Source organism: Rattus rattus, chromosome 9 (genome assembly GCF_011064425.1).
Source record: "Rattus rattus isolate New Zealand chromosome 9, Rrattus_CSIRO_v1, whole genome shotgun sequence".
NCBI classification, from domain to species: Eukaryota; Metazoa; Chordata; class Mammalia; order Rodentia; family Muridae; genus Rattus; species Rattus rattus.
This window is the reverse complement of record NC_046162.1, coordinates 61215016-61485560: the sequence shown is the minus strand read 5'-3', so window position 1 is coordinate 61485560 and position 270545 is coordinate 61215016. Positions and strand designations below refer to the sequence as shown.

At 49.1% G+C, this 270545-nt stretch overlaps 11 protein-coding genes across 17 annotated transcripts; 8 read left to right on the top strand and 3 right to left on the bottom strand.

Annotated features, from left to right (window-relative positions):
- The first annotated feature begins 5598 nt into the window (after positions 1 to 5598).
- Positions 5599 to 26916, top strand: Lsm12 (LSM12 homolog). Its single transcript, XM_032912509.1, has 5 exons — positions 5599 to 5800; positions 7947 to 8080; positions 23771 to 23880; positions 25368 to 25494; positions 26671 to 26916. The coding sequence occupies exons 1-5, from the start codon at positions 5677 to 5679 to the stop codon at positions 26761 to 26763; spliced, it is 588 nt and encodes a 195-aa protein (XP_032768400.1). The 5' UTR covers positions 5599 to 5676; the 3' UTR covers positions 26764 to 26916.
- Positions 26917 to 37572: 10656 nt separating this feature from the next.
- Positions 37573 to 40622, top strand: Tmem101 (transmembrane protein 101). Its single transcript, XM_032913752.1, has 4 exons — positions 37573 to 37753; positions 38064 to 38244; positions 39297 to 39443; positions 40211 to 40622. The coding sequence occupies exons 1-4, from the start codon at positions 37617 to 37619 to the stop codon at positions 40517 to 40519; spliced, it is 774 nt and encodes a 257-aa protein (XP_032769643.1). The 5' UTR covers positions 37573 to 37616; the 3' UTR covers positions 40520 to 40622.
- A 3591-nt stretch (positions 40623 to 44213) lies between these two features.
- Nags (N-acetylglutamate synthase) lies at positions 44214 to 48330 on the bottom strand. The gene is made up of 7 exons (XM_032914026.1): positions 47797 to 48330; positions 47013 to 47287; positions 46705 to 46918; positions 46256 to 46436; positions 45792 to 45963; positions 45506 to 45688; positions 44214 to 44759 (listed from the first exon to the last, which is right to left on the bottom strand). The coding sequence occupies exons 1-7, from the start codon at positions 48199 to 48201 to the stop codon at positions 44606 to 44608; spliced, it is 1584 nt and encodes a 527-aa protein (XP_032769917.1). The 5' UTR covers positions 48202 to 48330; the 3' UTR covers positions 44214 to 44605.
- A 36221-nt stretch (positions 48331 to 84551) lies between these two features.
- On the top strand, positions 84552 to 85712 carry Pyy (peptide YY). 2 transcript variants are annotated; one of them, XM_032913278.1, is made up of 4 exons: positions 84552 to 84653; positions 85048 to 85235; positions 85346 to 85429; positions 85530 to 85712. In XM_032913278.1, the coding sequence occupies exons 2-4, from the start codon at positions 85048 to 85050 to the stop codon at positions 85552 to 85554; spliced, it is 297 nt and encodes a 98-aa protein (XP_032769169.1). In that variant the 5' UTR covers positions 84552 to 84653; the 3' UTR covers positions 85555 to 85712. The 2 variants fall into 2 exon arrangements, with proteins under 2 accessions (XP_032769169.1, XP_032769170.1); XM_032913279.1 differs by having other exon boundaries at positions 85346 to 85423; positions 85530 to 85669.
- A 5134-nt stretch (positions 85713 to 90846) lies between these two features.
- On the top strand, positions 90847 to 92130 carry Ppy (pancreatic polypeptide). Its single transcript, XM_032913817.1, has 4 exons — positions 90847 to 90896; positions 91432 to 91622; positions 91800 to 91911; positions 92002 to 92130. The coding sequence occupies exons 2-3, from the start codon at positions 91432 to 91434 to the stop codon at positions 91903 to 91905; spliced, it is 297 nt and encodes a 98-aa protein (XP_032769708.1). The 5' UTR covers positions 90847 to 90896; the 3' UTR covers positions 91906 to 91911; positions 92002 to 92130.
- A 13995-nt stretch (positions 92131 to 106125) lies between these two features.
- On the top strand, positions 106126 to 133203 carry Mpp2 (membrane palmitoylated protein 2). 2 transcript variants are annotated; one of them, XM_032912696.1, is made up of 12 exons: positions 106126 to 106186; positions 110674 to 110792; positions 126958 to 127117; positions 127229 to 127377; positions 128414 to 128641; positions 129361 to 129492; positions 129582 to 129687; positions 129769 to 129837; positions 129989 to 130150; positions 130657 to 130859; positions 131208 to 131336; positions 132334 to 133203. In XM_032912696.1, exons 1-12 carry the CDS (start codon positions 106156 to 106158, stop codon positions 132508 to 132510), a joined length of 1665 nt encoding a protein of 554 aa, XP_032768587.1. In that variant the 5' UTR covers positions 106126 to 106155; the 3' UTR covers positions 132511 to 133203. The 2 variants fall into 2 exon arrangements, with proteins under 2 accessions (XP_032768587.1, XP_032768586.1); XM_032912695.1 differs by lacking the exon at positions 106126 to 106186 and adding an exon at positions 108548 to 109132.
- A 5088-nt stretch (positions 133204 to 138291) lies between these two features.
- Cd300lg (CD300 molecule like family member g) lies at positions 138292 to 150991 on the bottom strand. Of its 4 annotated transcripts, none has more exons than XM_032912691.1 (8): positions 150949 to 150991; positions 149420 to 149752; positions 146769 to 146900; positions 145823 to 146156; positions 144104 to 144219; positions 142029 to 142081; positions 138903 to 139010; positions 138292 to 138405 (listed from the first exon to the last, which is right to left on the bottom strand). In XM_032912691.1, the coding sequence occupies exons 1-8, from the start codon at positions 150989 to 150991 to the stop codon at positions 138292 to 138294; spliced, it is 1233 nt and encodes a 410-aa protein (XP_032768582.1). The 4 variants fall into 4 exon arrangements, with proteins under 4 accessions (XP_032768582.1, XP_032768584.1, XP_032768583.1 ...); XM_032912693.1 differs by having other exon boundaries at positions 145823 to 145904; XM_032912692.1 differs by lacking the exon at positions 146769 to 146900.
- A 16741-nt stretch (positions 150992 to 167732) lies between these two features.
- Mpp3 (membrane palmitoylated protein 3) lies at positions 167733 to 196370 on the top strand. Its single transcript, XM_032913032.1, has 19 exons — positions 167733 to 167828; positions 168827 to 168950; positions 169181 to 169299; positions 169517 to 169594; positions 170895 to 170975; positions 171225 to 171362; positions 173550 to 173631; positions 175737 to 175822; positions 177438 to 177512; positions 180704 to 180900; positions 184335 to 184399; positions 185883 to 185903; positions 186421 to 186462; positions 187465 to 187629; positions 187712 to 187792; positions 190465 to 190558; positions 190805 to 190913; positions 193730 to 193852; positions 195292 to 196370. Exons 2-19 carry the CDS (start codon positions 168926 to 168928, stop codon positions 195466 to 195468), a joined length of 1758 nt encoding a protein of 585 aa, XP_032768923.1. The 5' UTR covers positions 167733 to 167828; positions 168827 to 168925; the 3' UTR covers positions 195469 to 196370.
- Positions 196371 to 203155: 6785 nt separating this feature from the next.
- Positions 203156 to 208312, bottom strand: Cfap97d1 (CFAP97 domain containing 1). Of its 2 annotated transcripts, XM_032914514.1 has the most exons (6): positions 208137 to 208312; positions 207366 to 207436; positions 206981 to 207099; positions 204490 to 204613; positions 203923 to 203979; positions 203156 to 203297 (listed from the first exon to the last, which is right to left on the bottom strand). In XM_032914514.1, the coding sequence occupies exons 1-5, from the start codon at positions 208258 to 208260 to the stop codon at positions 203923 to 203925; spliced, it is 495 nt and encodes a 164-aa protein (XP_032770405.1). In that variant the 5' UTR covers positions 208261 to 208312; the 3' UTR covers positions 203156 to 203297. The 2 variants fall into 2 exon arrangements, with proteins under 2 accessions (XP_032770405.1, XP_032770406.1); XM_032914515.1 differs by lacking the exon at positions 204490 to 204613 and having other exon boundaries at positions 203261 to 203297; positions 208137 to 208260.
- Positions 208313 to 210252: 1940 nt separating this feature from the next.
- On the top strand, positions 210253 to 222033 carry Dusp3 (dual specificity phosphatase 3). Its single transcript, XM_032912580.1, has 4 exons — positions 210253 to 210448; positions 213289 to 213515; positions 218406 to 218599; positions 219662 to 222033. Exons 1-4 carry the CDS (start codon positions 210303 to 210305, stop codon positions 219674 to 219676), a joined length of 582 nt encoding a protein of 193 aa, XP_032768471.1. The 5' UTR covers positions 210253 to 210302; the 3' UTR covers positions 219677 to 222033.
- Positions 222034 to 226382: 4349 nt separating this feature from the next.
- Positions 226383 to 230313, top strand: Sost (sclerostin). The gene is made up of 2 exons (XM_032914271.1): positions 226383 to 226837; positions 229445 to 230313. Exons 1-2 carry the CDS (start codon positions 226618 to 226620, stop codon positions 229864 to 229866), a joined length of 642 nt encoding a protein of 213 aa, XP_032770162.1. The 5' UTR covers positions 226383 to 226617; the 3' UTR covers positions 229867 to 230313.
- Positions 230314 to 270545: the final 40232 nt, after the last annotated feature.

Genomic DNA, 270545 nt, shown 5'->3' with positions numbered 1-270545 from the left:
TTTATACGAATATTTTTTGTTTGTTTTTTTGAGACATATCCCTGGCTGTCCTGTAACTCACTATGTATGTAGACCAGGCTGACCTTAAGTTCACAGAGATCCACCTGCCCTGCTCTCTCTGCTGGGATTAAGCTTGAGTTTATTTTTGAGGTAGATCTGGCCCAGGCTAGCCTTGAACTCCCAATTCCTTAGGAGTGCAGAGAAGTATGGGCAACCACTACCCACTTATATGTCATTGTTGTTTAGTTTTACTTGTTTTTTGAGACAGGGTTTTTTTGTAAGGCAGAGCTCTGGCTGTCCTGGACTTAACTTCCTAGATCAGGCTGGCCTGGAGCTCAAAAGATCTGCCAGCCTCTCCCTCCTCTGTGCTGGAATTAAAGGTATGTAACACCACACCCTGCCACAATGCCTACTTCTTTTTTTTATTTTTTTTTATTAACTTGAGTACTTCTTATTTACATTTCGAATGTTATTCCCTTTCCCGGTTTCCGGGCAAACATCCCCCAATCCCTCCCCTTCCCCTTCTTTATGGGTGTTCCCCTCCCAACCCTCCCCCCATTGCCGCCCTCCCCCCAACAATTACGTTCACTGGGGGTTCAGTCTTAGCAGGACCAAGGGCTTCCCCTTCCCCTGGTGATCTTACTAGGATATTCATTGCTACCTATGAGGTCAGAGTCCAGGGTCAGTCCATGTATAGTCTTTGGGTAGTGGCTTAGTCCCTGGAAGCTCTAGTTGCTTGGCATTGTTGTTCATAAGGGGTCTCAAGCCCCTTCAAGCTCTTCCAGTTCTTTCTCTGATTCCTTCAACGGGGGTCCTATTCTCAGTTCAGTGGTTTGCTGCTGGCATTCACCTCTGTATTTGCTGTATTCTGGCTGTGTCTCTCATCCGGCTCCTGTCGGCCTGCACTTCTTTGCTTCATCCATCTTGTCTAATTGGGTGGCTGTATATGTATGGGCCACATGTGGAGCAGGCTCTGAATGGGTGTTCCTTCTGTCTCTGTTTTAATCTTTGCCTCTCTATTCCCTGCCAAGGGTATTCTTGTTCCCCCTTTTAAAGAAGGAGTGAAGCATTCACATTTTGATCATCCGTCTTGAGTTTCATGTGTTCTATGCATCTAGGGTAATTCAAGCATTTGGGCTAATAGCCACTTATCAATGAGTGCATACCAAGTGTGTTTTTCTGTGATTGGGTTACCTCACTCAGGATGATATTTTCCAGTTCCAACCATTTGTCTATGAATTTCATAAAGGCATTGTTTTTGATAGCTGAGTAATATTCCATTGTGTAGATGTACCACATTTTCTGTATCCATTCCTCTGTTGAAGGGCATCTGGGTTCTTTCCAGCTTCTGGCTATTATAAATAAGGCTGCTGTGAACATAGTGGAGCACGTGTCTTTTTTATATGTTGGGGCATCTGGTGGGTATATATATGCCCAAGAGAGGTATAGCTGGGTCCTCAGGCAGTTCAATGTCCAATTTTCTGAGGAACCTCCAGACTGATTTCCAGAATGGTTTTACCAGTCTACAATCCCACCAACAATGGAGGAGTGTTCCTCTTTCTCCACATCCTCGCCAGCATCTGCTGTCACCTGAGTTTTTGATCTTAGCCATTCTCACCATGCTTATCACCCTGTACAAAGCTTAAGTCCAAGTGGATCAAGGACCTCCACATCAAACCAGATACACTCAAACTAATAGAAGAAAAATTAGGGCAGCATCTCGAACACATGGGCACTGGAAAAAAATTCCTGAACAAAACACCAATGGCTTATGCTCTAAGATCAAGAATCGACAAATGGGATCTCATAAAACTGCAAAGCTTCTGTAAGGCAAAGGACACGGCAACCAACACCTTGGGAAAAGATCTTTACCAATCCTACAACTGATAGAGGCCTTATATCCAAAATATACAAAGAACTCAAGAAGTTAGACTGCAAGGAGACAAATAACCCTATTTAAAAATGGGGTTCAGGGTTGGGGATTTAGCTCAGTGGTAGAGCGCTTGCCTAGCAACCGCAAGGCCCTGGGTTCGGTCCCCAGCTCTGAAAAAAAGAAAAAAAAAAAGAAAAAGAAAAAAAAAAAAATGGGGTTCAGAACTAAACAAAGAATTCACAGCTGAGGAATGCCGAATGGCTGAGAAACACCTAAAGAAATGTTCAACATCTTTAGTCACAAGGAAATGCAAATCAAAACAATGCCTACTTCTTAAGAACTCAGGTCTGGGGGTTGGGGATTTAGCTCAGTGGTGAGTGCTTGCCTAGCGAGCACAAGGCCCTGGGTTCGGTCCCCAGCTCCGAAAAAGAGAAGAAAAAAAAAAAAGAACTCAGGTCTGCTCTGGCTCCAGTCTCTACCTTCACAACTTCACCAGTCTTTAATCAGCATCCTGATTTACAATTGTTTGAGTCCATCTTTTGACCTCCATAGTCACAGAGCACACGTGTGACCCGCATACATCTATGCAAGCAAGATAACTTGTAAAAATTAAATAAAACTCATAAACGTTTTTAAAAAGTTTAAATGTGGGGTTGGGGATTTAGCTCAGTGGTAGAGCGCTTGCCTAGCAAGCACAAGGCCCTGGGTTCGGTCCCCAGCTCCAAAAAAAAGAAAAAAAAAAAGTTTAAAAAAAAAGTTTAAATGTGTATAGTTCTGAATAATGTCATGAAATCCGAACTGAGGATCATCCCTTTGTCTAAAATCTGTGCTGCATTTGCTATTTAATCCATTAGTTGTTTACACTTTTATTTACTTATTATTTATTTAATTTTTTTTTTTTTTAAGTTTCTCCGAGTTCCAGTCCTGGTTGGGAACTCACTTTGTTGACCGGACTAGCCTGGAACTCACGGATATCCCCCTGCCTCTGCCTCCAAGTGGTGGGATTAAAAATGTGCGACAATGCTGCCAACTTGATTAAACATTTTTTTTTTTAAAGATTTATTTATTATATATAAGTACACTGTAGCTGTCTTCAGATACACCAGAAGAGGGAATCGGATCTCTTTACAGATGGTTGTGAGCCACCATGTGGTTTCTGGGAATTGAACTCATGACCTCTGGAAGAGCAGTCGGGTGCTCTTAACCGCTGAGCCATCTCTCCAGCCCCCAAACATTTTTTTTTTTTTTAAGATTTATTTATTATTTATGTGAGCACACTGTAGCTGTCTTCTGCTGCACCAGAAGAGGGCATTGGATCCCATTACAGATGGTGAGCCACCATATGATTGCTGGGAATTGAACTCAGGCTCACTGGAAATGCAGTCAGTGCTCTTAACTGCTGAGCCTTCTCTCCAGCCCCCAAGTAGACACATTCTTTGATGAGATCAACTCCTTTAGTACTGTAGTACTTATGTTCAAGTATTTCTTATTTTATGTAATGACCCAACGAGCGATGTGGTAAATCAGAGATGTCATCGAGGAGCTTCCTTTGAGTGAAAGGTTCTGAAAGACACTTTGAAATGAAGACCATTCTCACGAAACTTTTATTATGATATATCATTAAGAGCATTCTATGTTAGCTAGGTTGTGGTGGCACAGGACTTTGGTACCAGTGCTCGGGAAGCCAAGGCAGGTGGATCTCTGTGAGTTTAAAGCCAGCATGGTCTACAGAGTGAGTTCCAGGACAGCTGAGACCACGCAGAGAAACTCTGTCTCCAAAAAACAAAACAAAGCAAAACAAAATCATTCTATTTTAATTAGAAGGTATTAAGGCCTGGGCTGGAGAGATGGCTTAGTGGTTAAGAGCACCCGACTGCTCTTCCAGAGGTCCTGAGTTCAATTCCCAGCAACCACATGGTGGCTCACAACCATCTGTAATGGGATCTGATGCCATCTTCAGGAAAGCAGAGGTATATGCAAAAGAGAACTCAAACATAAAAAAAAATAAAAAAAAAAAAAAAAAAAAAAAGAAGAAGGTGTTAAGTTCTTACTGGACCTATCATCATAAACTCTGCCTATGTATAGAAGAAAACATTCTATGTAGAGATTCCTATTTTCAGAGTTTCAGACATGCACTTGAGGAAAAGGGGAAACAAATTACAATTACATATAAAAAGTGGAGTCAGGGGGCTGGAGAGATGGCTTAGTGGTTAAGAGCACCCGACTGCTCTTCCAGAGGTCCTGAGTTCAATTCCCAGCAACCACATGGTGGCTCACAACCATCTGTAATGAGATCTGATGCCCTCTTCTGATGTGTTTGAAGACAGCTACAGTGTACTTATATATAATATATAAATAAATCTTTAAAAAAAAAAGTGGAGTCAGGGATGGGAATGTATAGGTTAGTAGTGGTCCAAGTTCCCAGGTTCAATCCAGCACTTCCTCCTTCTCCCCTGGAGGAGTGCAATTACATATAAATGATTTGTTATGGGGTCCAGAAGGACACAGCATTCCTCGAGAAAGACAAAAGCGTGGAGAAGAATGTTTATTCCTATTATAATGGTTGTACCAACGCTTCCAACACAAGGAAGCTTTTGCCTGCTGGAGCACAAGGAAACACTTTTGAACTTTGTTCAGGCTCACTCAGTGTCAGAGCTGGCCCTTTGCCTCTCTCTAAACTAGAGAAAGGTCAATCTGTTTCTCTGATTTTTATATTGTGGGAGGTGGCAGGTGAAGGGTGGCAGCTGGTGCTGGGTTTAAAAGTGCATCTGCACAGTTCCCCCCATGAGGTTAGTAAATATTGTAATATCAAATGGATATTATTGGGAGGGGGACTTAGTCATCATTAGTATTCCCTGCTCTTGACATCCCTTCTCTCATATGTATGTATGTATGTATGTATGTTTCTACTGGTGCTGAGACTTGAACCCAGGCCTTGAGGATATGAACTCTATAACTGAGCTACATCCCAGAGCTGTTCTTACTTTTACTTGGCTTTCTGATCACAGGGTTACTATTATTTAGATACTCTAGGTCATGCATGTAGGCATTATCTCATTTATGCCTCCTTACTGCCTTAGGAGGCAAATGTTATTATCTGATATAGGTCAGTAAATAGCACCTTTGTTAGACTCAAAACCGTGGCTTTGCCAGTTGTGAGATCCTGACAATTTTAAGAGTTTTCTTTAGCTGTAAAATGAGGATATTGATTCCTTCCTTGAGGGGCTGCCAGATGTTGAATAAGTGGTATTTACATCCCACTGAAGAAACATAAGTTTGATAATTTGCTTAAGGTTATATTATTTGGTAAACAGCCTCAGGTTCTTGTTTGCCTAACTTTACAGCTAAAGCTTTTTGTACGACTACTTTATAATTGGTTATAATCATTTTGAGTGAGTCCTGTTAAGTCCTGTGAGCTTCTGGTTGTTCGTATGCAAATGAGGATAATATTTTATAGAGTTCATTCATTAAACGGTTTTGCGTAAGGTGTGGGCTTAAGCGAGACTCCAGGTGCTTTCTCTTTCTCCATTTCGTCCATTTATTCTTTACATGCATTTATTTCCTTAGCTTCCAAAAGAGCCTTGCAAGTACTTAGCCAAGCAGACCAGTGGCCGCACATTTTTACTGTACTCTAGATTCCCCTTTATTTCCTCTTCACCTAGGCTCCCGCCCCACCCAGCGCCAGACCACGCCCCTGCGCGTGACGTCAGTACGCCTCGTGCGTCGCGTCGCGGCGCTTGCTGGGGGCCCGGCTTTCGCCCGCTGCTGCCGCCGCCGCCGCCGGCCGCGGCTGCTCTCCCAAGATGGCGGCTCCTCCGGGCGAGTACTTCAGCGTTGGGAGCCAGGTGTCGTGCCGGACGTGCCAGGAGCAGCGGCTGCAGGGCGAGGTGGTAGCCTTCGACTACCAGTCCAAAATGCTGGCTCTAAGTATCCTTCTCTGCGTGGACCCCGAGGCCGGGCCGGCGTGTAGGTGCGGTGGTGGGGGGGCGGGGGACGGCGGCGGCAGCTAGGGCCCTCTCCCGGCCTAGGGGCGACCGGCTACCGCGGTGCCCCGGGCGCATGCGCACGGCTCTGAGCTCCCCTCCCCCTCCCGCGGGCCTTTCGGTCCACTTTGGGGACCCTTGTCTCCCACCCCTTGTGGGAGCTAGGCCCCGACTGAGGGTTGGTGGGTGGAGCAGGGCTTGACACGCGCCTGGCTTTTCCGGAGGGGACGATGTGTTAAGGGGACTCCGTGATTAAGGGAGGGGGATAGTGGTGAGGAGAGGGCTGGAGATGGGAGCCCGGATGGAGTGGGGAGCGGTAACATGCTATGGGGAGGGGTGTGTAGGGTCAGGAACTGCTAGTAGGGCAAGGGTATGGACTGCTGATGAGATTTGATTCAAGAAAGGGCGGTGGTGGGATGGTGGTCTAATGGGCCTTGCCAGTTTGGGGATGGGAAGTGCAGGACAGAGTTTGTATTTGAACTGGTGGCTAATTTTGCTGGAGTCATGTATGCTTGGTGTCACTGTGCTGACTTTAAGGTTCTCAGTCATTTGAAAATCGCTGCTTAGGGGGTGTTGGAAGCCTGGTCTAGAGAGGACTTGCCACGTTTTTCAGGGGCTTATATATGATGGTGTGTGGGCTTCTGTTCAGTTCAACACATTCCGTAATAACGTCCTTCTCTTTGAAAGTACCAGTGTTAAACTGCATGGAAGAGGTGGCCCTGTTCCCTTTGGGTGGGAATGATTGCTGAATTACTCCACCAACTCACTTGGAAAATAAAACACTTCCTGGTTGGAATAAATGAACCTCTGACTCCCCCTTTATTTGAGCTACAGGTGGGTTTACTCGAATTATTTTTAGAAGGTAGCCTCTGTCGGAGTTTCTTACGGAGTCTGCTGCCTTTTAATTCGATTGTGAGTTGTTGGTTTCCAGCTCAGAAAGATCTCTTGGTGAATGCCATACAATAAGAACAATTTCTTTTTGTATGTGTTATTTTAAAAACAAGAGATCATACTTGGCCTAAAGGCTCTTCCTTTGGTGACTTAGTTGGAAGTGTCTTTTTTTTTTTTCTTTTTTTGAAAGATTTTATTTATTCATCTTATATATGACGAGTACATTGTCACTGTCTTCAGACACACCAGAAGAGGGCATCGGATCTCGTTACAGATGGTTGTGAGCCACCATGTGGTTGCTGGGATTTGAACTCATGACTTCTGGAAGAGCAGTCAGTGCTCTTAACCGCTGAGTCAACTCTCCAGCCCTGGAAGAGTCTAAAAAGGAAGACTCACTCTTTTTATTTGACGTACAGCAGGGTCTTAGTAAATGGTTGGAAAATGAATGAATGGGTGGATGAATGAATAAGGTCTCATCTTAGGTAGTTTCTTTCCCAGTGGTGTACTTTTTGCCTCTGAAAAATGGGAAATTTCAAGTGTGAAAAAGAAATTGGAAAGAAAGAAAGGAAAAGCATGAAATCTGAATAAGTGAGAAGCACTGTCTAGATTTAGGGAGATTCTAGTGCGACCCTAAACTTCAAAACACTGGTGCCTCTTTATAGTTCCTAAGTTTAAGACAAGCAGTGCATCTGACATCAAGACTGCATTTCTTCCCCTAAAACCCATTTAGAAAGTGACAGGAACCCTTTTGAAGGTTTCAATTTCTGGCTGTATATGGCTTTAAAAAATTTGAGATCCTTTGCTTTGGGCAGGAGCAAGTTGATGGGGGTTTATTGAGAGCTAAGATTCCTATGAGGCTCGCTCAGGGATGCCTTTCCTATACACTGGTATAGCACTGGTATAGTTTTCTTCTTTGTGTGTATGTTGGTGTGTGTGTGTGTGTGTGTGTGTGGGTGTGTGTGTGTGTGTGTGTGTGTGTAGTTTGTGGAGACAGAGTTTCTCTGTGTAGCCCTGGTTGTCCTTTAACTCCCTCAGTGGTTCAGCTGGCCTCAAACTCACAGACATCTGATTGCCTGTGCCTCCCCCGAGTGCTGGGATTAAAGGTGCAGGACACCACCGGCCTCCTGCCTGGATCGTTGTGTATACTACTTGTGCAGTGTGCCTTTGTCCTATTTTCCTTAACATTATTTTCTCACCAGAATGTCCCTCTTCCAGTGGAAAGCCCAACCATGCAGACATCTTGCTTATAAACTTACAGTATGTTTCAGAAGTGGAAATAATTAACGATCGAACAGAAACCCCTCCTCCCCTAGCTTCACTCAATGTTAGTAAGGTAAGAACTCAAGGACATTCTCGATGTCTGAAATGTTGGGAAGGAGGGATGCTCTCCAGCTTTTGAGGATGTATGCATTGTTCTGTGCTTTTTTTTTTAACCCACTTACGATCCTGGTGTTCTGTTTCATTTCTTGGGGTGGGGACTACTCTCTCTTCTTCCCTTTTGAGACAGATTCTTGTGTATTTTATGCAACCTTGAACTTCAGATTTTCCTGACTCTGCCATCCAAGTGCTGGGATTACAGGCATGTATGCAGTTTCTGTGATGATAGGATCGAACACAGGTCCTTATCCTGCGTGCCAGGGAAGCACTTTGCCAACTTATTCCCAGCCTTCGGTTTTCATGAGACAGGGTCTCAGGTAGCCTAGGCTGGCCTTGAACTTTGTTATGCAAACTTTATAATAATTACTTTGAACTCAGATCTCTCTGACTACACCTGAGGGCTGTTATAACTGATTTAGTATCTTTTCTCAAGTATATTTATGTAGCTTTCCTTCCCTTTGTTTCTGAATATCTTTGTTGCACCTTAAATACTTTTGAACCAGTCGTGGTGGTATACACCTTTAATCCCAGCACTTGGGAGGCTGAGAAATACAGATCTTTTTGAGTTCAAGGACGGCCTGGGCTCTTATACAGAGAAACTGTCTCAAAAAGAACAAACAAACAAAAAAAAAAAAAAAAAAAAAAGGAAAGAAAGAAAAATAGTGGTACAAGCCTGCAACATCAGCACTTGACAGACAGAGGAAGTTCAGAAATTTAATCCTCAGCTGCAGAGTGAGGTTGAGGCCAGCCTGGAATACATGAGACCTGACATGGTACATATCTGTAGTCCCAGCATGCAGGATGCAATGGTAAGAGGACTGCTTGAAAATTCAAGGCTAGTCTGGTTAACATAGCAGACTCTAGATTGGAACAATATACAAATAATAGTAATAACTTATTTGTTTTTTCTTTTGGGTTATTATTTATTTATTTATTTATTTTAGTCATTATTTTAAGACAGGGTCTCACTATTGCTGGTTGGCTCAAAGCTTGCTAATGCTTTGGTCCTCAACTCATGGAGATTGACCTGCCTCTGCCTCTCAACTGTTTGGGTTAAAAGCGAGTGCCATCATGCCCAGCCTGTGTATACCATGTTGTATGTGTTCAAGTGCCCCAAGAGGGCATCATCAGATCCTTTGGAGCTGCTTTGGAAGAGATCAAATGTTCTTAACCACTGAACCATCTCTCCAGCCTCTACCCAGCCTAATCCTTTTTTTTTTTTTTAAAGATTTATTTATTCCATATACATATACTACAGCTGTCTTCAGACACACCAGAAGAGGACATCAGATCTCATTACAGATGGTTGTGAACCACCATGTGGTTGCTGGGATTTGAACTCAGGACTTCAGAAAGAGCAGTCAGTGCTCTTAACCACTGAGCCATCTCTCTAGCCCACCCAGCCTAATCTTAATTCTCAAATAGAGTTTAGAGCTTGCTCTTGTCCTTTATAAAGAGCACTTGTGTGTGAATACATTTGTAGGCTAGAGGTTGACATAGAATGTCTTCTTTTTTTACTTTTTATTTTAATTTTGAAACAGCTTATTGAACCTGGTGCTCATTGATTCAGCTAGACTGGCTAGCCAGAAAACTCAACAGTTCCGTTTGTCTCTTCCCCAGAGCAGAAAAAATCTAGACACAAGCCACCATCCAGCCTTTTTTTTTTTTTTTTTTTTTTTTTCGGAGCTGGGGACCAACCCAGGGCCTTATGCCCCTGGGCAAGTGCTCTACCACTGAGCTAAATCCCCAGCCCACTGAGCTAAATCCCCAGCCCCGCACCCAGCCTTTTTTAACATGGGTCCTAGGAGTTGAAATCTTGACCTCCTGTTTGTGTGGCAAGCACTTCAACTGATTCACCTCCCAGGCGTCTTTCCCCTTCACCCCCTTTTTAAACCTAGACTCAGTATTAATTTTTGGTGGTGGTGGGGTTAGTAAGGGGTGTTGCCTGTTGACCTAGAGTTGTGTGATGTTGATATTTATATATAATGGGTGAAAATTCAGAGTGTTTCATAGGTTAGGAGATTCATGACATAAAACCTTTGAAAGCCATAGCCCAGATGTGGTGGCTCATACCTTTAGTCCCAGCATTCAGGAGGCAGTCAGGTAGATCTCTTTTTGAGTTCAAGGTCAGTTTGGTTTATACAGTAAGATTCAGGGCAGCCAAGGCTGCATGGAGAAATTTTGTATCAAATATTTGGGATATTTTAATCATTTTAATCTTGCATGTCCAAGTTGATTTATGGGAACTCCAAGTCACATCTTTGACTCTTCAGTTCAATAGTCAAACAAAATGTTGATCAGTAGTGATATCCCCTCATCCAGCCTTGCCTGAGTTTGTCCTGTATGTCTTGTCGAACTTAATGCATAGCATACTTGTTAGGTTCACATATTTTGTTTTATACAATACTGCTGGTTTTTTATTTTAGTACTGGGGCCTTGTGTATGTTAGGCAAGCACTCTAGCATTAAAAGCACTTTTAGGTTCACTTTTGAGTATATTGCAGAGTAGGTGTTTAATGGGCAACTTGTTGGATGTGTGTTAGGCCTTGAGTTTAGTAGCAGCTGTCTGGGATTAGCTTGGCATGAAGTTTTTCCCTGTAGAGGAGTCTTATAATAATGTATGTTCTCTTGCCTCTCTAGGGAGTGTGGTGTTTGCTATAGTTGAGCAAAGCAAGGAAACACTTAGGGAGCTGCAGCAGCAGATAGAGGCCAGGGAATGGAGTTACAAGAGATCTGGAGCTCCTTTGTCAGATTCCAGGGAAGTGCCACATGGTTTTCCTTTCCTTTCCTTTCCCTTCCTTCCTTCCTTCTTTCCTTCCTTCCTTTTTTTTTTTTTTTTTTTAAGTTACAGCTAAGGATAGATGGAAGGGTCTTAGGTTTCATTTCAAGGGTACTTATAGTCTGTCTGTCCCAGATTTTGAAGCTTATAGATGTTTAAAGCCCTGGCTTAATCAGGTGTCTCCTACTAAGATATTGGAGCTCTTTGGGTGGCCTCTGTTACAGTTCATGAAATTTTAAGAGATTCGAATGAAGTGATTTATTCCCAGGGTGTAGAACTGTAGGTCGTTATCCTCTGTACGAAAAGTCTCTCCCCTGGACCTTACTCAGTAGCAATGATTATCAGAAAGAGGATGATTTTCTCAAAGGATACTGAGAAACCCAGAGAGATTCATGTCCTGTGTCCAAGCACCACTTTGTAGAATGGTTGGATGGTGTGTGTGTGTGCTGCTATGTGGGTGCCAAGAAGCAAGTGTTGCAGCATGTAAACACACGTGCCATTGCAGTAGAATTCTTTTGAATTCTCAAATCAGAGCAGCTCTTGCTTAGGTTAGTTTGTGGATTACCTTTGTTTTGTTTTTTTTTAAGATTTATTTATTATATATAAGTACACTGTAGCTGTCCTCAGACACACCAGAAGAGGGCATCAGATCTCATTACAGATGGTTGTAAGCCATGTGGTTGCCCGGAATTGAACTCAGGAAGAGCAGTCAGTGCTCTTAACCACTGAGCCATCTCTCCAACTCCCTACCTTTGCTTTTAGTGTTGGCTTGTTTTTATTTTATTTTGATTTTTTGAAGCAAGTTTTCATGGATCCCAAGCTGGCCTCAAACTAACTCAGGATGACCTTGAACTTCTGAGCCTTAACTGCCAAAGTGCTGAGATTGTAGGCATGCTGGTTAGTCTTAATTATTTACTAACATTGTTATAAGCTGGTTGATTACCCACTTTTATTTAAAAAAAAAAGCAGTGAGAAGCACTAATTTGAGGAACAGCAGAACTCTATGTTTATTGTTCCTGTGCAGCTCATTTGCTTATTCTGAAAAAGATTTTCTGAGAAGTCAGGAACCAAAAGTTAGGTTAAGGGGTTTGGTTGTCTCAGGATTAATTTCATTTTTTGTTTGTAGAGGTGTTTATGGATAAGCTGTCTACTTTCCTTTCAAACGGACCTTTCAGGATACTTTACCATTCCTTTTTGGAGACTGAGTCAGATGGACTGCCTGCTGAGCTCTTACTGGAAATAATCAGAGTGGCTATTACACATGGCTTGAGTGACATGAAAAGCTCTTAGACTGAGCATGGAGCTCCATGGTAGAGTGTTTACCAACCATGCACAGGGCACTACATTTGTTTATTTTTAAAACAGGGTCTCACTATATTGTCTGGCTTTTCTGGAGCTTGCTAAGTAGATCAAGCTGGCCTTGAGTTTGTAGAAATCCTCCTATCTCTGCCACCAAGTGCTGAGTGTCTACCACCCACCATACCTGCCAGTGCACTAGTTTTGATCCCCACTATTGCCCTTTCCCCAAATTTGTCCTTTTTCTCTCTTGGTTTTTTGGGACAAGGGTTTCTCTCTTATAGCCCTGGATGTCCTAAGCTCACTTTGGATATCAGTCTAGCCTTGAATTCAAATCCTCTTGCCTCTTCCTCCCGTTGCTGGGATTAAAGACGTGTGTGCCACCACTACCCAGCTTGTCTCGTTATTAAGAACACAGGCTTAGGGGTTGGGGGTTTAGCTCAGTGGTAGAGCACTTGCCTAGCAAGCGCAAGGCCCTGGGTTCGGTCCCCAGCTCCGAAAAAAAGAAAAAAAAAAAAGAAAAAAGAAGAACGCAGGCTTAGAGTTTCCCAGTGTTAAAGGGTTGTTTAAGCATGTGGGAGGGAGGTAATATTCTCTGAAATGCCTGGAAGAAAGTTGGTGTACAGTATAGGGTGACAGAGATTTGTAGTCTGGGGACCAAGTGCTATTTTGCATTTAACAACTTCAGTAGGAGATACATATATGCTGGTTCATCTTCCTGACGTAGTAAGTGCTCTCTGCCTAAGTAAGCCTGTTTATACAAACCAGATAGCAGGAAATGGAAGAGGTGAACTTTTAAAGGAAACAATAATAGCTCACCCAGAGAATGCATAAACTAGTGACTTCTGGAAATGAGCCAGTTTGCTTTAGATTAGCAGGTCCCTAGACAAAGAAGTCTTATGTCTAACCCTAGCAGTAGTGTGGAAGAGGAAGCTTTGAGGTGACAGTGGAACTGTAGAAAGGAGAAGCTCGAATGTCTTTGGGGACCAGAGGATTGGATGGAGTTTGAATTTAGGGCCCAGAGAGTGCCAAGCAAGTGCTGAGTAGCTGAGTGAGTCCTCCTTGAATAATTTTATCTTCTCTATGGTGATGCACCCTGTTACAGTGTTCACGTTTCCTGATAGAACCTTTCAAGGAAAAGAACAAGAACATGTACAAGCCAATCATTATTTGCACTGTAGTTCCCCCCCTGCTCTGATCTACTTTCCAGTGCTAGGATTTCAGTGTGTCCCGACATGCCTGATTTAGGAATCCTGGAGAACAAATCTAGAGCTTTGAGCATGCTTACACTCCTAGTCTCCTCACCCACCACCCTTGGTACGGTTTCCTGCTAGCCTAAGACCATCCGGCTCAGCTTCTTGAGTGAAGAACTCACAGGTATGCATCACAGTGCCAGGTTTTGGTCTCCCAAATCAGTTATTCCTTGGATTGATTTTTGGGACCAAGGAAAGGGAATGGTGTAGCAAAGGGAAGACAGCAGTGATTTTATTGTCCTTCAGCTAGACAGGGTGTTTGCTGGTCCAAGGTTAAAGAGTATCAAGTTTGTACTGGCTACCACAAGTAGTGTATAAATGATGGAAACATTTTTCTTTGGTAACTAGAACTAACAGGAATTTCTAGGACAATGTTATCACTTGGCATAACTCATCAAACATCTGTCAACACACATTTTGTCAGGTGTCCAACCTTTTGACATTGGGATATGACATCAACTCCATATGTGTTGGGCCCAATTCATAGCTGTCCTGGAAGACATATAGCCCATGGGCTGCAGACTGAACATGTCTGGAAAATGAGTGCATACAGTGCCTTAGATGTGATACAAATCTCTTATCATCTTGGTGTGTTAGAGGGAAAATGGAAATCCATGGGTAATAGAAAAGTTAAGGATTTACCTCTCTTCCCAAGCTCTTGACTGGTTTGTCACCTTTTTCAGATCTATTGGGATCTATTTTCCATGACTAGTAATCAGGGGCTAAATAGAACCCAAGCCATGCAGCCTGGCCTTGTCCTCGGCAGTGATGGTGAAGGAACACACATGGACTTGAGAGGGGTCAGAGCCGGTGACAAAGCTGAGAATGCAGAAGTCCAGTTATTGGTTGGTTTTCTTTTTTGGTTTGGTTTGGGGTTTTTTGAGACAGTTTTTCTTCCTAGCCCTGTAGACTTGCTTTGCACACCAGTCTGGTATCAAACTCAGATCCACCTGCCTCCGCTCAGCCCAGATTTCTTTTTAAAAAAGGAAACTGTTTTTACTCTTTATGTGTGGTATCACAGTGAGGGGCATACTGTCTTAATTGTCATTTGAAGTTTACTAGCTACACAGCTAAGAATTAACATAACCTTATAATTTTCTGGTGATTGATGGTTAAACTTCCAAGTTTGAGTACATTACTGGGTAGTTGATAGTTACTAGATTATGGTCTATTTGTGAGCCTAACCCATTAGCAAGCGGTTCCCTTTATTGTATCTTTTTTTTAAATATAAGATTTATTTTGATTTTACATTCATTGGTGTTTTGTCTGCATGTGTGTCTGTGTGAGGTGTCAGAAGCTCTGGAACCGGAGTCACAGCAGTGAGTTGTCATCTAGGTGCTAGGAATTGGACTGGGCTCCTGGAAGCGCAGCCAGTGCTCTTAATCACTAGTCACCCCCACCCCCACTACATCTTGACAGTGATGTATTAAAGGATGGTGTTGGTACCAAGTAGGGTCAGAAGTATCCCTGATCACCCTCCAGTTATGAGCATATATTTTTATTCCTCCGTATTAGGGATCAAATCCATGGCCTTACATATACTATGCAAGCACCCACCCTCATCTCGTTGGTGTGTGTATTTGGTACATGGGGGAAGGTATATAAATGAAGGATGAAAAAAAGAGCCACTGGTTTCTGAGCAATAAATTGTTTTCCCTGCTTTGATTGCTGGGTATTAAACTAGGGTCTTCATATATGCCTAGAACATGCTTTCCCCTGACCAAGGAAAAGTTTTCTGTTGGCTGTAACTTTTCTGGCTCCTAGAGGCCATAATCTTCTCTTAAGAGTATTTAGTCTGCCAATAGGATGGGTACCTGGTTCTGGGCAGACACTGTCATGGATGTGTCTTGAGATGCAGTTGGGGAAGTGGAGAGGAAGAGCTCCTCTGTGCTGAATGCAAGGGTTATGTTCAGTGAATAGTGTCAGATAGGTTGTGATTGGCTGTTATTTAAGAAGGACTGGTTTGGACTGGTTCTTTGAGGATCAGTTTCCCTATCATTGAGACTTGAGGGTCAACCTGACAGATCTCTGGTAGAAGAGCCATCACAGCTTGGTGGTTAAGAGCAGTGACTGATCTTCCAGAGGTTCTGAGTTCAATTCCCACCAACCACATGGTGGCTCACAGCCATCTGCAATGCAAGCTGAGCAATCTGATGCCCTCCTTTGGGCACTGTCCCTTGTAGGTACAGATCTGTGGTTATAACAGCATAGGAAAGGAGGCAACAATTGGATTCCTATAGAGGGTTAGGCAGTCACTCTTTTAGGCTTTGTGAAGCATCCTGTAGTAGACAAAACTAGTCAGTGTTGCCTTCAGAGATTAGATATAGCCAAAAAGCTATGAAGAGAGTGACAGTGTATTCATACACACACACACACACACACACACACACACACACACACACACACACACACACACACACATCTTAAAAAAAAAAAGACATCTCTCCAGGCACAAAGCTTGTGACTCGGCTCCGCCCACAGTACAAATCAGACAGCTGACTCCAGGGCCCTCAGGCCACTAATTACCAAGGTACTGTCTCAGTGTTGTTTGTGTGATGGAGAACCACTGCCTGTAGGAAAAGACAAATTGTGAGCCAGTATAATTGACAGAGTTGGGCCATAACATTTTGTATCACCTCTTTGACCCAGAGGTGAGAGTTGAACGTATGTCCATACGTGGTGGGTCCAGTGGAGGTGTGACTTTCAGTGTTAAGAGGAAGGTCAGGGTTGGGGATTTAGCTCAGTGGTAGAGTGCTTGCCTAGCAAGCGCAAGGCCCTGGGTTCGGTCCCCAGCTCCGGAAAAAAAAAGGAAAAAAAAAAAAAGAGGAAGGTCAGTTGGCTTAGTTCTCCGGCTAAGAACAACTAACACTGGAAGCTCTAGGCTGGCTTAGGGAAATGCTGGCCATTGTCCTGGAGATAAACAGTGAAGGATCCTGTGGTAGAATGTGGAACACGAGTCTCTTATAAAGCCCAAGCCATCCTCCAACTTGTTGTCTTGCTTCCTCAGTCACCTAGTGCTGGGATCAGATGTGTGCACCATTCTCTGGAAGGACTTGTGACCATGTCATTTAGCTGCTGGGAATTGTTAGCTCAATGATTGGTTCTGTCCACCTTCTCTCATCTTCTCCTTCCTTTCTAGTTACTGGGAAATGTCAGGATGAATAAGACACTTATCTTTCCCCAAGGAATCTCAAATTTGTTGGGAGTATTAAGGGATGGTAGCATTTTCGAGAGGTATTCTTGGAATTGAATCCAGACCTTTGTGCATGCTAAGCGCACTGTCCCTTGTAGGTACAGATCTGTGGTTATAACAGCATAGGAAAGGAGGCAACAATTGGATTCCTATAGAGGGTCAGGCACTCACTCTTTTAGGCTTTGTGAATCATCCTGTAATAGACAAAACTAGTCAGTGTTGCCTTCATAGACTAGATATAGCCAAAAAGCTATGATTGTGCTCCAGTAAGATTTATCTTACGCAGGTCGTTGCCTGGATTTGGCTCCTGTTGTGGTCCATCGACCCTTGGCATACCAAGCCTGAGTGAAGGCTTCCTATATGTGACCTTGGAGAATAAATGGCATTGCTCAGCTTATCTTTTCTGTCACTGAGCTAAATTAGAAGCATTAGGGGTGAAACGGTTAAAAGCCTTGGGAAAAAGCATAAAACACTTTTGTGATGCTGGAGGAGATGTGGGGCTTCACACAGGCGAATGCTATACTGCTGAGCTGTCTGCAGCCCAGCACCGTTCCCTTTGACAGGAGCCAGTGTATTCTTACAGTGTGCGTCATATCCTTGTTTACTTTCATTTTGTGCACATTTCTGTGGGTACAACAAGCTATGTCAGTGTGAAGATCGGATGACAACTTCGATGAACAGGTTCTGCTCTCATTTCCACCATGGAGTCCTGGAAACCAGGACATCAGGTTTGGTGGTGATTGCCTTTACTTGCTGAAGTATGTTGCCAGTTTCCTGATTTGCTGGTGGTGTATGTTATTGAGATGTTCCACTGTGTAGCTGAGGCTGGCCTTGAACTGAAGATTCTTCGACATCCTTCTTGGGGTCACTGAGATTACATGTTTAAGTCACCTCACTGGGCTGCTTTTGTGGTTACATTATTTACTGTGTATTCCACAGTGCTGGCTTGCATGCGTGTGGACAACTTAGGGAGTCAGTTTTCTCCTTCTACCACGTGGGACCCAGAGACAGAACTCTTTATTTATTTATTTATATAGAGAGAGGCAGGTTTGCCACTAAATGCCTTTAGGAGCTGAGACACCTCCCTAGCCTAGTTTGTTTTTTAACTCAGATATTTTTGGTCATCTTCTGTTTACTGTACAGTATTTTGGGATTTTTAGAGGATATGTTAGTGAACAATAATAGGAACAAAATTTTATTGACGTCCTGCATTGATGTACATCTGTGATTCCAGCTACTCTGGAGGTTAAGGCAGGAAGACTTAAAGTTCAAGGTCAGCATAGGCAGTTGTGTGCCACACCTGCACACACCTCGTTGGAGCCAACACTGGCCTTGAACTCTTGATCCTGCTGTCTCTCCTGAGTACTGGGATTATATAGGCTTGAATCAACATGCTTAGCCATTCTTTAGCAGTTCTTTTAGCAAATACAAGATGGGTTTGTAATAGTGTGATGACTGCATGGTGGTTAGTGTTTTGAGATGACTTTGCTGCATAGCCCAGGCTGGCTTAGGTTGCTTCCACCTTCTAAGGGCCAAGATAGCTGTGCAATACCGAATCTGGTTTGGACATAGGAACTTAGCCACTAATAGTGACCCTTTTTTACTATCTATTTTTTTTTTTATAAAATTGTATATCTCAAACATATAATGAAATTTATATGAAAAGGGGGAAGAAGCAATGAGCTCATTGGCTATAGGAAGGATTGGATTATATTGTTTTTTTGTTTTAAACAACCCGTAAGCTGCCTTCTCTGTGCCCATAATGTTAAAACAATATCTGATATCTTCGAGTGAGGCTGTAGCTCACCTGGGGCTAGCTCAACTTCCTCACAGAGCTTTAATTGGCTCTATTGTGAGATAGCTCTGTTTGAGCATCTGTTGTCTGAGAGAAATTGTTGAGGTTAATTTCAGCTTGCATTTCCACTTGGGTTTCTCTCTGACAGACAGGGTAAGTTTGACAACAAAAAAACATTGGTTTCAGAACCTTAAGACTGGGAAATCATTGTCAGTAGTAGCTGAAGTAGTTTCTGTGCTGCCAATGGTGTTGACAGAACCTGTAGCTTTGTTGACACGTGTTTGTGTTTTAAACCAATTAAAGATAAGGTTTTGCCTGTAGTCTATATTGACTGGGCTCTGGTTCCATGATGTAATAGCAGTATATGGACTTTTTACACTAGCAAGTTGGATTTGTAGTGTTTTTAATTACAGTGAAGCATTAATGTATCTTAGTGTTAAGTGCAGGAGGCTTCCTTGGATTTACCTTTTTAGTCTTAGTGCCTCAAGAAATGGTGGCTGTGTGTGTGTGGTGGGGGATGTACCTATTTTTGTCAGCTGAAAGAAATGACTTTCTAGTGAAGAATTTGTGCTCTTTGAAGTGCTGTAGGAGATTATATACATTTTGCTTATTTAAAAGAAAACAGGTTGGGGTTGGGGATTTGGCTCAGTGGTAGAGCGCTCCTAGCAAGCGCAAGGCCCTGAGTTCGGTCCCCAGCTCCGAAAAAAAGAAAAAGAAAAAAAAAGAAAACAGGTTATTGAGTATGCTGCAAAGGGAACAGGCTGAGCAGAGGTAAGTATTAGCAGTTTTCCTCCGTGTTTTCAACACGGTCCTGTTACGTGGACTTGGCTGACTTTGAAGTCATGCCAATCCTGGATTGCAAAATAGAGGGGCTGGGTAGGCAGCTGTCTCTTACAACATACTCCGCCGATGCCGACCCCCCCCCCCCTTAAGTTGACTGTTATGTTTATAAGGACTTTTATTGGCATCCTCTTGGTCTCTGTTGTACTGATTAAATTTGTTCTTTGACATCTTCATTTATGCATACAGTACTATTACTGTTCTATTACCCTCACTCCAACCTCTTCTAGCTCCTTCCCATCCCTGTTAACATACACGTGCTTGAACACGAGTGTGTGCCTTTGTTCCCCACATTCCTGTGGTTTTAACCAAGGGTTTTAACCTCCGATTTTAACCAAGACATCTCTCTGGTATGGCCATGGTTTGGAACTATTGATGGGGCTGTTGTGTTCATCAACTGATGGAAAACTGAAGGCAATTTTACTGTCCTTTTCTAGAATCCATTAATTAGACCAGGCCATTGCACCCAAGTTCCCTGTCTCGGTATTTTATTACTACTGTGAGCATGATGCTTGTATATGAGATTATTAGGCGCAAAGATCGGAGCACAGCTCCCTCGGGTTCCAGGGATCAGCTTCTAGAGCAAGCACTGTTACTTTCTCAGCCATCTTGCTGGAGCCCAGATAGCTTATGTATTCAAATTTATAGCCATTTTCAACAGTAATTTAGACTTAATTTTTTTTTAAATGCATTTTAAGAATTTATTTTCAGGGTGTGTGAATGCTCTTTGTGGAGGTGAAAGGATTTGGTTTTCTGTTCCCACCGTGTTAGTCCTACAGATTGTAACTCTAGCCACCCTTAGACTTGACTCTCTTGTTTGGTTTGTTTTTGAGACTGGATTTTACTCTGTAGCCAAGCTGGCCTGGAATGCCGAGCACTCCATCTTTAGCCTCCCAAGTGCTGGGATTGCAAGCCTGGTTAGATTTTACTTTTTCTTTGTTTTCCTTTTTCTGTTTTAAAATTAGGCTAGATTTTACTTTTCTTGTTAAAAATAAATTTAAGTATGTTTACGTATTTGTATCAATGTATTGGGGCATCCACGTACCACAGTACTTATTTGGTAGTCAGAGGACAACGTAAGGGAGTCTCTCCCTTCCACACAGATCATCAGGCTTGGTGACAAGTACTTTTACCCATCCAGCCGTCTGTCTCACTAGCCCTAGAGCTAACTCTTGTTGGCGAAACTGGAAAATAGAGTCTAGTGGTCAAGAATACTTGCTGTGGGGCTAGGAGCTTGAGTCTGCATTTTTGGCTCTACTGTGCCCCTTTGAGCATTATATTCTAGGACACAGCTTCCCATGGAGTACTGTATTTTTTTTAGTTTCCAGCTGTCCCGAGATTTTAAGGAGGTATCTATCCCTTCCTTTCCATCTCCCCCTCCCCCGCTTCAGCCTGGGCTCAGGTAATGACACTTAAGCCTTCCTTCCAAGAAGCTGGGTCGCGGGTCTACAGGTGCAGGTGCTGTACCTGGCTCAGAGCAGTGCTTTACTGGAACTTTCAGGTTGAGCTTTCAGCTAGGAAGCTCAGGCATGGAGTATTGATATTTAGAAGATACCTTTTGAGAGCTTGTTTATCGCTAGCTAAGAATGAGGATTTCCCAGCAGCTGAAGTAACACAAGTCTGTAATCCCAACACTTGGAAGCAGAAGCAAGCCGAAGTATTGCAAGTTCTAGGCCATCCTGAACTACATGTACTGAAACCCTGCATCAAAAGGGCATCCAGGGGTGCTGGAGAAAAGATGGCTCAGCTGTTAAAAACATTGGCTGTTCTTCCAGAGGACCCAGGTTCAATTCCTAGCACCTACATGGCAGCTCACACCTGTCTCTAACTTCAGTCTCAAATGATCTGACCTCTTCTGGCCTCTGAGTACTAGGCATGATTCTTGGGCACAACATACACATGCGTGCAAGACACCCAGACACATAAAGTCGGTTACATTAAAGGAGGAGAGGAGAGTCCTATGATCATGCCTCCCATCTGAAAGATCCAGAAGTGAGGGCTTTTTAGCTACTCTGGTCTGCCCCTTCTCCCTACCAGGCTTGCAGGCAGCACCAGCCATTTCAGATGGCAGCTGCATTATTGCCTAACCTGTGCAAGGGCAGCTGCTTACAAGACCCAAATACAGAGGGGGAAGAGAAGCTGCACAGTGAGTCAGTAGGTCACAGCAGCAGGTTTCTCCCTGGACTCTGCTTCTCTTGTCAGCTGTCTCAGTGTGCTAAATGCTTGCAATAAGAATCCCTCTGGAGTCCCCACAGCACCTGTGCTTTCTTGGATGCATGAGAAAAGACAGCTCAGCTAGCAGACAATATGAAGTACATATTGCTTGGATTTTCTTGTGAGCCTTCCTTTTCCCCTTCATATCACAGAGTATGCAAAGGGCTCTGTGAATGTCCTGGTATTCATTAAATCACATGACTAGGAGCTATTTAATATATATTTTAATCTATATAGTGTGTGTGTGTGTGTGTGTGGGTACACACATGCATGCATGTGAAAGTCAGGACAGGAGAGTTTGTGGGAGTTGGTTCTCCTTCCACCCTATGAGTTCCGATTATTGAACTCAGGTCAGTGGAGTTGCAGCAAGTACTTGTACGCACTGAACCTATAAGGTGGCCTCAGAAGAAAACTCTGGTTTGTAGAAGTTACTTTGTTTTCAGTGGGAATAATACACGGTGGGGGTGTGTGGGCAGATTCAGGTTGGCACGTCTAACACTTCAGTTAAGTAAACTGCTGGCTGAAGGCGACAGGACCTGCAGTAAGTGGAGGGCTCTGCAGCATAATTGCAGGTATTGCATTATAAGTAGTTGACTCCATTGTTCAGGAGGTGAAGCATAACTCAGGGAACGAGCTGTGGCCCTTAGGGGCTCTGGGAGGTGCCACTGCCCTCTGGTTTAGCCTCCTTTCCTTGGAGACTTCATTTTCTGAGACATTGTTTGGAAAGCGAGACTCAAGGAAACCCCTCATGGTTGGTTACCAGGGTTTTTTTGGTTCCTGAAAAGGCGTTGATTGTTGCTTAAAATACACACCAGCAGTTCTCTTTCCATAGAAACTCTGTTTCCAAGCTCCAGGCTTTCTCACTTCAGTTGGAATTGACTTGCTCAAAGTACATTGATGGCTCTGTGAAGTTGTAGTCTGCTGGGCGGAACAGCAGCCAAGCCTGAAAGATAATCATGGCACTGCTGTCACATTTGTATCTGTTCACATCTGGAGGCCAGGTGATCTCTGGCTTTAAATCACAGGAGAGGTTTGTCATGTTTCTGCTTTTACCTGGAGAGTCTAAAAATGACACCATGTGCGAGCTAGCCCCTCTGACCACACAAGTATTTACTACTAACTGTGTGTATTTGGTGTGCTGCAGCTTTATGAGGTTATATGTGTGAACTGTGTTGATGGAACTGAAAAATCTTTACATCATTTTCTTGCTTTTCAGATGTATTATTTGCCTGTTTGCTTTTGTTGTTGTTGGTTGTGGTTTGTTTTTTGGTTTGGTTTGTTGTGATTTTTTGAAATGGTTTCTCTAGTCCTGGCTATCTTAGAACTTGCTCTGTAGATCAGGCTGGTCTCAAACTTACAGAGCTACACCTGCCTCTGCCTCCTGAGTGCTAGGAGTAAAGGCGTGCACCACCATACCCTCAAGCTGTGCCTGTTTTTCCTAAACTGCCTTGCATAACACATTTGTTTTGTCTCATACTGAAAGTTTTTCTAGCAAGCAATAGTGTAAGATAGGACAATACAGATTGACAGGGAACCCACCCTAGCCAGAAGGAGTCTTACAGACTATCAGATTTTACTAGAATTTCCTTTGATCAATTCGTGATTGACCCACCACGGGGTAGGAAAGCAGCAGGCACAGGGTAGAATGCTAACCATTGCCTTTTCTGTAAGCAGAGTAGGGCAGGACTGCACTCAGCTCAGGAGAAGACAGTAGATTAGGGTTCCTTAGTCTTGGGCTGTTAGATGAGCATGCTGGACAGGCTGAGCATTGATTGCCAAGAGCTGTATCTCAACTCTTGGTGTGTTATAAAGTGCACAGTGGTTTCTAAACCTGAGCTTAGCGCAGTAGTGGGTGACCTGTACTCTCTCTTCTTTAAGTGGAAGTGTGTGGTTATGTTTCTCTCTGACCATCACTTCCCAGAGCCATCATCCCTGACCCTGTCATACTGCCCATCTCCATGTTCGTTTTCTTGTTCCTTCTTACTGAAGTTGTCTTGTGTTTTCGTGATCTCTTTGGGATGAATCTCTAAAGTAGCACAGTACATGCTTGGCACATAGGAAGCCCTCGGGAAGAATAGAAAAGAGGGGTGAGGGATGCTTGCCAGGAATTGCAAGCAGTAACTAGATGCTGTGTTTGGGGGTTGTTTCATTGGATCGCTAATCATGCTGACTCTAGACCAATCCTTGCTGACCTGCTTCCTTAGATTGAGGTTCTGAGTTGGAAAGAACGAAGGGGAACACTTTTCTGAATCTTTTTTTTCCCTCTCCCTCACCCAGCTTGCCAGCAAAGCACGGACGGAGAAGGAGGAGAAGCTGAGCCAGGCCTATGCAATCAGCGCTGGCGTCTCCCTGGAGGGCCAGCAGCTCTTCCAGACCATTCACAAGACGTGAGTTGGGGGAGCATAGGGGTTCCTATTCCTAGAGCTGATTTTGTCTGTCTGTCGGATGAAAGACTTCTGGGTGGTTGTCTTGCTGAGAGTGTACGAGGGCAGCTGGGGCAGCTGTTGGCTCAGAGAGGTGGCACTTGGAACTCCCTTTGCACAGAATACTGTGATCCTAAATCAGTCATTGCAGTCTTTGTTTGTGAAAGCTTGTTTGGAATCACATTGTCCTGTGCGGGTCTCTGGTAATAGTAATCCCTGATTCAGAGCTCAGGATTAGCTTCCTATTGTTGTTATTACTGCCATCCTTACCTCTAAGATAGCTTGTGGTTTTATTAAGGGAAGTTATATCACTTTCCCTAGTTTGCTCTGGGACAAACACAGGGAGTTAGGAAGAACAGAAGGCAACCTTCTTACCTCCTTCTGAAACACATGTTGTCACAGCAGAAGTCATTTGACTCTCTACTAGCTTCCCTAAGTGCTGAAAAGCTGGAACATTTGACACCCTCCTCAACCCCTCCTCCCCCATGGGCTGCCTTCTGTTACCCTGTTTAACCACCCAGGGTCTGATGCACAGATGGCAGCTGGCTGTAGAGCTGTCTGGGGCCGGGTGTGTCTGAGCATTTCCAGGTATGTGAAGGAATTCTCTTAGTAGCATCAGCTGCCCTGGGATTCCCCATGTGTGAACTCAGATGGATCTTCCTGGTCTGGCAGGTGTCTGTGTATCTGGTAATTGAGTGGGGCTAGTGGGGCACAGCTTGCACGTTGAGGGTAGAGGCTGGATGGAGCAAAGTACAGATGACTATTTCTAGAAGTGCTATTTTTACCCTAGGTCAAGGGTGGGCAGATTATGCCAGCAAGACAGATCTGCCCCCTGTGTATGTGTCATCTGTTGGCAGATTTCTGTAGCTACTTATGATCTGACACTGTCTAGAAAGCAGTTGGCAGCCTCTGCTCTAGACCACTAAGTCAGTTCTAGTGATTTAGGTCTGGTTGTTCATTTGTAACTTGGTTTGAGCTTCTGAGACTGCCACCAACTGTTTTATGATTTTCCAGGCCCCTGATGCTTCAGACTAACAGTTCTGGGCTCTCCCTAGGATAATGTGCATTAGTGACTGCTCTCCTGTCCAGAGATGCCCAGAGAATGTTTGTTGTCTCCTCTCTCCGGCTCAGTAGTGAGCTGAGAGCTTGGGAGGGGTGTGTGTGTGTGTGTGTGTGTGCGCGCGCGCACGTGTGTCCACTAGTCTAGTGGTAGTCTTCTCCTTCTCTTTCCTTTCCTTTTCTAGACAGGGTTTCTCTGTGTAGCCCTTGCTGTCCTGGAACTTGGTCTGTAGACCAGGCTCACTTGAAATTCAGATCCAACTGCCTCTGCCTCCCAGGGGCTGGGATTAAAGACATGGGCCACAATGCCTGGCCCTGAAGTTAGTTCTTCCTAACAGGAGGAATGGGCTGTCCACAGGATATCACACTCATCTATATTCTTCTCCTTCCAGCATTAAAGACTGTAAATGGCAAGAAAAAAACATTGTAGTCATGGAAGAAGTTGTTATCACACCCCCATATCAAGTGGAAAATTGTAAAGGCAAAGAGGGGAGCGCACTGAGCCATGTACGCAAAATAGTAAGTAAAGGAGCCACCTGCGGAGCAGGGGTGGGTTCTTGGCTTGGTCCCTCCTGTCAGGCAGGACCCTGTGCTCCTGCAGGCTCCATGTCTCCTAGCAGTGCGGCCTGATGCCCCTGCTCATCGGGCTCTCTAGCCGTGTCCTGGATGATGTGGGATAGAAACCTTGGTGCTATGGGGTAGGGTGAGCAGTCAGCCCCGTGTCTTACACCACATGACTGCAGAATTGCAGCACATGTAATGGTCGATGCCCTTAACTGTGGGTTAAGAACTGTAGGTTTGGCTTTGGAGTGTAACAGTTGTAGTAAAACACCTTTTAATCTGGTTGAGAGGCCACTGTTACATCTCTTTGGGTTTGGGCTTTTTTTTTTTTTTTTTTCATAGGTGTGTTTTGCATATGTTTAATATGTTTATGCAAAATACATACCATCCATCCATGCATATGAGACTGTATACCATGTATATGTCTGGTGCCTATGGAGGTCAGAAGAGGGCATTGGGATTTTATGAAACCGGAGCTATAGCTGGCTGTGAGCTACCATGTGGGTGCTGGGAATCGAATCCAGGTCCTCTCTAAGAACAAGCGCTCCTAAGAGCCGAGCCACCTCTCAGGCCTACACTGTTGTGGACTTAGGAAGTATAATAGAACTAATTTTCCTACCTACTAGCTTTTTCTTTATTTATGTCAGATAGGAAGAAGGGGCTTGAAGAGATGGCTCAGCAGTTAAGAGCACTTGCTGCTCTCCCAGACGACCTGAATTCTGTTCTCCACATTTATGTAAGGCAGCTCACAACTCTGGGTTCTATATTCCAGTGGGCCCAAGGCCTGTGACACCTGCACTCTCTTACTTGTGCACATATACAACTACATATATAATTTAAAATAAAATAAAATAAAGCAATACATTGTTAAAGGCGGGAGGGATTTTGGTGGTAATAATTATCCCATTTTGTTATGTATTAGTTTATAGCTGTACTGTTAAGCCAGTCTTAGCTTAGCTTCCACACATGTGGCTGAAACAAGAGGTTTCTCTTGCCTGTCTTGCAGTTGGGGTGGGGTGCAGGGAGCATTGGATAACAGCAAGCCAAACTGCCAGGCCTGGGAAGCTTGGCTTAGATCATACAGGAGACCTCGCCCTGTCTCCATTTCTGACTTGGCTGCTTGGTCTCTTGCAGGTTGAAAAACATTTTAGAGACGTGGAAAGCCAAAAGATACTGCAGCGTTCACAAGCCCAACAACCACAGAAGGAGGCTGCCCTGTCATCCTGAGTCCACAAACATGGAGGACTCTTCCAGCATCCAGCCACAGAGATGGTGGTGGTGGCTTCAGCGGAGGCAGGCCGGGGGAGGGAAGGGATCCTGTATTTCTTGCTGACTCTTATTAGGGTCAGTGTTTCAAAAACAAAACAAAAAAAAAAAAAACCTAGACTTGAACAAACACCCAACAAAAAAGAGCAAGAGAATAATTTAAACGTTGAATCATTACTTGACTAGCAGACCGGCCCACCATGTCCTTTCACAGCCCTCTGGAGCAGTCATCTTGTTAGTTTTATTTTTGCAAATTCCTTTTCACTTTGCCCTTCACCTAGGTCTCTCCTTCCCTAGTCTGTTTCTGCCATTCTGATTTTCTAAGTGGATATACTTGCCTTCTGAGTGATTGAAAGAAACTTTTACATCTTTTCTTCCAAAATAAAAGTAACAAGTGACTGTGACTCTGAAGCTGAGGCCAGAGCAGAAGACAGAGGTCTCACTTTGAATTTTCTTTTTTTTTTCTTTAACTTTTTTTTTCTTTTTTTTTGCACAGGGCATGGCTTGAATTAGTTTTATTTTTCTTAACTTTAAATATATATATGGAAATATATATTAAAATGTTCTCTAAGTATTTTCTGCTTCTTGCAGGTCTCTTTTTACTAGATCATGGCCACTCTTCCCACCTCATCCCTCTGAAAACAAAAATGTGTTGTCCTTTCTACCACCCAGAGCCCGACGATTAACTTGACTTAGTTCACAGCGAGGATCTCCTGCAGCCCTGCAGAGCCAGTGTGCAGACGGGATTTGGCCTTGAGGGTCCTGATGGCTTTCTGGTCTTTAACTGTATGTACCTGTCTCACATTCGGTCCCAACCTCAGGACTCCCTCTGCCTTTGTCTCCATGGTACTAGACGAACTCTGAGCACTCTCCACCCGGGAGTCAGCCGCCCCTCCCCCGTGCCTCTGCAGGAAGAACTCGCTTGCATGGCACACCTCAGCTCCTCCTCCTTCGGGCTGATTTTCTCTTCTAAGAAACCTGGACTCCATCTACCCCAGTCTTTCTTAAGTCTATGTCCAGAGCCTCTAGCCCAGGAACAAGCTTGAATAACCTCTAGTTTCTCTTCTGCCATCCTCCTGCTCTTCTGCCCCTCCTACCCCTGAAATCTTACAAGCTACTGACAGTTTGTATGTGCTCAGCCAATGGGCAGAAAACCTGGAAAGAATTTCTGGACTTTAGCCCACCAGTTTGCCTGGTTTGACTAACCTGCTGAGAGCCGAAACTGGTACTTGTCGCCCCTGCACCTCCAGGGTAGTCTCAGGGGGCAAAGTGCCACCACCTGAATATCAGGCACTGAGTGGGACATGGGTGATGCTCATGTGACCGGCTAGAGCTTTGGGAGTAGGGTGGGGCTATATTTTTTTTTATTTTTATTTTTTTTTGGCCATGATCTCTTTTCCCTTCCTTTTTTTTTTTAATTAAAATAAATGGATCAAAATTAAATAATTCAAGCCCTGCCTTCAAAATGGAAAAAAACTTTTTTTTTTTAGTATTGTTTAGCAAAAACAATAAAACCCAAATTTTTTTAACCATCACTCATGTCTCAGGTTTGTGCGTACTTTATCACCCCAAATGAGGGGTCAGAAATGTAGAGCATGGTGTGTCTACTGAGCTCGGCCTTTGTCACTAGATTGCCTGCTTTTCTTTTTACCCACTCTTCTTACCCTGGAGAAGTCATCCGGAGGCTCCACGTAAGGTGTGTTATAAAGAGCAGCTAGGGCCAGAGCGACTGGTCCACAGCCTGCTGACCTCAGTTTGAATCCTGGAATGCATGCGCATAAGGGAGGAAACCCAATTCCACAAAGTTGTCTTTTGGCCTCCACATACAGAGTGCGGTATGCATGGTCATGAACACACACAAGCTTTAAAGGGGGAGGGATCCAGGGCTTCTGGTGGGGGGCGTCATTGTAAGGATTTATAGAGCAGCTGAAAAGAGAGCCTGTGTATCACCTGCTGTTGACTAGCTTCAAAGAGCAACCTTTGATTTAAGTCACACAGAAATGTAGACCTTAGGGAAACGACATGTCAGATCCAGAGAGCCCAAGAAATAGAGTTAGAGCATGAAAGCAGTTGGATAGTGTTGTGTGGACCTGTGATTTCAGCGCTCCTGTGGCTGAGAAAGAAGGATTGAGAGTTGAAGGCCACTCAAGTTGTATGTGTAAGAGTTGCAGGCTACCCTGAACTCTATAGGGATCCTGTCTCAAAATAGAAAACTGATTGAAAAAAGGAGTAGAGGGTTGGGGATTTAGCTCAGTGGTAGAGCGCTTGCCTAGGAAGCGCAAGGCCCTGGGTTCAGTCCCCAGCTCCGAAAAAAAGAAAAGGGGAAAAAGAAAAAAGGAGTAGAGTGGCTTGACCATTGGGTACCCGGATCTTGGTCTTCTTTTCTTTGGCCTGTAGGTCTGTACCTGAAAGAAATGCTGACTGGGTTGGTGCTCCTTATTCTCTAAAAGGCGGAGAGAATGTCAAGCCTTCCCAGAGGTGGCAGTGGTATGGTTAGGGAGGCACAGGAGAGTCTTAGAAGCATGAAGTTAGAATCAAGTCTGTATTCCTTTATTCCGTTCTTTGAAGAGACATCACCTACCCAAGACTTTTCCTGGCTCTGAATATGGAAAACACCCATCTAGAATTGGCATAAATGCCTAGATGTTCTTGATATAAATATCCGTGAAAAGGGCTTAGGCCTAGGATGTTTAAATTGAGAGATGAAAGTGGATTCGATGCTTGCTATGTACTCAGCTTCCATTTAGAATCAGGTATGGTTATGTATCACTGGTCTAGCATTTGATAGGCTGAGGCACGATCATGAGTTCAAGGCCAGCCTGGGTATATGATGAGACCCTACTGTAAAAAAGGGTGGTGGTGGTGGAAAAACAAAGCCCAACTATTTTTATTAAAAATGTGTGGGGGCGGGGAGGCGTTCATGTTAAGTACTGTAACCAGCCTGCATGGATGCTAGGAATCAGTATGCTTTTAATCCCTGAGCCAATGCTCCAAATTTATGTGAATGTGTGAGTTCATGAACACCACCCATATGTGCATGTCTAAGCAGGCCAGAAAAGGGTATGAGATTCCAAGGAATCGGAGCTAATATGATTTCAAGCTACTGTGAACTCTACTAGGTTCTAGAGACCAGACCAGCTCCTCTGAGAAAAGTGAGCACTCTTGCTAAGTCACCCTTCCAGCCCTGTGGAAAGGGCATGTTAGGTGAGGCTAATAAATGATCTGTTGGCCAATATGTTCAGGCAGGGTATGGGGCTCAGATCCTCCCTCCCTCTCGTGAATTTTTCCTTTTTCTTTGAAGTCCTTGTGAAAAGAATTTGATTATTATCTGAAAAATAAAGTGGGTGCCATCCCCTCCCCCAAGAATTCCATCCAGGCCTTTGATTTGTCCACAGTGTCTCAGCTGCCTGCACCTTGGCTAGTTTCATGGACCCATACTGTACTAAGAAGTTCCAAACTGACTCGCTTCGTTTGATAAGCAAGCTTGGGTAGGGTGCAGAGTAGTTGCCCTGTAGGTTGAAAGGGCTTTGAAGTATTCAAGTATATGGTGCAGAGGGCTGTGTCTGTGAGGAAGTGTGTACAGGCAGCTTTACTATGTCTCCTTAGCTTTGGGGCATTAATTTCCTCCCCACATGGACCCTGACATCAGCATTTGATTATCCCCCACTGCACACTGCCCTTTTTTTAATTTTATAGCTGTCTTCAGATACACCAGAAGAGGGAATCAGATTCCATTACAGATGGTTGTGAGCCACCATGTGGTTGCTGGGATTTGAATTCAGGGCATCTGAAAGAGCAGTCAGTGCTCTTAACCGCTGAGCCATCTTTCCAGCCCCTGTTTGTTTTGGGACACAATTTCTCTGTATAGCCCTGGCTTGCCTTGAACTTGTTCTGTAGGCTGGCTTTGAACCCAGTGATTCTCCTGCTTCCCTCTCTTGAGTACTGGGATTAAAGGTATGTGCCACCACGACCTTACTTAAGACAGTGTATGTCTGCCTAATGAGACCTGAAGGTGGTAACAGGTCTCTTGGAGCTGGAGGGGAGTTAGAGGTGTTTGTAAGCCACCCTATGTGGGTACTGAGAACTGATTTGGCTCCTCTGAAAGAGGAGCAAGTGCTCTTAACCGCTCAGCCATCTTTCCAGTCCCCTCGGACACTTAAATTTTTTTCCATTTTGTGTGTTGGGGTTAGGGGGCATGTAGAGATATGAAGATTGCTTGCAGGATTTGGTTCTCTCCACAATTTAGGTCATGGGGCTAGAACTCAGGTCATCAGACTTGGTCACTTTTCTTGGTTACCTTTATATTCTGAGCCATATTGCTGGCTACTCCTTAACACTCTGAGTTATGGATGTGTATCTGCCACTCTACAGCTGTGGAGGTTGGGGAACAGGTGTGTTCCAGGGGTGACGTTCAGATTGTCAGGCTCGGTAGCAGCAGTCTACCTGCTGATCCCTCTGACCAGCCCTCCCTAACACTGCTGAAGCTAAGAAGGTATGTTTCAGAGTCTATTCTTGGGGCTGGCAAAGTTTGTGTTCCCTACTGTACTGGCATTCTAGTTGCATACACTGGTCCATTGTCTTCCTTGATGCACAGTTTCCTTGGTAAGGAAGAAACGACATGGTGGATGCTGCGAAGGTGCACTCCAGCACAAGGGAGGCAGAGGCAGGAGGATACCTGAGTCTGAGGCCAGCCAGGGCCTGTTTTTAAGAAAAAAAGTTATATGGATACCAGGTTCCATTTTAACTACCAAGGGTGGCACTGCGGTGCTGGACTTGGGTTGGACGGGATGAATGAATGTTAGGTCTAGAGGGTGGTTACATCCACGTAATGGGCTTCCCTTTCCATCTGCATCAGGGTTCCCCTTAAAGAACCTTGAAATTGCCAGGCACCGGTGGTACATACCTTTAATGCCAGCGGAGGCAGAGGCAGTTGGAACCCGGTAAGTCTGAGGCCAGCCTGGTCGACCATGAGTTCCAGAACAGCCAGGGCTACACAGAGGAACCTTGTCTTGAAACACAAAAACAAGCTTGAAATTGCAGTGCGCTGCCTGAACTTTAGGGATTTTATATAGTGATCAGTAAAGCACCTTCCAGGTGAAGTGGGGATCCATACTGCTGCATTGCGTTTTAACCAATCTCACAAAAGACTCAGGTGGTAGCTTATACAGGAACTTAGAAGGCGAGTGTTTTTTACCAGCCACCTCAGTGTACTAAAACCTACTGTGTTCTTGACCTTAAAGACTCAGTCACTTTCTAGAGTCTTACATAACCTTCCTGCCTGTTGACATTTTTGAAGATACAGCCAACTTCACTGTCAAAAGAAACTTGCCAGTGGCCCTCCTTCCCTAGCCACAGAGCCCATCACTGACTCGGTTGCTCTGCACTTTTTGACACCTTACAGCTGTTTGAGAAGTCTGCAGCTTGTTCATGAGCTGTGCCTATGAGGCAGCTGCAAACTGGGTGGTGGTGGTGGCATGCCCTTTTAATCCAAGGCAGAGGCAGGATCTTGAGGCCAGCCTGGTCTACAGAGTGAGTTCCAAGGCAGCCAAGGGCTACACAAAGAAAACCTGTCTTATGGGGCAAAAAAAGTGACCCATATATTTTAAACAGGACCTCTTTAGGCCTTGCAGGCTCACAGGTCTCCTGCCTCCGCCTCCCTAGTTGTGGAATTGTAGGAGTCTACCAGCACATACTTGTTTAAGATAACCTTTCATGCCAGTGCTCTGGTCAGCCTGGAACTCACTAGCCAGTGTTCTCCACCTTCTTAACTCCGTGGCCCTTTAATTCAGTTCCTCGTGCTGTGATGACCCCCACAAAATTCCTTCATTGCTACCTCATAACTGTAATTTTGCTAGTTATCAATTGTAAGCAACTGTTTTCTGATAATCTTAGGTGACCCCTGTGAAAGGGTCATTTAATTCCCCCTCAATGGGATATATAAAGGGGCAGACACAGGACTTCTACTAGCCAGTTCCCCACCTGCATTTGGCCTTTGGAAGGCTGAGGTGCTTGCACCTGTCTGGCCTGGGCAACTTGACATGCACTGGAGCTTCAGGGTATGTGAGCAGTGTGGAGGCATTGCTCTGCCTGGCTAAGACAGCTACTGTGCTGGGCATCACACTGGCCTCTGTGACATTGGTTATGGTCCTGGCCAAATACACGTTTTTCCAGGGCCTTGGTGGAGCCAGAAAAGAGCTGAGGAGCCTCTGGTGAGGTGAGGGAGGTTGTAGAAGTTCAAGAGAGATGTGGGAGAAAAAAAACCCTTTAGATGTCTGTGGGGCTCCACTGTGTCAGGGTGGGGCTAGAAGGAGGTGGACTGATGCTGTGCTGATTTCCCAAGACATGCACTCTCCGTTTATCTTCTTCCCCTGACCTAGTACTATGCTAGCACCTGCCCTAAGCTGGAGAATAGTCAATCTATAGAAAAAGAGGGCAGAGTGGAGGGTTTCAGAAAACCTCCCGGGTTTCCAGAATTTTCCCCTCACACACACTGATGGCTGAGGGAAACTGTTGAAATTGATCGCTAAGGTTATGACAGAAGGGTGGGCCACTGCCAGGTAGGCTTGTGGAGTCTCTTAGGGACATAAATAATCCCAGCATTTGGGAGGTAGAGGCAGGTGGATCTTTTTGAGGCCAACCTGCTCTACAGAGTAAATTCTAGGCAAGCCAAGGTTACGCAGTGAAACTTTGTCTCAAAATAAGTAAATAAAATCCACACACGTGAATGGTGCACGTCTTTAATTTTAGGAGGCAAAGGCAGGTGAATCTCTTGAGTTCCAGGCCAGTCTGTTTACAAAGGGAGTTCCAGGACAGCCAGGACTACACAGAGAAACCCTGTCTCCAAAAACATAAAGAGAAATAAAGTTCTGTTCTAACCCCTCAGAGCTAGGCATCAGCACTGGGTGAATCAGTGGTAGCTGAAGAGACAGGAAAGTATTAACTTGGGAAGCGACTCTAGTTTGAGGACTTATGGCAAGGGCAATGAGTCCTGTGGCTGCCACTGATAAAGGTAGACAAGATAACTTTTAACCTGAACCCCTTCTCATTCCCCTTGTCTGTTACCCATGCCCAATTTGTATCCACACAATCCCATCCCCTAGTTCTTTGATGTAACTAGTCTTAGTTTTTAAAAAAGGAGAAGTGTGAGATGGGCATGGTGACTTTAATTCTAGCACCCAGGAGGCAGTGTGTCTTAGGGTTCCTATTCCTGCACAAACATCATGACCAAGAAGCAAGTTGGGGAGGAAAGGGTTTATTCAGCTTACACTTCCATGTTGTTCATCACCAAAAGAAGTCAGGACTGGAACTGAAGCAGGTCAGGAAGCAGGAGCTGACGCAGCGGCCTTGGAGGGCTGTTACTTACTGGCTTGCTTCCCTGGCTTGCTCAGCTGGCTCTCTTATAGAACCTAAGACTACTAGCCTAGGGATGGCACCACCCACAATGAGCTGGGTCCTCCCCCCTTGATCCTTAGTTGAGAAAATGCCTTACAGCTGGGTCTCATGAAGGCATTTCCACAACTGAGGCTTATTTTTCTGTTGTAACTCCAACTTGTGTCAAGTTGACACACAAAACTAGACAGTACACAGAGGCAGGCAGATCTGTCTGTAACTTTAATTTTTTTAAAGATTTATTCATTTATTATATGTAAGTACACTGTAGCTGTCTTCAGACACACCAGAAGAGGGCATCAGATCTCTTTACAGATGGTTGCGAGCCACCATGTGGTTGCTGGGAATTGAACTCAGGGCCTCTGGAAGAGCAGTCAGTGCTCTTAACCATTGAGCCATCTCTCCAGCCCCCATTATTTTTAATAATGGTTCTTAAATGTTTTAACCTCCCTTTTAACCCACCACCGAACAGAGGTAGTGGGGAGAAAAAAAGATATGAGGGAAGTGGGCCTGTTTAAAAAGTTTCTTTGGAGCAACTCCTGTCTGTGTTGTCTGAAAATTGACAGTTCACAGGTCCACAGCAGCTTTTTGAGCCATTCACAAACACTTGATGGATACACCAGCAGTCCGGTTCGGTACAGTTGGGAGAGCAAACAGAAATCAACAGCGGTGGCACTACCTAGCAGAGACAGCCAGGTCTCAGCATCGGCATAAGTCATCAGGAGGGACGCCAAGAGAAGTTCTCAGCTGTGCCTTTCTCAGGGAAATGAAGATCATCGAAGACTGGAGACCCAAAAGCATTGCACAGCTAGCTCTGCAATCAAGCAAAGCTCAGCCTCCAGCCATCTGTGGAGTCTTTTTATACTCCCTCCAAACATCTTGTGTCCTCATGTCTTGCCTCAGCATGCGTGTCTGTCTCAGCTGACATCACTCTGCCAATCAGCCTGAGTTTGAGAAAGCAACAAAAAAGCTGCAGCATACCACCAGATGTTTTTATGGTCTCTTTTTCTCTATGGAGTCCTGAAAAACACAACTCAACTACACAATGTAAGGCGGACCAATACATGCATATTGTTAGCAAAGAGCCCTTCATCAGTCATCTATTCACGTGCTTGCTTTAGCAGAACACCCTTTCACCCGTGTCTGCGTCAGTGGAAAGTTCCTTCCCGAGGCTGCCTTAGTCTTTCACCTGTATTCACTTCAGCTGAATGTTCCTTCCCATGTTTGCCCCAGCAAAACACCACCCAACTGACTTTCCAAAGAACCGTTAAGTTTCCACTTCACAGATCTCTAAGCTGGAGGCTGGCCTGGTCTACATAGCAAGTTCTAGGCCAGCCCAGGCCACATAGTAAAATCTTGTTTTAAAAAACAAAAGGAAGAGCTGCAGTGGCAGGGAGATCTATGGAGATCTCTGAGCTGCAGGCCAGCTGGTCTACAGAGGGAGTTCCAGGACAGTTTAGTTAGGGCTACACAGAGAAACCTTGACTCGAAAACCTGAACGAACAAAAAGGAAGAAAAGAAAAGTTTATATTGTGCATCCTTCATTCACCAGCTAATTGGAAGATTTTTGTCGTCATGGTCAGAAATGCTTGTTGATATGAGTCCCTTCCAGGGAATTGAAACCAGGCTAAAATAAATGGCCAATTGGCATCGGAATGCTTACAGGATCATATTAAATATTAGAGGGTGAGATAATCTATTAAAGGTTATGTGGTGTATGTGCCCCAAAACAGAGATGGGGACATCTTCGTGGTGGCAGCTACACACTGCCCACACCTCTTGTTTCTTTGATATTTGCTGAGCCCTGACTGTGACTGACAAGACATAGTGACAACGCCATACGTTCATTTATCTGTCTGTGCGGCACCTAAGTCCTGAATGTATATCTGGCCCTGAGGCTATAAATAAACAGAAACTACATACTTACTGTCTTTGCACTCATGGAATTCACAATGTGTGTGTGTGTGTGCACACATGTGTGTGTATTGATAACAAATACATAGTTGCCTTTGTGGTGAGCTGATTAAAAGGAAAGGCAGCTGTTAGTCATGTTGAGGCATGTTCATAGTCTACCCTTAAGGTGGATGGAGGCAGGAGGATCACGAGTTGGAGGGTATTCTGAGCAACATAGGAAATTATATGAACACTCACGGCAGCTTCTCCTCCCAAAAGATGTTTGGAGAATAAGGAAGGTGGAGGTGGCTGAAGTTAAGCTGATTGCTGTTTGGGATAGAGTGGGAAGACTGCAACCAGGAAAAAGTCTGATTATGATGTCTTAAATGTGTAGATCTTTCTTTTCTCCCAGGAGACAAAAGGCATCAAGACCAAACAGATGACTTAGAGCCAAGAGGACTCCTTACTTTAAAAGTTCAGCTAGGGCTGGAGAGATGGCTTAGTGGTTAAGAGCACTGACTGCTCTTCCAGAGGTTCTGAGTTCAAATCCCAGCAACCACATGGTGGCTCACAGCCATCTGTAATGAGATCTGATGCCCTCTTCTGGTGTGTCTGAAGACAGCTACAGTGTACTTATATATAAGAAATAAATCTTTTTAAAAAAAAAAAGTTCAGCTAAAGACAGGGAATCCTCTCTGGGTCCTGTGTGCATGTATTACACCCTTTCATTGGGCCCTTCTTATCTGCCGATACCACCTTTGTTAAAATCAAAACTCCCAGCAATGATGAGGTGGAATGTCATTATCCCCATTTCACACTTGAGTCTCCATTTAGATGACAGGATTGGTTTTCAGGTTGGAGTCCAGGCCTGGTCACATCCAGAATTGGTTGCTTCCATACATCAAGCTGTATTCCAGGATTTCTGATATTTCAACCTTACGCTCTTTGCTCCTATTCCATTTTGAATGTACAAAGAACACTCACTGGTTTCTGTTTCAGAAGTCCTGAGTTCAATCCCCAGCAACTTGAGTGACTCACAACCATCTATGACAGGGTTTGATGCCCTTTTTTGTCATGCAGGCGTACATGTAAATAGAGCATTCGTATACATAAATAAACAAATCTTTTATGTTTTGTTTGTAATGCATGAGCGTGCATGCCAGAAGAGGGCATCAGATCACTTTATGGACGGTTATAAACCACCCTGTGGTTGCTGGGAATTGAACTCAGGAGCTCTGGAAGAACAGCAGTGCCCTTAAACGCTGAGCCATCTCACCAGCCCCTAAACAAATCTTTTTTAAAGGCAAAGAAAGTGCAAAGAGAAGCTCGGAGTTCTCTCCATAGGGAGAGTTTAGAAAGGCTGACTCCTCCTTCTAGAACACATTTTTTTTTTTCTCGCCCGGAACTAGAGAGCGAGAGGCTTTGTTTCCCGACGAAAAGAAAAACAGTAAGGGACCGGAAGTTTCCTGTATCATCCTCCGCGCTGGTCTCCCAGACCCGGCTGAGGCCGTACCGGACTGCCCTTTCCCAAGATGGCTTCGAAGATTGGTTCGAGACGCTGGATGCTGCAGCTAATCATGCAGCTGGGTTCCGTGCTGCTCACGCGCTGCCCCTTTTGGGGCTGCTTCAGCCAACTCATGTTGTACGCCGAAAGGGCCGAGGCGCGCCGGTGAGCGCGCCCACGAAGCCGTCGAATGCGGTGGGGGGCGGTACGGCCTGTCCTGGGAACTGGGGTGCGGTGATGTTGGGAGAAGTTGGGGGCCAGAAGTCGGAGCACTTAGATCGGGAGGAATTGGTGCTCAGACAGATTGGAAGATGCTCTGGTTCGGCTGTACGACCAGAACTGATGTGGCGGCCCCAGCAGTGAGGAGGGTCTCTGGTTTCTGGGGAGCAGTGAAGATTGCGGGAATTTACAGAGGTCCCCAGACCCTTACTCTTCATTCATTCTGTCCTCCTTGTTCTCTACACTCGATTCACAGGAAGCCGGACATCCCAGTGCCTTATCTATATTTTGACATGGGGGCAGCTGTGTTGTGTGCTAGCTTCATGTCCTTCGGAGTGAAGCGGCGTTGGTTTGCGTTGGGCGCCGCACTCCAGCTAGCCATTAGCACCTATGCCGCTTACATCGGGGGCTATGTCCACTACGGGGACTGGCTAAAGGTGAGCACGTGAACTCTAGAAGAGATTTAGCTTTGGGGAAGGAGCTGGTGCATGTGGTGGGCACGTGTGGTACTCTCAAACGTGAAGCCAGGGGGAAACTGGAGTACTATTTGAGGCGGTTTTGCGATTATTACAGAACACAGACGTGTCAGACCCACAGAGACCACACAGACCCTTGTAGAGTGTGAAAATGGAGGTCCAGAGATGGAAAATGGACTTTACCGAAATCGTGCCACAATGTATCGAAGGGACCCATAACCCAGAGTTGTCTGATTCCCCAAATCCTTTAAACCATTAATTTATTAGTCTCAGACAGGTAAAGCAAAAGAGATCTTGAGGATATCTGGTCTACTCATCAGGTTTTATGAAATGTAGTGAATACTAGTATAGAATTTGTGCCTGCAAATGCAGAAGTTATTCGTTTTGTTTTGTTTCTAGACAGAGTTTCTCTGTATAACCCTGGCTGTTCTGGAACCTCTCTGTAGACCACAATGGCTCAAAGTCACACACAGAGATTAGTCTGCCTCTGCCTCCCAAGTGCTAGTATTAAAGGCATGTGTGTAGAGATCGGTCTGCCTCTGCCTTCCAAGTGCTGGTATTAAAGGCATGTGTGTAGAGATCGGTCTGCCTCTGCCTTCCAAGTGCTGGTATTAAAGGCATGTGTGTAGAGATCGGTCTGCCTCTGCCTTCCAAGTGCTGGTATTAAAGGCATGTGCTGTTGCGCTGGGCTGGCTGTTCTTGTTTTAGTTGGTATAGAGTCAATACTACACAGAGGGAGGAACTCTGGGATTAGGTTTCAAACTAGGAGTGGAGGAGGTGGCAACCTGTGGCATCTTGAGTCCTGCCACTTTCTGTAGGGCTGTGGACAGTTTCCTTATCCCCTCTCAGCCCTCAGTTTCTGCCTTGTAAAGAAAGTTCTCTCTCTCTCCAGACTACACTTGGAATAGTAAGAGGGTTCAGTGGGACATGTAGAAGTGGGTGGTTCTATGTTCTTGACAACCAAGAGACATGATTGCAGTTCTTGACTAGGATTCCTTTTTCCCTGGTCTTAGGTCCGTATGTATTCCCGCACAGTTGCCATCATTGGTGGCTTTCTGGTGCTGGCCAGCGGGGCTGGGGAGCTGTACCGCAGAAAGCCCCGAAGCCGTTCTCTGCAGTCCACTGGCCAGGTGTTCCTGGGCATCTACCTCATTTGTGTGGTACGTTGGGGTTCTCTTGATTGGAGGCACTGTTTCGGAGTGACATGAGCTTAAGCCTGGCAGAATCCTGGCCGTTGGGCAGAGCAAGGCTTTGTGAGTAATTTCTGACGGCTCCTAGAGATTGCCACGGACAGCTTCTGGTTCCTTCTGAAGGGCTCTCCAAGTACCTGATACCTGGCTAAGGCTCCCTCATGTCAACATTATTGCTACCGCTTAGATAAGACGTCGAACTGATCAATCAGTCCCAATCCTGAGAATCCAGCAAAGATGATGTGATTTTTTCCCCCCTCTAGAGGACTGAGAGAGGGGACAGGGGAGAGGCGTGGTGCAGGTCAGCTCTATTGTAGCCCTGCCACCTAGAGCTGATGGGAGCTATGGAGGACAGTCAGGTAGTTCTCCCTGGTGCCTTGGAAGGCCAATGCAGATGAGGACAGAGATAGGCTTCATGCTCTTGACCTCATCTTAGGAACCAGGAATTACACCCTATGTGCAGAGTTCTCTGTGGGCTTTCGTAGCGTGTATATTCGAAAGTCTGAGTCTCCATCTGACTATGGAGACACATTTCGTTCTTCCAAAGCTTCCAGAGGAGTAGAGATCAGCCTTACCTCTCGGGGTCCTATAATCTGAGTGGGAAACAGGCCCTACGTTCAGAGATTTCCCCATCCTGAGAAAGGACTTCGAAGCTGGGCTACAGGGGCTGGCTTGTGGGAGCCACCTCAGGGAGGCACTCATCCGTTGCACAGTCTTAAAGGATGCTGTGTTTCTAGGCCTACTCGCTACAGCACAGCAAGGAGGACCGGCTGGCGTACCTGAACCATCTTCCAGGAGGGGAGCTGATGGTCCAGCTGTTCTTCGTGCTTTATGGGGTCCTGGCCCTGGCCTTCTTGTCAGGTTACTATGTGACCCTGGCCGCCCAGATCCTGGCTGTGTTGTTACCTCCTGTCATGCTTCTCATTGATGGCAATGTCTCCTATTGGCACAACACACGGCGTGTCGAGTTCTGGAACCAGATGAAGCTCCTTGGCGAGAGTGTGGGGATCTTCGGGGCTGCCGTCATCTTGGCTACCGATGGCTGAGTTCCACAGAGAGAGCCTGATTCGGGCACAGGGGGCCACCATTGAAGGCCATGTCACCTTCCTCCTTGCTGGCCCAGTTGCTGATTATTTATGCTTCTTGGTTTGTTTGTTTACTCTCTTGTTTTTTTTTATTTTAATAGTTACATTTTCCCTCCCTAAGTTTGTGGCTCAGACCTTGGGAAGGTGGGAGCCCGCATCCTAAAGCCGCATAGGGTTGTTGTTTTTTTCTTACCTGTTTTAGGGGAGAACTGAGGCCAGCTGCCCCTCCCCCACATGGCCAGGGAAGGAGGGATCCCTGAGAAAGGCAGAGCTGGGGCGCAGGTACGAGTCAGGGACAGAGGAAGATTTGGAAGTAGGCGGATGTGAAAATTCCTTTTGGAACCTGACAGATGCAGCTAAAGTAAACAGTGCTTTTCAGACTAGTGTGTGTGTCTTCACACGTGTGTGTCTTCACACGTATGGAAGGAGCCCTGCAAGGAGGGGCAGAGCGGCTGGTGCTACAGACGTCACGTGGGCTCTTTGGGGGTCTGCTGGGGCAGAAACCATCCCAGCTCTCTGACTCTCGCTCTAGAGTTCAGAGCAGGCCCTGGTGTGCTCTGGGATATGCAAGGTGGAGCTGGCCTGTCAGGCAGCCTGCTGCTGCATCTAATCCCAGCTTCTTGGTTGGCTGGGCGGGTGGAGCACGCTCCCATACACCAGACCACACTGTCCTCCAAAAATAAATATTTTATACAGACATTTTGTCTTTGCTTCTGTTTTCCCCATTGGCACTTTGCCATTGGCTGGGGTTGATTTGGGGATTCTTGAAAGATCATCTTGGATTAAACCGCACTCTGGTCCTCCTATGATTCCTCCACCACCCCAATTCTAAGAGTTCCCACAGTTCTTCAACTCTCTTTAAAACAAGACAAAGCCACACACTTCCTGGGTGTGGTGTCTCATGTCAGTAATCCCAGCACTTGGGAAGCAGAGGGAGGCACATCTCTGAGTTTGAGGCCAGCCTGGTCTACAGAGTGAGTTCCAGGATAGCCAGGGCTACACAGAGAAACCCTGTCTTAACTTCTCTCCCAAATAGTAAGTAGTAATAATAATAATAATAAAAAATAGCAAATTGTAAAACATCAGCTAGAGTTGGCTTAGTAGAGCACAGGCCTAGCACACCCCGGGCCCTAGGCTCCATTGATAGCATTGAAGAAAGATCCATCACATCCTGAATCCTTACTGTAAATTAGGGTTTTTTTGTTTGTTTGTTTTGGGTTTTGAGACAGGGTTTCTCTGTGTGGCTGTCATGGAATTCTGTAGACCAGGCTAGCCTGGAACTCACAGAGATCCCTCTGCCTGTTTCCAAGTGCTGAGATTAATGGTAAATGCTACCACACCCAGCATTCATTTTGTTTTCGAGGCAGCATCTCACTCTGTAATCTAGCCTGCTCTCAGGCTCCTGTATCCCCGCCCCAACTTCCTGTATGCCAAGGTTACAGATGTGTCTCTATGTGTCCAACTTAGTGTATGTTTTTGGTTTCTCCCTCTGTCCCTTTTATAGCTCATTTTCCCCTCTCTGCCTGCTTGGGGCTAGGTCTTTTGAAGAAGTCTTTGGCTAGGGCAGCTATAAGCAGAGAACTAGTGTCGTATTACACATGAGGAAGTGGGAGATTTGGAGAAAGGTAAGCAACCTCTCCTCAAACCACAGAGCAAACCCAGCTGGAGCGACCTGGCTAGTCAGGTCTGTTGAACGTCCAAACCCAGATGTGTACCCTTGATACACGCAATCCCTAGGGAAGCCAGACTGCTCTTGGGCCTGTCACAGTCCCTGGTGTGCCATGGTGATCTTATAAAGGCACCCGGTATAGTATAGCAGAAAGCCTTGAAGGAGGACTGGATATGTACCTTGGTTGGTAGCCCTGAGTTCACTTCCCTTCCAGCGGGAATAGATCTGACATGGAGGCACATGCTGTAATCTCAGCACTTCGGGAAGCGAAGGCAGGAAGACAAATGCAAGGTCATCAGCGACATAGTGAATTTCAAGCCAGCCTGGGCCTCACTACATCAAAAATGAGTGTGTGTGTATATGTGTGTGTGTGCACAGGATGAGCTGGAGAGATGAGTGGTTAAGAGCACTTGTTCAAACATGAGGACTAGAGTTCAAATTCCAGCACTCCCATCAGGTGGCTCATAAATGCCTGTGATTCCAGAGATCTCCAAGAGGTCTAACACTCCTTTAGCTTTCCTAGGTGCCTTCAGATGCACTCATACACACAAATAATGCGTTTTAAAAAGTGTGTGGGCATTTTGCACCATGTTCATGCCTGATACCCACTGGGGCTAGGGAAGGGCATCAGATTCCATGGAACTGGAGTTACGGGTAATTGTGAGCCACTATGTGAATGCTGGGACTAAGATCTGGATCCTACGGAGAAGCAGTTAGTACGTTTAACCACTGGGCCATTTGTCCAGCTCCCATAATAAAACCAAGGAAAATGCTTAGGGCTCAGTGACTAAGAGCACTGGCTGTCCCTGCAAGAATCATAGTTTGGTTCCCAGCACCCATGCCACGTGACTCACAATCAACTGTAACTCTAGCTCTAGGTGGTCTAATGTTTTTTTGTGGGTACCCATGCACATGTGTGCACGCGTGCGGGCACAAACACACACACACACACACGTAAAAAACCATTTGAAAAAAATACTCAAAAAGCATTGCATGGGGCTGGAGAGATGGCTCAGCGGTTAAGAGCACCCGACTGTTCTTCCAGAGGTCATGAGTTCAATTCCCAGCAACCACATGGTGGTTCACAACCATCTGTAAAGAGATCTGATGCCCTCTTCTGGTGTATCTGAAGACAGCTACAGTGTACCTATATATAATAAATAAATAAATCTTTAAAAAAAAAAAAAAAAAAAAAGCATTGCATGAAAAATCTGGCTTCCTGCCCGGCTGAGGTCTATCAGTCTCATTAAGATGACATATAATCCTACAGTGGGAGAATGGCAAAGTCTGGGCTAATAAGCCAAGGCCGCCCTGTTAATATGCCATTGATGTTATCTGGGATTTTCATCCTAATGGGCGGTGTGCATGTGTGTGTGTGTGTGTGTGTGTGTGTGTGTGTGTGTGTGTGTGTGTGCCAAATGTTCCCATGCTTCCTACAGTGACAGGCGACCGTATGGTTTATGGAGGATGATTCCTGACCTAGGAGTAGAAGCAACCTTTTGGGGTTGCTGATCCCCAAGTGAGGAGACAATAGGAGTGTTTACTCTCAGGGTCTTCCAGCTCCATCCGGGAATACTCTGGTCCCTGGTCCTTGAGCACTTGTTCCTAGAGGATTACTATCTTTAAAAAGAAACCTTGGGGGCTGGAGAGATGGCTTAGCAGTTCACTGACTGCTCTTCCAGAGGTCCTGAGTTCAATTTCCAGCACTCACATGGTGGCTCACAACCATGTGTAATGGGATCTGGTGCCCTCTTCTGGTGTGTCTGAAGAGAGCAAAGTGTGTTTGTATACATAAAATAAATAAATCTAAAAGAAAAAAATTTTAAAACATCAACTGGGGGTAAAGCTCAGTAGTAGAGCACTTGCCTAGAATGTTCCAGGCCCTAGGTGCTATCTCCAGTATTGAAAAATGATCTTCCTATACCCTGAAGTCCTTCCTGTAATTAAACTTTTCTTAGTTTGTCTTTTGAGACAAGTGTGACTGAATCAGATAAGCATTTTTTGGTTTAATCAAGGCCTCCTGAAGAATTTCGAGACCCAAATGAGCCAGATCAGGCAGGCTTAGACTCTATGTGAGACAACAGAGCCTAAAGACAGCCCAGAAGCCATTGACACTGGCCTCCCCTTAAGGTTACCTTGAGTAGAGCCCTGGAAGGCTCTCCTAGTCCCATTCCCCAGGCTGAACATTGAAGGCCATCTGGTTTGACTTTGGAGCAGAGACTTTAGCTGGCTTCACTCTTTCTGTGGTCGCTCTACTCCGGTGCCCCTCAGCAGACATGGTGCAGCTTCCTCCCCTCGCTGCCTGGGGTCACCCCCAGCAGGCATGGCTTTTGGTCCATCCTGACTGTCCCAGGATTTATAGGGCCTGTGATGGTGGGTCAGCTGCCTGGGTCAGAGGCTGGCTTGCAGAAGGAGTCTGGCAGCCCTTTGGCATGATTGACCAGTTCATAGGAGTCCCGGATGTCGGCTAGGCCAAACCAGAAGAAGATCCACTGCTTGTTGGAGAAGCTACCGTCACTGTGCTTGAAGTACCTGGGTGTGGAGGCAAAGGGGTCAGATTTGGAACAAGGCTGGTGCTCTCTGCTCACTCCGGGTTTTCAGGATAATAGCCTACTCACAGGACCAAAGGTCTGTCATTTTATCCTAGGCATAGCAGCTGGAGTGGCTCGTGAAGCCTATATTGTCATTTCCCCAAAACAGCAGTCCAGGTTCAGTTAGGGAATTTGCCAGGATCTCACAGCGAGGAAGGTTGAGATCAGGGACATCCCTGCTTACCCCCACCCCATAACTTCCCTCTGCCTGGAGCAGAGGGGCTGCTCCTTTGTCCCTTTCCAGTGAGTGGGGGCTACTGAATGAAAGGGCTGGGTGTTCCCTAGAGACACAGTCCTAGAGCTAGGAGCTTGCCACCCAAGCCTGAGAAGAAAGAGCTGGGTCGAGGCTTATGAGAATCCTAATTGGATGCCACTTGCTTCAGAGAAAACAAAAATGTGGGATCGAGGAATGTCACTAGGTGACCTTGACTCTAGAGGGGTGTTTGTTTGTTTGTTTGTTTGTTTGTTTGTTTGTTTTGACAGGGGTTGTAGCCCTGGTGGTCCACGATTAGCTTTGTAGACCAGGCAGGCCTTGAACTCACAGAGATCCACCTGCCTCCGCCTCTCAAGCACTGGGTTAAAGGTGTGTGTCACCACAGCCCCAGAGAGACTTTTCTCTGATAGTAAAAAGAGGGAATGCCCAGCTATGCTGTTGGTGAAGCCCCGGGCACGGCTGGCTGGGCTTACCAAGGATTGATGGGATTGGTGACCCGTGAGCGCCAGAACAACGTTTGCAGGTCCCTCCGAAGGCATTCCCACAGCATCTGTCCGGAACCTTGGCCCTGGCGGCTGGAGCTCACTACAAATTTGTCCAGATACGGGGTGCCCCCTAGTACAGGCTCCACTGTCAGAATGGCTGCCGCGTTGTACCTGGCGCAGCGGGAGAGAGGCAGGTTAAAACCTCTCCTTGGCCTAAAGCTGCCTGCCCTCCACCCTTTAGGGCTCAGGACCCTCTGGGGCCCCGGAGGCTCACCCCTCAGAGACATAGATCGAGTGTAACCGTGGGCGCAGTGACTCCAGATAGTCTTCTCGGAGGTTCTTGCCGAAGCTAGCGTTGACTAGGTTCACTAGGCGGCCCTGGTCCAGGCTGTCCAGGCTGCGCACACGCAGCATCCGCTCAGCATTTTTAAACAGGGTGCCACAGCCTGGGGAGATTGGAGAGAGCGCTTAGGTTGGGCCAGAGTCAGGTCCACCGCTAGGTGTGCTTTCTGCCATCTCCCTAGTTCTCAAGTTCCTTACTCGAGTCCCCGCTGTCTGAGTTCTCTTGCCTGCCTCAGGTATCGACAGCATCGGGAAGCCATTGGTGGGGCCTCTCTCTATAGCTTTCAGCCGAGGTGGGGGAGTGGGGTGGGCGGGGCACTCCTGCTGGCCCTCAGCCAAGTCTTGCCGTCGCTCACCCTTGGGACTCAGCCCAGCCCACCTTCTTACAGATCTCACCTTTGTTACTGAAGAGTTCGGTGAGCAGCGTGCTAGCGGCTGTGATGACTGCGGAGGAGTAGTGCGGCAGGCGGCTGAGCACGTCCACGATGAGCCGAATCTGCTGCCGCTCTTTGGTGCTCAGCCACTCAGCGTTGGTAACAAGGTCAAGGTCGGCGGGCAGGTTCACATTGCTCAGGATCTAAGTCCCAGGAAGAAGATGAGCCTCCAGCAGATACACACCCATACGGAACTGGGCCCAGTCCTATGGACCTCTCTGTGACCACTTAACTTCTATCTCCTCTGCTGGGCGCCGAGGAACAACCCCCCTCTATGATCTTCTGTTAGCCCTTCCTACTCTATTGGCTTGAGAGTAACTGTAGCCTGCTGTGGAGTCATGCAGGGGGACACAGGGCAGGGGGGACTCGGTCTTGCCTAGTGTCATAAGGCGACACAGGAGAGGGGCACACCTTCTGACTGGTATCCCGCAGGCCGCCTGAATTATTGAGGAAGATGATTTTGGTGGGCTGCAGAGCCTTGGCCAGAGACGCAGTCACCTCCAGAGAGTCTAGAAGCACCGAACGGCGCGCAGCCGTTTCCCCAATGGGACACAGGATTGGAATGCTGTTGGACTCCAGGCACCACTGCAACAGGTCTGTCTCCACCGCGACGATGCCACCGTAGCTGTGGGCCAGATGTGGTGCTCGAGTGGGCTCAGGGCAGGGCCAGCAGAGTGGTCTGCTCTGAGGATGCCAGGGCGGGCTGGGCTGACACTAACCTGGCATGGGGAGCTGGTTCCGCGGCACTCAGCACTGATCCGCCGCCAAAAAAGGGCACAGCAGTAGCCGCGTTGTGCCGCAGTTCATTCACCAGCACCTTGCAGCTCTGAGCAAGCTGTGCCTTAGCTTCCCAGAAGGAGAGACAGCCGGAAGGGGCTGTCGGGGCCGGCAGCCCCAGGACCACCAGCGGCTTCATGTCCATGCGTTGCAGAAAGGCTAGGGCGAAAGCCAGGCGGGATACCGCCTGCGGGCACCCGAACACCTCCTCATCTACCTGTACAAGAGTGGACGTTCTGGGTCACGACACTGGCTCTAAGCCGCATGTTCCTACTCGGGCCTTAGGACTCTCAGTGACCACCTTTTACTCAGGGGCCATTGGGCCCCACTTTTGGCCAACTGCTCCGCCCTTTGCCCGTTGGGTCTTAGCCACCCCCTTATCTAGCACTAATGTTCCTCCCTCGGCTCCTCCCAGCGGCCTTGGACTCTGGGACACCTTGGGGGGAGGGGTAGTGCGACAGATCAGCCGACTGAACCCCTAACTGCGTCCACGGTGAGAGGCCTTTCTCAGACATCACTTCTGCAGGACTGAGCTTCCCAGCTTTCTCGTTAGCGCCAGGCGCGCTTTTCGTAGCCTCAAGGCTTCCTCCATCCACCCCCAGCACTAACGCAGCACCCCTGCGCTTCAGGTTCGCAGGCACCCTACGAACGTGCAGAGACCTACGACGTGTTATTGAGCAGCTACCGTCTCCTTGCAGTGACACGACGACACCCGGACAGACTTACCTCCACGACGGCGAAGGGCTTGTCCACCGAATGATAGCAGGTCTGGAATTGTGTGAGCCAATGCCGTGCCTCCCCCGGGCTGGCACCACACTGATTCAGGAAGGCCTGGATGTCCCGCTGCACCAGTGATTTGCCGGCAGGAGGCGCAGGGGATTCGAGGGGCGTTGGAAGAGGTGTCCACGGCGGCTCCTCGACGGCAGGAGTCTGGACACGACCCTTAGTGCCCTCGTTGTCCTCTACGTGAGCCCTGGCAGTGCTGAGCCGCCGTCCCGGGCTGGCGCTCCTCGCCCCGCGCCGTCTCGCGCTGCCACTCAGTCTCCGTGAGCCCCCAGGTCCACCCGGGCTGCGCAGCCTTCTGGCCGCCGCAGCAGATCGCAGGGCTGTGGCCACCCACGCCGTCGCCATGACGACAACTAAACCCACTGGTCCTCCCCACCCACAGGTGACGGTCGGTCTGGAGCGCACAACACTAGGGGTTCTTAACTTGCCGTTGAGCTGGGCTGGATCAGACTCGGGGCGGGGCGGGATAGGAGGCCCGGAGTGGCTTCTGGGTGCGTTTGGGGTGTGGCAAGTCACAGACCAGAGGGTGGCGCCTCTAGACTTCTCTGTCCCTTGTGTGTGGGGGTACTGGAGGTCACGAAGGTCAGATTTAGAGTGGTGGAGCTCTTTAATCTGCTACCAAAATGCTGGTTCTAGAAAGGCCTCAGACATCCCAGATGTTTGTGCGAATTTGCCAGGGTCATGCAAGTGACTTGAGTTGGAAAGAGTCCGGGAAGGTTGAACACGGGGTGTGGTCCTCACTGCAGCATATGGATGCAAACGAAGTCCTGTTGTCAAGCAGGACTTGGTGTGACGTATTTGTACTCTCAGCTGCTGGGAGGTTGGGGCAGGAGGATTGCCGGGAGTTCCAGGAGAACATAGGCTACATAGCGGTGGGGCTGGAGAGGGGCTTGCCTCAAAAGATAAAACCTGGTCCTCCTGAGGCAGAGGCAGTATTCACGAGTTCAGGGCCAGTCTGGTCTACATTGAGAGTTCCAGGACAGCTAGGGGTCTACATGTTATAGAGACACGATCCTGCTTAAAAAACCCACAAACACAGCAACAACAGACCTAAAATAAATAAAAACACAAAACAAAAAAAAATGAACCAGGCGGATAGCCACACACGTTCGTTTTTTTTTTTTTTTTTTTTTTTTTTTTTTTTTTCGAGCTGGGACCAACCCAGGACCTTGCACTTGCTAGGCAAGCGCTCTACCACTGAGCTAAATCCCCAACCCCTTAACCCCACATTCTTGAAGAGGATTCGGGAGGATCAAGGTCATCCTTGCCTTTATAAGCAATTCAAGGCCAGCCTAGGCTAAGGAAACCCTGCTTTTGTTTATTTATTCATTTATTTTTCTTTTAAGGAACAGGGTTTCTCTGTGCAACCCTGGCTGTCCTGGAACTCACTCTGTAGACCAGGCTGGCCACTGACTCAGAGACCTGCCTGCCTTTGCCTCCAAGTGCTGGGATTGAAGGCCTATGCCACCACCTCCTGGCCTAAACCCTGTTTTTTGTTTTTTGTTTTTTGTTTTTTTGTTTTTTTCCGGAGCTGGGGACCGAACCCAGGGCCTTGCGCTTGCTAGGCAAGTGCTCTACCACTGAGCCAAATCCCCAACCCCCTAAACCCTGTTTTTCAAAAAAGAAAATCTTGTCCGTATTCAGGTTTACCAGGGTTTGTCAACCGCAGCCGCTGAAGCCACCCTGAGGAACACTGTCATAGCCTCAAATACTCCTCTGTCCTTATTAATGCTCTAGGCTGTTTAAAGCTACAATCTATCCCTACGAGGCTTGTGACTTGAAAGCTTCTGTTACTCGCCAGAGACAGAAAAAAAAAAAAATGAGTAAGAATAAGACAGGAGCTGGAGAGATGGCTCAGTGGTTAAGAGCACTGACTGCTCTTCCACAGGTCCTGAGTTCAATTCCCAGCAACCACATGGTGGCTCACAGCCATCTGTAATGAGATTGGATGACCTCTAATGGTATGTCTGAAGACAACTACAGTGTACTTATATATAATAAATGAATAAATCTTTAAAAAAAAGAATAAGACAAGAACAAAACAAACCTATTGCATTCCCGGAGGAGCATGGTCTGCTGGCTTGAAAACTTGGAAAGTTAGTTTGTGACCGGTGCTAACAGTCCTTTAGCACCAGGTGACATCTTCCTAGGCAGAATGTCCTGCACGCATTGTGAAACCCCTTTCCATCATCCTCAGGATGACCCCAGGGGAGGTGTTATATCACCCCATTTACAGACCAGGGGACCTTGGGACCCAGAACTAGTTAAGAGCCAAGGATCCTTGGTTCATCAGCAGGGACACGCAGGCCAGCAGTGTGCCTGTGAAAGTTCCCCCGTATGCTTCCAGTTAATCCTGTCACGCCCTGGGCACACTCCATCCAGTCTAGTCCCCTGTTGAGGAGAAAACGGGACTCTCTCGTTGTAAAGGGAAGGTGACTTAGTCAAGGTCACACAGCTCAGACACTGGCCATCATATCATCCCTAATGTTTTCATTGTCTTGACGTTCAAGTGCCTGTTTTGAAAAGGTATTTCACTCTTGTATACCAGGCTGGCTGGCTTGGAACTTGCCTCGGCATCTTGAGTTCTGGGAGTACAGGCATGTGTCACCACACTCCCCCACCCCACCCCAGGCCAGGCTTCCCAAGGTTCCACCTAAAAGAGGCCCAATGGCCAACTGAGTATTCTGGACTATTTCCAGCATGCTGGACTTGGGGGTGCATTTTGTGGTATATGAGAGATTCTGGGTTCTACCCATGAAAGAAAAAAAAAAATTCCGGAGGCTGTTGGGTAAGTGTGCTGACCCTTTCCTGGAAACTGTCCCTTCAACACACCCACACATACTGGCCCAGGAGTCTCGAGTGGGAGGAGAGCTTGACCTTTGGGTCTTCCTCGTTGGTGTCTCTCCAACTTAGAAAACTAGACAGGCGGTGCTGTAAGGCTGGGAAGTGGCTGTGTGTGGCATGGGCACGTATGTATACACACACACACACACACACACACACACACACACACACACAGAGGCATTCATGATGTGGACCCTCCAGAGCCATTTTTCTCTTCTCTCTGTACCACCAGACCACTGTGCCCCTGCCAGCCTGGCTCCTGCCACCACATATACTTCTTGAAGTCCCCAAAGGAGGCGGGCCTATCCCTTGAGCTGTAACTCTCATCCTAAAACTCCTCCCTGACTTGAGGGTCCCCAACCTTCAATGAGCTTCCCTTCCCTATTGACTTTCTGCATCTGAGTGTTTATTCGCCCTCTCTCCCCTCCAGGTCTCTCCTTTCCAAACATCTCTTCCTCCTCCTGATCTCAGTCCCTTCATCTTTGTTCCAGACCGGAGCTCCCTGGAGACAAGGCTGCTGCCTCCCTCTTCCGACTAGGGGATTCCACCGATTCAATTCAGGAAGTGTCGTCAGCATTAACCCCAGTGCCCCTGACAGATACTGGCTGGGCTCCCACCTGGAGGGCTGTGGCCCCGGGCAGCCAATGGGACCCAGGTATACCCTAGTGAATGATTAACACCAAGCGAGAGGGTGAATATGGGGCCACTGTGTCCCCACGGCTTCTTACTTAGGGCCAGCCTCTACATGAATGTAATGAATGGGAACAGCGACCTGACTTTCCGACCGTGCAAAGGCCTCCCGCAGCGGACTCCTCAGTCTGCTCATTCCCTGTCTTCTTTTATTTTGGTTGTTTGTGAGACACAGTCTCAAGAGTCATTCCCCCTCTCTCCACTCTAACCTGGGATCTTGCTGTCTCCACCCCTCCCCCACTGCTGGGATTTTAGGCATGCACCTCCATCTGGCTTTTTAGGGGTTCCAAACTCAGATCCCCTTAATTCTGCAACAAACATCTTTCACTGAGCCATCTCTAAAGCACTTCTGTATTTTTTTTTTAAATCTCTCTAACTGCAGCCAACTTGTTCACGTTTTCCATAGATTGCTTTTTCAAGTCTGTTTAGGGAGTTTTTTTTTTTTTTTAATTTATTTTATGTATATGACTATACTGTAGCTCCCTTCAGACACACCAGAAGAGGGCATCAGACCCTATTACAAATGGCTGTGAGCCACCATGTGGTTGCTGGGAATTGAACTCAGGACCTCTGGAAGAGCAGCCCGTGCTCTTAACCGCTGAGCCAACACCAGCACCCTCTGTGTCTTTCCATACACATTCTGAATATTCGTGAATAGAATAAAAACAAGCCTCAAGTTTGCTTCAGAATAACTCTTCCGAGGGGAGTATGCAAGAAGAGAAAGACAAGTCTCTTTGGCTTAAGAGCTGACACTTGTGATGGGCAGAAGGGATTTGAGACACCATAACTTTTTACTTTTGCTTGGGCATTTACTTTTCTTTAATTAATTAATTAGTGTGTGTGTGTGTGTGTGTGTGTGTGTATTTTGCTTGCATGTATGTCTGTGCACCACATGTATGTCTGGTGCCCCTGGCACATTTTCAAAATAGAAAAACAAAACAAAACAAAACAAGACAAATACTTTAATACTTTCCTATATGTTATGGAGACACCCAAAACATGAAGGTTCATTTTTTTTTCTAAGTGTAGTTTTCCTTCAAGCCATATATATATATGGATTTTTTTTGAGACAAGGACTTGATGTGTATCCCAGGTTGTCTTGAGGTTTTTGATACTCTTGCTGAAGCTTCACAAGTGTTGGGTTTAACGGTAAAAGATTCATGAAATTCTAAACAAAAATACCTGATACAGGTCTAGTGAAAAAGAAAATGGGTTTATGGACTTAAGAGTTTCAGTTCCAGGGGACTGGAGAGACGGGGCAGCCTCTAAAAGCGCTTACTGTACAGGGCTTCTACATGTACAAGGCACACACATAAACGTCCTCAATGCCACGCATGAAAATGACGTCTCCATTTTAGCTCCAAGTGTTCTACCACTGTATTCCAGCAGGGGGTGCTAAAGGCTTTGTCTTTTCCCTACCACGCTGGGATTTTTGTGGAAAGATCATTAGAAGTGTCACTGACCTTCAGTTTTGAGGCTTTTTGATGACTAGAAGGGGGTGGGAAGAAGAAGGGGAGAAAAAGGAGGATGGGGTGGGGCGAGAAGAGGAAGGAGGGAATGGGGGAGAGAATCTAGGGATCAGGGGAACGTAGGAAAAATCTGTTGTCTGGAAAATAGTAGGGGACTTCCCCAGGCACCATTTAACCATTTGCCAGGTGTTTACTTTTTTCTTTCTTTCCGTCTTTTTTTTTTTTTTTTTTTTTTTTTGTGCTTCTTTTATTTGAGGAGTCTCATGTTACCCAGGCCAGCCTCAAACTCACAGTGTAGCCCTGGGTGGCTTTGAAATACAAGTCTTCCTTTACATTCCTCTATGTGGAATGTGTTTGTGCATGCACGCCGGTGATCGCCATAGCACATGCATGCAGGTCGGAGCACAGTTTGCCTGGAGTCAGCTCGCTCTCCTACCATGCTGATCCATCCTGAGGGGGCCAACCCAGGTCTTTAGCTTGGTGGCAAATGCCTTTACTCACTGAGCCATCTTACTGGTCCTTGAACTTCTGACCTCCTGCCTTCACCTCCCAAGGGCTAAGAGTATAAGTGTGTGTCGGGCGGTGGTGGTGCAAGCATTTAATTCCAGTAGTTGTGAGGCAGAGGCAAGCAGCTCTCTCTGAGTTCAAGGCCAGCCTGGTCTATAGAGTGAGTTCCAGGACAGCCAGCAGGGCCACACAGAGAAACCCTGTCTTGAACCCCACCCCCACCCCACCCCCTCCAAAAAAAAATTGTAAATGTATTACACCTGGCTTAGTTATGTGGTATTATGTGTATATGTACAACTGGCATGTATGTATATGTATATGAATTGACCATAGTATTTCAGATATGCTGAGTAAGCACAATATCGATTCAGTCCCCCATGTGTTAATGGTTTTCACACTGACTCCTTAAAAAAAAAAAAAAAAAAGATTTATTTATTTATTCTATGTAAGTAGTCTGTAGCTGTTTTCAGACCCACCAGAAGAGGGCATCAGATCCCATTACAGATGGTTGTGAGCCACCATGTGGTTGCTGGGGTTTGAGCTCAGGATCTCTGGAAGAGCAGTCAGTGCTCTTAACCATTGAGCCATCTCTCCAGCCCCCACACTGACTCCTTGAAGCAGGCATTATCATTAAAGCTCCTGTGAGGGCTGGATTCAGACACATGCAGGGGAGGTGTTTTCTAGAAGGTGGTTGGAAATGGGGACTGGAGAGAGAGAGAGAGAGAGAGAGAGAGAGAGAGAGAGAGAGAGAGAGAGAGAGAGAAGAGAAGAGAAGAGAAGAGAAGAGAAGAGAAGAGAAGAGAAGAGAAGAGAAGAGAAGAGAAGAGAAGAGAAGAGGAGAGGAGAGGAGAGGTCCTATCTGGAGAGGTCTCTGGGATTTGACAGTTGAAGCTCGCTTCACAGTGACACATCAACATGAAGCTCACTTCATGTGACAGAGGGGACACAGTTAATGTGTCCCTAGAGTGGGTATCAGTTGCCAAGAGAGACTGTAGAAACATGAGCCCACAGCGGACCAAGAGTTGGAAGTATGTCAGAAGTGGGAGGTCCCGAAGGGATCACTCAGGATCCACGGTCGGGACATCTCAAGAAGGGAGGAGGAGGTTGAGCTCCAGGCGTGTGTGTGTGTGTGTGTGTGTGTGTGTGTGTGTGTGTGTGTGTGTGTGTGTGAATACCTCAGTGACTGAGAAGAGGCCTTGACTTCATCAACTAGTGACTTCCACGGGGAGGTGGGGAAGCCAGGATAGGGAAGGGCCTCAAACACCTTTGCCTTGGAACTCCTAAAGAAGCTGTAAGCTATGGCCGAAGTAAGAAGTGTGGGGTGTGTTTGGCTATGTGTGTATTACATATATGAGTTTGGGCACGCTAGTGCTGTTGCATTTGTGTGACGTCAGAGGATTGCCTTAGATGTTGGTCCTCACTTTCTACCTTATTTTTGAGAGACAATGAATGTCTCTTGTTCACCACAGTAAGCTTGTGTGGGAAAATTCACGTATGTCTTTTGCGTTAGAATGTTACAAATGGTCAACTAGTGGGTGTTTCAAAAGTTTCTGTGGAAAATGAACGGGCGAAGCGAGGGCCTGCGGAGTGCCAGGATTTATGAATATGTCCTTAAAAATGAATAGTCAGTGTCTACTACGTGAGAACGCGCTAAAATGTCTTAGTATGTAATTACAAGTGATGGCCACCAGAGGGAGACGCCGACTCGTGGCTCGGTCCGAGGACTTACTCGATTAGGAGCGCAGCGCCAATCCGTGGAGGGAAAGATCTGTACCAGGGACCAGGCCCGGGCAAGGGGGCCTAACTGGACCCCGGACCCTGTTGTGTTGAAGCTTTCCGCCCCTCCTGGACTACATGAGACTCTGTTTCCTTACAAGGTCATTCTCCAGGGTCGTGAACAACTGAATCAGGGGAGGCTAAGAGTGCCTGGCTGACAGCAGCAGTTGGCTCTGAGATTCCAGCTCTTTCTACACTAATGCTTCTGTGCACCAGGCCGTTAGCCTTTCTTCTCGCTGTAGTTTCTCCTGTGACTTTTGAGCTTGTCAAAGTCTCTTCCCAAAACAGCTGGAGTTTTTTTCTTCTCGTTTTTCCATGGTTTGACTTCTTTTTCCATTTAACCGTTAAAGTAGATTTCATTACATTTATTAATTTCCTGTGTGCGTATACACATGCGTATGTGTGCATGCCACGGAACTTGTGCGGCCAAAGGACTCTTGTTTGTGGGCTCTGTCCTTCCTCCATGTGGATCCTGGGAATCAAACTCAGGTCCTCAGGCTTATTATCCAGTGTGTTTACCAGCTGAGCCATCATCTTGCCCCACGTCTGACTCTCTAATCTATCTGGGCTCTATGCTGGGGTTTAACCTACCTGAGTTGGTGGGGCTGGCAGTTTTGGCCAGTGTCTGCTCATCACCATCCAGGCCTCATCTCTCCCAACTCCTGACTCTTGGGGTGTAGAGTTCCCACTCCTTACCCACAGTCTTTCCTGTGACTGTTTTAGGTGATGGGCAGGTCATTGCGTGGATGATCCAATAAGATCGCATCAGCCTTGAAGTACGAAGGATTCAAAGTCAACTTCTTGGAGCCAGTGTCATGGCTCAGTGGGTAAAGACACCATCCCCAAGCCCGACAACCTGAGATTGCTCTCCTGGTCCTATTTAGTGGAAGGTGAACGGACTCCTACAAGTTGTGAGCACGCTCTCTCTCTCTCTCTCTCTCTCTCTCTCTCTCTCTCTCTCTCTCTCTCTCTCTCACACACACACACAAACACACACACACACACACCACACACTCACACACTCACACATGCACTACTATAAGAACTTCAATAGCATGGGATAGAGGAGGGTGATCCGGTCTCCCTTTTCCTTGCCCCACAATTCAAGATGTTACTCTGTCTCAGATCCACTTTCTCCATTTAAACTACAGGTATCTGTGTGTAAGGTTTGGAGTGTGATGGGGGGTGTGGTGGGGGTTGGGGTGCGGTAGTGGGATGCGGTGTGAAAGGGAGAGTGGAGTTAGAGGGGGGCAGATATGGGCGGGGGGGGATGGGGATGGAGAGATGGCTCAGAAGTTAAAAGGGCTTGCTGCTCACTGCTCTTGCAGAGGACCTGGGTTTGGTTCCCAGAACCCACATGGTGGTGTCTCACAATCATCTGAAACTCCAGTTCCAGGGGATCCGATGCCTCTTCTGATCTCATCAGAGACCAGGCAGGCACGTGGCACGAGGACATACATGCAGGCAAAGCACCCATCCACAGAGAAATAAAATTGAAACTCCAGGTGGTGGGTGCTACTCAGGACTAAATCCAGGCTTCAGGAGGCTGAGGCAGGGGAATCAGAAGTTGAGGGCTAGCTGGGCAACTTAGCGAGATGCAGTCACAAAGTAAATTCATGAATAAAAAACCAAAAACATAAAAAAATTAAATTGAGTTGTTGGCTTGTGTGGGCCCTGGGGATACACACTGTCTTGTGACAGGCCCAGGAGCAGGGATGGGCACAGGGTCACCTATGTTGATGGGAACTGCTGAGCGCAGGGAGCGGGGAGAGGGAGTGGGGAGAGGGGAGGGGGGAGGGTAGTCTGTGTTGATCTCTCATAAACCTGAGTCTGGTCAGTGTTAGGCTGGAACTCCTGCTCACCCCCAACTCCTCACAAGCTGGGGGTTGCTGCCCTCCTCCCAACCCCTCCCACACAGAAGAAACTCCCCCACCTCTCAGAGAAAACTCCGGGCTAACACGTCATCACTCCTCATCTCCCCATTTCCGGCAACCCACCCAAGGGTGCCCACCCAGGGGCTCAGTTTTTGACAATGTACGGACACAATCCGAGCTCTCGGCTGACCCAGGCTCTATAAAACCCCTTTGCTTTTACATGGGTGGCTTCACTTACCTCCACCTGTGAGATCAGTAAACCCACCGGAGAACTGCCTCCTAATATCTCTGCCTTTATCTACGTTTAATCCGGTTTAATCTGGCTTCTGAGTCACCTAGGGAGAGAAAAACGGTTCCAGTTAGCACGAGGCAGGAGCAGCTGTCCTTGTGAGTGACCTGCTCAACCCCCCAGGGCGGATAGAGACTTGGACGCCTTCCTCAGTCTGGGCCAAGCCCTCTCTGGTTTGGCCTCAGCCTGCATCCCTCCCTCCACCCCCATCCCCAGTGTCCCCAAGGGTGTTCATTGTGACAGAAACCTGCAGATACTTTGGGAACAGGGACAGGCATGGGAGCTGGACCCAAATAAACCAGTCTGGGTAGGGGAGGGGAGAGGAGGGGAGCGAAGGGCTGGAGAGAGCTGGAGACAGGCTCAGGATGAAGCCTGAGTCTCAGGGGATCAGGCATTCATTACAGCTGGAGTAATTAAAGGAGGAATGGGGTGGGGTAGCTCCTCTCGGGGGACCCCTGGGGTACGATTGAGAGATAAAGGTGGAAGGCCATGAGCACTTTACCATCCAGGAATATTGTCAGTTGGAGATCTGGCTCTGGGCCAGATCACCCATTTCTGTGCTGACCACCAGAGGCACTGACAAAGGCTGCGGATTGTGTTGACATCCGCTTCATCTTGGTGGCCTGGCTTTGCAGGGCTGGGTTACACTACTCTGGGCTAGTATTGCCTTCTCTATGTTGCGGGATCTTAGGCTGGGCGCTTCACCTCTTTGAGCTCCATTCTGCATGGGCCTGGGAGGATTGGTGCTGGGACTAAATGCAGGACACATTGAAATGAGCTGAGTTTGCAGGGAACACACGAAGAGCTGTCAATCAAAAACCAGTTGGGGTGACGTAAATTCAATACTTATGGATGGATGTGTGCTGTTTTTTTTTTTTTGTTGTTGTTGTTTTGTTTTGTTTTTGGTTTTTTTGGTCAACTTCACAGAAAACCAGACATATTTTTTTAAAGATTTGTTTATTTATTATATATAAGTACACTGTAGCTCTCTTCAGACACACCAGAAGAGGGCATCAGATCTCATTACAGACGGTTGTGAGCCACCATGTGGTTGCTGGGATTTGTACTCAGGGCCTCTGGAAGAGCAGTCCGTGCTCTTAACCACTGAGCCATCTCTCCAGCCCTAGACATATTTTTTAAGAGGGAAATCTTAGGGGCTGGAGAGATGGCTCAGTGGTTAAGAGCACTGGCTATTCTTCCAAAGGACCCAGGTTCGATTCCTAGCACCCACTTGGCAGCTCACAACTGTCTGTAATCCCAGTTCCAGGGGGTCCAATACCCTCACTCTCACACAGACAGGTGTGCAGGCAAAACACCAAGGTATTACAAAATGAAAATAAATAAATCATAAAAAGATGGAATCTTAATCGAGAAAATTCCTCTATAAGATTGGCCTACAGGTAGATCAATGGGGCGCTTTCTTGGTTAATGATTGATGCGGGACCTGGGAAGGTGGTCCTGGATGGTATAAGAATTCAAACTGAGGAAGCTATGAGGAGCAGCGCCCCTCCATGGTCTCTGCATCAGCTCCTGCCTCCAGGTTCCTGCCCTGTTTGTGTTCCTGCCCTGACTTCCTTCAGTGACGGACTGGGATGCTAAATGCAAGCAAAATAAACTCTTGCCTCCCCAACTTGGTCATGGTGCACTCTCCCAGCAAGAGAAACACTAAGACACTATGGCGAAAAAAAGTTCGCAGCCACTGGGCTTGAGTCCGTGGCGAGCAGAGGGATGCTGAAGGACATACAGGCTGCCCTCACCACGGACCACAACTGGATCTCAGCGCAGACATCATTAAAGTCTCAGGTGAAAGATTTTTTTTAAAGGCGAGACCTCATGTAGGCCAGGTTGGCCAACCAAGGCTGACTCTGATCTACCAATCCTCCTGGCCAAACCTCCTGAATGTAGCTGTACAGCCTCCACTCCGCTTAAAGTGTTTGAAACTTTAATATAAAAATGTTAAAGGTCAGGCAAGGTGGCACACAACTTTAATCTCAGCACTCGGGAGGCAGAGGCAGAGGCAGGCAGATCTCTGAGTTCAAGGCCAGCCTGGTCTATAGAGCAAGTTCCAGGACAGCCAGGGCTTCACAGAGAGACCCTGTCTGTCTTAGTTAGGGTTTTACTTCTGTGGACAGACACCATGACCAATGCAAGTCTTATAAAGGACACCATTTAATTGGGGCTGGCTTACAGGTTCAGAGGTTCAGTCCATTATCATCAAGGCAGGAGCATGGCAGCATCCAGGCAGGCATGGTGCAGGAGGAGCTGAGAGTTCTACATCTTCACCCGAAGGAAGCCAGGAACTGACTGAGCATCCTCAGGCAGCTAGGAGGAGGGTCCCCAAGCTCACCCCACAGTGACACACTTCCTCCAACAAGGCCACACCTTCTAATAATGTCACATTGGAGCATACATACACTTTCACCATGGAAATATGCTATGTTCTACCACCATATCTACCACCAAAACTGCAAAGTTCACGAGAGTTAAAAGGAAAAAAACAATTATGTTCGTATCCTTGTCTTGTGGTCACATAAAATGTATGTAATATATATGTACATGTATACGAGTGTACATGTGGGTCCAGTGTGACTTACGCAAGGGGAGCAAGAATCTAGGGGCAGGTTGGGGATTTAGCTCAGTGGTAGAGCGCTTGCCTAGGAAGCGCAAGGCCCTGGGTTCGGTCCCCAGCTCCGGAAAACAAAAACAAAAACAAAAAACAAAAACAAAAACAAACAAACAAAAAAGAATCTAGGGGCAAACAACGACTGGACGCAGGGAACGCTCAGCTCCCAGACGCTGGGATTAGGGTGCGAGCCAGCACATCTTGTTGGCCTACTTTCATGCAGTTTTATTCTGGTTTGGTTTTTGTTGTTGTTTTTTTTTTCTGTTAATCTTATGCTTTGAGCGCCCCTGCAAGGCAGCTCCTTTCTTCCAACATTTCAGATGCTGAGCCCTCAAGGACCAGAGAGAAAGACCGAGCAGTTTACTAAGACCAGTGTGCAGCAGGCAGGATTCAGGGTCAGACTGGTGTGAAACTGTGGGGCACATGTACAATACACACACACACCACACACATACCACATAGCAGACACACACACACCACAATACACTCCATACATATACATAGACACACACACACACACACACACATACAACATAGCAGACACACACACATACACATACAACATAGCATACCTACACACACACATACACATACCACATAGCAGACACACACACACCACAATACACTCCATACATACACATAGACACACACACATACCACACACACACACATACCACACACACACACATATATATACACATACCACACAGCACACACACACACCACAATCCACTCCATACACACACAGACACACACACACAGACCACACACAGCACACACACACCACAATACACTCCATACATACACACACACACACACATATACCACACACATACCACACAGCATACACACACACACACATACAACATAGCATACCCACACACACATACACATACCACATAGCAGACACACACACACCACAATACACTCCATACATACACATAGACACACACACACACACCACACACACACATACCACACACACACATATATATACACATACCACACAGCACACACACACACCACAATCCACTCCATACACACACAGACACACACACACAGACCACACAGCACACACACACCACAATACACTCCATACATACACACACACACACACACACACATATACCACACACATACCACACAGCATACACACACACACACATACAACATAGCATACCTACACACACACACACCACATAGCATACATACACACACACATACACATACACACACATATACCACACACATACCACACAGCATACACACACACCACAATCCACTCCATACACACATACACATACCACACACATATCACATTTCACACACACATACACACACCACATAGCAGACATACACACACACCACAAAGCATACACACACACATATACACACATACACACCACACACATACCACATAGCAGACACACACACACACACACACTCCCATACACACACACACACACACACACACACATACCACATAGCATACATACACACACACACATACACACACACACATACCACACAGCATACACACACACACACACACACACACACACACACATGTAGGTCAGGGCTCCCCAGGTAACTCAGGTCTGGGGGAACCTGTGGGGGGGGGAAGAGCACCAATTCCTCTCAGGCACCTCCATGCCCTCACCTGAGCATATACCTAAATGCTCATCCTCCCAGGGGAGGGGCCTGATACTCACCCCCCTCTGTGGATCCAGGGTGCTGCTACCCTGTTATGCAATCCCCCCTCATCCCTAGACTTGGGCCTGGCTCTGCTCCTTCTTGGGGCTTGGGTCCTTCCCCATTCCTCCTTCCCGGAAGGAGGCTGGACATCCCCAGGGGCACAGGAGGAGTGTGCTGAGATTCAGAGCAGCCGGCAGGACACTGGGCTGTAGAAAGGGTCCCAGTGTGTACAGCCCACGCTGGTTCTAGAACTTGCTGTGTGGTCCAAGCAGACCCTGAACCCGGATCCTCTTGCCTCCAACTCCCAGGTCTAGGATTACAAGTAGAGCCACCGTGCCCCATGATATAGCATTATATTTTAATGTAGTCGAATTCATGTTTTATTTGTTTATTGTTTTTGTATTTAGAAAGGACTCCCCTTTCTCATTCCAGAAGTCATGATGCTCTTTTTTTTCTACGTGCTCAGAAAGGAAACAAAGTCCTGGCCGGTTCTTCCCCCTTCTGCAACCAGACGGGATTTAATTAAGAGCAAATTGAGATTTAATGAGCCTGCAGGCCCTGGTCTAGACTTAGAAAAAATCGATTTCTGTAACCTGGGTGTGTGAGGAGAGGTAATGTGTCTGATACCCAGACAGGGTGTACAGAAGGGCACAGAGAGGCAGCCTAGGGCTCACTCTCCGTATCTGTGAAGGCAGGAGATGTTAACTTGGTGGTATCCGAGGATGAGGCAGGTGCAGGATCTGTAAAAAAGAGTGAGGTCCGCATGGCCGCTGATCAGTTATATCAACTGAGCGCTTTCACCTTACCATGTCTGCGCTGCCCTCTGAGGCAGGGCCCAAGCCATCACGTCAGGAAGGGAAAATCAGATGACAGGTCCGTCTCAGACACCTCTTCGTCCTGCTCGGACCCAGTTGGTGTGGGCTGTTAGTAGTGGCAGTCAGCGGCTGGCTGAGGGAGTTTAGGAATTTCTGAGAAGCCCCAGGTATCAACCCAAGGGGCAGGAGATAGACAAGTGCATCTTGGGAACTAGAGGAGAGGTCCTGATTCTGGTGTTGGAAGGGGTCATGTTCCACCCTATACTCACTTCTCCATACCCCCCTCCCCTCTTGGGACCCCTGTCAGCAACCTTGTCACTTCTCTGATTCAGGGGTGATGGAAGGCAGGAGGGGAGCCGGGAGTTGCCGCCCCTCCGGTCCTTATCAGTGATGGGCAGATATGCCCTGGTCTAATGGAGGCCTCACAGGAGGATCCGGCGGATCCTGGGTGTTTGCAGAGATAAGCGAGGGCAAGCGCCTGGGCTGGGTACACAGAGGCCACTTAGTTGGGCAAACAGCCCAGCTGTCCGCGGATGCTCAGCCAGGGCCGGCACCTATGACCGACCCACTTGGGTCCTGCCTGTGGCTTTGAAAAGCGAGACCCCAGGAGACCAGGAAGGGGGAGCATGGGGGTGTGTGACAGGTGACAGGTGACAGTAGCAGCCACAGCTGGACCCCGGAGGTGGCTGAGGTGGCTGGGGCTGAGCTGGGGGGTTATGTCAAGGGCACTAGTATGCCAGCTTGTGTGTGTGTGTGTGTGTGTGTGTGTGTGTGTGTGTGTGTGTGTGTGTGTGTGTGTGTGTGGTCTTTGGCTAATGTGAAACTTGGGCTGGAGAAAGTGGGTTTATATGGAGGACTGACTGTCCTGCTAAGTTTGACCTGGAGACTTCCGGTACAATGAATGCTTACTCCTCGTACCAGTTGAGTCTAGCTAGTCTGTACCTGGGCACAGCTCTCGGACAGGCCTCCAACCTCCTTTCCTAGGGCCAATCACCCACAGACTAGAGTCCTCTGAAGTGAGAGGCTCAGTCAGTGTCACATCATACCTGGGACACAGACCAGGCTCCAGAGCTGGGGGCTACCGATGCACTCAGAAGATGCAGGGCCCTGGGAGGGAACACAGACCCTCACAGCTTCCTTCATCCTCTTCTCTTCTACTCCAGTAACCCCACCATGCCTGCCACTGGAGGCTACAGACTTGGGGCCACCCTCCTCATCCTCTCTTTAGATGTCACTTACCAAAACACGTGAGGTAAGGACGAAGCTAGAAGAGAAGCCTGCAGAAGGTAGCGTGATGGAGGAGGCATCAGTGCCACACATAGCTTTGCTAATCTTTCCTTTATTTGCCCTTGTCCCATCTCGTGTCCTGTGTAGTCACCGTATAGTCACACGCCCAGATAGCCTTCGCTACCCTTTCCCTGAGGGTTTGGCGGGCGATCTATAAGTGCTTAGCTTGCCCGAACCTTAGCACATTTCATCTCAAGCACACGCCTTGACACACATGTGTTCATGGTTTCATCCCAGTCAACCTGTACTTCAGTCCCCTGAGGTGGATTCTTTTCCACCACCCAACATTCTCAGAGGGTGGGCTTCCACTCCAAACGGGGCACTTGTGACCTGCCATTCACACTTACGGGTGATGCAGACGGCTGAGGGTGTTGGTCCAAGTGTTCGGGTGTGCGGAGTTAGAGAGAGCTCCCCTGTGGAAAAATGTTCATAAAGTGGCAGTTTCATTAAGTTTAAAATTATGTTTGTGTGTGTGAGTGCGTGCACCCACGTGTGTATATGTGTGTGTGTATGTGAGTGTGTGTGCCCGTGTGTGCCCGTGTGTGCCCGTGTGTGTGTGTGTGTGTGTGTGTGTGTGTGTGTGTAGATTGTTTCTTTCCTTCCATCATGTAGTTTTGGGTATTGAACTCAGGTCATCAAGATTTTTGGCAAGTACCTGCACCTGCAAGCTATCTTGCTAGTTCAGCAGCCCCCTCCCCCTTTTCTTTTCTTTTCTTTTCCTTTTTTTTTTTTTTTTTTTTTTTTAAAAGAAAAAACAAAGTCTCAGGCTGGAGAGATGGCTCAGTGGTTAAGAGCACTGACTGTTCTTCCTGAGGTCCTGAGTTCAATTCCCAGCAACCACATGGGATCGGATGCCCTCTTCTGGTGTGTCTGAAGACAGCTACAGTGTACTCATATGAATAAAATAAATCTTTAAAAAAAAACAAAGTCTCACTATGTAGCCCTTGCCTTACACGGAACCCACTATGCAACCACGTTGCCCTTTAACCCTTTAACTTACAAATCTGCTTGCCTCTGCTTCCCGAGATCTGGGGTTCAAAGTGTGTCTGTCCCCGTGTCCCCGCCCCACCCCCAGTTGTGTCAACCATCATCCGGTGAGTGGAAACTTGTGCAGCTACTTTGGAAAACTCGTCATCTTATGCCACAGGGTGACATAAGCCATTTTATAACTCAGCACACTCATCCCCAGCTGTATACACTAACAAAAATGTGTGCACATCGTCACCGAAAGACACTTCCAAGTATCTATAACCCCGGGGGGCAGGAGGATCTGGCTGGCAGCCCAGGCTAGCAGGATTGGTGAGTTCCAGGTTCAGTAAGAGACCCAATCTCAAAACATAAGGTCAGGTGGGCCTGGAGAGATGTCACACGCACACGTGCCATATCTGCACTTACAGAACATTGGCCATACGACTCCACTGATACACTAGAGAACGGTACCCCAGGCAGGGAGAAGTAAGGAGGGGTGCAGAAGAGGCTTGCAGGGGGAACTGTGTCCTGGGCTGGGTGCTGGTTCTGTGGCCATGTTCAGTTTGCGAAAAGCCACCAAGCCAAACATTTACAGTCCCTGCACCTTAATGGGTGTACACTAGTCTTCCATAAAAAACTGAACATGGTTTTTAAACATTTATGGAGCTGGCATTTAGATGGACTTATGCCACATTAACCTCTTGGCTCCACTACACTCTCCTTCGTCTGTCTTCTGCTCCCTCCTCTACTCCTGGGTCTTATCCAGTTCCCCTATTCCCCTCTCCCCCAGGGTGGCCCCCTTCGGAAAGCTCAGGCTGTGTGAAGTGTGATTTAACACATAAAAAACACACTTTTAAAGTTTTATTTTTATTACTTTTTAATCATGGCAGGGGGTAGGTATGAACATATGAGTGCAGATGACCCCAGAGGCCAGAGGCATCAAATCTCCTATCGCTGGAGTTCTGGGGGTTGTGAGCTGCCCAGCATGCCTGCTGGGAATCGAACTTGGGTCCTCTGCAAGAGCATCAGCTGGAACTTCCCGGGAGCCAAGGCTGATCTTGAAAACTCCATTATCCATGTTTATCAGCTTCATGTGTGTTGGGATTACAGGTGAGGCACCGTGTGCTTTGAGTTCAAGATCATCCTCAACTACTAAAGATATTCGAGGGCTGGAGAGATGGCTCAGCGGTTAAGAGCACTGACTGCTCTCCCTGAGGTCCTGAGTTCAAATCCCAGCAACCACATGGTGGCTCACAACCATCTGTAATGCAATCCGATGCCTTCTTCTGGTGTGTCTGAAGACAGCAACAGTGTACTTACATGCATAAAATAAATTTAAAAAAAAGATATTCAAGGCCAGCTTGGGATACATAAGATCCTGCCTCAAAATAAAATAAAATAAAATAGGGCTGGAGAGATGGCTCAGTGGTTAAGAGCATTGACTGCTCTTCCAGAGGTCCTGAGTTCAAATCCCAGCAACCACATGGTGGTTCACAACCATCTGTAATGGGATCCAATGCCCTCTTCTGGTGTGTCTGAAGACAGCTACAGTGTACTCACATAAAATAAATAAATCTTAATAAAAAATAATAAAAATCGGGTTGGGGATTTAGCTCAGTGGTAGAGCGCTTGCCTAGGAAGCGCAAGGCCCTGGGTTCGATCCCCAGCTCTGAAAAAAAAAGAACCAAAAAAAAAATAATAAAATAATAAAAATAAAAACAACAAAAAAGATAAAATAAAATAAAATAAAATGGGGAGAGGCTAGATGGCTCAGTGGTTAAGAGCTCTTGCCGTTGCCGTTCTTCGAGAGGACCTGAGTTTGGTTCCCAATATCCAAGTCAGGAGATTCCCAGTCATCAATGACTCCAATCCCAGGAGGATCTGGTGACCTCTTCTTGACTCCCTGGGCACTTGCACATACACACACACGCACACACATGCACATGCACACGCACACACAATCTTACAAAACGAGCCCAGTGAGGTGATACATACCTTTAGTCCCAGCACTCTGATCTCTTGTGAGTTCAAGGCCAGCCTGGTCTCTACAGTGAGTTTCAAGACAGCCAGGATTACATAGGAAGACTGTCTCAAAAATCTACCAGCCAAACAAACAAAAACTCCCAAAAGGTGAATGGCTTCTGAGGGATGATACCCAAGGTTGACTGCTGGTCTCCACATGCATACACACGCAACGGTACATGCATCCTCCCTCACCCCCAAACACCCCAAAAGTTAGTGTTCTCAAACTTGGGCATGCATCAAAATCACTTTTATGGTTCATTAAACATAAGCTGGTGGTTGGGCTTGTGGGGTACACCTGACCCCCAGCACTTGAGAGACTGAGGCAACATCATATTAAAACAGTGCGTGTGTGGTGTGTGTATGCATTATATGTATGCATGTATGCATATGTGCATTGTGTGTGATGTGTGTGTGTACATGTGTCTCTGTGCTTCAGAAGGTCCTGAATGGGCTCATAAGCTGTGTTTCTAACCTGCTGCCAGGAGCGGCTACTGCTGACCTGGGCACCACACTGAAGAACTACTGTTATACCACACTCTAGGTTTTACTCTCTCCAGGAAGAAGCCCAGAGGAGAGAGGCTCAGGGCTAGTGTGGGAGGGACTCATCAGGACCCTAATGCTTTTTACTCTGGATCCCAAAGGCATGGCTGGCCATCACCTACTGGTCCAACATGGTGGTTTGAGCTTCCGTCATCCGAAGAGATGGGAAGATACAACAGACAGCGTACCTTCAAGGCTCCTCTAAAAACACCTCATAGAAATATGATTAATCCTGGGCTGGGGACGTAGCTCAGGTGGGACAGTGCTTGCCTGGCATACACCAGGCCCAGGTTTCGAACTCCAGCATTGGATAAATGGGGGTGACGGTGTATGCCTGGAATACCAGAATTTGGGAGGTCAAGGAAAGAGAATTAGAAGTTCGAGGTTGGGGTTGGGGATTTGGCTCAGTGGTAGAGCGCTTGCCTAGGAAGCGCAAGGTCCTGGGTTCAATCCCCAGCCCCGGAAAAAAAAAAAAAAGTTCGAGGTCATCCTTGATGAGTGAGCCTCAGTTGAGGCTAGCTTGGATTAATAAATAAATAAGATTCCTCTGTGATTCACTGGTCACAGCTCAGTGACACGCAAGCAGTCACAAGGAAGGCTGAGGTGTGGGCTACTTCTTTCAGAATGGCCAGGTGTCGGCTGTGTCAAGGTTTATCTGACCAATCCATTGGGAAGACATTGGGGACAATCAGGAGGAGGCAGGAAGCACACCCACCCACACTATCTACTCAGGGTCAAGGAGTCAGCTCTCTTAGCATCCCAGGCACGGCAAGTCACCATCATGTGACCTGAGATAAAGCAGGGCCCTTGTCTCTTCTGTTTGTAATGCCCCTTCCCGTGAACTTGATCCCCTGTGAATTGATCCCCAGGAAACACACAATGGAAGAGAGGAACTGATTTCTGTAAGCTGTCCTCTGACTTCCATGTGCATGCCATGTCATATGCGTCACACTCACACACACACACAAATGGACATAAGTGTGACTTATAAATGGCCTTCCCCTCTGGGGCACAGAGCTCTAGGGTTTCCTAAGGGACTGTCCACAGAGATGTTGTGCCTGGCTGCTTCTGCGGTTTGGATGACCTCGGGCTGTGGGCTCAGGTGCACCAGTTTTCAGAGCCGCACTGCGGAGACCGAACAGAGTGAGGGAGGTGCACAGGATAGACCCGGAGGATGAGTGGCCGCCAAGGTCAGAGGTCACAAAGCGTCAGAACCGGTCGCATGATGATGTCTCTCAGCTGGGGCAGTTCCCCTGCATCCTGCCACAGACCAGTGGATCCGGGGAGCCCCAGGCTGATGGTTTCCATGGAGCTGTCCCAGCCTTGTTCTTCCTGGGAGGCGGCAGGAGGGCGGGAGTGGGTCATTTTCTTGTTTTCTCCTCTCATGGCTGTCGGTTACCACCCTCCTCTCTGATGGATGGCACCAAGTGAGTCACACTAATGGCTTTCCACAGAGCCCTCGGAACTAATGAAGCCGCTAACGAGCGAACTAGTAAATGAGTCAGGCTCCTTCATCACACCTGTCCGGTCCCAGCTTCCATCCAAGGCCACAGAGCAAGCTGTACCACATGACAGATGGGGAATGCTGCTGACCCCTGGGTGGGGACGGGCGCTGGGCCTATCACCCAGGTTGGGTGCGGAAGTCTGGGGAGAAAGGAGATTGCTCCTGAGATGAAGGGCAAAGCGGTATATGGGGAGAGTCTGTGAGACCGTGGGAAGAGAGGGGAGACAGGGGACGGGGGTGCAGAGAAAAAAGGGGCACAAAGATGGGTCCCCTCCAAAGGCAGGTGCTGGGAAACAAAGCTAGGAAACCTCACTTTTCTTTCTTTTCATTTCTTTCTGATAGAGTCTTTCAACATGTAATCCAGGCTGGCCCTCAACTTGCAATCCTGCCTCAGCCTCCCCAGTGCTGGTATAACAGGCACGGGTCACCATACTTTGCTTTCTTGTTGGTGCTGAGGATCAAACCCCGAGCCTTGTGCATGCTAAACCGTCACTCTTCCACGGCGCTGGGTAAGCTTCCAGCCTCGTTCCCAAGGAGAGCACGGCTTGATAGGGAAGAGCGATTAGATACCAACTCTTTTAATAGTAAAATGAAATCCAAGACATCAGTTCTCTCTCTCCCCCCCCCTTTCTTTCTCACTCTCTCTCTAAATGATGAAGCTCAGAGAAGCCAGACTACTTGTCCAGAGTCACACAATGACAGTTGCATGTGAGTTCGCACCCAGAACAGTGAGACCCTGGAGTCCATACCCTTTGCACGGCCCTCGAGCTTGAGGAATTGTGAAAACAAAGGGCTAGAGATGGTTAAAAACTCATCACTCTGGCTTGATCTGATTTCTGGGCTGATGGGATTATGTGGCCAGAGGTCAGGGTGCTGGAAACTCCCGTGTCTGGACTTCAGCAAGGCAGTCAGCAAAATATCTCCTGACACCCCGTGGACACAGGGAGCTGTGTGGGTGACATGGCTCAGGGGCTACAAAGATGTCTGAACATGACTCAGCCCATCCCCTCCCCCCCTTAAGGTTTATTTATTTTATCTTATGTGTATGGATGTTTTGCCTATGTGTATGAATACGCACCATGTATGTATCTGGTGTCCTGAGCCATCTCTGCAGCCTGAGCAGTAATCAGATATTTTCTGTCTGTCTGTCTGTCTATCAATCATCTATCTGTCTGTCTATTTATCTATCTATCATCTATCTATTATCTGTTTGTCTGTCTGTCTACCTATCATCTATCTATCATCTGTCTGTCTTTCATTTATCTATCTATCATCTATCTGTCTGTCTATCAATCATCTCTCTATCTACCTATCAATCATTTATCTGTCTGTCTATTTATCTATCTATCAATCATCTATCTATCTATCTATCTATCTATCATCTGTCTGTCTATCATTTATCTATCTATCATCTATCTGTCTGTCTATCAATCATCTCTCTATCTACCTATCAATCATCTATCTGTCTGTCTATTTATCTATCAATCATCTATCTATCTATCATCTATCATCTGTCTGTCTATCATTTATCTATCTATCATCTATCTGTCTGTCTATCAATCATCTCTCTATCTATCATCTATCTGTCTGTCTATCATCTATCATCTATCTGTCTATCTATTTATGTATCTATCATCTGTCTATCTATCTATCTATCTGTCTGTCTATCTATCATCTATCTATCTATCATCTATCTGTCTGTCTGTCTATCTATCTATCATTTATCTATCTATCATCTATCTGTCTGTCTATCATCTATCATCTATCTGTCTGTCTATCTATTTATGTATCTATCATCTGTCTGTCTATCTATCTATTATCTATCTATCTATCTATCTATCTATCTATCTATCTATCTATCTATCCAGCCAGCCACCAGGAAGAGAAAGTGATTCGCCTTCATCCCAGCAACTGTCAAATTGTCTATTAAACTCCCCACAAAATAAAACTGAAACCTGAGCCAACAGGTAGGCCACCATGGCAGGCCTCTCTCTTCTGGGTTGAGCAACATAGGCCTCGCTTCTATCCTCAGTGCCGTTAAAGACAGCAAAGGAAACTTACTGTTCCCATTCATACCTCCTGCCTATGTCTGCACTGTAAACAGTAGAGTGCAAAGCTAAGGGCACTTAGGATGGGCTGGGACAGGCAGGCATTGCGCATGATTAAACACTCACTCATAACTAGTTAGGCACTCTGGCCCTCTGTCACACAGAGAAAAATGGAGGCTGAAGATGCCGCTCCAGGCTCAGGCCACAGAGACTTGGTGAGGGATAGAGGCAGGGTTTGAAGTAGTAGTTATTATTATATCATCATTATTATTTGTGTGTGCGTGTGTGTGCGTGCGTGTGTGTGTGTGTGTGTGTGTGTGTGTGTGTGTGTACGATGTGTGTAGAGATGAGCACATGCTATACCGTCTATTGGAGGTTAGAGGAGAATTTTGTGACACTGGTTTCCTCCTTCCACCTTATTGGTTCCAGGGCTCAAGCTCAGGGCCTCAGGCTCTCAAGCACTGAGCCATCTTGCTCCCCCTGGAGCTTGATCTAGCCCTGAAGCCTGACTCCAAGCTGGGGTAGACCCTGAACATTCGATACGTTTTTCCTGCCCCCTCAGTTCTGCCCAACTTCCCTGCATTTCCACTTGACCCCATAAGTCATTCCAGACTTTTTGTGCAGTCTGTCCCACCCAGCCTTGTCCTGCAGTCTGTCCCTCCCACCCAGTGTCCTGCAGTCTGTCCCTCCCACCCAGCTTTGTCCTACAGTCTGCCTGTCTCTCCCACCCACCCTGCACTGGGGATGGTGAGTAAGGGCTGCCCACCCTGAGCTGACCTTGCTACCTCTCAGCTTACACAGAAGCATCACCTATGTTGTGACCCTGTGGAGAACTCAGACCCCAGAGAAGGCCAAAATCTTTAAGCAGTGCCCAGGATGCCTGTTAAGTGGTTCTTTTACCACTAGAGGACTTTAGCTAGGAAACTAAAATTTATCCCTGACCCAAAAAGGCACTTTTTGAAAGATTACTGGCTTTCAGGTACCATTCTGAACACTTTTGACATAACTTTATTCATGTATAGTTTTTGGGTTTTTCGGTTTTGATTTTTTTTGAAGACAGGGTTTCTCTGTGTAGCCCTGGCTGTCCTGGAACTCATTCTGAAGACCAGGCTGGCCTCGAACTCAGACATCTGCCTGCCTCTGCCTCCTGAGTGCTGGGCTTAAAGGAGTGTGCCACTACAACCCACCTATTTATTTACATTTAAAAAAAGGTTTATTTATTATGTACACAGTGTTCTGCCTACGTATATGCCTGAATATCAGAAGAGGGCATCAGGTCCCATTACAGATGGTTGTGAGCCACCGTGTGGTTGCTGGGAATTGAACTCAGGACCTCTGGAAGAGCAGTCAGTGCTTTCTACCTCTGAGCCATTTCTCCAGCCCCTACATTTTAAATTTTATATTCATAGTGGTTTTGCAACCATGAACATTTGTGCAACATGAGAGTGCAGTGCCTGTGGAGGCCAGAAGAGGGCTCCAGACACCCTAGAACTGGAGTTACAGATGGTTGTGAACTACCGTGTGGGTGCTGGGAATCGAATCAGGATCCTTTGGAAGAGCAGCCAGTGCTCTTTTTTTTTTTTTTTTTTTCCTTTTTCTTTTTTTCGGAGCCGGGGACCGAACCCAGGGTTTTGCGCTTGCTAAGCAAGCGCTCTACCACTGAGCTAAATCCCCAACCTCGCAGCCAGTGCTCTTAACAGATGAGCCACCTTTCCAGCCCCAGGCAGGGATTCTTATACGGACTGAACTATCTTCCTGTCACAGAACAACAGCATCATCTTCCTGCTATTTTTGGTATGCACAAATCTGTTCTCTATCACTGAAGTATCTTTTGGCACATGTCACATAAGGGGAAGTATATACAGGATGTGCCCTTCCGAGGCAGGCTTCATTCGTGCAGCCTAATTATCTTTAGAGAGTTACCCAATTGGTTCTGAATGTCAATTCATTTCTTACTGTGACCAAAAGTGGATAGCCCCGTTCATGGCATACTTTATTCAGTCCTTGTTGGAAGACTTCAGCAGTTAAAGCGGCTGCAAACAGCTATGCTTGGGTTTTGTGCGGACATACATGTATGTTCACTTCCCAAAGGCAAATAACCCTGGATTTTTGGGTCATACATACTCACATTTGTTTTTATAAGAGTATGTTTCATTTTAGAAGGTGCAGAAGTATTTTTCTTGAACAGCCATCCTCTTTGCAGCTCCTCCGCCTCCCCCCGCCCCGCCCCGGCCCCGCCCCACTCTGGCCCCGGCCCCGCCCTGGCCCTGCCCCGCCCTGTCCCGCCCATGTCATCTTTGGCAAGAGTTTACAGTAGCTCTGTAAGTCCTCATCATGTCGGATCAGGGGTCCTTATGAAGCCCTTGATAGCCTGGACCTCACTATGTAGACCAGGCTGGTCTTGACTTTCAGCAATCCTTCTGCCTCTGCCTCCGAGGGCAGGCTTCGTTCATGAAGCCTAATTATCTTTAGAGAGTAACCCAATTGGTTCTGAATGTCAATAGTTCATTTCTTTCTTTTTTTTTTTAAAGATTTATTTATTTATTTTGTATATGAGTACACTGTAGCTGTCTTCAGACACACCAGAAGGGGACATCAGATCCCATTACAGATGTTTGTGAGCCACCATGTGGTTGCTGGGATTTGAACTCAGGACCTCTGGAAGAGCAGTCGGTGCTCTTAACCACTGAGCCACCTCTCCAGCCCAATAGTTCATTTCTTACTGTGACCAAAAGTGGATAGCCCTGCTCATGTCATACTTTATTCAGTCCTTGTTTGAAGACTTCAGCAGTTAGATCGGCTGAAGTTATGCTTGGGTTTTTGTGTGGACATACATGTACGTTCACTTCCCAAAGGCAAGTGCAAGGGATCCAGGCATGTGCTACTAAGCCTAATCTCTCACACTTTAAAAAAATTTTAAACTTTATTTTTGTGCATAGGAGTGTTTTGATGGCACGCACATGTGTATGCATGAATGTGCACTGTGCACGTGACTAGTGCCTCCAAGAGGTCAAAGGAGGGAGTTGGATCCCTTGGAACTGAAGTTCCAAATGGTGGTAAGCTACCCTGTGGTTGCTGGGAATCACAAGTGTTCTTGATCACGAGCATCTCTCCAGCCCTTCATCTTAATGGCATATCTTTATTTCATTTATGTGTGTGTTTGTTTGAATGTATGCCACGTACACATGGTGTCTGAGGAGGCCAGAAGAGGGTGTCGGATCTCCTGGAGCTGGAGTCACAGTGGTTGTGAGAAGCCATGGGAGTGCTGAGAACTGAACTGGGTCCTGTGCAGGAGCAGCAGATGCTGTTAACGGGTGAGCCGTCTCTCCAGTCTCCACCTCCCTTTTCCTATTGCTTTTAAAAAGATGGCGTCTTGGGCTGGAGCGATGGCTCAGTGGTTAAGAGCACTGACTGCTCTTCCAGAGGTCCTGAGTTCAATTCCCAGCAACCACATGGTGGCTTACAACCATCTGTAATGGGATCTGATGCCCTCTTCTGGTGTCTGAAGACAGCTACAGTGTACTCATATATAATAAATAAACCTTTAAAAAATAAAAGATGGCATCTCTTGGAGCTGGCGTTTGGCTAAGCAGTCAAACATTGGTCTAGCATTCCTCAGGTCCTGAACTCCGTCCTCAGGCCTGCTCTGTGAAAACAAACAAATAAATGGCATCTGCCCTCTGGCATAGTGGCACATGCCTTCAATCCCAGCGCTAGGCAAGGACAGATGGATCTCAGTGAGTCTGAGACCAGCCTGCTCTACACGATGAGATTCCAGCCAGCCAAGGCCACACAGGGAGACCCTGTTATAAATCAATCAATCAATCAATCAATCAATCAATCACATGCTGTGGTTTTACCTGACGTTAGGTCAGACTCAGGGGTGGGCAGCCCAGGCGAGTGAAATTGGACCAAGCTCTTTTTTTTTTTTTTTTTTGGTTCTTTTTTTTTTTTGGGCTGGGGACCGAACCAGGGCCTTAAACTTCCTAGGTAAGCGCTCTACCACTGAGCTAAATCCCCAGCCCCTCATTTTTGACTGCATTCTCCACGTTCTAGCTCCGTGGCTGTGAAGCTGTTATTATCATCTCAAAGGCAGAAAGAGATGATTAGTTTCTGTGAAGCATGAGTACTATGGCCCAGGAATGCATGTGGATTTAGGTTGCCCCAAATAACGTGTTCTGATGTGGACGTGTGGTTTTAGGACATTTTTTTTGTGGTTGGTGAACAAAGGAAAGTCATAAATCAAGGCAGTTTTCAAATACACTTGTAGAACCCAATCCACCCATCAGCCCTGTACAACCCCTGCTGAGGTGTGGCTTTTTCCTGGGAACTCCAGCTCACGTAATCAGTCAATCGGCCTCTTAGACTCTTCACCACAGGCGTGGCTTCTATTTTTCTTAGAACGTCACTCACAGTCGCCTCTGTTGGCTGAACAGTTTGTGCCTGTGGAAGCCAAGGACGCTTTGTGCTCCGTGGTCTAGTTTTTAAAAACTGTTTGTTTGTGTGTGTGCACATGCATGTGTGCGTGTGTTGCATGTGTGTATGTATGTGTGCATGTGTCATACTGTGCATGTGAAGGTCAGAGGACAACTTTTGGGAATTGGTTTTCTCCTTCCATCTTGGGAGTCTGGAAGATCAAACTTAGGCTATCAGGCTTGGCTGCAGTCACCTCTACCTGCTGAACCATCTCGTCAGTCCTCTATATTCTTCTTTTTTTTTTTTTTAAATTTATTATGTAGTACACTGTAGCTTCATTCAGACACACCAGAAGAGGCATCGGATCCCATCACAGATGGTTGTGAGCCACCATGTGGGTGCTGGGATTTGAACTCAGGACCTCTGGAAGAGCAGTCAGTGCTCTTAACCACTGAGCCATCTCTCCAATTCCCTTTAAAACAACAGCATGAATCCTTTTCTAAGTCACATCTCCCTTATTTTCAGCTAATTCATGTGTTTTAGAGTTCCTAGTCTCACATTTCCACCCACAGTACCCTCCCTTTTAAACCTGGCACATTATTATTATTATTATTATTATTATTATTATTATTATTATTTTGTAATGGGAACACCAGAAACACTGTTGGCATTGGCAACTGGTTGGCTTTATATAATTTAAAGAAAAATCATTAGCTCAAAATGTTTGGGTGTCCCTAATAGGAATCAGTTGAAGCTGAGCATGGCGGTGCATGCCTTTAATCTCATCGATCTTGAGGTAGAGGCTGGTGCTCTCTGGGAATTGCAGGCCAGCCTGATCTTCACAGTGAAACCCTGTCAGAAAGAGAGAGAGAGAGAAGAGAGAGAGAAAAGAGAGAGAGAGAAGAAAGACAAAAAAAAAGGGAAGGAAGGAAGGAAGGAAGAAAGGAGACAGAAAGGAAGGAGGGAAGAGAGAGACAGAAAGAAGGGAGAGAAGGAAGGAAAAAAGAAAAAAAGGAGGGAAGGAAGGAAGGAAGGAAGGAAGGAAGGAAGGAAGTTCAGCAGATGTTCCTGGGTAGGCGGAAGTCTGAGTGTGGCACAGTGTTGATGGTAGGTTATAACATCTGGAATATGAGTTCATCAGGTTACTCTTGTAAGTAGGACTTCGTGTGCTTGACAGCTATGGCTAGGTCCCATACTGTAAGGCAGGCGGCCATCAGGACAGATTGTGCTGTGACAGGAGAGAGAAGCAGCTGGAGCAGATCGACTGCTATGTCCAGGAGTTTGTTGTATTTCATCATTTCTTTTTTTCGGAGCTGGGGACCGAACCCAGGGCCTTGTGCTTGCTAGGCAAGCGCTCTACCACTGAGCTAAATCCCCAACCCCTCATCATTTCTAATGTCAATAACAACCCAGTAAGTCAATTCATTGAAACAAGCGAATATTCTTCCTTTTACTAGTAGGGAGACGTTCTATTGTTTTTTGGCTAAATCTAGAGGTGCCCCCCAAATGGAGTTTCTTTTGGAAGATTTATTTATTCATGTTATTAGGTTTAAAAAATGTGTATGGGTGTTTTGCCTGCATGCACACATGTATGTATGTGTGTGTATGTGTGTATGTATGTATGTATGTATGTATGTATGTATGTATGTATGTATGCATGCACACTACATACTTGCCACTGACCACAGAGGTCAGGAAAGGGCATGGGATCCCCTGGAATTGGAGTATGGATGGTTATAAGACACCATGAGGGTGCTGGGACTCGAACCCAGGTCTTCTGCAAAAGCAGCAAGTGCTCTTAATCACTGACCCATCTCTCCAGTCCCACTTTTGGAAGAGATAAAACAGGTCCCTCCCAAACTAAACGCTGGAGTAAATATATTTGTTTTTAATTTGATGAATGAATGAATATTGGCTTTGATTTTTCAAAACCTACTTTAACAAGGGTTCTTAAATGCTTCAACCTCCCTTCTAGCCCACCACTCACCAAAGGTAGTGGAAAGGAAAGGTTAATAGGAAATGGGGGTTGTGGATCTGCTTAGAAATAGTTTTTTTTCAGGGCTATTCAGCATCCAGTTCACTCAGGAATCACCTCTCATAAATTACTAATAGCAGTTCAATCCAGAAGAAACCGCAAGGCTCTGCCAATCTGTTTGAGGCCACAGAAGCAGCAAGAAGCTGCTGAAACATCATGAGAAATTCTTTGGTGAATTATTCTCTACGAAGTAACAGCAAGCAAGGACCAGTGATGCTCTGGGCAAGGCGAACCAATGCCAGAGCCCCTCCCACTGTCTGTGGGGGTCATATTTACATTCTCTCTAAATATAATTCATCCTCTCACATATTGCCTGCTTCAGCAAAACACCACCTCACCTGTGTCTGCTTCAGTGAAACATCCTTTCACCCTTGTGCCCCACCAAAACATATGACATAACGAGTTTCCAGAAATTTCCATTTCACGAGTCTCTTGCCCGCCGCGAATTCACCGTGGAAGGACTGTGACCCGTTCTGAATTCTAAGCTGTGATTCTTAAACATCTTCTAGCAGAGATAACTAAAACAGTTCACATCCATTTTCATAAAATGTGCGTTAGATTTTTTTATAAGGAACTAACTGTCGTTTTCCAGAATGAGTAACTTCCCAGGTTGAAGAACTATCAGAGGTACTTTTGCTCAGGAAGCTGACTGCTCCCACTGATGTCGACAACTGGTTTTATTTTTGTAGTATCATCCGTCCATTTAGCCTCCAGTTCTGAAGATCTAAGGTCGTAGGCACAACAGCAAGCCCTGTGCGACTTTGACACATTTCATAAAAACATTTCAATGTTTGTCCAGGAAGATGAATCCCACTGCTAATTTAGTAATTTTCTTAGTAAACAGTTATTAAGCAGGAATAATTCTTTCTAATTGAATCTTTCTTACAGCTAAGGAAGTGGCTTTACAACGCAGGAAAGGCTCATCCCATTGTGGAAAACATACAAACTTAGCTTTAAGTCGTATTTCCGTCGGGGAGATGGTTCCATTTGAAAGCCTGACACCCTGAGTTCAATCCCTGGGACATTCGCTAAGATCCAGAGGCACACATCTGTAATTCTAGTAGTCCTACAGCAAGATGGGCGGTTCAGACAGTTCGGAGAACTGGCCCGAAGCTCACACCCATGTGCTGTAGCAGCATCAAGAAGGGTTCTGCCTCAAACCAAGGTGGACGGAGCTCCATATGTGTGCTGTGGCAAGTGTCCCACTCTAAATCTTAAAAACAAAACAAAGCAAAAAAAATTAAAAAGAAAAAGATATTACCTCTTTCACAGGAAAACACCCAATGCAAGGGGTGTGGGGGGGGGACCCATACAGTGTGCTCTGGTGGACACAGCGTGAGAAGCAGGATAGGGAGGACAGCGGTGACCTCACAGGAACTTCAGGAGCTTCTAGAACTGAGGCTACCAGGCTTGTGGATGTCAAACTGAAGACAAGGGCTGGGCGATGGTGGCGCACGCCTTTAATCACAGCACTTAGGAGGCAGAGGTGGGCATAGCTCTGTGGGTTCAAGGCCAGCCTGGTCTACAGAGTGAGTTCCAGGACAGCCAAGGCTACACAGAGAAACCCTGTCTTGAAAAAACCACCACCACCACCACCACCACCACCACCACCACCACCACCACCACCACCACCACCACCACCACCACCAAACAACAACAAAAAAACTAAAAACCGTAAAGGCAAACCTAATACAAGGAATGAATCTGGTCTGCCTGGTTAAGGACACAAAGATCAAACCCCTGGAGGAGATCCATCTGTTCTCCCTGTCCATCAAGGAGTCTGAGGTCATTGTCTCTTCTAGCAGCATCCCTTAGGGATGAGGTCCTGTTACCATGGCAGTGCAGAGGCAGATTCAGGCTCATCAGCGGATCAGGTTTGAGGTTTTGTTACTGTCCGGGACTGCGATGATCACGTCGGTCTGGATGTTAGGTGTTCCAAGAAGGGCAGCCACTGCCATCCGAGGTGCCCCATCTGTGCCAAGCGTTTCACAGTCTTAGCTCAGAGAGGCTGCCAGAGCAACACCATGGATAAACCCCACACTGACCATGCAGGGGACAGGCTGCTGTGGCTCTGTTCTGGTGGGATTCATCATCTCTGGCCCCAGAGACACAGGCATTGTCTCGGCTCCCGTGCCCAAGAAACTGCTGTTGCTGCTGCTGATGTTGGGTGGCTGCTGGCCTTGATGACTGCTACACATCACCCAGGGACTGCACTGTCACCCTGAGTCAGGCCACCTTGGATGCCATCTCTAAGTTACATACACACCTGACCTGGGATCTCTGGGAAGAGAGCATGTTGACTGAGTCTCTCTTCCAGAAATCCACCAACCGTCTTGTGAAACCCACAGAGAGTCTCTGTGCAGAGGTCCCAGGTTCCAGCAGTGTTTGCCATATAGGGTTTTTATAGAAGAAACAGAAATTGAATGAAATCCTGCTTTTCCTTTTAAGACAATTTAAAGACATTGGTGGTACCTTCCAGCACCCGGGAGGCAGAGACAAGGGGATTTGTATGGTTCCAAGACCAACCTGATCTACATTGTGAGGTCTCAGCCATCCAGGACTACATAATAAAACACAGTCTAGGGGCTGGAGAGATGGCTCAGTGGTTAAGAGCACTGGCTGCTCTTCCAGAGGTCCTGAGTTCAAATCCCAGCAACCACATGGTGGCTCACAATCATCTGTAATGGGATCCGATGCCCTCTTCTGATGTGTCTGAAGACAGCTACAGTGTACTCATATGAATAACATAAATACATCTTAAAAAAAAAAAAAAAACCCGGGGTTGGGGATTTAGCTCAGTGGTAAAGCGCTTGCCTAGGAAGGGAAAGGCCCGGGGTTCAGTCCCCAGCTCCGAAAAAAAAAACCAAAAAAAAAAAAAAAACCCAGTCTAAAAGCAGAGCAAACAAACAAGCAAACAAAACACAGGCCAAATGTGTTGTCTGTGCTAGAAAGGTTTCTGTTTTCTATTTTCTTTTTAAACGTTTATTTATTGTTGATGTATGCATGTGCATGTGCCCGTGGGTGTGTGTAGATGCGTGCCCCAGTACTTGTGCGGTCAGAGGACAGCTTTGTGGAGCTGACTCTTTCCACCTTTATGTAGGTTCCAGGGATGGCACTCAGGCCTACACAGCCAGGACCTTTACCAGATGAGCTGTCAAACACGCGCCCTCCTGTCTGCTTTATCTTAGCAACAAATATAAATGGATTATATTTTTAGATTTGTTAAAATCCTATCCTAAAAGGTCCTTAGAAACCACCTCGTTAAAAACCGCCCATCCCTCTCTGGTATCTCTGTTTTCGTTCAGTATCTCTGTCTTTTACTTTGGGGGAGATTCCTGCCCAACTCTGCATAGACACGTTAAGCGCTCGAGGACTGTCTATCGGGTTATCTCATCCCCTTAAATGGAAGATACGGAGATAACCAGAGCTTCCAAACCTGCCATTACCTGGCTTCCAGGAACATCAGAGCCTTGCTGGATCATCCCCAGATGAGGGCAATCATCCGCCAAGGTGAGGCTTGATCATGAGTCACCATCTCCTGAGAACTGCCTGTCCTCTCAGGCAATAGGGATGACTTAGGACCATCTTGAAGAATTGGAATTGCTATGGTCAACCTGATCACACCTTGATTAAGTCTGCTTGGGTTGAATTCTGGTCACCAGGGTTGGTGACAAGTGCCTTTACCTGCTGAGATATTTTACCAGCTTTCCTTTTCTGCCCCCCCTTCCCCTACCTCTGGCCTTTCATTCTTTCTAGACAGGGTGGTCCTGGTTAGTTTTATGTCAACATCACGCAAGCTAGAGTCATTTGAAAGGAGGGAAGTTCCATTGAGAAAACTCCTTCATACGATACATCTGTAGGCCATTTTCTTAACTAGTGATTGATGGAGGAGTGCCCAGTCCATTGTGGGTGGTGCTATCCCTGGGCTGGCAGTCCTGGGTTCTATAATAAAGCGGGAGGAGTAAGCCATGGGAAGCAAGCCAGTAAGCAGCACCCCTCCATGGCCTCTGCATCAGCCACCTGCTTCATTTCCTGTCCTGTCGTCCTTTGAAGTTAAATAGTGATGTAGAAGTATAAGCCAAATAAAGTCTTTCCTCCCCAACTTGCTTTGGTCATGGTGTCTCATCATGCAAGAGTGACCATAATTAAGATAGTCTCGTGTATCCTGGGATAGCCTCAAGCTCTTAATATGGCCAAAGATGCATGTTGAACTTCTCATCTTATGTCTACCTCTGGAGTTCTGGGGTTCTAGATGTGTGGTGGGGATCCCTGCCAATGCTGGGGGATCAATCTCAGAGCTCTGTGCATGCTAAGTAAGAACTAGACCTGAGATACATCCCCACTCCCTGTTGTTGTTTTGTTCTGAAACAAGGTGACATTATGTAGCCCAGGCTGGCCTGGAACTTGAGATCTTGTCTCTACCTCCCTAGTGCTGGGATTACACGTTGTGCACCCACGTCTGTAAGGAATGACTCTTTCCTGCTTGTGACTTTGCTTGGAGAGGAGTCATTGGGCAATGTCCTGTGTATCAGAGGTTCCTGCTATGGATACTGGGTTCGGGTGACCACTGATACGTTGCAGAAAGCTAAGTCACTTAGGATGAGTGGAATTGAACATAGGAGACAACGCAAATGGTTTTCTGAGGTCTCTAACCTCCCTGATCTGGGTTGGTCTTATGCCCTCTTAGGATGAAGAGCAATGGAACCCCAGCAATTCTGTCTCTGTATCCTTGGAGGACAAGATGGAGGCTGGTCCTGGCCTCAAGTAACAATTGTTTTGGAGGTTCCCTCTCAGAGGTGTCAGCGCCCAGTTTGCAGACTTGTCTGGAGGAGGCTGAGTCACGGGTCGATGATGATGGGGGCCACTCAGTGGGACCAGCCAAGCCTATTGATCGAGGGCTGAGACATCCTCCCCACTAATCAACGGTTAATTAAGTCTTTGATGTGGGGGTGGTGATTAATGAATAGAAAGCTTGTCCCGTAATTGGGGCATGGGATCGGAGGGAAAGTCAAGACGCACAGACGGGAGTTTGTGAGTGTGTGTGTGGGGGGGAGGCTGGCTTCTGGTCCACACTGAGTTGAACCCTTGGGTTCAGCTTGCTTTCATACACTGAATCTAGGCCTTCACTTATATCCTCTAGGGTCTTCACCCTTTCTCCTCCTCTTCTTTCCTTGAATCTTGTATTCCCTAAGGTAGGAGGGGGCAGGGCGTTGAAGCATGGCAGATCCTCTATGTTCCTCTCACAAACTCCTTTGCCTCTGTCTGGGGTTGGTGCAACTGCAACCCCCACCACCACAGTTGACCCTTGGGGGACCAATACATAAATGTCCATTCCCATCTCCTTGTCCCTTGTAGCCTGTAGTGTCCTTGTCTATCTAGGCTCAGGCGTCTGTGATCAGAACTGTCCTCGCCAGCACGCAGGTTGTCCTCTCCCGAGCGAGCATCTGCCTTATCGTCCCATGGCCTTTGGCTTTCCCTAAAAGACTAGAATTCTTGGACTTCTGTCATCTCCTCTCCAAACAGAACACTGGCTGGCTTCTCTGTATCTGTTCTGGGATCTTTTAAGACTGGGAGACCTCAGGGATGTGGCTCTCCTGAGATGAGGGTCCTTGGAGGGCAAGGCTGTGCCTTGATCCCCGGATACAGGCTCCCTAAGGAGAACTGTGTCTCTCTTTCCCCCAAGGCTGGGGTCCTCTAGTCCTGATCTCTTCCACTTCCATGCTCAGCAGGATGCCCTGGTACTTCTTCTGTTACAGGGGGACCCCGTGGAACCTGGCTGACTGATAAGGATCCATTTCCGGAGAGTACAGGTGATTGAACCCATAAAAAAGGCCATTGAAGAAGCCCTGGAAGCTCCACCTCAGGTGAGTTCTAAATATAGCATCCACGGCCATCTGTCCTGGAAAGTGGAAGGACTGGCCCAGACCTAGGAGCCTGGGCAAGATAGTTCTTCCTGCTTTCATGGGCTAGAAGTGGCTCTGGCAGGGCCGGGAGAGGGACATAAAAGGGGTTTTTACAGAGTATTTCCCTATGGCTCTCTCTTCTTGATCAAGCAGGTGGGTCTGATGGGGCTCTTTCCCCATGGGGCTCATGGTCTGGGGTCCTTCCCCCTCTCAGCCAATCAGAGTAGGCTATGGCTCCAGACAGTGTCCATTCCTGCTCCCTTGTGTAACTCCTGAGCGTTGGGGTGCCACGCTTGTCCACTGTCAGCACTGAGAAGGCCATTCCCCAGGTTTGTCTGCCCTCATCCTGTTCGAGCCATGGATGACCCCTCAGAACTTCAGTTTTCTCTCTAGTAAGGTGGGATAGTTGGAATATTGTGCAGGAATCAATGTATTATGCAGCATAAAATAAATGTTTAATAATAATAATAATAATAATAATAATAATAATAATAATAATAATAATAGAAGAGGGTTGCCTCTCTTCTGCAGACCTTCCCTCATGGACCCCAAAGTCCAGAGACGTCTGTGGCGGGCTTAAACAGTGCTGTGCACTGGGTCACCTTGGTATCACTTAGCTGCAAAAGACACCTATGTCCTGAAGGTGTCTTGGTCGGAGAAGGGGTTCTGACTTGGGGGGACACTCTGTCAGGGCTGCATAGCTGGCTGGTCCTGGGTCTGTCTGTTCTAGGCTTAAATACACAAGCAGCTGATGAAACAGTGTCTGTGACTGGAACTAGCCTCTTACCTCCCCCATCTCTCTTTCAATGGAGAAAGGACACAAGGAGATGTCAGTCCAATGAGGCCTCATCCTCACAACATCATAACCAGGTTGGGAGGCGAGGACACATGCTCCTATCCCTGCCTTCAGCAGAAAAAAGACTTCCCCTACAGGTCCAGTCAGTCCTGGGACCTTCACCAAACAGAAGCACACAGGGTTGTTTCCTGAAAGGAGCTAACACAGGTCGCACAGGCTGAGGGAACTGCGTTCCCCCTTCTCCATCCCCTTCTATGAATGGCCTGAGGAAGATGGGATGTCATTCCTGGTTTTGCCCCGTTTAGTCTAGATCCAAACTCTAGATTCAGTTCCTTGTGGCAGCTGTAGTGTGAGCACCGGATTCAGGCAAGGCATCCTTCCAGAAGGACCCCGAGTCCGAAGATGGGAATGCCCCTTTGGCTCCTGCTGAGGTGGAGAGACAGCACGTTCAGGCTGGATGTAAAGTCAGCGCTTGCCAGGGGTGGAGGGAAGGAGGGAAGGAGGGAGGGAGGAGACAAGCCCTCCCCCGCTGGCTCCCCTCCTCTGGACTCCCCCCTCCCTTTCCAAGTGGGATATAAGCCCCGCGGGGAAGCTCTGAGCAGAGGCCGCAGGGATCCGTAGCTGTCCAGCCCTCGAGCTTCTCCTGCCTTTCATCTCCTCCTGCTCATCTCGCTTCAGGAGCTGTAGCTGCTGTGAGTGAATGACTCGGGGTCAGGAATGGTTTGGTATTGTGATGTTTTGTGGGGAAACCGAGGTCAGGTCGCTGGAAACTGAGACTGAGTGGTTGCGAGCTGGGTGGGCAGGGTCTATCTGAGGTGAGATGGAGAAGCCGTGGGGAATTCGGGTGTCATCGGAGCTTTCTTCCCCTTATCTACCTCTTTGGGTATCAGCGGGAGTGGGGAGACTTATGGCTGTCTGACAGACGGGGAAACTGAGGACAGAGATGGTGCAAGGCGGGAGAAGACTAGATGAGTCCTGTGGTTGGAACAAACAGATCACTGAGATGTGGACACGACGACAACCGCAGCCTCCCGCTGTGGAGGATCGAGGCTCAGGATGGCCCACCCACCAATGCTCTCCTCCTAGATGGTGGCGGTACGCAGGCCTTGGCCCGTTATGGTCGCAGTGCTGCTAGTCCTGCTCGCCTGCCTGGGAGCGCTGGTGGACGCTTACCCCGCTAAACCAGAGGCTCCGGGCGAGGATGCCTCCCCGGAGGAGCTGAGCCGCTACTATGCCTCCCTGCGCCACTACCTCAACCTGGTCACCCGGCAGCGGTGAGCGTGGGAGAGGGCAGGCGGGTGGACCCCAGCCTCGCGGGTTGCTCCCTCCCCCACCCAGCGCCACCTGGAGGCCTGACCACGCCCCTTTGTGGTCCCGCCCCCAGGTATGGGAAAAGAGAAGTCCCCGCAGCTCTGTTTTCCAAACTGCTCTTCACAGACGACAGCGAGAATCTCCCCTTCAGGTCTCGGTAGATATCACCCCTCCACATGCATGCCCTGGAGTGTGGCCTGGCTCCATCACTTACAACCATGCCCTCACATTCAATTCACTTCCTTTCCCTCCTGCAGGCCAGAAGATGTGGACCAGTGGTGAAGACCCCCAAGGCCTCCCGTGAGATGTGCTAACTACACCGACTTCACTTGCATGTTTGATTTAAGAAGAGGGGACTTCGTGTCTCGGACACCCAGGCTGGAGGGTTGTGTGTGTGTTCATGACCCCGTCCCCAAATAAAAAGCAAATTTCGCACAAAATACCCGTGTGTTTATATATCTGTCCCTTTCACTTTTGTGGAGATGGCGTCAGTGGTGTGTAAGGGGACTGACTGGAGCCCCAGGAAAGATAGGTGGTTAAGAAACAAACAAACAAACAAACAAACAAACAAATCAAGGAGAGGGTGTGGTATGGGGAGTTCAGCAAAGACAGCTCATCTCAGTCGTTGGGGGTTAGGGGGAGGTCCCAAAGGACATGGGAAGGCACTCTGGGGGAAGGGAGCCTAAGAGAGTGGGTGCAGTGGATTCTGAACGGGGTGGGGAGGGTGGGCAGAAAGGATCATCGGGATGGAGAGGCGTTTACGGTCCATGAGAGTTTCTGGGAGAAGGTTGGGCACCACTCCCTGGGAAGTCGCCCTAAGCAGCCACGGAGAGCAGGAGAATAGTATCTAGGATGAGACCCCTAGGAAGAGACCTTGGAGAGGCAATATGGGTGCACTGGGTGAAGAGGCGGATAAGTCACTTCCCTTGGTCCTTGAGCAGGAGGAACAGCGGGAGTGTGGAGGTCTCCATTCTCTCAGCAACAGTGGGACGTCCCTGTATTGCTGAATGGCTCCCCAGCTATGACTAACTGTGCCTTTCTGGTAGGAAGGCCTGGGGGACATCCTCCAACTCCTCTCTCTCTCCCCATTAAACCCTGAGGTCTAAAATGTTGTGGGTCTTTAAACTGTAGTCTAACCCGAGTCCCTGGATCTCTCTTACTGCAGGAGGCCCATTAATTGGAATTTTCTGCCCTCTCTGGCCACCCAGCACTCTCTGGCTACTTCCCTGTTCACTGTGAAACCTACCCATTACTCTGTGTCTTGTTTTCCTAGGTTTTGGAGGGGGTGGTGCTGGAAGAGGGGCATATGTTCTCCATCCTTTGTTGAGCAGGACCTGCCCAGTGGGGAGGCTGGGGAATGAGGGAGGAGGTACCATGTCGAAGTCAAGTCTACAGATCCACAGAAATGGTGTCATCCAGGAAGGCTGGGTGGTATCACTGTGTGGATGGGAGAGACAAGGAGGACTCCTTACAGTCTGCTAGCCCTGGAAGGAGAGTGGCCTCTGGTATAACACTTTCTGTATAGGGGATCATGAGACCCCATGTCTACCTTCTGGGGCTGCCCTTCAACTTCACAGGGAGAGGATGAAGAAGCAACCCCAAAGCCCAACATATGTCATACATTGCATGGATTCTGGGTCCCCCAGTGCTTGCTTGCGTAAGTTTCTCTTTCGTTATGGTCACTGTCTAGAAGTTATTCCTGGCTCCCCTTTGGTGGAGTTAGTCTCTCTGTTACCTTTCCCTCCAGCATCCCAGTTACCCGAGACCCCCCTTTCTAGTCCTGTGTTCTTCTACTGCTCCAAGCTTGCAGTGACCGCTTATACGGTTGAGTAGTAAGGACTGTGTGTCTGGATGCTGGTGTCTGTGTCCCCTGTCTCCTTCAGTCTGTGGGGCCAGACTGAAGCTAATGCAGGAGAGACCTGGAGAAACATACACAGCCACAGACAGTTTGTGTAAAGTGTCCTATCTAGTTAACTTAGTGAGGTGACCTCACTGCTGGTTTACTCTGGGGCATTTTGAGCAGGTGTGTTATCTGGGGCTGATCAACTTAATCAATACAGAAGTCAGGAAGGAACTTAGATATGATAATAACAATGACAAGATATGACAGTAACAATGATTACCTTTGCAAAACGTTCTTAAAAACTGTATTGGTTTTTATTGTGTAAGATGTGAAGGTCACAGCTTGTGGAGTCGAGAGGACAACTTTGGGGCAGTCATTTCCCTCTTCAACCTTTACCCGGGTCCCGAGGGACCCAACTCAAGTCGTCAAGCTGCAGTGTCAGGCAGTGAGTCTCAAATATCAGTTTTGTTTTGAGACAGAACTCTAGCTCTGACTGCCCCGGAACTCACTGGTAGACCAGGCTGGCCTCGAACCAGCAGAGATCCACCTGCCTCTGCCTTCCTCTGCTGGAATTAAAGATGTCACCCACCATCCCTGGCTCAAACAGCTCTTCTTTAAGTGTTCGATCATTAGTTATGTGCCTCACACACATGGTAGTACTATGACACTGATTTGGTTGTGTGTATGTGTGTGTGTGCACGTGTGTGAACACACACGTGTGTAACATGCTACTCAAAGTCAACTTTTAGAAGTTGGTTCTTTCCTTCTGGTGTGGGTTTTTGGGGATTGAACTCAGGTCCTGCTGAGCTTCTTGCCAACCCAAGGGGATACCTGTGAGGGATCTTTTGAGGAAGGATTTGAAATATAGTCCTAGGTGAAGGACGGCTATACCATAACCTGCTTCTTCCCTGTTTTAGTGACTTCGTCTTTTAAATAGATAGATAGGTAGATAGATAGATAGATAGATAGATAGATAGATAGATAGATAGATAGATAGATAAATGGCTGCCTGAGCTGCCTCCTTTGCCTTGAGCTCTTTGAAGAACCCCCTCTTCCTCATCTCCTTCTGATGTCCCTAAGACATATGTGCAAGTTGGGCCCAATTGAGGCAGGAGGACCACAATTTTCAAGGCTATCTTGGGTTGCATAGTGACGTGCACCTCAAAAACTTCAAAGCAGAGGGCCTAAGAGATAGCTCAGGTGGTTAAAGTACTTCCCACCAGTGTGAAGACCCCGGGCCAATCCACGGCACTCATGCAGGAAGGTAGTCATGGTGGCACCTGAGTGTCATCCCAGCATAGGAGCAGTGGAGATGGCTGGATTCCTGGAGCTCACTGGCTGGTCCGTTCAGCCTCGGTGTGAGTCCCAGGTCCCAGCTGAGAGACCCTGGCTCAGAAAACAAGGTGGATGGTGTTTGAGGAACACCACCTGAGCTGTGTAAACATGCATGCACCCACATATACACAAACCCTCACATACGCACACCTATATGTATACACACTTACACACATGCATGTACCTATATCCACACCCCACGCCCCTCACATACCCACCACCCCCAACACCACACACACTACTAAACAAAATCAAACAAAACCGTGTGCTGCAAATGACTCCTTCTTGGCCTGTGCTCTGAGAGCAGCAGAGGCTGAGGTAAGAGGGCCAGGAAAACGGTATAGGATATTGATGGAGGACAGGAGGACAGGTCAAACGCCTGTCCTGTAGGTTGTATGTGGGGCCTCTGTACTTCGTTCCTTCACCTACTTTATTCACCCTCATGTTTCTGGGCTGTCCTCCTAACCTCATTATCACACTGGCCGGTAGCCACCTTCCTTGTCCAAAGAGCACGTGGCTAGAAAGGGGCCACTAGCATCTTGGTCAGTCTGTCTGCAGGTGAGCACGTGTGCCTTCCTCAAAGCTCCACGCAAGCACGGCAGGAACCCACCAAGGCCAGAGGAGCTATCTCTGTGCTCCAGAGGTGACCGTAATAGTTAGAGGACACAGGCACTACTTCCTCCTGGATTGTCACTACTTCCCCTGCAAGGACCCTGGAATCTGTTATCTCAATAATCTATTTGGTTGACATTTAAGGAACGGTTGTGATTTCTTTGGGACTTGTGTGACAAACTGTAAATAGTTTCCACACCAGACTCGGTTTCCGGATACAGTCTGTTTGGTGAGGCTCCTTCACCTGCAGCAGAGGCCAGAACAGACCCTACGAGACTCAGAGCCCCTGGAAACTCGATCTTTAAATCCGGCGTTGAGGGCCAGGCGCCCTCTGGTGGCAGCCGTGGCCCTCCGGGCCAGAGCGGAGGCTCGAATCGGAACTAGCCACTGGTTTTGCATAGCCGGGGACGGGGCGGGGGTGGGGTGGGGGTGGGGAGTTGTGTGTGTGTTGTGGGGGGCTGTGGGGGGGTTTTGCGGGGGAGGGACCCAAGCCCTGAGAAGAGGGCAGGCTCGCTAAGAAATGAACTCTACTTACTTTGAGCGGTTGATGCTCTTCTTGCTACCATCAATGAGAGCCGAGAGAACAGGCTTACTTGATTCTCCCTGTCTGGGGAGTGCGTGCAATGATCCCACTTTACACCCCAGAAGCTCTAATTGGATTATGCTCCCGGGACAGACGAGCAGTGGTGCGAACTGCAATTGAGGCTAGGCCTATCTGACCTCTAACCTCACAGATGCCTGCTGTCACCTTCTCTCCTCTCAAAACCTCCCGCGTTCCCAGGACCCACAGTGATGCTTCTTGTTCCGGTCCTGAGAGCAGAACCTCAGGAGAGAGAAGACCTTGCTCCCTTCACAGGCGTCAAAATAAACAGAGCCAGTGACTGCTCTTGGCTTGAGAAAAGCAAGAAAAGTGTCTGGGAAAAGGGCACTGAACACGAAAAGGGCTGTGGTTTCTCCTGGTGCGCACTGGCACCAGAAGAATCTCTCAGGGGAGAAACTGAAGGCTGACTGAGCGCCTTGGAGAAGCTTCCCTCCTCCGTGAGCCTCCCCCTCTTTTTTTTTCTGTCAAATAGGATGTCAGCGTGGAGATTTTTGGGGGCAACTCGAAGCTTATAAGTGATGCTGGTTTTTAGTACTCCCCTGGGACTTAGCACTGTGGTGGGAAAGGAAGCAGCTTCCAGAAATTGTCCCTTTCCCTGTGAACCCTGTGTCCTCTGAACTCTGGCCCACAGGAACTCAGTTGGCATTCTATGCACGGGACAAATGGATTTCTCCACTCCCTTCCAAGTGGCTTGGGGGTCTGAGACACCTTCTCTGTCCCTTCCTTGATCTAGCTGTACACTGGATTGAAGGCCTGACTTCCATCCTTCATGCTAGGGGTAAAACCCGACCCTTCAGCTTCAAGTCACACCCTGAGGAAATCCCATTGGCGACTGGGGTTGTCTCTCGGGAGGGTGTATTGAGACCAGCGACTAGAATCTTTGGGTCACCATGTCAGGACCCTGTCAATTATGAATCAAGGCTGTTCTGGTGTCCAAAGCTTGGGATGGACCCCACAGGACACCTTTGTCATGATCTATTTGTTTACTCTGTGCTCCTCTGGCACTTAGAACACTGGCCTGGTGCCTTCCTGTTTCTGGCCGCCGTGCCCGCCGTGTTTCAGATACCAGGGAGAGAGCAAAAGGGGGGTTGAAGGCTGGCAGTGAGGAAGGCTGACAGGAGGCGGGGACACTGGGGGTGCTGAGGACTATAAAGGGGCACAGCCAGGAGCAGGGAGATCAGCCCAGCAGAAGGTAGGTGTCTGGGTCCAATACCCACTCGCTCAGGACACAGGGTAAGTGAGCTCTTGTCCTGCCTCTGGGGACTCCGTGGGTTGAGGCTGGTGATGGAGGATCGGAATTGGTGCTCTGTAGGACTGGAGCCCTCAAGGGGCCTAAGGTCCTTCTTGGGCCTCTCTCTGCATCTGGGCAAACCAGGAAGCAGGACCCACAATGTCATAGACTTCTGTCCCTTTGTTTTACAAGTTAATTCTGTGTCCCCTACCCTGTGGTTCCCACCAGCACTAGCCAATCCCACATCCTCAGAGCCCTCAACGTCCCAAGTCCTGTGTATCCAGTCCCCATATCCAGTTCCTCTGCTATGTTTTTCTATGTTGACAAGGCACGGGTCCTCTGGCTTGATCCCTGATGGGTGTGTATATGGAGATGTCCTTGTTTTCTCGGGAATGCTGGTGGCTCCTGTGTCTGCCCTTGTCTCCAGGCTTGGCTTGAAGAAAATGTGTGGTGGGTGGTGTCTGGGCAGGTAGGTCATGGACTCAGGAGGGTCTGCTGACGGGCCGTGTTCTGCTTCCACGATTCCTTGCTCCTTAGATGGCCGTCGCATACTACTGCCTCTCCCTGTTTCTCCTATCCACTTGGGTGGCTCTGCTGCTACAGCCCCTGCAGGGTGCCTGGGGAGTCCCACTGGAGCCAATGTACCCGGGGGACTATGCTACGCCTGAACAGATGGCTCAATACGAAACCCAGCTCCGCAGATACATCAACACACTGACCAGGCCTAGGTAGGGTGGGGTGTGTGTGTGTGTGTGTGTATGTGTGTGTGTGTGTGTGTGTGAGAGAGAGAGAGAGAGAGAGAGAGAGAGAGAGAGAGAGAGAGAGAGAGAGAGAGGAAAGTGTATACAAACCAGCTGAGCTGACACCTGAGAACGATTCTGATCCCAGCCATCTTGCTTCCCCAGGTATGGGAAGAGAGATGAGGACACAGCTGGGCTCCCTGGAAGGCAGCTCCCGCCATGCACCAGCCCTCTGGTGGGTTTGATGCCCTGCTCTGCTGCCCGGAGCTGAAGGCAGGTCTGGAAAGGGGATCCAAAGGAGGGGAAGGGAAACGAGGTCTCAGGGAACAAGGACTGTCCTTCCTCACAGTCTCTTCTTTCCTTACAGGGATCTCAGCCCAGTGGATTTGTAGCCTCCCTCCTGTCTCTCTTCTGCCTGTGGCTGTAGGACGGTACAGGCCCAGCTCTTGCAACAACCTGCTCCCTTGCAAACTAAATAAAGCAAAGAAAAAATTATAGCCTCTCTCTCTCTCTCTCTCTCTCTCTCTCTCTCTCTCTCTCTCTCTCTCTCTCTCTGTGTGTGTGTGTGTGTGTGAGCATGCGTGCACGAGTGCACCCACTGAGGCCGGAGCAGGTAAAGCTGATAGTCAGGGAGGCGGGGGTTGAGGGGGGGAGAACAGTTTACCATAATCCTGAGTGTACGTAGGGGTTCAGCTCATCCCTTTCATGAAGGGGCAAGTTGTGTTCTAGAGAGAAGGGAGATTCCCCTACACAAAGGTCTGTGATGCCAGTTTTAAGCTTAATCTTCCCATCCTAGCACCCCTTAAACCAGCCAGCTCCTCAACCTGAGGCCAGCCCTGTTCCCAAATGTACCCTCAAGATTGCTTCCTATAACCTGGGCAGGGGGAGAGGAGTCATTTGTACTAAAGTGGCTTTTAGAATGGGGCAGGGGCAAGAACTCAGAGGATTAGTGCTGGCGGGAGGTCGGCTAATGGCCTGCTGTGTAGGATGGTCTCAGAACTGCTCTCTAGAACTCTGGAGAGAATGGGCTGTTCTGAGAGGTAGTGAACTGCCGGACGGACTAAGAATGAAATTTAGCTACTGCTGTAGGGGAATGTGCCCCCTCGCCCCAGGGAGGAGATAGCCAAGCCAAGCATTCTGACCACCTCCATGTGTCAATCTTTGGTTCTTGGGTCAGGGAGGGAAGACCCAGGTACTACCTTAGGAATCCCTGTAGACTATCTCCTCAGAGCAGGCATCCAGAGTAGATGGAAATGCCGTGTGTGTGTGTGTGTGTGTGTGTGTGTGTGTGTGTGTGTGTGTGTGTGTGTGTGTGTGTGTGACTCCCCTTCCTGGGAGCTTTTGTGGATAGAGATGGCCATGGGGAAGATAAGGCATTAGACATTCCCTGAATGGCTTCTCCCATCTCTGCCACAGACAGGGTCTGAAGGGCCAGGGTTGGTAGGGTTGGTGCTGGGCTCAGCATTTAGCCTTGGTGACAGTGACTTGTCATAGGTTGAATGTGAATGACCAGATGGCAGAATTTGCCCTAAAAGGCCAAAGCCTTGTACAAGATGCAACTATCCTGCAAAAGCATGGCTCAAGTTGGTTCTTAAGTCCAAGGGGTGTGCAGATAGTTAGGGGACGTAAGGAGGTTCCAGCAGCAGAACGGTTTGAATTCCAGTACTGGAGCCTGGTGTCCCAAAGCCTTCCCCGGTAGCTTAGGTGATGGTTTCTATTTGTATCGTATAGGTATGAGCGTTCTGCCTACCCAATGTGCACCACGTGTCCGCCTCGTGTCCGCCTCGTGCCTTCAGAGGCCAGAAGAGGGTTTCAGGTCTCCTGGAACTAGAGTTACGGGTGGTTGTAAGACACTGTGTAGGTGCTTGGAATTTCTGGGTTCTCTGGAAGAGCAGCCAGGGTTCTTGATCCCAGAGCCATCTCGTCAGCTTGAGATGGGTTCTAATGGGGAAAACTAAACACCCACAGAGGCAGGAACTAGAAACCCGGTCCACACGCACCTGGGTCTAATGGCTGGATGATAGGAAGGCGTGTGTGCTGTGTCCTTGATGGCCAGACCAGGAACAGACTCTACCAGGTCTCCCCACTTCCCTGGATCTGTTAACCCGAGGTCAGAGGGATGAAGTCCCTCCATGCTCTACTCCCCTGTGTTTGATTTTCTGCCACTTTCACAGGTTAGACTGATGTTCCAACCTGTCCTGCTCTCTGGTGAATCTTGGCATGGAGCAGGTCAGGCTGAAACCCCTGTTTAAAGTTTTTAGGACCAATTCTTTCATCTTCTCTCTCTCTCTGAGTCACCCTGGAAGCCGTCGATGTGGGGTGAGGTGGTGGAAGGTGGGTGAGTAGGCTGCAGAGAAAAACCTAGGCTAAGATCTATTTGTCCTACAAGAGGAATGACAGGTTCCCCTCTTCACTGGAGGACAGGCCCTTCCTGCCAGTGCCCACAGAAGTCACGGAAGCAAAAGAAATTCTTGTTAACATTTTATTTATCCATTCCTTTATTGTTATTGTGTGTTTGTGTGTGAACACACAAGCCAAGGTACATGTGTCCCGTCTTCCGTCTTATGAGATCAGGGATGGAACTCTGGCCGACAGGCTTCTTGGCAAGTGCCCTTACCCACGGAGCTGCCTTGTCAATCCTGCTATTGCTGCTTATTGTTCATGCTGCATGGGTAGAGAGGAACAGAAAAAACTGCTCATCGTCTAGAGGGGTCTGTGGGTAGCCAGATCCAGGCTAGGCCTGAGAGTCAAGGAACACCCCTGGCCCTGGTGTACCCCTTTCAAGTCCCCAGGTCTTTCCTCTTCTTCCCACCTGCCGGAGGATGTGGATGGAGGCCTCTGCTGGCTGCACTGGCCTTGCCTACCTGGAGCTAGGGGAGGAGACTAATGACAGGCGTCCATGGAGTTCCTGCGTTGGAGATTTGCTGGTATTCTTCTGTATCGGGTTCGTGACATTCAAGGGAGGACGTACTGTGGTGTTCGATGGGGTAGATTTGGTGGCGTTTGAGGGTTTCTTGTGGTTTTTGGCTTTCTTGAAACTAGGGGACATATCATTGCAGAGATCGTGGGGCCGAGAAATAAGTAGGGGTGCCAGATACTTCTCCCCCTCATTCCTCCATCAGCCCCACCTGTTGCCGAAGAGCTTCTCTAGGTACTTGTTGATCTGGCCAAAGCCTGAAAACCAACTAGCCACTCTGGGCTCAGGAATCGGCTGCAGGTGGACCTCGTCCTCCAGGGCGCCATTGGGGGGCACCAGGAGCACCGCTAGGCAACCTAGAGCCAGTGCGCACGCGCAGGGCAGAGTCTCGGCCTGGTGGGGGCGGGACAGACGGCATGGTCAGGTGACCCCGAGAAGGGAGGTGGGGGTGGGGGTGGGACCTAGCTGTGCTCGCACTGAGATTTGTGGAGCCACACACTTATCTACTGGGAAAGCCTGGAGTGTGGCAGACCTAAGACCAGGAGATGTAGCTGCCTCCAGCGCCTCAAGGAACATTCTGGTTCCCAGGGAGATTAGGGCATGCCTATACGAGCACTGCGATATCCCCAAAGCACGGAGATAAAAATGGACAGGAACCACCCGCTGAGCAACTGATGCATGATTTAGAGTCTCCTGTCAGGTTCCTCACAGATTTTTTTTTTTTCCCTGCAAATTCCTTGTGCACCCCTCTCCAGTCTTCCCCACACTCTTTATTCGGTTCTCAAATACTCTAGACACGCTGCTGTCTACCTGGAAGCCTGGTTCTCCAGATGTCGGCAGGGCCAGCTTAGCTTCAAGCTTCAGCTCAACACTCTAAATGGGTCTAACCTTGACACCCAGGCTTAAAGCTGCCACCCATCCTTCTCTTATTCTGCCACGCCCCGCCACGCCCACTTCTTGTCGTATTCTATACTAAATGTTTGTAGTTATTGTCTGAGTCTCTTCCCAACCCTACCTCTTGCCACCACATCACAGGTGGGCTCTTTGCCGATTTTCTGTTTGGCGTGGTATTGCCTACCACTCGGATCCATCCATAACTGGCTCTTAGAAACACTTAGAATGAATAACATAGTTGCACACTGGAGAGCCAGTCCGGCGATTCCTCCATTCCCATTTAAGCACAGAACACCCCACTCCATATCATAGACTATGATACCCCAGATAGGACACTTCCCTTGAACCCATGAGCCCCTGAAGTCTCTCTTAGCCTCTTCCCCCTCATCTGCACCACCTCAAGCAGGGGCAGGAAGCTCTCCATGGCAGCTCTCCTGGCTTTAGAATGGCTTCATTTTTTTCATGCCCTCAGTGGGCATGTGGAGAGGCCCTTGGTGTCAGCCTCCATCCCCAAGTTCCTGAAGAGCACAGGCGACAGGGGTTCATCCCACACTTAGCCACTAGACATTACCATTGTACTGGGCAGGCGCAGAGCAGCAAAGCAAAAGGTCTCTGGCCAGGACATCAGAGGCCATTTATATTTCTAGGGATCCATGACCCTGTCCCTCTAAGGCCCCAGCCCAGCGCGGCTTTCTCCTGTTCCTGTGTCATGGCCCAGGAATTGGGAACAGAGAGAATGTGTGGGTGGAAGCCCATGGCCAACGAACTGTCTTGACCAGGGCACAGTGTTTTCCAGCAGCCCAGAGAAGTGGGAGGCCGAGGTGTGAGGCTCCTGGGGTCAGGTAATTTTTTGTTCCAAGATCACACACAGATCCTGGGGAAGAGTTGTCTCTGGGATTGTGGGGGTGCCTTTCCCCGGGGGCTATTCCCTGGGGTCAGCAGAGGCCAGTGCAGGAGAGATACCACACTCATCCTGCTGAGCTAAGGATTGCACTTGCAGGGTTAGTGTGGAGGCCTAGTATGTCTGCTCTGGTATCTAGGACTAGGGGAGCTGTGGGATTGCCTGTCCCAGCCATGTAGAGCCTCTGGCAGTGACCCGATAAACCCTGTGGAAAGAGGAATCTTTGCCTCTTAAGTGGTGCACGTAGGACTGGAGAGATGGCTCAGTGGTTAAGAGCATTGACTGCTCTTCTAGAGGTCCTGAGTTCAATTCCCAGCCACCACATGGTGGCTCACAACCATCTGGACTGAGATCTGATGCCCTCTTCTGGTGTGTCTGAGGAGAGCAACAGTGCATTCACATAAAATAAGTAAATCTTTAAGTGGTACACTCACACACTGGGGATCAGGCTGTGAACCTCGGTGTGAGCCTGCCATCTTCCTCTATCTGTTCCGCTCTGCTGCTTGTCCAGACCTTGTGAAACATGGCATGCTTCCCCGGGACCACCAGACTCCCAGGAAGGAACCGTAGGAATTCGATCTTGGCTGTGTGACCTTGGTCAAGGGACTTTACGTCCCAGTGAGCCCCTCACCCCACCCCATAATCTCAGATGTAAAAGGGAGCCCCTTCGCCTTCCAGCCTGACAGTGATGCCAAGGTTGGTCTGATCATGTAGCTCAGCACTGTGGCTGGGCCTTCTCAACTCTTTATGGGGAAGGATGCTAGTTTAGAGAAACTATGAGATCTACCCAAGGGTATAGGGGTACAAAGCAGAAATCAGGGCAGCCTCTTATCGGAAGCAATCCAGTCACGTGTCTGTTTGTCCCTCCATCACCTTCCGGTCCCCCACTCAGCAGCTGCCCTTGTTCAGCAGGCTCGTGGCTTGCGTGGCTTTTAACCCTGGCTCTTTCTTATGCTTCCTCCCTCCTGGCTGTTTCTCAGGAGCTTTTCGAATTTAGCTCTGGGAGGTGAGATTCAGGCTTTGGTGCCGGGACAGACCTGGGGATGAAGCTTGGCCTGGCCTCTTGCAGCCCATGGACAAGTTCCTTTGCTTTTCTCAGTGTGATATGCTTAGCTATGGGACAGTGCCGGAGCTGGGCGAAGAGAAGCGCAGAGGACGCCCTGGAGGGGTTTTGGCTCTAACCTGAGGTGTCTCCTTTATAAATTGCCCCAGAGACAATCAAGAAATGTTTCTTCTTTGCCTAAGGTGGTTTGCACTGGCTAGACTGTCTGCACAGTGAGCCCGAGGGATCCTTCGGTTTCCACCCCCGGCCCCAGAGCTGGGATTACAAGCATGTGCCACCATATCTGTTTTTTAATATTCGTGTTTGGGATGAAACTTAGGTCCTCTTGTGTGCACAAAAAAGTGTGCATTAAAAAGTTTTGACTTTGATTTTTAAAGTGTGTGTGTGTGTGTGTGTGTGTGTGTGTGTGGTGTGTGTGGTGTGTGTAGCTATGTGCACATGAATATAGTTGCTTGAAGGGACCAGAAAACAGCATTAAATCTCCTAGAGCTGGAGTTAAAGGCAATTGTGGGGGGTTGGGGATTTAGCTCAGTGGTAGAGCACTTGCCTAGCAAGCACAAGGCCCTGGGTTCGGGCCCCAGCTCCAGAAAAAAAGAAAAGAAAAATAAATAAATAAATAAAGGCAATTGTGAATCATTGAACTTGACTGCTGGGAACTGAACTTGGGTCGTCTGTCAGAACATCAGAGTGTTCTTAACTACTGAGCAATCTCTTCAGTCCTTCTCCCCTTTCCCCCAGTTTACCTACATACTCCTGGCTATCCTGCAACTCATTACGTAGACTAGGCTGGCTTTGAAGTCCCAAAGGTCTGCCTGCCTCTGCCTTCTTAGTTCTGGGATCACAGTGTGCACCACCGTGCCTGAATTTTTTTTCCCCTTTTACTTAATTATTAGTTTGCTTTGCTTTGAGACAAGATCTCCCTAGATAGCCCAGGAGCCTGGGCTGGCCTTGAGTTTGCTTCAATCCTTCTGTGTCTGAGTGTTGGGATGACGGGAATATGCTGCTTGGTCCAGCTGCTACATAATTCTCAACCCGAGTCAAGACTGAACCCAGGGCTTTACGCACACTGAGCTGCATCCTTAACCCAAGCACAGGTTTCTGTTTCCTATGGTTTTCACTTTCGGGCAGACCCATTCTCTGAAGGCCCTAATGCCTCCCAGTACTGTCACCCTGAAGCCTTTAATCCACATCCTTTGGGAGGCACTCATCTAAACCCCCATTCCCGGGAACTTTGTAAAATAATCAGGTGAACCGGTCCTCAGAGATTCTGCGCCTGTGTTTGCTGAGCACTGGCTTTGATGGAAGGCTCCACTCTGAGCACCAGAGTCACAGCTCAGTGACACTGCCACTGTCCTCAAAGAACTCCACGGTCTACTGGGAATAGGTATTTAAAGAATAAAGTAATTAATGTTTCAAGAAATATTTGCTAAGAGGCTACCTCTTGTCTTTGAAAAAATGTCTTTTAATTTGACCTTTTTTTTTTTTTTTTTTGGTTCTTTTTTTTCCGGAGCTGGGGACCGAACTCAGGGCCTTGCACTTCCTAGGCAAGCGCTCTACCACTGAGCTAAATCCCCAACCCCTTGACTTTTTTTTTTTAATAAAAAAAAAATGAGTGGACTAGAAGTTCTGGCTCCCCAGCCTCTCCTGTTACATGAGTCATGGGTCAATTTTCCTGTGATAAGGATGTTGGTGGTTTTGAAAACCTGAAGGTGCTAGCCTTTGGACGACCCTTCCAGCTACTGCCAAGCATTGCTAACTAGCCAGGTGTGGTGTTGCACATCTGCAATCCCAGCGCTCGAGGGGCTGAGGCAGGAGGATTATGAGTTCAATCTGAGCCTGAGTTAGTGAGACAGTATCTCTGAGGGAAGGATAGAACCGCTACACTGTTTCCAACCCTGTGTCTGATGCCAATTAATAAAGGATTCGGATCAACTAGTAAAAGGGCCTCCATGGAGCCTAGGAGAATACAGGAGTAGATTAAGCTGTGACAAGGCCCCTAAACTTTAGCAAGAAAGAGTACAAATTGTTTCCAGTTTGCTTCTTTAAGCCGGGGCACTGAAGGGAGAAGGGAAGTGGGTGGTGCAGATAGAGTCAAGCAAGATTCCTCTCAAAGGGGTGTGGGTGGTAAGACAAGGACATGGTCTTCAGACCACACACTTCAGAAGTCCTTAGGTGGACCCCGAGGGCTCAGTCAGGGCACATCTGCTGGCCCGAGAAAGAGATGAACCACCCATTTGTGCCCCTGGCACCTAGCTAGAGCCTTCCAAACTTCTAGAAGGGACCTGTATTTAAGGTCCATTTTCCGTGTGCCTGTGCACAAATGGGGAAACGGAGGCTCAGCTAGGTCACACAATGAATGGGCTCAGCACTCACGCGCACGTTTTAGCCTAAGATTTCAACAGAACCGTTGTTACAACGTCCAACCCTGATAAGGAAGAGTGTGGAACCAGGAGACAGAATAGTGGGTGCTGGTCCAGGGGTGGGGTGAAAGGAAGGGCAAGGGGGGTACTTCACAAGCAAGTCTGGGTCTTCCTCTGGGTGAGCATTCTGAGTACAGGGAAGGGTGGTATGTGGTACCCTTGGATGGTGGGTCAGCCTTTAGGCTCTGTCTTGTGGTTGAAAAGAAAGCAAGAGGCCAGATAGCTTGGTACGGGTCCGAACACGAGACAAAGCTACCTGTTGGGATGTTTGCTGTATTGAGGCTCAGACTGGGGATGGGGACATAATATTTCTCATGCAGGGGTGCATGCAGGCCTGTGCAGGGCAGTTCTTTGCACTATGGAGAAACACATTGGAATCTTTATAGTTTCAAAATAACGCCACAAGTTCTATGTTTCTGTGAATTGCTTCTAAACACACAGAAGTCAGTCCAGTGGTTCAGCTACAGTGGTTCATAAGAAAACCACCTCTTTCCCCTTTCTAATGATTTATTTTTATTTTTTATTTTTATTTTTTTTTAATTTTTTTTTTTTTTTTTTTTTGAGCTGGGGACCCAACCCAGGGCCTTGCGCTTCCTAGGCAAGCGCTCTACCACTGAGCTAAATCCCAACCAATGATTTATTTTTAAAGAGTTTTAAAGTTTTATGTATATGGATGTTCTGTCTGCATGTAAATCTGCATACCACACTTATGCCCACCAGAAGAGGACAGCAGATCCCATAGAACTACAGTTACAGACAGGTGCTGGGAATTGAACTCAGGACCTCTGGATGGGCAGCCAGTACTCTTAACCGCTGAGCCATCTCTCCAGCCCTCTTGTTTCCTTTTTTTTTTACACTGATGTTTCCAAATTTCTTTTTCCAGAGTGGTATAGTACATAGAAAAGGTTTCCAGAACATGCCTGGGGCAGTTGCAGGTGTGTGTGTGTGTGTGTGTGTGTGTGTGTGTGTGTGTGTGTGTGTGTGTGGTGAGTGTGAGTGAATAGACGGGGTCCTGCTGGCCATCACTGGGAAGTGTAGCACCACTCCAAGGGTGGTCTAGAAATTTACACCTGCTTAGGGTTTTGTTTTGTTTTTGTTTTTTCTCTTTTTTTTGTCTTGAGTCTCAAAGCTGTGGTCTGAACACCCCCACCATAGGAAAAAAAAAAAGTATTTGAAGGAAACCCCTGCCTGCACCCTGGTGGCCTCTGAGAAAGACGGATGTAATACAGACCCAGCATCAGGAGAAAGCGTTCTTCCCAGGGGCAGTGCAGCCACTAGAACTCCAGGGAGAGGCTCAGTAGACTCCAGAACGGGTTGTGCTCAGCTTTGAGCAAAGTGCCTCTGGGGCACAGTTTGTTGGGACATTTAACCACATCACTAGAACAGCATTTCTTCAGTCCCGTGACACATCTCTCCCCAACCTCCACCCCAGGATGTTAGGTACCTTGACTACTCTGGTATCATGGAAACTGGTACCTCCCTGTGAACACACGGGAGCATAGTAGTCTTTGTCGATAAACGTTTCCATCCACTAATCCCACAGGATTACTGTAGGAATCTATCAGTCAAATGTAAGGCGCGTGTGCCTATGTGGGGGGGGGGTCAGACCGTAACAATAGTGAGTCAGACTACACTGGGTGGATTAGAACTCGAACCCCACCGTGTCCTTGGGATCCTGGATGGGTTAAGTTTGCTGTGAATTGCTATGGGGAGTAATATTTGCTTGTTTGAGAAGTAATTAATAGTTTTGGGAGGAATAGGATTTCTCTCCCTCTCCCAACTAAATGCAAAAAGATTCCCTAAGCAGAGGTGACTGGGTAAGATCGGAGAGGGTCTTGACAGTGGGAAGGAGGACTCCTGTCCTCAGTTTAATTAGGAAGATCTAGTTTGGAAACCTTTTTTCCTCAGACGGAAGCATGTAGTTCCAATCACTACCATGTGGGGGCGCTACAAAACTTTCTCTTCTCTCAGGAATAAGTGAGGTCTGCTACTTACCGGCCTTTAGCGTTTGGACCCATTGCTGGCTTTTCCCTAGCCTATTCCCAACTACTACCCTTTACTAACAGGGCCGGCTGGTACCACATCTAGAGATGAGTCTTCAAGTTAATTCATTTTCGATGTTTCCAAGCAAGTTTCCAGGATGCAATACATTCCTGATCTTAGGAGCCCAGTTATCAAGAAAGATAAATGCCCCTTTCCCCACGGAACGCGTATTCCATAGGGCAGCAGTGGAGGGGTTAGGGGAGCACCCAAGTCAGGGAAGGCCCCGGCTTGCACAGACTGAATGAAGGCTGTTTTCCACACCGCAGCCACCAATCGTCTGAGGCTGTGCAGTATCTTTTACTAGCAGGTCTGGGAGGAGCCAGAGGCTGAGGAAGGCGGGCTAGCAGGCTTAACCCTTTCCTTTCTTCGTTTTTGCTGCCGGACATAGAATCCAGGGTCTCCTACACATTTTACCCACCAACGGAGCCAGAAGCCACCGCCACTACTTACTTGTTGACATGGGATTTAGGAGGGAGAGAGTGTTTCTTCTGCCCTTATGCCATGGACAGAGGCAAGGATCAACTTCCTGCGTCCAGACTAAAATTAGGATCTCGGTCCCTTTCATGAAAAAACAGTCTCTCTCTCTTAAAATTTCTGTTTTTCTTGGAAGCAGGTATGTGCGGTCTGAATGCATAACGCTACCCCGAGGCTGAGCCCCTACGGGAGTTAGTGTCCTAAAGTTCCATTGCTTTTCCAAACGGTGTTAGGAAAGGACAGGCGAAGCTTGCATGAGGCTGGAATGCAGGACGGAGCAGACCCATTAAGGGGGTGGTCCCATCAGGCTCAGCCCCCCCTTTCTTTTATTAAACATCATCGCCCTTTTAAAGAATTCCTAGGCACCATGTAACCCACGTTGGTCCTTCTCAGAATTCGGGGGGGTGGGTCGTGGGCTTGCGGTGCCTGTTAACCACCACCTCCCCGCCCACCTGCCTGCTGCTGGGAGATTACTTTACAGTGGACCGTAGGTTGCCGCGTCCCTTCCTTGTCCCAGCCCTCTCCTTTCTGTCTCCGCCCCTTCGCTCCTAGGAGGCCTTGCCGCTTTAAGAGCTCGGCTAGCGATTGACAAGCAATAACCGCGGAGCGCCCGGCTGCGCGCAATCGCCCCAAGCTAGGGGCTCCCCAAAACGCAGGTAGGTATCCTCAGGCCCGTGGGCCAGCACCCACCTCAGAACCCTTGCCTCCTTTTCGACCTAGCACCGCACTTGGGGATTCTGTTCTCCAGGTCCAAACTCCGGGGCCCCTTCCCCAAGTCACCCCCCTCCCTCTCCAGCTGCAGCACTCGGCTCTCTGTGTGATGCCGGTGGGGGGAACCGAACCTCTCATCCCAGGGATGCTGGTTCCCATGCTAGGGATGAGGGCTCCAGAGGGACACCGGACACAGAGATGCTGAGCTGAGCGGAGCACAGGTATTTGCGCGGCCTCTCCAGGGTCTGTGTTGGGTTTGGGCGCCGGGTGGGGGGGCGACTTTGGATCCCGGCATTACGTAAGAGCCGTGCTGCTGGCGTTTCCGGCCCCGGGGGAGCTAGACTGAGATTGTGCTGGGTCCCTTGGCACCCTGCACCCCAAGAGGCCAACATTTCAGTGTTTCCTGAGAGAGGGTCCTGGAGAGATGCGTTCTGCTAACCTAGAGTACCAGAGGTTGCAGGGTCTCGGAGCCAGGGTTTAGGGCTTAGGGCTTCCAGAGGGAGTCGGTACCAGAAGAGAGGAGCCAGGGTCAGAAAGTTAGGTCAACTAAAGGGATAGTGGGGAATGAAGACCTAGGGGTGTGTGTGGGGGGGAAATCATTCAGTGACCTCATCCCCCTAGTCTCGGCGGGCGCGCAAGCAAAGAGCCTTCTTTGACGGCTCGCAACACGCCCCCTCCTTCCTAGGTCCTAGCGCCCAGCGGGTTAGGGCTGACTTGGAGGGGCGGGGGCAGTCTGATTGTGAGTGCGGGCACGTCCGCCGGCTCCCTAGACCCCATCCTCTGGCTCTCAGTTCTGTACAGTCCTCCTCATAACCCTGTCCGGCTCCAAAGTGCCTTTGTTAGGCGTTCCTCTTTCACACCTCTCAGAGTCTGCACCGATGGAGGGAGGCGGGTGGGAGGTTGGAGGAAACCTCTCCCTTTGAAGCTGGCGGGCTTCACCTACACACCCGGGGTATGGGGGTTGGATAGCTTGGTGGCGGATGTGCCTGTGGAGGTGGGAGTGGGAGAGCTTTAGGTTAAGGCTTTTGGACGCCGCGGTGCCGGTTCCGTGATGACTGGGCCTGGGGACCTTGGCACAGAACCAGGCTAGCTTGCCTGGCACTGCCGTTCTCCTGTGGGCACAGGCGGCCCCTCCCTCTCAGAGGCTTGGGTGGGGGTGGGGCAGAGCGAGCCGTGGGAACCAACTCCTCAGGGAGCAAACCCAGGCTCACTGGGCAGGACTCCTGGGCCTAGGGTTTCTTACAGGATCCTTCCCGGCTCTTCCCCGTTTTCCCTGCTCCAGAAAAAGAGGAACCCACAGCAAGCACCTCTAGTAGGGAGCGTGGCCCAGGGCCTGAGAAGCTGCCCCCGCTCTCTAGGAATAAGAACAGGGGAGTTGGCAGAGGGGACACCGGCTGGCACAGTGGAACCTGGCCATTTCTCCTAACCGGTAGTGCTAGCATGAAAAGAGTCCCTCTTTGCAAGTTCGATTCTTCTGCAAAAGATCCAGGAGGAAAGGGAACCGTTCCCCTCACCTTTGTCATTTGGTTTCCAGAGCTGTCATTATATTAGGTCTGGGGGGAGAGAGAGAGAGAGAGAGAGAGAGAGAGAGAGAGAGAGAGAGAGAGAGAGAGAGAGAGAGAGCGAGCGAAAAGAGAGAGAGAGAGAGAGAGAGAACGAACAGAGACACAGACAGAAACAGAAAGAGACAGAGGCAGAGACAGAGAGGCAGAGACACACAGAGAGACAGAGAAGAGAGAAGTGAGAATTTATTATTAAAACCAGTAGTTGATCCTCTTGGAGAGGGGAGAGGCTGGAAGGATGGATGGAGTGGTCCTGTGGCTCTCTTTCTGGGGAAGGGGAGCAGGGGAGGGATGCAAAAGGCATTTAGTCTTAAAGTGGGCACTGCCAGCTGCTTCCCCTACTCCCCCACCCTTGCTGAAAGCCACTGCTTCCTGTTGTCACGGCAACTAGGGAATTAGGGTTTTATCACATGCCCAGGAAGGCAAGGGGAGAAAGAGTGGTGGGTCACCCTGTTCTCCTTTCCAGGGATGGTGAAGGAGTAAATCTCAGCTTGGGAGACCCTGGGATGGGGATTTAGGCTGCAAACTCCATGCCTGCTTCTGGCTACTGCCTTCCACATCTCCCTGTCCCAACTCTGGGCAAGGGGGGAGGAGAGAGAGAGAGAGAGAGAGAGAGAGAGAGAGAGAGAGAGAGAGAGAGAGAGAGAGAGAGAGAGAGAGAGCATGGCAGTAGGAAAGGAAATGTCATTTCTGTCAGCTAGACACCAGTGTTCACCCCATGGTTCTAGGCCTGGGGCCTGGAGGCACAGAACGGACCTCATTCCCATTCTCGTGGAACTCATGGTCCTGGAAAACTTTCCAATGTTTGCTCATATTCAGGACTCATACTTGATTCTCCCTCCACTTTAAGAGAGAACCAGAAAGAATATTATGTTTTGTTTGTTTGTTTTTGAGATGACTTCTCTATATGTTTCCCAGGCTGATAGGGGATCAGGGGACCCTTTCTGCCTTGGCCTGAGTGGCTGGCACTACAACACAGGTAGGCATTATCATGCCCAATGAGAAAAACTTATTTTGGGGGCTGTGGTGGTGCACAACTTTAATCCCAGCCCTTGGGAGGCAGAGGCAAGCGGATAGAGATCCACGAGTTTGATGTCAGCCTGGTCTACAGGGTGAGCTCCAGGACAGCCAAGGCTACACAGAGAAACTGTCTTGAGAAACAAAACAAACAAACAAAAACGGAAGAAAAAAGAAAAAAAAATTGAGTCACAAAACCTAGGTTTTCACTGTAGCTCTACTTGCCAGCTTTGGGGCCTTAGAGAAATTAATTAATCTCTCTGATCCTCCCTGGCTCTCCCACCTCTGAGAAGGGGCATGCTACTTGCCCTTCTTGCTGTCCAGAGCATTTGGAGGTCACTCTTGAAATCCAAGTTTCCGTTTCTCGGCAGTACTACCTTCCTACCTTGTGGCTGTTCTTGAAGAGGATAGATACCCCTCCGAGTCTCTCACGTCCTTGGCTTTGCCCTGGGCCTTCTCAGCCTTCTCTTTCCTCCTCTAGGAGACTGACTTCAGAAACCCTCACTGGCTCCGTTCACCATGCCGGTTGCTGCCACGAACTCTGAGTCTGGTAAGAAGAGGTTAAAGCTGTCAGTCTACCTCAGTGGTTCTAAGGGGGCTGGGCAAAGGTGGGGGGGTGGTGGATACAGCAGTAATAGTTCATCCCTCCCTAGTCATACCACACATGGTCATTCTCGGTCATTCAGTCATTCAGGCCGCCTCCTCACTGGGCTAGGATAGAGCTGGGGAAGATGTGAGCTTGCTCCAGTAGAGCCCCATATTGTAGCACGACTCACCTGCCCATGCTCCAGAGACGGTGCACGCTGGAGCCGGACAGGGACACCACAGCAGCCACCACCACTGTTGTGTTTTTATGGCATTGACCCTGTAAGCCAGGAGTCAGCCATCTCTGACTTGTTTCCTGTGAGGAGAGGGAGGTGACAGGATGGGATGGATGGTTTTGACTTTGCTCCTAGGTCTCCCAGACTCTGGTGACAGCAGTGGGCCCTCTTCATAGACACACACCTTCATCCATGCTCCAAAGTCTGCACCCCATCCCAGTGGTTCCTGGGTCCTCGAGTGTTTCCCAAGACCCACCAGGTTAAGGTTCCACGTCCAGAGGCTCTCAAAGGGTTCTGGCTACAGCTATGAGAGTCCCTGAGAGATCTGAATTCTTCACAATGGATCCTGCTGCTCCCTCTGCAAGACACTCCAGGCTCTCCCTTTGGATGCATTCTTGTCCCTACCCACTGAGAAAGTGAAAATTGCTGTGTGTCAGCCAGAAGCTAAGCTGTGACCCCTTTGACCCCCAGAAAGGGCTCCTTTTCCATGGCTCGAAATGTCCCCCCTGTTTCCTGGAGGGATCATGATTTTTCTCTTGCCATGTGGCCTCTCGCCCCTGCTCCACCGATCAGGTACCCCACTCTAAGCTGCTTAGGAGTTAATGAGACCCATCCTTGATCCTGTGATTAAAAGGCCTCTCATTTGGGGCTGCTCAGTAAACCTATTAATAGTGCCCGGCAGGGCTGCACAGGGAGACACTTCCCAGATGCAGGCCTTTTGGTGGGGGCTGATAGGGTAGGGAACCCATGCCTGCTTTTTCAAACACCTCCTGGGGCTCCATTTCCCTAGACACAGTGCCGTAGGTTGCTCTTTGCTTCTGTGTCTAAAGAGAGAAATACCATGTGCTCCCTTCCGTGAGCCAGCCTTCTGCCAACTTCTTAGCTTCAGAATCTAAGAGTGCATCTTGCTTGTGGTGCTTTGAATGAAAACGGCCCCATAGGCTCATAAGGAGTGCCACTATTAGGAGGTGTGGCCTTGTTGGAGTAGGTGTGGCCTTGCTGGAGTAGGTGTGGCCTTGCTGGAGGAAGTGTGTCACTGGGGGGTGGGCTTTGAGGTTTCAAATGCTCAAGTCAGGCCCAGTGGCTCTCTCTTCCTGCTACTTGCTTGCCGTTATCTGGTAGATGCTATACTTTCCATGGGTTTGACAGAGAGACAGCTGTGCCCCTCATCTGAGGTTGGGCACCCTTTCACTGTCCCCTCTTTTTTTCCCTGGGACACTTCTGCAAAGGTGAAACTGGCCAGGTCCTCCTGTATCCCTTCCCCCATAGATCAAAATGGTCCTTATTATTATGGGAGGACTCACCCTTGCTTAAGTTAAGGAGAGTTTGGGAAGTCATGTGTGTGATGTCACACACAGGCAAGGAGTTTGGACATCTCGTGCTCACTTCCAGCCCTTTGTTTCTTCTCCCTTCAGACTGCTCACTCACTCGTTTCTTTCCATGAATCAAAGTGAGAATGCAGACCTGCTTTCTGATGGAGCTGTCCCTTTAAATATCTCTGCCATCCCTGGGTTACTGTCCTAATGTGTAATCCCGCCTGCTGCCATGACAACCAGGGGTGCAAGGAGACATGGTGCCACTCCTCTGGGAATGGCTGACTGGAGGTGGCAGCAATAGCAGCAGCAGTGCCCGAGTATTGGCGTCATGGGTACACATGGGATACACATGGGGGTACAGGGCCTGGGTAGCATCCTCTTGCCCACTTTTATTCTTGCTGCATAAATGGACTCTTACCTGCCCCTGTCCTCACTTTCCAAGGCACCTGGCTTGCTCCAGGGCATCACTTCTCACCTGGTGGATAATGTTGGCAAAAGGGAGAAGCTATTGCTGAGATGGGTTCGAGAGCTATGGCCTTTACTGCTCCGTGGATATACCACCATTCAGTCTTTCCTCCCGTCCCTGATCCCACTGTGCTCCAGTGGGTGGCATCTGAAGTTAAGATATTTGCCTCTTATCAAAATGTTATTACTACAACTACCAGGGAGAGGGTAGTTCTTGAGGGGTTTCTTTGGTAGAAGGGGTTATTGTAAATAAACTAGCCTGGAGTTGGGGAAAGGGCGGAGGAGAGAGAGAGAGAGAGAGAGAGAGAGAGAGAGAGAGAGAGAGAGAGAGAGAGAGAGAGAGAGAGAGAGAGAGAGAGAGAGAGAGGAGACTCAGCATCAGGTGTAAAGGAGGGACATCTCTAAAAGAGAGATACAGGAGCAAGATGGGAGCCAAGCTCTGACCGCTACCTGGGATTTCTGCACGGGCCGAGAGGGAGATCCCAATCCACAGGGATTTACTCAAAACCCTTACTTCCCTCAAACACGACCTCATCACCACCTCCCTACCTGCACCGGCACTAAGTGACAAGGATCAGGCCAGTTTAGTAGGACTATCTCCTGCCACCGCCCTCCTCCCACCCATTACCGCCCCCTCCTCACCAGCAGGCGGGCTTTGGCCAATCAACAAGGCGGTCCGGGAGGCGGAGCCTTGCTATTGGCTGATCCTGCAGCGCTCCAGGAGTCCCGCCTTCTTTAGCTCAGCCCGCGTCTGGCTGGGAAGGCGCCGACCTCGCGGGAGAGACTGTTCTAAGACTGCCAAAGGGGTCGCCATGGCCTGCAGCCCAGGCAGTGAGGCTTCCTTGGAGGGGATTTCCCTGGGCTCCTCTGAAGAAGCAGAGCTCCGCAGGGAAGGTAGGAAGAGGTGGGGTGGAGAGGCAGGGGAGGGGTACTCAGCCTTTAACGGACCCTCCCATAGTGGGCTCTGGAGCACCTGGGCAGCAGCGTCCGTAGGGGAGATCTGGATGCCCAGCCTGCCAGGGGAGCTGATCTAGCAGAGGTCACCACTCCCCACTGGCACAGTCCCCAAAACCCAACAGCTGTTTGTCTAGGAGAGTCAGTGAGCGGGGACCTGGGACTGTGGGCATTTGGCAGAACGGAAAGGGCTCCTGACTTGGGACATTGAGAGCCCAAGAAGGACCTTGTAAGTCTCAAGACCTTGCAACGCCCAGGCTGGGAGGAGGGGTCTGGAGACAGGCTGTTAAAAGGTGGGGAGGAGGAGTAGAAACGAAATGGGGGGCTCAGGAGCCCTAAGCCATCTTCTCCAAGCTCCAGTTTTAGGGCCCCTTTCTGCCCACCCTCACTGTTTGGAGGAGGGGAGCTCCGAGCCTATTTCCCCACTCCCCCCTCCTCCAGGATTAGGAGGCTGTTATGCAGATGTAGGCGTGGGTGGTAGAGTAATGATACCCCCTGCCCATCTTTGCTCCCAGCTGGGCACACTCCTTTTCTCCTCTCTTCCACCCCCTGGAGCTCCCTCCCACCTTAACCCGGGAGCGAAGGCAGCCTCCACCCGGATCGCAGGGGACAGTGTCAGGTGTACTGATGTCCTTGGCTGTGTCTCATCTCAGGCTGAGGGTGCTCATCCTCGGGGTGATGTGACTTTTGACCTCTGCCCTTGGTACCCTAAGCCATCCCAGAACCCAGGGTGCTGGTTGCTCCACCCCTGCTAGTGTTCCAAGCTTCCGTTCTTTTGACTTTTTATGGTTTGTTTTGTTTTGAAGACAGGGTTTCTCTGGGCAACCCTGGCTGTCCTGGAACTCGCTCTGTAGACCAGGCTGGCCTCAAACACAGAGATCCACCTGCCTCTGCCTCCTGAGTGCTGGGAGCCAGTTTGGACTTCTTATTCTGCATGAGTTTCTAAAGAAGGATGTCTGTCAGAGCAGGAGGGAAAGACTGAGGGTGGAGGTCAGCGAGTTCTGCACTGTCACTCTAAGTTAGTGGCATATAGCTTGGGCTGGTCTAGCATTGGTCCTGGCCTTCTGCATTGGTGTCTGCTTGGACGCAGGGACATGCTCTGCCTTGCCCCTTAACCCGCCAGCTACAGGTGGCCTCAGCCTTTGGTGTCCACCCATTGAGAGGTTGAGTGGGGAGTCTGCTCCTCTGGAACTGGGCAGACTCTGGAATGGGATCCTTACCCCTGCTCCTTGGTCTGATTCCTGCTGCTGGTAGCCCCCTACCTGTCCAGGCTGACATTGCTAGGGTGGAGAAAAAAAAAAACAGATGAAGAAAACATCCACCTGTCCCTAGGATCAATGCCTGAGGCAGGCAAGGGCCTGGGTGTTTATGAGGGGGGGGGTAGAAAGAGCTTGCTGTTGGGTGACTTCCATGGGGGTAGGGGTGGCAGGGTCTGGGCTGGATTTTGGTTTTCTTAGCATCTCACCGCCCCTCCCCCCCAGCTATGCAGCAAGTCTTGGACAACCTGGGATCCCTGCCCAATGCCACCGGGGCTGCGGAACTGGACCTGATCTTCCTTCGAGGGATAATGGAAAGTCCGATAGTCAGATCCCTGGCCAAGGTATGGTGCATCGGGGAGGTGGGCGGTGTACCTGGGAATCTCAGGGGACCGTAGGAATGGGGCATGTGGCAGAAGCCACCTGGAAAGGTGTGGGAGGGTATCATGCCTGGGTGATGAACCTGCGGGAGCAGGTAGAGGAGCATCTGCTGCACCTGGCTGGTGAGAGGTGGCAGTGGCAGGCGGAACACCTGACTGAGGGAAGAGCTCGCCCGCCCGTGTGCTGGCATCTCCAGATTGGTCCTGCCCACTTCTCTGCCTTTGGGTGTTTGTGCTTGTCAGGTGGGAGGCAGGCTCAGTAGAAAGAGAAAATTATAAGGATTTCGTGGTGTCGTTTTGGGAGCAGATGCACGCATGCTTGGAGTGTGTAAGGACAGGTGTGTGCCCAAGCCTGGGGTGTGGGGCCCTGCAGAGGAGGCCTCCTGGAGGAAGAGCTGGTGTGCGTGTGGTGGATGCAGAGAGGGGCAGGTATCCTGGGCCACAGGAAGAGCTCGGGCAGAAACATCCAAGTGAGAGGTGGTTGGAGGCGTGAGGCTGGAGCGTCAGGTGCTAGACAAGGACACTGAGCTGTGAAGATGGTAGCAGGCTATAGAGGGCACTGGGGACGGAGCCTGCGGGCTCGGGCGTTTACCTCAACTACCAAGCAAGCTCTGTACATTTCAGGCAGGAAGGGACAGTGACATGGGTGTTTATAGGAGCCCCCTCTCTGGCAGCCACAGGGAGGATCACATAAACGGTTTCAGAGCCCAGCGAGAGACCACATGGTAGGTAGAGGCACCAGACACTGAGATGGGACAGCTCTCCGCTCTCCTAGAGAGGTAGAACTTGTGTTTGGGATGGGATGGGACACCCTGGGGCACCCAAGGTTTCACCCTAAGCAGGGGAGGCTGGTGTTGGCTTTAGCAGAGAGAGTAAGCACCACAGTAGTGAGATCATCTGCTGTGGGGAAGGCGGTGCTCAGAGGCTGGGCTGGAGGGTGCTGGGAAGTCAGGCTGATTACTGGGAAATCTGAGCAAAGGCAGGCATTTCTCCCCTGGGATTCAAGGGTCAGGGCTTGAGCAGGGGAACTTTGAAGGGGAGAGAATCTAGAGAACCAGGACAGTCCATGGCAGGCACTGGTTTCTCAGGGTGGGGCAGCTCAATCCCTAGGCAAAGAGGAGGAAGAAGGTGGTTTTGATCCAGGCCCCAGATGCGAGTGGATCCATGCAGGAAGCCTGAGACTGACTTGCATGGCATGACTTCTGGGGACCGGGTCGGGAGGAGGAGGAGGAGGTAAAGAGGCAGGGGAAAAATCCAGGTGAAGGTTGGGGGGTCCCTTTGAGGTTTTGAGGTAACTGGGGAGTAGGGGTGGTGTTGAGATGGGAGAGATGGCCGAGGTCAGGGAGGGGAAGGTAGGAAGGAAAATGTTTCCTAGGAGGGCAGTTCTGGGGATGGTGCGACCAGACTGGGTGTGGCTGCTATAGATGGGTCTGTTCTTCAGGGGTGTCCTGGAGGAGAAGGCTGTGGTATGAGTGGGCATGGCTATGCACACCTGAGTATCCGAGGCAATGACAGGGAATGAGACTAAGGCAAGATTTAGTCATGTGGGAACAAGAGTAAGGCAGCTGGTCAACAGGGCCTTCAGGAGTGAATGGTGGGGTGGGGTATAGGGCAGAGAGATAGCATAGAGGGTGGTGGGGGTTCCTTATTTTTTCCGTGTGTGTGTGTGTGTGTGTGTGTGTGTGCGTGTGTACATGTGTGTGTATACAATGTGTGTACACCTGTGTGTGCATGTGTGTACATTCGTGTGTGTACATGTGGGTGTATACAATGTATATACACTTATGTGTGTGTACACGTGTATGTATACAATGTGTGTACACGTGTGTACGTGTGTGTGTACACCTGTGTGTGCATGTGTGTGTATACAATGTGTGTACACTCGTGTGTATACATGTGGGTGTATACAATGTGTATACACTTATGCGTGTGTGTGTGTGTGTGTATGCGCGCATGCGTGCATATATTTATGTGTGTCACCCAGAGATTGAAATTGGGTATCTTCCTCAACTGCAAACCCAGGGACCCTTCCCTCTCCACTTCCCCAGCTCTGAGATTCCAGAGGTGAATCTCACTGGCTGACTTTTTACCTGTGTGCTGGAGATCCAGGCTCAGGACCTCATGCTTCTACAGCAAGCACTTTACCCAGGGAGCCGTCTGTCTAGCCCCAGGTGGTAGGTTTTCTCTAGAGTCTGTGGGGACTCTGTCATGGTATGGAGGTAGCCGTGGTGTGGGAAGTGGAGGTTAGGTCCTAGGCACACACCCAGCCTACACTGTTGTCCAGCAAGAGGGAGGCTGAGACAGGAGGATTATGAGTTTGATAGCCTGGGCTACATAGTAACACCCTGTCTCAAAGAACAAAATAAGAGCCAAATATCAGAAAGTCTGATAAAGGGCTGGAGAGATGGCTCAGTGGTTAAGAGCACAGATTGCTCTTCCAGAGGTCCTGAGTTCAAATCCCAGCAACCACATGGTGACTCACACCCATCTGTAATGAGAGCTGGTGACCTCTTCTGGCCTGAGGGCATACATGCAGGCAGAAAGATGTATACATAATAAATAAATAAAAAAAAAATCTGAGAAATTCTGGGGAATGGAAGGAACATCGACGAGAACACCATTCATTCATTCATTCATTTATTATTTAAAGTCAGAATTCAGGTATACTCTGAGGCCTGAGGCAGGAGGATCTTTTGAGCCCAGTGCAGGGCCAGCCTAGGCAACACAGTGAGACTCTGTCTCTTGACAGAGAAGATGAGGGAGGAATTATTTGTATTTCAAATGTTGAGCACATAAGTTCCATTCAGGCAGGAAGGTTTGTCTGCCTGTGTAGTGTCTCCCAAGCCTAAAACAGTGCTTGGCTCATAAGTGGTATTTACTGAGTGGATACATAGAAAAGATTGAAGAAAATAATGTAACCACTTCTTGAACACCCGTTTCCATGGTGATATATATAATATATATACATATATATTATATGTATTTTGTTTGTATGTGTATTTGTCCGTGGGAATTTATGCTATGTGTGCTTGGGTGTCCACAGAGGCCAGAAGAGGGCATTAGTTCTCCTGGAGCTGGAGTTACGGGGGGTTGGGAACCATCTGATGTAGGTGCTGGGAACTGGACTCAGGTCCCTCTGCAGAAGCAAGAAGTGCTTGTAACTGCTAAGCCCCTCTCCGGCCCATACTCTTTCCTGTGAAGAAATAAAGATGCTAATGTTACAGTTCATCTCTTCCTCTCCCTTCTCCCTACTGCGAGTAAACACGTGTGACATTATTTCTCAGGATTCTTGCTTTCCTTGTCTGTATATGGGTTTGTGTAGCCCATATATAGCTGCTAATGATATTCCATTTTTATACATGCCTTTAAATTTCCCATAAATGGAATGGTATTATAATCTGCTTCTGTTCTTGAGATTTCTAGTTCATGCAGGGAGGAAAGTTGTTGATCCAAGAACGGATAAAGATAGCGGATTCCCCTGAACTATCGGGCACTAATTCTGACAGGTGTGGAGTACCGAGTTTGGTAGCTCCCCTTCTGGGAGATGAGGGTGGTAGTGCGGGCTTTCCCCTGTAAATGACAGCACTGTTGTAAACACCCTGATATCCATGTGTGTATGCACAAGGGTGACACGTTCTCTGGGTAGACTTGGCAGGGGAAGTGCTGAACCCATGAAGTTCTGAACCTCAACATCTGTAACCTTCTGAAGCTGAGTTCAGAGTTGTGCGTGACATCTTCTATGGGTCACAGGGTCAGGTACTCAGCTCCCTTCAAAGTGTGACTTCAATGAGTAACACTCCTTCCCCAGTGGCCTTGCCCAAGGGGACAGATCTCCAGAGTGGGATTGCTGGCTCTGTCATACATTTTCTTTTTTTTTTTTTTTCTTTTTTTTTTCGGAGCTGGGGACTGAACCCAGGGCCTTGTGCTTGCTAGGCAAGTGCTCTACCACTGAGCTAAATCCCCAACCCCATACATTTTCATTCATTCATTCACTCACTCATTCACTCACTCACTCATTCACTCACTCACTCATTCACTCACTCATTCACTCACTCACTCATTCACTCATTCATTCACTCATTCACTCACTCACTCATTCACTCATTCATTCACTCATTCACTCACTCATTCACTCACTCATTCATTCATTCACTCACTCATTCATTCATTCACTCACTCATTCCTTCATTCACTCTCTCATCCTCTCATTCATTCACTCACTCACTCATTCTTCCTCTATTTAATAGCTATCTACTGGACACCCAGCATACACCAGTGCCTAAGGGTTTTTATTGCTGGGAAGAGACACCGTGACCAGAGCAACTCTAATAAAGAAAATCTATAATTGGGACTGACATACAGTTCAGAGGTTTAGTTCATTTTCTTCATGGTGAGGAAACATGGCCCTGTGAATGCAGACATGGTGTTGGAGAAGGAACTGGGAGTTCTACATCTTGGTCTACAGGCAGCAGGGAGAGCTTCAGAGACCTCAAGGACCTCTCTCTAGTTACACACTTCCTCCAACAAAGCCACACCAACTCCAACAAGGCCACACCTCCTAATAGTGTGCCACTCCCTGTGGGCCTACGGAGGGGGGGGCATTTTCATTCAAACCACCACAACCAGGCACACAGCACCAAGATAACAGCAAATGAACTGGAGATAATTTGTTCTCCTGATAGCATCCAAGCCCGTCTTCCTCTTCCTGGGTCCCACAGTGCCTCAGTCCCAGAAGGTCACATGCAGCCTAGTGACAAGTTACCAATGTACTGGATCAGACTGTAAAGTCCTCTCTCTAGAAATGTTTGGAGCATAAGCTGGTCAGACTGTCCTTCCAGAAAATTCTGGGTATGACACTCGGTGCGTAGAACTCTACAGAAGATACTAAGGACATTTGTTCAACTCTGAGATCCACTTCACATGAAAGGTTAGGTTAGTTTGCTGAGGGCATCCAGTGACTTCTCTCGTCTGGTTCTGAGACAGAAGTGGAATCTTCAAGAAGAACTTTCAGAGTGGTAAACACCTCCCACCTCTGTGTGGGTGACCTTCGATGTGGAACTTTATCGTCAAAAGTCATTACAGCCTCCTCACTTTCCAGCATGGGCTTGACTGGGATACTGGGATCTACTTCTTAGCAGTTTTAATGACTATGTAGCCATAGGTGATTTGTGAATCAACAGACAAACACCGTAATGAAATATTTAGCTGTCCAATCTTGGTTCTCCTGAAGAGGTAGCCAAGAGCTCCCAGTTTAACCCAGTGGGACCAGGTTTGTAGTAGTTAGTAACCTGCCTCCTTCCTTTGCCTTGGACTTGACTCTTGTCTCTGAAGATATGGGAGACGTTTGGGATGGGTAGAGCTGGGGCCAGGGATAGGGGTATCTGAGAGAGCGAACCCAGAGAAGCGAAGTTCTGAGGGCAAGCAGCTCATGAATCCAAAGGCTGGCTGTAGAGAGCAGGTGGCAATCCCGGCAGGTGGCTGACGTCTGGGGGTGGGGGTTGGGGGGCGACATGGATCCAGCAACAGGTGCTTCAGTAGCAGCCAAGGCCAAGGTGAGAAATCCAAGACAAATGGCATTTAGAGATCAGAAGAGTTGCTAGCAGCAGGCTCACCGGCCTGCAGGGAGGCATGGGAAGACAGTGTTTGAACCAGTGCATGTGCTGGAGAACCAAGAACAGCGGTTGAAGTCAGAATACACCCCCTTTCCTCCCCACCGCTAGCCTTTGGGTTTCCACAACATGATATCTTAGTGGAGAAAGAACATATTCTGAGTCATGGTTTCAGAGTAGTCCATCCTCGCAGGGAGGGCATCACTGAGTTCCTGGTGGTCAGAGCAGGGGATGGAGGCTCCTTAAGTCACTGTATGCCAGGAGCCAGAGAGCAGCTGCAGTTATGGGCTGGGCTGTAACTTACTTTGTTTCTTTCTTTGTTTCTTTGTTTGTTTGTTTAGTTTCTTTCCTTCCTTTCTCTCTCTCTCTCTCTCTCTCTCTCTCTCTCTCTCTCTCTCTCTCTCTCTCTCTTTCTTTCTTTTCCATGGCTGTCCTGGAACCTGCTCTGTAGACCAGGTTGGCCTCGAACTCACAAGAGATCTGTGCCACCACTGCCTAGCTTGGGCTGTAACTTTCAATGGATCGGCCCTAGTGTCTTTACTTCTGTCAGGTCTTCCTCCTAAAAGCTCCGTAACCCTCTTAGGTAGTGCAAGCACACGAGCCAGTGTGGGGCACTTCAGGTTCAGACCCTAATGGTGTGGTATGTCTGTTGGTCTCTGAAGGCGTTGATTGTCTCTTCTGAGCAGTTAGGAGAGCATCGCCTGCTTGGTAAGAGAATCGAGCGCGTGTGGGCAGTGCTTATGGCCGTGGAAGTGTTGCTATGGTGTGGCCTTCGCTGTCAGCCTGAAGTTCCTCAGAGGGCTTTGTCCCGTGGTTAGGCTGCAGTGGAAGAGCTGGCAGAGCAAGCCCAGCCTCTCAGACAATGAGGGCACAGGGAAGCCAGTAAGATTGGTGACAAGGGTGTGTGGTGGGGCAGAAGGTGTGGCAGTGGAGTACCCCGAGAATCACTTAGCTTTTGCCACATCCCAAACCACCCACTGTGCTGTGGTTTAGTTCTTGTGGTTTTGTGGGCAGGTTGGGTGGCTTTTCTGGCCTGGGCTTGTTCATCTGGTGTGAGCTGGGTGGTCTAAGATGGCCTCACGCACATGTCTGCTGTCTCAGCTTAGAAGACTGCAGTGCCCAAGATGATTGGATCTCTCCATGGTTTCTTAGCCTCTAGGACGGTGGCCCCATCTTCTTCCCATGGCCATTTCTCCAGCAAGGGAAGACAAGTTCCCGGATCGTGGCTATTGCCAAGCCTCTCCTTGTTTGCATGGCATTTGCTAGAGCCCCAGTAGCCGAGTCACGCTTGCCGAAGCCCGATTGAAGTTCTGGAACATGGCTTCCTGGCGTTTGCTTCAGTTCTTGAATTTAATTATGAGCCCCAGAGTTCAAAGGAGAGTTCTGTCCTTTGCCAAGATCAGAACACTTGGAGCAGGAGGGTGGGGGTAGAGCTGTGCAGGGAGATGACTGTGGCAGGTCTGGTTTGCAGCCTGCTGTGCCGCTGGTTCAGGAGTTGGCAGGCCCAGCCTTCGAGTGTTTTACCAACTATCAGCCGGCCATGCCCCTGGTGCGGGCTTCTGGACCCTGCTTTGCTGAGGATGCATCCAGTGCGTGTGCGTGTGCGTGTGCGTGTGCGTGTGCGTGTGCGTGTGCGTGTGTGTGTGTGTGTGTGTGATGACTGACAGAGCCTAGGCTGACTTTGAACTCACTGCAGAGCAGAGAGTGACTTTGAATTCCTCCTTTGACCTTCCCGGTGCTAGGATTATAGGCATGCACCCCGGGCCTTGTTATGTGAGGCGCTGGGATCCCCACAGCTCCCTGCATGCTAGGCAGGCACTCTACCACCTGAGCTGCATGCCCGTCCATGTTGAGCATGATTTGAGATCCAAACGATACGTGCTTACCACGGACACTCAAATCACTCTCCTGGGTCCCAGCTCCGGTGTATCTAATGCTGCTCTGTGTACACCAAACACTTCTACAGAAAGTAAGAAGGAATCTTTTGGGGGAAAGAGATGGCTCAGCAGTTCAGAGCACTTAAGTCTGGCAGGGGACCCTGGTCTGGTTCCTAGAACCCACACGACAGTTTACAATCACTTGTAAGGCAGTTTCAGAGAACACAACCTTTTATCTGGCTGCCTTAGGCGCCAGGCACATGCCCGGCACACATACATACGTAAAGGCAAAATGCTAATACATAAAAATAAAAAGAAAATAAGTCATAGGGCTGGAGAGGTGGCTCAGCGGTTAAGAGCACGGACTGCTCTTCCAGAGGTCCTGAGTTCAATTCCCAGCAACCACATGGTGGCTCACAACCATCTGTAATGGGATGCTCTCTTCTGAAGTGTCTGAAGACCAACTTCAGTGTACTCACGTATATAAATAAAATAAGTACATCTTAAAATAAATAAGTCATAGTAAAACATACTGAGTAAAAAGTAGCAGGTAAGAATAAATTTTCACTCAGTAAGTAAATTTTCATACTAGGTGAAAGATAAACAAACAAACAGCCCCCAAGCTGGGCCCCTGGGCTTTTACACATACAGTATGATTCTCTTTTTTTTTTTTTTTTTTTTGGTTCTTTTTTTTTTTCCGGAGCTGGGGACCAACCCAGGGCCTTATGCGCTTCCTAGGTAAGCGCTCTACCACTGAGCTAAATCCCAGCCCCTGATTCTTTTTTTCTAAAGGTCAAGACGGCTACACATTATATTTACTTTAGGACGGTGTAGGATCCGCACAGATGGAATAGAACTGAAACCAGGAAGCCAGGGAATCATGGCTGTGGGATATGGTGGGCAGGGCCCGTGGTTACATAGAGGACATTGTCGATTAACACCTAACCGCTGTGCGTAAGCTAATTACGAAGACTTCATGAACTCAGCACTGCGAAGCCAACCCCGAGTTCCTACGGCCTCCAGACGTTTGTTGGTTGAATGGGACAGAGGCGGACAGGGTTCGGCACTGGGGGGCCAGCTGCTTTTCGGCCCTCTGAAGTGTTTGCTTTGTATTTGGTGGTTCTGTGGTCAGACTTCTCTCTGGGTCGCAGACGTTGATCTTAGGACTGCCTATGGGTAAGATTCCAGGCAGAAGCGATAGGGATAGTCAGAGTTGTCTAAAGGAATAAAACTGGTAGATATTATATATACATATGCATGTGATATGTGATATATGGCATATATCATATATGTGAATACACACACACACACACACACACACACACACACACACACACACACCATTCATTCTACCACGACCACATTCCTGGCACCTAAATGCATTTACTCCTTACAGCTCAGCATTTGGGCTTCCATATTCCCAGCATTGGTCTTGGGCAGAGAGGTGACCCGGAGCTAGGGAAGCCGCCTCTCTCAGGCTCCATGGACTGTGCTAAGCCCAGCGATTGGGCTCCGGGGGTGTTCAGCCTTTATAGGTTTGTTTCTGTCTCGCCATGCAGCTCCTATGTCCCTCCAATGGTCCCACCCCTTTAACAGGAACATTGCCAAGCCAAGAGGGAGATGGGCCTTTCAGGTGGTCATGTCCAGTGCCATTCTCTGCCCCTGGTTGGGGAAGAGAAACGGAAAGGAGCTTTGTGGCCATGTTGTTGGTCGCCAGTCACCAGGCCTTGTATCTGTGTCCTTCATTCCTCTTTGAATCTCTTCTATGAGATGTTATTAAAGTCTCATTTCAGAGAACTGACTCCAGCAAATTGTCCTCTGGCCTCTGCGTGCACTCTGGCACGCTCCCCGAATAAGTGAAATGTAATAAAAATCAGCAAATGTAATAAAAAAATAAGATACTCCCGTATGAAGCTGCGTTTGGTGGCTGGCTCAGGGGTGCCTGTGATCACAGCACTTAGGAAACTGGGGTGGGAGGGGCTCACGAGGTGAAGAGTCTGAGGCCAGCACAGCAATATATTGAGAGCCTCACCCCTAAAATAAACAAGCAGAACTGCCTCACCCTGTGGGCTTAAAACACATTGTGGAATTTTTAAAGAATGTGTTGAGAGCCATTGCCCATCAGTCGTCTACCACAGTTTACTTCAGCATGGGGTAACTCACGACCTGGCTTCATCCACACCTCACCTGCCTGCCTCTCTCCGGAAGCCAATTTCTTACGTTGCCAGCTTTAACTCTGGGCGTTTCAGCATGCACATCAAAGACAAGGATTCCTTTTTTCTTTATTTACTTTTCCAAGACACGGTTTCTCTGGGTAGACCTGGCTGTCCTGAGACTTGCTGTGTAGACCAGGCTGGCCTTGAATTCACAGAGATCCGCCTGCCTCTGTCTCCCAAGTGCCGGGGTTAAAGGCACGTTCGTGCCTCATGCCCAGTTGAAGATATTACTATTATCACACCTTAAAATGGAACAGTAATTCACTCAGGTGTCCTGTGTGTGTTGTGCTGTTTGTGTAGGTGGTGTATGTACTCTGTGTGTGACTTTGGACACCGGTGTGAAGCCCGGAGATCGATGTCTGATATCCTTTGTCCACTTCTACATTTTTTGAAAGATGCATTAATTTTTACTGTATGCACACATGCGAGTGCCTGCATATATGTCCGTGCACCATGTTCCTGGTGCCCAAGGAGCTAGAAGAAGAGAGCACCGGGACCTTACGAAACTGGATTTAGAAGCAGTCATGAGCCGCCATGTGGGTACTGGGGAACCAAACTGGGGTCTTTGGCAAGAGCAGCCGGTGCTCTTATTTGCGGAGTCATCTCTCCAGCCCTTGGTTTTTCAGAGAGTCTCTCACAGATGCCAAAACTCATCAGTTTGGTGAGTTTGGCCAGGTTGGCTAGCCGGTGAGCACCAGGAGTCTATGCATTCCCCTGTTACCTCCTCATCCCCATCCCCCACCCTCAGCCCACCCGCCCGCCCCAGGCATGGCGGTGTCACCGGCACAGTCCACCTTTTAACAGTTAGTCTTGGGCATCTGAGTTCGGGTCCCCATGCTTGTGCAGTAAGAACTTTGCTGGCAGCCATGTCCCCAGCCTCCTGTTGTGTGGTTTTAATGAATACCATTAAGGAATCCTGACGGTCGTTTTTTTGAAAGATATCGAAGTAGACCCACAATTCACACCGTACATCAGAATAAACTTCACGAAGATCAGAGAATCTAAGTGTGAAACTGCGCATCCTGGGGGGGAATCTGTGTGTGGGAGCCACCCCTCCCACCCTGGAAATTCAGATGCATGAGAGATTAATAAATTCGGCTGTATTAAACATATCTTTTGCAAGGCAATGCTACCATAGACAGAACTCAAAGATAAATGACAAGCTAGAGGGAAATGATTTGCAAAAGATGTCACAAATAAAGGGCTAATCTTCTCAATATAGAGAGAACATTTAAAAATGGGAAAGGGGAAAAAAAAATCAAATAGAGAAATTTGGCAAAAGACATGAACAGACAGTTCACACCAGAAGATACACAGATGGTCTTTAAACACAACGAGGAGATGCTTGGCTGCGCCCGTAATAAGCAAAATGCAAATTAAGCTGCACCGACCGACCGATCGTTTCCTATGGGAGTGACTGGCAGGGGCTCAGAACTTGATCAGTACGGGGTGGAGCGTTGGGATGCTGGTGGGAGAGGAAGTTGGCCACAGCTCCAGGGTAGCCAAGACATCTGTTTGACCCAGACAGACTTCCAGTCGTGTATGTAGGACTCTCCATGGAGAGTTATCGTAATGGAAACTGAATATCGACTACCACAGAAATGGCACACGGAGACCAGTGAGATGGCTTAGGGGGTAAAGTGCTGACCATGCGAGCTTGCTGACCTGAGTTTGATCCCTGAAACCCAGGGAAATGTGGAAGGAGAGATCTGACTCCGTGAAGTTGTCCTCTGATGTGGCAGACTGGCAGCAACACACAGACACACACAGACACAGACACAGACACAGACACACACACACACAGACACACACACACACACACACACACACACACACGGCAATAAAATACAGTTTTTTTTTTCTTGGTTTTTCAGAGCTGGGGACCGAACCCAGGGCCTTGCACTTCCTAGGCAAGCGCTCTACCACTGAGCTAAATCCCCAACCCCAATAAAATACAGTTTAAGAACAAACAATACACACAAGGAGCAGCAAGCACTGAGAGCCGGCCTTGGTCTCTGAATTCCACTCTTTAGACAAAGGACCCTATTCCCTGGAGAGGCGGCTGGTCCCTGACCTGGGTTAGGGAAATTTTTAAGTGAGCATATATCGTGGTGGAAGAGGGTGCTCTGGGATGGACGGACTCCTGTCCACAAGACACGGGTATGGATGGACGTATTGCCCTTGGAGGAAATGACCCAGGGAAGATAAAGCTGGACTTAGCTTCACAGCACACACCCGTGATCCAGCACTTGGGAGGCCGAGGCAGGAATATCGGAATCTGAGGACAGTCTGGGATACATGGCAAGACTCTTTCTCAAACACAGCTGGCCAAAGCCCAAACCCCAGACAGAAAGAGATATTGATAGGAGATATTGATGGAGATACATAAAACCCACTGAGTAAAATGTCAAAGGAGGGGGTGGGGATGGGGGATGGGAGGAGAGACGACTCATGATTCTCCTTCCCCGGGGTCTGCAGGGATCTAGGTAGATGATTGCCGAGGGGGTTTTCTTCAGTGATAGGCACTGGGGAAGTGCCCCATGCTTCTGTAAATGAGGCTGCTCCCCCATGAGCCTCTCTGCCATCCTGTGGGTGGAAACCCCTCTGTGGCCTGCACAGCAGATATTTATATTACGATTCATAACAGTAGCAAATTACTGTTAGGAAGTAGCAACAACAATGATTTTATGGCCGGGGGGGGGGGTGGGGCTCACACCTCGAGAAACTGTAAGTGGGTTGCAGCCTTAGGAAGGCTGAGAACCACTGCTCCAAGCAAGTCCTGCCTGGCTCACTAAACAAACAAATAATACAGGGGAGTGGCGGGGAACCAGTGGGGAAGAGGAGGGGATCCCTGGGAATGGGAAGGAGATGAGATGGGATGGTACTGAGGGAATATGATCAAAATTCGTAGTACAGGGCTGGGGAGCTGGTCAGAGGCTGCTCTTCTAGAGGACCTGGGTTTGATTCCCAGCACACATGTGGCAGCTCACAATTGGAACTGCAGAGCCGGGAGAAGGTCTAAGGCCACCTTCTTACCTGAGGCGCTGCTGTCGTTAGGCACACAGACATACATGCTGGCAAAACATTCATATGCATAAAATAGGAAAATGTGTAAGATCTAATGGAGTCCATTCCCCCCCCCTCCCTCCCTCTCTCTCTCTCTCTCTCTCTCTCTCTCTCTCTCTCTCTCTCTCTCTCTCTCTCACACACACACACACACACACACACACACACACACACACACACACCACAATAAAACAGTTTTTAAAGTATCCCATTTTTCTGCTAAGGTACAGATAGTGGTTTAGGATTTTCAGGCTGTATACTCTTTCACAACTTTTTAACTCTGCCACATAACATGAAGACTGCCTTACGACAACATGAGGCAAGTGAGAAGGGCTGTACTTAAATAAGACTGTCGATGGTTGAATCGAAAAATGTTCCTAACAATACTCAGAAAAGGAGACAGGGTTGGAGGGAGGAGGGAAAAGCTCTCTCTCTCTCTCTCTCTCTCTCTCTCTCTCTCTCTCTCTCTCTCTCTCTCTGCGCACATGTGTGCACTCGTGCATGTGCACGCATGGGTAACATGTGTGTGGGTGCACATGTATAGTTAGATGCACATACGCATATGTAGGAGCCCCAAGGTTGTGGTTAGGAGTCCCCTCCATTGCTCGTTGAGGCTGGGAGGATCTCTCGAGCAAACCTGGACCTCCTTCACCTGTGTGGCCTCTCTGGCCAGTTTGTTCTGAGGGGCTCTTGTCTCTTACGGCTGGGATGACAGACCATCTGCTGCCAGCCCGGCATGCACACCGGTTCTGAGGATCCGAACTCCAGTCCTTATGTCCGAGTGAGGAGTGCTTTCGTCTGAGCTAGCTCCCAGCCCCAGGAAAGCTCTCTCCCAGGAGAACGCCAGTCAAAGTGTGGGAGGTTGGCAGGTACTCAGTGCTGAGCAGCTTTGAAGAGGATAACGGATTCAGGAAGGGTCACGAGTGGATGTCAGATCCTGTGGAGAAGGAGCACTGGGGACCAGGACAGTCACACAAGCACGGGAGAGACACAGCTCCCCGTGTAAAATCCCTACCAGATGCTTCACCATGTCTAACTATATTTTTTTAAAAAAAGATCAGAGGAATCCAGCAGTGGCCCACTGAGAACCACTGCCCAGGCTCTTTTTTTTTTTTTTTCGGAGCTGGGGACCGAACCCAGGGCCTTGTGCTTGCTAGGCAAGCGCTCTACCACTGAGCTAAATCCCCAACCCCGCCCAGGCTCTTTAAAAGTCTGAAAACCATTGAGATCTTCTAGATTAAAGAGGAATAAACTCACTTAATGACCAAAAGCAGCACATGGTCCTTGGTAGGCTCTTGGGTCAGAAAAATAAAATTATAAAGGGCACTGAACACGGAGCATGATTATTAGGTAATATTACCATAAATAATTATATTATACTTTTTCTGTGTGCTCACGGCCCAATGGTTCACGGAGCCAAGGCAGCTCCTGTACTCTGGGTGGAAGGGACTCCTGCCTGCGACTGTCCTTCACATGAAGATCAGGGAAGACTTTGTGTCAGGTAGCTATCAGAATGACGCTGCTGCATTACGCAGTGTAACCTTCCCTATCAGCTGGAAATGGGATACTTTCTTTGAGGTTTTTTTTTTTATTGGATAGTTTACAAATTTGCATTTCAAATGTTATCCCCTTTCCTGGTCCCCCATCCCTCCTCCCCCTGCTTCTATGAGGGTGCTCCCCCTCCCACCTACCCACTCCCACCTCAACACCCTGACATTCCCCTACACTGGGGAAATGAGCCTTCATAGAACCAAGGGCTTCTCCTCCTATTGATGCCTGACAATGCCATCCTCTGCTACATATGTGGCTGGAGCCATGGGTCCCTCCATGTGTTCTCTTTGGTTGGTGGTTTAGACCCTGGGAGCTCTGAGGGTCTGGTTGGTTGATATTGTTGTTCTTCCTATGGGGTTGCAAACCCCTTCAGCTCCTTCAGTCCTTTCTCTAACTCCTCCATTGGGGTCCCCACGCTCAGTTCGATGGTTGGCTGCAAGCATCGTCACCTGTATCAGCAAGGCTCTGGCAGAGCCCCTCAGGAGACATTCATACCAGGCTCCTGTCGGCAAGCAGTTCTTGGCATCAGCAATACTGACTGGGTTTGGTGGCTGCATGGGAATGGGATCTTTGCCCCCTTTCAGATCCCCTTGCTCTGGAGTGTAGCAACATGGAGATGCAAGGCTTTCTTCCGGCTTCACGCACAGGTTTTCTTTAAAGAGATACATTTTTAAAAAATTATTATGAACCGTGCAAGATATGTGTGTGTGGTGTGTGTGTGTGCATATTATAGCATGCATATGGGGGTGAGAGGATAATTTTGTGGTGTCAGTTCTCGACTCTCTTTCCACCTTTATGTGGGTTCCAGGGAACAAACTCAGGTCTCCAGGCCTTCATGACAAGGACCTTTACCCAACTCCACAAATCTCCATGTGTATGCACACACACACACACACACACACACACACACACACACACACACACATTGTCTCTTCCGAATAAGAACCACTGAGCCTGGAGACCCAGGTTCAAGTCTTTGACCTTAGAAAAGTTACTTTCCCTCCATGACTTTCTGACCTTGGGCTACAAGGTGGTTAAGGTCCCATCCCACCATGATGATCTCAGGAGATGGGGACAGTCTGATGATCTTTGGTGACCCTGTAAGTCAAGAAGATGGAAATAGAAGTCCATCTTTGGATTGTCCTGTCCATAAATGGAATCTTAATAATCACTTGCTGGAGAAAGGAAAACAAAGCTCACAGGAATATGATTGTGTGTGTCTGTGTGTGTCTGTGTGTGTCTGTGTGTAAGTATGTGTGGTGTGTGTGTGTATGTGTGTGTGTCAGTGTGTGTCTGTAAGTATGTATGGTGTGTGTGTCTGTGTGTCTGTGTGTGTGTGTAAGTATGTGTGGTGTGTGTTTGTATGTGTGTGTGTAAGTATGTGTGGTGTGTGTTTGTGTGTGTGTGTGTGTGTGTGTGTGTGTGTGTGTGTGTGTGTTTGTGTGTGTGTGTGTGTGTCTGTGTGTGTGTGTGTGTGTGTGTGTGTGTGTGTCTCTGTGTGTGTGTGTGTGTGTGTGTGTGTGGGTGTGTCTGTCTGTGTGTGTGTCTGTGTGTGTGTTTGTGTGTCTGTGTGTCTGTGTGTAAGTATGTGTGGTGTGTGTATGTGTCTGTGTGTAAGTATGTGTGGTATGTGTGTGTGTGTGTGTGTGTGTGTGTGTGTGTGTGTGTGTGTGTGGTTTGTCTTGTGTAATTGAAGCAGGACCCAGAGTGATGTTGTGAGTGGGGGTTAGGAGCTTGAGGCCAGAGGAGAAGTGCTGTGTGGCATCCTGGGACTCCTGAATGGCCTTACCTGCACTGCTTCCACACCCAGGCCCACGAGCGGCTGGAGGAGACCAAGCTGGAGGCCGTTCGGGATAACAACCTGGAGCTGGTGCAGGAGATCCTTCGGGACCTGGCAGAGCTGGCAGAGCAGAGTAGCACGGCTGCGGAGCTGGCCCGCATCCTCCAAGAGCCTCACTTCCAGGTTCCAGGCCGCTGGCCGCTGGGGGCGGGGCGGGGTGGGCAGCTTCCTACTGGGACCTGGTTGGGAAGCCAGCACTGGGCATTTCCACATTGTCCTTTCCCTTCCTGCCCCTCTTTAGTCCTCCTGGAGACACATGACTCCGTGGCCTCAAAGACCTATGAGACACCGCCCCCCAGTCCAGGTCTGGATCCCACGTTTAGCAACCAGCCGGTACCTCCTGATGCTGTGCGCATGGTGGGCATTCGAAAGACCGCAGGAGAACATCTGGTGAGGGCCAGGGGCTTGTGGGAGAGCGGGCACTGAAGTCACCCATGGGGAAGGAGAAAGGGCGGGTGGGAGTTAAAGAGTAGGCCCAGGCTGGCTCTAGGGAGTATCTGCAGGACTTAGGAGCATGCACTCCACACACACACACACACACACACACACACACACACACACATACAGTACACACACACTGTATATATATATATATATGTACATATACTATACACATACTATACACACATACCATACACACACACATACTACATACTACATATGGACACACACATACCCCCCACAGACACACACACCATACACACATACATACACACACTATAAATGCACACACACCATACATACATATTCATACACTATACATATGGACACACACACTACACATACACACACACACACTACACACACACACACACACACATATATATGGACACACACTATACACATACTATACACACATACCATACACACACATACACCATACATACACATACACACACTACATATGGACACACACACTATGTACATACCCCCCACAGACACACACATACCATACACACATACATACACACACTATAAATACACACACACCATACATACATATTCATACACTATACATATGGACACACACACTATACACATAACACACAAACATACACACCATAATACACACACACATACACCATACATACACATACACACACTATACATATGGACACACACACACTATAACATTCTCTCTCTCTATCTCCCCGCCCCCCTCAGGATCATCTCCAGGCTGTGTCTATAAGAAATGAGACAAGAGGGGTTGGGGATTTAGCTTAGTGGTAGAGCGCTTGCCTAGCAAACGCAAGGCCCTGGGTTCGGTCCCCAGCTCCGAAAAAAAAAAAAAAAAAAAAAAAAAGAAAAAGAAATGAGACAAGAGTAGAAGACCTTTTGAGTGGAGATGAGGGTGGGGACAGGAATGGGAGGGCCACCGAGGCTCAGAACAGAGATAGCCTTACCGTCCACACCTTTGCTCCTTCAGGGTGTGACATTCCGAGTGGAGGGTGGCGAGCTGGTGATTGCCCGAATTCTGCACGGGGGCATGGTGGCGCAGCAAGGCCTGCTGCACGTTGGTGACATCATCAAGGAAGTGAATGGGCAGCCAGTGGGCAGCGATCCCCGGGCACTGCAGGAACTCCTACGCAGCGCCAGTGGCAGCGTCATCCTCAAGATCCTGCCCAGTTACCAGGAACCCCACCTGCCCCGACAGGTGAGCCTCTGCCTGAACCCCACCCAGGGCTGAGCCTCTTAACGGAAGCCCCCAGGTCTCTCGCTGTTAACCCAGGAGAAAAGAGACAGCAGGACCTCCAGGCGGGCGACGCTGGCTATAGCCACACAGCCTCTGAGTGTGGCACATGAGCACACATTAACTTGTCTCACATGTAGGCATTCACGCACATGTGCAGGAGATAGGTGAGTTTCTGTAACTAGGAGGTTCTACCCGAGTGTGCAAGAGATGGTCTTGAGTGTCCCGAGTGTGCAAAGAGATACAGCTCCCTGTAGTCTCTGCACCTTGTGTGTGTGTAAGAGCTCACCCCACAGGCCTGTGTAAGGTGGGGTTCTCCACCTGCCCTGGTAGCTGCTTCCTCATTGGCAGATTGGGGTGCTGTTCCCCTCCTCCTTGGCTTTTGAACTCTGAGAGCTCTGTCCTCCTGGGGGGGGGGTAGAAGGAAGAATTCAGGATTAGGTGACCCCTACGTGGGGCCCGGCTTCCTCTTTTGAGGCCTGACCCAGTCTTGGTTAGTTTCCCAATCACTCAATCTGAATCTCTTCGTTCCAGTTGCTAAGAAGAGTATCAGCAAAGCAGGGTAGGCAGGCCTGGAGGTATCACTACCCCTCCCTTCCCACTCCCACCCCCGACGGGGAGTGCCCTGGAGGGGGTAGATACACTCTCTGTTCATTATGGTGACTCCAAATCCCTGGGCTCAGGTGTTTGTTAAATGCCACTTCGATTATGACCCTGCCCGGGACAGTCTCATCCCCTGCAAGGAAGCAGGCCTGCGATTCAACGCCGGGGACTTGCTCCAGATTGTAAACCAAGATGATGCCAATTGGTGGCAGGTGAGCCTGGGCACTCCTGTAATGTCACCGAGTACGACTCGGGGAAGGGCCCTCTCACTCAGGCAGGTCTTTGGCATGTGCCATTTCAGGCATGCCATGTTGAAGGGGGCAGCGCAGGACTCATCCCCAGCCAGTTGTTGGAGGAGAAGCGGAAAGCATTTGTCAAACGGGACCTGGAACTGACCCCGACCTCAGGTAGGAGTCCCCTCCTTCACCTCAGGCCCCTGTTTAAGACCTGGCCTGGCCCAGCTTGCTTACTTGTTTCCTTGTGGCCAGGGACCCTGTGCGGCAGCCTTTCAGGAAAGAAAAAGAAGCGAATGATGTATTTGACCACCAAGAATGCAGGTGGGTATTAATTCTTGTCCCAGTTGTCTAATAGGTGACCAGTGAGCTTACTCCGCCTCAGATACTGCCAGCCTCGTTCCTAGGCTTGCCCAGCTCCTTCCTGCTTTTACCCTTGATGTGTTCTGAGGGTCCCTCCCCTCTCTGTCCCTAGAGTTTGACCGCCATGAGCTGCTTATCTATGAGGAGGTGGCCCGCATGCCCCCATTCCGTAGGAAAACCCTGGTGCTGATTGGCGCGCAGGGTGTGGGCCGGCGAAGCCTGAAAAACAAGCTCATTCTGTGGGATCCAGACCGCTACGGCACCACAGTGCCCTGTGAGTGGGGACCGTGGAGCGGGAGATGCGAGGGTGGATGCGTCCGGGGTGGGGCGGAGGAAACGGTCGAGGAGGGGTGCGGAGCAACGCTGAGAGAGCATACGGGAAACACCAGGTCAGGTGGGTCCTCTGGGTGTGTAGTATGCGCCCTCTGTGGGTGGATGAGGGGAACTGCAGACTCAGCATCGGTGAAGGGGCTGGCTTTTTTTTTTTTTTTTTTTTAAATCAGGATTTCCTTCTCTCAGGTTTTTACTTCCAAAAAGTTGTTGTTGTTTGTTGTCGTTGCTTTTTAAGTGAGTGTCTACCTCGGGTCTGGCAAAACAGGGTCGAGCTGTATGTGGCCTTATGGCAGATAGGACTTCCAAGTGATGGTCCAGCAGGGGGTGGGGTGAATCCTGAAGGCTATGCCTTTAGGGCCGAGGTCACACAGTCCCCATGGGACACACATGTGCATGTTTTAGGTGGGGTGGCTTGACTCACCAATTAGCTCTGCCTTCCCTCTCCAGACACATCCCGGAGGCCCAAGGACTCAGAACGGGAGGGGCAGGGCTACAGCTTTGTGTCTCGTGGGGAGATGGAGGCTGACATCCGCGCCGGGCGCTACTTGGAGCATGGCGAGTATGAGGGCAACCTGTACGGCACGCGGATCGACTCCATCCGGGGCGTTGTTGCCTCGGGCAAGGTGTGCGTGCTGGATGTCAACCCGCAGGTACTTCTAGCCCTTCCCTGTCTGTCTCTGTGTATGTGTGTGTGTGTGTGTGTCTGTCTGTCTGTCTGTCTGTCTGTCTGTCTGTCTGTCCGAGTCCTCTTCCCGCACTTCCCCAGCGCACCTAGATCTCCCCCAGTAGGTCACACAGCAACCCTCTGCCAGCCACTTGCTATTCTCAGGGCATAGGTCCTAGGGCTCCAGGCAGCCCAAGCATCCACTCTCAGGTGCCCACTCTGTCACCCACACATCCTTACTGACCAGGCCCCTTACTGTAGCTCTGAGGTGGCATCACGACCTACCAGGTACCAAGACAATCCCATGCACGAAGCCCCCACCCTCTTCCTGCAGGCGGTGAAGGTCCTGAGGACAGCTGAGTTTGTCCCTTACGTGGTGTTCATTGAGGCTCCTGACTTTGAGACTCTGCGGGCCATGAACCGAGCTGCCCTGGAGAGCGGAGTGTCCACTAAGCAGCTGACGGTGAGGGGACTCGGAGCTGCTGGGAAGGGGTTTGCTGGTGGCCTGGGGTGGTGGAGCTCAAGAGAGTGGTAGGACTTCGGGCAATGTTTTGTACGTGTGAAAAGGAAAAGCTGAGAGAACACAGTGCCCAAAATCTCAGATGGAGCCAGGGACATTGAGCTGACTTTAGGCCTAATGTGGGGCACACTCTACAGAGAGAGCGCTGGCCACAGGACGTCCTAGAAGGCCAGTGGAAGATCTGGGGGACAGAGATGGCCAAGGGAAGTTTCTGGAGGAAACTTGGACCTTGATACAACATTCTCCCAGGAATAGGGCTTGCCCAACTCTGAGCCCAGGCTCCCCTCCTCCATGCCTGTTACGACAGCTCCTAGGTTAGGCTTGGGTCTTCTGATGACCTGATCCTGGCCTTGGGCACCAGGGCCCTGGTGACAAATGCAGCTAGAGCCTCTGGGACACAGCTTCCCTCGGCTTCATTAAGCCATTTTTCTAGTTCCTTCTCAGAGAGCTTCCTTACATCTGGGGTGGGAGTTAACTTGTTCCTTCATGGGACTGTCTTGGTACGTAGTAAGTCCTGATGGCCCCTCATGGCTACAATAAGGGGCTTGGTCAGACTGAAGGGATTGATGGCTGGAGGCAGTCAGATCCCTATCGAACCATCGACTCACTGTGACCTCTTGGTGTCCAAGCTTTGTGTTATTAGCGGGAGATAATTGACCCTCCCTTGTGGAGCTGTGGTGAAGAGCCTGTGGGTGGCCAAATGGTTAGCGCCCTACGTGATGTTTACAACACCGTATTTCCCTCCTCCCCTCTATGCTACCCCCATCCTCCCTCCTTTCCTCCCTCCCTCCCTCCCTCCCTCCCTCCTGGATGCAGGAGCATAGCTATGGGGGCACAGGGAATCCGTGTCACTGTGTCTGAACTTTGAGGTGAGGTAGGCAGGTTGTAGATCCCTCTAATGATGGGACTGAGTTGGAGACGCTGACCTTGTGCGGGACAGGAGGCGGATCTGAGGCGGACAGTGGAGGAGAGCAGCCGCATCCAGAGGGGCTATGGGCATTATTTCGACCTCAGCCTGGTCAACAGCAACCTGGAGAGGACCTTCCGCGAGCTCCAGACTGCCATGGAGAAGCTTCGCACGGAGCCCCAGTGGGTGCCTGTGAGCTGGGTGTACTGAGTCTTGGTCTGGACCTTGTCACCGCCTGGTCGGGAATCCAACTTTCACTCGGCCTGTGATACTCCCCCACCCTGCTAATGGTCTTCATCCTCCCATCTCCGGTTTTCCCTGGACCACAGTTCCCAGCAGGGGCTGGCTTCAGATAGAGAGGTGTGCACTGCCAGGGAGGTAGGTGTTCATGGGGTACCTCTGTACCCAGGTGCTGCCCACTCCCCACGTCTACCGGCCACCAGACATCCCTTTCTGAGGATCATGCTGTGTCCGGGAGCATCACAGATCACTCCTGTAAATCTCAGTCCAGGGAAGAGCAGAGCCGCTTGGGGCCTTGTGGTCAGTAGGTCTGTGACCCTGCTAGCTTTTTCTCCTCTCTGGACTGGCCACCGCCATCCTGTTCGCTGGCCCCCTCCCACCCCTTACTATAGTCTAAGGAACAGCCTTGGGCTGTCCTCATACGGCCAGCTACTCAGACCACTGGTCGTAGGCAGACCCAGGTAATGGTGCCAGTCTGGGCCATTTTAGAGGCTGGGGACACCCCGTCACGAGCCGTTGCTGCAGCTGGTGACGCAGGCCTCAGCTCCCTGAGGAGTAAACATAGTCTGGTCCCTCCCTTACTCCAAGCTTCTCACTGCCAAAGTCTCTCCACAGACTTTCTCAATGTGTCCCTCTTTTGTAAGCCCTGCTCCTCAGACTTGCAGCTGGTGGGTGGCAGTAGGCTTAGCCCAGGTTGGGAATAAGGCCTAGAAAGCTGAACCCTTTATTGTTGGGACCAAAAGTCTTCCAGCCCACAGCCCACAGCAGGGTACATTCATGTCAGGCTTTTCTGGATGGATCTGGGTGACCCGCTGGCATTAGGGCTTAGGATGGGAGACGGTGAGTGAGGGCTTGGAAACAGATTAGCTTTAGTGGCACTTGCTACACAATTCCGGGGGTGGGTGGGGGAGCCATTAGCACTCCAGACTGGGCGGCCTGTGGCTCTGCCTGCTGTGGTGCTGGTCTGTGTTTCTGGCCTTGATGTGTGTGTGTGTGTATGTGTCGCACACGTGTATGCACACGTTTGCTTTAGTTTGGGGGGGGCAGAGGATTGCCTTCTCTTGGAGGTAGCTCTCTGAGGTCCCCTTATGGGTTCCCCTCAACTCCGACATTTCTTACAATCCCCCATTCCAGACTCTAGAGCCCGGATCTCCCTTGACTCTCCCATTTCCCCTTACCCTAAGTACCAGCCTTTAGTCCTCGGGGAGGGTGATTTTGTAAAATAGGATAATCCTAAAAACCCCACCCATGACATCTGGAGACATTTCATTCCTCATTCTCGAGGGGCCCCATGTCCTCACAGGAGACCCCCCCCCGGCATTTCTGCCCTGTGCCTCCCAGTTCTCCTAAGCGTCAGTCTTTGCTGCACTGTCAGCTCAAGCTTGTCCCTGAATCACTGTGTGCCCATTTCCTAGAGAAGGGGAGGGAGGGAGAATAGACAGAATATTTATTACAAATGCTAGACATATATTTATTATATCAGATATCTCATTTGCACTGGCATCGGATGTGCAGGCGGGACTAGAGGTGGGCCCGCCCACTGCTCATTTGCATAGCTCTGCTATCGCCTATCTGTACTTTTCCTTTGGTCAATCAATGTCCTTTCCTTTAGTTCAGTATCTTGCTGTGACCCCTGACCCTTACTTAGCTGCAGGGGACTGCCCTCCTCGACAGCTCCTTCCTCCCCTGGAGGATGAGCTCAGGGTCAGAGAAGCGTCTGTGACAGCCCCTGACCACCCCCTTGATTAACCCACAAAGCCCCCCAACCAAAAGACCATGGCCTTTGATCGAGATCTGGCGGGCACCGTGCTGGAGAGTTGGTACCAGTTCCTCCCTCTGAAGATCCAGTGTGGTATCCAGTCCCATTTCCTCCTCTCTAGTAATGTGCCAGGGCCCCTCCTCTCTCAGCAGCCTCCTACCTCTCTCTCTCTCTCACTGAGCCTGGCTCTACAACCCATCCAAGCACTGGCCAGGAGGGAACAGAGGTTGTGGGCCTCCTCAGCTCACCTGGCACAGGGCTGGGTTAGAACATGTTCGTGCCCAACATGCTAGCTCTGTGACTCTGTCCTCCCTCCCTCCCACCATGGCCTCTTGTATTTGGGGACCTCAGGAGAAGGAGGACCCTGCCCCCTCCATGGTCCACACTCAGTCCCTCTGCTCCCCTCCATCACCACCAGCCCATCTCCTTTCTTAAGTCTTCTTTCTTTTCCTTTGATTAAACGTGACAGCAAGTGTTTCTGGCTCTGTTTGTCTTTGGTCGGGGTTGAGGAGATGGTTTTGGGAGGAGGCTAGGATTAGAGAATACAGCATAAATAATTCCAGAATGGAAGATGGACTGACATGCGTCTGTGTGTCTCCTATGGCGACTCTCTCCTCCTGTCTGCAGATGAGGCTCCTTCTAAGTGCTTATGCCTAGGAGCTGGTGAGCATCAGGGGGACAGTGGACTCAGGGACTTCATGGTCAATCCACATGACTCCGCCTGGGACTTGTGTGGCCTTCAGCAGGCACCCCTACCTCTCAAGACCTTGGCTTTATACTCTGTACAAGTGCCTATCACAGTCTCTCAGTGATAAACTCATGGGATCGAGGTGCTTACCCCAGGGCAGGAGAAGACAGCGAAACGTTCATCTTTTCATCCCTAGAACAACAACAACCACGGCACTAGAGTGTATGTGGTCCAGGGGACCCACATTCCTCCCCACCTGGAGTTCTTCAGGAGGGAAGGGTGACCCTGCACCCCACTGTTAGCACTGCAGATTCTCTAAGACTCCCTGTACAGCAGAACCTAACCCCCAGCCCCAGGATGGAATGGAAAGCTGGGAAATGTAGTTTTCCCCTGTGCTCTGGATGAGTGAGCTGCAAGCAGCAGATTTCTGTGCCACTGAGCATGGACTCGTGCGGGGACAGCGGGGTGTTTTAGAAACTCCCCACGTGACGCAAATGTGTGACCAGGTTTGCTGGCCGAGGTTAATCTCCCCCCCCCCCCATACTTTTGGGATGGATGGAACTTCTTTTGAGCTTCCAGTCAGCATCAAGATATTTTCCTTAAGTAAAAGACAGATAATCTGAAATAAACTAATATTCCCAACCCCACCCCCTCTCCCTGTTTTTGAGACAGGATCTTTACACGGCCCTGGCTGGCCTCGAACTCACAGAGATCCATAGGATTAAAGGTCTGTGCCTTTCTCGTTATTAGTTCTTATTTGCTTGTTTTAAATTAGCTTTTTAAAATATAATTTTAAAATCTGACATGTAGCAGTTGTGCCATTTTACAATTGAGGAGAGGGATTCTTTTCTACCTGTTACTCTTTTATTTTTTTTTACTTTAAAAAAATATTATGTATATGAGTACACTGTCACTGTCTCCAGACACACCAGAAGAGGGCTGCTCTTGCTGAAGACCCCACTGTGATTCCCTAGCACCCACATGGTGGCTCATGACTGCTTTTTTAAAAATTTTTTTATTAGTTTTTATTTATATAAGTACACTGTAGCCATCTTCAGACACACCAGAGGGTATCGGATGCCATTACAGATGGTTGTGAGCCACCATGTGGTTGCTGGGAATTGAACTCAGGTCCTCTGGAAGAGCAGTCAGTGCTCTTAACCACTGAGCCCTCTCTCCAGCCCTCATCAGTTCCTCTTGAACACCAGCATGCTGTACTTTACGTTGTGTTTTGAGGCAGTGTTTCGTCATGCAGCATAGACCAGCCTAGAACTTGGAATCCTTCTACCACAGCCTCCTAAATATTGGGATTTCAGGTGTGTGCTACTCTGTCAGGTTCGAAAGTCAGCTTTGGGTGAGCTTTCTTGGGTGTACCCTGCTGTTGGACTGCCTGAGGGCACTGTTTATCCAACTCTTTAATGCGTTAATGTATGCATGGTCTGTGTTCCTATATAGTCCCCCCCCCGTGTGTGTGTGTGTGTGTGTGTGTGTGTGTGTGTGTGTGTGTGTGTGTGTGAGATCTTGCCCATGTGCACCTCCACAGGCCAGAGGTCTACATCAGTGTCTTCCTCTACTTTTGAGATGGTCTTTTACTGAATCTAGAGGTTGACACTTTGGCTAACGTGCTCCTGGGATGCACCATCTTCTCTCCATTCTAGTACTGGGCAACAGACTTGCAAGGGTGCTTTTCTATGGGACCTGAATTCAGGGTCTCTTGCTTACTCACCAAACACATAACCTACCAGGTCACCCCTCCAGGACAGGGTAGAAGAGGAGGGAGGGGAGGCCAGAGGAGAAGCAAAGGGACGGGGAAAGGTTATGAAAAGAAGAAACATTCTCCTCCTCGGGGCCATGTTTCCATGCATGTAAGTTCTTCTAGAGATTTCCAATAGCAGTTAAAGCCCCTGCATTAAGATTCAGCCTGCAGATTTAGAACAGCCAGTGGCAGAGAACTGGTTTGGTATACCGAGGCACAGCCATATGCTGAAATACTACACAGCTGAGAAAGTTTATTGTACGAGGTTTGTAGAACATGGAGGGATGCTTACGATGCATGGGGAGAGCAGTGAGCCGTGGGCAGTGAGATGACCCCCCCTGTAAACCAAGCATCTGCAAATGCAAGAAGGCGAGGGGAGGGGATCCTGCAAGCTCAGTCAGAGCTGACAACAGGACTTGGTGAGGTTATTATGATCCTAAAAACATCGCCCCTCTCTTCTTTTGTATTCTCCCTATATTTCTCTGTTTTATATTCTGAACACCTCCCTTCCCGACCTCTTATTTTTCAAAACAAAATAGAAAAAGGAAAAAAAATAGTTGAGCCAGTCTGTCTTTCCCTCACTTAGCAGGCCTGGATTTAGTATTCTCTAGTAAGTAGAGTCTAGTGTCTTCCTGTCCCCTCCCTCCTTCCCTCCCACTCTGTTTTCCTCCTCTTCCCCCTTCCTCTCCCCCTCCCCTCCCTCTCTCCTTCCCCTTCCTCTCTCCCAACCTCCAGACCCCATGGAGGAGTAACCAGTATGGGCAGGGATGATAAGGAGTCTTCCTCCAGTGTCCTCCCAAAGCGAGGGATACAGAGCCTTGAGGAAGGAGAATAGAAAACCATCCAATCCCTGGCTGCCTTGGGCTGGCTGTCACCATAGTGTGCCAGACCAGGGACACATCAGGAAGCTCCTACTGGGACTGTCATGATCAGAGGTCTAGGGAGCATATAGAAGACCCACAGTGAGAGAAGGAAGGAAGACTTCCAGCTTGAAGGGGCTGAGGACCCATCAGGCCCAAGTGTAGGAATCCCAGGGTCACCTGTCAGAACTATGGAGTCCGGGGCCCTGCCCTAGAGATGGTTTGGGTGAGTTCTATTTTAATTATTTTCTAAAGGGTCAGGATGCGGGAGATTCATAGACACATAGATGTTTCTCCCCCACAGCATCTGATGCAGGAGAATTGGAGGGAGGTGAAGGTGGGATCTGTTGAGGATGGGAGGCACGACTGTTGCTGGGCTCTCATACTCAGGGAATTTCCTGGATCGCACACAAACTCAGCCCCCTGTGGAGCCTTGCCCCTTGCCAGGCCCTGCTGAAGAGCCACGCCCATGAACTCTTGCCAGGGATTAGAACATACTGGGAGGTCCCAGCCTCTGGCTGGAGTTAAGTACCATTCTGGGCTCCAGGGTCCACAGATTTCTCCGTCTGGGGCATGCCAGGGAACCGGAAGGAAGGTGGGCAGAGCTGTGGATGGTGAGTAGAGCCCGAGAATTCATGCGACTTCAGCCGTTCAGTTTCACAATGCCTGACCATGGGGCATTCTGCAGTTACACAGAGATGAACTCGGAGAAGGCCAGTTCCTCCGCAGACATACGCAGGGGAGGGGCTACCCCCACGTCCTCCTCGGCGTCCAGGGAAGGGGCTGCCTCTTCCTCTGCAGACTGGAGAGATGACAGTGAGGTTGAAAAGCGGAACCTGATAGTAAGGAGGTCTCGCGCTAGCTTTTCTAGTGTCACCCGCAGGGGGCGCTGCAGAGCCTCCCCAGCCCCATCTCCTCTGCGCGTGTGGTATGCTTTTTTCAGCCAGGTAGTCTGGCTTCTCATCCCCTCACCCCACCCCCAGCCCCCAGTTCCTCTCTTGGTCCACAGACTCCCAAACATTGGGTTTAGAAGCATGCGCCACAATGCCTGACTCAGCTGAGAGCTGTTTAAACTGACACCTAGTAAGCTATTAAAGGGTTTTCTGAACACGGAAAAGAGAAATGTGAAATTCGGAGGGTGGTGAAATGACCTAGGAATGTGCCTTTGATAGGCTAGGCGGACTGAGGTGGGGAGTTAGCTGCTGGGGAAGAGGATGCTGAGGAAAGAGCCCTCCCTCCCTTGCCCTCACTATCACGGAGGTGTCAGGTGGATGGCTCCCAGAGCCCGGCTGCTCACACCTGGCTGAGGTTGTGCTTCTCAGCAGAAGGGTTGGGGTTTCTGAGACATTCGGGAGGCACTGCAAGGTCTATCATGGAGTCTTCAGAGGTCCAGCCGTTTCCTGGCAACTGTAAGAAAGATTTGATCAGAACTCGGAACAGGCCATTCTAGATGGTCTAGAGTCCGTCAGGCCTGGAATAGCCAGAGAGAAAGACCCAGTACTGTGGTCACACAACATCCTGTGTGGGTGTCCCCCTGGCAAGCTGCGAACGCTCAGGAGCTCAGTTTCCTCGGCCATAAAATGAGAATACATGTTTTTTCCCCCCTCAGGGTCGTAATATCCAGATAACATTATTTTTAAAGGCAAGGCCTCAATATATATAACCCTGACTGGTTTGGAACTGGCTGGCCTTGAACTCATAGAGATCGATGTTTCTCTTGGATCCTGGGATTAAAGGCATGTGTCACCATACCTGGCTTTGTTTGTTTTCTGAGACTGGGTCTCACGAATCCTAGTGTGGCTTTGAACCCATGTAGCTGAGGATGACTTTGAACTTAGTTCCGATCCTCGTGTCTCTACTTTGTCCAGTGTTGGTGTTACAGATTGTGCACCACCGCACCCAGTTTATGCTGGCTTGCCTCACGCAAGCGCCCTTGGCAAGGACGCTACCAAGCGAGCTACATTCAGTCCCCAGTCTCCAGGCAGCGTCTCCCCACCCAGTGAACATGAGCTTCTAGAATGGTTTGTTTTAATGGTGGTACTTCTTTGCTTGTAACCAGAGAGAACGGCAGGCTGTCTGGTCTTTTTCATGGGCCTCAAAGACTCCCCAAATACAAACAGTACAGGGGACATTTGGTCTGTGGCTATCTCATGCTTAGGGAGGAAGGCTGGTTCTTCTTCTGGAGTCGGGTGGGGGGGGATCAGCTTTGGGCCGCACATATGGCTGGATTGCTCCAACTTTATGCTTCAATGTGGGCTATGCAGCCAGCCTCACAGACCGTGGAGAGTTTGGTCTAGTTCTGCTTTTCTCAGGCTGGGTTACTTGTGGGCATAGAATTCCGCCTCTCGGTCTCTGTGGCTGTGTCTATAGAATGGAGGAAGTAATACAGCCTACCCCAATAGAAAAGACAAGGAATCAAGTACACACTGCCCTTCCCTACCTCTGTCTATGTCATGAGTGCCCCAGGCTTGCCTTGAACAGCAAGGCGTCTAGTTCCTGGTGTCCCCTTCCTTCTTTGTTGCGAATGTGTGCAAAGAAGATTCCCAACCCCTCCTATTCTTCTCCCCGGCCTCTGCCAAAGACTGCAGAAAGCCAAATGGGAAATAAATCAAACAAAGCACGCATCCTCAGCTGGCCCCGTTCTGGTGCCCGTGGCCTCTGACCTTCATTTGAGGAACCCATTTCTGTCCTTCCGCTGAAAGGGGCCGCTGCTCTGTGACCCTCTGCTCGCTGCCCTGGTCTCTTTCTTGTCCTTACCTACCTCTGCAGAGGGGGCTCAGGTGCCCCAGGTTGGAAGCAGCCCTGCCCAGAGTGGTAGCAGTGGGGAGACAGTCCTGGCTGTGGCTGGCTTCCTGAGCCCCAGCCCCTTTCCCAACGTACAGGCAGAGAGAGCTAGGCTCCAAAGGTGGCCTATGGTGGCTGTCCTACATCCCGCCCCCCATGACTTTTCCCTCACTCCCCTTAGCCACCGTTGGCCTTGTCCCACTTCCTGAGACACAAACAACTGCTTCCTAAATCAAGGTAGAGCCTGTTCCCACCCATCCCTCCCCTTGGTGGGTTCGGCTGGAGCCTTTTGTCCTTACTGGCGCCAGGGAAGAAGATGATAACCCCCACTTTCCTGACTCCATGTTTACAGAAGAGCAGGAGTGGGAATGCCTGCCCCATCGGTGGCTGAGTGGATCTGAGTAGGGCATCAGGTGAGGCAAGGTGGGATTTTTCTTTCATTAATACAATCTTGCCTGTTGGGGAGGAGGGGGAGACTGGCCTGGGAAATTCCTTCCTTCCTTTGGAGGTCAGCCAAGGATACACTTGGGGGCTTGGTTCCCCAGGAAGCCGGGCCCGGGGATCTCTGTACTGTTCCCCATCTCCCCAGGCTCCTTGGGGGTGCCACTGATAGCTGGGTCCTTGATCAGCCAAGCCAACATATTCTCAGGACCGCTGGAGGACCAGAAACAATGTTCTGAGCGATAAGGATGGAGAAATCTGGAGCTAGAGATGGCACAATGGTCAAGGGCGCTGGCTGCTCTTGCAGGAGCCCTAGGTTTGGTTCCCAGTAAACCTAGCTTACAACTGTCTGTGACTCCAGTTCCGGGGGACCCACACCCTTGTCTGGATGGCCAAATGGGATCATGCACAAATGTTGTGCAGAGACACACATGCAGGCAAACCGCTCGTATGTGGGCTGGAGAGATGGCTCATCGGTTAAGAGCCCTGGCTGCTCTTCCAGAGGTCTTGAGTTCAGTTCCCAGCGACCACACGGTGGCTCACGACCATCTGGATGCCCTCTTCTGGTGTGTCCGAAGAGAGTGACAGCGAACTCACGTCCATAAAATAAATAATAAAATAAATCTGTTTTAAAAGAAAGCGCTCATACACATAAAAATCTTTAAAAATCTGAGTGCCGCCCTGTGAGTTGGGGATCAGCCCTACATACTCTCTGGGTGTTCTTTTGTAAATGTACAGTGGAGTCGTGTTTGAGGGACTCTTGCACTCTGGTGTGTTGTGGGGTTCCTAGCCCCAGACCTAAACAGTTGGATTGGAAATAGAACCTGGGAGATCGAATCTCCAACATTGCTGCCTGGTGAAATGGGCTCAGAGTTGACGTCACTGCCAGACCCAGGATCCACAGGTCCTTTCTTGCTTCAGTACTGATGTCCCCTGATTCTAAACAGGCTGGGGAGGTTACCGCCTGGTAGAAAGGTGCCCACATAGTTATCTGTGACCCTGCCTGATGTCAGGTGGGAATCAGGGCTGATGATGGATACTGTATGGAGCTCACTCCCTAAAAGTATGCTCCTGGGACTCCCACAGATCCCTTCAGGACTGGGAGTGAGCTCTGCCTCTGGTGGGCACAGAGATGGGCCCTGAAATCTGACCTCAGTCCCAGATGGGTTGATCTCAGACTTTGGCTCTCTGGGTCCTTACCGAGGTTTCAAGGTAGACCTTCTCGTTCTTCTGAGTCTCTGTGGCCAGCCAAGCTGAAAGAGACCCAGAAAGAGAGCCTTGAGGCCAGGAGGAACTTAAGCCCTTCACAGAATGCACAGGTTTGCGTCACTGGTGTGAGAGGGCTTCCCAGAGAGAGTTGGCAGGCCCTCGAAGCAGGAAGGAGCCCTGCAGGAAGGAGCTGGCTTTTGTGATCTATTCAAGGAAACTGTGTTCACCTCTTGAACACGCACAGGGGACATCGACAGCTTGGATCTTAACTGTCCTGTTAGATGCTTGGTCCCCAACTTGGCAATGTTTAGAAGTGGTAAAACTTTTTTTTTTTTTCCAGAGCTGAGGACCGAACCCAGGGCGTTGAGCTTGCTAGGCAAGCGCTCTACCACTGAGCTAAATCCCCAACCCCGGTAAATCTTTTAAGAGGTGGCATCTAGGAGAGATATTCGGGCTATTGGGGAGAGTCTTTGAGGGGGTTGTGGGACGCTGTCTTCTTTTACTTCCTAGCCATGAGGGGGCCAGCTTTGGTCTCATCACGATGTACCTTTTCAGAAGACCAAAGAAACAGCCAACCCACATGGATCTGCTTGGCCTGTGCCACCCAGCACAGGAGCCACACTTGTCACCCAGCACTGGAATGTGGTCACTTGAAGTTATACCTAAGCTTCCAAAGGCTCAACATGGGAAAAAGAATGCAGGGTGTGGTGTGGTCCTCAGGTTCCATCGAGGTTTTGAGATGGGGTGTGGCTGTATTGCTGAGGCTGCTTGCTCTCTGACACGATTGATCCTCAGTCTGGGTAGCTGAGACCACAGGCTTACAACTGCAATGTCCAGCTTTCTTTCTTTCTTTCTTTTTTTTTTAAAGATTTATTTATGGGGTTGGGGATTTAGCTCAGTGGTAGAGCGCTTGCCTAGGAAGCGCAAGGCCCTGGGTTCGGTCCCCAGCTCCGAAAAAAAAAAGAACCCCCCCCAAAAAAATAAAGATTTATTTATTTATTTTGTATATGAGTACACTGTAGCTGTCTTCAGATACACCAGAAGAGGGCATCGGATCTCATTACAGATGGTTGTGAGCCACCATGTGGTTGTTGGGATTTGAACTCAGGACCTCTGGAAGAGCAGTCGGTGCTCTTAACCACTGAGCCATCTCTCCAGCCCCAATGTCCAGCTTTCATTACTGTTGTTTTTCTCCTCCTCCTCCTCCTCCTCCTCCTCCTCCATCATCATTGTCACAACCACCACCACCATCACCACCACCACCACCACATATACAGCATTCTGCCTACGTGTATGCCTGCATGCCAGAAGAGGACATCAGATCCCATTACAGATGGTTTTGAGCCACCATGTGGTTGCTGGGAGTTGAACTTAGGACCTCTGGAAGAGCGGTCAGTGCTCTTAACCTCGGAGCCCTCTCTCCAGCCCTCTTTAATGTCTGAATACTAGTTCCATGTTGAAATGACATGACAGGTATATTGAATTAAGTAAACTACTTTGTTAAAAATTAACTCTGCTAGCTCTTTTGTTCTGTTTGCTTCTTTCTTTCTTTTTTCTTTATATATTTATTTAGAGTCTCAGATATCCCAGGCTAGTATTAAATTCACTGTGTATCCAAGATTGGCCTTAAGCTCCTGACCCTCCCACCTCCACCTCCCAAGTGCTAGGAGGGCATATGGTTCCTTCACCGCTCTTTCTAACTTCCTGTTAGAAAACTCCTGCTCCCCCATTTTAATTGTCCTTCCCAGGGCCGACTGTCTCACAGCTAGGTTGGCCTGTTGTTTACTTGTTTGTTTGGTTTGGTTTTTCAAGACAGGGTTTCTCTGCGTAGTCCGGGCTATCCTGAACTCACTCTGTAGACCAGGCTGGCCTCAAACTCAGAGATCCGCCTACATCCGCCTCCCCAGTGCTGAGATTAAAGGCATGCACTACTATGCCCAATGAACAGCAAGGTTGTCAGACAGACCCACTGAGGCCTGCTTGTCTTACCAAGGTTGATAACGTAGCACAGGTGTCCATGAGCCCTACCCCCTTTCCCCAACTCCACCCCCATCTCAATCACTTACATTTCTTTCTCTGCCTCCGGAGCATGTGGCTGCCAACGGCAATTAGTCCTGCGGCCAGCAGCAGGGACAAGAGTACCAGGACTGGGGCCATCATGCGGACCATGGGGATGGACACACTGGAGGAGAGACGGAAGGATCCTGTTGGCTGTTTGCTACTCGATCAGCTACCTACACGTCCTTGAATCCCATGCATACGATGAGAAAGCCAGCCTGAAATCTAATTCAATCAGGCGAAGACTGCCAGGGTATTCAGACCCCCAAATCCAGGCCTCCTGGGTTCAAATCCTGGTCTCGACACTTAAGGGACTTGACAAAGGCAGGTGAGGTTACTGTTGATTATAAACCTTGCATTTGGGAAGTGAAGGCAGGCAGATCGGGAATTAAAGACCATCCTTGGCTACATAGGGATCTGGAGGATAGCCTGAGCTACAAAAGAGACCTACCTCAAGCTAAATACTCTTACCACTAAAAATAAATTAGTCCAGTACCTAGATACATTTGCTGCTAAATTATACAATTTACTAAACAGAAATGGTCCCATGTTATACTGGGAAAACTGGGGTGTTGGAACTGAGCCTAGGATCTCATACGTGTCGGGCAGGCACTCTGCTATTGAGCCTTATTTTTATAGCCCTCTATTTTGAATAAAAAATTTATTAGTACTAGCATTGAGTGTGTGATTGGGGGAAGGAGAGTGTGCCAGGATGCACATACTGAGGTTAAGAGAACAACTTTGGGGAGTCCATTCTCTCCCTCTACCCTTTTGTGGGTTCCGGGGATTGAACTCAGATCCACCAAGCTTGGACGGCAAGCACTTTTACTGGCTGAGCCATGTTACCAGCCCTACCTACTTTTTACTTTTAGACAAGACCTCACAAAGTTACCCAGCCTGGCCTTGAACTTGGGATCTTCCTATCCCAGTCTTCCAAGTAGTTGGAGTTACAGACCTGCAGGTCTACATCTGGCAAGATGTAGGGGGATTCACTGGCCCATGGGCGGGTGTCACCAGCACCAGTTTGTCAGCAGCACAGTACTCTGATTCGGGGTCCAATCAGGTCCCTAGTCTCCCAAGGAGATCAGAAGGGACCGGGGGGGGGGCGGCTGGAGAGATGGCTCAGTGGTTAGAGCACCGACTGCTATTCCTGAGGTCCTGAGTTCAATTCCCAGCAACCACATGGTGGCTCACAACCATCTGTAATGGGATCTGATGCCCTCTTCTGGTGTGTCTGAAGACAGCTACAGTGTACTTAGAAGGGACCAGGGGCCAGTGTCTCAGAGCCCATCAGTGGGTGCTGTGCCTGGGGAAAAAGGACTCTCAGCTCTACGGGACACTTTTAGCACGGCCTGAACCTGCTAGCAGTGACCTGCAGGTCAGGAACTGGGAGTTAGATAGAGCCCCAGACCCTTTGCTGCAGGCTGGGATCCAGCTGTGTGAAGAAATCATGTAGCACAGGGTTCAGGGCAGAGTACACAGGGAAGCCCTGGAGATGAGGAAAGACGAGTTCTGGGACCAGGGTGGACCCTTCACCTCAGATGGCCTAGGGCTGCTGGCTCCTAAGGTGGGGTGGTGCTGTTTAAGAGTCCCCAGGATGCAAATGAGGCCTGAAATCTGCCCTCTGGGCCACAGGCTATGGCCAGGACAAGAGGAAGTGTCTGTCTAGAGGGAAGAGAATAGAGAGTCTTAGAGCTGAAGGGCGACCTTGGGTCCCCGGACCTCACCTGGACTTGGAGACGCTGCTGGTTACAGCCCTGGAGTCCTTTGGTGTGGTGAGGGGCGGCCAGATGACTGGGCGGGAGCTCCCTGCATGAGGAGAGGTCGCTGTGTGAGGAGACCTCCCTGCATATGGAGAGATTCCTGGTGGAACCTGGGAGGTTCCTGCAGATCTGGCTGGGGTTGCTGTGTGAGGAGAGCTCCCAACATGTGGAGAGATTCCTGAGGGAACCTGGGAGGTTCCTGTAGACCAGGCTGGGGCCGCCTCGGTGAATACAGGGGCTTTGACCCTTGTCTTCCCCTGTTTGGCGGTGACGACTGTCGGGTGGAGACCAGGAGAAGCTACAAGTCCAAAAGCAATGCTTCAGCGCTTTCCCTGACCCTTGACCCCCTCCCAGACTGACCTTTGGACATGAACCTTCCCAATCTCTCAGGATATCCTCAACTAAAACACTCCCCAGGAGGCAAGCAGAGGCCTAGGTGAGACACTTTTGATCAAGAAGACCCGGGTCAGGCACTTGATGCATAATCTATTTTTCTTTGAGAGGACCCTACCCCCAAGATCCTGTTCTATACCACTCCATAGACACCTTCCTGGTCCTCTCTTTAGTCCAGGCCAAGGTCACCTCCTCTCTGACCAAAGAGCAAGTTCTCCATGCTGCCCAGCACCCGCCTTCTGACTCGTACTCTCCGGCAAGACCTGACCTCTTCCAGCTGCCACAGACTGGTCAGGGAAAGGTGGCAAAGACAGGGCCTGAGGTCAGGGCCGAGGTCTGAGGTCAGGGCGAAGGTCTGGCTCACCCCAGATCCTACAGGAAGAGCTTTGGGCTCAGGGGTAGCCAATTCCCATTTGACCCCGAACCACTGTGGCTTCTGAGGTTGTTGGGAACATCTGGGTGGCCCTCGCTGTGTCTTTTCTGGAATAGGGAAGGGGCAGGAAAGGCATCGACTCACTCAGTTCTGGGAGCTGAGTCAGCCAGGCTTTTGCCTTGGGCTGCAGTCTCCTTGTAGGTGTAAGAGGCTGGAAGGAGGGGGTGGGGGAAGAAGGACAGCAGGTGCCAGTAGGGACAGGACTGTCCCTTTTTCCTAGAGGAAAGGGAGAGGCTGCTCTCAGGGGAAGCAGACATGGCCACAGCAGGTAGCTCCCCTTCCTCCCAGCAGAGGCCCCAGCCTTGTGTCTTCCCAGCTAATCAGAAGCCATAATTGGCAGGTCCCGGTGGTCCCCAGGTCCTCCCCACCTGCTGTCCACACCCGTCTCCCATTGGAACACTGTGTGTCCCTTGCCCCAGCCTGCTCCCTTCATGCCACCTTGGATCCTGTCGCCTCTTGCGTGGGGGCAGTCAGTGTCCCCCGGCAGCCGTGAGCTGAAATGCCATCTATTTACTTAGCGTGCCTCTCAAGGCCTTTGAGACTCAGACTTCAAGTCATCTTGTCAAAGTTACCGGTTTCCCCGTGTGGGACTCACTGAGCCACTCGGAGATGCCGTGTGTTCAGGGTCACCCTTGCTACCGCTGTGCCTTTGCCATGTTGTCTCCTGAAACCAGTCTCTTACACTCTGCCTAAAGCCTCTCGCTGACCCCTCCATTTTCCATCATCAACTCAAAAGCGAAGCCCCAGTAATATGGAAGAATTCACCTTTTCCTTTGGGTACCCCAACATCCTGTGCTTGCCTCCGGGGGGGAGGCAAGCTCCCACTTTGACTAGACTATGACTTTGCAGGGTCTCCTACGGAGCTGGGATTTCTCAAGGGCCAGCGCCCCGTGTCTTTCTGACCACACCCAGCCTAGACATTCCGGGCTTGCTCTCTAGTTCTGTTTTACGGCTGTGCCTGACACTAGTGGTTTTGTTTTCCCTAAGAAGCTGAAAAAAAAAATCTCCTGTAAATAAAGGGAAGCTTTTACTTAGTGTTTCCAAGTCGGGTTCTCCATTGCCTTGGGCCTCAGGAGATAAGGGATAAAGGAAGTGATTGTATGAGTGCCCAGCCTCACTTGGCTGTGGAAGCAGCTGCTTCACTCTGGACTGTTGGCTTTTCAGGAAACCTGGGAGCTGGTTGTTAAATGACTGGAAGGTAGGAATAATGCTGGCGTGTTGCTACCAAAGTAGAAACCCATAAACATTACGGACCCCACTATCGTTAGCTAGTTAAGAATCCATCATGCGTTCCTTCTCGTGCTTGCTTTAGCAGGGCATCCTCTCACCTGTGTCTGCTTCAGTGAAACGTTCCTTCATGAGTCTGCTTTAGGACAACACTCCTTCGCGTGTTTGCTCCAGCAGACCAGTGTCCCCAGTGGCCCACACAGCTCTCATCATTGTTAGCATAAACTCATTAGAAGCCAACCAGCTCCAACTGAGAAGGATGAGACTGTGTGGGTCACTCACAGAGAAGTGACTGTGACTGAACTGAGGGCAAGGACGGATACAAGGGTCTCAAAGCCAGAGAGCGCTAAGCTGGGTGTGGTGGCATAGGGCAGTCTCAGCACTCAGGAGGCAGAGACAGGTAGATCTCTGTAGACCTAGGCCAGCCAGGGCTGCTGCACAGTGAGACAAAAGGTAAAATATAGAAAAATAAAATAAAATAAAACAATGCTAATTGAACCACCTATCTAAGAAGTAAAATAAATTAAAAACTCAAAGACAGCGCTAATCAAAATTAGACCATTTTGCACTGGTGGGGGGTGGGGATTGATTGGAGAACCTTTCAAAGAACAGAAACCACTCACCAGTATTGCTTTATTGCTACGGCATTAGGGCTGGAACCCTGGGTCTCACACACGCGCCAGGCTAATGCGCTACCCTTGAGCCACACCCTGTATCCTTGAGGCATTGATATTACTATTATTGTCCATTCCTTTACTTCTATTTCCACACATTGTCATAGAGACCCACTGGTGACAGACAACAGGCTCTGAGGACAGACCTGGGCTCTGAGGACAGACCTGGGCTTAGGATGGCTCCTGGCTCCTGGGCCTATCCTTTGAAGAGAGACAAAGGTAGCAGTGATCTGGGTTTGAATCATCCCTGCTCTTCTTCCTGCTTCAACCTTAGGCCAGAAGCTGAGCATCTTGGAGTCTCTGTGCCCCATTTGTGAAGTGGTCGTATGGAGAGCTACCTAACTCTCACGGACTTGAGACTGGGCAGAGACCATCCGCATGGTGGGGCCAGTGCATGGTTAGGGGATGCTGCAGGCCAGGCCCAGGACACAGCCATAGCTGGCCTGGCCTCAGGAGGCTATGGGAATATTTGTGACATGGGGGAATGAGCAGGACTTTCCTTGCTCCCCACGATGGTCATCTTGTCCCAGCCCATGGTAGTCGCCCCCACATGTCTAAGCCAAGCATGACAATTACAGCTCCATTTCGCTCTATGAGATCCTAATGGCAGACTTGCCCGAGCAGAGGCTTCATCTCAAAGTTGTCCCCAGTGCTCAGCAGGTGTCCCTGCTGACTCCCCAAGTTCAGGATAAGCCTGGTGAGATTGGCACTGACGTTGGTACCAAGACTGTCCCCCTTCTGTAATGGGGATACTGGTTCAGATGCTCTCACCCACCCCCCATCTCCTCTTTATCCCCTGACACCCAGGCAGGGGGAAAGAGAGTCGTTCATTACCTGGAAAGACAATGAGTTTGACCTCAAAAGACTCATCACGGCCCAGTCTGTCAATCCCGCACCAGTACTTCCCGGAATCCTTCAGGGTAAGGTCTCTCATGGTCACTGTCACCCAGAGGTCTTGGGGGCTGTCTCGGATGGACATCTTGCCTCGAGTCACCTCCTGGTCCTGATTCGTGTAGACAGTGTCACCGCAGCGGGACACCAGGATGCCACCCTGCCGGCACCAATACTTCCTGTGCGTCTTCATCTCCTTCTTATAGGTACACCGCAGGGACACAGTGTCACCCTCAAATCCACTGATCTCCTTTGGGCCCGTCAGGGCTTCATAACCTGGAAATGAATGGAGACAAGATTTCCACGGCACCAAGTACCAGACCAAGAACAGAAGAAGTTCTTATTTCATGGGGAGGAAGGGAGGCTTTCCTGTTAGAACATCTTGGGCAGCCCCATAAAACCCTGAGGTTCTCCCTTCCTCTGAGAAACCCTAGAGCAGACGCGTTGTTTGAGAGACACAAGCCAGGCTGGCCAGATGGCTCAAGGGGTCGAGGTCCTTGCTGCTAAGTCTGACAACCTGAGTTCAGTCCTCAGGAAGGAGAGAATAGACTCCCAAAGTTATGTACTACCCCCTCCTCACGAGCACTACAGAATTCATATACTAATGCATGTTCATATGTGCACACGCACATGATAAATCCATGTAACAAAAAAAACCCCTAAAAACCACATGAGTTAATTTTATATGTTATTAAGGAAAACCAAGCAAATGGGGTCAACTGAGCAACCGATGTCAGTGATAAGATGTGCTCTGATGAGCCCGGCCTGGTGGGGCAGATCCCAGCTACCTGGACTCAGAGCAAGTTCAAGGCAGTCTGTCTGAGGTATAGAGTGGAGAGAGGGCTGGGGATGTAAGCTTAGCGGCAAAGCATTCATTTAGCATGCTCCAGGGCCCAGGTTCCACCCCTCCTCCAAGCACTGCCAGACAGGAAGAAAAGATCAAAATTATAAAAATAAAGAAAGCTTCACTGTGGGTGACAGCCTGGTTACTGTCCAGCCCTTTGCCCTCTTGCAATAAATGCACATTTTATAAATATTTAGGTGTGTATGTGTATGTATATTTATTTATGTGTATGTGTGTATACATATATATTATATACATACATATATCAAACACACTCTCTGACATACACACACACACAAATAAAATTAAAAAGTAAAGCAAGAAAAAAAATTAAAGCAAAGAAAGAAAAAGCAGACTTAGCAGGAATCCAATCAAGTTAGCTCCATTTACACCTGCAGAGCCAGGGACCCCACGGGAGAAAGACCCTGGGTCTGAGTGCAAAGATAGCAAGTGCTGGGCTCAGGGATGCTGGGCTGAAGACGGTCGTCTGAAGTGAAATAGAGAAATATCCCACCACTACCCCCATCTCCTCACGGTGTGGAGGCAAAGAGTAACTACAGACCACAAGATTGAGCTCAAGCCTGCATCTCTATGCCCCTCCATCCCAGCCACTTCCGTCCCCCCTCACCTGGGAGCACCAGGCAGCCCCACAGCAGGACCAGAGGCCGCATGGTGGATGCTGGACAGTGCGGGAGCAGACGCCTGCAGTTGGGAGCTCTTCTGAGTTTTAGCTTCTGCCAGGATGGAACCAGGAAGGGAGGGGTGGGGGCGGGCCACGGTGTTCAGCTCCGCCTTGGAGGTCCTTCTGCTTTTCTCTTTACTCTGTTCCCCCTGCTGCTCAGTGCCAGTTACCACAGCCTGCAGACCCGCACAAACTCCAGCCCCTAGTCAGGGGTCTCAGACTCTGATGGGAAAACTTGCATCATGGCCTTTGGGAACCTCAGATATATTGTTTTTCCTCCTATTATGAATTCCCAGAGATGTGCATAACCTGACACTGTTCTTATAAGAATCAAAAGCCCTGGAGCTATCAGTTATTACTGATATCCCCAAATACTTCTCTGGGAAGTTATTAGTTTTTGGACCTACCACTGGATCTGAGCATTAAAGTACTAAATATGGGAGCATATTTGTTGAGTAGTAAATCACTTATAATATGTTTAAAGGTATTTTTCTATTTTTAGAATTTTGATTTAACATTATTACTTTTATTTTATTTATTTTTTATGTGCATGGAGGCTTTGCCTGCATGTCTGCGCACGATGTGTGTGCAGTTCTCACAGGGGCCAGAAGAGGGCGCTGGATCTCCTGAGGCTGAAGTTACAGATGGGAATGGTGAGCCACCATGTGAGTGCTGGGAATTGACCCACGGTCCTGGAAGAACAACCTGTGCTCTTAACCGCTGAGCCATCTCTCCAGCACTCTATTTTTAGTTTATTAAAAATTTAAAATTATATTTTCAGAGGACTACTTTGTAGAGTCCACTGTCAACCTTTTTGTGGATTCCAGGAATCCAACTGAGGTCATCGGGCTTGTATAGCAAGAACTTTTTACCCTCTGAGCCATCTTGTCGGTCCTTGTTTATTTTAAATACGTGAACTTGTTTCATGTGTATGAGCCATTATTTTGAGAAAGAGATCTGTAAGCTTCTCCACACTGCTGAAGAGGACTGGGGTCAAAAATGTAAAGATCAAGGATCAGCAATCCCGTTGTCTGGGATGCAGTACCACTATTGGCCACCGGGCGGCGGCGCAGGCTGAGCTGAGCTGAGCTCAGCGGGAGCCTTGAGTCCGTTGCTTGAACCGTGGGCTTTGTCTTGCTGGGCACTTGGAAAAGTTAATCCGTGGCTTGTTTCCCCTTTGCAGACTTGCTTAGAACAAGAACAAGCACGCACGCTAGAGGGAGCTCTGAGCCATTTTCCAAAATAGCTGTCTTTCAGGCTTGCAAAGTCAGTATCAGGTCTAAGCAAATGTTTATATTATACAGATATGTAAGACCGAAAGGAAGGCAAGGATTGAAGTGTTACTGGTAATTCACTTTCTGCCTTAGAAAATCACTCTTAATATTTTGGTATGTTTTCTTCCGACCCCTGGTGGTGGGGTAGGAGTTGTTAAAGCATCGTCGTTGTGGGAGGGAAATTTGTTCTTGTGGCTCTGGTAATAGAGGGCGTAAGTATGACATTTACTTGTTTTCACGTATAAATGTGTGTGAGCACATTCGTGTCATGGCATGCTATGGAAGGCAGAGGACAACTTGCAGGATTCAGTTCTCTCTCCCCACCACGTGGGCTCCTGGCACATACCGCAGGTCCTATTGTTTGGTTGCAGGTGCCTTTATGCACAGAGCCATTTCTGCAGCGCAAGGGCACACGTCTTGATTACACAGTGATTGGCAGCCATTGTTGCTGCTTACTGGCCTGGAGCATCTCATCGGGAAACCCTACTGACCTCAGCCCAGAACATGAGTGCCTTTCCTGTGTACAGATTACCCAAGAAAAGTAGGGTTTTTTTTTTTTTTCAGTTTGAAACACACACAATCTTCCTCCTCCCTCCTCTCTCTCTCTCTCTCTCTCTCTCTCTCCTCCTTCCTCCTCCCTCCCTCCCCTCCCTCCCCTCTCCCTCTTCCCCCACAGTATTATCCATTCTAGCTTTGCATAGTCCACTTCCGCAAGTCTTTATCTCTAAATGTTTCTTGTTCTTAGTGTCTAACTTATTCATCATAGGCAGGGCATGTGCTCGACACTTCATTATATTTTTAGGGCTGTAGGGCCTGGCTCCTGACATTTTGAAATATGTGCTTTTTAGTAATAAATTGTTTTCTTTTTATTTCTTCCCCCCAGCATATCTGGGGTATCATAATTTCTAATAAATTAAGCACAAGAGCAGGCACGTTATTCACGACCGTCGTGTCAGGGAGCACAGATGTTACCGAATGCTTCCCTTACAAATGGAGAACTGGGTTTGAAGCTTGTCCTCCATACTCTCTTCCTGCATATTTGAACATCTTTACCTCTACTCTCCAAGCCCCACACCTAGCCCAGGAGCTGAGCTGGAGGACCCTGTGAAAAACAGATCTTCTCGAGGTTAGAGATAAGGCTCATGGATTAAGAGCATTGAGCAAGTAATCCCAGCAGCCGCATGGTGCCTCGCAGCCATCTGTTGACTCCAGTGTCAGGGGATCTGATGCCCTCTTCTGGGTTTCACGAGTGCCAGGCACATGCATAGTGCACACACACGCATGATGGGACAACACTCATATACATAAAATATTATTTGATTTTCTACATTATGTGCACGAGTGCGTTTGTCTGTGTGAGCCTCAGAGGTCAGAGGGCATCGGATTCCCTGGTTACTGGAGTTACAGGCTGTTGTGGTACTGGCCTGATGCGGGCACTGGGGATAAACTTGGTTCCTTTGCAAGAACAGAAAGTGTTCGTAATCTTTGAGCTATCCGTCTCTCCAGCACAGACAGCCACCCCCTTGTTTGTTTATTTAATGTGTGTGTGAGTGAGTGTGCATGTGTACGCGTGAGTGTGTGTGTGTGTGTGGGCGCAGAGGACGTGTCTGTGCCGTAGTTAGCAAGTGTGAACTAAAGTGAAAACTACTGGTTTCTTTGGAAAATCAGTTATTGTAACTAATTTTTTTTCAAACACCTATTTTTTTAAGGATGCTTCTTAAACATTTTAATCTCCCTTGTAGCCCATCACCCACCAGAGGGAGTGGAAAAGAAAGGATACTGGGAAGTGGACCTGTTTAGAAAGGTTCTTTGGAGCAACTCCTGTCTGTGTCGTCTGGAAATCAGCAATTCATTTCACAGGTCAGCAGCGGCAGCTCGATCCACTCGCAAACACTTCACAGCTACACCAGCAGTCCAGTTCCGTAAAATCGGGATAGCAAACAGGAATCAGCAGCGGTGGCACGACCTAGCAGAGACAGCCAGGCCTCAGCAGGGGGGACCAGGAGGGACACCAGGAGAAGTTCTTGGCTGTGCCTCTCTCAGGAAAGCAAAGATCAGTGAAGACTCGAGACCCACAAGCATTGCACAGCTATACCAGCAAGCCAAGCTCAGCCTCCGTCACTGTCCATTGAGTCCGATTCACAGCCTCCAAACATCATGTGTCCTCCATGGGTCTCAGCACGTTCATTTGTCCCAGCTGACATCATTGAGGAAGTGGCAAGAAACTGCAGCACACCACCAGAAGGTTTTTGGTGCATTTCTCTCGATGGACTCCCCACAAATTTATCTCAACTAAGCAATCTAAGGCGGGCCAATACATGGGTTGTTAGCCAGGGATCTTTTATCACGTGCCCTTTCACGTGCTTGCTTTAGCAGAACGTCCATTCACCTGTGTCTGCTTCAGCTAAATGTTCCTTCATGAGTCTGCCCCAGCAAACCACCACCCAACTGACTTTCCAAAGAACCTTTAAGTTTCCACTTCAAATTATATAAAAGGACGCACACCCTTAATCCCAGCACTTGGGAGGTAGAAGCAGGTGGTTCTCTGTGAGTTCGAGGTCAACCTGGTCTACAGAGTGAGTTCCAGGATAGCCAGGGTTATACAGAGAAGCCCAATAACCAAAAACCAACCAAACAAAAAGACATTTATGTATGAGTGCTCTGTCTGCATGTCTGTATGCCTGCCCACCAGAAGAGGGCATCGGATCCCATTACAGATGGTTGTGGGCCACCACGTAGTAGCTGGGACTTGAACTCAGGCTCTCTGGAGGAGCAGCCAGTGCTCTTACCACTGAGCCACCTCACCAGTCCTCACCTTTTATTCTTCAATTGCTTGTGTATGGGTGTTTTGCCTGAACGGCTGTTCATCATGTTGGCGTAGGGCCTGAGCAATCCTGAAGGAGTTGGGTTCCCCTGGCACTGAAGTTACAGATGGCAGTGAGTGCTGTAAATCACACCCAGATCCTTGGGAGGGGAAACCTGTTCTTCTAAGTGCGGCTTCATTCCTCTCTAAGCCCTGGGGAATCTCCCAGGGCACACACTGGGTGCTGCGGTAGAGCAAACAGAGCAAGTACTGCTGTGGCCAGGCTCCCAGGAAAACGAACATGGAGGCTCAGTGACATATGCCTAGTCTGTCCCCGTCCCTGACCCCTGTTTATCAGTCAAATCAGCTAAGGCTTGGGGAGAGGCCAAAAATACTGAGCCAGCAGGTTCTCTCCTATGGAAGGGCACGTCAGGAATGGGATGGTGCTTTTGCAGCGAAGATTATGGTCTATGAGATGGGAAGCCATTGACTCTGGAGGAGTCTGTCCCAGACAGCTACCAGGCCTGCAGCAGACACCCTGTAGGCAAGAGAGACTCCTGCCGTGTGTGTTCAGCGCTTGGGAGCGCAGCTGAGCCCACACAGGTGTGATGTGTCTCTCACTCCATAGCTTCCCCACCCCTGGCAGGTGCGAACTGTGTTTTTACTGGCACTACAAACAAATCCGAGAGTCTTTTAAAGTTTCCGTGTTGACTCTTCCAACAGGTTTCAGGCTGAGGAACAGAAATGCCTGGGTAGCAAATCTACCAAGCGGGGAGGGTGGCCATGGCAGAGCAGAAAGCCCACCGTGCTCAGCGGCCGGCCGGCTGAGAGAGAAGTTCTCAGCTCACACTGGTGGATTCTGCATCTGCAATTCAAACCAACTCAGATGGAGAATATTTGAGGGGGGAAAGTTCAGGAAGCTCGGTGCTGGCAAGATGGCTCTGAGGGTGAAGGCACTGGCCATGCAAGCCTGAGGATTCGAGTCTGATCTTCGGAAGCCACATAGAGATGGGGGAGAGGACTGACCCCACGGAGCTGCCGTCTGACACACAAACTGTGTATGGCAGGACCATTGGAGGTATAATTCAGTGACAGAGAATTTACCTGACATGTGCAACACCTAAGTTTGATCATCAGCACACACACACACACACACACACACACACACACACACACACACACACAGAGAGAGAGAGAGAGAGACAGACACATGCACCAATAATTAAAAATTTTAAAGAGAATTTTTTGTTTTTTTAATTTTGTATGTAAGAGTGTTTAACCTGGACTGGAGAGATGGCTCAGTGCTTAAGAGCACTGACTGCTCTTCCAGAGGTCCTGAGTTCAAATCCCAGCAACCACATGGTGGCTCACAACCATCTGTAATGGGATCTGATGTTCTCTTCTGGTGTGTCTGAAGACAGCTACAGTAATAAATAAATAAACCTTTAAAGAAGAGTGTTTACCTGTGTACCACATACATGCCTGATGTCCAAGGAGGCCAGAAAGGGGTGTTGGGTCCCCTGGAACTGGAGTTATAGAAGGTTATGAGCTACTATGTGGGTGCTTGGAACTGAACCTGGGTCCTTTGCTGAGCCAGCTCTCTAGCACCAATTTAAAGTCTAGAAATCTTTAGAAAAGCAAACTTTGAATTTGCTACATGCTAAATAGTGCATTGTATGCTTGTGGACAGAGTGACATGGGCAGACTGCACTGTGGGCCCCAGCATTTCATAGACCAGACCCCTAGGCAGCTCTCAGGCACTCGGGAGTCAGGCATTGTCCACTACACCTGTGTGTGTGTGTGTGTGTGTGTGTGTGTGTGTGTGTGTGTGCGCGCGCGCGCGTGTGTGTTGCCAGGAATCAAACTTAGGTCCTGATGATGTGAGGTAAGTGCATCTATCACTGAACTATACCTCTGACCCTCATTTTATCTCTGCTTGGACTCTGCCTCGTAAGCCATCCAGACTGACCTTGAACCCACTCTGTACCCAAAAGGCCTGGAAATCACAAGCCTTCTGCCTCAGCCTGCCAAATAGCTTTGATAAGAACCTATGCCCTGACTCCTCTAATGAACTTTCAATATCCTCTAAGTGATACAGAAGGACAGCCTTTGAGCCTTTGATACAGTGTTTTCTTTGTTGTTGTTGTTGTTTAAAAGATTTATTTATTATATATAAGTACACTGTAGCTGTCTTCAGACACACCAGAAGGGGGCATCAGATCTCATTACAGATGGTTGTGAGCCACCATATAGTTGCTGGGATTTGAACTCAGGACCTCTGGAAGAGCAGTCAGTGCTCTTAACCACTGAGCCATCTCCCCAGCCCCCAGTGTTTCTTGGTATTAGGTATTTGAAGCCATCCATGGAGGTGTACAAGTTAAGGCAAATACAATGCCATTTCATAGAAGGGACTTGAGCATTCATGGTTTTTAATCTGGGGGCAGTGTACTAGAATCAATGCCCCGTGGATACTGAGAGATGGCTGTATATTTAAAAACCTCCTTAGGACACTAACCCAGCCAGATGCCATGTGGTTCCTTGGACTGGATCCCAGGGACACAGAAAAATTATTAGTGAAGAGACTTGCAAAATAATATAAAATCTATAGTCTCGTTAGTAGTCACATACCAAGGTCAATTGCTTGGCTTTGGCAACACACCCTGATTCATGTAAGACGCTAACAGTAGACGAAACAGCCAAGGCTATGTAGGAACTTTCTGTGTTGTTTTTGAAACCTCTCTGTAAACCCTAAATTATTCTAAAATATAAAACTTGCAAAAACAAAGACCACAAAGGAAAAGATTGACAGATTGTGTTATTATTTTAAAATTTCAAGCATCTGAGAATGGGGGACAGCAGGGTGGGGGGGTTGCCAGGTGGCCATGGTGGCTGCAGGAGAATGAGCCTAGCCTGGGAGGAGCGTTTGCTCTTAAGTGCTCCCCAGTACAGAAGACACCACTACAGTGGTGACATGTTTGCTGAGCCTGTGCCAGGCCCAAGCTTCAGCCTGCAGTGCTAAAGAAGAGATAGACTTGAGACGTTGCAGGGAAGGCCAAGAGCTAGGAATCGAAAGTACCCAAAGGCAGGGACTCAGAGTGTTACAAATATCCCAGGCTACTGTGGACTTCCATTCAACCCCTGTCATGCAGGTTTCCTGGGACACTTAAAGTGTTCTCAATTCAATAACAATAATGATAATAATAATAATATAATTAATAAATTAAATAAAATTTATAATAATAAAAGTATTATTATTACTTTATATGTGAGGTGTATGTCTATGTATCTATGTATGTGGGTTTTCATATGCCCAGGGTGTGTGTGTGTGTGTGTGTGTGTGATATGAAGACATTTTGGGGCCAGTTCTTTCCTTTCACCATGGGCTCTGGGGATCGGACTCCAGTAATCAGGGTTGCGAGGCAAACACTTTTAACCTTCCGAGTCACCTCACAGGCCCTAAAACTTTAAGCTTTGGCCTGGACTTATAAGTGTTCCAAGCCTGGATCCTTCCCATCTTCCCCGCAGAGCACTGCAGGACACCAGCGAGAAATCCTTCCTGGAGGAAATTAGCATTGATCTAAGCCTCAAATTATGTTTGACAAATGAATTTTTTTTTTCAAAGACGACCTAGTGTATGATCTAAGATTACCGAATGCAGCGGACACCAGATGGCGCGGCAAAGGACACGCAGAGACGGTGGGCAATAGCAACAGACTCTCGGGGACTGCAGATATCGAAAACAGCAGGGAGAGTCTTAGCACAGGGGCTCCTTGCTGAGTGCGCAGGGGCAGAATTCCAGCTTGGAAGTTTTGGCAGGGACTGGAGAGTAAAAAATTGACAGCAGATTTGAAAAACAACGGAAGAGAATATCGCCGAGTTCAACGGATCGTCTTGGAAGAGACGAGAAGGGCGGAAAATCCTAATTAGCGGAAAGACCTCTCAGAAGAAGCCAGGTGGTCTGTAAATAGAATGAAGTTCTTTAATGAGGTCAAAGGGGGGCAGGAGAAGTGGGGGAGGGACAAGCTTGGGTTCTGTGCACTTCACTAGAGACCTGGGATGACAGAAGATAAATGTCATGACCCGGAAGTTCTGTGGCGTCCGTTCTTTATGCATTTCTGCGTGTTTATTTTCTAAAGATTTATTCATTTTTTAAAGTTTATGTGTGCCTGCATGAGTGTGTGTGCATCATATGTGTGCAGATACCCAGGGAGGCCAGAAGATGTTGGGTCCCCTGGAGTTGGAATTATAGGTGGTTCTGAGATCCCTGATTGGGTTCTGGGTACCAAACCTGGGCCCTCTGGAAGTGTCTTAATTAGGGTGTCTATTGCTGGGATAAACACCATGGCCAAAAGCGACTTGGAAGGGAAAAGGTTTATTTCAGCTTACATGTTAATCATGAAGGGAAGTCAGGGCAGAAACTCAAGGCAGGAACGTCCATGTCCATGGATGCAGGAACTAAAACAGAGATGATGGAGGGATACTTTTTTTAATTTTTTAAATCTTTTTAAAGACTTATTTATCTCATGTATGTTGGGACATGGTTACTGTCTCTAGACACACCAGAAGAGGGCATCAGATCTCATTACAGATGGTTGTGAGCCACCATGCGGTTGCTGGGAATTGAACTCAGGACCTCTTGGAAAAGCAGTCAGTGCTCTTAACCACTGAGCCATCTCTCCAGCCCCGAGGAATTCGTCTTATTGGCTTGTTCTTCATGTTTTGTTTGTTTGCTTGCTCGCTTGTTTTTCAAGTCAGGGTTTCTCTGTGTAGCCCTAACTGTCCTGGAACTTACTCTGTAGCCCAGGCTGGCTTCAAACTCAGAGATTGGCCTGCCACCTGAGTACTGGGACTCAAGGCACAAGCCACCTCAGCATGACTCAGCTCAGCCTACTTCCTTATAGCACCCGGGACCACCTTCCCACGGGTGGCACTTCCCACAGGGACTGGACCCTCTTATATCCATCATCAACCGAGAAAAATGTCCACAGGTTTGTCCATAGGTCAGTCTGGTAGGGGCATTTTTCTCAGTTGAGGTTTCCTTTTCCCAAATGACTCTAGCTTGTGTCAAGTTGACAAAAAACACTAGCCAGTGTAAGTCGTCTTTTTTTCTTTTTTTTTTTTTTTTTTTTTGGTTTTTCCAGAGCAGGACCGAACCCAGGGCCTTGTGCTTCCTAGGCAAGCGCTCTACCACTGAGCTAAATCCCCAACCATTGAGTCTTAACCAATGGTCTTAACCATTGAGTCACCTCCTCGGCATGTGTGAGTGTTGGGATGGAAATCTCAGCTTGGGTCTGGACAAACCACACCAGGCCAACACGGTCTCGCATGGAGGAGGTTTATTGGAATGGTGGGGACAAGGGAGGTGGTTAAGAGAGGGAGGAGGGGGTTGGGGATTTAGCTCAGTGGTAGAGCGCTTGCCTAGCAAGTGCAAGGCCCTGTTGGTCCCCAGCTCTCCGGGGGGAAAGGAAAAAAAGAGAGGGAGAAAAAAAGGGAGAGAGAGAGAGGGAGGGAGAGAGAGAGGAGAGGGAGAGAGAGAGAGAGAGAGAGAGAGAGAGAGAGAGAGAGAGAAGAGTAGAAGCCTGCCAGGAGCACATGGAGAGAAGAAGGGGGGAGGGGAATGGGGAGAGAAGGGACAAAGGGGGAAAAGGGTAAGAGCAAGAGAGAGAGGGGGCGGGCAGTCCCTTTTACAGTGTCAGGCACACCTGGCTGTTGCCAGGTAACTGTGGGGGTGGAGCTTAGACAGAATGCTAACAGTGAGTATGGGCTTAAGGGAAGTACAGTTTAGACACCAGTGATGCTAAGTAGTGGGGAGAAAGAGAGAGAGAGGGGGAGAGAGAGAGAGACAGAGACAGAGAGAGAGAGAGACAGAGACAGAGACAGAGACAGAGAGAGAGAGCACATCCTTGTCTCTCATAATGCATGAAAATTAATTCTAGGTATGTGTAATGTTTAGAACATAGTATAGAGCGACTTCATGGTCTTTGGGCTGGGGAAGGGTTCATGCCCATGCATGAGCATTCACAAGTATGACACACATATGGAGGTCAAAGGACAACCTCTAGAGCCAGTCCTTGCCTTCCATTTTATTTGAACAGGTTGGCTTTCTTGTTCCCAACTGTATAAATTAAAGGATATTTGATCACATTGTGAACCTCGAGACTGTGTTATTTACTAGATAAAAAAAAAAAAAAAAGCAAACCTGTTTCTAGCTAGGGTGTGCCTCCGCCCTTAGCACACAACTTTAATCCCAAGCAATGAAGGTAAAGTTAGTTTTTAGAAGGAAGCACCCATGCTTGAAAGTGGTGTCTAATTGAGTGGCAGGCAAAGTAACGAATCAGAGAAAGATTTGACAGAATAGAATATGCCCAACCCTTAGGAGAAGAGACAAGAAAGAGAAGCTAGTTGGGGGCTGTGACAGTGGAGAGAGAGAAACAGAGAAAGGCAGGCAGACATTGCCAGGAGAGTTTTAAAGAGACAGGTTGAAGAGGGAGAATAAGCTATACACTAGTGAAGACAGAATGAGCTAGAGAATGAGAAGGAGCCGGAACATTGTAACAGATTGCTGGAGTTAGTCTGAGGCCAAGCAGAGCAAGAGTGAAAGAGTCATCTTAGAGAGGAGTCTAAGAACAGCTGAGTTGAACCCGCCAACAGAGCTCGGAAAAACAAGAATGGGTGACCTTATTCAAGTCTCAGAAACCATTCTAGGTCTAGATCAGATTATACAGAGGCTGGAAGCTTCCCGGACTAGGCCTAGGCTAGCAGACAGAGGCAGAAAGTCTCGGAGATGACAATTACATTAGACAAGTTAAAGTCACTTTAACAGTACGTGCAAGGCGGGCTGCCTCTCAAGTTTTCTGGGATTCTCCTGTCTCCAACTCCCCCCTAGCTACAGGAGCATGGGGATTTCGGACATGCCCCACTGTGCCTGGCTTTCCTTGGGTTCTAGAGATCCAAACTCTAGTTTTCACTTTTGTGTGTGAACTGTTTTATCTACTGGGCCCTCTCCCAGCCCCCCTATTTCCTTATAGTTTTGAGGGTCTCATGTAGCCCAGGCTGGCCTTGAACTCATGTGCAGCTGAGAACTATATTGGACTTCTTGTCCATCTGTCTTTGCCGCTCAGGTGCTGCCCCAATGCCTGGTGTATGTGGTGCGGTGAATCAAAAAAAAAAAAAAGTAGGGCTTTGTGTTTGCCGGGCAAGCACTCTATCAACTCCCAATCCTGGGAAAGAATATTTGAGACTTAAAAAATAAAGAACACAAAGGAAAATACTGATGGCCTTGAGTACATTAAAATTAAAAAAACGGTCCGTGAAAAGATGACCCAGAAGTCTCAGAGTGGGAGATGTTAAAAACACGGGTCTCTGAACAGAACAGGTCCCAGGACAGAACGGATACATTGTAAACAAAATCCTGTGCATACTGGTGAATGAGGCATACTCTAAGTCTTGTTTCTTCAGGTTTAGAGCTGACCAGTCTGACCATGTTTAAAGCATGGTAATATGCATGCTGTATGATTAAGCCGTAAAGCAGGAACACGGAAGTTGTGAGCCAGAGGTCTGCAGGGGATTCTGGGAGCTGCTGCTGTTTGCTTCATCAAGGCGTGGGTTGCACAGGTGTTCTGATTTTTAGTGCTCTAAGAACTTGGCTTGAGTACTTTCCTATGTGCACATTTGAGCTCTCTCTCCTTCTTCTCTCTCTGCCCCCCCCCAACCTCTCTCTCTGAGAGAGGGTTTCTCTGTGTAGTCCTGGCTGAACCCACTCTGTAGACCAGGCTGGCCTCGAATTTAGAGATCCACCTGCCTCTGTCTGCCGAGTGCTGGGATTAAAGGTGTGCACTTCCACTGCCCAGCCATATTTGAGTCTAAATACTAAACTTTTTATTTTATTTTTTTTACTGTGATGCAGGGGCCTGGCATATGCTAGGCAAATGCTCTACCACTGAGCTACACAGCCACCCACTTCTCACTGAGATGTAAATGGGATCGAGGACTTCTCTGACTCACCTCGCCTGGAGATGCCCTTCTGGGATGGAGCCCATTTCCTCTCTTGGAACTGTTCCTGTTCCCTTTGGAACCTGGGCTGAACGCCATGCGCGGCCAGGAGCACCTGTAGCCGGAGGCAGAGTCTCTGTCACCTCTTCCGGGATGGCTGGCATCCATCATTTCTGGATTAGGCTTCCTACCCTCTCTCTTGCACAAATAGACCTCTTACTCCTTCACTCCTCCAGCATGGGAGCTCCTCCTGCGCTGCTTCTGCACCAAGCATCTTGGCTCTGGCTGGGCGAATCGCACCTTAGCCTCCCAGGCCTCCGGTGGCCTCTACCTTTGCACCACCTGCCGGTGGAGGGACTCAGCTCTCTGCCTCGCACCCTCACTCTGAACTCTCAGCCACTCAAACCTCCCTCTTCCTCTCTTTGGTATTCCCTCTAACCTGCTTGCTTAAAAAAACCAAAAACCAGGGTTGGGGATTTAGCTCAGTGGTAGAGCGCTTGCCTAGCAAGCTCAAGGCCCTGGGTTCGGTCCCCAGCTCCAAAAAAAAGAACCAAAAAAAAAAAAAAACCCAAAAACCACAAAAAAACCCAACACTCCTGTACTATAGGACATACACATACATATGAAACTTTATTTTATCTTTTTAAAAGATTTTTTTAATTGTGTGTGTGTGTGTGTGTGTGTGCACTTATGTGTGTGTATCCCCTTGGAAGCCAGAAGAGGGTGTAAAACCCCCTGGAGATAGAGTCACATGTGTTTTGAGCCGCTCAGTGTGGGTGCTGGGGTCTGAACTTTGGGCCTCATGAATGAACTGCCCTCTGCCACCCGCTCCTGATAGAGATGGGCTAGGCGATCCTTGGATTCCTGATCCTCTAGACTCAGTGCCTCAGTGCTGGAATTGCAGGCATATGCCATGGAACCTGGTCCGGGGAAATTCTCTGGGCATCTTTGTGGAGGCTTCCCTTGATTGAGTTTGTTACGGGAGCTCTGCCCACTGCGAGTGGCTGCTTCCCTGCCTGGGATCCGGGACTGTATAAACCGAGAAAAGGAGTGCAGCAGAGGCAGGCATTCGCCATCCACTGCCTCATTACTTCAGACACTACGTGACAGTCGCTTCAAGTCCCTGTTGCCGTGATTCCCCTCTATAGTGCCCTGTGGCCTTGAACGTGAGCCCGAGTAAACCCTACATCGCTTTCGTCAGAGTATTTTTATCACAGAAACAGTAAAACAACCTTGGACACCATTGTGCATCTATCCATCTCAGTGTGCCCATTCCCTCACTGACAGGCATTAGTGCCCTCAGAGGACACGCAGGGAGAGCCGCACCCTAGGCTTCCAGGTTCCTTCCGTGCCTTTCTGTCCTTCTGGCCTTTCCATGCGTGAGGGAAGTATACACAGTCAGAATCCGGTCTGTGCTCTGATCTAGGACTTTCCAGCTTTTTAGCAATAAATGTTTATTATTTATAAAGTACCCAGCCTGTGGTATTTTTGCTGTGGCAGCAGGAACTGACAGGTTTTAATTTGCATTTCCATGATGACGAATGATGTTGGGTGAGCATTTACTCATGTGGCAGCATGCTATTTGTGTATCCTCTTTAGTGGAATGTAGGCTTCTATCTTTGTCCATTTTTTTTGGGGGGGGGCTGCTTGTCTTTTTATTATTGAATGGCGGGGATTCTTTATTTTGAGCAAAAGTCTTCCATCAGATAATATTTCTTCCCAGCTGTGGCTTTTTGGTCGTGTGTGTGTGTGTGTGTGTGTGTGTGTGTATCTGTGTGTCTGTGTGTATGCATGTGTTTGTGTATGCATGTGTGTGTATGCATGTGAGTGTGTGTGTGTCTGTGCGTGTGCATGTAACTGTGTGCACATATGAGTGTGTATCTGTGTATGCATGAGTGTGTGTATGCATGTATGTGTGTATGTGTGTGTCTGTGCGTGTGCATGTAACTGTGTGCACATATGAGTGTGTATCTGTGTATGCATGAGTGTGTGTATGCATGTATGTGTGTATGTGTGTGTGAGCAGGTATGTGTGTGTATTTGTGTGTGTGCATGTGAGTGTGTGTGTATCTGTGTGTATGCATGTATGTGTGTGTGTGTGTGTGTGTGTATGTGTGTGTACAAGTGTGGGTGCCAGAAGTCATTCTCCGTGCTGTTCTTTGGGGACTGTCCATCTTGTTTCTTTGCTACGACCTGGGGCTCGACAATCAGGATAGGCTGTCTTGCCAGTGAGATAAAGGACCTGCCCATCTCTGTGTCCCCAACTCTGGGGCTACAAACACAGACCACCATGCCTAACGTTTACATGTGGCTGCTGGGGCTCAAACACAGGTCTTTATGCCGTCACAACAAGCAAACAAGCATTTTACTGACTGAGCTCTCTCTCCAGCACCCAGAGTGTCGATCTCGCAGGTATGAACCACTATGGCCACTTCAGCCACTCAATTGTTTAGTAATTGTGTTTTTTTTTAAAATAAAGATTTATTTTTAATTATGTGTGTGTGTGCGCGCGCGCACGCGTGTGCATGTGAGTGCAGGTATCTGCTGAGGCCAGAGGCCTCATGTTCCCCTGGAGTTGGAGTTTTAGGCTGTTCAGTGGTCTGACATGGTGCTGGGAACAGAACTCTGGTCCTCTGCAAGAGGAGTGTGTGCTCATAACCACTGAGCCATTCCTCCAGCCCCACAGTTTGGATTTTTATGCAGTCTATTTATGTAGTTGCTTTTACATCTTTTCTAATAAATCTATGCCTACACCAGTATTTAAATATATTGTTTCCTTCTAAGAGTTGTATTTAATTAGATTTATGGTTTCTCTTAAAAATTCAATTTTGTATATTGTGTGAAGTAGGGACTGAGTTCTCTCTCACTACACACACACATGCACGTACTCACATGCATACACACAGATACACACACATACATGCACACGCACGCATGCACGCACACACACACGCGCTCGCACACCATATACAAAAACCATTGTTTGAACACCCTTTATTAGTGCTCTCATCATCTGGCTTTTCAAACATTTCAAAGCTTGAGCACCGCCAGCAAAAGCACCTCTGTGGTCAGGTATGGTGGCACACGCCTGTAATGCCAGCATTCGGAAGGCAGAGGCAGGTGGATCTCTGTGAGTTTCCGGCCAGCCTGGTCTACAAAGTAAGATCCTGTCTCAAGACCAAAAATAAAAATAAAAACAAGCAAAACAAAACAAAACAAAACAAAACAAAAAAAACCCACCCCATGTACTGTCTGTCTGGTGTTGTGTGTCAACTTGACACAAACTAGAGTCATTGAGAGAAAGGCGTCTCAGCTGAGGAAATGCCCCCATGATACCCAGCTGTAAGGGTCTCAGTTAGTGATGAGTAGGAGAGGGCCCGGTCCACTGTGGGTGTCCATCCCTGGCCTGGTAGTCTGGATTCTACAAGAAAGCAGACTGAGCAAGCCACGGGAAGCAAGGCAGTAAGCAGCGTCCCCCCATGGCTTGTGCATCAGCTCCTGCCTCCAGGCTGCGTTCCTGCTTGAGTTCCTGTCCTGACTTCCTCCAGTGATGGAAGTGGAAGCCAAATAGACCCCGTCCTCCCCAACTCGCCTTTTGGTCACGGTGTTTCAGTGCAGCAGTAGAAAACCTAACCAAGACCATCTGTTTCTTAGTTTTTCTCTACCCTCAATGCCGCCTGCTGTCTGTCTACCCCTACCGCATCACTGGGGGCCTGTCAGCAACGTGGACTGATATTACTTGCCCCACAAGACCCGATCTGAGGAATATTGGAGTAGCTGGTGCTTGAGGGATGAGGGGAAATTTCTTGGTGACATTTGCCGCCCTCTTACAGCCTGCCTGTCCATTGCAAGCTGCAAGGGCTGCCTACTGATTACCTCTCTGGGACATGTGTGTCTCAACGGGCTTAGTCTGCACTGTGATGTCCTTCGATGCTGTATTTGAAGGGAGGGGGACACACCCACCAGATCACTGCTCATCCCCTAAGATCGCAGCCGCTGCTCACTCACACCTTTCTACTGCTTCCTGCATTCACATCACTTTCCTCAACTGAAGCGAGGAAATAATGCTGGCTCTCTATCTGGGGCTAATAATCGGTAATCCTAGGAGTATATGGGGGTAGAGGGAGCACAATAGAAGCCAGCTATTTCGGAGCTCGTCCACCCCCCCAACCCCTGTGAAGCCGGGGACACCAGAGGTTTTTTTTTTTTCCCCCTTATTCAGCCCTACCCCCTCCCACCCAGGCAGAATGCAGCTGCCTTCTTCCCAGTCGTACTTCTCCTCCCTCGCGCCTCCAGGTCCCCAGGGCAGCGTGCACCGATAAATCTTTCGCAGCACTTAGCATTGTTGCCACGGGTTGGCCCGGCGGCTGCCCGATGCACACCCCCCTCCCGCCCCCGCCCCCTGCTCGGCTTGCTAATGACCCAGTGCAGCCTCTCTTCCTCGATTGGCTTTGAAGCTCCAGCCCCTGGCACAGTGCCTGGCACTTGCGGGGCTCTCAATCAATGTTTGCAAAATCGGATTCTCGGCGGAGCAGGTGTCCACAGGGGAGCCGGTGCGCTGGGCGGAGGATGAGAGGGGCCTGCGGGGGCCGCGCGCTCCGCCCCTCCGGGCCCGCGCCGCTCCCCCCGCCCGTGCGCGCTGCCCCGACCCCGCGCGCCGCGGCAGGGAGGGGCCGGCGGAGGCGGAGTCAGCGGCGGTGGAGGCTGGTGGCTCCCGCGCGGCTCCGGGTCACGGATCCCAGATCCTGGCGCGACGAGGTAAGAAGCGACGCGTGGTGCACAAGGGACCTGGTGCGCGGCGGGAGGGGGCGGAGACTCGCCCCTTGGGTGTGCCACAGCCTCACGGCCCACCCTCCCCAGCGGGGGCTCGGTTCCCGGCCCGCGGTCCCCTTCACTGCTCGGCGCCCGCGCATCCCGTGCGCCTGGCTCCTTTCCGGGGCTCTGCATCCCACGACACCGCCCGCTCAGCTCCCCCCACCTCGGGGGTTTGTCCTCCAGCTTCTCTCGGAAAGCGGCTGCAGCCGGGAGGGTTGGAGAGTTGGGGGCGCAGCTGGAAGCCGCCGAGGGGGTGAGCCCGGCGTGGGGGCGGGGGCCGGGTACCATTCTTCTGCCTTCGGTGTGACTGGTGCTCCACGCAGTGGGCCGGCTCCATGTCTGCCGAATGAATGAATCATGAGTCCTTGTCCCTCTCTGAAGGAGGACTTTTTGAGGTCCACGTGCTACAGAGCACCTGGGGAGGGGAGCTCTTGAGATTGGGTACCTGCTTCCGGCAGAACAAACTCCGCTCTCACTTCTTCATCTTCAGACCGGAGGCTCTCTTTGGATTGGGGGCTGGAGGTGGGGTCGGGGTGGGGGGGTGGGAGGGCGGGAGCTCTTGTAGGCCTTAACCAGGTACTTGTTGAAGGGATATTGAGGCTTGAGTCAAGCACTCTTGGAAGGTAGCAGTAGAAAGGGCAGAGCTGTGGTCGAGAGCATCTTGCTCAAGGCACGGGGACTATGGGCACTGCCAAGGTCAGTCAGGAACAAGTGATCTGAGTACCTATTCTGGTTCAAAAGTTACTTAGGGACCCCCAGCCTCTGTTTCTTCATCAGTAAAATGGGTGCGTTGGTGTTCCTCCTTTAAGGTTTTATGATTAGTCAGAAGAGAGAAGCATCTTTGGCGTGTTAGAGGCACCCAACAAATCTTGCTCCCTGCCCAACCTCCTCCCCAAAAAGTGACTGTCTCCCCCCACCTCTTATTTCTTCTGTCCTCACAGAGGTCATAAGCAGATCCGGGTGATGTGTGTTCATTGCTGAAGATTCCTCTCCCACCCACACAAACTGTAGGGACAGCTGGGGACCTGCCGGGCACAGGCATGCCGGTACTGTCCGAAGACTCGGGTGAGTGTCCTCAACCTGGGCTGCACCTGCCGGGCCTCCCAGGATTGGGGGAAACCAAACCATAAGCGGGACCAATGCTGGGGTGTTACCTCTGGATGCTCTGCTGCTGGTCCACCCTGCAGAGCTGAGCCTGCGGGGAGAATGGCAGGGTGGGAATGCTGTCTGTGAGACGTCTCAAGGACAGGAGGTCCCAGTGTTACTGGACCTTGTTCCTCTGGCCTCTTCCTCAGGTTTGCATGAGACCCTGGCACTCCTCACCTCTCAGCTCAGGCCTGACTCCAACCACAGGGAGGAGATGGGCTTCCTGCGGGATGTCTTCAGCGAGAAGAGCCTTGGTTACTTAATGAAGGTGAACGAGGCTGGCTCAGCCTCCCCATGCCCAAGGGGGGCTCTTCCTGTGCATCCCAGCCACTTCCCCACCCATGACGGTTTTTACCTCATTAGGCAGGGCTTTCCGAATATGCCGCTATGGAGGGGACCCAGCCTATGGCCCTAGGTGTCACCACAACCCCGGGGGCCGTCGTGTGTGATATTCAAGGTAAAGCCAAAATGAAGTGTCTTTGCAGATTCACGAGAAACTCCGCTATTATGAGAGGCAGAGTCCGACCCCGGTCCTACACAGCGCCATGGCCCTTGCTGAGGATGTAAGTCCCAGATTTCAATGTTTTGACTTAAAGTAGAGCACCACACCAAGCCCAGAAAAGGCTCTAACTCACTTTGTCACCCACTGTCCTTTTCCTCCTTTAGTGTGTGTGTGTGTGTGTGTGTGTGCACGTGTGTGTGTCTGTGTGTCTGTGTGTGTGTGCCTGTGTGTGTGTGCCTGTGTGTGTGTCTGTGTGTGTCTGTGTGTGTGTGTGTCTGCCTGTCTGTGTGTGTGTTGCTGGGAATCAAACCTGAAGCCTTGTACACTCTAGGCAGGTGTTGTACAGCTGAGCTGTAGTTCAGCCCTCTCTCATTCTAGTCTTTCCTGAACTTTCTGGCATCAAGGAGGGCTAAGAAGCCTTAGCCAGGGCCAGGAGACGTAGTGATTCCTGCTGACCGTGTGTTCTGGAGCAAACCTGTTCCCTCAGCTGTAACATGAGAGCGCTCCACCTGTTCCAAGAAATGGTGACATTAGTAGGTCAGATAGCGCCTTGTATCTGGGCTTTGAGAGGCTGGCATGAAGTCCAGAATTCAAGGGACTCATGGCGTGTCCATGCTGACTGGCTCCGGTTTCTTGACTCCTCACAGACCTAGTCCCTGTGGGTTTTGGTTTAGCTGTCCCAGTTACTGGCTTAGACCGACTCCTATGTAGATCAGCTAATATCCGACTAGTTAGCTGGACTCTCACCCAGAGAACCCCGGGGCAGAAGACGGCCCTGTGGGGGTGGTAAAATCTGTAGCAGACCCTGTACCTTGCTCCTTCCTCTACACTGTGATCATCTGGAGAGGGTTACATCACCCAGGCTCTGACTGCCAATTTTGCCTCTAGCTGTGTGACCTTAAAGAAGTCCACCCAACCTCTCAGCCCCAATTTCTTCATCCGTGGAATCGCCTAGAGTCAGAGGCACAGACTGTACAGCCAGACAAGGCTGGGTTTAAATGCTTGCTGTGCCACTGTGAGCTTTGTGATCCTGGGTAAGATTTGTACTCTCGCCGGGCCTCATCCTTAAATAGCAAAGTTAAAGTGCTCGTGGCATGCGGTTTGTTGAGGAGACCCAGATAAAGCCACGGTGTAGAGTAGGTATACACTCTGCACATACATGAGTGCGTTCTGGTCCCTGGTTTGATTTCCTCAGAGCCTCCACTGGTCTTGGAGTGGCAAGTGTCACATGTTTCTGGGTGCTGCAGCCATTCCCTCGAGGATCCTTGTGTCTGAGGCCCAGGGAAGAGGGTTTTTCTCCCAGGGATTTCAGAAGGGCTCCCGAAAGGGGCACCCCAGCCTCCCGTCTCCTTCTCTTACAGGTGATGGAGGAACTGCAGGCTGCCTCGGTGCACAGCGATGAACGGGAGCTGCTACAGCTGCTGTCCACCCCCCACCTCAGGGTAGTCACGCCACAGTCCCTGCACACCCACGCAGCTGTGTCTCCTGGGACAGGGGGTGGAGAGAGTGCTGGAGATGGAGTCCTGAGGTGGAGAGGCAGAAGCTTCTGTGTGAAGAATCTGCAAGATGCCCCGGGGAGGGGGCCGTTTCTTAGGCAGGAGACAGGAGCCCCTCTCTCTACCCCTGCCCAGCCAAGGACCTCTGACCTTGTGAGGGCATAGAGCCAGCCCTTTTCTCTGGCTTCCCGACAGGCTGTGCTCATGGTACACGACACAGTTGCCCAGAAGAACTTCGATCCCGTTCTGCCCCCTCTGCCCGATAATATCGACGAGGATTTTGAAGAGGAATCAGTAAAGATTGTTCGCCTGGTCAAGAATAAGGAGCCCCTGGTATGTGCCCTTCTCCCCTCCCCCACCCCACATTCCTCTACATCTCACCCCAACCCAGGAAACCAGGAGGGCACCCTACCCAGGTTCACAGTGAATGACAGCCACTTTGCCAGAACACACTCTTCCGGACTGGAAACAGTGCCTCTCAGTTATGGCCAAGCCATTTCGTGCAGCAAACAACCTGGGTGGCTGTTTAGGGTGACCACGATCAAAGTTGATAGACTGAGTCCAAGGGCCAGATGTAGCTTACAGCTTAATTTTGCTGTTATTGTTGTTGTTTAAAAATATCTATTGATTTCATATGACTACACTGCAGCTGTCTTCATGCACACCAGAGGAAGAACTGGATCCCATTTCAGATGGTTGTGAGCCACCATGTGGTTGCTGGGAATTGAACTCAGGACCTCTGGAAGAGCAGTCAGTGCTCTTAACCACTGAGCCACCTCTCCAGCCCCTTTTGTTGTCTTGAAAAGCAAGGTCAAGTTTATTCCTTTGTCATGAAAAGTCAAGCAATTACAGCAGAGACCCGACCCTCACCTCGAAGCCTTCGATCCTTTATAGACGGAGTTTGCTGCTCTAGATCTGAACACTGAAGCAGTGCAGGCCCAGCCCCTGTCCTAGAGGCTAACAGATAAGCACTGGGTTTCCATTGCTCCCAGCGGTGATGGGCTGGGCGGAGAGGGAGTTTGTTCATGAGATGGAGAGAAGTAGAGGATGTCCAGAAACTTTAGTTCTTGCCTCAGAGCCATGTCCCCCACAGATGAAGGCGTCTCTGTTGCCTCTGCTTCCTCACCTGTGCCATGGAATTGGCACACGGCCTAGGATCCCTCCTGTGCACTCACAGTGTTAGGGGGCAGCAGGGGTCCAGAGAGGAATATGTGATATACAGTTATGTCGGGACTTTGGAAGCCAGGGGGCAAGTGGCTTCGGGAGGTGCAGTGGGCAGCCTCTGTAGTCAGCAGAATGTGTCTTCTGTGCTGACGACAACATGAACTCTGTAGTGACGAACGTGAAATGTTTGCATGAATCGTCAGTAGCAAGTGGCAAACTTTGACTGGGCACTTACCATTTGTGTGCCACATGCAGGTCCCTTATAGGACCCCTGTTAACGCCCTTTCAAGTTAAATGCTCGTCCCCTGTCCTAGAGGAGGCAGGCTCAGAGAGCACAAGGGGGCTCTCTCGGTGAGGCCACATGAGTGGCTGAGTTGGGTATCAGTCTTGGAATGTCTGCCCTTGGCTCCCCTCCCCTCCTCATTGCTGTGCTGACATGGGCCTGGTCATACCTGGTACAGGAAATTGGGAGCTCGTTAGTGCTCTTTTTAATCCGTGAAACCATCTCTTTGTGTATCATGGGCCAAATCCTGGTCCTGATGCTCTGGTGGGGGCATAATTGCTTCCTGTTGGCGGCAGCAGAAGGCCCAGGAACTCTGGGATTGGCTCGAGGCAGGTTGAGAATTCGCTAGCACGGACTGTCCTCAGTATTAAATGTCTTTGCAAGAGACAAGGGCTGTGATGAGGCAGGAAACACTGGGTTTAGCATCATCAAAAGCTCCCCCCACCCCCGTTTCCATGAGGATTGTCTTTGAAGATGCTTGGCTCCTCTGATACCCAGCTCTTCGTGTATTACTTATTTATATAAAAATGTTAATTGCATTTAGTGTGTGTGTGTGTGTGTGTGTGTGTGTGTGTGTGTGTGTGTTGCCATACAGCACAAGTATGGCAATTAGAGGACAACTTGTGGGAATCGATTTCTCTTTCAGCAGTGTGGGTCCTGGGATTCGAACTCACACTTGGTGGGAGATGCCTTTATCAGCTGAGCCATCTCACTAGCTGTGTTTAATTATTATTCTTTTCTGAGATGGAGTCTCAGATAGCTCAGGCTAGCTTCGAACTCATTATAGAGCTGAAGATGACCTTGAACTCTTCTCTACCTCCTGAATGACCACACCCCATGCAGGAGGCCTGGTCCCTTGTGAAGAATGGGTCGTTGCTGCACTGTCCTTCGTAGACTGTAAAGTGTGGAGCTCTGCCCCTTCCCTGCAATCCCCCATCTTTTTATGCTGTCCTCAGCCTTGGGAAGATCTCCACAGATTCATCTTCCGGGGTCTCAGAGGGAGGAATGAAGAAAACTGTAAGCTGGGCAGAGGCTGCCTTGCTAGAGCCTGTCTGTTCCTGTCTGTCATTCAGGGTGCCACTATCCGAAGGGATGAGCATTCGGGGGCTGTCGTGGTGGCCAGGATCATGCGAGGGGGTGCGGCAGATCGGAGCGGTGAGTGAAGCCTGTGGAATGATGGGATCCCGGCCTGGCTGAGCCCGGAGCTCTCTATTCCCACCTCTAGGGTAACCTTTGTGGGATTTGCTTCCCTTTGGGGATTTGGGGATGGGATTCTCCAGGTCCCAAGGTCAATAGGAATTTAACTGAAGCCTGATAGGCTTGGAGTTCTCACTGGGTGATCAGGAAAGAGCTCAGAGGTTTGGCAGAAGATTATAACCCGTAAGCTTGGGATGGTCTTAGTTGGAGATTCCTAGCTGGGACTGGGATGATCCTTGTCACCTCCAGTAACCTCATCTCCTTGTGAAACTGCCGTGGACGGGAGTATATTCGTGACCCGGATTAGTCTGGGTGGAAAACAAGTTGGTAGTCATCAGTGCATGGGAAATCTGGTAGGCGGGTGTCTTAGTTAGGGTTTTACTGCTGTGAACAGACACCATGACCAAGGCAACTGTTATAAAAACAACATTTAGTTGGGGCTGGCTCACAGGTTCAGAGATTCAGTCCAGTATCATCAAGGTAGAAGCAGGGCAGCATCCAGGCAGGCATGGTGCAGGAGGAGCTGAGAGTTCTACATCTTCATCCAAAGGCTGCTAGTGGAAGACTGGCTTCCAGGCAGAGGGTCTTAAGCCCATGCCCCCTGTGACACACCTATTCCAACAAGGCCACACCTTATAATCATGCCACTCCCTGGGCCAAGCATACAAGCCATCATGGCGGGCTTCTTAGTGGAGGGGGATGTTCCCCTCCAGGTCTGGGGAACTAGACTTTCCCAAACACCAATGAGCACAGCGGTAACATCTGATAGACTGGTTCAGAAATCTGCGCTGTTAATGGTGCTGATGCTGGCCCAGTGCCCGCTCAGAGCAACAAAGAGAGGCCAAATTATGTCAGGACCCTTGTCATTAGAGTAGTGGCTAAGTAGTACTGTGTGTGGTGGCACTTGTGCCTGGGAGCTGCTTGGGAAAAGGGATGTTTCAAGGATGAGTCCTTGCATACAAGAGATGAAAACCAGCCCGGACACCATAGCAAAAGCCTGTTGAAGTAAATAAAGCCAGCTTGAGTGCCCAGCTAAGCCGGTAGGAGGCTTGTCCAGAGTGCACGGAGCCCTGGGTTCCATCTGCGGCGCTGCATAAAACCAGGCGTGGTGGAGCCCACCTGTGATCCCAGCACTCGGTAGGTGGAGGTAGGAGGATCAGGAGTTCGAGGTCATCCTCTGCTACAGAGCGAGTGTGAGGTCAGCTAGGCCACCTGAGTCAGTAGATAGATAGACAGACAGATGGATGGATAGATGAACAGATGGATGGACGGACAGATGGATGGATGGATGGATAGAAAGATTGAGACAGACAGAAACAGATGATAGGTAGATATATAGGGAGATACATAGATAACTGGGTAGATACATATATACATACATACGTAGATGGTAGGTAGGAGGATATATAGATAGAAACATAGATGGGTAGATACGTATGTATGGTACACACACACACACACACACACACACACACACACACACACATGCAGACATACTGATGCCTTTAAGTTTCTTTACTAAGACTCAAGAGGGGTATTCTTGGAGTGTGTCTCCAGTCCAGGAAAGTAAAGAGATAGGGACTGGGAAGAGAGCTCAGTTGGTAAAGTGCTCGCCGCCCAAGCATGAAGCCCTGAGTTTGATCCCCAGAACCCATGTAAAAACCCAAGTGTGCTCACATGGGCTTGTAATCCCAGAGCTAGGCAGGTGTTGATCAGTGATCCCAGACCCCAGTGAAAGCCCCCATCTCAAAGAACAGTGGTGCCTGAGGTATGCATGTACATGTGCATACAAGTACACACACCTCTGTATACCTCTTTGTCTGTGTACCTGCATACATATGAACACACGCACATGCACAGCAAGCAGAGATGTGGCAGGAGAAATGCAGCTTTCTATGCTGAGGCCCTGCGTGTGTTTGCTGCTCATTACTCCTTGTGGTGTGGCCGTTTAGCAGGACTGGTATAGATGCCTGGCTCTCAGATGTACCTTGTACATGGGGACCTCCCCGACAGTGCCAGGACCGTTCTAGTGCTGAGCCGACCTCCATCTCTGTGTCTCCTAGGTCTGGTCCACGTTGGTGATGAGCTCCGGGAGGTGAATGGGATCACCGTCCTGCACAAACGTCCAGACGAGATCAGCCAAATTCTGGTCTGTATAGCATACCTGCAGGGAGGGAGGTCTTCAGAGACGCAGAGCAGGGGGCCTCCCAGAGCCAGGGCAGACCTGCCTCTGCTCCCCAGTTTGTGTGAGGATGGGGCAAGCAAAATGGTTTCCAGTTCACCTGCGTCTCTCTCTCTGCTCTTCTCTTCAGCATGTGTTTCCTCTTCCTTCACCTACGCTCCCTGGGAACCCTTCTGAGTCTTGGGTTTATCCTGGTCCAGCTGACTTTCAGTCTCCTTCTAGGCAATTTAGGGAGAAAAAGGGCTTTTCAACTTCTGCCTGGTTGTCATTAGCATTGAAGAAGGGTAAAGTACTTTATAACAGAGAGAAGATTGAGGGATGAAAACAAACCCCTCATATTTAGTGAGAGTGAACTTCTGTGTCATTGGGAGGGTAATCCCGTTCTTCCTCCCGGGCTCTGATACTGAGGGAAGGGAACCTCCTAGAAAGGTAGGAGTGGCCTGAGACGAGAGCCCTCTGGTGGAGTGGGACCAACAAGGAAGTACTAATCAGGCAGGACCTAGGACCTAGGATAAGTAGACTGAAGTTGGTTATGAAAATAGCCACAGAGGGGCAGGAGAGATGGCTCAGCGGTTAAGAGCCTTGGCTCCTCTCCCAGAGGACCCAGGTTCAATTCCCAGCACCCACATGACAGATGACAACTGTCTATAGCTTCAGTCCCAGGTGATCTGAGGCCCTCTTCTGGCCTGTATAGGCACCAGGCATACAAATGGTATATAGATATGCAGGCAGAACTCTCATATACATAAAAGTTAATTAATTAAAATAAATAGAAATTTAATAAAAATAAGTAGGGGGGTGGAGAGATGGTTCAGCCTTAGTAAAGAGCACTGACTGCTCTTCCAGAGGACTTGAGTTCAATTCCCAGCAACCACATGGTGGCTCTCAACCATTTGTAACGGGGTCCAGGTGTGTCTCTCTTCAGGTGTGTCTGATGACAGCTGCCATATACTGGTATACATAAATAAATACATCTTTTTAAAAAAAATTTGTATATATTCCCAAAGAACATCAAGAAAGGGAGGTCTTAGGACCCCTGAGGCCTGGAGCTGTGGGGAGCTGGAATTCAATGTGTGCCTGTCCTGAGTTCTGCCTAAAACCATCACCCTCTCTGTCCCATTGAAAAGCAGTGTATTTTTTTTTCCTTACTTGCTCTAGCTCTGGCACTCAATCTTAATTATCATAGGTCAATATTGATGTGTATATGAATATGCATACCTCTCTCTGTATGATTTACTTTAGTTTTATTAATTATTAATTTAATTTTTTGCCTCTATGTATGTCTGTGTGAAGGTGTAGGGTCCCTGGAACTGTAGTTACAGCTCCTATGTGGTTTCTGGGAATTGAACTCAGGTCCTTTAAAAGGGCAGTCGGCACTCTTAACCGAGGAGCCATGTCTCCAGCTCAGCTGCAATGCTCAGTTTCCTTCTAGCAAATTCCACCAGGGTGGAGGAGTGGAAGCTGCCATTCTGCCTTTCATTCTGAACACCCAGCCATTATCAGGCCTGGGAGAAAGGAAGTAAGCCTGAGACTCACAGAACTGGGCTGGCAAGCCATGGGCCTCTGTTCTCTCTCCCTTCAGGCCCAATCCCAGGGATCCATCACCCTCAAGATCATCCCTGCCACCCAGGAGGAAGACCGCTTCAAAGAGAGCAAGGTATGGGGAGGCGTGGGGAGCCTTCTCTGCTGGGCCAGGCTGGGTGTTCTGAACCATGCCCCGCTTTGGGCAAAGCCACGGGAACAGCTTGTGTATCTAACCGTGGTCACCTGTCTCCAGCCAAGGACTTTAATAGTCCTAGTGACTCACTGTACCCTGCTGTCTGGAAACAGGATTTTACATGACATGCTAACAGAAAACAAGCTTACTGTAATTGAAGTAGAAAATCTGGGCCATGGAGACGAGAAGGTGACCGAGGACCTGAATCCGGGACTAGTGTAGTAGCTGCCGTTGGCTTGGCTGTTTGCTGTGCCTACCTTTGGTGGTGACCTCTCTGGGCTGGGTTCTCTGCCATAGGGTTCTGACTGTGGAAAGGGAGTGTCAGCTATTCCGGGGACTGTCGGACAAGTGTCTCGAGAACCGTGTGGCCCAAGAGCCTGGAAGAGGCTGTAGGGCCAGAACTATCTACCTCAAAGGCATTTTGGATTGGGTGCTGGCGGGGGTGGGGAGGGTGGGGGGGTTGGAGGGAGGGAAGGTTGGAGCATCAAAGAGGTCGGGCCAAGACACCTGTTAGGCAGGGGCTCGGAGGTCTGTGGTGGAAAGCGCATTTGGGGGATCTTGAGACAGTGTAGTAGGGTTGAGGGTCAGACGGGAGGGCTGTTGCTGGGGATGCGGGTTCAGTGTGAAGTACTCAGCTAGTTTGGGTCTCCCTGGCTGGCAGAAGGGTTTGAAGACAGATGATCTACTTGGTGGGAAGTGACTCTAAGCTGCATCAGTAGGGAGGGGAGGGGTGGGGAGGGGAAGGGCAGGCCATCCTACAGAGAGCAAATGCTACCCAGAAGTCACCACCCACTGAGGGTGCCCGGTGCTTAATCCTGAATGGGTTTTTGGGATCAGAACAGGCGGTGTTGTTCTTCCCAGCCAAGGGCTGGGGAGATTTGTGCAACAACTCCTACCAGGCCTGGGAGCTTTGTTCTTTTGTAGTTCCTGGCTGCTAGATTAGAGCCCAGCAGCCACGGGAAGTAGGTCCTTAGGCAACGAACGGGCTGCAGGTGGTAGCCATTGAAGTCGGCCAGCCAGCACTAAAGTGGCACAGCCCTGGGGATAGGAGGACACCCCAAAGCCCCAGAGACAGCCCCGTCATGGTGAGGAGGCCTGTTTATTGGCTGTGCCAACACAGCGTGCACGTGGAGGTCAGATGAGAAATTACAAGGGTCAGTTTGCTCCTTTTCCAATGTGGGGTTTGGAGATTGAACTCAGATCATCCGCTGTGGCAGCAGGTGCCCCCTGCTGAGCCGTCTCTCCTGCCTGGGTGAGAGCTTAGCTTCCGGTGTTCCTGTGTGTTCCTCAGGGAAAGGATTGATCCAACCACAAACGCTTTCAGAGAGCTCTCTGTGTAACCCCTGGAGGACAGGGGAGTGGGTGGCAGCCAGGGGCAGGGAGGCACAGAGCGCTGTTGTGGAAGCCCAGGGAGATTATTAAGAATAACAGAGGAGGGGCTGGACAGATGGTTCAGCGCTGACTGCTCCTCCAGAGGACCCCGGTTCAATTCCCAGCACCTACATGGCGGCTCACACCCTCACGCAGACCTACATGCAGGCAAAGACACCAACGGGCAGGAAATAAAATGTAAATAACTTTCAAAGAGTCAGAGGCTAGCGAGGATGATCTCCATTTGATTTTATCCTTTTGGACTTCAGTTCTTGGGCATAAGGTGGAAAGGGAAACAGAATGAGGTTGGCACTCTCCATCGGGCTGGAAGGGAGTGGGCCAACCCCAGCCACCCTGTACTGAATGCTTGAAAGAAGGCCCAGGACAGCCTCTGGCCCAGCGCAGATCTGAGCGCTTTGTTGGTGAAGGACTCGCTGGCCTCTTGTTTTGTAACCAGTGAAGGGACAAGCTGTTCATGACTGCTTCTTCCTAGCACTCTTGGACTAAATCCCAGGGCATAAGTGATATTGACCTGTAGCATCCTGTAGGCTTCATACAGGGAGAGAGCGTGGTACCCAGTCCCTTAGCCCAGTCCTCTTAAATCTTTTTCCTCTTGACCCACTGCTCCATCTGGGCAGCCACCCACTGCTCTAGTGTTGGTATCTGGGTGAGGGTACTTGTCCCTACCACAGAGGCCCAGGAAGTTCTTACTGCGGTCTAGCTTAATCTTTTGTTCTGGGCACATGAGGGACTCTCTCACATGTGAAGGTGACCTTTGATCTCTCCTTTTTTATTTGCCACCGAAATAACGGGCCTAGATAGTCTAGAACTAACCGTGAAATCAGTTGATAGCATTGGGAGACGAGAGAATCAGGAAGTGGGAAGCAGCTCCCTGTCCAGTTCCTTAAAGAGACATGGCCAAGAACATGGTGGATAATCGAGGTGGAGCTGTCAAAACTGTGGATGTCAGTTACCGACACGGGATGGGAGGACGAGGTTGGCCGCAGTGGTTTTGTTGACATCTGAGCTCCTTCCTCTGAGGTCCTCTGGGGTCTTTACTCGCATAGATGGGGCCCTGAGTTCACCATGCAGTAAAAGTAATAGCAGGTTACAAGTTGTGCCTGCCTTTGCTTTCTGGGTCGGGGATTAGTTGTTAATTTAGTGTAGCTGAGGCTCCAAGCAGGGCGGATCAGGTCCACAGGGAAATGCTTCGTTGCCTAGAGAAAGTCAGATGTGGAGGTTATCTGTTCATTTTCTGCTTTCTTTTTCTTTTTAACATTCATTTTAATTAATTGTGTGTGTGTTGCACGTTCACATGCACATGTGTGCATGCCACAGTGTACACATAGAAGCCAGGGGGCTGGCTGTAGGTATTAGTTTTCTCCCGAGGAGGAAACCGGGGGATTGAACTCATGCTGTCAGGCTTGCATCCGATGCGCCTTTGCCCAGTGTTTGGATTTGGTTTTGGGACCGGGGTTAGAACCACGGTCTCGGGGTGGAACCAGGGTCTCATACATGCTAGACGAGCACATTGTACCCATGAGCCATGTCCCAACCACCCATTGCCCCATTACCCGTGGATTTCCTGATTGGAACATTTCCCCGTGGAGGAAGAACACTAGGAAACAAATGCAAGGTGTCTCTAACTAGCTTTCTACTCTCGGGGACACGTGCGTTTTCTCACTTTGAATGGTCGCTGTCCTTGCCCCGCCTATGCCCTTGTACAGAAGGGTCCCCTCACTGCAGCCCTTGCCATGCAGGTGTTCATGCGTGCCCTCTTCCACTATGACCCTCGGGAGGACCGTGCCATCCCCTGCCAGGAGGCAGGCCTGCCCTTCCAGCAGAGGCAGGTCCTGGAGGTGGTGAGCCAAGATGACCCCACCTGGTGGCAGGCCAAGAGAGTGGGAGACACCAACCTTCGAGCTGGCCTCATTCCCTCCAAGCAGTTCCAGGAGAGGTAGGATTGGGGTGCTACTGTAATGGGGTGGCTGGTGGTCCAGGTACGTGGAGACCCCTTGGGTCTCTGCCACGTCTGTCATGGGGGAGCCCGCTGAGGTAAATACTGTTGTTCCTGTATCTCTGTGAGTTCTGGCCCCATAGCCAGTGAGACAGACAGATGAAACTTAAATAAGTGTAAGGACATTTACTTTCTTTTTCACTTTGGGGAATCTAAATCTAGAACCTGGCTAGGCAGGCATGCTAGCACCCAGTTTCCGGCTCCCAGCCTCCTGTTTCTCTTTTGTTTTTTGAGACAGGGTCTCACTAAGTTGCCTAGGCTGGCCTTGAACTCATTCTGTAGTCCAGGCTAACTTGATTTGCAATCCTTCTGCTTCAGCCTCCCTACAGGGCTCCCATCAGGCCCAGATGCACATTTGAACTAAGTTAATGCATACAGTTGTCCCTTAGCATACTCCAGGATGGCTTCTAGAACCTTCTCAATAAGTGCTTAAGAATAGAATGGTGCATAGAACGATGCTGCATTTGCATAGAGCTCTTCCGTCCCACATCCTCCTGGTGCTATGACTCCGTTGTGGTGGTTGGGTTGCCAATGGTTTTCCTAGGCTCATATATTTGAACGCTTGTCTCCAGTTGATGGAACTATCTAGGAAGGATTAGAAGGTGTGGGCTTTTTTTGGAAGAAGTGTGTGACCAGGGGTGGGCTGTGAGGTTTCAAAAGCCAATGCCATTCCAAGTTAGTTTTCTCTGCCTTGTGCTTGTGGATTGAGATATGAGTCCTCAGCACTGCTCCAGTACCATGCCTGCCTGCCCGCCTGCCTGCCTGCCACCATGCTCCTCACTACGATGGGCATAGACTCTAATCCTCTGGAACTGTGAGCCCCAAACTCTTTCTCCTATAAGTGGTCTCCATCATAGCATCTTACCACAGTGATAAAAAAGGGACTAAGGCACCCACTCAGTATGTCACGTGACAGATAGGTACCCTATACTGTGCAGGGATGATGAGAAGAGTCACTATACATTCGGTATAGGCACAGGTTGTTTGTTTGTTGTTCCCAGTATTTTCATGCTGTCATTGGCCAGATCTGCAGATGTGGAGCTCATAGTCACAGACCAATGATACCTTATAATATAAACTAACAGAAAGTTAAGCATTCAGAAGACGGAGACTAGGAAAGAAAGTATTGCCCACAGTCTTGCCTGTGTCCAGAGACCACAATGTGTGATCCTGCTGTGCTATCTCTGTGTGTGTTGCACGCAAAATTTTTTTTTAGCTTGAGACTTTGACATTAGCATGTCCTAAGCTTACAGAGTTCTCATTTATAATCTTAACGGCTGTGTAATATTTCATTAGGCATGTACACTTGATTGTAAGCTGCTGGTACTTGTTAGCATCGGTCTGGCTTGTGTTGTATGTCCTTGAAAAATTATTTATTTCATGTCTCTGGATGTGTGTTATGTGCACGATGTGCATGCGGTATCTGGGGATGTCAGAAGGGGGCGTTGGATAGCCCAGAACTGGAGTTACCGGTTGTCGTGATTTGCCGTGTGGTGGCTTGGGAGCAAACCTGGGTCCTCTGGAAAAGCAGCCAGTGATCTTAACCACTGAGCCATCATCTCTCCAGCGCCGTGTTGCCATTTTTATTCATTTATTGTTGTTGCTGCTGCTGCTGTTTTGTTATATTATGATTATGATTATTATTATTATTATTATTATTATTATTATTATTATTGGTGGTAGTAGTAGTAGTAGTAGTATTGTTTTGAGACTGCGTGTTGCTCTGTAGTCTAGGCTGACCTTGAACTTGTGGCAGTCCTTCTGTCTCAGCTCTTGAGTGCTGGGACCACAGGTGCAAGCCAGCATGCTTGGCACTTGTGTTCGGCATCCGAGCCTTGCTGTGAACCCTTGCTTTGCTTCGAAGGAGCTCACAGTGCAGAGGTAGAGCCAGCCCTTCCTCTAACACACATCTCACGCAAAGGTGGCTGGTGTGAGGGACGTTTTCTTTGTCATCTCCTCCCAGGAGCGTCCCCCCTCATCCAGGCATGCACTGAAGGAAGGCTTCACAGAGGCAGGGTCATGCCTGAGCACTTCCCCGTGACGCCCCCTCAGGTGGGCTCCAGTTTTTTCCTGTTACAGGAAGGGTCTTCAGAGTTCATGTTTTCTTAGGCTAGACTTGCAAAAGGGTAAATTCTGCGTTGTAGCAGGCGGGGTCAGATAGGACCGTACCACCTCCCCTGTGGGTTGTGGCTCTCAGCGCATCCCTTAATGCACAGAATGAAGTGGCGCTTGGCAGACCGCTGTGGGTGGGTCACTTGCTCAGTGGTCCTCTTGCTGTGGACTCGAGGCTGAGGTGTCTGCATTAGGAAACCCTTAGGCTTTACCCTCAATGCACAGAAGCAGAAACTCCAGGTTGATCTTGGATCAGTGTCCTCACGGGTATCCCAGGGGAGTCTGAGGTCTGAGGGTTGCTGGTGTTTCCTCAGGGACCCCGAGTCCGAGTTGTGATTTTGGCTTTGCAGGCCTTACTGCCTTAGAATTGGAGGGAGCGATCCCTTACCTATTTTTGCCTCTGTTTGTTTTTGGTTCGGTTTGGATTTTTATTTTCTGCACGTGTGTATGTATTACCTGCATGGTTGGGTGTGCCTGCGTGGAGGCCAGGGTTAACATTCCGTGCAGGATCTCTCACTATTTTGGTTGGCCTTGATGGCCAGTGAGCCCCAGCGTGATCGGCCTGTGTCCACCTCCCCAGAACTGGAATGCACCACAGCACCCAGTGGTTGGTTTGTTGTTTGTAAAAGGTTGGTGCTGAGGGTCAAACTCCGTTCCTCATGCTTTCACAGCAAGCATTTTACCAGCCAGGCTGTCTCCCCAGACTCTTGTCCATATTTGAGATGCAGAATCTAGATGCTACAAGAGCCCCCGGGGTGATGGTTGAACTAGGGAGACCTGGGGGACAGCCTGTCTGATGACCATATTGGGTACTGCTGGGGAAGGCCACACCCTACAATGACTATGTGTGGCAGATGTTACATCATGGTCACATCTGGTGGATAGCCCTTCCTGAGAGTCCTGATGGTTTCCATTTTCCTCAGAGATAGAGAGGCAGGATAAGGGAGCTGCCTCAGGAGTCAGCCATGGTAGTGTAACTAGCAAGGATGACTAGGGGAACCAGCCATTGTTCCATTGTGAGGCCGTCTTGACAAGCCTTTTCAAGGCAGGGGACTTGTTATCTCTTTCTCCTTATAAGCTGGTCAGCTCTGAATGTGTCCCCTTCCCTACCCAGAACTCGCTATGTAGCAGCAGGAAGTCCTCGGCTTTGTTGAGGTGTGTACCCAGCCGTGGATTCAGGCCTTGATTTCCGCTAGTTTCTAGAAGGCTCCCTTCAGCCAGTTCTCTGATGCAGCTGATGACGTCCATTTGTGTCTGTGCAGGAGGCTGAGCTACCGGAGAACCACGGGCACCATACCAAGCCCCCAGAACCTCAGAAAGCCCCTCTGTGAGTAGACTGGGGTTGGGGAGAGGGGAAAGAAGCTTACGTTGAGTTGGCGGGAGGGGCATCAGAGATTCTGACTGGCCTGTAGACCTCCAAAAGAAGGAGAAGGCGGGAGGAAGCAGAGTGGGGGATGGGAGGGGAAACGTCTAGACCCTAGAGAGGAAACGTCTCCACTGGGATCTGTGGAGGGCAGGGTAACACTGCATCAACCTGGTTTGCAAACCTCTGTGGATGCCTGTGTCTAGAAGATGATGCTCAACTCTTGTTAGCTTCCCAAGGGACACTTCGAACTTGAATATTGAAATATGCTGACATGGGATGGGAGCCAGGGGTGTCCATGCATGGCTTTATGCATTCTAAGATAGCTAAGGTGGACCCCAGCATAAGATTGGAAAACCTCTTAAACCACTATGATTTTTTTTTAACTTTTTTTTTGTAACTCACTGTGTGGTTCTCAAATAGAGTTTATCTCAATGTCCTTCCAATGCATGTACCCTCCCCAAACCCTCAAATCTCTGGGCCACAGATTGGACAACCCTCTGTCCAGCGTGGCTCAGAGAAGCCGAAAGGTTGGTCCTCGCACCTCTCCGGCATCTTTGGGAGGTTCCAACTGAGAGGACACTCGTTAGACTTGAATTTGAAATCGACACCACTTGCTTTCTAGGGCATCCCGTGTAGTATTTAAAAGCTTGTTAAGGAATCCTTTGCTGAAACAGAGTTAGGTGGGTAGCCGGCGTTTATCTGATGTCCGTCTCTGTACGGTGCCTGGCCTTAAAAGCCGGTTTTGCCTACTGCCTTGCCTTCTATTTGAATTTTTAAAAAATTAGTGTTTGGTAGTAGCAGGACCAGTCCCAGGGCCTCATACGCACAAGGTGCTCCAGGCTGAGATATAACTTCCCTCTTGCCTCGGGTCGCCATAGCCCTGTGAAGTGGATAGGCTGGCATCCCCATTCCCCACATGGAAACATGGAGGCTCGTGTGTGAACTTCCTCGCTGGCTTTTAGAGGTCTTGTGAACAGGTCTCAGATTCGAGTCCCTCACGAAAGGGGCTCTTCCAGAATCTACCCTCTGTTGCTGCTGCTGCTGCTGGCTCTTACCTGAGTGGGGGGCCTGCTCAGGCACCTAGATTTTCCAAGAAGGTCTTAACCCCTAGGAAAGGGGGAAACGTGTGGGACCGATCTCTCCACTCCATCGGCCATTACCAACGGCCGTGTTTCCAGGCCTGCTGTTCACCGGAGGAGGCCATTTCTACTGACCATGCGCTAGCTCTCCCTGGCTGCTAATGAGCCGCACACAGGAAGACTAATTAGAACAGAGCTGGGGGTTTAATCACGCACTGCCGCTCCGATCATGGGCTTGTTGGAGCAGGGGAACAGGACAGATGGAGATCTCCTCAGGATGCTGAGGCTGTAGCTGCCTCTCAGCCGCAGGGGTTCCTGCCTCCCTGCACTAACGCTGTCCCATCTGTCTTTTATGCAAACTGCAGATGATCAGCCTTGTGACAAAGGTAGGCCTGGTGTTTGTCCCCTGTGCACATGAGTGATGCCCCTTTTCTGGGGAGCGTCTGGGGCTGAGGGGCTGGTTTTCCTCCCACACCTGGGTGTCCGTGCCCACATGTGTGAGGTGGGAATGGGCTTCAAAGCCTTAGGGCCCCTCCCTGGGTGTCTGGCATTAAGGGAAGATACTGGGACCCCAGGGCTAGGTAAGAGTCAAGAAACAGAAAGACAGAGCTGAGGGTTGAGGCCTTCCATCTTTTTCCTGTGTCCCATCTGGAACCCAGAAAGACTGGGAGGGGGCTTCCTGGTCCAGAATCTCCACCAAGGGCTGGAAAAGTGGATGGGGTCTATGCATGGAGAATGGAGCAAAACAGAAGTTCCGACCCCATGGCAGTCAAGAGATTGAATTCGTTAGAGCTTCCCGGGATCATCCTCCCAGAGGGCTCGCCTGGTTACCTAGTGGGCCGGGGCCCTTCAGGCTTGAGATGTGTCCAACATGATTCACCCCTCTTTCTCTTTGGTTTCCAGAGACCTGTGACTGTGATGGGTACTTCAAAGGACACTATGTGGGTGAGTAGCGGTCTCTCCGGTATGGCATCTGTCCCAGCCCATGCACAGGCCAGGGCTCCAGAACCTGAGATTCACGCCCCAGGAATCCGTCAAGGGTTACAGAGCTCTGGCGGGGGTGGGGCGGGGAGGTTGTTCCTCTCCTTGCAGCCAGCCAGCCAGCAGAAGGCTGTGTCCAACACAGACTCAGGCCTAGGCCCCACCCAGCTGCAGAGCTGGAGAGAGACCAGCACTGTGTTGACACTAATTTTATCCTCGTCATCTTAATCGGAGTTTATGCAGTGTGCACCTCACCAGTTCACGCTGGTGGGTTTTTGTCCCCCACGCCCCCATCATAGAAGACAGGCACGGGTCTCCCAGTGTTTATTTAGATGTGATTTCAGACTCACAGAATCAGAGAACTCCTGGATGCTCTCCACGAGACTTGGGGACACCGTTGCTTTCTCATTTCCTTTTCTGCCGCCTGTCACATGGGAGTTGATGTACACATCCTGTCCCTTTATCCCTAAATGCCTCGGTCTGTATTTCCTAAGGACAAGGACATCCTGTGACACAACTTCAGGGTTGCAATCAAATCCTGGACATTTCCTTTGCATACAAGTCTATTGTCTTACATGGGGTTATTAAAATGTCACCAGTTGGCCCAATAATGTCCTTCAGGGGCATTTCCCCTGGTCTGGGATCCTGTATCAAACCATCCACTTGTACATTGAGCTCCCATTTTACAGATAAGCAAATTGAGGCTCAGAGAGATGAAGAGACTTAACCTAAAATCAGTCACATGTCAAGGAAAATAGTGACCTTGAACCCCAGGCTTTGGATGTGGGGGTTGCTCTTTCTTTATGTCAGCATGTTTCCCAAATTCGCCATCCAGGGCAGGAGGCTGGGCAGCCAGGCACCCAGCCCTACCTCCATGCCCAGCTAACTAGAAGAAGGTCTTTATTGGGGGATCCCAGGACCAATGCAAACTTGTCCTTTCACCTCCTCCCACCCCACCCCCACCAGCTGGCCTTCGGAGAAGCTTCCGACTGGGCTGCAGAGAGAGGCTGACTGGCTCCCAGGAAGCAAAGGTCCCTGTGGGAGCTGAGTCTCAGGTGCTGCTGACCTACGAGGAAGTGGCCAGGTACCAACACCAGCCTGGGGAGCGGCCCCGCCTGGTGGTTCTCATTGGTAGGTGACATCCTGAGTTTCTAGGTGGTCTGGCTTCCTCGGGAGTTCAGTAGGGACTGAGTCAACCTGCCCTTTGTTTCAGGGTCTCTGGGAGCCCACCTGCACGAGCTGAAGCAAAGGGTGGTGGCTGAGGACCCCCAGCATTTTGGTGTTGCTGTTCCACGTAAGAGGGCTTGAGGGTGTGTGTGTGTGTGTGTGTGTGTGTGTGTGTGTGTGTGTGTGTGTGTGTGTGTGTGTGTAGGTATACTCGCGCATGCTGTGCCCATGCCCCCATGAGTGTTTCCCCACAGACTGGATTCTTCATGCTCATCATGCTCTTTTGGGTGTGAGAGTCCACCAGACATTGTCTGTTTTATGCATATGGTGGGTCCTAAGAATGATGGGAAGAGACTCATTCTTAGTGGCCCACAAAGACGCTCTGAGATGGCTAGGTCACAGCCTGCCTGGTGTCTGGCTGGGGAGGGAGATGAGTCCAGAGCACACTGAGGCTGGATAGGAGCACGCTGATCACAGAAACTGCAGAGCCAGTGACGGGAGACATTGTCAGGTACTCTGCCGAGATGGGAGGTGTTGCTGTAGCCGGATGCTGGCTTGGCTAGGCAGCTTGGCACAGTCCTTGGGCTTCTAATCCCCAAGGTTCCTGGGATGCCAAGAACCAGGTACTAAGCTCTTGTATGTCGAAACTTGGCTGCCCCTACTAGTACCCCAGAGAAGTGGTACTGTCACCACCCCACACTGAGGAGGGGGACCTCAAGGCTCAGAGAAGGTAAGTAACTAGCCTAGCATCACACAGTGGAAAAAAGGGGTGGAGCTAGGCTTGGAGCCCAGGCAGCTGACCCCAGGTCATTCCTTAGCAGAGGGCAACATGGCCGCTTACCCTGCTCACCCCACACACACCCAACTCTGTCCTGTCTCTCACTGTGTGCCTTTCTTCATTCTCTGGCCCTTAGTGACAAAGTGTATATGTCTGGTGGCCACAGAGAGGCAACCGCTGTAGAGCAGAATTATCTTTCTAGAAAGTTCTGGGGAAGGGCAGCTACAAAGCCTTTCTTAGACCACATTGTACTTCCTGGATCCCCAGGCCAAGAGCCTAGCCCGTAGCTGTCAGACATCTTCTAGCGCCTAGTCTGAAGAGACTTGCCGGAGGTGGTGGGGCTGTGGAGGCCACTCTGGAAGCAGCTCTGAGGGCTTTTGGAGGCCCCAGTGTTTAGGTCTCAGGTAGAGGAAGCAGGATGTCAGGAATTACTCACGCACACTTCTGTCTCTGAGTGAGAAGCCTATACTCAGAATTCAAGCCTGCCTGTTCCCAGGGACCTACAGCAAGGAGAAGTCAGGGAAGGCTTCCCAGAGGCAGTGACTTTATGTTGAGGCGTGAATAGAAGTCTTCCAGGAAAAGAAAGGAAGCGTTTGCTATACACGGAGCAACATGTGACAGGGGTTGAAGGTGTGACCCAGGGTAGCTGTGCTAAGGACTGGGTCCCTTAATTAAGCTGCAGTAGAGGTTGGACAAATCAGGAAGCTCCCGTGGGCTCATGAGGATGTTTAACATCAAATCACTGGAGAAATAAAAAGTCTGAAGCCAATGACATGGAAAAGGGCTCTTAGCAGCTCTTTGGGGGATTGGCCGGATGCCGCATGGAAACAGAGTATCCTAGGGGCGGTCTGACGGCTGTAGACATCTCTTCAGAGTTCCCGTGCTTTTTGGAAAAAGTTACATGTTGCTCTCATGCAGTGAAAACCTGATTGGCCCAGACAGGCATCAGGGTTCCACTGTGGACATCAGTAGGGACGCTGCATTTTAGAAGCGTGTCCGAGAGCTGATGCTGCTGAAACCCATCTGCGCAGTATGGGCCACCTGTCTGCCTGGCTTCTCTTCTCAATACGAGGACTAACTGCACAAGGAATGGTCAGCCCAGGCCTGAGAGGTGGCTCAGCTGGGAGAGCAATCGCAGAGAAGCACAGCACCTGGGTCTCGTTCCCAGAGTTCACATAAAAAAAGCAAGCAAGTTAGATGACCTTTGCCCTTTGCTCTAGAGCTAGAGAGGCGGAGAAAGGCTGGTCCTCCCTGGCACCCAAACACCAGCAGAATTGGTGAATTCCAGGCCAAGTGAGAGACCCTGGAAGGCAGCTGGGGGATGACATTTAAGGTTGACCTCTGCCCTCCAAGTATGTAAGCATGGACGCGCCTCTGCATTTGTGGGAGCGTGCACACATGTGTGCGCTCACACATACACAGCTTAAAGCAGGGTCTAATGTACGTGTACCCCTTTGCACTCAGATGAGAAAATCCAAACGAAAAGCGGGAACTAGAGACCTTTCAGTGTCTTTTTCAAAGCCCCAGCATCAAGGCCGCCCAGCGGAGCAGCAAGAAGCCCGTGCTTGACCCAGAACCATGAGCTTGTCCCTGCCGCTGGATGGCTGGGGTTTTGGGTGCAAACCATGCCTGGGCCTTGGGTTCCCCAGATTCCAAATAGTATTCTTTGGGGTCTAGGGCTGAGGCTCAGTTTTCAGAGAGCTTGACTAGCATGCCTGAAGCCCTGGGTTCAGTCCCCTACACCGCATCAACCAAACATGATGGGGGCACGCCTGTAACCCTAGCACTTGGGAGGTAGAGGCAGGAGAAGCAGGAGTTCAAGGCTGTCCTCAGCTACATAGAGAGTTCAAGGCCTGACTGGGTTGTTTGAGATCTTGTCTTTAAAAGGGTTGGAGGGGGCTTTTCTTGCTTGTATCAGAGTTGTACAATGAATGGAAGTGCTGACTGGTGCATAGATGCTCCGGGGCAAGGGCACGGGCTTGACGCTCTTCTTGGCCCAATAATCCTTCTCTCTTTAAAAGACACCACCAGGCCCCGGAAGAGCCACGAGAGAGAAGGGGTCGAGTATCATTTTGTCTCCAAGCAAGCATTTGAGGCCGACATCCAGCACAACAAGTGCGTTGCTTCAGGAGCCAGTGGACCCTCTGCTAACTGAGTGTCTCTGTGCTTGTTCAACATTGTATCCATATCTGTGCTAGTATTGTACCAATACTTGACCCCATGGGTCACGGGCGAGCTTCTGGGAAGGACAGGGGAAGGAGGAAGTGGGAGAGAGGTCATATTGGGACGTGCCCTTTTCTGATTCTTGTGACGTTGGGGCTTCTCAGAAACAGAAGTTCTTCCTCTTTGATGGTGTTGTAGGTTCCTGGAGCATGGAGAACATAAGGAGAATCTCTACGGGACCAGCCTGGAGGCCATTCAGGCTGTTATGGCCAAAAACAAAGTTTGTTTGGTGGATGTAGAACCAGAAGTAAGTTCCTGGATCGTCTGGGCATGCGAGTCTATGGAGCCCTGGGGGTTGGGCGGAGGGGTGGTCATTCTATAGAACGTGAGCTCCATCTAAGGACGTTTTAGCTCAGAGCACTGATGGTAAGCATGCTTGGTCCTCTCCTTGAGAACTGGATGAAACCTTTATAGCCCCAAACATGCCCTGCTATTCTCACATGCAGGATTGATTTGAGAGAGCCCAGAGACCCTTTGAGAGCCAGGACAGTAACCCCTAGATGAGCCAAATCATACGATAGATTGGCAATCCAGGAATGGTGGCATATATAGTCGCAGTGGGGTGGGGCTAGGTTATGGGGACAGCTTAGTGGTCCAGAGTGCTGGCTGTTCTTCCAGAGGACCTGAGTTCCATTCCTAGAACCTAAGTCAAGTGGCTCATGACAACCTGCAACTCCAGTTCCAGGGGATTTGTCGCCCTCTTCTGGACACTCTAGTCACTGCACTCAAATATGCACATCCACACACAGGCACACACATAGATGCAATTTTTTAAAAAGTCTCTGGCGCTATCTGGCCAATTGTATCAGGACAGAAAATTATTAGTGTGTATATCCAGATAAGGCTGTCGTTGCTCTCCTTCCTCGTCAGTCTCCTGCCTCTACAACTGGAACAAATTGGGGAGCAGCTCGACTTGCGCAGAGCTTCAAAGCTCGTCCCGGTTCCCCACGGCTGGCATTCTGCCGGCTCCTCAGGGGTCTGGTCACCATCTTAACCTTGTCTTTCAGAAAAAGTTCCCATGCTTTGAACGCAACACCAGGATTTTTTTTTCTCCCTACTACAGCAGCAGAGCTTTGATACGAGGGTATAAGCTGTGAGCTTTCTTTTACCTGAATCGGCTTGAAACACATTTCCAGAAGCACGTTTTGCCTAGAAGCGAACACCTTGCTTATTTGGACTCTCTGAGAGTTGGTAGTTGGAAGTCACAGTCTAGGGGCTGGAGAGATGGCCCAGTAGCTAAGCGCACACTGCTCTTGCAGAAGGCCAGAGCGCAGTTCCCAGCTTCCACACTGGGTCGCTCACAGCTGCCTTTAGTTCCAGCTCCAGGGGATCCGTCACCCTGGTTTGGCCTCTAAAGGTGCCTATAATTTTGTGCAAGTTCAAGTGTGTACACGCACACACACACACACACACACACACACGCGCACATACACATACACATACACTCACACAGCACACACGTACACACACACACACACACGCACATACACACACATACACACACACACACACACACACACATAACACATACACACACACACACACACACACATACACACGCACACACACACACATACACACACACACATACACATACACACACACATACACACACACATACACATACACACATACACACACATACACACACATGTACACACGTACACACACACACACACACACACACGCACAGTAAAATAGATCGCTTTTCTCCTAAAGCACTTGCTGAGTCTACAGAGAACCTAGCTTCACTTGCCAGCACTACATGGAGGCTCACTCACCGTCTGTAACTCCAGTTCTAGGGGATCCAACACCATCTAGGGCCTCCGAGGACACGAGGCTTGCACAGGCCAAACCTTTATCCATAAAAAATATAATTTTTTTTTTTTTTTTTTTGGTTCTTTTTTTTTTTGAGCTGGGGACCGAACCCAGGGCCTTGCGCTTCCTAGGTAAGCGCTCTACCGCTGAGCTAAATCCCCAGCCCCAAAATATAATCTTTTAAAACAGTCAAAATCTAAATTTCAAAGACTTTTTAAAAATCCTTGTTTTATTGCTTTTACATGTGTGAGTGTTTTGCCCGCCTATGTTTGTGCACTGTTTGTATACAGTGCCTGTGGAGGCCAGAAGAGGGCATGGAGCCCCTGGGACTGGATTGATAGGCAGTTGTGAGCCAGCATGGGGTTCTGGGAAATTGAAACTGGGTTCTCTGGAAGAGCAGCCAATGCTCTTAAAAGCTGAGTTATCTCTGCAGCACCGCCAAGAGGCTGATTGATTGATTGATTGATTTTCAAGATAGCGTTTCTCTGTGCAGCCCTGGCTGTCTTGGAACTTGCTTTGTAGACCAAATTGGCCTTGAACTCAGAGATCTGTCTCTGTCTCCCAAGTGCAGAGATCAAAGGCTCGCGCCACCACACCATCCCCTCAAAGGTTTTTTTTTTTTTAAATAAAAAAAGGTGACTTCATTGATTTTTTTTTGTATGTTCGTGCAAATAATGCATAGAAATTCGATACCAGTGTTTACACGTAGAGACTTTACACTACACAGACACTCTGTTAGCAGTGAGGTTTGCATGTGAGAAAGAGAAAAACCTATGTGTTTCCAGTGACCCCGCGGGTCATCGCTTCATTTACTTTGCAGACCTTTGCGTCTTTGAATATCAGAACAGCCCAGCCATACAGAGCGTGGGCAGACTGATGGAGGATGACTAAGATACGTGCACGCTGAGCTTCTGTGCCCTTGGCTCAGCGGTGGGCACACAGATATAAAAGAGACCAAGGAGGAGGTTAATGGAGTTGGAGAGTCTGAGCTCGGAGAGACTCTGAGTTGAAGCTCTGGACTTTTCCTTTCTCTTCAAGTAACCTGCCTGGTCCGGAGGAGTTCAGTGTCCAAGGAAGGATGGGGGAATTCAGCTAGTTTTGCCCAGTGGAAGTCCGTTGTCTCGGGACTGATGTTACCAGGACTGTTGCCATTGAGGGTGGGAGCCTAGGAGTACTGAACTTTCAGAATGTATCTGTTGTGATAACAGGTTTCACAATGCACATAACCTTCTGGAACTTTTTTAGGCACTAAGACACCTGAGGACCCCCGAGTTTAAGCCCTATGTTATATTTGTGAAGCCTGCAATTCAAGAGAAAAGGAAGACGCCGCCGGTGTCCCCAGACTCTGAGGACCCAGCAACTCCACTTGTAAGTTCAAAGTTGGTTGCTTCTCCTTCGAAGAAGCTGCACTTTGCTGACTATAGGTACTCCAAGGAAGAGGCATAGAGGCCATTGCTTCTGCATAAGGCCATTTTTTCCCTTCCTTTTACAAGACTAAGAAAAGAGGCTCACGTGGGACCATGCCTTTTGATCCAGGCAAGGTGGTTTTGCTTGGACTCACCACCCTCATGTTAATATCCTTCCTAAAAGGGAACTGAAGGTTGTCAGAGGCCCCCTATGTGAGTGGGACAGAACACGCCCAGCTGTAGAATTATTTCTGAGTCAAGCCCAAGTGTTGCACGTGTGTGTGTGTAAGTGCGTGTGTTTGCAGACTGTGTGTGCAGGGTATGTGTTTGCATGTACACATATGTGAGGGTAGTAGTCAGAGGCCAGCTTTGGGTGTCTTTCACCGGGAGTGTGCATGTGTGGGTACATGCCTGGGTACGTATGTGCTTGCATGCGTGCATGGGCGCACGCATGCATGGGCGCATGCATAGGTATGTGTGTGCATGTGTAGGCCCGAGGTTGAAGTTAGATGTTTTCCTCTATCGATTCTCTTTGCCCTACTTTTGAAGCAGGGCCTCTCACTGAAACTTGGGCTTGCCATTTTGGCTAGAGTGGCTGGCCAGCAAACCTCTGGGATTCACCTTCACCGATCTCTGCCCTACACTACTCTGCCCCCATGCTGGAGCTGTAAATGAACACCCACTTAGCTTAAATGTGACTGCAGGGGATCTGACCCTGGGTTCTTTTTTTTTTTTTTTCTTTTTTTTTTCCAGAGCTGGGGACCGAACCCAGGGCCTTGCGCTTGCTAGGCAAGTGCTCTACCGCTGAGCTAAATCCCCAACCCCCTGACCCTGGGTTCTTAACCCTTGCAGGGCAGACACTTTGACCTAATGAACCATCTTCTTAGCCCTTCTTTGTGATGTTAAGAGCTGATTCCAAGGCCTTACCACTCATCAGTACATCTCCCTGCCCCCACTTTTTTTTCTTTTTTTTTTTTTTTTTTTTTTTTCATAGACCAGGCTGGATTTACTTTTGTAGCCCAGGCTATCCTGGAACTCATATCCTCCAGCCTTTGCCTCCCAAGCACTGGGATTACTGGCATGCACCACCACACCCAGCTTCATATCTCTTCAGAAATACTCTGGGCCAGGAATATAATGCTGGCATAGACACACAGATACAACCAGACATCCTGAAACCGTGGCTCTCAGTTCCTAGCGCCCCAGTGACTATTTTGTGAGTTAATGATTGCGTGTACTGCCGTTGATTTCCTTCCGTGTGACATGCTGCTACTGCACTCTACTCTCGTGTTCACGGTTAAGGTTAGCCAGGGGACACAGGCAACCGCCTGGCACATTAAACAACGGTGGGTTCTGACGGGGGAGCGTCCCCCAGGCCACACACTGCCTCTCTCCTTGCAGGATGAACAGCAGCAAGAGATGGCCGCCTCTGCTGCCTTCATTGATCAGCACTACGGACACCTGATAGACACCGTGCTCGTACGGCAGGACCTGCAGAGTGTCTGCAGCCAGCTCCGAGCTGTCATAGAGTCGCTGAGCAAGGACACTTACTGGGTACCCATCAGCTGGGTGAGGTAACTTCACCCCATAGCATCCAGTCTGGAGGGACCTTGAAGACCAGATAGTCCAGCCTCCCTCGTGTACCGTCAAGGAATCTCAAGTGCAGAGAGGACCAGGATTTCCCACAGACCGTCGTCATCGAGCGTTAGTGGGAAGCCTCGCCCGGTGGTGTTGGATTTCCGTCTGTCCCTTGCACTGCGGCCCTTCACGGGTGGAGCTGAAAGGGGCAGTCACAGGATAGCGTGTCATTCGTTCAAGTCTCGCAGGCACGTTGACCTTGATTCTTTGTACCAAAGCTACGTAGCCACTGTCTTTTCGGGGGTGGTGGTGGTGAATTTGTATAGCGGTTTACAGCGATGTTTCAGCTTTATAAATATGACACTTCGCTGGCCCAGCATTTTGGAAACTGTTTTACGCAACTGATCTTCCGTGCTCCTGAAGACCTCCTTTTGGCTTGCAGCCCTGCAATGTTTGTGTTGTTTGGTTTATTTTGTTTTGTTTGGGGGAGGGGAGGTAGTGCTTGCCTGGTGGTAGAGAAATTAGTTCCCTGCCTTTTCACTCGGTGCGCATACGTGATGTTTTTTTTTTTTTTTCCTGCAAGACAGAGGCACACTTCACGGTCCACATGGCTCACTAGGCCGGTCTACAAAGCAGCAGTGCCTTTGGGGACTCTTGAGGAATGTCAGGCTGCCTGTCCCCTTTCTGAAACCCTCCCCCCACCCCCTCCCCCATGCTCCTGAAAGTGAGTCCTCGATGTGACTGACTTGTCCTTTGCTTTCAGCTGTCTCTTAGCTGCCTTGGTTCCAGACCGTCTCTATTTTCAAATCGGGGCTCCTGTTGTGCTGGGTTGTGGGGAGTCAGATGACTCCCATCTGTCAAAGCTCTGTCTAAGCCACAATAAATCAGTCCTGTCAAAAGTATGCAGACTCGAAGTGTGGGTTGCTGTGTTGTCTCTGACCAGAAGCAGTTTGCCCAGGGATTGTGACACAGGTCAGAGCTGTTCGGAGAATTTTGCCTCTGATGAGTCACCAGTGAATGTAATTTTTTTTTTTCTGTGCTGGATGGGATGTGGAGGTGGTTTTGTACATTATTTTCATAAATAACACCCAGGTGATGACGAAGCAAGCTTATTGCCATCTTACAATTGTGGAAAGAGAGAGAGAGAGAGAGAGAGAGAGAGAGAGAGAGAGAGAGAGAGAGAGAGCCAGAAACTTTAAAGCATGTGACCAAGTTTATAGAGAACTGAAAAGGAGCAGAAGGCCGTGAGGTGTGTCTGCAGGTAAAAGTGCCTGGCGTGCAAGCCTGAGGACATGAGTTCAAATCCCCAGAGCCCACGTAAAAGCCTCTTTTGTAGTATGTTCAGCACTTCAACCAGGAGGTGGAAAGACAAGAGGGGTCCCTAGAAACTTTTCAACTGCTTAGTCTACACTTACATATGTGTACACGTACATTGTGCATTTACATGCCTGCCCAATGCATAACGGTACACCTGTGTATATTTGAGCCTCACGTGAGATTTTTCTCACACGAGATGTCTCTAACCACTACACTATGCTGCCTCATGCTTTTGTGGTTACTTAATGGGGGCTCCCTAATGAAACACTGACTTGTGAGGAAGTACATTCAGTGTGCGGTGTGCTTACAACTTCTGGACCGGAAGATATCCCTGAAACAGGCCAGGCTGACAGTGAAGCACCAGGCAGGCCATCTACAAAATTCAGCTCGGTTCCTTGCACAAGAACTCTTACAACTCTTGGGCCCAGCATCACCCATGTGACTGGACCAGGCTCTCCTTTGTTAGGACTTTCCTGCAAAGGGGTGTGTCCTAACTGGACTAAGGGGCGGGTCCCAACGGGGCAAAGGGGCGGGTCCTAACTGGACAAAGGGGCGGATCCCACGGGACTTTTATCGACTGAAACTGTTTCCCGGAAATCCAGTACGGAGGCAGCTGCCTCATGAAAGGTGAATGGAAAACCAGGGGCTTGAATCCACTCCTAGGCAGGGAAAGTTTAGGAAGAAGGACCTCATTCTTGGCTCTCTCACAGCGTGGTGGAGACCTTACCCAATTGTAGGAAGTCTGATGTGGGTGATTTGTCCTCCGGTGTTGGGTACAAGCGACCTTTTTTTTTTAAAAAAAATGCACGTCATACTAGTCATTTTCTGCGTACTCCATATTTTTAGCCAATTACCAGATGAGGGGGTAACTGGGTGTGGATTATAGGTATTGAAGTACCTTCCCTTCTCCCAGGACAAGGTATGTTCACAGCTGTTAGGAGATCTGTGGGAGTAGAGAGGATGGGGCTCCCTGGGGCAGGTGTCATCTGGACAGCGAGGTTTTGCTGTTTATACAAAACAGAGAGTTATTACACGATGTATCTGTTTGCAAATATATATTGGTGGAGTGTGTGTGAATGCATATATAAGTAACAGGCAGGGACTGGAGAGATGGCTCAGTGGTTAAGAGCACTGACTGCTCTTCCAGAGGTCCTGAGTTCAAATCCCAGCAACCACAGGGTGGCTCACAACCATCTGTAATGGGATCTGATGCCCTCTTCTGGTGTGTCTGAAGACAGCGACAGTGTACTTATATATAATAAATACATCTTTTTAAAAAAAGAAGTCTAACAGGCATTGTGTGTTCCGAGCCCCCAGCAAAGAGCTCGTCAAAAGTTCATCAGGCTGGACCTGCACACGCGTATACATGGCTGCTGCCCATCCTGTTCCTGTGCACTCACAGATTACAGAACTCTCTGCCGTTGCCTCTTTCAACAGACTTCTCAGTATGGATGTATGCTGTCCTTCTCCAGTGATTAGTAACTTTCCCTACTCTCTAGCCCTCTCCTTGCTGATCCGAGTTATAACCACTTGCCCATCAGAGCTCAGATGGGTTCGATCTCAGCCTGCAGTGCTTCTGCTATTGTATATCACCAATGCTTTACATGTGTGCAGCTAAACCATGTAATCAAGTATTACACGGGCTCTCTGTGCCACCAGCCACAGAATCCGGCATCCCAGCAATGATGAACTTTTTAGTTTGCTTTTTTAAAAATGGGATTATTTTTTACAACGTGTAGCTTAGTCTTCTTGTGGGATTCCTAACAATGGGAACAGAGGCTGTCTCTGACTCTTTTGCAGGCTTTTGGGACCATATTCCTGATATTGAGTTACCCTGTCAACCTTAATATGAAGGGAGGTGCCTAGTCTTACCGAAACTTGATAGACCATAATTTGGTTGATACCTATAGGAGGCTGACTCTTTTCTGAGTAGAAATGGAGGCGGAGTGGATGGGGGTGGACAGAGGGGAGGAGGGAGGCAGGGGAAACTGCAGTTGGGATGTAAAACAACAACAACAATAACAACAATAGATTGTTTTTATTGTGTATGGGTGCTTTGCTTGCACACGCATCTCAGTGCCTTGAGGTTGCTGGGGATTGAATCTGAGTCTCTGGAAGAACAGTCTGGTATCTTAACTACTGAGCTATTCCCTCCAGCTCCTGCTTTTCTGTTTTGAGACAGAACTCACTGCATAACCTAGGCTGGCCTCACCCAAACTGGCCTTGAACTCATGATCCTCTGGCCTCTGCTTCCCAAATACTGGGATTACAGTCACCACAGTGATAGCTCTCGACATAGTTAATAGTTACAAACTTCAGCATACATATATAGTCCATTTTGGCATCAAACAGTTAAAAGCCAATCAGCTGCATCTGTTTGGTAGACCGTTCCACTTCTTACCCTATTTCCCTGTCCTTTGAATATAGTCTCTAACCATTGCTGCCTTCAGTAGGCCAGTGGTTCTAGAACAAGGTGGTAGGAGTCATTTTCAGTTTTTCTTCCTCCTCTAAATACAATTAAACACCTTGCATAAAGGGAGTCTAAGAGCTGCGGAAGGTAACTAGGAACAGGCCAGGGTCTCCAGCAATATGGTGGGGGGTCCCCTGCATTTCCCTGTCTCCTATAGGCTCCCGTAGAGCCTGGGATTAGGAGAGGCCTCCCACTGAACCAACCTCAGGCCAAGACAGTAAACAAACAAGAGCAAGAAAGTGCTTGCTTCCTCAGGTAAAGAACCCTATTAGAGTTTCTGAGTTCACTTCACACAGGAACAAGTTATTTGTTCCAGTTCATTGGCAGCAGTGACAACAGTCCTGTTCCCCGCTGCCTTCCACCCAGTGACTCAGAGACACAAGCCAAGCAGTGTCTGCTTGCTCCTCAGCAGAAGGTGGCCTAATCCCACTAAGGCAGTCCATAGAAGCCCTTCCCAACCCATCAGAAGACATCTTTGCGATCTGAGTAAGAGCCCCAGAGAAGGAAACAAAATGAACAGCATTGCAAAGCTGTTGCCTTGGAATGCAAAGCAGCAAGAGAAAACAAGACCCTGGGCACTGTGCCTCAGCAGGACTATTACCAAGACAGAAGGTTGGCGTTGGATCCTGAATTATTCAGCACAACAGCCCAGATGTTCAAAATGCAGTCCTATCAGCCACTCATACCCCAAACCAGGAAAGCCACATCCTAAACGAGGAAAAACAGTCAACTTGCAGTTATGCCAACACAACACACACGTGGACATCAAAAGTTAGTCCTCCCCAAACAAAAGAAAAAAAAAGGAAAATCTGAGCAGTGACATAGACCTAAAAGAGATTCGACTGGAAGTTATGGAAGCAGGGAATTGAGATGGCTCAGTGGGTAAAGACACTTGGCTCTGGATGGAGCCCGGTACCCTCAGTATGATCCTTGGAACCCAGGTAAACTTGTTAGGAGAGGAACTCACTCCACAAAGATGTCCTCTGACCTCCACACTCTTGCATTAGTACATGCCCCAAACTGTCCACAGACATACAGATACACAGATGAGCACACACTAAGTGTAATTTTCCTTTAAATTATGGAAGTGAAAAAAAATACCAAGCAAAATTTAAAACATGGATGAGCTCAAAAGTATCACGGAGAGGATTAAAGGTCATATCAGGGCTGGGGGTGGAGCTCAGTTGGTAGGGTGTTTCCCAGCATGCATGAGGTCTGGGTTTGACCTGCATCATCACATGAACTGGACATGGGGACTCAACCTGTAATCTCAGAACTTGTACGGTGGAAACAGGATGATAAGGAAATTAACTCAATATAGAATCCAAGGTCAGCCTAGGGAGGGAGAAGAGTGCTAATATGTATAGTATATTTATAGTCCTGGCAGGAGAGGACAAAGGTCACGGTAATATTGAGAGAAATAATGCCCCTCCCCCCAACCCTGCTGCTGCCCCAGTCGGGAGAAAGACAGCCTATGGTTCAAGAAATGGATCGAATTTCAAATATAATAGGAGATCCTTACACACATCCTTTTTATTCTCTTAGAAACTTGAGAATAAGGGGGGAAAATACCAACCTTAAAAACAGCAAAAAATAACCAGGAAGGAAAGTAACTCAAATTCTATTTTTGCCTTGGGAGGAGGTGGCAAGCACGTCAAACGCCGAGGACAAAGGACTATTAATGCTGAAGCCTGCGTTCTGTAAGACTATCTTAGGAGTGAGGGGGATGGACGGTGTTCTCAGAGGAGGGAAATAGAATCGTGGAGACCTGCCCCAAAGGCAGCTCTAAACAAGGAAAAGAACAGGAGTGGGACTTCTTGGAGAGATGCGCCAGCAAACGGAACTGACTCTCACCTCTTCCGCTCCTTTGACTGCACCGGAGGGGCAAAACAAAGATGACCCCCATCCTATGCCCTGCTTGATATTTGCGGAGGAGCCACTTCTGTTTTTCAAAAGGAGGTAGGAGGAGCTAAGAAGATGGCCTGGTGGCTAATGCACTTGCCATGCAAACTTGGGAGTCCTGAGTTCGAATCCCCAGAGCCCAAATAAAGTTGGCACATAACTTGTGTCTGTACTTCCTGCCTGCTGATGGGCAGAGACAGGAAACTCCCCAGACTCTGGAGGGTGGGTAATCTGGTGTACACAAGAGCTAACAACATAGAGACCACATCTCAAACAAGGCAGAATGTACAAATGACACCTGGGGTTGTTCTCTGGCCCCCACGCATGTGATTCAAAAAGTAGAGAGAATGAAAGACGTCCGTAGGACATGGATTTTTAAACAGTAGTGGCTATGATAACATCAAATAAGGCAGACTTCAGAGCAAGGCAATTACTAGAGACAAATAGGGGACATTGAAATAGGGGACGAATCAAAATACCAAGAAGATACGGTGAGCTTAAAGGAGTATGCACCCAAGGACGGAGCTTCAATATCTGAAACAATGAGGCAAAACACTTTTTTTAAAAGATTTATTTATTATATATAACTGTAGCTGTCTTCAGACACACCAGAAGAGGGCATCGGATCCCATTACAAATGGTTGTGAGCCACCATGTGGTTGCTGGGTATCGAACTCAGGACCTCTGGAAGAGCAGTTAGCGCGCTTAACCACTGAACCATCTCTCCAGCCTGAAGCAAAACTTAAATAGAGCTACAGGCAGTTGAGAGTTCATTTTTCAGCATTCACCCAGGGTGGCTCACAACTTATAAATCCAGATCTGGGAGATCTGACACTCTTCTGGTCTCTGTGGGCACCTGCACATGCACGCACACACAGAGACACACACAGAGACACAGACAGACAGACAGAACACATACACACAACACACACACACACACACACATATGAATAAACCTTTACATTGACACCCCACTTTAAGTGACTGATAGCACAAAATTCAATGTTCTTGCCTTGATAACCATACCCTGGATCATAAGGCGACCTTAAGAAGCTTAAGAGAATTAAAGTTGTAGGATATGTTCTCTGGGTTTAGTGCAATCAAACTAACGATCAGTTAACATCAAAACCAAAGGAAAACTTCCAAATGTTTGAAACTGTGCCTTACAACTCAGACAGGCCACGGAAGTCTGTGTGTGTGTGTGTGTGTGTGTGTGTGTGTGTGTGTGTGTGTGTGTGTGTGTGTAGGGGGGATGGGCTCTCTTAAGTGTTGGAAAATAATAGGCACTCCAGGGAAGAGAAAGAATCATGGATTTTTCTAGCCAGAGGGCATAAGCATGAAAGCTAATGGGAGAGGGGCCTGAGAATAGTGAAGTTGGTAGAGCGCTTGCCTAGCAGGCATGAAGCCCTGGGTTTGATACCCAGAACAGTTATAAATCCAGCATGGCGGCTCATACCTACAACCCCAGTGCTAGGTGAAGGGAGAGGACCATGAAGGTAAGATTACCCCCAGCTGGTTAGCAAATTCAAGGCCATATGTAAATACAAATTAGGAGCTGCGATGACTCAGTAAAACACTTACAGCACAAGCTGAGGACCCAAGTTTGGATCGCTGGGCGCCCACATAAAAGCCAGGTGTGGGGGTGGCACCGAGGCAGGCAGATCCCAGGAGCTCAATGGCCCAACGGCCTAGCTCTCAATCAGTGAGCTCTGGGTTCAGTGAGGGGCCCCGTCTCAAGAGCAAGTGTTTGAAGGAGACACTGAGTGTCAAACTGGGCCTCCGTACCCATGTGCACACACACATAAGTGCACCCACATACAAGTGCACCCACATGTGCACACACAAGGGCACATACAAGCACAGACACAAATGCACACACATGTGCACAATACAAATGCACATGCAAGTGCACACACACATGTGCACACACACAAATGCATATCCTCTCAGGAATACACAGGTGAATGCACAGAATAAAAATAAAAGACTTGTCATGTCCTTCCATTTGCCTGCCCTGTTTTTGTGCCAAGCTTTATTGTAACATCCTAAGACAGAGAATGCAGCCATTCCACGGTGTCTTAAGATCCTGAGAGCCAACAAATTTTAGGGTCTTCTCGGTGTCTTTTCCATGGTAAGTAACCTTATGTTCAGAGGAAGGGAGCAGGAGGGAGGGGGAGGAGGAAGAGGAGGTGAGGGAAGATATCAACAGTGGCACTGTTCTTTGGAGAGCCTGGGTATCCACTTTATCCTTCCTTCCTTGAAGGCCTAGCACCACGTTACTAATCATGTCTGATAACGTAAGATGCTCAAATGGCAGTGCCTTTTACTAAGAACTTAGCTGTAAAGCTTGGGCTTCTTCTTCCTTTTTTTTTTTTTTTTTTAAATTTAAAGCACCTTAAAAGCTATTATTACAGGGCAAGCTCATGTGACACAGCACACATGTGAAGGTCAGAGTGGGTTCTTTCCCCCCACCTTGACACGGGCTCTGGAGATCAAACTCAGGCCCTTAGGCTCCTGCCTTTACCTGCCGAACCATTGGACCTCCCCTATTAATGTCTTATTGGCAAAGACAATTCCCCTTCGACTCCCACAAGGGCTCAAAGCTGGTGACAAAAGACACGATTTCCAGGAGGGTCAAAGAGCTCTGAGCTCCCTGAACAGATCTTCATTCCTTCCCCCCGTGTGGTCCTTCTTAGCCACAAATGGAATTGTGAGGGCTTTGGTAGTAACTAGAATAGAAATATACCATAAGAAAAATGACATACCTATTCCTCTTGGAAGAGAAGATATCGTGTTGTGTTTCTGATATATCGCCTTGAATTCTTGAAAGGAAAAAATCAGAAAGGCTTGTCAACGTGATGCGCTGGTCTGAGAGTTGGGATTCTAAACCCCTAGAATGTCTTAGAAAAGGTAGGGAGAGGAGACCTCTAAAACAGCGCTCATGGCTCCCCGCAACTTTACTGCCTTGCTTCTGGGTTTGAGTCCAAGGAGTCATCCTCCTGCCTCAGCCTCTCCACCAACTCTCCCTTTTTCACATTTGAAGAATTGTTCCTAAATGGGGCTGATCAACCACATACAAGGTCACATTGCCCTCCCCCAAATTTGGGGCAGGGTGCTGCCCCATGTTTTTCTGAAACTGAACTCAGTAGCTTTATCACCAAGATGTCTTGGGCCGTTCCACAGTTTGCGTCTGTGAGCTATGCTTGCTATGCGGGCGTCTCTCCGAGTGACTGTTGCATTTCACACGACTTTGTTGCTTAAGGGTGAGCCTCTGTGCTGAGCATAGACTAACGTCAGGTACACCTGGGACTTTGACAAGAGGGACCACATGCCTGCCAATCCATCTCTGATGCCCTGCGGTCATAGTGGGGTTTGCGATCACTCAACCTCCTTAGGATGCCCTGGTTTTCCATGGTGATTTTTACTAGCTCCCGATTCCTTGATTCTCTGTTTAAGCTGAAAAACACAAAACCAGGGCAGGGAGAGGCGCATGGTGAAGAAGATGTCTCGTAACCACATGGTGGCTCTCATCTGTAATGAAATCGGATGCCCTCTTCTGGTGTGTCTAAAGACAGCTACAGTGTGTGTGTGTGTATATATGTGTGTGTGTGTGTGTGTGTATACACACACACACACACATATATACACAAATATATATATATATTAAATCTTTAAAAAAAAGAAGAATATGTCTCCTGGATGGGATGAAGGTTTGGAACCGTGCACTCTAGAAAGCACATGAAGCGGGAACAGGCTTTCATCAGTAGCCTTCAGCCCCACTGCCTGCTACAAGTCTACTTCCTTGGTACGGGATAGAGCTTAGGTGTTAGTGTTCAGCTCAGACTACACTCCACCTCGAAATGACTCCATATTGCAGAAGACAGCTTTCATCCCGTGCCTTGCCCTGAGAGGCTCCACTCCACAAGCAGCTTTTGACTCTATTTTGAGGATAGAGGATGAGGCTGTACCTGGGTGGATAGATGAACAACACCATCTGTCCAGTGCCACCCACACGTCACAGACAGCTAATCTATTTATTCTGGGGAGTAAAGAGTCCTATATATTTGTAAGGGTGAATTGGAGTTGTCGGGGCATAGGGACACATTAAAACCATATGAAAGGGCTGGAGAGATGGCTCAGCGGTTAAGGGCACTGGCTGCTCTTCCAGAGGTTCTGAGTTCAATTCCCAGCAACCACATGGTGGCTCACAACCCTCTGTAATGTAATCTGGTGTCCTCTTCTGGCCTGCAGGTATACATAATTAAATAAGTCTCTTTTTAAAATGGGGGGGAAACTAGGCTCAGAAGCTGGGCATTGGCACACACACCTTTGATCCCAGCAAAGGGATCAAAGGGCAGAGAAAGTCAGGCAAAATCTCTGTGAGTTTGAGGCCTCCTGGTCTACAGAGTGAACTCCTGGGCAACCAGGGCTACACTATCATGAAGCAAACTAGAAACGAAAAACAAAACACACAAAAGAAATAAACTAAACTAAAACGACAACAAATCAGACGAGGAAAGAGTGGAACTCTCTCACCTGGACCACAGAAAGACGTTGACACCTTGTATTGGAAAGCTGATAGTCCCAATTATGTCACCTGACCAGATATCTGAATCAAGGGACAGACCAAGAAAAACTCCTGACTGTCCCAGGGCCATCAGGACACCTCAGTCCCCTCTGTTGATTCTTGAATTGCCATCTGCCTTGTCCTGTTCGCCCATCCAGACCTCACATCCCTCCAGTCCATACATGTGTTTATTTAGACCAGGCCTTGGAAAGTTAGACTCAACTGTATACAGCTCAGGCTGACCCTGCTACCTGATTCTTCTGTGCACAGCCCCAGCAACCTCTCCAGTAAGACCTTCTTCTGGGTTCCCTTATGAAAACAGAGACTCTGGTCTGTCATCTCCCAGCTTTGTGAATGACCTTCTTCTTTAAGTTCCTGTAACCATTCTGTAACCTACACAAGCATCAGCACAGAGAGACATATTTCCTGCCTGCTGTGTAAGAGCAACTACAATAAGAATAAAAGCACCCATGTTTATCTCAAACAGACAAAAACAAACAACCAGAGTGTAAGTATTTGGCAAATTGTCACCAACAGAAGCTGAGGACTGTGAGTTTAGTGTTTATGCGATTAAGTCCCAACATTGTGGAAAGACACAAACATGTTCATCTATGTTTCCGACACAACACTCATGACTTCAGAGTGTTATAAGCATTCCCTCGAGGATTATAATGTGAACTAGGATTGGACACTTGGTTTTACAGGAGCAGGGACGGCTCCCAGTGAATAAGGTGCTCCTTCTGCCATGAGGTTCCAGTGGAAAGAGGACTGTCTCTGCAGAAAGCAAGTAGCCCCCCCACACCAAGGCCACCCCTAAATCCACTGGTCTTTCCCTCCGTCGCTAGACTCCCTAGCCCCCAGACTGAGAAACTGCTGCTCACCGCTTTGCACTTGAACCAACAGTACTCGTGGGCATTTGGCCAAGGCATGCAAGCATGTGCTTGGACAAACTCTGAAGGGAGCTGGGGAGTCTCTAAAAGGACAGTGAAGTTGGGGATTTGTGGTTCCTGTTTGGAAAGCTGTCAATCTTCATGGCGTGGTCTCTTGCTTCTCTCCAAAATCACATCCTTTGAGTATTCTTATCTCAATTAAATCCAAAGGGAAGATTGAGGTCTCTGAGAATCAAGTGCAGAAAAGGGGGAGGGAGAGAGGAGGCAAGGGGGAGGGAAGGGAAAGGAAAGGAGAAGGTGGAGGGGAGGGAGATGGGAGGGGAAAGGGAGGGGAAGAGGAATGGGGAGAGGCAGAGAGAACACTACCTTCTTGAAAGATACTCATTCCAGCAGTCCACCTTGGCAGGGCCTCGATAGGCGTTCGCAATTTTCTGACATAATTGTTTATTTTCATATTCAATTTTGTCGATTCTCTTTTGTTCACCCTGGCAAGAAACCCCAACGTGGTGACATCACTCCCGTGCTGCCTCCATACAGTGGCACGCAACACCTTCTTCCGGGACTTTGAGGAAAAGGGGGCACATTGAGAGGCCTGGTGGAGTCCAGGTAGAGTTTAAGGAAATGGAGCGGCTATGGGGGAGGAATGTTAATGAATCTTTAGGTCAGTGGGTATTCAGAAGGCTCTGGAGAAATGAGTCTCTTAAGGACAAAGATAAAGTCAACAAACCACAGCCATGGGTGGCAAAAATACCTGGAGTTTGCTCAGTTTTAAAATATAATGTGTGTGCGCCATTGGAGGTTTGGTATCCACGGCAGGCTTCACTAGAGGACAGAAAACATTGTTACACTGTAGGATCCTAGCACACTTTAGAAACCCACCAGACCTGACCCCAACCACCGAATATCCTGCTTTTGAGTTTTGACAGAGATCCAGTCTAGCAACTTCAATTAGATGTCATTTTTCCCTCCTGGGACCTCTGGAGAACTCCAACCGGGAAGACAGAGTAGTGAGGGGCTAACGATCTATAATGAAGGGCAGGGAATTTAGTCAATAGTGCCAGTCGAGCACACCAGAGAGCCTGAGTTTGATCCCCAGCCCTGCCTAAAACAAGTGGTGATGTGTAGGCCTGTAATCCACCACCTCAGAGGTGGTAGCCGGAGGACTGAATCCTTGATTCTCAGCCAGCTCCTGCCCTCCTTTGGGAGTACGTGAGCCCCTCTCTCAAAAATCCATAAAGACAAATTTCCTTTCAAGCCAATGAAATAACATCTCTTCCCACCCCACTTCCTAACATTTCTAGACTCTATTGGGCACAGAGCTCCCTTTTTTTTTTTTTTAAACTTTGGCTCTAAAGAGTTTAAAACATTGAATTCTTTCTAGCACACGGATGCTCAGGCAGAAGACTTGCCACTGGCCATGGTGTCCCACATCACCCCAAAGCTAGGGCTAGTGTAGTTTCTTGTCACTGCCGTCTTTGATGGAACCTTTCTAGAATTCCAAACGGTGATGATGGCCGCTTACCTATTTGAACTCTATTTTTGTGCAATATGTAGTGGCCAAAGTCCAGTTTCTTCCTGAAGTTTGTGCTTTGCCTGTGATTAGAGACTATTACGGGATAGGCCAGATAATCCAGGGAATTGTTCATCTTCTAGTCTAACTTCAAAAGTGAGACACCTTGGCTTCTCTGTGAGGCACTTAGCTCTCCCCGTGGTAAGGTGTCATAGTTAGTCAGTTATGACATCAGGGACAAGTCTCAGTGGAGGAAAAGGAGAAGAGCATGCCTGGCTATCTCTGGGCACCTCCTAAAAGTTTTCATTTTAAGTCAAGGTAAAATTTATATATGGCGATGGGGTGTGGAACAACCCAGTGTTTATATGCCCTGTGTTACGATGATCCGATAAGTAAGGTAAGTGGCGCTTCCCTTCTCCCCTGAAGCTTTTACAGTTCTGTGCTAAGGCTTTGGAGCTCTCCACGTGCCTGGAAAGTAGATGTTTTTTCCAAGGCTGGAGGAGAAAGGAAAAGGCATGGTGTGGAAGCCTCTGCTGAGCACAGGCAGAGGCACAAGAAGGGAGGAAATCCAGCCCTCATTCTGCCCTTTGAGCTAGGAGCTAAGAAAGTCACAGTTCCCTGTAAGGTTTCCCTGAAGAGCGGAGACTCGAAAGCTGAGTTACTGTAACCCAGAGAGACGCCACACGCTCGCAATACCAGCACTTGGGAAACAGAAGCAGGAGGATGGAGTTCCAAGTTATCCTTGGTTATAGAGAACATTCAAAGCCAGACTGGGGTCCATGAGAGAGACCCGCCCTCAAAAAAAAGAAAGTATGAAATAAAACAAATGCACAAAGAAAACAAATCTTAATAGGAGACAGAATGTGGAGTCCTGCTCTTTGGAGACTGTATTTGTCCCTTTGGAGTTAGGGACCGGGCCATTTTCCCTGGCCAGTGGAGAGAGGCTTTAAGTGAAGTGAGATACAGTGGACACTGCACTCAGTGGAAACTCGGGAGAGGATCAGTACTGACACCATGTGGCTCACAGTGGGATAGCAGCTGCTCCAGGAAGGATTTACCTCCACACTAGCCCGGAGCCCACAGCCAAGGACGCAGGCCCAGTGAGTGTTCGACACAGTCGCCACTAAGTGCTTCTGGTACCGCTAGGCCTGTTCATTCCGCGCTCGGAACTGAACTAAGGCTTTTGTGCATGCTAGGTACCTTACCAGCCCAGGAATGTCCCCAGCCCCTTGAATGCTTCTGGAACCTTTCCAGCGATTCTTAAGAATTAGATGTTGCATATTCTTTACTGCAATGCTTGGGACAGAAGTGTTTGGGATTTTCTAATGTTTAATGCATAGAGTCAGATATTTTGGGAATGGATCCAAGTCTAAATCCATTAACGCTTCACATATAAACGTATCCTGAATTTAGTTTTGTATTTTGTACGGTAATTTTTGGTGCACCTGTGTTTTGACTGTGACCCGTCACAGGTTAGGTGTGAGAATTCTCCACTTACATTGTGTTTACACTCAAAAGCTACAGATTTGTAAAACACTTTCGGATCTCCAAAAGTATAGCTACTCAAACGGCTATCGTGACGTATAACCCTTTCCTCCCTTTTAGTCGCTAGCAAACAGGCTAAGATTAAGTAATCCACTAGGGGTCAGAGGCCAAACCTGGGGACCCATACCTTCACTTTCAAAAAGTTCAATGCTGATTCACACCAAACATGAAAGAAGTGTTCCAGAGTAGGGCTCTTTCCTGTGACCTTGTGATCCATGTCCTGGGGTGGGCAAGTTGTTTGTTCATCAGGCGTGGGCTGGGACATGTGCTCTGACATGTGTGTTTGGGGTGAGGGAGTGGATGCCCACGCTGCTGGCGTGCAGCGAGAAGGGTTCACGGCAAACACCAGGGGTACCCATTATCCTGAAAGAGAGACGCCAGGTGTACCTAGGCGTCCCGCATTGGTACGGCGTTCCAGTACGGGTGACACAGGAGTGACGACATCTCGGCCAGGGACCCGCCCCGGGGTCCTGTGGCGCGTGGGCCGGTCGCGTGTGTCCTCTGAGCTGCGTAGCGCGCCGCCAGCTTCCCTCACCCAGTGGGCCCGCCTCCGGGGCGGGACGGGGCGGTTCCCGGTTGGGCAGCCCCGCCCCGCTGACCCGGCTTCTCCCCCTCGCTCGCTCCTGCCCCGGCATGCAGGGCCCCGCCGCCGCCATGTCCGGCTCTTTTGAGCTCTCGGTGCAAGATCTCAACGACCTGCTCTCGGACGGCAGCGGCTGCTATAGCCTCCCGAGCCAGCCCTGCAACGAGGTCATCCCGAGGGTCTACGTGGGCAACGCGTGAGTCTCCGGGAGGGGCAACTCGGCAGCCGCTCCCCGGGCGCCCCGCCTACTCGGGGCTGGAGTAGGGGTTCATGTGGGGGGCGGGTGTGGGCCCTGGGTGCGGTCGCTGACCTCAGTCAAGAGCGGGTGCCGGGGACCAGCCTGGAGTAGACACCCACTCTCCGCGTCTGAAGCGGAGGAGCTGGACTCCGCATGCCCTGAGACGCCCCTCACCCCCCCCCCCAAAGTGCCCGGCCCTGACCTCCGCCACTACCAACTCTGGCTTGGGCTTGGGCGGGGTCAAGGCTACCACGTTCTCTTAACAGGTGGCAGGGCTGTCGCTTGGCCGCGGGTCACGTGACAGCTGCCTAGTTCTGCAGTGAGGTCACCCTGGAATGTCTGCCTTCGTTGCCATGGCAACGGGATGACGTTACAATCCGGGTGTGGAGCTTTTCCTGTCCGTGTCAGGAAATCCAAATACCCTAAAATACGCTAGAAGAGGAAGTAGCTGAACCAAGGCTCTCCTGGCTTCTCCAGATAGGGTTTGACTCAGATGGGACAAATCAAAAATGATGAAGACCTGAGGCATCTGAAAAATCCCTCCTAATCGCACCACTAGGAAATGTGTATATAACTGATCTCTTATATTTTTATAAATAAAAAAAACTTTAGTCATGCTATTAATAAGAATTTCTCAGCGGTAGGAGAGAACCAGCATTAACACCGAGAGAAAAGTTGGCATGACCCACACTGCAGGAAGATCCACAGTGGGTTTTCATGAGCGCGAAGGCCCCTTTTATCAAAGTCCTAAGCTGTTTTTGTGAACTAGGAAGCGATGGCCCCGGGGTGGTTGAGGGGTTGTAAGGATCTTTCAATGCCTTTCATGTGTGTTCCCTGTCGTGCACCTAGGACCTGCTGCTTAACCTGCGGGGAGGGGGGTGGGGGTGGGACCGGTTGCAGACACTTGGGGACAGGTTGCGTGCACTGCGTTGCTCATCTTTATATGAAGCACCTACTATGTGTCAAACACCATATGGTGTCCACTCTTTGGAATGGTGGTGGTGATGATGGTGCGTTTGCTGACTGCTGGATTAGTGTTAGAAAACTGGGATATAGGGGCACACTATTCAGCATTCTGTCAACCTGGCTGTGCATTCTTGCTCCTGAGCAAGCGGATAAACAGACTCACGGGGTCAGCCTCCAGCTCGGTCACTGCATAGTCCTAAGGAACCTGGCCCAGTCCTCCCTACCCCAACTACCCAGGAAGCCAGGGGGCTTGGCAGTCTCGGGAGCCTGCTTGCTGAGGGACAGGTTATTGGGTTTGTCTGTAGTGGCTTCCTCAGGAATACTGTCAGGAATGATGCCTGCCGAGGAGAACACACCCTTTGTCCTCTGTGCAAATCTGACCTTGATGTGGGGGGTGCTCAACTGGGAGGAGCAACTTCATACCTAAGGCCAAGAATTGTGCTTCCTTACCCACCTGAAACTCGTGGTCAGAAGGGCTGCCGGGCACATCCTCTCAGGCCAGTGAGGGAGTCTGTGTGAGCTGCATTTTCCAATCTCGGGGCGTGAGAGGCAGAGCAGGGCTGAGTCTGAGTCTGGACTACACTTTCCTCTTAGCTCTGGCTTAGCGGCCCACGTGAGCACACGCACACCCCCCCATCCCTCTGCCTTTCCTGTCCTGCAGAATTTAAGCTCTGTTCACTGGGGACAGTTCTATCCTCTCTTGGGGGCTGCCATGTCAGGTAGACAGGCCCATGCAGGAGACACTGCTTTGTCAAGTACAAACTGCAGTTTAAATTTGGATGCTGTGAAGGGGAAGCAAAGGGCCTCTTTGACCACTCAGGCAAAGGACCTTCCAACTCCCATCATTTGGGGGGGGGGGCTACTTGAGTGCTAAGACATTGCAGAGAGCCTCAGAACTGTAGCCCAACAGAGTGGGGCAGGATTGGTCCTTCAGGGAGCCTGACATGTGACAGTTCCATTCTTCACTCATTCACAGAACATTTATTCAGTACCTACCCCGTGACGGGCACTGTAGCAGGTACTGAGGGGACAGAGCGCTCAAAGAACTCACAGACTGAAGCCTTGGGATATAAACACCAAAGTATCAGGCTCTGCCAACAGAACAGCCCCCTTCAACACTCAGGACCCCCCAGCAAGCCGTTGGCACTGCTATCCGCATTTTACAGAGAGGAAAAACTGAGGCCCAGGAAGTTTTAAGTGGCTTGACTAAGGTTGCCTGCATGGTCGATGGTAGGGCTGGATTCAGACCCAGACATTCCGACTCTAGGGTCTGTGTCTTTCTTTTCTTTCTTTCTTTCTTTCTTTCTTTCTTTCTTTCTTTCTTTCTTTCTTCTCTCTTCTTTCTCTTCTTTTTCTTTCTTTTTTTTGTTTGTTTGAATCTGGGTCTTACTGGGGAAACTCCGGCTAGCCTCAAACTCACATCCTTTCCCTTGGCCTCCTGAGTGCTAGGATTCCAGGTGCGTGCTAAGGACTGACTCTCTATAGCTTGTCTATACTGCCCTCACAGCATAGGAACTATAATGGCAACAGACACACTGTCAGGAGCTGGGGAAATCCCGCAGAGGACTCTGCAAGATGAGAGGCGAATGCCTACACAGAAGATGGGGAAGGGAAGCAGAGGGAACAGCATGGGCGTAGGACCATAGGTCTATTTGGGGAAACTGCCGGTAACTGTATACGGCTGGGGTGAGGGGAGAGGTTATGAAATGAGGCAGGAAGAGCCACAGGGGACAGCAGGTACAAGCTCCTTGCTTTGCCAAGAGGATCAGATCTCCCTCCTCTTCCTCCTTCCGGGGCTACCTTTTCATTTTCTGCCACTGCCTCCCTTCCAGGTCTGTGGCTCAGGACATCACCCAGCTGCAGAAATTGGGCATCACCCACGTCCTGAATGCCGCCGAGGGCAGGTCCTTCATGCATGTCAACACCAGTGCTAGCTTCTACAAGGATACGGGCATCACCTACATGGGCATCAAGGCCAATGACACGCAGGAGTTCAACCTCAGTGCTTACTTTGAAAGGGCCGCAGACTTCATTGACCAGGCCCTGGCCCATAAAAATGGTAAGGAAATACATCCCAGCACCCGTGGGAGCTAAGCCCTCTGGGACCTGCTTCCTCCAGAGCCACTACTTGAGAAGGGTTCCAGAAACATTCCAAAATATGCCACCAACTAGGGACTAAGTGTCCTACATAGGAACCTATGGAGACCATTGCATGGAGTCTATGCCAGAGACAATGATAATATTTTGGACATACAGAGTACAGTAGCTATGCTTCTTTCCCTTTAATTTAGTGTGCCCGTTTATGTATTCATGTGTGCGCATACATGTGCATGTGTGTGCATACATGTGCATGTGTGTGTATACATGTGCATGTGTGTGTATACATGTGCATGTGTGTGCATACATGTGCATGTATGTGTGTGTTTGTATGTATGTGTGTGCACATGCACATGTTTGCATGTGGAAGCTATAGGTTTATGCTTACCGCCGTCTTCAACAGCTCCCCTCCCCACCTTATATTTTGAGGCAGAGGCTCTCCCTGGTCCTGGAGTTCATTGGTTTATCTAGGCTGCTGGTCCATGAGCTCCACAGATCCACTTTTCTGTACCTCCCTAGCCCTGGGACTGCAGGTGCATGCTGCTGTGTCAGGCTTTTGTGTGAGTGCTGAGGATCTGATCATCAGTACCTAGGCCTGAATAGCATAGAGACTCTGCCACATCCTCAGCCTTTCCAAGCAAATGAGCTATTCCCCAGAATTCCCCCAGCAGGCTTCCCTAGCCTTTTATTGGCTAGGCTGTCATGAGTGGCCACCTCGCCAGGGGAATGAGCAGCCTAGAGGTCCTGGGTTAAATCTTCCTGCTGCTCACTCCCTGCAGCTGCAGATAGAAGGTAAGGCTGAAGGGAAGCTGGGTGCTGGTCAGGCAGGACAGACAGAAGGATGAGGGCAGATGTCAGCAGAGGAGACGGGTTCTCTGGACTCTTCCTCCCTGTGTGGGGGAGAGATGGCCCACTGCAGATGTGGTTGGCTTTATTTGTGCTCCATAGAGGCTTCCTGGGTACACGGCAGCTTCCCCATCCAGGCGATTCCCAAAGAGAATTCCCTTCCCACTGGACTTAGAGAAGTTCTATTGACTGGTGTAACGGTGAATTTGTTAAACCGCTTTGGCTCTTGGCAGGTTGCGCATGCTGCTGCACCCCCCACAAGAGCTCTCTGGATTCATGAATGAAGGGGACGCACGTGCAAGCGCGCGCAAACACACACACACACACACACACACACACACAGCTAACTTTGATATGCCTTGACTAACTCAATGATGTCTGGCACTTCTGAACCTCCCCGTGCTTAGCACACATTTCCCTCAGGTGTTCCTGGCTTAACACCTTCTAAATTTATATTTTATCTTTGCTGCCCTGTTAGCTTCTGGGCAGCCCCCCCTCCCCATAGGGCCACTTCCCTTTCCACCTGGATGGTTTCCTCCCTGCGGCTCTTAAATCTGATCCCTCTGCCTCTGAGCCATGGAACAGCCCAATAACTGGTTTCAACATAGAAATGTCTCCAGCCCAAACTCCAGTTCAGTTTAGACAACAAACCTTGTTGGTTATGGAATCCTTAAGATTCTTTGTGCTCTCCTCCCTGTGGCATGAGTGAGGATTTATTACGATTGGTTATTGATCATATTAACGTATAAAAAGACTGTTGCCTTTCACCTGCTCAGAGAAGGAACAAAATTCATCCTTAACTGATGTGCGCACCTTGCACAATCCATACGAATGTCTTAAAAGTACAAAAACGTTGTCTGTGAGATTCGTATGCTACAGAATGAACAGCTTTGGCAGGCTGCGTCCTCAGGATGCTGAAATGGCCGCTGTTCCAGCCTCCTACCTCCTGAAGCCGTTTGGGAAGCAACACTTTGGAAACAGCTTCTAGCTTCAGCCAGCTTCAGCCAGCCTCAGCCAGCCTCAGCCAGCCTCAGCCAGCTTTAGGACGTAGGAGCTGGAAGAGCGGCCATCTCAGCATCCTGAGGATGAATTTTGCCAAAGCTGTACATTCTGTAACGGATTGGGAAAACTGCACACTTTAAGACCAGGGCCTTAGGGCCCCTCTTGATCCCTGTCACACCCAACCTGAGTCCTTCCCCTCCAGCCGTTCTGCACTTCTCGCTCTGGATAGATGGAGAACACGGCCCTGCTAGTTATGGGAGTGAGACTTTGCCCTTCTCACATGGCAGTGGTTGGCCAGCCCCATTCAGGAAGCCCTGGCCCTTTGCCTTCCTTTCCCTTTCTAGACTGCAGGGAATGTATGCTGACTTGTATGTAGGGAGACTGGATCTTTGGTCTGGAATGTTCCCTGCTAGTTTCCCCCAGCCTTTGGCAAACCCTACCTCTATCTTACCACTAGGCACAGTGTCCCCTTTCTCCCCAGCACCTGGTGTAGAATACAGTGTTCCCTGCAGGTGATCCTGAGTAAGCCTGATGCATCCCAGAGCTCCGGTGCCTTGCGGGTACACTGCCAAGATAGAATGGACTCTGGCCTCCATCCACTTGCCGGACTCTAGGGGGCAAGAATCTGTTACTAAGAAAGCCAGAGGTTGGGGGTTGGGAAGGTAGTTTAGCAGCCAAAGTGCTCGGTGACTAACTATGAATACCAGAGTTTGGACCTCTAGAATATTCTCAAAATCTGGGTGGGTAGAGTGGCCTGCCTGTAATCCCAGCACTTGGGAGGCAGAGACAGGATCATCAGAGCGAGCTGGCTAACCGGAATAGCACAACACTGAGCTCTGGGTCCTGTGAGTGATCCTGCCTTAACATATAAGAGAGAGAATGAAACATTGAAAAAGACAATACATGTCAATGTTGGACCTCCGAATGCACACACACACACACACACACACACACACACACACAGTGCACTTGAGCACACATATGCACTCGTGAACAGGCATGTACACTCAGGCTTATCACATAATTTGAAAGAGAGAGAGTGCATATTAGAGCTCACAGGAAAGTGTGAATGAGCACACACATGCACACGCACACACATGCACACACACATAGGCATGTGTGCCAGGGAGTGGGGAAAGAGCCTGGCTTTGCGTATAAGAGGGGGCCGTCATGTGTTTCTGAGAGGATCTTAGGAGGGTGTATAAAGGCAGCATTGTGTGGGCTGGGCCTGGAGCATGGTAGGCTCTGTGCCCTGGTTGTAACTGAGCATGCTCCCAGTGGGAAGCAGGAGGGTGGCTGCCCTGCAGAGGGTCCCACTGGATAGTGGGACCAGGAAAAGTCCCCACTGAGGACTTCAGCCAGAGAGAGAAAGGTAGGAAAGTGGGGGGACTCCCCTCTCCTGACGTAGGAGGATCTGGGGAAATAGAGGTGCAGAGATGCTGTTAATTCTGGGTCAGCGGTCTCTTTCTAAATAATGCCTCTGAGGAGGTGAGGTGGTGGCCATTCGCTCGCTCCCTCAGCAGAGGGATGACACCCAGTGGATGCTGGAAATGGCAGAGCATCAATCCTGGCTCTGGAAGGACTCTGTTCTATAGAAGGAGGGTGGATCTGCATGCAGCCAGCAGGGTCACAGGTGCTTGGGGCCCCTGGGGGACTCCCAGTACCGAGTGATGTTTACTGAGTGCTCTTGTGTGCCTGGCACGAGCCTCGGACTTTGTTTCTGTCTCTGCTTTGTTTTGTTTTTGAGACAGACTCTCGCTATGTATCTGTGGCAATCTTGGAATTTCACTGTGTAGCCCAGGCTGAGGAGAGAGGCGTGGGCATTAGGCCTTGTAAGCCACACTTCAGAGACTAGACTCCACTGTGCGAATGATAACAGGTCAGAGCGGGGTTCCAGAAAGATTTTTCCAGTTGCCGGGTGGAGTGTGGAGTGGCAGCTAGCGGCATGGGTGGAGGACCAGCTCCGTTTGTAGGAGAGCATGGAGAAGGGCAAACAAGAGATGGCAAACATGTGAGTTAAGCATTCTGTGTGGGGAGCAGGTGGATGAAGAGAGAAGCTGGGCTTTTGCCTCTGCAGGGATGGGGTGGGGGTGAGGGTGGGGCCGCTCCCTGCAGTGTGGTGAGATTTTCCTGACAGCGACCTTTGGCCTCTCCCTTCCCTTCTTTCCTTTCTTTCTCCCTTCCCTTTCTTCCCATCATTGCTTTCCTTGCCCTTGAGGAATTCTGAGTTTCCATTTCACTGGTGCTGCAAACAGAACAGTGAAACAGACAAACAGAAGCTGTGAGTGTGGCAGTGGGAACAGCTCATGGTCTGCAGGAAGTTGGGCAGGAAGGACGTGCTGTAGGCTGAGGGCAACGTGGAATGCAGGGAGAGGGGAGAGGAGAGATACCAGGGAGGGAAATTTGGGGAGCTACGAGAGAGCATCTGTGGATACGTGTGTGTGTGTGTGTGTGTGTGTGTGTGTGTGTGTGTGTGTGTGTGTATGTAAGCGTGTAAGCTAAAGAACAACTTCAATCTAATGCTCTCCCAACCGAGCTGTTTCCACTTGCCAGAGAGCAACTTACAGAAAGTTCTCTGTACCATGTAGATTCGGGGTTGGCGTTCAGTTCATCAGCTTGACATTGGCTCCTCTACCCACTGAGCCTTCTCATTGGCTCTACCTAGATCAGCAATTCTTTTTTAAAAAAGGCTATTGTCTTCCCACTTTACTGTCGATAGTCTTGGGAATTTCCACCTGTGAACAGCGCTGCTTAAGAGCATTGAGGTCCATGTCTCTCAGTGAAGGTGGGGGGGTTGGCGTGCCATTGCTGGACAGTACGTGTTCAACCTGAGTAGATGTTGCCCGTTTTCCATGGTGGAGGACCTCCTCCCACCCTGCCTTCCCCTGGTGACAGTTCGGTCATTCTGGGTGGGCGAATTGGGGAAATGCTTGTGGTTTGCAAGGGTTTGACTGTTACAGTGAGGTTGGGCTTCCACAGTTACCACGTCTCCCATTTCTTGCAGGCCGGGTGCTTGTCCATTGCCGTGAGGGCTACAGCCGCTCTCCAACGCTAGTCATCGCCTACCTCATGTTGCGGCAGAAGATGGATGTCAGGTCTGCTCTGAGTACCGTGAGGCAGAATCGTGAGATCGGCCCCAACGATGGTTTCCTGGCCCAACTCTGCCAGCTCAATGACAGATTAGCCGAGGAGGGCAAGGTGAAACTCTAGGTTGCCCATAGCCTCTTTTGCAGAGGTCTGACTGGAAGGGCCCTGGCTGCCCTACTTAGGAAACACAGTGTACCCTGTTCCCTGCACCACCAGGCACTCGCCCATGTCTGTCCCACTGTGGTCCCGGGGCCACTCCACCCTTAGGGAGCACATGAAGAAGCTTGCTGGGGAAGCCATTTTGCTCCTTGGCTGCCCTTTCCTGTAATTTATGTCTCCCTGAGGTGGGGCTCAGGGAGGAAACCTGTGGCATGGATGCATCTCAGTGACCCAGGGCAGGAGGCCTATGAGGGTGCAAGACCTGAGACACGGGCACTCTTCATGACCCCCTCCCCAACCTGGGTTCTTCCTGAGCGGTCCAGAACCGTGGACCAAAGGAACTATGCAAACACGGGCCCTGATCTCCCCACGTCCATCGCTGGTCCTCACAGCCCGACACACCCTGCTTAGACAGACGCACGGCATAAGTTCTGAAGCAGAGTGGAGGTAGATTAGTGACTGGATTTCCAAAAAAGAAGAAAAAGGCTTTTGCATTTTATTTCCTTAGACTTAAAGACACTACGTAGGGGCCTGTGGGTGAGCAAAGCTGTTTTTCTCAGAGGGCTCTCTTGATTCTTTGGGATGTTTAAAGTGTGCCTCGATGGAGAGCTTTCGCTCTGTATCTGCTGCTTCAGAGCCTTCCCTGTGGATGGCTCTCCTTGGGCAGGGTTTTCTCTCTTTTAGAATACAGGGTGTGAGGTCCAGCCTATGAAAAACAAGCAAAGAAAACAAATGAACAAAAACCCTTCTGTTTGGAGAATTGCAAGGGTTTTATCCTGAACCATAGTCTTGCTGAGCTCAAGTCATCATGCCAAGGGCTCGCCATCCTGGTTGCTATTCTAAGAATAGTTAGGAGGAAGTTGGCCAATTCCAGCTCGTGTTTGTGGGTGTGTGCACGGGTGCATATGTTGAGGGGGTGCCTGTCGCCTTGGGGACAGAAGGAACACGAAAGGCCCCTGTATTCACCCTGTCCATTTACGGGGTGGCTCTGATGGTTCCACGGTGTCTGTGCAGGATCCCTGGAACTGACTCGCTGGACAGAAATGAGACTTGAAGGCATCACCGAAATGAATCCCTCTTTTATTGGAGAGAGACAGAGAGAGAGAGAGAGCGAAGAAAGAACTGCCTTTTAAAGAACTTTCTAAGGACGGTTTTGAAACACGCTGGACCTCGTGTGTGTGCACATTCACCAGAGATTGAACACAATCTTCTTGGGACTTCATGTTCTCGTTATTCGTATGTCCCCAGGGTCACGCAGAGCAGAGAGGTGGCAGTCAGCCACCACCCCAGCACCTGGCACATAAGCGCCTCATAAAAGCCTGTCTTATGCTATCCGGAGCTGTTTGAGGACCCCGTGTATAGAGAGTTGTCGTTGTGGGACACACGGATCCCAGCATCCTGGTTGCCTGCCTGTAAGGTGTCTGACAGGAGTTTGCAGAGAAATCTTCCTTGGAGGGAAAGAAATATCAGGGATTTTCGTTGAATGTTTCAAACTCAGCTTTAAGTGTAGGACTCGGCAGTGTTAATGGTTAGGATAAGGAGTGTGCCTTTCTCACAGCTGCTGAGGGGACATCTGGCAAGAGCCAAGAGAAGCAGACCTGTCTTAGGGTGTCACTCCCAGGGTGAAGACCTCCGATCCCAGCAGGAGCAGAGCTGTGCAGCCTGGATGGTCATTGTCCCCTATTCTGTGTGACCGCAGCAGGCTTGGACACATGGGGCTGGTCATCTTTTTTTCCCCCCAGAATGGAATGGCTGTAGCCTCAGTCTGTAGTGTTCAAGTAACTTTCTTGCTTAAGACACAACTTGCATCTTAAAATAACCCTGTAAAGTTGACAGAACCAATTCGTGTGTTATGAGAGGGGAAAAAAAACCCAAAAACCCACAAAGCAAAAACGTCTGGGCTAGCCCGGTGTGGTTGCACGTCTGCAGGCCTAGTTCACAGGAGGCAGAGACAGGAAGATCACTGGAGGATCAAGGATAGCATGGTCTGCATCCCGAGACTCCAGCCAGGGCTACAATCCCGAGATCCTGAGTTTTGGTTTTTGGTTTTTGGTTTTCGAGACAGGGTCTCTCTGTGTAGCCCTGGATGTCCTGGAACTCACTCTGTAGACCAGGCTGACCTCAAACTTAGAGATCTGCCTGCCTCTGTGTCTGAGGGGCTGGGACTAAAGACTTACGCTACCACTGCCCAACTAAGTTCCTGTCTTCTAAAAAACAAAAAATTCAAGGTAATTAAGAGTTGCCAGCTCTTTAAAGCTAAGTGGTAGTTGTTTCAGACCTGCTGCTTGAGGAAGCTGGGGTGTTCTTGACTTGGCCCCGAAATCAGCCCCCAACAATGTCCAAGTGCCCTGCACGTGACTTTGAGCCATCTCCAGAGAAGGAAGTGAAAATTGCAGCTTCCCAGTTGGTTAGGACACAGCCTCGATTTATCCAGGCATCACATGGCGACACGTGGCCTTGAACTCTCCACTCTGAGGCTGGGCTCCCCTCCCCCTGCCTCATCTGAGTAACCACCCCATAGGACAGCCACAGGACAGTCACCAACATATCCCTGAGGCCTCTTTGTGGGAACATTAAGGAAAAGGCCTTTGGGAGGTTCCTGGCTTTCCTTTGGGGCTATTCACTGAAAGTTCTGCATTTCTTGGTTGGCTTTACCTCTTGTTTATAATATTAGCTACAAGTCTTCAGGTCAAATGCTCACGTTGTGGAAAAGCCAACTGCATGCCTGCCCGTGAGTAGGGGATGGTGGTGGGGGATCCTGAATAGTGTTCTGTCCCTGGAAAGAGATGGAATAGGAATTCAGGGTGTCCCTCCTCCTTCCTCAGACCCAGTCACTTTCTGTGACTCATAAAAATCCAGGTAAAAATTAACAATGCAAAAATGGTTTTTCTTCTCAATTTTAAAGTCTGTCTGCGTTTTCCAGGGGGTAGGTCTGTCTCCTTGCCGTTCTATTATCTTGAGAGCACAGACTAACACTTACCAAATGAGCGAGTCCTTTTGGCCCACCCTAAGGCTCTTCTGGGCTCCAGCACTCTTAAGTTGTTTTAAGAATCCTGGCTTGGCCTTTAGCACCCCCAGGGAAATGGGCGTGAATGATGATGCCACGGCCAGCAGGGGGCACTGTTGAGAAGGTTGGTGCCTTCCAGCCACAAGTTGCTCACAGTATTTAAAATGCTAAATGTTTAAATCAAAATAAGCACTGATCTTAAATATGAAGATAAGGGATTTTTCTCACAGGAAATTTTCTCTTTCATAATTCTTTTAACAGACTTTATCCTGATCGTAGAGTAGAGAGAAGAATGCTTGGATATTTCACTTGTGTTCCTCTTTCCTCTGCCAGCTGTTAGGGTGACTTGTAAATGCGATTTAGTGGACAGAAAAAGTTCAGGGGAGGGTTGGGGATTTAGCTCAGTGGTAGAGCGCTTGCCTAGGAAGCGCAAGGCCCTGGGTTCAGGTCCCCAGCTCAAAAAAAAAAAAAAAAAAAAAAAGTTCAGGGGAAAGGGATGGTGGAGTGAGGCAGAGCATTGTCACCTGCCTAATATGGGAGGACCTGAATTCAATTCCTGCCATTGGGGAGGAAGAGGAAAGTTTAATGTCTATTACATCACCGCCAGTGTTAGCGCACTATCAAACTGTAACCAAAATAAATGTCTTACCTTACAAAGACGTCTACTTTGTGTTTCCTTTTGTGCGTTTGGGCTTTTTATGTGTGCCCTTGCTAACGGCTGTGATGATGCTGTTGTTAGTTTTGAGGGAGGACCTCAAGTAGTCCAGGCTGGCCTCAAACTCCAGCTGTAGCCAAGGCTGGCCTTGAACTTCTGATTGCCAGTCTCTGCTTCCAAGAGCTAGGACTAAAGGCATATGCCACCACACCAGTACAGCCTTTCCCTAACACCTAAGAGGCTGGAGAGATGGCTCCAGGTAAGAGTGCATACTGCTCTGGTATAGAACCTGTTCAGTTCCAGAGGACCCGGCACCTGTGGCCTCCATGAATCCATGAACATCTGTACTTTTATCCACATACAGATGCACACATAATTAAAAATAAAATGAAGTCTTTAAAAAAAAAAAAAAACTAAAACCTAGCCCTTGGAGGTACCACTCTGGAAGGTTGGAATACTGTGTGTCTTAGTTTGGGTTTTACTGCTGTGAACAGACACCATGACCAAGGCATGACAGCATTCAACTGGGGCTGGCTTATCACATTCAGAGGTTCAGTCCATTATCATCAAGGTGGGAGCAGGACAGCATCCAGGCAGGTATGGTGCAGGAGGAGCTGAGAGTTCTACGTCTTCACCTGAAGGAAGCCAGGAACAGACTGGGCATCCGCAGGCAGCTAGGAGAAAGATTTCCAAGCCCACTCCACAGTGACACACTTCCTCCAACAAGGCCACACCTTCTAATAGTGCCACTCCCTGGGACAAGCATATGCAAACCATCACACTGTAAATCCATCTTGAGATGTTCTGGCTAAGGTAAGAGTGATAGAGACAGAGAAGAACTCAGCATGTGCCGGGAGTTGGGGTGGGAGGAGAGGGATGAGTAGTGGGGAGTACGGGGAACTTGGGCAGTGAAAATTCTTTGCAGGACACTAATGAAGAATACATACTAGTCATTGTACTCATGTACTAGACAACTCCTGGGAATTATGCTGAGTGAAAAGAGACAGCCCCACGCATTGGTTGCAATTAGTTCGGCTGCATAACTTTTTTTTTTCTTTTTTTCGGAGCTGGGGACCGAACCCAGAGCCTTGCGCTTGCTAGGCAAGTGCTCTACCACTGAGCTAAATCCCCAACCCCATAACTTTTTTAAGTTTAAAAATGATGTTAATGGAGGTTGGATAGTGGCTGCTGTGAGCTGAGAGGGGTGAAGGAGGTATGTGGGCATCTCTATCAAAGAGTGATGGAATGGGTTGTGGTGCCACGTACCTCTAATCTCCACACCTGGGAGGCGATCTGGAGGTCAAGGTTAGCCCCAGTTAGCCTGTGGTGCATGAGACCCTGTTTCAAAATGTTAATAAATAATGAAAAAGACATCAGGGCAGATCCTTGGGGCCAGAGAGGTGTTCTTCATCTAACTGTGTTGGTGGATAGGCAAGTCTCATGGCAAAATTGTGTAGAAGCAAATACATGAGCATGTGCCACGGGTACCACGAACAAGCACTAGGTAAGTAAGGGCGGATGTGAGATTGTTGGGGCACTGAATGTCCTCCTGGCTATGGAGCTGTACTGGAACCTTTGGTAAGCTGTTAGTGTGGAGGGAAAATGGGTGGAGGTGGGTGTACGTAAAAATCCCTCTGAATTATTTTAAGTACTCGTTAACTTACAATTATCTCAAAATATAAAAAAAAGTAATTAAAAATAACTAGCCACGGGTGGTGGTGTGCACCTGTAACTATGGCACTTGGAAAGCTGAAGCAGGAGGATGGTGAGCTTGAAGGTAGCTGGGTGGTACGGCAAGACCATCCCCAAACCGAACCAAACAACAAAGCCGTTACATCACACGAGATGCAGCCACCTTGCTGACAGCAGGAAGGCCAGAAATCCTCTGAGGTTTTTATGTTGAGTAAATGCACCGATCACTGACTTAACCTCAAGTGAAAAAAAATAAAATAACAGCAACAAAGGCCAAACCAACCAGCCAAAATCCCGAAACAGAAGGCAGGCGCCACAGCAGGCTCTCAGAGCCATCCTGGGAAAGGGTGGGGCTACCCATTGGCAGAGAAGGATTCCGAGAGACAGGCCCTTAAGCTCAGTGTCTCTGTGTACTCTTTTTCCTGCTGACACTACTTCAATTACAGATAAAATAACGAATAAACAGAATCTGGAGCCTGGCCACTCTCTGGCCTCTTGATTTTTCCCTTCCATGTCCAGCAGGTGGCAGAAGTGTTCCAAGGACAGGCGGCATCTCCGATTTAGGTGGCGAGCATCAACTGCCATCAGCAGGTGGTGCTGTGAGAACCATTCTGCGTGCTCACAGAATCCGGATCCAGGAGCTGCCCTCTTCCCAAGTCTGGAGCAACAGGACAGCTTTCTGGCCCAGACAGGGTTAACAGTCCACATTCCAGAGCAGGGGGAAAGGAGACTGGAGGTCACAGACAAAAGGGCCAGCTTCTAACAACACCACAGCTCTGGTAGGAGAGATAGATCACCCCCAACAATGGCCACAGCTGTTTTTGTCTGCCCTGAAGGAAACTGACTTAGGAAGCAGGTATCAGAGCCCCCTTCCTGAGGGGACTTCGGTCTGCCTTGTAAAGCTGTCAGAGCAGCTGCACTGATGTGTGGGTGACAGAAGATGAAAAGGAGGACAGGCCACTTACAAGTCAAGGCAGGTGGCGGAGCCTTGTTGAAGCTCTGCAGGTGGATGACCCTGATTCATTGCCCAGTTAGCATACCAAGGCAAGGTGGACCACAGCCTTCTTCCCAGCCTTCCTCCAGGGCTGGGGCGTCCTCCACCACTCGGTCTCAGTGAAGCTTCCGCCAGCCAGCCCCTCCTTTTTTTGCACCTCAGGTGTGAACCCTCCCTCCTCCTCCCTGTGGCATGGTTGCTACTGCGGGCTGAGCATTGGATCTCTCTGTGCTTGGATGGCTTTCTGAAACTCACGTGTGTGTGTGTGTGTGTGTGTGTGTGTGTGTGTGTGTGTGTGTGTGTGTGTGTGTGTGTGTGCGTGTGTGTGCATGTGTAAGTGTCCCTTGGATCTTTCATCTGGGACCCAGAGCTGTTTATGATAATATGAGAGGCTGGGGAGATGACATGGTCAGAGTACATACAGTACAAGCATGAAGACCTGAGTTCGAATCCCCCAGCACCCATGTGGAAAAGTAGCCTTATAACCCCAGGGTTGAGGGGAAAGGCAGATGGATCCTGGGAGCTCACTGGCCAGCTAGCCAGGCTAACCTAAACGTCTCAGTCAGAGATCCTGTCCCAGGAAACAACTTGGGAGAGTGGCCGAGGAAGACACAGGTCTCCCATGCACCCACACAGACATGTTCACAACACGCTCATGGTGTGTGTGTGTGTGTGTGTGTGTGTGTGTGTGTGTGTGTGTGTGTGTGTGATGTGCTGAGAAATGATGAAGGAAACAACCTTTGCTAAGAAATGAAATTCTGCGTTGGCTGTAGGTCTGGCCAGGGAAGGAACTGCTGCCTTACACACACCAGCCTATAAGCTACCATGAGCTCCCTGGCTAAGAATCACATGTGACAGATCCCAGGTCCCTCTTGCCTGGTGGCTGTGGACCCTCTACCTCTCCCACTGGTTTTGAAGAGAAACCCAAGAGAGGCTTCCTTGGTCAGAATCCTTGGTGCTGAGCAATATGGAGTTGGTTGCACAGGAAGCATGAGACCCTAGGTTCAGTTCCCCAGAACACCACCACCCCCCAAAAAAAACAGAACAAAAAAGGCATCCTTCTGCCTGTGGGTGGGGAGTTGGGGGGGGAGCAAACACTTTTAATTGAGACCATTAGCTGGTGGGATAACAAATGAACTTGGCTAGAGGAATTTGGTCAGCTGGATTCTGCCTTCTGTAGAAGCCCCACTTGTTTCCTTTGTTAAGCTAGCCCACAGTTTGTTTTGAGAATGCCTGAGGGGCCCAGGGAGCCAGACAATTACAAGCCAAGCTCATTTTGATATCTGAAAACCACAGCCGTCTGCCTGTGGGAGGTGCTGGGAGAGCTGGCTGTGTCCCTGCCTCACCAACCCCCCTACCCCCACCCCATTCCTCGGGTCACCTGGGAGTGCCAGCAGCAATTTGGAAGTTTGCTGAGCTTGAGAAGTCTTGGGGAGGGCTGACACTGGGCACACCCCCTTCTCCCCACCCCCATGGGGAGGAGGGTGAGGAAACATGGAACCAGCTCTGTTCCAGCCTGTCCTTATTGGCTGGCATGAGGCAGAGGGGGCTTTTAAAAGGCGACCGTATCTGGGCTGGGGACTGGAGCCTGTGCTACCGAGTGCCCTCCTCCTTCTGGCACCATGCAGCTCTCACTAGCCCCTTGCCTTGCCTGCCTGCTTGTACATGCAGCCTTTGTTGCTGTGGAGAGCCAGGGGTGGCAAGCCTTCAAGAATGATGCCACAGAAATCATCCCCGGACTGGGAGAGTACCCAGAGCCTCCTCAGGAACTGGAGAACAACCAGACCATGAACCGGGCCGAGAACGGAGGCAGACCCCCCCACCATCCTTATGACACCAAAGGTACGAGATGGAGAAGACAGTTGTTAGTTAGCACGGGAGACCTGGGCGGTGACTGGGGTGGCTTTTAGAATCTTCTTTGGAGGTTCGTGTGGGTGGTTAAGCCTCTGCCACACCAGGGAAGGGACAGATTGGCCTGGAAAAATTCTAGCTCAGTGTTAGAATCTGGAGGACAGGGTTGGGGGGCTGGCGGTGAGCACCCAAGGCAAGGTGGAGGGTGAGGTCAGCCAAAGCTGGCATTGACATGAATGGGCTTGAAGGGTGGTTCAGAGACTCTCCTGAAGGTGAGGACCAGTGGGGGGGGAGGTGACAAGGTGAGGTTGATAGCACCTGCTGGATGCCAGATGCCGTGGCCATTACTGTATCCCACATGACCACCCCATGAGGTAAAGAAGGCCCTAGCTTGAAGGTGAAGAAACTGAGTCTCCTGAGATTAAAGTCACCTGGGGGTAAGACGAGCTGAGACTGGAAGTGGTTTGATCCAGATGCAAGGCAACCCTAGATTGGGTTTGGGTGGGAACCTGAAGCCAGGAAGAATCCCTTTAGTCCCCCTTGTCCATGATCTACCCAATGGGCCCAGTGGGCTAGCGTTAAAGAAACAACCGGGTTTGTAGGTACGGTTTTAGCATGTGACCTGAGGGGCAGTTGAGTGAAGCATCCCCTGTATGGGCACAGGTGGCACCATCTGCCCTGAGCTTACGCCCTGACCCCAGTTTTGCCTCATTCCTGAGGACAGCAGGGCCTGTGGTAGCCTGCACAGAGAGATGCCTGGGGGATCAAGCACAGAGCTGGCAGGAATGAAATGGGTGGGGTGGCAGCTAGAGTGACACTCCAGAGCGGGGACCTTGCTGGTCACCATTTGAGTAGGAGGAAAGGTCATTTTCCAGGTTGCCACCACACTCTGTCCCTCCCGTCTCCTAGCCAGTAAGGAGTTGGGGGGGGGAAGGGCCACCCCAAAGGAGCACATGCAATGCAGTCACGCTGTGCAGAGGAAGTGCTTGACCTAAGGGCACTATTCTTGGAAAGCCCCAAAACGAGTCCTTCCCTGGGCAAACAGGCCGCCCCCGCATACCACCTCTGCAAGGGCGAGTAAATTAAGCCAGCCACAGGCGGGTGGCAGGCCTACACCTCCCCTGCTGTGCCTCCTCTCTGGGGCGAAGGTGGATCCTGGTCTGCCCCTGGTCTCTGTCCTGGGACTTTTTTTTTTTTTTTTTTTTTTTTTTTTTCCAATCCGAACCCAGGGCCCTTGCGCTTCCTAGGTAAGCGCCTACCACTGAGCTAAATCCCCCCTTTTTTTTTTAATCCTTTTATGTCATATTGGTCCTGACACCATGAAATCTTTGGAGGTGGACAGGACCGGCAAATGGATTCGTTCATTTAAGACCTCCCATTCAGGGTTGGGGATTTAGCTCAGTGGTAGAGCGTTTGCCTAGCAAGCAGAGGCCCTGGGTTCAGTCCCCAGCTCCGAAAAAAAAAAACCCCCCAAAAAAAAAAAAAAAAAAAAAAAAACCAACCTCCCATTCATCTAAGCTCACGGTAGGAGATATAGCCTGGCCATGTATAGATGAGGCCAGGCATCAGCCCAGAGGATATAACCGGGCATCCAACCCAATCTCCTTCCTCAGAGAACGACCCCAAGTCAGATCCAATCACCCTTGAGTTACCAGCTCAAGGTACACAGAATGAGAGAGCCTGGTGTATATAACAGCGGTGCTCAACGAATGCCTAGGGTAGCAGAGGCCGTAGGTTTTGGGTCAGAACTCTGACCTGATGCTAAGCAAGTATCCAGGAAAAAGCAATAGGGCCCTCTATCCTGCCCCACCCCCATCCATCCCCAACCTGGGGTCCTATAACAAATCACTTTCACCCTTGAGGGAACCAGAGAATGCTGGCAGCCCAGTCCTGCCTTGGGGGCAAGTTCTTTTCTCAGCCCGGACCCGTGATAATGAGGGGGTTGGACACGCTGCCTTTGGTCGCTTTCAAGTCTAATGAATTCTTATCCCCACCACCTGCCCTTCTACCCGCTCCTCCACAGCAGCTGTCCTGATTTATTACCTTCAATTAACCTCCACTTCTTTCCCATCTCCTGGGACCCCGCCCCTGCCCCAGTAGCTGGTAAAGTGTAGGGGGGACCAGAGCAAGCCAGGTGTGGCTAGAGGCTGGCTACCAGGCAGGGCTGGGGATGAAAGTGCTTAGTTAGTGCGCAGGAAGCCTTGGGATCTCTAGTACCAGGGAGATGGAGATAGGCGAAAGAAATGAACTCAAGACCATCCTCAGCAACACTGCCCGGTGTAATGGTGGATGAAGTCGTTGAATCCTGGCGACCCTATTTTACAGAGGTGGGGAAGAGCAACTTTAAGTGCCCTGCCCAAAGATCACACAGGAAGTGAATGATAGAGCGCCAGTGTTTCATCCCGGGGTGGGGGTGGGGGGGTAGACCAGGGCGGGAATCTCCGTGCTTCCCGCAAGCTCCAAAAGTACCCGGTGTCTCCTTCCTATAATCCACGCAGATTCGAAAGCGCAAGGCAGGTTTGGAAAATGAGGGAGGGGTGGAAAGAGCAGTCCAGCCTGGCCTAGGCTGCAGCCCCTCACGTATCCCTCTCCCCGCAGACGTGTCCGAGTACAGCTGCCGCGAGCTGCACTACACCCGCTTCGTGACAGACGGCCCGTGCCGCAGTGCCAAGCCGGTCACCGAGTTGGTGTGCTCCGGCCAGTGCGGCCCCGCGCGGCTGCTGCCCAACGCCATCGGGCGCGTGAAGTGGTGGCGCCCGAACGGACCCGACTTCCGCTGCATCCCGGATCGCTACCGCGCGCAGCGGGTGCAGCTGCTGTGCCCCGGCGGCGCGGCGCCGCGCTCGCGCAAGGTGCGTCTGGTGGCCTCGTGCAAGTGCAAGCGCCTCACCCGCTTCCACAACCAGTCGGAGCTCAAGGACTTCGGGCCTGAGACCGCGCGGCCGCAGAAGGGTCGCAAGCCGCGGCCCCGCGCCCGGGGAGCCAAAGCCAACCAGGCGGAGCTGGAGAACGCCTACTAGAGCGCGCCCGCGCCTACGCAGTCCCCGTGCGATCCGATTCGTTTTCAGTGTAAAGCCTGCAGCCCAGGCCAGGGGTGCCAAACTTTCCAGACCGTGCGGAGTCCCCAGCCCGTAGAGACCGCTCGCCCTCCTACCCGCTGCGGGGAGTTCCCGCAGGCCAGGAGTGGGAGCTTGAGTCCCAGACTGAGCCATTCTGCCTAGCCCAGGGTGGGGGCTGGGGAGGTCATTCTACCCTTGTCGCACCCCTTCAGGGCAAGGCAGTGTTTCCACCGTAAAGGGAAGAAGGGAGTGTGGGACGGAAGACCTGGGACTGGTTATGGAGGTACAGTACGACCTACTCCTCTACACCAATGTAAAGCCTGCGCGGGCAAGAACGAGAACACAGCACTAGATAGGGTTTCTGACCCTGACTTGGCCGCTGAGTATGAGGTTGGGCTACGTGATTCTCTTTTGGTACCGTCTCCTTTGTAAAATAGGAACTGGGATGAGCTTAGACTCTCCAGGACTCTGCTGAGATTCCAAGGATTGGGGTGCCCCCTTGAAGGCAGGTGAGAGAGAGGAGGAAAGAGAGGGAGTTGGAGGAGAGATTGTGGTGGGCAGCCACCTAGACAGAAGCTGTTGATTCCCAGTCTGCTCTCCCCGCATGTCTGGCTTCCTCCACTCCTTCGTCTCAAATCTGCCTTCAAATCCCTACCTGGGATAGGGAAGGTCAGAGTCTGAGAGATGGCGAGAGATGGCGGAAGGGACAGAAATCGCACTCCTGGGCCCCCAAAGATCAGTGTTCCGCCCCCAGCTGCCTTGCCATGTTTTAAAGGGATTTTCTACACAACAGTTTAAGGAAGGTCGTTGGAGGAACTGGGCTTGCCAGTCACCTCCTATCCCTGTCCCTTTCCAGGACACCTCCTCCCGCCTGCCACCCACGGACACATTTCTGTCTAGGAACAGAGCTTGTTCATGCTGTCCTCTGAGACGGCAGATATTACATTAAAAAGAATAATACCGTGGGGGGGGCGCATATGCTGTACATATGCTGAGAAGCTGTCAGGCGCCACAGCGCCACCCACAATCTTTCTGTAAATCATTTCCAGACACCTCTTACTTTCTGTGTAGATTTTAATTGTCAAAGGGGGAGAGGGGAGAATGTTTGTAACAGAAGCACATGGAGGGGTGGGGGGAGCCCTTGGGGCTGGGCTGGTGGATTTGGTGAACTTTCCATGTGGGACTCATCCACAAGACTGAAAGCCGCGGTTTGTTTTGTTTTTTTTTTTTTTTAAAGACTTCAGTGACATATTTATTTTCTCATTTAAGTTATTTATGCCAACATTTTTCTTGTAGAGAAAGGCAGTGTTAATACCGCTTTGTGAAGCACAAGTGTTTTTTTTTTTTTTGGCGACCAGAGGCATTGTTAATAAAGACAATGAAACTCCGGCAGGAGGATGTGGTCTTGTTTTGTCAACCACACACAAATGTCGCCGCTGTCATCTCACTCCCTTCCCTTAGTCACAAGACCCAAACCTTGACACCTCTGACTGCTCTCTGGTCGCCCTTTGTGGCAAGTATGTGTTTCCTTTGAAAAGTCACTTTCACCCTTTCCTTTGCAAACCTGGGTTATCGCCATACCCTCACCCCAGCCTCCCCTTAGCAGTCTGCTCTGCACACTGTATTCCAAAAGTGCTGGTTTCACCGAGCCATCCCCCTGCCCCAGGTCATTCCATTGCTCCTCTTTACCCCAGACCTTGTCCCACTAAGGCTTTCTTGCTTCTCATCTCCCTATCTGTCAAGCCCTCCTACTGACTCCCAGTGGCCCTGCGGATATCCCTCCCTCTTAAGTTAAGACTCCACTTGCCAAGCAGGTACACACATAAATCAAGGACGGAATTCCTCTCCTCTCTATAGGGTTCTTGGAACTTTCACCTACCCCCTAACCTTCCAGGACTGCCCCAGCGTCTGCTATGTCCTCTTTCTTGTGATGCCCATACTACTAATTGGTTCCCAATTCTAGGACTTCCCTTGTTCATTCACTCATGGGATATTGTCCAGTCTGGCCAAGCCCTGCCGGACACTGGGATGAACGCAAAGCCAAGTACAATTGAGGACCAGTTCATCACTGGGCCAAGCTCTTTCAAAAAGAGAATTTTACACCTTCCCTAAAAAAATGTAAAAGCCTTCAAAAGCAGAGGCAACACTTGGCTCTTCTTTCAACATCAGGGTTCCTGCTTTTGAGTCTGGTGGGGAAGTACATACCATAAGCCCAACACTTGGGTGGTGAAAGCAAGATGATTGGGAGTTCGAAGCCAACCTGGGCTACAGGAGGTCCTGTCTCAACCTCTCCTTCCTGGAGAGGTTTTTTTTTTTCTTTTCTTTTTTTCAGAGCTGGGGACCGAACCCAGGGCCTTGAGCATGCTAGGCAAGCGCTCTACCACTGAGCTAAATCCCCAACCCCGAATCCCCCTTTTTTAGAATCACCAACATCACGTCTTTGACCAACATCATTTCATGCTGCCAGTCTCCCTGTGGTTCCTTCAGGGAATCCGGGCATCCTGAAGGATGTCCCAGAGCAAGGAGGCCATGGAGACCTTGGCCAGCCCCACAAGGCAGGGTGGTGCAGAGGGTGAGGATGGAGACTCTGGAGACAGGCTTGCAGTTGAAGCATAGGAGACGGGGTCCCCAGGATTAAAATGCTTCCCCCCAAATTCATTCCAAGCTCAGTTCCTGGTACTTGCACCTATTCAGCCATCCAGAGCCCAGTGGGCATACAGGAAGAAGACAGCTGTTACACTGTTGTGTACTAACTGTGCTTCAGAGCCAGGCAGGGACAGCTAATGTTATGGTGACCCCAGGGGACAGCGGTTACAGAAGGAGCACAGAAGAGAACGCTGCTAGAGGTTGCCTGAAGGAGAAGGGATCCTACACCTTTAAGCAAAGACTCCACCCACACAAAGACACTGAGGCTGAACAGAGCTGCCCATGGCTGCAGGGAGCTCAAGCTTCGTCTTTAGCCTGTGCATCACCACCGCATGCCAGGGATGTGGGGATCAGAGAGTCCAAGTGATGCCTAAACCCAAGCACACCTAGGGCTTGCTTTCTGGGATGGGCAGATGCAGGAGAGACTAGCTTGGGCTATGATCCCATTACCACGAAGAGGGGGGAAAAAAGCCCAAGGTCTAAATTGTAGGTCAGGTTAGAGTTTATTTATGGAAAGTTATATTCTACCTCTATGGGGTCTATGAGGCTGGCGCCCATCAGAAAGAACAAACAAAGGACTGAGCTGGGAGGGGTGGCACTCTACTGCAGGGAGCACGTGTGCTTGGGGCGCAGCCAGACATGAGGCTTGTATTAATAGTCTGAGAGTCAGACAGAGACAGAAGGAAACACACACACACACACACACACACACACACACACACACACACACACCACTCGTTTCTCACTCGAAGAGGCCCTACTTACATTCTAAGAACAAACCATCCCTCCTCATAAAGGAGACAAAGTCACAGAAACCCAAAAGAGCCACAGAGTCCCCCAGTTCCTCCACTTTCCTTGAAATGACTTGGGCTTGTTGCAGGGGAGAAAGAGGCCCTGCAGAGGCCTCCTGGGAGACCCAGAGCCACAGACACTGAAATCCTGTGCTGGAATCTATTTAAACCCTCTTCCACAGGTTCACCGACATGAGCCCACATTCCCCAACCCTGTCTCCTGACCAATGAGGATGGTCAAGCCTCCCCATTCTTGGAGTGCACCCTGGTCTCCCCATCTGAGGGCACATGAGGTCTCAGGTCTTGTGTTCTTGTTTTGTTTATAATTTAATTTAGGTGTATGAGTGCTTTTGCCTGAATGTGTGTCTGGGCAGCATTTACATGCCTGGTGCCTGAGGAGGTCAGAAGGTAGCATTAGATCCCCTGGAACTGGAAGTACAGACAGTTGTGAGCCACCATGTGGGTGCTAGGAACAGAACCTGGGTCCTCTGGAAGAGCAGCCAGCCAGTGCTCTTAATCTAAGCCATCTCTCCATCTCATTGCTGAGGTCTTTCTGTGGCCAGAGACAGGAGCTGGAGGAGAGTTTCTTTTAGACAATAGGACCATGGTGTTCCTGGTAACGTGTGAGAACAGGGCATGGTGATCCCCAGTGACACCCAGTGGCCCAGTGTAATTATTAGCAGCTCTAGTCTTACTCCTTATAAGTCCCAGTTTGGAGCAGTAGATCTGTGTTCCCTGCTTTGAAGTGGCTGAGGTCCAGGTATCTACTTCCTTCCGAATGCTCCTTTCTCTTCCTAGAGTTAGGGAAGCTCCCTGCCTGCCTGTAAATGTGTCTACTCTTCAGCCTTCGACAAGATCACTTTCCCTGAGCAGTCAGACCAGTCCAAAGCCCTTCGATTTATCTTTCAGAAAGAACACCCCATTTTTGTTGGGTGGTGGTAGCACAAACCTTTAATCCCAGCACTCAGGAGGCAGAAGCAGGCAGATCTCTGAGTTCACAGCCAGCCTGGTCTACTGAGTGAATTCCAGGACAGCCAGGGCTATACAGAGATACCCTGTCTCTAAAACAAAAACAAACAAAAAACCAAAAAACCAAACCACCCCTATCTCAGAGTGTTTGTCCCCATGGTTTTGTTTTGTTTTGTTTTGTTTTGTTTTGTTTTGTTTTGTTTTGAGCTGGGGACCGAACCCAGGGCCTTGCGCTTGCTAGGCAAGCGCTCTACCACTGAGCTAAATCCCCAACCCCGTCCCTGTGGTTTATTAAACATCTTTTTTGTCCCTTTGCCATTCTATACTACAAGACTCAGGAGAGCAGTGCTCTCTCTCTCTCTCTCTCTCTCTCTCTCTCTCTCTCTCTCTCTCTCTCTTTCTTGCTCATTTGGACACCCCCAGAACCAGATGTATGGGAACTGACTAATGTGCTACAGTTGCTCATTTGCGGCTGGGTGGGTTGGTAGGATGGAATGGGCTGGGTGTGGTTACAATGACGGAGGCCGGCAAGGAATATGTGGCTTGTGGCCAACGAGGATGCTGCACAGAACAACATAGATGTGCGGGTATGGGCACATGCAACACATGCAAGGAGAAGCCAAGGGACAAACTTAGGGCAGTGTTTCCACAGATACCCTTTTTTTTTTTCTTTTTTTTTTTTTTTGGAGCTGGGGTTCGAACCCAGGGCCTTGCGCTTGCTTGGCAAGCGCTCTACCCCTGAGCTAAATCCCCAACCCCAGATACCCCCTTTTTAACATGGGCATCTCTCATTGGCCTGGAGCTTGCCAACTGGGCTGGGCTGGCTAGCTAGTAAGTCCCAGGGATCTGCATATCTCCGCCTCCCTAGTACTGGGATTATAGTCGTATATGAGCATGCCCGGCTTTTTTTATGGGAGTTGTGGGCTTTGAACCTAGGACTGAGTGCTTGCAAGGCAAGCAGTTTAGTGACTGCTTCATCTCCCCTGTCCTTAGGACTCTACCTTCTATTAATGTGTTTCTGCTAGACCAACCTCTGAGAGTGAGCCCTAGTCTCTGTACTCAGCAGTTCCTGGGCCAAGTCAAATGGGAAGCCAAGATACTGGCTTCACTGATACCCATCAGTGAGGTACAAGACATGAAGTGAAAACTTGGGATTCGAGGCTCTTGATACCAAGAAACAGAGAAGGGCAGGGAAGGCTATGAACCAGATGGACACAGGCAGGAGGGGTAGGACCGTACATACGTGGAACCTGGCGTACAACAGTTACCTGCATGGGGTTTGGCATGCAACAGGATCTTTAGCAGGTTCACCACCCAAGGAAACAGAAGCCAAGAAGAGAGGCGGTATGAGAGTCGGATGCTGTCAGTCACGCTGGAGAGATGGAAGCAATTAATGAAGTGCCACAATTAGGATGTTAGCTTCCTGGGGAAAGGCAAGAAGCTGTGCTGTGGGCACTGAAGGGAGCCTTGGATGACGTCACATTCTCTGTATGCCTGGCAGGGCAGTTTTGGAGACAGAGACTTGGCTCGCGTGCTCATCTGATTTCTCCTTTTCCTACAGTCATCTGGGGATCCTGAACTTGGTTCTTGTCCAAGAAACTGGAGCTGGCAGTGGACAGCTGCAGCAATAAATGCCTGTAAGAAGGATCTGAAAGGAGGGGGGAAGATGAAGGACTCAGAGGATCAGAGACCTCTGACACCTGGCAAAGCTGTAAGACCAGTCTCTCCTACAGATGGGAGACAGAGAGGCAAGAGAGGATGGTCAGGGGAGGAGTCAGAGAAAGGAGAGAGGACCAGAAGAAACCAAAGAAGGGAAACACTTGTGTTTTACAGCTACTGAGTGCCAGCCGCATGCCAGACAGCAAATGCCAAGGCTCGGTGGACCGTGGCACCTCATGGGACTCCTAGCCCAGTGCTGGCAGAGGTGGGTGCTGAACAATGCATGGTTTGGATGTGGTCTGAAAGTGGTCCGGTCCTAGTTTCCTCCCAGTTGCTGGGATAGGGCACCCTGACAAAAGCTACTTTAAGAGAGAGAGGGGTATAAGTATTATAATTCCAGGTTATAGTTCATCACTGTAGGACTGGAGTCTTCATATTCAAGGTCATCTTCCACAGACATGCCACAAACAACCTGTTCTAAGCAATCTGTTATGGACTCCTTTCCCAAATGGTTCTTAACTGGGTCAAATCTACAAGAGACAGTGACGGTCCCAGCCTCTAAAGGTTTGGGCAGGAGACCGAAGTCTCATTGTTAAACACTGGGAAAATGAAACCTTTACCCAGAGATAGATAGCATTTGGAGCAGAGCCTTTGGGATTTTTCAGAACTTCTGATGACTACATAAGGAGAGATGGGGCGTGGAAGAGACTCATACACCCTTTGCTGCCTCGTGTCACCTGGCCTGCTCCTTGGGAAGCTCTGGTAAGAAGGCCGTCACTAGATTCCTCGCCACCTCGCACCTCCAGAACTCAGAGCCAAATTAAACTCTCTTGCCATTGTCGTCAAAACACAGCTGGTCTGCATTGTGTCACTGACAACGGAAAACAGACTTGCCTAGATGGATACCATGCACATTGCCTAATGTCTAGAAATGAAAAGTTCTATAGAGAAAAAGAAAATTAGCTGGCACACGGAGAGCGGGCCCTGGAGGAGGCTGGCTTTGTCCTCCCTGAGGAGGCGGCCAGTGAGGTGTAAATGTTCATTGAATGGGCCATATGAGGGTCTGGGGTGCGTGTGCCAAGGAGACCTGTGAATGAAAATCACTGAACGCATGTCTAGTCTGAAGAAGGACACTACAGATTGTTTTGGGTGTCCATACCCACTTCTCCAACCCAGTGTCCCCTACACACACAGACACACACAGACACACAGACATACAGACACACACACACACACACACACACACACACACACACACACACACGAAAGAAAAATCTGGGAGCAAGTACAGTACTTAAAATTACATGTGTGTGTGTCCGTGTGTGTGTCTGTGTGTGTGTGTGTATGTATGTGTGGCGTGTGACTCTGTTGTCACATGTTCCTCTTGCCCTGCGAGTTGAAAACCCAATGACCCCAGAGAGGCATAACAAACACACTGTTGGATGAACTGCTACTATATACGTTCTTCTTCTTTTTTTTTTTTTAAAGATTTATTTATTATATATAAGTACACTGTAGCTGTCTTCAGACACCAGAAGAGGGCATCAGATCTCATTACAGATGGTTGTGAGCCACCATGTAGTTGCTGGGAATTGAACTCAGGATCTCTGGAAGAGCGGTCAGTGCTCTTAACCGCTGAGCCATCTCTCCAGCCCTTATACACGTTCTTCTTAAAGTGTCCGTCTGGTTTGCTGTTCCCATCAGACAGACTATTGCAACAGACTCTATGCTCAGCCCTGAGCTCCTGCTAGGATGATGTCTCCTCAGAAAGTCATCTGTGGCTGCAGGACAGCCTGCCCTCCACCTGGGCCACATGGCTGCAAACTCTAGGTTGGGATGGCAGCAGAGCTTAGCTCTGGGACGCATGTAACATGTTGGTTTTTCCTTCTGTCTGTGGCTCCTACCTGGACGTCAAATAGATGCAAGCTATGGAGCAAATGCATCCGTTTTCTCCTCCCATCCACTTAGTTCCTAACAGTAATGACTCCGAGTGCTTATTTATTAAGAAGTGCTGTGGCCATGAGCCTGGGCTCATTCCCTAACTAGCTCGTAACTTATTCAAACTACTCCTATGTCTTCCACGTGGTTAGTTACGTCTCCTTCAGTCTCCCTCCGCTTCTCCTTCCGGTCTTCCTCAGTGTCTCTCAGGGGACGTTTATAAGAGATTCTCTCTGCAGAGCTGAGAGTGGTGGCTCTCAGGAGGCAGAAACGGGTGGATCTCTGTGAGTTCAAAGCCACTCTGATCTACCCAGGTTCCAGGGTATCCAGGACAATGTCACAAAAACCTTTCTCAAAATTAATTAATTAATTAATTAATTAAAAAAAAAGAAACAAAGAAGATGGGTTCAGTGGTCTGAAGGAGCCCCATGGGTTAAGGAGTCTAGAAGATGGGTTGGGGATTTAGCTCAGTGGTAGAGTGCTTGCTTGGCAAGCGCAAGGCCCTGGGTTCGGTCCTCAGCTCCAAAAAAAAAAAAAAAAAGAATCTAGAAGAGCCATGGTGGTATACACCTTAATCCAAGTGCTTAGGAGACAGAGAAAGGTCAAATCTCTTTGAATTTGAGGCCTGTCTGACCCACATAGCAAGTTCAAGGCCAGCCAGGGCTACATAGTGAGACCCTGTCTAGCGTGTGTGTGTGTGTGTGTGTGTGTGTGTGTGTGTGTGTGTGTGTGTAAATTAAAAGTCTAAAACCACATTCTTTTTTTAAATGTGTGTAAGTATTTGCATACACACACACACACACACACACACACACGCACACACACACACGCACACCATGTGTGCGTCTGGTGCTAAAGGAGGCCAGGCATGGATCCCCAACCCCCTACCATGTGTGTGCTGTGAGCTAAACTCCTGTCCTTTGTAAAGGCAGCAGGAGCCTATGAGCCCTGGACCATCTCTCCAGTCTCTAGATGTGCATTCTTTGAGAGGAGTCCTTCCTATTTCCCCGAACTGAGCATGCTTTTCAGTGAGCGTGCTCACGTCACCAAAGTCACTGCAAACCCTCTTAGGGAACACTCACTTCTACTTGGCTCATGAAACATATACAAGTGTACACATACACTCATACACGCATGCACACACACTCACAAAAGCATGCATGCACACCATCTCTATTTGACTGTGCCTTGCTAAAAAAACTTTCCCAGATACTCCAAAATCTCACTTTTGCCTTATGGTGGGCAGGTTCCAAGATTGGGACTGGCATACTGGAGACCGAACAAGGCAGAGGTCTAGAAATCACAGCAGATCAGAAGCACCAGCCTGTACAAGAGAGAGTCCCATACCTTCCAGGGACACTGGGCAGGGAGCTGGGACCTTGCCTCTCAGCTCAAAAAATTGGTGTGTTTCCTGTGTGCATGCCTCTCAGAGGCTCCGTAAGATCTGCCTTGGGCTTCCTGCATCTAGAGAAGACTGAGGGAAGTGGAGAGGCTGCCCGAGCCTCTCCCACAGTCCCCTTCTTGCCTGGCAATATTTTTTCTCTGGAGGAGAGGAATCAGGGTAGGAATGATCAAATACAATTATCAAAGAAAAATTAAAAAGTATAATGTTCAAAAAAAAAACAAAACAAAACCCTGACTTGGGGACCTGGCTCAGAAGTGCAGAATTCTGGCCACCCTTGCATCGGATCTTGCTTTGATTCCCAGCGCCCACATGATGGCTTTCAACTGTAACTCTGCTTCCAAGGATCCAACACCCTCTTCTGGCTTCCACAAAGAAAACCTAGTCCTCTGCAAGAGCACCTTAACTGTTGAGCCATCTCTCCAGCCTCATATTGAATCATTTAAAACTACTGGATGGGGCTGGAGAGATGGCTCAGCGGTTAAGAGCACTGACTGCTCTTCCAGAGGTCCTGAGTTCAATTCTCAGCAACCACATGGTGGCTCACAATCATCTATAATGAGATCTGATGCCCTCTTCTGGTGTGTCTGAAGACAGCTACAGTGTACTTATATATAATAAATAAATAAATCTTTAAAAAAAATCTACTGGATGGTGTTCGATCTTATGAAGACGCCACTGCCCAGTCATCCATTTGCCATGAGTGGATTATTTTGATTCTTTCTGACGTTCTCCACGAGTTATAAGAAAGATATCTGTGTTTGTCTCCCAAGAGAACACAAGATGGAGGGCCACTGAGATGGCCCATGGGTAAAGGAACTTGCCACAAAATCCGACACTTAAGGGTGATCCCGGGATCCACAAGGTGGAGAGAGAGAAGAGATTCCCACAAGCTGTCCCCGAACTTCCCACACGTGTGCTCAACCCCCCAAAAATAAAGTTAGTTTTAAAAATTACAGTATATGATTTCTACAGACACTGCAGCATAAGGTACTTTATGACCCCAAGGAATGTTTCTTATGGTCTTGATGCCCCTGATAGAACTAATGCCAAAATCCTGCCTCCATTGTGACTTCTGGAAAGAGACAATTGCATCCTGGGAACAGGATCTTCATGAATGGATTAATGAGCTATTAAGAAAGTGGCTTCGTTATTGCACATGCATGCCACGTAATGACCTCCACCATCATGTTATCCAGCATAAAGGTCCTCACCAGATGTCACACAAATCTTCTTCCATAGACTTCCAGAGTCATGAGCAGAAAGCATACCTCTTTATAGATTAACTAGCCACGGGTATTTTACTGTATCAACAGAAAATGGACTGAGATTGTTCTAGTACAAAAGAATCATTTCCCTTCCCTGCTCAAATTCCACCATAGCTTCCTATTATCTAAAAGATAAACTCCAGGCCTAGAGTTTAGGTTGCCAGTATTTATGTAAAAACAAGGCATGTTGACACACATCCGTAACTCTTAATGCTGGGGGTCAGGGGTGGAGACAGGTGGATCCCCGGAGTTTGAATTCTAGGTTCTGTGAGACTCTTGTTTCAAAAGACAATATGGTGAGTGTGACTGAGGAAGACATCTGATATTGACTTCTGGCCAACACACACACACACACACACACACACACACACACACACACACACACACAGAGGTGAACTATGGCTGCCGCCACTGCAGCACTAGCTCTGGCCAGCTTCTCATTCAAGCCTCTTTTGCAACATCATCATGGGGGTGGAGGGATGGGGGAGAGCAGGGCCCCGCCCTAGAACACCAAGCCTGTGGTTGTTTACTCAGGACACTATCGAGGGCCAAGATGACAGATAACTCTATCGCTCGGCCAACAGTTGGGTATTGCGGTGTTAGGTTATTTCTGTGTCTGCAGAAAACAGTGCCACTCAGACAAAAGAAATAAGTGATATCATTTTTCATTCAGGCAACTAGATCCCGTGGTACGAAAGGCTCCCTGGGGAACCAGGCTGGGACAGCGCGGCTCCTGAGAAGCTATTTCCGTCTGTCAGCTTCTCTAATCTCTTGATTTCCTCCCTCTGTCTGTTTCCTTCCTCTTGCTGGGGCCCAGTGGAGCCAGTGCTCACAGGGAGGAGGGTGGCAGGGCCCTGGTCCTCTACGGGATGGGGGCGGGGGCCGCTGTCAGCCCAGTGACTTTTTTCCCCTTTTCTTTTTCTTAGAAACCAGCCTCAATTTAAGATAATGAGTCCTCACTCACGCGTGCTCACTATTCATAGGGACCTAGCCGCCCCCACCCTGTCAATCTGGCTAAGTAAGACAAGTCAAATCTAAAAGGGAACATTTTTCTAAAAATGTGGCTGGACCGTTGGCCAGCACTAACCCAGGGATGATGGTCTAGGTTACACACCCCCTGCCAGCCAGCCCAGTGCTTTTCTTCGGAAAGGAGACCTGGAGGTGAAACGAGACCGCCAACGTTTGATGATGGTGTCAGGGTGACTCTTTAAAATGTCATCCATACCTGGGATAACAAAAGCTCTTCAGGAGTCATCTGGCCCTCCCTTCGGGAAACAGATTCCACTTCCGGTCCAGTTAGCTTCCGCCTGGTCTCCTGTCCACAGTCTCTGTCCTCTGTGTCCATGAGTCCTCACCCATCCGGTTCCCACCCTCATCCACCCTGCCCTTTTAGTTCCTAGAAAGCAGCACCATAGACTTGGCAGGTGGGCCATTAGTCACTTTGCTACCACTGTTACCATGGCCACCAAGGTGCCATTTAATCATGAGCTCACAGAGTCTAGCGGGATGGCTCCGTTGGTAAGATGCTTGTTGCAAAATCGTGAGAACCTGAGTGCAATTCCCAGCACCCATGGTAAAAGCTGGATGTAATTCAGTACCAGGAAGGCAGAAACCAGAGATCCTAGAGCTCCTGGCCAGGCAGCCCAGCCTAATGTGTAATCAGGGAGTGACCCTGTCTCAAGAAACAAGATGGGTAGCTCCTGAGGAACATCAAATGTTGACGTCTGGCCCCTACACACACGCATCTACCCAGACATATGCATTCACACACAGGCAAACATGCACATACACCTGAACGCCCTCCACAAATACATACTTAAAAAATAAATACATGCACACATACATACATGTACACATACATACATGTACACATAGTACATGCACAATGCATACATGCACAGACACATACATACATACATACATACATGCATGCACACATACATATGTATACCAACATTTCCTCTCCTTAGTCTCCTGACTACTCCCTATTCCACCCCAAATTAGGCCTTGAATTCTTCTATTTCTTGATCTTGGCCCCTCTGTGCCTAATATGCCTTTTCCAGAGAAGGCTTTTCCTTGAACCTCTACCATTCATGAAATCCCTCTAATTTTCCCCCCTGCCCCTCTCTTTCTCTCTAGGGAGTTAAAGACACACACTACAAAGCTGCCATGGGACCAGTTTATTCACCTATCCACCCCTGCTTCTGCTCATCCAGTCAGATAAGAATTCCAACCTCTCTGGAGCTCTGCCCGGACCCTGCCTTCACCATGGCTCCTCCATGCAACGTAGCCCTGCACACCTCCAACCCGACTTCCAGTTCTCCAACCTCCGCTGGCCCAGGTCTGGCTTCTGTACAACCACCAGTCTCTTGGAAATCTTCTTTCTCTTCAGTTTCCCTCCTGAATCCACCACCTTCTCCCTTCTCCTGACCTCTAACGTCTTGGTCAAATGATACCAGCAAGGCATAGAATTAGCAGTTTGGGGTACCACAGAGTCAGCAGGGGATGGATTCACACTTCCAGGATTCTGACAGAAAGCTGAGTTTTAAGTCACACACAAGCTGGGTTCTGAGGCAGCCCCACCACATCAGCTGGCCCTGACTGAGCTGCATCTGGGCGGCGGCGGTAACGGTGGTGGTGGTGTGTTTTCTGTTTTTACAAAGTTTCTCTAATTCTTGTACAAAGGGGAAAAAATCTGGGCAGAAAGATGACTGACTTTTATGCCGCTTACTGTCAAAAGTAATTCTATTTATACACCCTTATACATGGCATTGCTTTTGTTGGAGACTCTAAAGTCCAAATTATGAAATTAAAAAAAAAAAAAATCCCACAGTCCTTACAAGGTAAAGAGTGAATCCAGATAGAAAGTCGAGACAAGTATGGAGTTTGAGTGTGGAGTCCTGCCAAGAGTCTGGACAGAAGCATCCAGAGACGGCCTAAGACAAACCCCTGGCCTCCTAGGGAGCACTAGCAGCCCTGATGAGGTGCCAGACATTGCTAAGTGGAGGGTACGAGATAGATCCATGGAAGGGCTTAAAGCGTGGGTGTAGCAGCTCCTCGCTGAGGGGTTCCAGGTGCCCCAGTGGGAGCCACCTTGGGCATCATTGTTTCGGGAGGAGGAGATTTGTGGGGTGGGGCCAGGCAGCCTCAAGGCTGCTTTTCAACCCTGATTAATGAGCTGGAACTAAAACAGCGGCCATCACACTGGCCCCATACACTGGGCTTGCCAGCTTCCACATCTGTCCCCGCTCCCTGCCTGGGACCAGCTCAAGTTCTGCGGTTCTGCTCACCCACAAGAGGAAGTGTAGCCTATTGGCCACGCCGGCTCTTCTGGACCAATCAGGTGAGAGTGTGGCAGGCCCTAGGCTCCTGTCCAGGGTGAAAGGCTGCTGGATAGGATGCTCGGTTATCTCCTGAGCTGGAACTAGTTTAGTGACAAGGATTATGTCCGTGCTGGCCAGCGCCCCAGCAGCCTGTGCTTGTGTAATAGCGAGTGCTCTTGTTTTATTTAAGAACAGAGCCGCGGACTCAGTGTGTGTGTGTGTGTGTGTGTGTGTGTGTGTGTGTGTGTGTGTGTGTGTGTGTGTGTGTACACGTATGTCTGTTTCATACATCTGAAAAAGTGACACAACCACTTTTCACATTGCAGCATCTGCATAACCCCCATTCTTTTTTTTTTTTTTTTTTTTTTTTTTTTTTTTCAGAGCTGGGGACCAACCCAGGGCCTTGCGCTTGCTAGGCAAGCCTCTACCACTGAGCTAAATCCCCAACCCCGGTCTTGTTGTTTTCTTTACCCAAGGTGTACGCCACAGTCCCTAAGCCACCCCTGGAAGACAACTAGGATTCTTCCTTCAAGCACGGAAACTCCTGAGTTACCACCCACTCTGCATGTGTATGTGCATGCACATGCACATGCATGTTCATGTGTGTGCATGTTCATGTGTATGGTTGTACTTACATATGTGTGTGCATGCACTGGAGGACAGAGGTTGATAGCAGGTATTTCCTTCCATTGCTTTCCACTTTACTTTTGCTTCATTTTGAGGCAGGGGCTCTCCTGCTTGCCCAGCACTGAGAGGTGTGCCACAGCGTCTGGCTTTTCCTGTCAATGCTGGGGATCAAATTTAGACCCACATGCATAAGTGGCCGTCTCTCCAGCCCTGCCATTCATTTTTGAAGTTCGCAGTCAGTATACGACAGAATAAAGTACTGAATACTCAAGATTTCCCACTATCTAATGTTTACGTTGAACAGAGTAAGAAGTGGAGTCCCCCAGCCCGCTTCTCTGACAGCAGCGAGGAGCTTGTGAGTGATAAGGAGTTGGGAGGTCCTAGGGATGGGGACAGTGAAGTGTTTCCTGGTTTTTCCAGTTTGCAAGTAACAGGACAAATGTCATGTGTTCTTTGGGACGAAGTATTCAGACTACCTCCCTAGTTTGGCACCATCAAAGAAAGAATGCAGAGGGGAGACAAATTAAGGGATCAGGAAGGGAAGGGAGAGAGATCATTAGAAAGAGAAAATGACAGTACACACCCAAGACTGGACACCCCCCCAGAATTTCAGGTGGCTTGTGTTATGGGCAAACCTTCACAAAAAGGAGGATTAGTCACTAGTTAAGGTGGCAGACAAAGGTGAACAATTGTAAAACGGGTTGGGAGTTTTCGAGAATAATCGTGCCAGCCATGTTGGTTGGTGGTGGTGGTTTGTGTCAGCCATGTTGGTTGGTGGTGGTGGTTTGTGTCAGCCATCTTGGTGGCCACCAGTTTTGGGTGGCTTTGCTGCTTTACTGTTTGAGCAGTCACATGATGTCCTGATCTTCCATTCAGGGACTGCAGAGACCTCTGGGTACTCCTTTCCATCCCTCTCAGCCTGTCCGGGTCACCTCAGTCTAACATTCTTATGAAACATGTCAACTCACAAAGCCCCATTGTGCTAACAAGCCCCCTAGACATGATCAAGGCCAAACGACCTGGGTGCTCTTGACACTGATAAGAGTTGTTCTTAGAGTTGGGACTCAGGATGCAATTACATTTTTAAAAAAGCATCAGAAATTTAGATTTGTGTATAATAAAAAATTCATTTTTTAAATGAAACAAGATTCATTAGGATGACCCTTGGCCTATCTTCTTAGGCCAAGTATATACCTATATCCCAGATGTTTGGCTCTGCTACTTGAAAACCCATCCCCAGCCAGATTCTACCCAGAGTTAGCCCCTATGCTGGTCCAAAAGGGTGTTTGGAACATCTGATGGCTTTTAGTCTGTCACCACAGGAAATAAAATGGAATTCTATTCGTTGGCTGCCCCTTTCTTTAACTTGGGTTTTTTGTTTTTGTTTTTGTTTTTTTAAACAGTGTCTCTAACCAAGGATATCTTTGAACTCACTATTAGTCAAGGATAACCTTGCATTTTCAATCCTCCTGCTTCCACTTCCCATGATGGGACTGGAGGTGTACACCACCATGCTTTGCCAATGCAGTGCTGGAGATCAGACATGTATCTCTTCATGTGTGCTTCATGCATGTTTCATGCACACTTCATGCATGTTTCATGTGCTCTAGGCAAGCACTCTCCCAACTAAGCCACATCCTCAGACCCTTCTCCACTCTATGCTCATCTCTGGTGGAACAATTCGGGGTCAAAAGCCACTGAAGTAATCCAATGAGAAGCCAGTCTGAAACATGTTCATTGTCTTAAGTGCTCTCTGCCTTGGAGACCGGAGGGTCCCCGTGTGCGGCTGTGTCTGTCGTGAACCCAGCTGGCTCCTCACTGAAAGGGGCAAAGGTGAGTTTCCAAGGGAAGGAAGTCAGACAAAGGAAAGAGAGACCAAGGGAATGGTTGCTGTGTATTGTGGGCCAACAGGAGGAATGACTCTTCTGCATCCCTGTGAGAAGAAGTGGCCCTTGCTGGTGCAGCCTCAATGAACGTCCATCTGGGGACATTCATGGGTAGAATGCAGCCATGAAAATCCTACCTAGATCTCTCTTCTCTTGGGATTCTTTCTCCTCTCAGAATGGAAACATATCTGAGGCTCCCAATGCACCGATCGCTTCCTAGAAGACAGATACGTTCCAACCCCACAACCCAAGCAGACAAAGTGAGGACCACCTCTCCAGGACACACTGGGAGGTGCGAATGTATGGTAGCAGGATGGATGGGCGCTCCTCCAGGCTGGCAGGCTGGAGAACAGCAATGCTTTTACCTTACAGTGAGATCATGCAGCTCTTTAATCCCTGCAGCCCACTTCAGACACAGTTATGAGGGATTTAAGGGTCATCAGTAGGTATTGCTGAGCCACAGAACCCAGACATGGAGTGTGAACCTCGAAGCAGAAAAAATCATTTGGGTTCCTTTGTGCAAAGGCTCAAACAGACCCTCTCTCTATAATTGGCAGTTTTCTCCACATTCAACTTCCTGGGGATATGAAGTACGTGGGGTCCCAGGACCCCACAACCAGTGGCTCTATCAGAACTATGAGGAATAGAAGGAAGGTCATTTGCCCAAAGAAAAACTATGTCCTGGGGAAAGGCAATTGCCTTGCAGTGGCCTGACTGCATTTAAACTTCAGGGGTTCCTAGGTGTCAGGGCTGCTTAGCAAGTATGGCAGCTTGCCAAGGCTGGCCCAGTGGCTGGCCCTTTACAGGCTACGAGCTGAACACAGCTTTTGCAAGGGGATGTCAGCAATCGAGTAGATAGTAGGGAATCTGAATTTAGAATCCTGTAAGACAACATACCAAAAAATACCACTCTTCTCCCAGTAAACTTGCATTATAAAAATATTATCCAAATTATTATGGTTACACCTAAAATTTTGTCAATAACAATTTTCATGGATTTTTAAAAAACTCTTCTAGTATATAAATGAGTCATGGTTAGCATTAATTGCCAATTTGACAAGGTCTAGAATCACCTAAGAGGGGGTTGGGATTTAGCTCAGTGGTAGAGCACTTGCCAAGAAAGCAAAGGCCCTGGGTTCGGTCCCCACCTCCAAAAAAAAAAACCAAAAAAAAAAAAAAAAAAAAAAATCACCTAAGAGACAAATCTCTGGGCTTGTCTGTGAGGGGTTCTCTAGGTTGGGTTAACTGGGAGGCCTCAATGTAGCTGTCAGACAGCACTGCTTCATGGGCTGGCGTCAAGAAGGAAGAGAGCACCACGTTTTCCACTTCTTGGCCAAGGACACTATGGGGCTGTGTGTTCCTGCCACTGTGACTTCCATGTCATGGTCCTTTATAAAACAACAACAACAACAACAACAACAAAAAACCCAACCTCCTTACATCACTTTTGTCCCACAGCAATAAAAGACAAGTAGCTAACATTCAGTTTGTCTCTTAGCCTGGAAACCCAACATCATTACTAGCAACCCATTGCCATCATCCCCCAGCCTCTACTCTGGAGACCAGGTTGGCCTGAGTTTGCAGTAGTCTTTCCACTCCAGCCTCACAAAGGCTGAAGCTGCTGATGTGAGAGAGATACCATGCTCAGTAATATCTAGCTCTTTACAATGGGAGTTCACTGCTCCACACTCAGACTTCTGGTATAGGCTCACCTATAGGGCTGCTGTGGAGGGCGGCAGGGAGAGCAGAAGTGGAGAAGTAACTCTTGCAGAAGACTGAAATTTGCTTCTCAGCACCTGCACGGAGCTTACAACCACCTGTAACTCCAGCTCCAGGGGATCTGAGCCCTCTTCTGGCCTTCTTGGTTCCCAGGCACATACATGCACAGGATGCACATACATACACTCAGGCATGCACACATATACACATACATGTGAAGTTACAGGTGGCACCCAATGTGGAGCCTGAATCCACAATCCTGAGATTAAGAGTCTTTTTTTTTAATTAATTTATTTATTGTATGCACACCAGAAGAAGGCATCAGATTCCATTACAGATGGTCATGAGTCACCATGTGGTTGCTGGGATTTGAACTCAGAATCTCTGGAAGAGCAGCCAGTGCTCCTAACCACTGAGCCACCTCTCCAGCCCCGAGATTAAGAGTCTTAAAATGTTTAAGAAACATCATTAAAAATAAGACTTGAAAAATTGAAGTTATATACATGTTAATTTAATTAATTAATTAATTAAAAGAGAGAGAGCACACCTTCTTCCAAGTCTCAGGGATCTTGTGGAAAAGGGGGTAGAAAGAATGTAGAAAAAACAAAGGAATAGATAACTTCAAGGAAGTAGTGGGTGTTTGGTTGGAACCCCTGCTCACTGCTCCCCCACAAGCTGGGGAAGCCGCCTGTCTGCTCTCCTTCCCTCCACCCTCCCTGCATGGAGAAAACTCCAGGCTAGGACATCATCACGCCCTTGCCTCTGAAGTTCCAGCAACCCGCTCTCAAGAGTCCCCTCCTAGGGGCTCAGCTTTTGACCATATATGGGCACAATTTCAGCTCCTAGCTGGCATGTCGCCACCCCTCATGTAGGGCCTATAAGACCCCCTCGCCTTAGACTGGATGCATAATTTCCCTGGCCCTGTTTCTTGGGGCTGATCAACCCACCTGGGAGCAGCATGTAATAAACCTGCCTTTATCTGCTTTTAATCTGGTCTAATCTGGCCTATATTACATCGGCAGAAAACCTATTAGTGAGCTGCATATATGAGCTCACAGCAGCTGTGACAGCATGCACAGGACCCACGCCGGTTCAAGTTGGACCAAGTCACAGCATGGAGAGGGGAGGTTCAAGTTGGACCAAGTCGCAGCATGGAGAGGGGAGGTCAGCATGAAGTCCCACTCCAGCCTAGGAGCTATCGGCAATGGGTAGCTTCCAGGAGAGAGAGAATCGGTTTTCTTTAGGTGTACAGCCCCAAATAACTACCACTCTCCAGCAGAAGGCCACACAGCCAAGAATGTTTGGGTAGCACAAATTAAACTTGATAGGAGCTGGGTGGGTGGGGAAAGAGATGGATGTGGGAGGAGTTAAGGGAGGTGATAGGAGCTGGGTGGGTGGGGAAAGAGATGGATGTGGGAGGAGTTAGGGGAGGTGATGAACGTGAGCCAAAAATATTGTTCAAAATGCAAAATTCTCAAAAGGGGTAATAAAAATTAGAACGAAAACTGAGAGAGAGAGAGACTCAGACTGACAGACTGACTGACAGACAGACTGACTTGGGGCGCGGCTCTAGAGATCCTAACTCAAAAGATAAAAATACAAATGTATTAAATGATCTATCCCACTCCAGGTATATTCCCAAGGTTTTGAAGGCATAAGTCCACACAAAACCTTCTTCTACCCCAACCTTGCTAGCGGTCTCACAGATACATTGGAAAACAACCTAAAATTCATAACTGACGAATATATGTCCTATACGGAGTGCCTACACGGTGGAGGATTATGCAGCCAGAAGATGACCTCAGGTGCTAACGTACCCCACGGCACAGGTGCACCTTGAGAACATGTAAGCCACAGAAGTTTCCTTCTGAATCACGTGTTGTGCAAATGGAGGCAGAGCTAGGCTAGTCGTTTCCAGGGGCTGTAAGTCAAGGGGGTGAGAGACCAACTGTGGATGAGTATGGCATTTCTTTGTGCGACTCGACGATGTTTTGGATTTAGGTGGTGTTGTGTTTTATAAAAAGAAAGAGAGGAAGGGGTATGTTTGGTGGAGGCGTGTGGTGTGGTGTGGGGGAAGGGTGTGCCTCTTGCCAGCCCATGTGGAGGTAGCCCTTTCCCAAGAAGAAGAAGAAGAGGAGGAGGAGGAGGAGGCAGAGGAGGAGGAGGAGGAGGAGGAGGAGGAGGAGGAGGAGGAGGAGGAGAGAGCAAGACCAAGAGAGTCAGAGAGAGAGGGGGGCCAGTAGCCCCTTTTATAGTGAGTCAGGCACACCTGGCTGTTGCCAGGCAACTGTGGGGCGGAGCTTAGAATAAATGCCAACAGGTAATAGTGATGGTTGTGTAATCATGTATCAGTCAGGGTTTCTGTTGCTGTGATGAAACACCATGACTAAGGCAACTTATAAAAGAAAATATTTAATTGGGTTTACAGTTTGATTAGAGGCCATGATTGGAGGAGCAAAAGGCATGGCAGCAGCAACAGCTGAGAGCTCACCTCTTGATCCACAGGTAGACAGAGAACACTGCAAATGGCACAGGTCTTCTGAAACCTCAAAGCCAGTCCCAGCGGCACACCTCCTCCAACAAGGCCACACCTCCTAATCCTTCCCAAACAGTTCCACCAATTGGGAACAAAGGAGTCAAACATAGAAGCCTATGGGGGCAATCCACATTCAAACCACCACACACCTGTGAAGACACTAAAACCACCAAATCACACACCTTACATATGAGACACATTGCTAAGGATGTTAATATATATATATATATATATATATATTTATAATATATGAGACACATTGCTAAGGATGTTAATATATATATAATATATATAAGTTTGTTATATATATAATATATAAAAGTTTGTATATATGTGTGTGTGTGTATATATATATATATATATATATATATATATATATATCCAGTGATGGGTACAGTGTTCTCAGGCTAAACATGATATGTCATCTCTTATAGTCAATGAGGGGTTTTCCTGGGACACATTAAAGGACAGTGGACTCACAGCAAGAAAATGAACATGAACCTGTAATCCCAGAGGTAGGGAAGCAGAGGCTAGAAGATGGGCAGTTAAAGAGCATCCTTGGCTACATACAGAGTTCAAGACTAGCCTGATCCTATCTCTGCATCCCACATTTTCTGCACTGTCAAAAAGGAAGGAAAAAAATAGACAAGACAGAACCCACAATATCTGACATATTCTGGCTGAAGTTCTCAGAAAGTCTAATGCAGAATTTTCCTCCCTTCTCCCCCTTCCCCCCCAGTTCTGTCTCCTCCTTTATTGTGCTGGGTATTGAACTAAAGTCTTGGCACAAGCTAAGCACGCCCTCCCCCTCCTCCCTCGGATTGCCTCCAGCCTGATGGTGCCTTTCCAACAAGCTCCTGGACTATGTTCCTATTACTACCCTAGACTAGAATATACCAAGATGTTTTGCTGTTCTAATTACCTCTGGATTATATAATTGCTTTCCCTCTCTTCTTAAAAACCTAATTTAATAGAATTACATTCATCTGGGGATGGAGAGATGACTCAGTAGTTAATAGCATTGACCGTTCTTCCCAAGGATCCAGGTTTGATTCTCAGCACCTACGCGCTGGCTTTCAATGATCCGTAACTCCAGTTCCAAGGGATTTGATATCTTCTTTTGTCCTCTAAGGGTACCAGACATACATAAAGTGCACATGCATACATGCAGGCAACACACACACACACACACACACACACACACACACACACACACACGTAAATAAACAAATGAAAACTTAAAGGAAATTATAAGGAATGCGAAATGCCGTTCCCTCATGGTTAGCTGGTGCTGGCAAGAAGCTATCGGGGAAACACAGAAGGTTTTAAAAACAGGTTCCTGCAGGGTCCAAATGGTCTTTCCTGAAGCAGAGAAATGTCATCAAGAGAAAGAGTTAGAGCTAGAACCCCAGCCAGACCACAACCCAACAGGGTTTTTTCTTGGCCACAGTCATCCCACACCAGAAGGCCACCTGCAGAGCTGCAGGCTGGAGAAAAGCAAATCAGTGTGAGCCCAGCCCCCATCCTGGGGCCTCACAGTGGGTATCCCAGGGCCTGCAGGACTTGAGGCTTCTGTCTAATGAATAGGAAGGTCTTCCTTCCTTCCTTCCTTCCACTCTAGGCATCCCAGGCTTTTCCAGTGGCCACCCAGAACTTAAATAAGCGCTCAACGGGCATGGCGAGACTCCATCACAAAAATAAACTTAAATAATATCCCAGAAAATTGTAAATTGTGTATTTAGAAATCGGAATGTACGAGGCGAGTTGTCTCGTCCTGTATTATAGCTTTCATGAAACAAGTAAGAATGCTCCCCCGGGCTAAAGTTAGAGTCGACATATAGTTTACAGCAGAAGGCATCCAGTCAGGCATCAATTTGGAGCAAGCCTACTTCCGGTGGGAGATCTCTCCAGGTGCTCCCAGCCTATGGCAAGCTCAGGAAGGCCTCAGCGTGGTCTCAAGGCTCAGGAGCGGGACACAACGCAGGATGAGTGCTTACCATCCAGATGGCCACAGCTCGCATGCTCGTACAAATTCACACCACAGCACCCCGAGATACGGATTCTCTAATAGTTACTTTTTTATGTGTGTGTATTTCGGGTGTGTGTGTATACATTCATGGGGAAGTCAAATCTCAACATTGGATGTCCTACCTCAGGGGCAGCCCCACTTGGTTTTGAGACAGTCTCTTTCATGGAACGCTGGCCTTTTAGATTAGGTGAGACTGGCTGAGCTCTACGGGACCCCAGAGCTGGGATCACACCTGTGTCCTACCATTGGGCTTTTAATTATATGATAGGGAGCGAAGCCAGGTTCTCCTCACGTTTGTGTGGCAAACATTTTGCCTACTGTGTTATCTTCCCACCCACCCCCTTTTATGTTCTCCTCGATGGTGTTAGGGATCAAAATTAGGGCCGCTGAGGTATTCTAAGGACTTCTTTAAAGGCCTAATTAAGAAGCCAAGTCAAATATGATAGTACGCCCCTGTCATTCCATTTGGGAGGCTGAGGCAGATCAGTAGTTCAAAGGCTTCCTTGGCGTAGCGAGTTCAAAGTTAGCCTGCGTTACATGACATCCTATCTAAATAAAATAAAATAGCATCTTAGATAAATATATATTTTCCTTTACGAATGTGGGGTGTTTTTTTTTTTTCAGTTTGTTTTGCTTTGCTTTGCCTTAAGACAGGATTTTACTATGTAGGTCAGGCTGGCCTTGAACAAGTGGTCCTTCTAAGTGGGCGTTTTGAGTGGCAGTATAGGTATGAACCAATAGACTATATTCTGGTTTGGTTTGGTTTGGTTTGGTTTGGTTTGGTTTGGTTTGGTTTGGTTTAGACAAGGTCTGCTATGTAGCCCGAGCTTCCCTGATACTCACAGTGACTCTCCTGCCTTAGCCTCCCAAATTCCAGGATTATAGGTGTGTGTGTCACCATGCCCAGCAGCTCCCTCACGTACCTGCATTCATAGCAGAGTGGCAACCCTAGCAGCCTCCCAAGTAGACATGGTCCACTACCTAAAACCCCAAAGGGCACTAGCCCTGCTCCACCCTGGAATCCAAGGTCAAAGAAGCCAGCAGGGCCCTGAAGTAATGAGGGGTCAAAGAGGTCAGCTGTTTTCCCAATGTCCCCAATGGAAGATGCCAGTGGCCAAGGGGGCGCTGGGTATAGAGTCAGAAGGACCAGCTGGGAATGGCTGGGTTCATCCAACGTGAACAAGGGTGGGGTGGGGGTGGGGGACAGGACTGCTCCCAAGAGGCTAAGGAAGACCGCTGCTCCCTGTGACTGTAGTTGGCTCACCTCCTCTTTCTGCTCCTTCCCCTGTGCCCAGAAGGACCTGGAACTCTAGAGCTGCTCTGAGAAGAAAGATGAGAAAATCCAGAAGAGCTCACGTTCACATCTGCAGCTACTGAGTTTGGTTGCAATTAACTAGAGTTTGTGCAGCTGGGCAAAATGGGGTCTCAGAGAGACACCAGGAAGAGAATTTATATATCCTACACACACACACACACACACACACACACACACAGAGAGAGAGAGAGAGAGAGAGAGAGAGAGAGAGATTGCAGATCGTTTATTTCTTGTTTCTGTTCTGTCACGAGCTGACTGAGATGTACAGCCTTTCTGTGTGAGATCCCTCGGGCTTCATGACATCACAGCTGGAATTTAAGGTATAGCCAGAGTTCATGCAGGAAGAACATGCCGGACATAACCCAGTGGGGCATGGCCCTGAAGTGTAGTTTGCCTCAAGTCCTTCAGAAGACAAGTTGATAAAAATTAAAGAAAAAAAAGAAAGAAAGAAAAAGAAAGAAAGAAAGAAACCCGCTAGACAGCCTAGGGGCGGGATAGATTGTCCTGGGGACTTCATTGGAGTAGATCCTGGCCTATTCAGCAACCTATTTGCAATCTTGTAGCAAAAACAGAAACAATCACCTTCCAGGCTAGGCATGTGGCAGAGCTGGTTGAGTGCTTGCTTGGTATTCATGAGGCCCAGAGTTCAATCCTCAGCATGGCATAAACCTGATATGGTGGCACGTACCTATAATCCCAGCACTTGGGAGCACTTGGGAGGGGGGACTCTGTTGAGTTCAAGGCCAGCCTAAGCTGTACGTTTAAAAAGCAAGCAAATAGACAAAAACAAACGGAAGATACCAATCGTCACTGGCTAATCAGTGAGTACTTGTAGAATATTTATTATCTATATTGAACCCTTTATTGTATATTAAATAACTACTATGTGTTTTGAACACCTGCCCTGTGTATAGAGCACCTAATGTGTGTGTCCAACACCCACTGTGTGCCAGGCTATTTTGGCAGCTAGGATATTTCAGTGAATGAACAGGCAACATAAACATAACAAACGGGCCTTGAGGATCTGTTTTTGTCTCTGCGCACATCGGTCCTGAGGAAACAGGTGTCCATGCTTCAAGCTGAGCAGACCTGTGATAAATTTAATTACAAGGCATTTCCTACCCACCCACCCAGACTCTCCTCCCCCTCAAATCTCCTGTCAAGGCCAACTTCAAAATCCCTCAGTCCTAGCTGAGAGCTCAAAGATCCCAAGTCCTTCTGCAGCTTGTGGGAGTGTCCCTAGAGGAACGATCTTTGATTTTTTTTTTTTTTTTAAAGAAATGCAGGCAGTTTAATTATCCCATGGCTGCAGAGATGGTTTTCATTAGTCAGAATTCAGAGTAGTAGACAGGTCCTGGGAAGACCCTTGTACTAGCCCAAGGCTGCCCTGGTGGCTCTCTGGGCTGGGCCCCAGGCATGATCAGTAGGAATGCTTTGAAAGCCTCCGCTGCATGTGGCCTTCGGTTTTACCACTGGCCTCTGTGGGCGGTTTAATTAATAAATGTCCATTGCTTGTCATTTGCCATTACCAAACCAGGAGGGGTTGGAGAGGCCAGGAAAGTCAGCTCTAAGCACGGTGCATGGGCAAATTAAAATCCTGGCTGTCACTCCCACGCACGGATCGCACGAGGCTGTGCCCGGCAGCCCCACACCGTGCCCCTCTGGCTCAGACGTCATGCCCACGGATTTTGGGAAGGCTGTTTAGCCATGCTGGTGGGAATCCATTCTTACAACTTGGATCTCAGGCAAGCCTCATAAGACCACGTGAGCCCCTTTCCTCTGTGAACTCTACGGAAGGGTAGCGACCAACCGCAGCACCAGATGAAATGGGCAGTGTTTGTCGTGACACAGCAGAGTCTGGGGCACAATTAACGCTTAATAGACTCCCATGTAATACACGTCGACTCTCAAGGGACTCTTGGGCCTGGGGAGACAGTGCCTAGAGGCAGAGGCTGGAAAAGCCACGATTGGCTGGTTTATGTTGCTCGAGTTGGTCCAGTGAGTTCCGGTCTCAGGGGCCCAAGAACTAAAGTCAAGTTTACTGTGTATCTGTTGGCTCCTGCCTGGCTCTACACATTCCGCTCCTGGGTGGGGCTCATGGGATGTTTGTGGTTTACAGCAGAGGAAAAAGAGATGAGACTTGACAAACCATCCTTAGCACTGGAAATTCTAAGAGGAATTCACATAGGATGCGGACTCACATTGGCTATAGCAAGTCACACTGTTCCCCAAGGCTAAGTTAAGTCAATGGGTCAGAGAAGTAAGACTCTATAGAGAGAGGAGCGGACGTTTTGCGAGCACTGGCACGAGGGAGTTTACACATGTCCGTGGATAATGAGACACGGGAGAAACCCCCTTATTGGGGCAGGTGCTAGGAAGTAAAAGGGCAAGGGTCAGAAGTCAGGGAGGGTCACCTGAGGAGGTGACAGGGAGCTTCTCGCAGAAGGAGTTTACTAGGTGGAGAAAAGAAGGGTCATCTGGAGAAGGCAGGGATGAAGCCGTGAAAATGGCGGGGTAGCTGGGCGTGTGTCAGGACGAGCTAGGTTAGGATCCTGATAGCTTTGTCCAACAAGCTAAGGATTTTGACAACTCTTCCACAGAGACAAGGGAAGGTTCTGAATAATCAATCAGACATGACTTAAAGAAGGGAAGATGGAATGGAACTATTTCTTCCAAAATGCCAAGGATAAGCCATGGCCAGGGTTAGTCAGGGAGAATCCACGGGTAAGGTTTTCAGCATTGCACCCGGAGGTAGGTACTGGGGCGGGGGAGGAATCCAAACAGTCCCCATAGGGTGCCAGGAGGGTCACACTGCAGGGCACAGGACTGAGCCTGGGTCCCTAACAAGCGAGGAGGACCCGCGCGACCCCCCCCCCGCCCTCCCCAACTCTACCCAGTGTGGCACCCAGCTCCTTCTCCGGCCCCCGCAGGCCAAGCCTGGCGGCTATTTGTGTGGGATCCGATTGTAATTTGGGCCCCTGTGGGCCGCAGTCAATTGTCGCGTTTGCCCAGCGCCAGGCTGAAATAGCCGGGCGCGCGGCCCAGGAAATGAGCTCAGGCCCCGGCCGCGGCCAGCGCTGGGCTCCGGCTCCCCTGCCCGGCGCCCGGCCGCGACCGCCCGGCGCGGCTATTTTTTCATTTGACCGACTTCAACAGGCAATTTGAATTATGAGCATGAAAACGTGCCTCGGGCTCTGTCTGCCACTAAAGGTTCGGAGAGAGTGGGAGTTGCTGGCATGGGTCCCCAAGAGGCTCCTCTGGGGTCGGGGTGGGGACGAAGCCAGGCGGGATCCGGGAGGCAACAAAGAAAGTCATCATCTCCTGGGGACAGGTGACAGTTTTACAGAGTGGAGTCTCACTGTTAGGACACTAGAACATTTAAAAGACATTTTGGCATCTCTTTCCTATGCAAGCATACATCTACATATACATTTATGCACACACACACACACACACTACACACACAAGCATACATATATACATTTGTCAATATTGCAACTATCACAAAGCATACAGAATTCTGAGCCTGGAATTTGAAATAAATACATTAATATTTTTATTAATTCTTTGAGAAATTTATATTGTATTTTGATCATATTCATTCCAACTCGTTCCCCTCAGTGCCTCCCAGACCCATCCCCATCTCCCTACCACTCAAAACTGTCTTTTCTTTTTTTAATTGATAACCAATCGATTCCAATTTGTGCCACCCACATATTTCTGGGAGTGGGGTCATCCATTGAAGAGTGGTCAACCTATCTAGAGTGACATCCTTAAAGAAAACGGACTCATCCTCCTGCGGAAGCTGGCAGTGCCCATAGTTCCTCAGGGAGGGTTGGGGACTCGTGAACCCCTCCCACGTAGGGCTAGAATATCTACTGGCTTGATCTTGTACCTGGTCTCTTGCAGGCAACTCTGCCTGCTATGAGGTCATGTGTGTTGGGGTCCTGTCATGTCCAAAAGACATTGATTGCTCTGGTCCTCTCTGACCTCTGACTCTTACCACCTTCCCACCCCTCTTCCGTGACTAGATCTGACTTTCTTTTTTTCAGAACACCTTCCTTTTCCCGTTTTCTTTTGAGACAGAGTCTCCCGTAGCCTAGGCTGACCTCAGACTCTGTGGAGCCAAGCACGACCTTGAGCATCCACTCTCCCTGTTCCGAAATGCTGGATTGGAAGTATACACCACTGTGCCAAGATTGTGTGGTGCTGGGCCTCCAACTCAGGCCTTGTGCATGCTAGGAAAGCACTCTACCATCATACCATGATCCATATTCCCCAGAGCTCTGAACACCCTGTGTCATCGCTAGACAATTTTTGATCTACCTTTGGGTAGGGTTTCATTTGGATGAATGCATCATAATTTATAGATAGGTCCAACCCCCTCTTGTCGAGTAGGGGAAGGCATCTCTGGTTTTTCCCCATCATAAATAACACCCCAATAAATGTCTCTGTAGATACCAAAATTGTTCTGTCTTCCTTGTGAATTATTTCCTTGAGATTAATTCCCAGGAGGAAGATGACAAGGCCAAAGGTTGGGAACATTTTTATGACACTTGGTATTGTGACCAAATTGCTTTCCAAAGGGTTCGTGTCTGATAATTTACTGTCTTAAAACGAGGAAGAAACGAAATGTTTCTAGAGTGTTTCTATGGTTTCTAGAGAAACCAATGTGTATAGAGTGTTTCCTTATACATACATACATACATACATACATACATACATACATACATACATACACACATGGCCTTGGGGACAAGGGGATCAGGTGCTTCCCAAAGCTCCAAGTGGTACACAGTAGAGGCTTAGCTAAAAATGGACTGGAAGGTTGGGAAAAACACAGGAACTTTCCAGAAGCATGAGCCACTTGGAGTTTGGACTCCATCTCCCAGGTTCTCTCTTGTTACCATCAGGAGTATAGACCCATCACTTCCTACTCTCCATCTTCCTGTCTACACCTCAGAATCCTGGGCTGCCTAAGAGCTGGTCTCTTAAATATCACAGTTTGCTAAGCCAGCTTCAGAGCAAAAAAGGATTAGTGTGCACCTTGGATGTCTTGCCATCTTTGTTGTTTCTGTGATGCAGAGCCAGCCCTGAGCGACACTTCTGGGTTCTGGTGGAACCACCTGTAATTTTGTTTGTTAGTTTGGGTGTTTGCTTGAGGCAGTGTCTCTCTCTACAGCTATGACTATCCTAGAACTCACTCTGTAGACCAGGCTGGCTTCGAACTCACAGAGCTCCATCTGCTTTTGCCTCCTGAGTGCTGGGATTAATGGGGTGTGGCACCGAGCCCCACAAACTGCCTGTATTTTATGCAGATGGAGCTGAAGCCTAGATAGATGCTCTCCATGCTCAGCCACCATCCAATTTGCTGTTGTCCTTCCTCCCATAGTTGTTGTGTATTAACTGATTGACATCATGGATTCCGTGTGTGTGTGTGTGTGTGTGTGTGTGTGTGTGTGTGTGTGTGTGTGTGTGTATTCCTGGCAACACTGTAGGAAGAAAGAACCTTTTAGAGTACAGTTAAAGGGAAGGCAGAATTGCTTTCTCCTCTGGATTCGTTTCTACTAATGAGCCACTTAAGGACATGACTCCCAACTTTATGACTTGGCCATCACCATCCCAAGGGTCCAAAGCCCTTGACAGAGTCTCATTTATGTCCCCATGTTCTCCTGTCACAGCTGCACTGTGGAGAAGCAGAACAGAGGCAACTTGCAGAAGGGACTCTGAGAGCTGGATAGGGACGTCGGGCCTTAGTTGGGAAAGACTTGAATCCAATAGCAGAAGGAAGACAGCATGGGGCGTTGAAGACGGCTGGGATAAGTTACACATTGGGGCTCCTATCTCCAGCAGAGCAGCCTGTTTCCTGGAGCTTTGGGGTTCCATGTGGTTGGAGGCTATGGCACAATTACCTCTTCTGTATTAGGGATCTTGAGAGAAACATAACTGACATAATGAATGTATGTATTCCATATATGCACTAATAGATGGGTGCACACATATTTAACATACATGTGATATTCATATATTTCATATGTACATATAGACACACAAATATATACATATATGCATATAATATATAAACATATATGTATACACACATGCACACACATATATAAATATATGTGTGTATGTATATATGTATGTATGTATATATATGTATATATATATATACACACACACACACTAAATACATCATCCAAATTACAACTGCTTATACCTCCAGGTCCCCTAGATAAAGTTCATGGCTAAGAAGAGGGCAGGGCTCCCTGCTGAAGCCTGAAGCCTCTCTAATGCAAGGCTCCTATGGCTTCTTCCTTGGGTTCTGCAGCCTACCTATGGATAAAGCCCACATGCATAAAATAAATAAATAAATCTTTAAGGGGGAGGGGGCTGGAGAGATGGCTCAGCGGTTAAGAGCACTGACTGTTCTTCCAGAGGTCCTGAGTTCAATTCCCAGCAACCACATGGTGGCTCACAACCACCTGTAATGGGATCCGATGCCCTCTTCTGGTGTGTCTGAGGACAGCTACAGTCAGTGGGTCAGTGTTCTTAACCGCTGAGCCATCTCTCCAGCCCAGATGCTTCCATTTTAATAAGAGTTCTTGTTATGGCCCTATCTGGTGGACACTGCCACTTCCTCCAGTTGCCTGTAAATATCACAATGATTGGACACACAAAGCCAAGGGACAGCCATGAATGCCATTCGACACAAACTGTAAACGTAAGTAAAACATGAATTTGGGGGCTGGGGAGAAGGCTCAGTGCCTGCCTGCCATGGGCATGAAGATCCAAGTTCTGAGCTCTTGCACCCACTGAAAACCCCACATGGTGGCTCTCACCAGTAACCCCAGCACTGAGAGGCAGAGACAGGTAGAGCTCACTGGTCAGCCAAGCTAGCCAGTCAGCCAGTTCCAGGTTCAAGGGGAAAGCCTGTTTGAATGGCGAAGAAATGACCTCAAAAAATAGCTGATGTTGACCTCTGGCCTCCACACGAATGCACACGTGCACACTCATAAACATACGTATGTGCACACAACCATTATGAGATTTGAGGGCTTACAATTTTGCAACTCAGTTGTGTGGTTCTTAAACATGGACGTTGTAGATGAGAGCATCATGTTGCAATGTCAAAAGGTTGGATGCTGATTCACACACTTGGCTGTGTCTCTCCAGTAGACCGCCTGTATCTTTCACATCATTTGAATACCATGTGCTGGGCCCAGAGCCTTCCTTGTCAGCACATCCTCAGAAATACATATCCACTAACTGCTGGGTCCTGCCAGCCCTTCCTGCTCCTGACCAGGCTCTTGGTGGCAAGGCAAGGTGTTAATGGCATGGTCTTCGGTGAGCCATCCACAGGGCACGGGTATGTGGGGGTGTGGGGACAGTGACAAAACCATTCATCTTCTCTCCTCATGGGGGTGGGGCTTCCCAGGCACAGCCCCTTAACAACCCCTGTCACCAGATCCCTGCCTAATATGAGTTCTGGGCAGGGTGAGAGAACATTTAATTGGTCAACCTGGATCACATGTCCAACTCTAGATGCTGGTGGGAGACTAGGGCCTCTCTAGCTTCCATCTGGGGAGCTCTGACTGCCCCCTGCCTCGAAGCCTGACTCAGTGAGGGAGCCCCCCCCAACCCTGGTCTAGGATGCTGAAGATCTGGGATGACAAGTGTCTAAGAATGACCCAGCATGCAACCACTGAGTGCCAGGTGGTACCCAAGGTACTGGCAGGAGACCAGATTGGGGATCTGGATGAAAAATAAGGATCCCAGCTCTGTTTGTCACTTATAGGACACCTGATCTTTGCCAGGCTTAGTCCTTGGACTTATTCAGACAGCATCTTGCCTACTCCTCAGTGTGGTTGGAGCTGAATTACAGGGGCTCAGGGCCATGGCTGAAGATCTGCCAAAGAGGTACAGAGGGCTGACTCCTAGCTGGGCACAGTTGGAAGGAACTGGACTGCCAGGCAGAGGCATTGCACGTGAGGGCACAAGCTCAAACCAGTATTAGCATCCAGGCCACTGGGGCTAGGCGTGGCCAAAAGCAGGCTGAGGATTGTCCTGAACTGAGAGGATATGGGACCTAGTGCAGGGCATGGGGAGCGCACCTCCGTGAAGGTGGTTCATGTAGTTCCCCAGAGAGTGGGTCAGTTATCTCGATAATGGTGTGTTATGCTTTTCTTCCTTTCTGCTGTGGTCTTGGACCGCCAGAACCACCAAAACAAACCACTTCCTTAATCAGGGGTGGCGGTCCATGCCCATAATCCTAGCCCTTGACAGGTAGGCAAGAGAATCAGAAGTTCAAAGTCATCCTTGACTACATGTTGACCGCCAATTCAAGGCTAGCCTGGGGTATACCAGACCCTATCTAAAAACAAATGAACAACAACAATAAACTCTTTATAAATCACCTAGTGGGGTTGGTGATTTAGTTCAGTGGTAGAGCTCTTGCCTAGCAAGCACAAGGCCCTGGGTTCGGTCCTCAGCTCCAGAAAAAAACAAAAACAAAAACAAATAAATTACCTAGTGCTGTGGTTTGAATGAGAAATGCCCCGGTAAGCCCAGGCATTTGAACACTTAGTCCCTAGTTGTTAGTCTGCTGAAGTATGTTCCAACCATGACTGACTCTTGTCCAAAGGCCTGCTAGATTACTTCTCCTCCTCCTCTTACTCCTCCTACTCTTCCCTCTCCTCCTCTTCCTCTTCCTCCTCCTTTTCCTCTCCCTCTTTCTCCTGGCTTTTTTTTTTTTTTTTTTTTTTTGGAGCTGGGGACCGAACCCAGGGCCTTGCGCTTCCTAGGCAAGCGCTCTACCACTGAGCTAAATCCCCAACCCTCTCCTGGCTTTTTTTTTGAGACAAGAGTTTTTCTGTGTAGCTCTGGCTGTCCTGGAACTTGCTCTGTAGGTCAGGCTGGCCTCAAACTCAGAGATCCACCTGCCTCTGCCTCCTGAGCGCTGGGATTACAAGTGTACACTACCAGACCTGATTCCAAGCACTATTTGGAGACTTTGAAAAGACCAGAGGAGTTAAGTAACTTGCCCAAGGCCCCACAGCTAGTAAGTTAATAGATTCAGGACTTGAACCAAAGAAGAGAGAGGCTGGATGATGATGTCACACACCTTTAATCCCAGCACTTGGAAGACAGAGGTATGTTGATCTCTGTGAGTTTGAGGCTCGCCTGGTCCACTGTTCTAGGACAGTTAGCCAACCAGATCTATACAGAGAAACAGTGTTTCAATAAACCAGAGGGAGGAGGAAGAGGAGGAGGAGAAGGCACCTCCTGCTTCTCCCCTGGTCTTTATTGTCCCCTTGAGCCTCGAATCCTGCAGGCTTCCTTGTCTGCACCCCCAGGATGGTGACCTCCATTCAGCACTAAGCTGTCTTACAGCAAGCTATGATAGTCTTGATGCCCAAAGTCCTCCTCTCCCACAGGAGATTGATCCCTGGGGAATAAGGGGAGGAGCTAAGGGTCAGTGTGGAGCACGTGCTGAGCACCCAAACTAAAACACAGCCCCACGCGCAGCCGTTTGTGAAGGTGAAAGGTGGTTTTAGCAACCACCCTGCAACTGTCCCCTGGACCAGCGCTGTGCCCTGGAGGTGCTAAGGAAAACAGAGCCCAGCCAGGGTCAGGACAACAGAGACTGGCTCACAGGAAGGAGAAGCCTGGACCCGGATGGGGACTCAGGAAGGCTTCTCAGATAAAGTGGAATTTGGATCCGGTTCAAAGAATGTGGAATGCTTTAGAGAGGGGGAGGGGCCATGATTCTATCGGAGAGAGAACAGAAGCCTGTCCCCAGCCTCAGAGAGCATGGTAGCTTCTCAGTTCAGGATCACAAACCCCCTACTCCTACCTCGTGCATTGGTACTGTTAGAACTACCGGTGACGTACTCCTTGCTTTGTCTGCTGGTCCCTGGAGTTGAGAGCTTGCAACCCCTGATGCTGACACCTGTCCCTACCCTAGAAAAGCCGAGGCTGAGACAGATGGACTTGAATCTTAGCTCTGTGTCTTAATGGCTGTGTGGATTTCAGAAAGTGCTTGTCGGAAATGACCTTTGGTCACCTTGTCTAGACACAGGGGTAATAAAAATCATGCACCCAGGATGAAGCACCCAGAATCCATCTCCCAGCACCCCAACTTCTTGCCAATCACTATTTATTTATTTATTCATTCATTCATTCATTCATTCATTCATTCATTATTTGAGAGGTCTCATGTAGCTCAGGCTAGACCCAAATTTATTGTAGGCAAGGATGACTTTGAACTTCTGACCTTCCTACCTGCACCTCCCAGTGCCAGTATTACAGGAGTGTCACCACCCTTATGCTTCAAATCATGCATCATGGAGACCAGAGCTTCATGCATGGTAGACAAGCACTGTGCCAACTGAGTTACACCCTCATTTTGGAAACATAGGAAATCCTAGTGTCTGCCCTTTGGGTAGACTTTCCTCTGTCTGTCTCATGGAAGTGACAAGGCAGGCCTGTGACTACATCAGGTCCTGAGGCCAAGGGCTCTGGCTGGGAATGTCACTGGGAGCTTGTTTGCTCTAAGAGGTGCCTGGAGACCAGGATGAACAGAGCAACCCAGGCCTGTGGGTGCCCACTAAGACTCATCTACCCCTCCCTGCTGGAGCAATTCTTTTCCGTTGGCTAGAGCAGGGATCTGCAGCTGCCATTCCCACACTCTCTCCATACAGAACTCTGCCTGATGGGCTCACCAGCACCATCCAGACAGATGTGCTTCATGGGTACCACAGACATCTGTCTGCCTTCACTGCCCCCATTCTGTTGTCTTCACGGAGAATAACACATATGTGAGGCATGTGGTGTCGCCATCTAATGGAGGAGGAGACAGAGGCTGGGAGACGTTCAATGAGCCAGGCTGGGTGTCACAGATTATAATCCCAGGGCCTGCGGGTGCCAAGGCACAGTAGTGACAAGCGCAGTCTCCCTGGGCAGCTCAGTGAGACCTTGTGAAAAACAGGAAGTGAGGTGAGTGCTGATAGGTGATAGATAGATAGACAGATAGATGATAGATAGATATAGAGATAGGTAATATAGAGATAGATGATTGATAGATACAAAGGCAGATACATAGATGATAAATTCAGAGATAGATGATAGATAAATGATAGCTAGGTAGATGATAAATAGATGATAGAAGATGATGATAGATACTCATACATACACACATGATAGATAGATAGATAGATAGATAGATGATAGATAGATGGTAGATTAGATAGATATGTAGCTATAGAGACAGATACATAGATAATAGAAATAGAGAGATAATATATAGAGAGACAGAAAAACAGACAGATGAATAAGGAGACACCGGGTATCCCTCCCCAGGTCACTCACTAAATGGCAGAGCAAAGAGTCAGGCACAGAAGTGTTCAATGGCAGTGTCCCCAAGCCTCACATGTCACTTATGACCCCAGAGCCATTTCCCTTGTTGAGGGTCCAGGTCAGCTGTCACCCAATAGCTGGACTCTCAGCATTTTCCTGGATGCCTCTGGAGGCTTGGGTTCAGGGCCAGCCAGACCAAGCAGGCTCTAGGAACTGTGTGCTCTAGGATGCCCACCCCCAACATAAATGCCCTGTAGGTCAGCTTGTCCCTTGTCCCGATGTCCCAGATAAAAAACCTCATCCCAACTGGTCATTACCACCTGGCACAGGGACCTTGTGGTTTCCGGATGGCTTGTATTGACTCGTGAAGTCTTCATAGGACATGAGACTGGGCTAAATTTAAGCCCTGTCACAGACAATTTAACGGTTTTTAACTGGAGGGGTAATTGAATGCTAAACCATAATTACCAATACGACTGATCCCTTAATTCCCCAAACAATGTGTGGAGGTGTTCAGAACCCAAACCAGTCCTGTTTGGATTCTATCTCATAATAAAATGCACTGTTGAGGCAGATCGCTTCCTTGGCTCACAATATTTTTAAGAGAGGAAAGGTTGGTTTTGTTTTTTAATTTGGTTTTTATTTTCAAATATTTGCTTGAAGTTTGAGGTCACATCCCCTGAGAGGGAAAAGATCTGGGTCTCTGGCCTGAGGGATTCTGTGAGACCCCAGGGTTGCTCCCTTGGCCACAGCAAGAGGCAGAAGATGGGCCAACTGTGCCTGGAGGGGGAGGGCAGGGGGAGAGCTCAGGATGTCAGTGCCCTGAAAACCTCTGTCCACCTACCATTGAGTCACAGAGCACTTTGGAGCCTATAGTGCCTGAAATTTAAAGTGAGAATCAGATCTGGAGCAATTAGTGACTTTCTGTGACTCTATTTATTAGTCTGTAAAATGGGTGTATCTTTGGACAGAGTCTCACATAGGACAAACTGGCTTCAAACTCTCTAGGTAGTTAAGGGTGGTCTTGAACTGATTCTCCTGACTCTACATCCCAACAGCTGGGATTATAGGTCTATTCAGGGCTAGGAACGGAGCCCAGGTCTTTGTGTATGCTAGGTAAGTACTCTAGCAATGAAGCCCCATGCTTGGTGTTTGGTTTTAAGGGGTTTGGTTTTAACTGGGGGTGGGCGACTGTTATCACAGCTTCATTCATCTGTCCATGAAGCAAGTCTACACAGAACACGTGAGGGGCATCCTTTGCCCAAAGTACCAGGGTCCAGAAGCACTTTTGAAGTGACAGCTTTTCTGATTTACTTTTTTTTTTTTTTTGCATGACATTTTATTGACTGCCTTCTCTTATCTAAAAGTCCAAACTCCAAAGTGTTGTTTTGTTTTTTTTTTTCCGGAGCTGAGGACCGAACCCAGGGCCTTGAGCTTGCTAGGCAAGCGCTCTACCACTGAGCTAAATCCCCAACCCCTTCCAAAGTGCTTTTAAACCGGAAGCTTTTTGAGTGGCACATATTGTGCCCTCCAAAAATGTTTGTTTCCTTATGTGGTTTCGTTTGGGTTGGTGTTTATTTGCTTTGTTTTGAGAGACAAGGTCTCTGTAGTCCAAGTTGACCTGAAACTCAGTCTGTAGCTGAGGATGGACTGTCACATCCCATTCAAAAAGGTCTTTTAATTTCAGAGCACTGTGGATTTCGGATATTTAATTGAGAGATGCTGCCCTTAACGAGCCCAGCAGAGGGCGCCACCCTCCGGAGGCGCGCGCTTTGGTGGGGGAGCTAGGACAGGACTGACACCCAGGAGGTCACCAGGTGCACCAGGGTGAACTCTCAGCGGAGGCGGCACCCTGCAAGCCTGCATACAGAAAGACCCTAAGGCCAGAGGCTTCGCCCTGGGGTACACACAGCATATCGGCAAGCCACCCACAGGTGGTCAGGGGGTGACTGCAAAGGGGAAGGCATGAGAAATCTGCCTTCAGGACCCCTGCTGCGTCACTTTAGACTGTAGGGGTTCTTGTTATCACTCAGACGTGGTGGCACACGCGAGAGACCTAGCTTCAGCTCCCGCCCCAGATCTCCCTCCCAGGCGGCCTGGGTCAACTGGGAATGGGAAGATTGAGGTCACGGGGTCATTATCACAGCCTGTGTCAGATCAGGCATTTCAAGGCCAGAACACACGCTGGGCATGCGGCAAGTGCTGAGTCAGCTTGGCCTCCAGTACAGAGGCCATGAGAAGAGCAACTTGCCCCGGAGGCCACATAGCAGAGTCCACGGCTTTTGATCTCTACTCGGAAGGGCTAAGACCTGGTTCTTCAGCCGCTAAGTGGTGGTCTTTGCCTGACAGCTGCTGACAGAGAAGAAGTCTAGGGGAGGGGGGGGGATGAAAGTCAAACTAGGAAGCGTCTCAACTTGCCAGTACCTGAGTTAACTCTCCAGCCTGATTCAGGCATCTGTGGCTGGGCATGTTGGTGGCTCCCCCTACGTGCTGTAGAGTGGCTTTGAGGTCAGGGGAGGTTAGAGGGATGGGGCGCTGCTGCAGGATACCCCCTTTGTGTTGAAATGAGCTCTGACATTCACAGACAGACTCTCCCTCCCTCCCTCCCTCCCATTTTGACATATCCCACTTCCCAGCTGGTATCTGAGGGGTCTCCAAGATTAAAAACCTGGTCACCCACTGCTTGCAGGGCAAACGGTCACTATTCCAAGGGGCTCTAGGGGCCTGGGAACCCAGCAAGAGGTGAACAGGTGCCTGCTGACACCCTTTTACCCAGGGTGGGCCCATCCAGTTCCCACTTAGAAATGGGAATGTAGGGGGTGGGGAACTAGCCGAGATCCCTGCAAGTCTATAGTAATTAAGACTCTTGGCTGGCAGCTGCCCCAGCCACCCCAGTGATGGGAACCTGGTCTCAGGGGAGTGGGGCTGAGCAGGCGGCTCAGGACCAGGCCCAGGGTACAGTGTGGGGGAGGGGCACAGGGTGGAGGGCCTAGAAGACAGGGAAGTAAAAAGTCTTGGCCGACTTGCAGGAGCCAGAGGACCGGGCTGTACCCTCAGCAGCTTGTTGGGTGTCACTTTAGACACCCTCATTGCCTAAGCCCTAACCCCTAACCCAAGTGTGGCTCCCAGCATCTCAGGCCACAGCTTTTTTTTTTTTACCTGACAGCTCTAAGAGTCATGCTACTGGTGATATTTTAACCAAGAGGTTTCAAATAAAAGCGCACAGTAGCTACTCATTTAAAGGACTTTGTTTCATCGCAGACTGGCTAAGGGTACTCTCTCCTGAACTTGGAGGAAGCCACCTTTGTTTCCCCGTCTGAAACCTTAAAACAGGTTTAGCCAGAGGGCTTGCTTCAGGAATGGAAGGCCTCAGGGCTCTGGGAAGCCTCTGGCTCTCTAATGTCACAAGACAGCCCAGAGCAGTGACCCCGTTGCCTGCTGCCTCTCTTGCCTTTGCTGCCCCCACAGCTCTGTATCTGCCCCCCCCCGTCCCATGCCAAGGCTGTGGTGAGCTTGGAAGGTGTTAGTGTCACCACAGACCACAGTCAACACAAATTGCCTTGCGGTGAGAAACAAGCACATCTATAATCGATGAAACGAGGGGGTGAGAACTCGTCCCAAGATGTTTAGTAAACAAAGCCCTGGTCCTTGGGTAGGGGACAGGATACAGAAGACTCTGTGTGGTGGGTCTTTTTCTAGCGGGGGACTCTAAGGGTCTCACCCACCAGTTAGTTTTTTTTTTTAATTGTGTGTGTATTGTGTGTGTGTGCATGTGTGTGTGTGTGCACGCATATGGTGTATGTGTGTATGGTGTGAATATGTGTATGCTGTGTGTGTTGTATTGTATATAATGTGTATGTATGGTGTATGTGTGTATGATATGTGTATGCTGTGTGTATGGTGTATATGTGTGCATGGTCTATGTGTATATGGTATACATACATATATATATGGCATGTGTATGATGTGCGTGTGTATATAATGTATATGTGTATGATATATATATATATGTGTGTATGGTATATGTATGGTGTATGTGTGTGTATGATGTATGTGTGTATAGTGTGCATGTGCATGATGAGTGTGTGTGTATCTATGTGTGGTGTGTGTGTATAATTTGTGTGCGTAGTGTGTGTGCTTATGATGTGTGTATGGTGTTCGTGTATGGGATGTGTGTGTGCACTCGAGCACGTGTGATTGCCCTCTCCCCTCCCCCCTGGTTGAGACAGGGTCTGTTTGTTGTCCGTGCTGCATCACTGCTGACCAGCCGGCTTCCAGGGAGTCTTTCGTCTCTGCTTCTCTTCTTGTCATGAGAGCACTGAGATCGGAGACATACGACACTGAGTCTGGCTTTATGTGGTACTGAGGATCCGATCTCCAGTCCTTACACTTTGTCCACTGAGCCGTCTCTGGAGCTGTGGTTTGGGTTTAAATGTATTTAGAAATTACAATTGTATGGGAAAGTTGCAGGGATGTAAACACTAGCAATCCTGTCTCTTAGATACTTGCTACCATTCTGCCCCAGGGCCTTAGTTTCTCCCCCACGTGCCAGTGTGCACAGCTGACCACACCATATCAGCCCCAGAACCTATTCACTTGTAAGTTGCAAGCGTCACAACTTTCCTCATCCTTCCAAGCCATTCTTCCCGAGGTATTTTAAGGTCAAGGCCGCATATGGTGTATGACAATACAAACCCTTTGCGACTCTCACCTCTGGCTAAGGCAGTGTTTCCTAGTCACATCTCTCTTTTCCAGTGCAGCCTGGCCAACCCAACAGCCAGGGCTCAAGGTAATTGTCACCCCTGACACCTGTAATAGGACCCTCACTTGGCTAAAACCCTATGCTCAGGCGGGGGCAGTGAAACACAGTGGTCAGGTTGCAAAGCAAGGTCAAGTTTGAGCCCTAGTGGCTGCTTCTATGGGGGGGGGCCCTGGGAGTGGGAGTACAGGAGGGCAGGGTGACATGAGCCTTTTGAGCTTGAGATCTCGAGGGAGCAAGGGAGATAATCCCCCATATTTTGCCATCGTTCAAGATGGATAGATGGGTGTAGGGGAATTCCAGGTTCAGAGCTGGAAGGAAAGGAAAACCCTGGTTATAATATGATGATTGGAGAGTCCGCAAGGGCACTCAGCAACTGGTTATTACACCTTAGGCAAAATCAAGAACTCTTTTA

Bases quoted from the DNA above. Each gene is read 5' to 3' on its own strand.
- Ppy (XM_032913817.1), top strand. From the start codon at position 91,432: ATGGCCGTCGCATACTACTGCCTCTCCCTGTTTCTCCTATCCACTTGG. The intron at 91,623-91,799 runs GTAGGGTGGGGT...TTGCTTCCCCAG, and splicing joins AACACACTGACCAGGCCTAG to GTATGGGAAGAGAGATGAGG.
- Pyy (XM_032913278.1), top strand. From the start codon at position 85,048: ATGGTGGCGGTACGCAGGCCTTGGCCCGTTATGGTCGCAGTGCTGCTA. The intron at 85,236-85,345 runs GTGAGCGTGGGA...TCCCGCCCCCAG, and splicing joins AACCTGGTCACCCGGCAGCG to GTATGGGAAAAGAGAAGTCC. The intron at 85,430-85,529 runs GTAGATATCACC...TCCCTCCTGCAG, and splicing joins AATCTCCCCTTCAGGTCTCG to GCCAGAAGATGTGGACCAGT.
- Cfap97d1 (XM_032914514.1), bottom strand. From the start codon at position 208,260: ATGAACAATTCCCTGGATTATCTGGCCTATCCCGTAATAGTCTCTAAT. The intron at 207,100-207,365 runs GTATTTTTGCCA...GTTTCTTGCCAG, and splicing joins TAAAACTGAGCAAACTCCAG to GGTGAACAAAAGAGAATCGA. The intron at 204,614-206,980 runs GTAGTGTTCTCT...TGTGTTTTTCAG, and splicing joins AATGAGTATCTTTCAAGAAG to CTTAAACAGAGAATCAAGGA.
- Nags (XM_032914026.1), bottom strand. From the start codon at position 48,201: ATGGCGACGGCGTGGGTGGCCACAGCCCTGCGATCTGCTGCGGCGGCC. The intron at 46,919-47,012 runs GTTAGTGTCAGC...TCTGGCCCACAG, and splicing joins GAACCAGCTCCCCATGCCAG to CTACGGTGGCATCGTCGCGG. The intron at 45,689-45,791 runs GTGAGCCTCCGG...CCGCTGCGCCAG, and splicing joins TCGATCTATGTCTCTGAGGG to GTACAACGCGGCAGCCATTC.
- Sost (XM_032914271.1), top strand. From the start codon at position 226,618: ATGCAGCTCTCACTAGCCCCTTGCCTTGCCTGCCTGCTTGTACATGCA. The intron at 226,838-229,444 runs GTACGAGATGGA...CTCTCCCCGCAG, and splicing joins CCATCCTTATGACACCAAAG to ACGTGTCCGAGTACAGCTGC.
- Mpp3 (XM_032913032.1), top strand. From the start codon at position 168,926: ATGCCGGTACTGTCCGAAGACTCGG. The intron at 169,595-170,894 runs GTAAGTCCCAGA...CTTCTCTTACAG, and splicing joins CCATGGCCCTTGCTGAGGAT to GTGATGGAGGAACTGCAGGC. The intron at 184,400-185,882 runs GTGAGTAGACTG...TGCAAACTGCAG, and splicing joins GAACCTCAGAAAGCCCCTCT to ATGATCAGCCTTGTGACAAA.
- Lsm12 (XM_032912509.1), top strand. From the start codon at position 5,677: ATGGCGGCTCCTCCGGGCGAGTACTTCAGCGTTGGGAGCCAGGTGTCG. The intron at 5,801-7,946 runs GTATCCTTCTCT...TTTTCTCACCAG, and splicing joins GTCCAAAATGCTGGCTCTAA to AATGTCCCTCTTCCAGTGGA. The intron at 8,081-23,770 runs GTAAGAACTCAA...TCCCTCACCCAG, and splicing joins CTTCACTCAATGTTAGTAAG to CTTGCCAGCAAAGCACGGAC.
- Mpp2 (XM_032912695.1), top strand. From the start codon at position 109,051: ATGGCCTGCAGCCCAGGCAGTGAGGCTTCCTTGGAGGGGATTTCCCTG. The intron at 109,133-110,673 runs GTAGGAAGAGGT...CCTCCCCCCCAG, and splicing joins AGCAGAGCTCCGCAGGGAAG to CTATGCAGCAAGTCTTGGAC. The intron at 130,151-130,656 runs GTGAGTGGGGAC...TTCCCTCTCCAG, and splicing joins CTACGGCACCACAGTGCCCT to ACACATCCCGGAGGCCCAAG.
- Dusp3 (XM_032912580.1), top strand. From the start codon at position 210,303: ATGCAGGGCCCCGCCGCCGCCATGTCCGGCTCTTTTGAGCTCTCGGTG. The intron at 210,449-213,288 runs GTGAGTCTCCGG...CCTCCCTTCCAG, and splicing joins AGGGTCTACGTGGGCAACGC to GTCTGTGGCTCAGGACATCA. The intron at 213,516-218,405 runs GTAAGGAAATAC...CATTTCTTGCAG, and splicing joins GGCCCTGGCCCATAAAAATG to GCCGGGTGCTTGTCCATTGC.
- Tmem101 (XM_032913752.1), top strand. From the start codon at position 37,617: ATGGCTTCGAAGATTGGTTCGAGACGCTGGATGCTGCAGCTAATCATG. The intron at 38,245-39,296 runs GTGAGCACGTGA...CCCTGGTCTTAG, and splicing joins ACTACGGGGACTGGCTAAAG to GTCCGTATGTATTCCCGCAC. The intron at 39,444-40,210 runs GTACGTTGGGGT...CTGTGTTTCTAG, and splicing joins GCATCTACCTCATTTGTGTG to GCCTACTCGCTACAGCACAG.
- Cd300lg (XM_032912691.1), bottom strand. From the start codon at position 150,991: ATGCGGCCTCTGGTCCTGCTGTGGGGCTGCCTGGTGCTCCCAG. The intron at 149,753-150,948 runs GTGAGGGGGGAC...ATTCATTTCCAG, and splicing joins GGGCTGCCTGGTGCTCCCAG to GTTATGAAGCCCTGACGGGC. The intron at 139,011-142,028 runs GTAAGGACCCAG...TCTTTCTTACAG, and splicing joins AGGTCTACCTTGAAACCTCG to TTGCCAGGAAACGGCTGGAC.